This window comes from Rattus rattus, chromosome 5 (genome assembly GCF_011064425.1).
Source record: "Rattus rattus isolate New Zealand chromosome 5, Rrattus_CSIRO_v1, whole genome shotgun sequence".
Taxonomy (NCBI): Eukaryota; Metazoa; Chordata; class Mammalia; order Rodentia; family Muridae; genus Rattus; species Rattus rattus.
Window position 1 is genome coordinate 35,079,705 of NC_046158.1, and position 288,358 is coordinate 35,368,062.

The 288,358-nt window shown below is 41.7% G+C and overlaps 1 protein-coding gene and 1 pseudogene across 2 annotated transcripts; one reads left to right on the top strand and one right to left on the bottom strand.

Annotated features, from left to right (window-relative positions):
* The first annotated feature begins 38,119 nt into the window (after window positions 1–38,119).
* On the top strand, window positions 38,120–162,033 carry Gpd2 (glycerol-3-phosphate dehydrogenase 2). Of its 2 annotated transcripts, none has more exons than XM_032903314.1 (17): window positions 38,120–38,454; window positions 70,751–70,860; window positions 86,575–86,746; window positions 100,891–101,015; window positions 102,322–102,419; window positions 103,539–103,702; window positions 135,064–135,228; window positions 136,364–136,508; window positions 141,399–141,592; window positions 150,128–150,262; window positions 150,424–150,599; window positions 151,173–151,304; window positions 152,044–152,202; window positions 158,443–158,555; window positions 158,649–158,727; window positions 158,902–159,000; window positions 161,880–162,033. In XM_032903314.1, the coding sequence occupies exons 2-17, from the start codon at window positions 70,759–70,761 to the stop codon at window positions 162,003–162,005; spliced, it is 2,184 nt and encodes a 727-aa protein (XP_032759205.1). In that variant the 5' UTR covers window positions 38,120–38,454; window positions 70,751–70,758; the 3' UTR covers window positions 162,006–162,033. The 2 variants fall into 2 exon arrangements, with proteins under 2 accessions (XP_032759205.1, XP_032759204.1); XM_032903313.1 differs by lacking the exon at window positions 38,120–38,454 and adding an exon at window positions 38,869–39,041.
* A 56,996-nt stretch (window positions 162,034–219,029) lies between these two features.
* Window positions 219,030–220,036, bottom strand: LOC116900180 (annotated as a pseudogene).
* Between the last annotated feature and the right edge of the window lie 68,322 nt (window positions 220,037–288,358).

Below are 288,358 nucleotides of genomic sequence, written 5' to 3' on the forward strand. Positions count from 1 at the left end.
GGAAAATTGGAACCTGGCCACTGTTTCATCCAATGTCTGAGAGCTCATCCAACAGCCCAAGCTATCCACCCGAAATATGGCTCTGTAACTCAGGATGTTAGACAGTAAGAATAGTCGAGTGCAGATAAAGAAAGATTATAAACAACCACTGAAATAATGTGAGGGTTTATACACTGATATGATATCTAAGGGAGTTTGAGTATGGGAGTAAACAGCAGAACTTGAAGGTAAATAAATAATAGAATCTCAAATAGTAGAAAATATAAGGCATTAGAGAACTGGAAGATCTAAGCTCCAATCCCAAGTAACCTGTGAGAGAACAAGGTCAAACCATTTTACTTTGACCATAGTTCGTTTTTTTTTTTTTTGTTTTTTTTTTTTTTTTTTTTGCAACGAGAGAAATGGGACAGAAATGTGGTTGAAAATATCACTGTTGAAATGACCTGGCTTTCCAGAGCTGTTTTAAGCCAGTGAGGAAAGCCATTGCTTCCTTGCCCCGCATCTCAATTTGCCAGCTCATTTTAGGCCATTCACTTATTAGCATTTAATTATCTTGTAAGCCAGAAATTTAAGAGAGGAGAGAGCACTTTGAGAATATCACATTTTCTTTATACGTGCAATCCAGATTGACTCTCTCTCTCTCTCTCTCTCTCTCTCTCTCTCTCTCTCTCTCTCTCTCTCTCTCTGTGTGTGTGTGTGTGTACATATGGGGGTATAGGTGGGTGTGGCATGTTGTGGTGTTGTGATCCTACTAGAAAGTAAACAGAGATACCAGGGCTGCTGAACCAGCAAGGGGAAGGGGGGAGGGGTGTGGGAGAGGGAGCTCACAGGAGCATGTATGTATGAGCAAAATATATTATGCACATGTGAAATTGTCATAATTGAAGCCCGTTGTTTTTTTGTTTCATTTTATGAAAAATAGGAAGGGAATTATGACTCACACCTGTAATCCCAGCACTTGGAAGGATAAAGCAGGGGGATTGCCTCAAACTCAGAGCAAAAGGAAAAAAGAACGGGATTACTAGAATGGGTGTGCGACTGAAGAGGAAAGTGGTGATTCAGGAGCTAATGGGTAGGAAATTGAGAAAGCATCCCCGAGGGGATGACGGCAGAGGGATCCTGGGAGATCCAGAAGAAATGCCACATGGGCAGTGATTTGGCTATCTGTGTGGTCGAGCATGCAAATATCACAAGGCTGTCCGACCGCGCCTGAGGGTGGATACACACTCACAGTCTGGTCTGGTCTCTGATCCACAGAGACTGTCCCCCATTGAGACGGAAAGACAGGGAGAGAAAGCACAGAGGCGGCGTGAAATGGTGAAATGTGAGAGAACGTCTTTGACAATCCTGACCACTGTCAGTGGAACGTACCTGGACTTATGGTGTAGCAGAAACATCTTCGGTCGCTTACCAAGGCCAAGGATGGAGTTGGCGTGCCACTGGGACGCAGTGAGGCTTATATCATCGGAAGGAAGGAAGGAAGGAAGGACGGAAGGAAGGAAGGAAGGAAGGAAGGAAGGAAGGAAGGAAGGAAGGAAGGAAGGAATTAAAAAATAGAAGTAGTTGGTATAATACACTCAGCAAAGCAATGCCTTTTTTTTTTTTTAACTGTGAGTGATTGTATTGATTTAATACACGCGGCTTATTTCTGTCCCAGGTTAAAAACTAGCCCTGGGGAAATGGAGGAGCCTGTCATTTGGATTGCCCTTTACTGGCTGGGAATTAAATCATTACTTATTCCATTTTAGAATCACAAGTAGTACCCTAAGGCCTACTTTCCTGAGGATGAAAATCGGGGCACGGAAATGAAGAAGCCAGGTATAATTCTCGCGTGCAGACACTGAGGATGTGAAGACGGCTCCTGGAAGGCAGTCACTGCAGTCATCTGCTTGCGTTTCCCACTTCTCCGCACGTCTGACTGGTCAACCGCTCTGGGCTTCTGTCTTAAAAGGAATCTGAACCCTGCTCTTCCTCCTCACGTCAGTTTCTCCTACTCGGTGCAGATGATTATCACCTTGGTCCCCAGGCTGAGAACTAGCAGGTGCTAGTTGACTTTTCTCCCTCCCTCATCAATTCCCCTCTCTCTTCCCCATTGTTGCTTTGTTATTGATTCTAAAACTGAATTAGTTTCCAAGCACTACAGAGGTGGTGTGCATGGGAACACACCATCTTCTGATTCCCATTTGTTTTATTTATTTATTTATTTATTTATTTATTTATTTATTTATTTATTGGTGAGCATTTATTCTAAGAGCCTCAGTGCCACGTGACTACCACCATCTCTTGACAGAAATGAAATGTTACCCGCCTCATCCACGGCTCTCTTATTCCCAAGTCGTGTCTGACATCATATACACGCACGTCTATCTATGCATTAAGTAATGTATGCCTGTGGTTCATAATTTAACCGATCAGAGAGCACAGTCCTTGAAAAGTGGCCTTCGTCCCACACCGCATCTCAGGAGATACAAGTCTTTCCTTTACTTTAAAGCAGAAATGGTTCGTGGTGCACATGACGTAATATGCATGAGTGTAACCACAAGCTTTGATATTTTTTTCTAGGAAAAAATATTGTCTTAGAAAAATTTTCCTTTAACCTAGACAGCTACACGTTACAGAGGCTCTGTGTCCTTACAGAGTGAGCAATGTGCTCGTCCTTTAAGTGTCTGTAGGAATTAAGACATTGCTTTTTCCATTACTCTTCGGTAAGTAGTATCCTAAGATCAGGTTTCCTAAAAGTCAGAAATCAAGGCATGGGGGTGAAGAGTGCAGCCACAGCAGTAAGATGTGTGGAGATGTTGAAAAGTGCTTTTCGTCCAGGCTGGCCATTCCTTCCGCCTGGTCCTTGGCAGACGATGTCCTCTCTGCTCCTGATGTTGCTTGGTAAGAACAATGCTGCAGGCAGGACGTTGGACTAGTGCCATTTTGTGTGATGAGAACACATTCCTGCAAGCAAAACTGCTGAGGGAAATGCTGAATGTTCATGTTTAAGACAGAATATCACTATATCTCCCTTCTGGTCTTGAACGTGCAGAGATCTGCTTGCCTCTGCCTCCTGGGTGCTGGGATTAAGGACATAGACCGCCATGCCATGAGCAATCTGAACACACAATGTAGAATTACAACTCTGGGAAATCTACTCTTTCCGTACTTGTAACAATTTATTATATTAATTGATCTGCCTTGTATTCTATTATTGTAATAAATGCCATGCTCAAAAAGCAGCTTGGGAAGGAAAGCGTTTATCTTAGCTCACAGTTTATAGCCCATCATGAAAGGGTAGAACTCCAGACAAAAACCTAGAGACAGGAACTGAAACAGAGCTCATGAAGGAGCACTGCTTACTGGCTTGCCCTAGGCTCATGCTTATTTACCTATCTTATACTTGGCAGTGCCATCCACCCAAGGATGGCATCACTCCTAGTGAGCTGGGTTTTCCTACATCAACCAACAATCAAGCAAATGCTAGACCAACATGCCTACAGGCTACCATAATGAAGGTACCAACTCAGCTGAGGCTTCTTCCTCCCAGATGACTCTAGTTTGGGTCCAACTGACAAAACCAACCCACACATTACACGTCCGTTCCCAAAATGCAGTGGTTTCTAATTTCAACCATTTTCCTAAATTTTGCTAGATTCAAAGGGGGGAGGTGGTTTTATGAATGTGTAGCATCATGAGGTTGAACGTATTTAATCTTCTTCTGTTGCCGTACTGCAGTTCTTAATATTTAAACAGACCTCTTTATGTTTTCATCATGTAAGGACCATGCAGATTAGGTGGGCCAATCCTCTTCAGACTGTCCAAGTGCTAGCTTCCTTTTGCTATTGCAAGAATGGAGATTCTTGGTTGCATCTCTCATGCCCCCAGTAATGCCCACAAGACTATTTTCACTTTAGTATTACTTGTGGGAACCACCTCAGTGTCCCGAGGGACAGTGAGGATGTGAATCATTATGGTGTTCACAATGGATTTGTCTATAATTATTCGTCTATATCTTAGAGCAAGAGGAGAGTCTTCAAAAACCTTACCCAGGGAATAATATGCACGAGGAGATGAGATACCTAGGATGCTACAGTTAACATCTTACAATCAATTCCATAAAATAAAACATGCTTTCCCAGACCAGATACATAAACAATAGGCGGTGTGGGCACTATTACACAGAGAGATAGCTTCTGAGGAGGCAAGGAGTTGTAATAGAGACATGAAGACATGGTAGCACTTACTTTAATCCCAGTACTTAGGATACAGAGTCAGGCAGATCTCTATGAGTTTGAGGTTTGTCTACATGCATAGTGAGTTCCAAATCATCTAGGGGTACATAGTGAGTCTTTATGTAAACAAACAAACAAATAAATAAATAAATAAATAAATAAATCACACTCACATACACACACACACAATAAGAGAGACTGTGGCCTCATGATAATAACCTATCACCAGTAGGAGTGGTGTCATCAGGTTACCTCTGAGTGCAACAAGTGAGTTGCCCCAAAGAAGAAAAAGGATGAGAAATTTTAAAAAGCAAATGTATTGTAATAATTCATCTTCAGTGTCAGCTTGACTGGCTGTGGAATCGCCCAGAAGATGTACCTCTGGGAGTGTCTGTGAGGACCTTTCCAGAGAGATTTCACTGAGCACGAAAGACAAACCCTGAGCGTGAGTGGCACTCTGCGAGCTGGGGCGGGGAGCAGGCGCCAGGATAAAATAGGAGAAAGGGAGCGACTGCGCAGGTGGGAGGAGTCCGGCAGCATTCCAGCGTCCCTGCCTGCCGGCCCCAGCACAGGCTACCTCACAAACTGTGAAACTAGAAACCTTCCTTAGGTTTCTTCCTTCCGGTACCTAGTCAAAGCTTATGAATAAAATAATGCTCAAGCCTCTATTGGTGGGCCCTCTGTTGTACAATGGTTCTCGCTTCTTTACTGATTTTCTGGAGCTTTTATTAGCAATCTATTAATAATATATTAGCTATTTTATAGAATTTTGTTGCTATTCCCTTTTCCTAAGCTTCAGCAATCGTTTTAGTTCCTGGCAAAATTTAACTCTTAAACTATTTACGGCTTACACTTAGTTCCTGTTGCCTACTCTTCCTAGCCCATTGTTCTTGTGATCAAAGAAACTGTTGTCTGTCTTTTAAGGCAAGGTCTTCCTACACAGCCACTCCCTGATTGTCCTGCCTCCACAGCGCTGGGCTAGCGCTGCACACACTCACTCAACAACTGAAAAGCTTATCTAGAGGTTTTCTTCTCTGGCTCCCTCTCGTAATTCCTAATGCAATATTGATGTGACATCTATCTGGCCAACGTTATGAACTAAGTATATAAAGTCGCCTATCGATGATCGTCAATTTATACTAACAAACAATCCTTTGATGGAAAAAACCACAAAAACGAAAGAGAAAATGCACAAAACAGATCCGGGTTCACAGTTCACGGAGGGTAGGGGGAGTAGCAGGGGCTGAACCTTTCCGTCTTGATTTTTCTTCTATTAAGTAGAGGGAACAGTCCACCTTTACTGGGTTACATTTAAAAAAAAATATTAAATCGGACATTTCCTATTATCTATACATGTTTTAAATTCTATATGTATTATCGTTGTTTTAATATAGACAAATCTGTTTTCTGCAGCACTTGGGGATAAAAGGAGGAGACCATGAGTCTGAGGTTGGGTTTCATAGCGAGACTGAAAAACAACAGCAAACAAAGCAAGCAAAATCAGGGCCAGGGGATATGGTTCAGTGGCTGTGTGCTTGTCGCACGTGTCAGAGGCCTTGGGTTTGCTCTCCATCACGGAAAGGAAGATTCCTCGGAATATAAAAATACCTCAGCATCAAAGCCCCTGCGTCGATTTCAAAAATACTTACCTTCAAGCGTTCTCCTTGACAACTTCCACAGCTCCTGCCTAGTCCTCAACTTTTTTCTTTTTGTTTGTTTTTCTTTTTCTTTCTTTTTTTTTTTTTTTTTTTTTTCGGAGCTGGGGACCGAACCCCGGGCCTTGAACTTGCTAGGCAAGCACTTTACCACTGAGCTAAATCCCCAACCCCAACTTTTGCTTTTTAATTGTGTGTGTGTGTGTGTGTGTGTGTGTGTGTGTGTGTGTGTGTGTGTGTGTGTGTGTGTGTTGTCTGAGGAGGGCTTTTTTTTCTTAACATATGTGTATACAGGGTACAGGCCTTTGTGACAGAAAGAGGTGAACAGGCCTATGAAGTCACTGCTCATGCTGTATTAACGCTCAGGAAATGAAGGATGGAGGACTCTATTTTAGAAGTTCGGAAACTCCATTTGGGTGATTTGGAAGCTACCTCAGACTGGGAGATGGCTCAGTGGTACAGCCCTTGCCTAACACAGGCTATCACGGAAGCTGAAACAAAAGCTGTATCTCTAAATCTGAACAGGTAGAACAAAACCCACAGCCAGTTGGTTTCCAGATTCTTATGCCCCACCCCCGCCCCCGAATAGCAATATTGCGTCTATGCTGTATTTTCCTTCTAATGGTCAAACGGGAAGAAAGTCAGCTCGGAATCTGATGGGAAAACTGGATTTCGAGCATGGGGATATCATTGGAAATAGAATGGCATATGTTCATAAAATATCTAATATTTCTACCTTCATGATAGATATATATCTTCATCATAGAAACTGGACAGCCTCAGGGCACAGCTGTCCTTGGATGGCTGCCCCTCTATTCCACAGTAAGTATCTTTAGCTTCTTTTCCATATGACAATATTACTGGTAAAGAGGGTTAACCAAACTTCTGCTATCTGCTTAGTATATTTTTCCTCTGCCTATAATGCACCTTAACGATATTTTACATTAGTTGGATGTTGCCAGGTTAAATTTAAAATATACAATATATGAGTTACATGTGAAAGAAGTACAGGCTCTCTCTCCCCAGAGCAGCATTCTCTGAACATATTCCTTCACTCAACACTAGAGAACAGTTATGAGAACAGCAATGAATTGGCCTGTCAGTACTGCTGTCACAACCTGTCATGGACTGCTTGACTAATAAGCTTGAGTTTATCTCTCACAGTTCTGGAGTAAGGAAGTCCAAGCCTGGAGCCACCATAGTCAGGTTCTTACACCAATCTTCTCCTTGGTTACAGAATGATGAGTTCTTGTATCATGGCAGGAAGAGTGGAGGAGGACTGGGATCCTTCTATAAAAAGTACTACTTCGTTTGTCAAGGTTTCATCCTGCGTAGTCACAGTTACCTTATCTGTTAGTTACTTTTCCTCATCACTATGGTCAAGGACTTGACCAGAAACAAATTAAGAGAGGAAGTATTCATTCTGAGTCATGGTTCAGAAGACCCAGTCCATCCTGGTGGGGAAGAAGTGGAAGCCACACTGTAGCAGGAAGAGCACGGTGTAACCAAGTACATCATGATGTCATTTTAGCAGGCAAGAACCAGAGAGAACTTGGGCTGGAATCAGAGTGGCTAAAACTCTCCAGATTCATGACAGTGAACCTGTATCTGCCAGCTAGACTCCATGTCCAAAAGGCCCTAAGCCTTCCCAAATAGAACCTACCATCAGCTGGTAACCGAGTGTTCAAACAAGGCCTCACCTTCTAATGATATGACATCAGGGGTTAGCATTTCAATGTGTAATTTTGGGGAGGTGTACTATAAACACTCCATACCTTGTTACTGCTAATATAATAAATCAGAATGATGTGTTTTATCCTTACCAGAAGCACCACAATAGGAACCTGCTTACTGATTCTGGTACCTCTAGGTCTCTGGTCTTAGATTGGAGTGCTTTTTATGTATATTGTTTTGTCTATTCTTCCCTAGGGACCTAGAACTTGGTCTTGACCTGCATTCTTTTGCTTTTCAACTTCTTTGCATACTACTTTCTCTTCATCTGATATATTCATCACCTTTTTTTAAAAATTTTATTTATTTTATGTATATGAATACACTGCCGCTATCTTCAGACACACCAGAAGAGGGCATCAGATCTCATTACAGATGGTTGTGAGCCACCATGTGGTTGCTGGGAATTGAACTCAGGACCTCTGGAAGAGCAGTCAGTGCTCTTAACCACTGAGCCATCTCTCCAGCCCTATTCATCACCTTTAACCCAATACTTTCTAGACTCAATTCAGTAGAACTCTTAAAACCCCAGATTGACTGGTATTGGCCTATTGCATGAGGACAAGTTAATATTTCATACAATTGATACTTCTTCAGCAATTTTCCATTGAGATTTCTCTGAGTGTATGTATGATATGATGGGTAAATCCATCTTTTAGATTGTTTGTAAATACCTTGATTCTTTTCTGCCAAAATCATCAGTCATCTTAGAAGTTTACATGTGAAAACTGCATAAGATTCCCTGATTAAAACTTCCAGGCCTAATAGCTTGAGTCAACAAAATGGCTGCTTCAGCCAGGGATCACAGAGATATGATCAGGCTAGAATACAGACACACCTTTAGTGCATACCTTTAATCCCATACAATGATGTCTAATTAAAGAACAGACAAAGTGACAAATCAGAGAAAGATCTGACAGATTGAGTCAGAGATAGGATACGCCCAATCTATTGTATCCTATTCTCACCAGAAGAGACAGGAAAGAGAGGGTAGATAAGGAATAAGGAAGGATAGAGAGTCCAGTTCCATTCAGTTCAGTTTGGAGCAGTTAAATTTGGTGCAGTTCAGCTCAGTTCAGAGCAAAGCAGGTGAGTTTGGAGCAGTTCAGTTCATGGAGTTCGGAGGCAGTGTTTCCAAGCAGAGCAATTCAGTCAGAAGCTGAAAGAAGCCAATCTGAATCAGTCAGCTTAGAGAGGAGTTTGAGTCAGAGCAGGTGAGTTGAATGAGCCAGCCAGAGTTCAGAAAGAGCTAGAAAGGGTGAGTTTATTCAGCAGTAACATACCAGGTCTATGTTAGCAGACAGAAGCTGGAAGCTAAAACTTTCAAGGTCAAAGCTTGCAGAAGATTAGATTGTATGGATCCTAGAGCTTCCAGACTTAAGCCTAGGAATAGTTTAAAATGGTATGGTCTCAGCCCAAGCCATGTATTTGTAAAGCTTGGTTACAGCTCTCATCCAATCCCTTAAAATGAGGAAATAAAAGGTCGTTTACATTTAGACATTTGCCTGTGTGTTTGACTGTCCCTCGCTCACTACAAGGTTTGCATTGCAGTTCTGTGCCATTTGGCTGCACTCTTTCCCATAACATTCCTCACTACTTTCTCTTGACTATGTGCTTTAAAAAAAGGTCAACACTACTACTATTAGTTATTTAGAGACCTCTTCTTCTTTTCTATATTTCAAAAATATACAATATCCTCACAAAAAAATGATGGTACTGGTGAAAAAGTATTTCATTCAGTCAATTACTTCAATGTTTTGTAGACAGGCTATTTCCAATTTAATGTGGTTTTTCTTCCACTTCTAAAACTAATATGTTGTAAAAGGAATTGGTTACAATAAGTAAAACTACATATAGTGTTTATAAGAAACTAGATTTTGTTCAACTAGAACTAACAATTAACAACCAGCAACTAGAAAATACAAGTAAACTAGAACCTTCTGATTAACACAGGAAGAAACACACACTTTCTTTAAACCTCACATATAGTCAGCAGAGGGTTGAAAGTATGATCCAAAGCTAATACTGCTGCAAAACAGTCTATGTTCCATAAAATGTTTACTATTTACAATAATAAGTTCCAGGCTAGCCAAAGCTACATAGTAAGATGCTGTCACAAAGAACAAATAAACAAAAAGGAAAACCCTAAGTTCTTCAGGAAGCTGTGGAATTTCAAAATATCACTGCCACATTTCCACTCTAAGATTCTCTATTATAGGACTAAAAGATATGAAAATAAAAGCCAGGCATAGTAGTACATACCTGTAATCCCAGTACTCAGGAGGCTGAGACAGGAGGATCACCACAAGTTAAGTTAGCCTGGGATTGAGTTTAAGGTTAGCATGGAGTCTATTTAAAAACAAAACAAGGGGCTACCTTGCTGCAGATATGATGACCTGAGTTCAACTCCTCAAACCATATGGTAAAAGGGAAGAACGAACTTGTTCCATTTGTCCTCTAACCACAGACAAAATAAATAAATGTGAAAATTTGTTAAGAAATATACTATGTATATAGTGTTTGAGTGGTTTCTTATGGCCTTTAAGAATAGCATAGATATCCTGAATCACAAGTTCACTTAAACTCAGTTGACCTTCCTGAATGGAAGTGCTTCCCTAAATCAGTTGAGAAAGCTGAAGATTCCATGAGGCTTACACTAGCTGTTGTGAACGGGAAATGTAGGCATTGTCCATCAGGTTTGGAAAGTGCCATGAAACCAATGTAAAATGGTATAATGTTGAAAAAGCACATGATATAGCTAGGTGTAGTGGTTTGCTCTCTAATCCCAATACCAGAAAGGCTAAGGTGGAAGAATTGCTATGGGTTCAAGGCTAGCATGTGTTGAGTTCTGGGTCAGGTTGAAACAGTGAGAGAGATCCTATCTCCAACCACAGCAATAAACACATGAGAGTCCCGTTGGGCTGTCCAAGTTGAAATAACCCTGTCTTCATCTCTGACTGGTTCTGTAACCCTGAGCAAGGTAGTTAGCATCTCTGTCTCCCTTTCTTCCTTGGTATAATGACATATAATTGTATTGCTTCCACAGGTTGTGAGAAGGAAATGAGCTAATGCATATAAAGCTCTCTCACTGTATCTGGCACCTAATAAGCTCAGAGCAGCAGATGTTAGCTGTTCAAACAGCATTGGAGAGGCAACCCAGGGCTGTCGGCTTATAACAAGTATAAGGTCAATATATTATGAGCGCAGGTGCAATACTAGGAAGAGAAATGACACAGTAGCCACAAAACTTGTGCCCCCTTATTCTTAACCTCCATGTATCCTTTTTGGGGTGTCATTGTTAGGGTTTCAATTACTGTGGTAAAACACCATGACCAAAAGCAACTTATACTTTCACATAATCCATCACCGATGGAAAGTCAGCAAGAATCTAGAGGCAGGAACTGGAGTAAAGGCTATGAAGAAGGGCTATCCATGAGCTTGCTCCTCATGACTCAATCAGTCTGCTTTCTGATAGCACTAAAGACCACCAACTCAGGAGTGGGACCAGCTGGAGTGAACTCTGTCCTTTCCCATTAATCGTCAGCTAAGACCCAGAAGCCAATGTGCCAGGGCATTTTCTCAATTAAGAGTCCCTTTTTTCAAATTACTGTAGTGTGTGTCAGGTTGTCATAAAGCTATCCGGCATGGGGGTTATTTTAAAAGGGTGATAGCAGAAACAATATCTATGTTGTGCCTTCGGGACATTTGTGTGATCACAGGGTGCTTTTACAAGCATTTTGCTTTGTAAAAACTTGGCATGAGGGCTAGAGAAGTTGTAGGAACTGACTGCTCTTTTAGAAGACAGGGATTCAGTTCCCTAAACCCACATGGGGCAATTGCATGGCCAATAACTCTGCTCGGCAGATCCACTCTTCTTTTCTGGCCTCTGTGGGTACCTGCGCACGTGTGGTGAACAGACATACAGACACTTTGATAAGTAATAAAATAAATGTTGTTAGTGTGATAGACAGCATTTTACTCATGAAGGATCTAGGACTAAAAGATGGAGATGATGTTTCAAAGAGCCTTGACACAACATTTCTCAATGTCTGTAGAACTAAATGTATTAAAGGAAAAAGGCAAATGCTCAATGCAATCGTTGAACAGCAGAGAGGACGCAAGCTGAGTCAGTTTACTCCAAAATTCACTGACTTTTGCATGAATAATTTTAATATTAAATGTTAAAGAGACACTGTAAATGTACTTGGGGACAAAGAGATTTTTCTTAATTAACCGATTAACTAATAAATATTCTGGGGTTTTTGTTTTGTTTTTGTTGTTTGTTTTTGTTTTTTGAGGCAGAACTCACTATATTCTCCAGGTTAGCCTTGAATTGGTGGCAATTCTCCCACCATAGTGACACACACACACACACACACACACACACACACACACACACACACACTTTAAGACCTTATTCTTTACCGTTAAGGAAAGAATTAATTACATTTCCTTAACAGTAAAGAATAAGATCTTAAAGTCGTTTCAAGTTTATAATACAAATACAGTGAGCATGTCATCAATCTATTCTCATGTGAATATTCCAAAGGAAATTGATTTCAGACTTGATATTTTAAAACCGACTAGCGCGGTTAAGCATAAATAGCACACATGTGACTAACATCAACCTGACTTCCTTATTCTTCAAATTTGTTATGAAGTGCTAGTTAGGCCTAACCATTCTGTGATAATTGATGCTGAAGCCCAAGGAGAAGGAATGGATGTGAGGTCAAACATTCACATTAAAATGTAAAGGATAGTCTATTACCTGAAAGTATTCACAGTGATCCTCACGGATACATCTAAATGTATTTCTATCCTAAGAAATATATGGAACCTGAATAGCGTTTATATTCACATGTTTTATGGAAAAGGCATGAACCAAATGATCCCCAGTCACTCTCTAGCTCTCCCAACCTGAGATGCTCCATAGCCTTACCAGAGTCTTATCAGCACAGAATGTCATAAAAAGAAGAAGGCAACCTCTCACATTCCAAATGAGTTCTAAGAACTGTCAAAGGTTATTTAGTGTCAACCTTGTTTTATGAGTAGTTGTATTTTAAATGATTATATTAATGCCGTTTGCACTTTAAAATCTGAGGCACCACCAGTTATCCCCTAGATGTTCTAAATATTGACGGACTAGAGGGGACAAACAAGCCTTTAGCATACGCTGTTAAATAACAAGGATATGAAGATGTTACATACCGTCCAACCAGACGCAGAAACTATAAGTCAATGTGCGGCCGTTTCCTCTGTCTTCCAGATAATAAAATGACTACGGCCGTGGACCATTAGAACACAGAGGGAGTCTAAAACAGACTTCACTTCTCACAGACTACTGCCAGTATCCACTAAATACTTGGTTAGGAGAATTTTGTGTTTCACTCTCTAGTGACTGACGATGAATCAAAAAAGAACAGAAATGTCCTCACAGCACTCACCCTCAAATATTGGAGCTGGACAATAAATATAACATAACCACATTTATGAAACGTTAAATGGTGGAAAGCATGTATGTAAAATGAACCGGATGAGTTGGAGAGATGACTCAGTGGGTGCCCTTTAGAGGACTCAGGTTCCATTTCAGAACACATACGGTGGCTCAAAACCATACATAACCCCAGCCCCCTGGGGTTCAACAGGCGTACACACCACACACACCACACACACACACACACACACACACACACACGTGCACCACCAGGTTTTGCAGTGGAGTATAGAGACTGCAGAGATTGGACCTAATTGACTCCAACTAGGCACGTGCATATTTATAATCAAGGGGTAGTGTTGAGATTTATAAATGGAAAGTCACTGAGCAGAAACTTCAAAAGGGTTTCTAACAATGTGATTCACTATGAAAAAATTTTGTCAAATCCCAAATAGGGATTTTTATCCTTCTGAGTTTTTAAGACATGATCTTGTCAGGTAACCCTGGCTAGTCTGGAACTCTGTATATAGCCCAGACTGTTCTTATAGCAATCCTCCTGCCTCAGCCTCCTGAGTACTGAGATCACAGACGTATGCTAAACTTAGCAGTTTAAGAAGTCTGGAAGATAAAATATTCTACTTTACCTATGCAGGCAAGATAGTCACACACATTCAGTAAAGATAAAATAAATCCAATAACCAAATTAACTAGCAAGTTAGTTAAAGCTGAGATGGGCATTAGGCAATGAAGTGAGATCGTCTGATTGTATATCAGGTAACAAGGAGAGTGCTGGCTGAGGAAATGAGGTTTGTTTTTTCTTTAAGATCTATTTTATTTACATGAGTACACTGTAGCTGTCTTCAGACACAACAGAAGAGGGCATCAGATTCCATTATAGATGGCTGTGAGCCACCATGTGGTTGCTGGGAATTGAACTCAGGACCTCTGGGAGAGCAACCAGTGCTCTTAACGGCTGAGCCATCTCTCCAGCCTGGAAATGAGGTTTTAATGAAAGCTGCCAACTAGCATACTATGGATTCTATGTAGAGGCAATAAAATACACACTTACCAGGCCTGAGGGGTCCAAGTTGGAATGAGACAGAGAAAAACGTGATGTTACAATGGTAGGAAATGGGAAGGTAGGCTGTGGGAAGGTTTTCAGGTTTTGCTCTGAATGCTGTGGGAAACTATTGGAAGTTTTTGTGCTAGGGAATGGGCCGACTTTGTCTTACAGGTATTGTCTGGCTAGGAGTTGAATATGGAATGAAAGGGGCACCAAAGAAGCAATGGGCTGAGATTGAGGAGCACACCAGGTATGGTAGCTTGTGTCTCTGATCCCAACACTCGGGAGACTGAAACAGAAGGGTTACTGAACATATGAAGTCAACTTGGGTTACAAAGTGAGTTCTAGGCCAGCCTGCATTACAGAGTGAGACCCTGTCTCCAAACAAAACAAAATACACAAACCAGCAAAGAAGGCTTGACCATAAAAAGTGCTTGATAATCCTGAATTTGGACCCTGGGAGACCAACAAGGAGACCAATTTGGGAGAGAACTGACTCCTGAAAGTTCTTCTTTGAACTATGCAAGTTCTCTGAAGTACAGAACCACACACATGACATACACACAACAAATAGATTCAAGGTTTTTGTTTTTTTGTTTGTTTTTGCAAATGCACATAAAATAGGATAGCAGCTGAGACAGAGTTGTGTGGCTAAATAAATTCTCTCTCTCTCTCATTTTTTTTTTTTTTTTAGATCTACTTGTAAGAGGATAGTGTCTAGGACAGAGTAGTTATTTATAACAGTGATGATTAGGGAACATCGAGTCTGCACATATTCTGTAACCAACACCGGTGCTGCGTTGTCCCCATCCAAGAGCAATGGCGGCTAAGAGAAGTTGTAACGTCAACAAGGCAGCCTGTTATTGGCAGAGGTGCCATGGATCTGCGACTTGCTTCTTTCTTCCCCTGCCAAATCTTAGATTTTCACCCACCGACCTCATTGCATGTGAGCTGAAATAACAAATCCTTTGCATTAACCCTGGAAAAATGAAGAATTCTACTTAAGCGAATGTCAGAAACATTTGTTCAGGGTTTAGAACTAAATGGGAACCAGATGTGGTGAAGCATGGTTCTAATCCTAGCATTCAAGAAGTATGGGCAGACATTCAAAAATAGCCTGGGCTTCATAATAACCTGTCTCAAAAATACAACAGCAATGAGAAGAAGAACAGGTTAAAAACAAGAATCAAATGGAGCGAGGCCTGGGAACGCAGGCCTGGAATAGCAGGTATGTAGAAGTCTGAGGTAGGAAGATCGTAGATTCATTCCCTGAACTGCAGAATGAGTTCAAGGGCCTCCTGAACACGTTCGTCAGACCCTGTTCCCAAATAAAACAAATCTAAAGGGCCGAGGACACAGCCCAGTGGAAGGGAACTTGTCTGCAATGTGTGATGCCTAGGTTTCAATATCGAGTGACATATACATAAAGAAAGAGGGGAAGGAAGAGAGATGAGAAAGGAGGAAACTAATAAAGATAAATATTAATTGCAAACATTTCAGTTTTCTAATAGTTTATATCTTGAAGTTTGTGCTGGTATTCTGGACGTAGTACTCTGAATTGACCTTGTCCCTACTTAGGCAAGTGGCAACAATTTTCTGTTTACCTTTGACTATTCATCGAGTTTATAAAGGATTTTGAAGTCATGCACAGTAGTGAAAATGGCGCTTTTAAGTCAGGTGTTCAAGGTCAGGCTCATTCAGTTTGTCAGGTTTAAGCCAGCCTGAGTTCTCGAGCCTGATCTTTAAAAGGAGAGAGAGGGGAAAAGATGACTATTTTTATTACCGATCATGATTCCAGATGCTAGATATGAACTGCTAGGTAGCTAAACTGATGTGTGATCTTGGGTGTCCTGGAGCACCATCAGACACATCACGGGGGAATGGGTACCCTGTTCTGTGGCTTCTTAGACTTCCTGTTGGCAAGCTGGTACCTGGTGGGAGAATCTGGGACACACCTTCTGCTGACCTACATAAGGACATTGGAAGAAGGAAGGTTCTCTGTCTATTCTTCCCCCGCCCGCCTTGTGGGACTGAGCAACGGCTAGATCCTTGGACTTCCATTCACAGCTGCTGCTGACCATTGTTGCGGAGATGGACTACAGACTGCAATTCATCCACAAATTCCTTGACTATATAGAGACTACCCATGAGTTCTGTGACTCTAGAGAGCCCTGACTAATCAGTGGAGAAGAAAAAGACACGCTCTTTGTGTCTGGATCTAATCTAATAGGCAGGCCTTGCAATCAAAGTCTTTTTGAGATGCCTAGTGAGTGTGGAGGCTCTTTGGGGTGGTAACAGGATCCAAAGTGTCAGAGAAGAGATGCTTAGGGATTTGGCTGATATTCAAAGAGGAGAAGAAGAAAATTCCACTCTCTGAGAGCTCAGGAAAGTGGCCAGATCTGTAAGTATAGGTCTGTAAGCAATTGTGGGAGGCTCCTGGGAGTGTCCCTGCATTATCTCATTACAGGATGATTATTCCTCCCACATCCATAGCACGTTTTCAGTTGTATCAGTTTCCCAAGGTGGTCTCCGGGACAGAAGATTGGTTAGTCCAGTTGGATTAGCATGGTCAACAGTCTTGTTTAAGAAAGAAACAAATCTGGGTCTAAGAACTCTGACCCTTTGCTTGAGGAATGTGCTACTTCTTCTTCTTCTTCTTCCTCCTTCTTCTTCTGATTTATTTATTTATTTTATGTCTATGAGTACACTGTCACTGTCTTCAGACACACCAGAAGAGGGCATTGAATCTCATTACAGATGGTTGTGAGCCACCATGTGGTTCCTGGGATTTGAACTCAGGACCTCTGGAAGAACAGTCAGTGCTCTTAACCACTGAGCCATCTCTCCATTCTGTGCTACTTCTTAAGAAAGATACTTTTTGTACCTGTCTATGTTGTCTTAAAGCTTTTATCAGGGCTGGTGAAGTGGCTCTGACAAGGCTGACAGTCCGAGTTCAATTCCCAGAACCTATACAGTGGAAGAGAATCAATTCCCACAAGTTGTCCTCGGATCTCTCCTTGCATACTGTGGCATGTATGTATGTCCTATGCATGACCATGTACATGTGCATGCACATACACATACAAAATATAATAATCAATTAAAAACAAACAACTTGGCATCAGACTTCCGCTTGATTCTGTGTGCTATTCACTCAAGAAGTGTCTCTCTATAAATAGGTGATACCCTTTCAAGTTTCAGGGCACAAATGAATGATGGCAGCACCATACTGCCAGCTTTCCAAAGTCCTGTTTGAGACTTCCCCAAACAGCATAAGTGTCTCTCGTCATTGTCTTACACCTGCAGATACTTTGGATTCCTGAACAGCAGAGCTTTACCGATAGATCTTCCCATGATGAGCTCAACTCCCATGCAGGAACGCTAACCTCATGGGAAGTGGATTGTCCTCTTCCTATAAAGACTTTTTGGGGCTACCTTGAAGAGTCAGAACTGAGATAATGGTCAACCAGATGACATTTGACCAACACTGCTTAAACGATACATATCTCATGCCACCTACATAGATTCTTTCTCTGCTTAAATTCAAGCTCATGCCAGTGCCCAAAACATGGGCTGAAATGCTTCGTTTCCATCTTCCTCTCCTTCCTCTTGATCGCCTCTGTTGATCAAATCCCTTCTGTAGCTCTCTTGATCAGAATCCTTTCCTGCCTCTTCATCATTACTTTGCTTTCTTTAGAATAAGTGGTTGGACCTGCTTTGGGGGAACCCACAATCAGGCCCCTGACCTAGAACTCTGGTTACTGTAACAACACTTCTTTCTAGTTTCAAGGAAAAAAACACCCAGCCTCTTATATGGAGACAAAAGACAAAAAACTGAAAGCACGGGTCCTGATGTTATTCGAGTTTCCAAAAACCTGAGACTGGACATGTCATGGACCTAGGGGAAAACAAATCCTAACATTCTGATGAGGGAGCATACAATGAAGTGAGGCTGAAGGGCACTCTGCTGCACTCTGAGATCAGTCGTTGTTCAGCCACCATCAGAGGAGCTTCCTCCTGAAGTAGATGGGAACGAGCACAGAGACCCACAACAAAACATTGTGTAGAGAATGAGAGACCTTGGAACACTCAATCCTAATCCTATGGAATATTCTGTTTTAGTCATTGTTCTGTTGCTGGGAAGAGACATCATGACCAAGGCAACTCTTACAAAAGAGTTTAATTTGGGGCTTGCTTACAGTTTCAGAGGTCTAGTCCATCATCATCATGGCGGGAAAGAGTAGATGAAAGCTACATCCTGACCCATAGATATAGGGAGAGAGAGAGAGAGAGGAGAGAGAGAGAGAGAGAGAGAGAGAGAGAGAGAGAGAGAGAGACTGAAAGACAGGCAGACAGGCAGAAGGACAGAGGGAGCCTGGAATGGGCTTTTGAAACCTCATTCTCCAATAATTCACTTTTAATCCCTTCAAAGAGTTTCAGTGGTGATCAATCTATCAGAGCCATTCTTACTCAGACTACCAGTCTCCATCAAATCCCTCCCCTCAAGGTTAAGGAAACTCTGCAGAGGAGGAGGCAGAGCGGTTTGTAACAGCCAGAGGGATGGAAGACACCATGGAAACAGGGCCCTCTAAATGCAGCAGGACTGACAGACATGTGAACTCACAGACTGACGCAGCACGCACAGGGCCAGCATGGGTCTGCACAGACGGCGTCCTAGAGCAGAAAAGGGAAGTGGACACATGCTCCATCCCTCACTCAAAAGCTATCTCCAATTGATAACCACATGCACAAGAAAAATTAGTTTTCCTTAATGACGTTTCCTTGTGTATACCGACTACTGCTAAGAGCAGTCCCCATGCCAGCAATAAATGACCAACACGGAACAGACTTGATGGCAGTTTTAGAGTTGTTGTTGTTGTTTTAAACTTTACAAGTAGTTTCTGATTTTGTGTTTCTGTGAAATTTCTGTGTGCAAACATGTGTGCCTCTGTGTTATGTGTTTTTGTGCTTTCACTTTGGCACCTTTTCTTTTGTTTGTTTTGTCCTATTCCGGTTTGCTTGTTTATATTTCATCTTACTGTGCTTTAGATGTCTGTCTGTTTTCTAATGAGACAGAGAAAGAGAGGGTATAGATTTGAATGGGAGGGGAGGTGGGGGAGAATCTGAGAGGAGAGGATGGGAAGGAAAACTACACAGAACACATGTATGAAAAAGTTCGATTTTTAGTGAAAAAAGATACAAACAAACAAATAACGACAACAACAAAAAACTGAAAGCAAACTTCTACATCTTAATAACCAGGTCATTTCTTGGCTATGTGCCTCTAATGACTTCTGATGCTTTACCCAGACATTGGATCGCTAACTAACTCCTAATGACCCAACGTACCAGAACAAACAGCCAGCGTCAGGGGAAACAATCCCCACACAGCGAGATGGTTGTTAATTTTCCAGCCGTAGACATAGACCCCGCATAAGTAACTTCACCTTCACCTACTCTATAAAACTCCCAACTCCCCAAGCACTACGATTTGCCTCCCTGCCGCCTCTTGGCAGTGAACTTCAATACGTTCTCATTTTATCTTTTCATGTCCTGAGCGATTCTTTCCTACAGACATCACTAGTCTTCCACAGGACGCCTCGTCACAGGGCAGCAAGTTTGTGGGTTCTTGTTGGCTTTAAGATCATCTACCTTTGGGCTGGAGGGATGGCTCAGCGGTTAAGAGCACTGACTGTCCTGAGTTCAATTCCCAGCAGCCACATGGTGGCTCACAGCCATCTGCAATGGGATCTGATGCCCTCTTCTGGTGTGCCTGAAGACAGCAATGTTGTATTCATAGGAATAAAAAAAAAAAAAAAAAAAAAAAAAAAAAAGATCATCTACTTTCTACTTTCTGTGTGGCGTGAAGCCTTACTGACCAGCGTTGTCTAAATCTCTACTCTCCATGTCTTCCCTTCTGGTGTCTTACTTTTTATTTATTACTGGTTTACTACTTTCTTTTGTCTTCTTTTTTGCTTATTTGATTTATTGTTTATTTATTTTCTTTTTTTTTTTTTTTTTTTTTTTTTAGAGCTGGGGACCGAACCCAGGGCCTTGTGCTTGCTAGGCAAGTGCTCTACCACTGAGCTAAATCCCCAACCCCTTATTGTTTATTTATAATATGTGTTTATGCTGGCCTTGAAGACACGATCCTTCCGCTTCACAGCCACCATGCCTAGCTGCCTGTGTCTTTTTCACCATTATGCTCCTTATCATTGACTAGAGCAAGGTTTTAGAGCCAGACTGCTACTTAAACTTGCATTTACCAGAAAGGGAGATTTCTATCCTGTCATCTGCTTAGATTGTTATAACTTTTCTTGATTTTCCATTTTTCCCTCCCTCCCTCCTTTCCTCCCTTCCGTCATTCCTTAGGACTTGAACTAAAGGTCTTGAACTCTCTCCTTAGCCCAGGTAAATCTTTGATCTAAATCTCTCCTGTCTTAGCCTCTTGGGCAGCTGGGATTACAGGTATGTAGTGCCCCTCGGTCTAGCTTATCCATAATTTTTATACAATCATTCCAAGTTTGTTTCACACATATTACACTTAGAATAATATTAGCCTTGGATAACTGGAGTTCTATATGCTTTCTGGAACCAGAAAGAGGATTGAGTCGGCTTAGAAGAAGCCACTTTTGGTGGCAGAGGCCTGTACTCTATACATCTAACATAGGATTTTTTTTTTCCTGGTACTGGAGATTGAACTCAGGGACCTGACTATACAAGCCAAATACTCTTCTACCGAACTAAACCCCAAGCATCAGGGGTTGGGGATTTAGCTCAGTGGTAGAGCACTTGCCTAGCAAATGCAAGGCCCTGGGAAAAAAAAAAAAGTTAAACCCCAAGCATCAGGTATTCATAGATAGTTGTAAGCTGTGCGGAGTGCCACATGGCTATAATCTTAGTACTTGGGAGGCAGCGGCAGGAAGATTAGGAATTCAAGGTCAACTTTGGCTACACAGCAAGTTTGAAGCCAACCAGGGTTACATGGGACTGTGCCTAAATGGATCTGTGGTGAAGAGCACTGACCTCTCTTCTGAGGACCTGGGTTCATTTCCCAGTCCCCACATGGTAGCCCACAACTGTCTGTAACTCCAGTTCCAACTCCAGTAAGGCTTCACAGATCTAACATCCTCGCTTAGACTTACATGCAGGCAAAATACCAAATACATAAACTAAAAAAAGTTGGTTAATTAAATGTTTAAAATAAAACGAAACCAAATAAGGACAATGATAATTTTTTTTAAAAAAAAATAAGGGGTTGGGGATTTAGCTCAGCGGTAGAGCGCTTGCCTAGCAAGCACAAGGCCCTGGGTTCAGTCCCCAGCTTCGAAAAAAAGAAAAAAAAATAAAACAAAAATGTGTTGGATGAATGGATGTGTTGAGTGATTTATATGCCTGTGCGACTGTGTATTTCATCTAATTTGTTACACAGATTTCTGAACTATCATCACTATCTATATATTATAGATGAAGAAACTGTTGTTCTGAGAGATTAAACAGGTTGTCTAAGGTCATAGACATATACTGTGAGAAGATCTTGCTGAGAATTATCTAATTTACAACCTATGTCTCATCTCATATAGTATACATAAATTAAAAAAAATTATTTCTTTCTTCTGTCCTTCCTTCCTTCCTTCCTTCCTTCCTTCCTTCCTTCCTTCCTTCCTTCCTTCCTTCCTTAAAGAGAAGATCTCACCATGTATCTCTAGCTGCCTAAAACTTTCTAGACCTAGACCAGGCTAGCCTTGAACTCACAGAGATCCACCTGCCCTTGCCTTCCAAGTGCTGGGATTAAAGGTGTAGCCTTTAGTCCGAGACTGAAAACATTTTTTTTTTTTTAAAGTTGCTTGTGGATTAGGGATATAGCTTAGAGGGATAGTGTATGCTTGCTATAAACAAGGCTAGCATCAAAAATATTTCTACCACTCTGTAGGTTGTCTTTTCTGGTTTTCTAGTAGAGCTAGGAATCAAAACGAGGGCCTCATGCCATCTTGACTATTGTACCAATGGTATGGTTGTCAGCCCAGTATTTTTTTTTTTTTATGGAGAGAAAAAGTAAGCATAGTAAGCACTTAAAAGTGTCTAGCAAATAATTAAGACTGATCAATTAATTGTGATCCAGCAGGGCTTTAGGGGATTTTTAAAGTGAGCTATTTGGCTTGTTTCTTTCTTTGGTTTTGGTCTAATTTCATGTTTCCAAAACGAACATGAATTATTTCTTTAATAAAATACCCATATTAGTAAGGTGTTATTGGAGCTCGGATCTAACTTTGGCGGTAAGAGTTTGTCTAGTCTAACTCTACCGAAACAGTCTTTGGTTGACTTTCTGTCTATTATAGCCTCTACTGATAAAAAGACATCTGGAGCTCTTGCCTTCCAGAAAGAATGAAGGGGCCTCATTGGCCATCTCACAACCCTGTAGCCACACCCACTCTCTGTTCTTTCTTGGCAGCTGTTGAGTGTGCTCATCTTCAAAGCTCCCTCGTGGGAGCATCTGCATCAGTCCTCCCCCGATTTGGGGATAGTACACCATGTAGAACACCAGACAAATGTCCAAAGAGGTCAATGGAATGCACGGATCTTAAAGTGGAAAGTTGGTTTGTCTTTGCTCTCTCCTTTGCCTGTCTTCTCAAGCAGTGAATAGCACGCGTTTGTTCCTGGGCTCTGCCATGACAGAGCCGGTCTCCATTGCCCTTTATCACCTACTGCTAAGAGCAGTAGCCACTAAGTGTGAAAAATCAAAACAAAGCACTTTACCGTCTCCCCAGTGGAGTGAAGGCACTGGAGTCCAAATAATGCTTAGTTACCAAAAGCCACGCCAGGTGGCTAATCGAAAGGGTATTGATTTTAGCTAGTAAATAGCCCTTAATATAGTTGGAGCCTGGGTTGAATATGCAGCCTGGTAATTAGCTAATAAGGCATATGAGGGCTGGAGAGGCCTGGCTCAGTGGGAAAAGCAGCAGCCCGTCACCTGGGAAGCTGGCCTTGGTCCGATACCTCCTCACACAGAGCACTGAGCTATCTTCTGGAGTCCACACTGGCTGTTAAATAGGAAATACTATAAGCCTACCACAGGACGTGAGATAGTACTAAAAGCAGTTATAAATGTTCTGCAAATATTGCGGGTGCTGGAAATACTTCCTGAAGACAGATGTTGCCGTTTAATAATCTTAAGCGGTAAGGTTTAATAACTATTTTAGATGGTTAGGATAACGTTTAGTACCCCAGGGTAATTATTAAACAGTTCTCAGTTTGCTAAATCACCTGGTACTCAGGCAAATCCATAGCCCGATTAAGTCTCACGTTATCCAAGGGTTCAACAACACAAGTGGGGGTGGGGGCGGGGTGGGGAAGTAATGTGAATTAGCCGGAAGTCACTTTGAGAAAGAACAAATCAAGAACAGAGAAGGAAACAGGTCATGGTTCAAAAGCCCTAAACCAAAGCTACCAAATTAGAATTTCGGGGAATAGCTCCGAGTGCGGCGCGGCAAATGCCTTTAATCCTAGCAACGGGGAGGCAGAGGGAAGTGGATCACTGTGAATTTGAGGCCAGCCCTGGTCTGCATAGATGATTTCAAGACAGCCAGGGCTAGGCTACATGGAGAGATCCTGTCCCCCAAAAATCCAGCAAACAAAAGGAGCAGCGTTAGCACCCAAGTGCATAGATTTGACCAGCACAGAGGTATATCTGTCGCCATTCTCTTTGTTTTTTTCCGTTCAGATTTGTTTGGTGATATTATTCAAGATGAGGAAAACAAGGAAACCAAAGACTATTTTTTATATAATAGCAATATTGTTATATTAAGCAATTCAAATTAACAGTTAGGAACACTTGCTGCTCTTCCAGTGGACTTAATTTCCTGTGGCCTTGGGTTTCCAGTACTCACAGCGGTCAGTTTAGAACCTCCTGTAACTCGAGCTCCAGGGAACGTGATGTCTCTTCTGCCTGCTTTAGGTACCTGCACTCATGTCACAGCCCTCAGTACAGTTATCCATGTAGTAAGAAAAAAATTAACTGTAGTCCTTTACATAGTGCTTTATTCAGCCTATACTCAAATTTCCTATATTGATCCATTTTCCCATTTTTTATCATAAAGCAACTAAGGCAGGCTAACTTCTATATAAAGAGGTTTGCTTGGATGTTTCAAGTTCAAACTCATGAAACAGACTTCGGTGAGGGCCTCTCCTTAACTATGTCACCTCTTTCAGACCTAAATATGGGACTGAAAGTGAAGGAATGGGTCATCACATCTGGAAACAGAAAGCCAGAAAGGCTGGGAGGGACTGAGATTAGCCTTTCACAAAATCTTTCTCCAGAACAAGCCAAGGTTCTCAGAGAAACACTAAGACCAGAGGGTGTGCCCCCACCCCCCTCGCCATGGATTTAAGGCACTCAAACAAGGACCCCATTCTCTAAGACATCATGTCTTCCCAGTCCTACAGCCCCGATGACCAAGTTCTCAGAGACCTTTGGGAGGAAAACAACTTCCAAAACAGAGCAGTCTCCTAAATCTCTTTTCCAAGCTGTGCTTTGTAAAAATAACTTTTATTTGTCTTCTCGGAGACTTACTGAATAAACTCACTCTTTAAGGTTCTTTCTGAAGTCTGGCTGGTTCAATCCAGCTGTTCTGGCTTTAACTCCTCTCCAAGCTGACTGATTCCCTCAGCTTCCCACCGAATTGTTCTGCTTGGCCTCAATGTAACTCTGGAAATTTGTTCTAATCTTCTGGCTCCACTGCCTCTGCTGACCTGCGTTGTTCAGAATTCGCACATGAACTCAATTCACTCAGCTGCATTCAATTGAACTGACTGCATTCCTCCTCCTCTCTATGCTGAGTTTGTTGCCTCTTCTTTTCTTTCTTTCTTTTTTAATTTTTATATGAGTACTCTGTAGCTGTCTTCAGACACACCAGAAGAGGGGCATCGGATTCCATTACAGACGGCTGTGAGCCACCATGTGGTTGCTGGGAATTGAACCCAGGACCTCTGGAAGGGCAGTCAGAGCCATCTCTCCAGCCCAAGTTTGTTGCCTCTTTGCTCTGCTGTTCTCCTGAGAGTTGGGATATCCTGTCTCTGACTCACTTTGTCAAATCTTTCTCCAGTTCCTCACTTTAGTCTGCCCCTCAGTTAGAGGTCACCTTCAAACACGGCTGCTTCCTTCTAAAACTAACCTTACCTACATGGTTTGGGATTAAAGGTGTATACTAAGGGTGTTTCTGTATTCCAGACAGTTTATACTGTAAACCAAGGTGAATCTGCATTCCAGAAGGATCATGCAGACCTAGAAGGTCTTTGGATGTGACCCCTTGCCAGAACAGTCATGTTGCCAGATTAAAATTCCTCTGTAGGGCTTGAATAAAAGACACCATTTGTCATGTCACGTACATTCCTTTATTTGACACCAGCCCTCCACTACCTTCCAGTTTATCTCCTTCTGTGATACTGTCTTATCAATGGGAAGGGATCAATTGCCTCATGGATTCAAATCCAAAGGCTTGAACTAATTCGTTAACTATTAGAGCAAAAATAGTTTGTTTGTTTTCTCTCTCTCTTTTCACACAACAAAGCTTTATTCATCTTCAAGGACTAGAGAAAAAGCAAGCTTACTGTAGCCTCGATTGAGAATGCTGTCCTCTTGAGCTTCTGCCAGTTCTCTCTCAATCATTTTCAGCTCATCTAACTCTTTTTTTCCTCCTCTGTTACTCTCCTCTCCTCCCGTCAGGGGTTTTAACTAACTTTAGCACTTGGTGCCACTGTATGCCATGCGGAGAGAGTGGAGTACCAGCCAGCCGAACTTGATGAGCATGGAGACCTGAACCTGCCTAGGGCACCATCTTGTCCATGAGCTTTGTGCCTGAATCTCCCGTGTGTGTGTTTTCATGGAACAGAACATCATATAGCTCAGCCTGGCTTCACTTGCTGTGTAGTCAAGGGTGGCCTTGAGTTCCTGATGCTCTTGCCTCTGCCTTACAGTGCTAAGAAGACCGCCTTACATCATCGCTAGCTAAAGCAAAATTAATTCAGGGGTGATTCGCAGGACTTCACATCTCTTAGGTTGCCTTGGTTGATCAAACCAAATTTGATTTCAGGCTAACGCTGTGCCCAGATGGATATGGGAGGCTTTCTCCAGTTCTCCTCAGTCTCCTTTACACTTGCTTAACAAACTCCTATTACCTTGACTGCTAGGCATTTGACCCTTGACCTAAAGGTGTTTCACATGTAGTTAGGCCTGAGATGAGAGCATATGATCCTGTGTGCCTGGTACATACATGTGCTCAGTGACTACCCACCAAATGATTAAAGTTAGAAATGCTTGAAAGGAGAAATTCAGACATTCAAGTTTCCAAAACCTTACTGGCTTGGGGAAGCTTTGTCTCCTTATCAATGTGGAGCAGACAGCATGACTCTAGGGGCTGAGTTCTAATTTGAACTGGACAGAAATGTCTCGTTCCTCTGAGAAAATCAAAACGAGGAGGAGGAATTCGTTTAAAATACTGCACAACTCAGGGCTTCTTATAGCTGACTAGAACCCTGGTGCAGACTGGGTGCTTTAGAAGTGAGTTCTGAAAGAGGACATGACTCTAATGAGTGTTCAAGGAAGAGGACAGAGGATGGGCAAAGGTAAGAAGCAGAATTAGAGGTAGAATCCTAGCAGAGCCTCAAGCAAGCCCTGAGGGAAGTGGAGAGTGTGGACTCCCTCTGTAGGAGTTATCTTCCAAAGATGTAACCAGGCCTCAACCCTCCCACCTCATTTAGTCACAAGATAATGACCAGTCTAGAAAAGGAATGTGTGGTAGCTCTCTGACCTAGGCAGATTCTGAAGGAGTTGGCGACCCAAGGTTATTCATTACCTGAAGATTTGTCTAGCAGCTGGGAAAATAAGCCCTGTGTGAAGGAGGATTTGGGTGACGCCACGTAATGGTTAGCCTTGATTGTCAGCTGGATTTGGATGTATGGGTGCCTGGAGGAACCCTAAAGCATACTTCTGGTTGGGCTTCTGACACTGTTTCCTGAGACTGCAGACACATGGGAGAGCAACCGAGGTGGGAAAGACTCTGAACGTGGGCAGGTGGCCCACTTGGACTAAACCTGGAGAAAAGAGAATCAGTTAGAGCCTGCAACCTCTGTTCTTCATGAGTCTGGGCACCTACTGCTGCTGTGGCTGTCTGTGTACACCAGACTCTAGCTATGTCAATCCTTCAACATGGACTCCCAGATCACTCTAATGTGACTCTCTAAGGAGCATCAGGACCTTGGGCCTGTTCATTGTTGATACCTGTGTTCTAAGGCTTTTCAGAGCCATAAACTGAGCTGTTCCTGGGGCCTCTGAATATCCAGAGTGGCTTTGGTTGGACTGTCTATCCAGCCATTAATAAATCTCTGTAAGTATGTGTGTGTAGGAATTACTAGAAAGTTCCTTCAGCGAAGCATTATGTAACTGATTCAAAGCATTTAAATTACACGATAATGTGCAAAACTTTGTCTTAGTATTTTTTCACTTATTCAAAAAAAAAAAAAAGAAAAAAAAAAAAAGGATCAATAACATAAAATAGAGTGGATCAGGCATCCCAAATTTTACAAACCCGGCATTGCTTGGATGTTTCACTGAGTAGACCATTCAGACCATTTACATGGTTGTAAGTTGCTTTGCACCCTGCACGGCAAACACCCTACATGTATCAAGGACGTTCTGAAGGTTTGGCTCTAGAAAGATTGGTGCCAATGGCAAATAAACAGTGGAGGTGGTGTTAGCTTCCTGTGGGAGCCATAGTCAATAGCCACAACGCTGGAGGTTTAAACCTTAGGGATTTATTGAAGATCTGATGGCCAGAAGTCCAAAGTCGGTATCAGTGGCTTGAAATCAGAGGGTTGCCATGGCTGCACTGCCTCAGGAGGTGCATGGGGAGGCGTGTTTTGTGTTTCTTTTTGTTTGTTTGGCTGATGTCATTTCTTGGCTTGTTTCCACACCATTTCTGTCTTTGCACACACGCTTACACTACCTCCTACTCCCTGGCGGTGTATAGTCTCGTTACCTTTCTCTTTGAAGAGAATGTGTAGCCAGCATGGTGACACACACCTTTAAGTCCTGCAGTAGGGTGGCAGAGGCAGGCAGATAGTGAGTTCCAGGCCAACGAAAGACTACACAGTGAGACCTTTTCTCAATAAAATAAAAAAATAGAATAAAACAAAATAAAAACAAACCAAGGAAAAGAAAACAAGGAAGACAAAAATAAGCAAGCAAGCAAGCAAACAAACAAATGAAAAACCATGGGAAAATTGCTGAGACAAGACGTTGGCCTAATCCTGATGACCTAATCCAGTCCTTGGGACTCACATGAACATAGAAGGCAAGAATCTAGTCCACCATGCTGTTGTCTGGCCTCTATGAGTGGATAGTGGCATGAGAGTGCAACACACTGAAGCACACACCAACACAAGCATTAATTCAGCAGAGTTAAAGAGAGCACATGTGTTTGTATTTAGGGTCAATACTAGTAACCATTTCTTTGTCTCAACTACCTAGCCAGGCTTAAGTTCTTTTCCCTACAGAGATGGATCGACAGGTTCCAGAGATTAGGACAGAGACTTAGTCTGAAGGGTCATGTACTCCCTTTCCAACACAGGAGCTCCTAAATCATTTATTCATTCATTTATTTCGGAGTTTCGCCTTCTAGGCAGGCTGACCTTGAACTCAACAAATCCCTCTGGGTGTCAGGATTATAGGTGTGTATGCCACCACTCTCAGCTGAGACTTGGCGTTTACCTCTCACTAGCCTGAAGACAAGGACTTTCACATGACAGGCCATGAGTAGGAACAGCCAGGTGTGATAGCACAACGTGTAGTTTCATCTCCTGAAACCTGATATAGAGGGTGGCTGGGAGTTCAAGGCTAGCCTAGGCTACATAGGAAGACCCAATGTAAAAACACTGCATCTGTGTGGAGCACAGTGGTGGAAACAGAGGACGGCTGAGTGACGTATATATGCATTGCACATAAACATGGGCTATTATGCATCCGAAAAGACAATTAGAATTTGTGCTTTGCAGGAAAGTCGAAAGAATGGGAGATCATCATGCAAAGAAAAATAAGCCAAGACTCAAATTCCATATTTCTTCTCATATATGAATTTAAAAAAAAAAACCCAAAAGGTATAAAAGCAGAAGAGGCAGACATTTAGTCTCCAGTAACACAATATTCAAACAAGCAAACCAAACGGCCATCCACTAAACTGCAGATTCTCCTTAATGGCTGTTCCAGGGTGTTCTTCTGTTTTACTGTCTTACACTCTCTGTACAGAGTTGTTTGAAAACTTTGCTTCTGGATGGGGGTGGGGGTGGGTGGGGCGGCAGGAGAGTGGTGCACACCTTTAAACCCAGAACTTGGAGGCAGAGGCAGATGGATCTCTGTGTTTGAGGTCAGACTGGTCTAAAGAGCAAATTGTAGGATATTCATGGCTGCAGAGAGAAACTCTCTCAAAAAAAGGTGAAGGGGTGGGGTGGGGAGGAAGAAAGAAAGGAAGGGAGGGAGAGAGGTGGGGGGAGCTTCAATTTGTAATTCCCAGATAACAGATGCCTTCCACATATCAGAAGAAGAAGAAGAAGAAGAAGAAGAAGAAGAAGAAGAAGAAGAAGAAGAAGAAGGAAGGAGAAGGAGAAGGAGAAGGAGAAGGAGAAGGAGAAGGAGAAGGAGAAGGAGAAGGAGAAGGAGAAGAAGAAGAAGAAGAAGAAGCAGAAGAAGAAGAAGAAGAAGAAGAAGAAGAAGAAGAAGGAGAAGAAGATTTTGCTGATAGAGGAGGAATGAGGGAGAGGTTTGGAAGGAACGTATTTGCTGAGGACACAGCACCTGCTAGTCTCTGGCATGTGCTCCCTGTGTGCAAAATGATTTCATCTTGGCTTGGTTGAAGTTAGGTCAAAGCCTGCCTCTCTCTCTCTCTCTCTCTCTCTCTCTCTCTCTCTCTCTCTCTCTCTCTCTCTCTCTGTGTGTGTGTGTGTGTGTTGGGACAGGTTCTCGGTTCTCCCTCCATTGTCCTGGGACTCACTATGTGGATCAAGCTTGCCTAACAGAGATCCGCCTCTCAAACACTCTGATTTTTAAGTTAATCATACAAAGGTATCACATCTGCTCGTTCCTAATCTATGTTTGCTATTCAGATAATCAATCAGTCAATCAATCAACCAATCAATCCATCGCCTTTTTCCTGTGTACTTGTGGGGACTGTCTTACTTCTGTTACACATTCAGTCTAGCACTGAGTGTGCAGACTCCAGGCTCTCTTCGCTTTCACAGTGGGTTGATCAGGTTTATGCTCAGCCTTTTACTACCGAGTTTTACAAGCTCTCTGGGTGACTCAAGGTCTTTAATGCAAGAATCCCAGTTCCCAGGGCAGCTTGCCCCAGGCTTAGTTATGGGGATTCGAAGGGATGGCAACTGACTTGGCTCTGAACCCAGTTCTCCATTTCAGCTGATGCTTCACCCTGCTCTCTGCATGAATTTCCTGGGGCATTTCTGCTTATTCACCAGCTTCCTGGAGCTATTAAAGTTGAAGGCCGTGTTCCAGAGAAAACATATCCAGGTTAGCTCATGAGCATTTGAAAAGGTTTGTTCTCAGTGCTGCCCTGAGACCTAGGAACAGAGCTTGAACCTGTCCAGGAAAGAACAGTTTCTTCCCCTCCCCACACACTAAGACCTCCGATTTGAAGCAAGTTTCTTGGTATCATGTTATATTGATGCTTTAAACTTTTATTTTAAGAACACTTTCCCGGATTCCTATAAAGTGAGCATAAAAGCACAAGTACCCGTCTTAAAATATATTTAGTATTTTATTTCATCTTTTCAAGGATCATATATTTTCATTTCATTCTTGATCCTAACTCTGTGAGGCATTGACATGGGGGAGATCATCTACCGGATATTTTAGATGTCTATAACTCCACTGTTAAGAATCCATGTAACAGGTAGGTAGGGACCTACTAACTAGCTCTTTGAATCTTAGGGCCTCTAAGAGATTGTCCCCATCCTGCTGAAGGAGTTAACATTTCCCTGCACAGTACTTACTGATAGCCTTTCAGCAATGCTCTATCATTTCTGCATTTGTGAGTAATAAACGTGCCTTTATTTTTTAATTAGCTTTTCGGTGTTGTGGATTGAGATTATAAGTATGTATGAGTTAAAATACACTAAACAACGTGAGGAAGTCCTCTGTGATCATACAGAAAGAGCCTCAGGACAGAAGGCCTTTGACAGGATGTTCAACAGGGAATCAGAATGAGGGCTAGGAAAATGGATCCGGCCAGCAAGAGCCTTCACAGCTTGGGCACTGCAATTGGCCGCCCAGAACGCACATAAAGGTGGAGGACAAACTGCTCCACAAAGTTGTCCTCCGATATCACACAATCCTATGTTGTACACGTTCCACCATTCACACCAAGCACACACCCACATTTACCACGATCACTGCCAAAACCAACAACAATAGGGGGAAAAAGAGAATCAGAATGACTTCAGGCTAGGACTGGGAATCCTGAGTCCTCAAAGCCCACCTTAGGTGGCTTCTCTGGTGTTATTTGTTCATTATCACATTCAGTCTGGTCTTGGCCATTTGCTCATTGGGTTGTGCTGGTGTGTTGTCTATACTTTACTCATTTATCACAACCAAACCAAACGAAGCCAAAAAATCCACAAAGTTAACCTAAGATTTAAAGATTATTTGCTGGACGTAATGGTACCCACCTTTATCCCAGTATTGGGGGAGCAGATGTATACATATTTTTGTGAATTCAAAGCCACCTTGGCCTACAAAGAAAGTTCCAGGTCAATTAGGGATACATCCTGAGAAACTGACTCAGAAAATATAGAGGAATTTTAATCCAGCAACATGGCTGCTGTGGCAAGGGATCACATCCAAAGACCTAGGTCTGTGTGATCTGGCTGGAATGCAGACAGGCCACACACCTTTAATCCCTCTGACTGGAATGCAGACACACCCGTAGTACACACCTGAAGGGTAAAATTAGTTTGTAGAGGGTAGCAGCCATGTTGGAAAGTGACAGCCAATGTGACAAGAAAGACTTAACTGAATAAGTCAGAGTTAGGATATATCCAATTCACAGGAGAAGAGCCCAGGGTGTGTGTGAGAGAGAGAGAGAGAGAGAGAGAGAGAGAGAGAGAGAGAGAGAGAGAGAGAGAGAGAGAGAGGTGTGGGGTGTGGGTTTGGTATATGTGTATTAGCAGTTTTATCAGGACAGTTTTATAAAGACAGGTTATAGACCTGATGTGTATATAAAAAGATAAAGGGGATTGGGGTATGTTTTGGTGGAGGTGTGGTGAGGTATGGGGGAAGGGAGTGTCTCCATGGGCCCTTGCTGAGGCATCCCTTCCCCCTGAGGAACCAGCCACACAACAATATAGTATAGAGTTTTTTTTCAGGGCAAGGAGAGGAGAGAGAGAGAGAGAGAGAGAGAGAGAGAGAGAGAGAGAGAGAGAAGTATTGGCTGGCCAAGAGCACTCAGAGGTGGGGGGAGGAGAGGAAATGGGGAGTGAGGGGAAAGGGACTAGGGAGACTGTGGGAGCAAGAAGACAAGAGCAAGGGCAAGAGAGTGAAGAGGGCCCCTTTTATAGTGAGTCAGGCATATGGCTGTTGTCAAGTAACTGTGGGGCTGAGCTTAGCCAAAATGCTGACACGACCTAGAGACACAGATGAAGACATAACTAGCCAGAAAATGAGAAGGAGCCGGGAGACTGGAACATACTGCCCAAGTTAGTATATGGCAGAGCAATTCAGTCAGAAGTCGAGAAAAGCCAGATTGAATAGTCATCTTGGAAGACTAGATTGTACAGAGGCTAGAAGCTTCCGGGCCTAGGCCTAGGGATAGTTAGAACAGAGAAGGAAATGCTTTGGGTTCATACCAAGCTGTGTATTCACACAGCTTGTGTATGGCTCTCATCTCATCACTTCATCTGAGGAAATTTAAAAAATGATTTACATTAACAAGAAAACGAAAACAACAGGCAAAAACGACAGCAACAGAAAATTACCTGTAAAGCTGTGACTATCATTCACAGGCAGAGCACTTGCAGGAAAACAGAATGCTCTAGGTTCTGTCTCCAGTACTGCCAATAATAACAACAACAACAACAACAACAATAATAATAATAATTATAATGGGAAGAAAAATAAAGATTGTGTGCATTTTGCTGAAGAGTAGTGTCTGGTACAAAATGAATCACACGTGGCTGGTCCTTATTAACATTTCTCACTGATGAGGACACCAGGGCTCTGGCAGGTACAGAACCAGACCATGGGTGAAGACGTGGCATGAGAGTGTCTTAATATTATGCAGTTTCTCAACTTTCCTCTTACTTCTCTGTTTAGCTAATAATGCAGCCTTAAGAAAGTTATTTTAAGTTTAGCTCTGAGCTTTCGGTTTCTCATTTGTAAAACAAAAGGGGGACACCGATATCATTCGTGGTTCTTTCTACTTCTAATATTTCCTAAGTTGTATTATGAGCTTTGATGAACACTGAACATGTTTGGTAAAAGGAGAACTCTTTTCTCTAGAAGTGCACAGGTCCTAATGCAGTTGGCCACAACCATGTGGTAGATGTCCGGGGTTCTGTTACCCTCATTGTGATAAACAAACAAACGAACAAACAAACAGAAAAGCAAACAGACAGAGTGCACAAAAGAATCTTCTAGAAAACTTAGGGAGAGCCTGAGTGAGTGACAGCTTTGTTTGCTTTTAGTTAATGTAGAAAGAGAAGCCAGTTTCTGGAGGTTGCACAGCTGACTGCAGATAGCATGTTGGGCTGTGATGGGAGTTGTTGTCTGGGGCATGGTCCAGGGACTGCAACGCTGCTTTTGTGGAGATCGCTAGCTCGCTCTTCTCTCGCTCGTGAAGGCTTCGAATGGAGGACTGAATGTGCTAGACACTTTTCTGTTAAGGTGGCAAAATATTTGACAACAGTGACGTCAGGACGGAAGGGTGCTCTGGTTCACAGGTTGAGGTTAGTCATCACGGAGGGGAGTGGGGAGGCATGGCAGTGTGAGCCCCTGGCTGTGACAGCACCACGAGCTGGGCAGCTGTCCAGGCAGGAAGCTGACAGAGCGATGCTGGCACTCAGCTCACTTTCTCCTTTACGTTCAGTGCAAGACTCCATTCCGTGGGATGCTACTACCTACAGTAAGGGTGGTTTTCCTGCCTCAGTTAAGCCTCTGCTTTTCGTTTGTTGTTTGTTTTATTATTTATTTATTTATTTATTTATTTATTTTTTACTTATTCACTTTACATTCTGCTCACTGGCCCCCTCCCTGACACCCCCTCTCAAAACCCTTCTGCCTCCCCTTCTCATCTGAGCAGGTGGGCCCCCCCAGTTATCCTCCAACCCTGTCACATCAAGTCTTCAATACACCTCTGTCTTAATTAGAGTTTCTACTGCTGTCAAGAGACACCATGACCACAGCAGTGCTTATACAGGAAAACATTTAATTGGGACCCAGTTCATAGTTCATAGGTTTACTCCATTGTCCTTATGACAGGAAGCATGGTGGCATGCAGGCAGACATAGTACTGGAAAAGAAGCCAAGAGTTCTACGTCTGGATTGGCCTGCAGCGAGAAGAGAGAGAGTGACACTAGACCCGGCTTGAACTTCTGAAACCTCAGTGATGTAATCCCCCCAATAAGCCCACCCCCAGTGATGTAATCCCTCCAATAAGGCCACACCTCCTATTAGTGCCACTCCCTATGAGGCTGTGAGGTGGCCATTTTTATTCAAAATACCAAAGCCTTAGAAACATCTTCACAGACATGCTCAGAAGTTGGCTTTGGTGGTTGTGAATGCCGTCATGTTGAAAATTAAGACTATTCATTACAGGGGCTGGAGAGATGACTCAGCGGTTCAGAGCACTGACCTCTTCCAGAGGTTCCGAGTTCAATTCCCAGCAACCACATGGTGGATCTGTAATGGGATCCAATGCCCTCTTCTCATGTGTCTGAAGACAGTGACAGTGTACTCGTATACATAAAATAAATAAATCATTAAAAAGCAAAAACAAAAATACTATTCATTACAAAGGTACCTTCCCACCTTTTTTTTTTTTTTTTTTTTTTTTTTTGACAGGGTCTCATGTCTCACTATGGAGACCACATTGCTTGCAAATTTGAAATCTTCCTGCTTTGGCTTCCTGGGCAAAGATATGACAGGCAGACCCTACTGTCCCTGGTGCTTTGTGGGTAGAGCTTTTATGAGGAGCTCATGATGGCACTTTGAACTTGACTTTCCCAAGGCATTGGTCTAAGATTGCCCCCACTGCTGTATGCTTTCCCCTTTGGCCCCGAGCAGTGTTTCTTTCCTTCTCAACCCCTCTTGTGCCTCATGCCTAAACTGTAATTTTGTTTCTTTGTTTGAATTCCATGACTAAAGAACAACAGTAGCAAAAAGAAAAGTGTTTTTATTAGTAGTAGTACCTAGGTATAGTTGTGTGTGTGTGTGTGTGTGTGTGTGTGTGTGTGTGTGTGTGTGTGTGCATGTGTGCATGCGTGTGTGTGCACTTGTAGGCACTCCTAGGCCAGAGATGTTGAATTCCTTGGAGCTGGGTTTACAGAGGGCTGTGAGCTACCATGTGGTTGCTGGGAATTGAACCTCTGGAAAAAGTAGCAAGTATTCTTAATCACTGAGCCATATTTCCAGCCTCTTAATTTTTTTTTAAATGAAATTTTTTTTTGTAGGTTCCAAAGAGCAATTCCTAAGCTAATGAGCGTCCTCTCACTCCCTGAACAGCTATTTTCATTATGATATGAACTTGCTTAAGCCTTTGGGAAATTGTGTTCCTGTTAGATATCCCAGTCCTCAAACAAATTCTTTCAGTGGAATTTTTATGATGATAAAAGCGAGATACCTGGGCAGAGATAAGAAGGTTGAACAAATGCCGAATCAGGTACTCACAAACTTAAAAATGCTTAAAGCCTTACACGTTAGACTGAGAGCGAATATGGCTTTATATATGTTCTATCCCTTAGATAATATTGATGGAACCAGGGGATGTGGTGGCACATGCCTTTCCTCTCAGCACTCCAGAGGCAGAGGCCAGTAAGATCTAGGCCGGCCTGGTCTACAGAGTTAATTCTAAGTCTACAGAGTGAGTTTAGGGACCCAGTCTCTAAAAACAAACCAGTCAATCAACCAAACAGAACAGAGTAAGTAAAGAGTAGTAAAGAATACTCTTTAGATTTTGTAAATTTCTGTTATATTTTAAAGTAGTTACCTTAAACCTGTACGTTTTGAGATTATCAGTTGTTCACTTAAAAATGTTGTCACCCCCCAACCCCCCCAACCTTTTCTTTTCTTTTTTCAGATATAGACTTCACTGTAGCTCTGGTTGTCCTGAAACTTGCTGTGTAGACGACACTGATCTTGAGTTCATGACCGTCCTCTGTCTCCAGGCAGCTGGGATTAAGGATGTGCCAGTTCGTTTTTTGTTTTTGTTTCTTTTTTCTTTTCTTTTCTTTTTTTTTTTTTTTTTTGGAGCTGGGGACCGAACCCAGGGCCTTGCGCTTGCTAGGCAAGTGCCTCTACCCCTGGGCTAAATCCCCAACCCCTCGTTTTTTTTTTTTTTTTTTTTTAAAAACATGTTTCTAAGTTAGTTGTGATCTGAGCAGTTAGAATCAAGCAGTTGTTTTCATTCATGAATACATCTGCTGGAGAACATTTTCCTCTCTATTTTTGCTCCTTTGATTCAAAGCACTCATAGATATGAAATGTGATATGCACAAGAACAATGCCAAGATGCAGTGGTTTTGACAAAGAGGACTCAAAAGACAATGTGGATCGTTCCGGGTGGCTTCCCGGCTCTTTACCGTGTTCCCACGTAGACACATCTTTTTCCTTTTGGGGTCTTGGAGAATCCTATTGGATGCTTCCTATTCTGCTCTTTTTTGGTTCTGGGGCCCATCTTTATCAAGTGCAATGCTACCCAGTGCTTCTGGTTTTTCTCTATCCCCTCTCTCAACCAAATTATGCCCAGGTCTGAGGGCTGCTCATGGGTTTCTTACTGGAGCTGAATCACTCTGTGGAGTAGTTAGTGCAGGAGGGCTTGACACAACTGGGCCTGAAACACACGATTCACTTAAGCATTCATCTAAAACCAAGGAACATTTAAACATCATTTATAGGCAGCAGAATGCGGAAGTGAATGATTGAATGGTTTCCATTTCCAGGAACTGAAATCTTTTAGGTGAATTAGTGGGAAGATGGCATGGGCGCCTGATTTTGACCTACTTCTTTGTTGAGAAACACATTAAACTTCTAAGTAAAAATCTGCAATCTGAAAAACAAGAAAATTTGAAAGTCAATGGCTTACTACTAGGGCTCCCAAACTAGAATCCTTTAGGACCGAGGTTTTGGACACCAGCTCTCTACCCTTCGTGTGAATCCGGATCTCTGGAATGCTTGGTTAGGTTTGGAGCTCAGACTCAGCAATTGTGACTGAGGTAGTGTGTCTCTTAGATAATTTACATTTCTCTCAAGTCCTCAGATGCTGCTGTACCAGGCACCATAGCTGTACTGTGAAAGGCACATTTTAAACGCTAAGGATTTCCAGGCTCATTCCAAACCCATTCAGTGGTTTATAGAGCTTCTGAACTTGGCGTTGATAGTTTTTAGTTCCTAAATTTTAACGTGTCCAAGGCCAGGAACAAGTGCGTTTGTCTCCCAGAAGTTACTGAGTTTGAGACCCCACGAGTTTCTGTGAGTTACCTGTAGGAATTCCTACAGTGTTTAAGAATACTAAATACGTGACTTAGTAATTGTTTACTAAACACTGCTACAATTTCCTTCACTAATTTGGCGTGAGGAGCTTTACGGATCAGTCTCTGCACACTTTCCAACACCGTGATCTCAGGATCTAAAGTCTTAAAAAGTGGGATCTTTCGGAACCCAACCTGAGCCTTCCTTGGGTACCCTTGGGTTTGCCCAACCCTTGTAGTTGCAACAAGTGAGCTGGGCATGCTCAGTGGGCAGGGTCGGGTTGGGAGGGGGTGCAAGTGGGAAGCCTGTGGCTCCGCAGCCTGGGATCTCCGCCTCCCCCCACCTGTACAAGGCCCGGCCCGCTGGGTCAGCGCTCAGCATCCCACTCTTGCTAATTGAGTTTGGTCTTCTGTGCGGGTCCCGCGTGCTAACATTCAGGCCCGGGGTCTAGAGGCCTGGAGAGTCCCGCTGGGGTATCCGGGCCGAGAGCTGCAGGCCGAATCCCTAGGGTCCCCCGACTCCTAGACGCCTTTCTAGGCCCAGGGAAGCCTGGCGACTGGGAGGCGCGGAGGAGGGGACGCCGGATCTGAGGGCGCGCGACGCGTGATCAGGTAAGGCAACCCCGGCGGGCAGCAGGCGGGGGTGGGGGGAACGTCCTCCTCCCGGGCAGATGGCAGGAGTGGCCCGCGTGGGGAGGGACAGAAACCCGACACCACGGCGGCTTCCCCGGCCTAGCTCAGCCCTCTCGTCTTTCCTCCAGCTGGCGAGGAGTGGCAGGGTATGGAGTCGCGCTCCGCCGGGGCTCTGGGCAGGGTCGATAACCCTGGGCATGGCCAGCCCACGTCCCTGCGAGGCCCAGAGCTCCGGGTCTGTAGCCGCCCTTCCCCACCCGCTACACTTCCGCGTATCCCCGCCAGGCTAAGGAGCCCGGGCCGGGTGTCGCGGCGCAGGCGGTGGCTGAGTCGCGGGATCATCCCCCGAGGAGGCGGAGGCGCACGAGGGGAGGAGGAAGTGGCCGGGAGGGGCATCGGCGGGCGGGTCGGATTACCGTGGCCCCGCCTGACCCGGTGACATCCCCGCGCGCTCGCCGCGAGCTCAGGGCCACTCTGGTTCTCCGTGAGGCCGACTGACTCCGTTCTAGCTGGAGGTTCCTGACTTCCCTGCTCGCCGACCCCTGGCGTGTGACGACCGATCTCAGGTGTGTGCGTCCTGGCCACCAGCTACTCTGCTCTGGCTTCTAGGAGGAAGTGGTCCCTCTCTGACTTGTGTGACTCTGGGGCTGCGGTGTGGCGGAGGTGGAGGTGGTGGTGGCGGGAAACTGGGGTAAGACTGAGAATTTGTTCCCACCAACGGAGGAGGAGCACGATTCTCATTCAGGGTTAGGCTAGGCTGGAATGCATTTGTGATACACTTTACCTAGCTGGAGGCAGGGCGTTCCCACATCAATGAAACTTTATGCAAACTTTTAACTTGTGAATGTGGCTAGTCTAGTGAGGAGGCTGCTGCTTTCCTTCTGTGGTAAGGCGGGGGAAGACCCTTTTGCAAGGGCGAGAAGGCTTTGAGAAACTCAGTTGCCAGGGTGTGACTGGCCCAGGAGGAAATGCAAAGTGTACACAGGCAACAGCCTCCACTCTCCACAAAGCAACTTGAGACTTGCCAAAGAAAGTTTGCTGAGTGCTGCAGCTGTAAGGCTTTTAGCAGGTGATGGCCCCCTGGATCATCCTTCACCCCGTAGGAAGAAATATATATTCCTGAAACAGCCTTCCTCAAGCAACACAAGTTCTCACAAAATCTCAGTGACTGGGGCATCTAAGTGTCACAAGAAATAAATACCCCGGGAGGATGCTACAGAAACAGTCAAAAGCTACATTTGTCAATTCATACAAGTAGGTTAGAGAAGGAAGTTGGTAAATTAATGTCCTGTTTACTTAAAACAAAACTTTGTGTTTTGCATGTATTTCCAAGTTTGAGAGTCTTAGAGTTTCCTTTTTGAAGGTGGAAAGTGCTATTGTTGGCCGCTCTGGGACCTGGGACTTCTTGGGAGCTATTGATCAGGATATGAGGCCTGGGTGCCGTTGCCCAGTGGATAGCATGTGCCGTCTCTAGGGCCTTAATGATGAATGTGTTGAAACCTCCCTGTGTTTCTCATAGGGACATTAGTCAAAAGAGCACACTTCCTTTATTTTAGCAATCCAACCCTTCACTTCAGTGAATAATGTAAAAGAGAACTTGGGATGAGAGGCAAAATTGTTAGAACTTTTCTTTCTGAGAGCGTTAGTCCCATAGGCACCTTATAAGTAAGTCATTCTAGGCAGCTTTGGGAAGGCAGTGGCATGGTTCGCTGTTAATAAGAAGGACACAGAGCTAGCAGTTCTCAGGATGTCATACCCTGCTGCTGAGCCTTGTCCTAATATCATTTATAGACAATCAAAAAGATTTGATGGCCATTGTGGATAAGTCACGTTGACCTACTGATATAATTCTTACATTACCGTGGGTGGTCATTTATGTCGGTCCATAGCCGGTTGTAAGTTTTGACTAGCACCTGGAATGGTGTCTGCTTTGTAATAGGCTCCCACAAAGGTTTTCTCCAGCTAATCTGGAACAATGTATCTGAGTCTAAGAAACAGAAGGCTTTAGGGAACATGCTCAAACTTACTAAGTCTCATAGGCAAAATATAGGTAATGGTATGTATATAGCAGATCTACAATCACTAGTAATGCGCCCCAGAGGCAAGAAACACTAAAATGTTAGCATCCTTCCTCCTGTTTTCTTTTGTATTGAAAAAGCAAATACAGCTATCCAGGTAATTTAGGTTTTGTATGTCAGGCAGAGGGAGGGCAAGTGGCAGCTGTGGTGATTAGAAGAGGGAACAATTTCCAGACCATTATCTAATTTCTTTATTTTATTTTTGGAACACGGTGATGTTTTCTGAAACTTGATTCGTTCTGCTCGATGCCTGGACTCTAAAGGCTACCCCAAGTGCAGAAGCAATAATTCAGAAAGTACTAGGAATTTTACAGGCGCTACATTTGGCTTCTTAAAAGAAGAATTATGCGGCAGTGTGCGCCATTACACAGGAATAAGTTGTAGATAAAGGAAAATTACTGTTATCTGTTTTTGATTAATGTATGACGTGTTTGCTTAGTGAAATAAAACATGCTTTCAGGTGCTATAGGACATCATTTTAATCAACTACATATGTAACTATGGTCCTGATTGCTTAGTGAAGTGGGAGCCATTTTAGTTTCTGTAGATTCTGTGATGTTTCTCAGAATGAGAAATCACCTAATGAGAAATTTCTCAGAAGTTGTCTCTGACCTCACCCTACAGATGACTGTTAATGGCTGAACGTGTGGTGGACAAGTTGATGTTGAAAAGAGTACCACTGACAACAGACTTAAAACAGCCTTAAGACTGTTTTAAGAAAAAATAAGGACCATCATTTTAGGAGTCCATATGGGTCCGAACTTTGTACTTAGGCTAGTCTTGAAGTCATGGAAATCCTCCTGCCTCAGCCTCTCAAACACGGAGATTATAAGCATGTGCGATCATGCCTTGCTTTGAAGTAGGTTTTAAATGCCCATGGAAGCACCACTGCATTTTATTACTTTGAGAGAAGAAGAAAATATGCAGGCAGTGTTATAGGAAGAGGAACTGTTATTGTTCTGGGTTGTAAAGGATGTACTTCATTATGGGCTTATGGTGCCTCGTTTTTCAGTTGGTGGCATGATGGATAACATAGGTGTATGGTTGATGGGTGATTACATTCAGCTTCTCTGGAAAAAGAAAAGAGTCAAGGTGGTTGCAAGCTAGGGGATGTCTAACTTTAGGATAGACCTTTTCTTATATCCTGAAGCCAGAGATTTCTCTCAGAGTCGCTGAAGAAAGCAAGAGCTGCTGACATAGCAGCGTGTAGAGATACTTGCCTTCAATCCCAGGATTTGAGTCAGGAACTCAATATACAGCCCTGGATGGCCTGAAACTAGCAGTGTAGACCAGGTTGGCCTAGAACTCAGAGATCCACCACACCCAACCTTATCTATATACTTACTTCCCCTTTCAATGTTAAGAATTTTCTTTTGATTCTCCCAACGTCAGATATGCCTTGTACAGCAAAGCATGGGTGGTGGTTCTTATTGGTGAAGCCTTGGTTAGCTTATTAAAATCGAAGAGAAGAATTATCTAGTACATTTTAGTTCTTCTGAATGAAACATTTATTGTTATATTTTGAAATAACAGAATACAGGAGCTGGGTGCAGTGCAAAACACATACAATGCCAGTTCTCAAGACCACTGGACCTAACAAAATGTAAGAAGCACCTAGTGTCCGTTTCTGACCCTGGAAGGTCTAAGAGTCTTGATTTCTAGGTTGAGGACACTTTTGCACATTCCTGAGGTAGTCAGTAGCTTGCTTCAGGCATGGGAGCTGGTTGCTCAAGGCTTCGCTGCTGAGGTCAGAGTTGGAACTTCCGCTGCACTTTTGACTTCTGGGAAGAGATGATCATGAACAGCAGAGGTCTGATGGTCCTGCGCCCCAAATGGAGCTCTCCTAAAACCCTAAATCATGGGCTAGGAAAGCCTGAATTTCAGAATATTTGAAGGATGGGAGGAGAGAGAGGAGGAAACTCCTTGGCCCTGCTTCCTTAGTGAACCATGCACTTCTTTATTTCAGGTTTATCTAACTTTTATATTATTCCACCTCTCTCTCCCTCTCTAATTTGAGATAAGTCTCACTATCGTATCCTTGGCCTGGAACTTATGTAGATCAGGCTGGCTTGGAAGCCTGGAATTTACAGAGATCTGCCTGCCTCTGCTGGAATCAAAGGCATGCTCGAATTGTTTTTATTCTTTATGCTATCTTTACGACAGGCTTAAAAAGGCATTTCCATGAATCAGAGAGTTATTATATAGCCTTGTTACCAAACTTGAAAAGGTTTGGGAATTCTAGGTTGGTAGACAGTTCGAGGAGGGGTAGGTAATCTGGGAAGTCAATTGTGTGCTCACTGTCTGAAGTGCTTGTGTGTGCGTGTGTGTGTGTGTGGGGGGGGGATAGGTTTGTGCAACTGAACTCTTAACTAAAGAGCTCTGTGCTATTACAGGCAATTAATCAGGATTTGAGTTAAATTAAGGGATTCTTTCAAAAAACAAAAACAAAACCTGGGCAGTGGTTTCACACACTTTTAATCATAGCACTCTGAGGGCAGAAGCAGGTAGATCTCTGAGTTTAAGACTAGCCTGGTCTACAAAGTGAGTTCTAGAATAGCCAAGGATACACAGAAAACCTGTCTCAAAAACTAAAACAAACCACTCAACCAGACAAAAAAACCAAGACACAACAAAAAAAATATTACTTGGTGTTGCCACAAAACTGGAAGTGTGGTGTAAAAAGACCTATACACTTGGTGTCAGGAGTGCTTTGAATACAGGGACAGTGTTTTTTTGTCTATCTGTAGTGACACAATTTTACATTATTTGGAACATCTTTAAGTTATTCAGGCAAACTTGAATACTAATGTATTTCTCAACAGTGAGATACTCTCATAGTCTGGGTATGTTTTGGGTAATGACTTTAGATGGTGATTCTTTTGGGGGACCCTTATCTTTGACTGCCTATGTATGTAACTTTATGACTGGTTTTCATTGGTAGGGAAAGGAGACCTCAAAACCATAACAGAGAAGCCAGTTATATAAGATTTATGGAAGCTGGTGCTGTCAGACAAGAGTGCCTCTGATAAGGCTTTGTGACAGTGGAGAGAGAGACTTGTGATTGACAACTGGAATTATTCCCTTGCGCTTGCGTGCAGGTGGTTGCTAGGGCAATTTGGGCATTTCTGCTGCTTCTGTACCTGCGAGGAGGGAAAGTTGTGTTCAATGTAAAGAGCTTTGGAAACATTTGGTTAAGATTTTATGCCATTGTATGTCAGCATAACCCAATAGGCTTCTGAATGTATTTCAAAGCGACGAAAACAATGGTTTAGAGTACTGGGTTCTCAGTGGTCCTTTTCCTTTCACTTAAACTGAATAAATAAAGGATGTTGCATGGCCTTGTAACAAGGTCACAAGTGCCTTTGATCATGGCCCTCTTTGCTCCACCCTTCCTGGGCTTCTCCAGTCCGTCCTGTGGCATCAAATCTAAGAATTTGTCTTGGAGTTCAGGACACCTCTGGGTTTGCTTCTGGATTCTCCCGCTCTCACTGGGTTCTGTCTAGGTTGGAGTAAGTAGAATTCTTTAAACCTACGTCATTTCTATGGCTGCCTCTTGCCAGTCAGTGCTCTCTCTTCTGTGTCACCATTGTAGGTCCTCAACCCTAGCTCCCAATTTCCTGAAGCTTCCTCCTTCCCTCTCCAAGTGAGAAGTGTTGCTTTATTTCTATCATTTAAAGTTAATTTAAAATTTTATTTTTGTGCATGTATGTATGGCGTGTGTGTGCATGTGCATGTGCGTGTGTGCGTGTGCGTGTGTGTGGTGTGTGTGTGTGTGGGTGTTTTGTAGAAATTATTTAATAATTATTCAACCCCACCTTTGACCATTTAGTTCCGGGATAAAAGACACACATAAGTTTTATATTTATAAATAAACCCTCAATAGCACAGGGCAAGCGCTCTTAACTGCTGAACCTTCTTTCCAGCCTCCAAGTTCCTTGGATTCTAAGGGAACAGAAACTCAGTGACCATTTATGTAGGTGAGGTCAAAGATGACACAGGAGAAGAGGTCAAAGCTGACACAGGAGATGAGGTCAAAGTTGACCAAGGAGAAGCTTTTACATCGTCAGAGCAAGCCTGAGGTTATGGAAGCAGGACTTCAGCAGTTTCCCCCTGTGTATATTGAGGTAGCTATACTTCAGGGATTTGAAGCCCACAGAAAACAAGAGTATTACTCTTGTCCTGTCTATGTGGAAGCCTCTAGTCTTGCCCATGGTTCTGTTTCCCTCTGGACCCTAGCCTGACCTTTCCTCAGACTGTGAGTGCCCTTGGAGACTCTTTCTCTAGCCTTCCTGGATGTGGCTTTTCCTGCTGGAGGAAAACGCCTTCCATCTCCCCGTAGGCCTGTGCTCATAGGGTTCATCTAAACGTCTCTTCACCAACCACCAAGACCCTTCCTCAGGTTTAGTCCCATGAAGAGGTTACTGGGCAACTGCTTGTTTTCAGGTTCTGTGCCAAGCACTCTATCTCTCGTTTCACAGATCAGCAGTGAATCCTGTGGTGTAAAGGACCAGTGGAGATCAGAGAAAACCAGCTACTCATTCAAAGGCATGGAGCTTCTTTTTGGTTTGATAGAGACCTGGAAATCTCTGTGAAGAAAGATATGAGATAATTCTATTTCTTCTGCTACTCCCCACCCCTCTTTCTTTCCTTCTCTCTCTCTCTCTCTCTCTCTCTCTCTCTCTCTCTCTCTTCTTTTCTTTCTTCCTCCCTCTTCCCTCTCTTTCCCTCTCTTTCTTCTTTCTTTCTTTCTTTCTTTCTTTCTTTCTTTCTTTCTTTCTTTTCTTTCTTTCTTTTTGTTTTTTTTTTTTTTTTTTTTTTTTTTTTTTTGCTGGGAACCCAACAGGGCCTTGCTGTTTTCCCTGAGTAGGCAGCGGCTCTACCACTGAGCTAAATCCCCAACCCTCTTTCTTTCTTTCTTTCTTTCTTTCTTTCTTTCTTTCTCTTTCTTTTTCTTTCTTTCTTTTTCTTTGCTTTTTTGAGATAGAAGTATGGTGGTCTAGGTTGGCTTTCATCTGTTTGTGGCCCAAGCTAGACTTGACCTCTTTGCTCTCCTCTCTGTCCCCTGAGTGCTGAGATTACAGGCATGCATGTGGCTAGTTCCCCCCACTCCCTCCCTCTACTTGGTGACTCCATAGTTTTCTTTGGATTTGACTTTAGGAACCCATGACATTGTTACAAACTTCTTAGGTTTGGCAGATGTGTAAACAACTCTCACCTTGGTATCCACCTGTTTTCCACTCTTGTATCTGGGCTCCTGACAGTGAGCACAGTCTTGTAAATCATGGCCTCCTAGAAATTTGCTGGCCTGCTTTAACCAGGAACCGCCCCCGTCTCTCACCTGACTTTCACACCACAGAGCCCTTCTCCATTTCTTTATTGTCTTAAGACACAGTCTCGCTCTGTAACTAGTGCCCGACTGGAATTTACCATTCATTCTCCTGCCTCTAATGTCTTGCTACAGTTTTCCCTTTCAGCATCATCTTGAGCCATTCGACCCAATGCATTTCATAATTGTTAGTGGTTAGAGCAGACTAAACTGTTGTAACAGAGGGATCTGAAAATAGACCCAGGCTCCAGGACAAGCTCATTTCTTTCTCCTGTGTAGTTTTGGTTGGCATATATGGCTTTCTTCCCTTGTGAAGACTCCAGGGACCCTTCTGAGTACGATGTAGTCCTCTCTTCAGTTTGGCTTTCAGCCCCACACAGCTGGTGGAAAGTGAGGGGAGAAGCGTTTCCACCTTCTCAGCACCATGTCTTGTAGTGAATGTCAGCACCTCTCACATTGGCTTGGCTAGAAATATGAGGCAGAGTCTCTCTTGCCTTCAAGGAAGATGGCCAATGTCTTCTAGCTAGGAGCCGAGGACCATGGGAATACAGGTCTTTAAATGGTATCTTTTTCAGTGTCCTTCATCTAATACCAGGAGGACAGAGGTAGCATGTCAGCTGTCGGGTACTATGTCAACTCCCAACTTTGAGTCACCCAAGTTCATACTTTATTTCCCAATTAATTAACTAAAATTATTTTTTCTATGACATGGTTCTCCCTATGTAGACGGGGCTGCCCTTGAACTCACAGGGATTTACTTGCTTGTGCCTCTGGAATGCTTGGATTAAAGGCGTGTGCTCCCTTCAGTTACTTTGTGAAAATTATCCTTACTCCCCTTTAATTTGTTTATTATTATTATTTTTAAAGATAGCGGGAGTCGTGGTGCATGCATTTAATCCAGTACCCAGGAGGCAGAGACAGGCAGATTTATGTGAGTGAATTTGAGGCTAGCGTGGCCTACATAAGTGAGTTTCAGGACAGCCAGGGCTACACAGTGAGAATCTGTCTTTAATAAAACTACAACAGCAGCAGCAACAACAACAACAAAACTAGTTTTATTCTCTTTTTGTAAGATTTTTGTAAGGGGTTTGCTGAGTATCTCAGATCAGCCTTAACACAAACTGTTCCTCCTTAGCCTCCAGAGACCAGAGATTACGGATCTGTACAGCTATGCAGGACAGCTAATTTGCATTTAAAATATTTACACGAAGGTCTCCGACTTCCAACACAAACAGGACCAGGCTCAAACTGTGCTGTCAGCCCACACTGGCCTCTAGCTGCGCGCTCACTTCCTGCCTTTCAGCTGAGCTTCGTGAAAGTCTGCCTTTATGTTTTCCTTTGCCTCCTTGCCCTACACTCATCGAAAATTCTGGGTCCAATTTCAGATGAGTCTATTTCCACCATGTTTATAGAGGTCCTGACCGGTGAGCCAATGAGTTTTTAATTTTTATTTTTGAAATGTCTATAATTTGCTCAGCCTCTTCCCTTATGAAATGAAACTCACCAAGTTGTGACAGCTTGCTTTCCTTTGGGGTCATCCTTGTGGTTGTCTGCAGGTTCCTTCCTGGATTTCATTCATAGCTCCTGACTCACATCGCATGCTTTTTCCCTATTCTGGATTTGGGTGATCAAATTAGCATCTCCAGCCACATCTCTGGGGACCTGGGAGCTGACACCAGTGTCTACTCCCTCAGTGATGTATGCTCAGTCCACAGCTGAACATCCTTTTTGTCTCTGGGCTGTTCTTCTCTGTTCACTAAGGAGCAGCAGGGCCTTTCTTTCCCTTACCACCTATACGGTCTATTCATCAAATCTATCAGCCTGATGCATGCTGGTCATTTCCCTACAAGTTAGGACTATAGTGGTCCACAGATCACTGGCTCCTCCTGTAGAATTTAGATTTTTAGCGGAGGAGAAAGGCATGATTGGTATTAAATGGCGAATAGGCATTTGGGATGACAAGAACTATATGATTATTGCAGGTTTGTCTGACTCGGGAGAGTATGTCTCAGAATCTGACATTTTCCTTGGGTCATGAAGGCCCAGAAGGAGCAATCTTACTCAGAAGACAAAATCTTTGTCAGAAGGACAAAGATGAGTGTCAGAGCCTTCCAGGCAGAGGGGGCAGGTGGCATCAGAATTCTAGGTGTAGCCAGTATGGTTGGCCTCATGACTTTAATCCCAGCACTAGGGAGGGAGAGGCAGTTCAGTGTCATCCTGGTTAAAAAACAAGTTCCAGACCAGGCAGAACTACACCGTGAGATCTTGTCTTAAACAAGCAAGCTAGCAAGCAAGTTAGCAAGCAAAGGTGAGTGCCATCGGGCGTAGAACTGGAATGGGGGAGATGGCTCAGGGGTTAAGAGCATGGACTGCTCTTCCAGAGGACCAGAGTTCAATTCCCAGCGCCAACTTGGCCCACAACCTTCGGTAACTAGGTTAGGATGTGAACATCTTTAGGGTGGCTGTATGGAATTTATCATAGCATTGAAGAGAAACTGTGAAGTCCTTTAAGCTGGGTTCTGTAGAGCTTTAATCCAAGTCACAATGCTTCGGTCTCATTCTAGAGTGGATTCTATGCAAGTCATTAAAATGATGCATTGTAGAATAGTGTCTGTCTCTCAGATGGGCATGATGGCTCATGTTGTTAATCTCAGAGCTTGGGAGCTGAAGCCAGATGGCTGCTGGGAGTTTGAGGCCAGTTTGGGATACCTAGTGAGCTCCAGACCATGCTGAAACCCAGAGGGAAACCTTGTTTCACAACATCAACAAAAAGACAAAAGGCCCTTTTGTTTCTTAATCTCTTAGAAGAAAGCAATTATTTAAAAGCTTAATTTTCCTTGACAGGAAGGTACTTCTTATATACTAGGAAATTAAATTTTGTTGGTTAAACTTGAGCTGCTTCGGAGGGTCATAGACTTTTATAATATATAGTAATTTTCTACTTGCCAAGAACCAATTGTTGGTAGTTGAGACTGAATGCTATTAGTCTGCTCTGGCTGCTGAAAGGAGACAGGGATATGGGAAGTACCGGGTGACTCTGAAAAGACATCTTCAGTTAAAATTACAGAATTTAGTTGTTCAAATGAGAAATTATCATGTGGACAACCATTGTGTTAAAGATGGAAAGAAATGACAGATTTAGGAGATGTTTTTGAAATAGATTGGTGACTAAATTCGATAGTAGATTAAAAAAAAAGGAATCAAAATAAAGGGTTCATTTTTTACTTGAGCATCTAGGCCAATTACTGAGAAAATGAGAATTTGGAGAGAATCAGGCTTGAAGGAAGACAGAAAGCATTCGGGTTTGGTTGCGTTAAGTTTGAGGTGCTTCTCAGACATTTCGTAAAACTGTATAAACAGAAATTTGTGAGACCAAAAGGGATTTAGGCTGAGCAGACAGGTTGGGAATTTTTTGCATATAGTTTATATTGATACTGCATGGGATTTCCTATAAGAATTTCAATAGAAGGGACCAGGGATCAGTTGTTACATAGATTTGCCTCTTGGCAGGAGGGGACTAGGAGAACGGGATCTCTCTGAAGACAAGCCCAGAGTGTATTTTAAAGAAGGTGGTTTTGTGTCAGTTACAGAGATTGCATTTGGTGAAATAGTTCATGTTTGATTTTGACTAACTGATGTGGAGAAGCTGGGACAGAAGCTTACTGGGTTGAAAAGTACTTTCAGAAAATCAAGAAATGTGAAGAAAACCAAAGAAAAAAGGGGCTTTGTAGAGGGAGATTTTTGGCCCAGGGATGGTGGAATGACTTTCCAGTGATGACAACTGGAGAGAGGGTTGGACAATAGTAGGCCTGGAGAGTAAGGAAGGGAGGAGACAAAATGGAGGGAAAGACACAGGATACTTGGTTCTTATAGCAAGGGAGGGCAGAAGAGAGAGAGAATGAATAGGGAAGATGGGTCAGAGCTGGGACAGGATGGTGTTTTCATTTTATGGCCTAGACTTTCCCTGAAATGATGATGCTGGAGTCAGGAGGGATGAACAGGGGTTTGAGATGGACATGGTGATGGCTTGATTTGGCCAACGAGCATTGCCCATTAGATATTTTTGGTTCATGAGTTTAAGTTGAGAGCAGTTGTGGTTGTGGGGTTTTTTTTTTGTTTTTTTTTTCCCTCCCTCAAGTTGTTTGTTTAGTTATTTGGGTGAAGGAATTGAGAAGACAGGTCGATGAGATTAATCAGTTTGAGGGGTTCAGGTAAAGAGGAAGAAGGGCGCTTGCGCAGGAGAGATTTCAGTGATGCACATTTGTCTTAAACTAAGCATTATGAGAACTGACTCCAACTAGGACAGAAGGTCAGTGAATGGCTCTGGGGGCCGGATGAGACTTCGTGTTGAAATTAAAATACTAAACAAGTGGATGAGCTGAGAAGAAGGTGATAATGATTGCACACCCAATGCTTTAAAGAAGAACCATGGTACTTGAAACAGACATTATGAGAATGAGTGCCTGAGACCCAGTCAGAAAAGATCAGCAGAGGTCAGGACCTTGAGTGTTAGAGCCTCCAGGTGAATACGTATAGAGCTGAGTTTGGAAAGGAACTGGGTGCTAAGGTCATCAATGAATGAGCAGTAGATGGGTGACTGCAAAGGAGGGATAATAGCGGTGATTTTTGTTTAATTGTACTGTATGCCTGTTTCAAAGAACAATGGGTCTGAAAAACAACCAAGGGCCATATTTTGTTTGATTGACACATTGGTCTTTTTGTTTTCCCCCTTTTTGAGATTGCAATATAATTACAATATTTCTTCCTCCCCTGTCGTCCTTCCAGCTCTCTCGTATACCCTTGCCTGATCTCACTGAAGTTCATGGCTTCTTATTTTGTTAGTGCATGCGTATATGCACACATATATTCCTGAATATAAAGGAGGTAAAGTTTAACACTACTTTTTGACAGCATGTCTTTATGCAAAACTAGTCTGGCCAGGAACATACAGTCTTTTATTTCAGCCTTACTTTGAGCACTGAGATTATAGGAACATGCTAGGTAAGAGTATCAAGAGCCAACTGCAGTAGCCAACCTGAGCTACAAAGTAGGAGGCCAGCCGAGGCTCCAAGAGATGCTATATCAAAAACAACAGAAAAGCAGAGTGTAGTGGCTATTCCTGGCTGTCACCTTGACTCTATCTGGAATGAATTACATTCCAGAATTGGAAGGCTCACCTGTGATCTTGATCTTGAGGTTGGGAGACACAAGTTTCTGACCTGGCATGGAGATCTTGAGGCAAAGTGACTAGGAATTCCAGGAGACTAAGGCAAGGAGATCTCTGAGTTCAAGGTCATCTGGGACAAAGCAAGTCCCAGATCCAGGTGGGGTAGAACACACCTTTAATCTGGGACACACCTTCTGCTGGAGACCTACTGTTTGCTTTGTGGGACTGAGCAACTGCTAGTTCCTTGGACTTCCATTCACTGCTGCTGCTGACCATTGTTGGGGAGTTGGACTATAGACTGTAAGTCATCAACAAATTTCCTGACTATATAGAGACTATCCATAATTTCTGTCACTTTAGAGAACCCTGACTAATACACAGAGTAAAAAGGAAAAAAAAATAAAGAAAACATTGGAAGGTGAATAAGAGAAAAACTTCATCTACCTCCAGGCTGGGAGATTTTTGGGGATGTTGGCAAAGTTGTCACTAAAAGTACTTAACTCACGTGCAATGTGAACAGACCAGCCTCTTGTGAATGAGATTATATTAACTCGATAACCACTTCATTACAGGAAGGGGGCTCATCAAAACTAGTTCAGGTATTTCAGTACAACCCTTCCTATTTTACTGGCTGAAGATTAGACCCCAATGTGAGAATAAAGCCATATACCCTTGTTTGGATCAGGGAAAGGAGGGCTTTTATGCTTCAAAATTGAAAACTTGGGTCACTCTTACCTCCATAATCCCAGAGTCCAGCCTGGAAGCGGAACATTGAGAGAAGAGAACATGATAGAGTTTGAAGGGGCAGATTCTGGGGTCCAGAGGGTAGAGTGAGGGTGGGAAATGAGGGGCTGGGTAGGTGTCAGCACACCCAGCTGTGTCTTAGTTCAACTTCTAGAGGTGCTTCAGAGAATATGGCAGCTAGCACAGAGCTGCCTTCCAAATCCTCCTAGGAGTGTGGTGAGGAATTGTATGCTGACTAGAATAGCCTTCATGACACAGTATGGTGTCAACCAATATGCATCACTGGCCGTAATTTGTCTACTGGGCAAAGTCCAAATTCCTCTGAATTCTCAGGAATATTTAATAACTACCCCACCTTGCTTATTTTTTTTTTTCTCATCTCCTCGGTTATGATTGCTTTGTTACTCAAGAGTCCTGCCTATATGGCCACCCTGAACTTCTACCTTAATCTAATCTTGCTTACCTTAGAGCAAGGGCTATTACCCAGCCAGAAGTCCGTCTTCAGGTAGCCTGGCCAAACCTTACTAGAGCTCAGATGGCTGCTAGAGACAAGAGACTCTGGCTTTATTATACCACCCGCACTGTTAATGACACATTCTCCAGTACCTAACAGTCACCACTTGTCATGGTGGCCACTGGATGTAGCCTAAAAAGAGTGAAATAGATGTTCATACTAGGAAATTTCCACCCATTCCTAGACAGACCTTCCCTTCACTAGCCTGTCTCCTCCTCTCCCTTGTCTACCATAACTAAGCACTAAAACCCTGCAAAGCTCTAGGGATGCTTGGCATTTCTCTCTCACAGCTGTTCTTGACCAAGAATAAAAGTTTCCAGTTGATAGCCAGTCTTGTTACTGGTTCTACAGTTCCCAGAGAGAAAAAGGACCCATGCTGTAGGCTATGTCTAGTAACATTACTGGCTTCTGCTTTTTCACCACACGGTCACTCACTAGTTCCTACAGGAAGCACCGTGTTCACCTCAGCATCTTTTCTCTTGTCATTTGGACTCTGAACCTTCAATGGCAGAGTTACTATTGCTTTCCCTGCAGCTACCTTTATGATCTTCCTTGCCTCTTCTCCCTCAGGGATAAGTAGCCCTTTAGCTTTGTATCTAAACCTATCCATATACATTTCTTTTATTGCTGACTAATTGACAAAGGGTCCTATTATGTAGCCATGGCTGTTCTGAAACTGGTAGACCAGACTGGCCTTGAACTCACAGAGATCTGCCTGTCTCTGCCTCCTGAGTGCTGGCATTAAAGGTGGGTGCTACCACACCTCGCTTTTTATTTGTTTTAGAGTCTCCTTTTTCTGAATTATGATTTCCTTCAAGGCAGAATCCACAAATTAGTCACAGGTTTTACACATGAAAACATGGTGCCTATTAACTTTATATTTTGCCTTTCTTTTGTGAGGTCGAAGTTGTGTTGTCTATACTTTTGGAGATACACACACACACACACACACACACACACACGCACACGCACACGCACACAGTATCTCATAGTCCAGGCTAGCTTTGAATTCATTTTGTAGCCAAGGTTCTCCTGAACTACTAAGTTAATTGTCTTTATGTCCTAAGTACATATTCTCCAGATTTTGTGTAGACTCCTGTTTTTAGACTCCCCCTCCTCCCCTTACCAGTGAAGGAGAATCTGTTGGAAGTAAGGATGAATGCAGAAAATGCTTGATATCTGTGTGACCAAGGTAATTAAGATGGGAAGCAAACAATCTGGGTCCTGCCTCATTCACCATTGTCGCTGCTTTGGGCTGAGCTGTAATCATTAACTTCTTTAGTTACGTAGCCTAATGAAGGCAAATGTGATGGTTTTCCGGTGTGCTTAAGTATAATTGGTTGCTCTTTTCCCACTGTCCACCTGATTACGCGGATGGTGTGTAGAACTCTCTGAAGGCTTGCTTCAAAGTCCAGTTCCTTGAAGGTTTCTTCAGATGTCAGTTTCCTTGTCCCGCATGAACTAATAATTACTTCTGCATTGCCTAAGTTTGAGATACTGTAAATCAGATACCAGCATTATGAACGTTGTGAGTCACCATGATATGTAAGAGCGGCAGTGAGTCACTTCTCAGCACCAGTGGATGGGAGTGGTGGAAAGAGAGCTCGGCTGGGGGCTGGCTGTTTTGGGAGTCTAGGATGAATGACAGGGACAGTGTAATGGGCAACTGGCTAGAGGGGACTGCTGGCCTGAAGTTGACGTGTTCCAAGTGAGTGGACAAGGAAGACCCATTTTGACCCTTGGGTCACAGATTGTCCTCAGGTAATCCCTGAAAGAACAGTCAGTTGTGGCGTGTGTGATCACGTCCTGAGACCAGCGTATCATTCTTAAGGCACTGCATTTTTAAGAAATACCTGGATTTCTTTAGAAAGATTAAATTACAAAGTTAACTGTTTGGAGAGCTGTTTGGTTTTATGTTAGTAGTTTTTTTCTCCAAAGGGAGATGGAATCCAGAGCTGTGATCGAACCAAAATCAACTTCCCAGTTTCTCTGAAATAAACACTGCCAGAAATGCTATACTATTCCAAAGAGAGGACAGAATCCCACACTTGGGCACAGTTGTCCTGGTGGATTAACCCCAGAGGGTTAATTCAGGACACAAACCTTTGCTCAGGGTTCTTACGGGGAATGCTTTCAGTTCGTGCCCGCTAACAGTGTTGGAGGCAGAGCCACTGGACTTCACGTGATTGCAGCCTGACCTGAGGGAAGGTCAGCTCTTTCCCTTTGACTTCTGCCACCACCAACCTGTGGCCCAGATCTGCAGTAGGTGCTGGGCTTTATACGGGATTTGTGACAGGCCACTCCACAAATAACAGTATCTCTTCTGTTTGAGAGACTGTTTATTTTGGAAGGCGATGTTAGAGAAAAGCTGGAGGAGACCTACTGACTGTTTTACCAGGGAAGCGGCAGGATTTATTTACGAGTGATAAGTGTACCTGGGTCAGCGCAGGTGCTGGGGAGGCCAAAGCAGGATCGCATTTTCACGAAAGCAGGCTGTTGTTTCCTTAACTAACAGGCTTGCACAGTGGCCACATCTGCACCCAGAGCTTATGGGTGCTTAGTCTTAGATATCATCATGGCGGTTGGCAGGTACGTTTCACACTGTAACTTTTGATGCAGGCGAGACTTTACAGAGAAGCTAACTAAATTCATTGTCCCACAACCTGGGTCTGAGTTGAGCCAAAAGGCTGCTGGTGTCTTATGTGTGGTACAGGCTCTCCCACAATGGATGTTGTGCTGAACTTGACAGTGGTGTCAGATGGATATGCCGTAACACCCCGAATGTGCCCAGTCACCTGTGACTGTGCTAAGGATGGCACCTGTGACTAGCAGGAACCTGTTTGTACCCTGAGAAGGGGCTGTGTCCCACAAACAACTTGGAAATTGTTAGTGGCAGGGGAGAAAGCAAGGTTGAGCTTATCCGAGGAGAGGCTGTGTGAGCTTCCTTTATGGCTTAGTACGGTTCAAGGGGCCCCTGTGTGAGTGGCCCACCTGTGAGATTCTAGACTGTGGTAGCCTGGAGTCTACAGCACAGTAGCAGAAAGGTAGAAGGCAGGAACCAACCCCTGAAGGTTGTCCTCTAACCTTGGAGTGTATGCTGTTGATATGTGGCTACACTTATGTACACATTTTTCTGTCTCTGTCTCTCTGTTCTCTGTCTCTGTCTCTGTCTCTGTCTCTGTCTGTCTGTCTGTCTCTCTCTCTCTCTCTCTCTCTCTCTCACACACACACACACACACACACAGATTGAAAACGCAGAGGCAGTTTTGGTTTTCAGTTTAGCTGAATGAAAAGATAAGAAATGAAAGGAAAGGAAAGGACGTGACTGCTCCCAGGTATGGTGGAAGAGAAAGTTTACTGTAGATAGTGAGCGAGCATAGCCAGAGGCAGGGACATCTGGGAGAGTCCCGAGTGAACATGACCCTGAACCATGTAGGGACAAAGGGAGGGGGAGGAGAAGGGAAAGAGGGGAACTAAGTACAGCAGCTAGGAGGCCAAAAAAGGGCAGAGAGAGGAAGTAATGAAAATGTCTGGATTATATAGGGAAGAGTCTCTGGGGAAGAACAGCCCAGTGTCTGGGCTGGAAAGTTCAGGGTACAGGCAGGGACTGAGGGATGCTGGGAGAACCTGGAAGCCAGGTCTGTCTTGGTATGTTAAATGGGCGCCGCAGCTGCTTGTCCTGAGTGTGAAACTTAACATTAACTAGTTTAAATAGTTACTATATCAGGTGCTCAAGGCAAATTCATCGTAGGGTGGATACTCTCTATGCTCCTCAGGAAAAAAAGGTGGATCTGTAGTGTTTTCTAGTTCTTGCTCCAAAGCATATTTTTCCTTTCCTTGTGTAGCTCTTTACTAAAGACAGGAATGATTGAATAACAGAAAATTCACCGAGTAATGGTCAGGTGACACGGGGTTTGGTCAGATGCCAGCTGTCCATCTGCAGGGTTCTCTTAGAGAACTTTCCTTATTACAAGAATAACACGCAATCATTATGCAGATATTAAAGACGATGCGTTCAATGACTCGACCATGCTAGTTTCAAATTGGGGGGAGGGGTACTCCTCCGGTCTTCACGTTAGCATCTGCACATGTGCCTACACAGAAGTTTGTATGCACACACACTCTTCGAGTCAAGGTCATGGAAAGTAGTCATGACTACCCTGGAATTTATTATATAGACTGGATTGGCCTAGTATTTGCAGCTATCCTCCTGCCCCTGCCTTCTGAGTGCTGGGTTTATAGGCATGTTCTAGCTCTGTTGAGTCAGGTCACTGTTTTATGTGTTTTTCTACATTCTCATCATGGCCTCTCTATCCCTAATGCTAACAATCTATACGAAATCCAAACACATACCTGGCCAGGAAGGAAGTCCACTGGTCTTCATCTCTCACCATCATGAGAGTTACACACAGCCCCTCCCCCCGTATGCCCAGCATCTACACGTGTGCTAGGGATCCAAACTCCAGATGGCTTTTTTGTTTTTGTTTTTTGTTTGTTCCCAGACAGGGTTTTTCTATGTAGCCCCAGCTGTCCTTGAGCTTACTTTGTAGATCAGGCTGGCCTCAAACTCAGAGATAGGCCTGCCTCTGCCTCCTGAGTGCTGGGAGTAAAGGCGTGCACCAACACACCAAGCCGAACTCCTGGTTATTATGCTTGATACGTAGGTACATTGCTCCATTCCCAATTCTGGTTTTGTTTTTTATTCAAAGAAACTGAGGTCCAGAGAAGTCAGATCTCTCTTTTTCAGGCTGAGGCTGTCATAGGCTGGGGTGAACACCTCAGGCCACAGTCTCCGTGGAAGCACTCAGCTGCCTCAGAACATAACAAAGCATGTTGTTGGCAGCTGCCAAGGTAATGGCTGTGGGAGTAGGCAGAAGTGCACCGGGTGAGGTCAGGCCTGAAGGTCAGCTCATTGATATTGGAACCTGGAGTTTTGACAAGAGTCCTATTAGAAATGCCATTTTACAAGTCACTCGCCTCCTGCCTGCATCTTGGTAAGAACACGGGCTCAAGCTCTGGGCGAAATCTCTTGGACTGGCTTTAATCCTTTCAGCATTATCCTAGAGTTCAGGGCTGAGGGAGAGGCCGTCGAGTCTGAATTGCTAACGTGCTCTGCTGAGTTCCATCCGCCCTGTGACTTGACAGGCAACAGCCTTAGCCTAGTCCACTGGGGTCTAGAGAATTGCATCTGCTTACTCAAGAGTGTTCCTGAGCTGGGATTGAAGTGCAGGGCCCTTTAGCTTCCAGTGTGACAACCACTATCGAGCAATTGACTTAACTCTTCAGTCCCCAACAGGGGATAAATTAGGAAATAAAACGGGGAGAGGACAGGCATCCTCATCAAGATCCAAACCCACAGAAATGAGTAACTGTAACTAATCCTATGCAGTCTCTCTTCTCTGTCACATGTGCACTTCACTGGGTCACTCTGCTTCACACAGCAGGTTAGCAGATGGTGGTGTCCTGGGTTCCTTACTTTATTGAGAAATGACCCAGGATTCTTTTGCGATACATGTCCAAAGTCAGTTCAAGTATGAGTAGTGTGTGTGTGTGTGTGTGTGTGTGTGTGTGTGTGTGTGTGTGTGTGTAGAAGATGCTTTCCTCTGTGGTTATTGGAGAGGCTTGCTCCTCCCTCCTGCTTTTGTACCAGCCTGTCACAGTGTCACCGTGAATGAGAGGGAGCAGTCTTTCAAGTGCCGGTGTTCAATGGGTATTTGTACTCTAGGTGATCCCGGAAGTGTGGGTTTTCCTATTGTAGATACTATTTTTTGATTGTGGTTTGTGTGCTTTACTTTCTTTCTCAGGGAGGTTCTTCATTCTTCGTCTCTCCCCTTCTGCCTCGTTTTCATACATTCCATATATTGATAAACGTGGCTGTGTCCTGTGAAAAAACAAACTGATTTTATACCCTCTGCCCACTCTTGATTCCCTGGGCTTCAAATATAAGACCTCTCCCAGTAGGCAAATGCTCTTCCACTGATCTATACACCACGGACCGTTCTTTCTTTTGAAACACAAATTTCATCAGAGCACTGTACGCTTAAAGCCCTCCATTGACTTCCTGTCTCTGCACTGTCAGAATGAAAGCCTTGCTAGGAGGAGGTCATGTGTGACTTGGCACCCGGTTCTCCTTCTGACCTCAGCTGGAACCAACTGCAGGCGCCACTTGATGCAGTCACAGCGGCCTTTTGGCATACCAAAGGTGTGGAGCCTGTACAGGCTGAGAATCTTTGTCGTCTGTTGGCCTCTTACAAAGCCTTTCCCTCAGGAGCTGTATGCTGACTTCCTCACACTCATGAACACTATCCAAATGTGATTCTGTCACTATCCTCCTCCTCCTCCCCGAACCCAGTTACTCTCTAAACTGTTACTCATTTATTGTTTCATTGCACTTGTCCTTTAAAAACTACCGTGTTTAGAAAGGTTCTTACGTTTATAAAAGGCTCCCAGTCCATGACAACAACGGAGTCCTCCATCCTCAGAGCTGTGCTGGGCGTCTAGCAAGCGACACATGGCCAGACTCAGTGGCCCTTCACCTGCCTTCTTTACTTGGCAAGATGGTTCAGGGATGTTTTTCTGAATATTTATTGAAATTCTTGTTTTGGTTATATTTTAAGAGCTTATGACTTGTTTTCCTCTGCTAACATGTGTGTGTGTGTGTGTGTGTGTGTGGTGTTACATTTGAGTTCTAAAATATAGCAATAACAGAAATATAGCCCGCATTGTGAAATTGGACTTACTTTATCCTGGAGGCACTTGAATGTACTGAAAAAGACTTGAAGTGTCAGTATACTGTCCGGACAGTAATTTAGTTATAAATCATGTTGAATATACCCTGGTTACATATGTACGTATAGCCCTGTTTTGTAAAGAAGTATCAGTTATACATGATCCTATTTTAATGACGCAGAGTTTAAATGTAGGTATATTTGTGCCGTTTGGCAAAGATATGGTAGATAGAACCAGGGTGTCTGCTCTTCACTACACACGTGAATATATTGATTATACACATGAATATATTGATTTCACTTAGCTCAGGTGATATGCATGCATGAGGTGAGAAGCCAGAGACGTCTTTAATTCTGTTTGAGCATAGAAAGCCATCCCAGTTGTTTCTAGAGCAGAAGGAGAGCCTTTGTGCCTCCTTTCGAGATAAGCGTGGGTCTGTGCAAGTGAGGGTATAAAAGCTGAGCTGTGTGCATGCCTACGTGTATGTCTGTGTGCATGCCTCGTGCATGTCTGTGTGCTTTGAAATAATCTTGTGTGTGAGTGGTGTCCTAGCTAGGGGCACTGTTGCTGTGATAAAACACCTTGACCAGAAGCAACTTGGGGAGAGGGTTTATTCGGCTTACACGTCTACATCATAATGCATCCCTGAGGAAGTCAGTGCAGGAAGCTGGAGGCAGGAGCTGAGACTGAGGCCATGAAGAGGAGCTGCTTACTGGCTTGCTCAGCCTTCTTTCATAAAGAACCCAGGACCATGAGCCCAGTGGCTGCGCCATCCACAATGGGCAGAGCCATTCCCCATCAATCGCTAATTTATAAAAATGCTCTACAGGCTTGCCTGTGGTACAGTCCCATGGGGGCATTTTATCAGTTAAGGATCCCTTCTCTCCGATGACTATGTCAAGCTGACATAAAATTGAGCAGCATGCGTATTGTGTGCATGTTAGTTTGTATATTTGTGTGAGTACAATGTTTGTGTGTGTGTGTGTGTGTGTGTGTGTGTGTGTGTGAGAGAGAGAGAGAGAGAGAGAGAGAGAGAGAGAGAGAGATGTATATGTATATGTATATGTATACATACGTATATGTATATACATGCATGTTCATGGTCAGAGATGTCTGGAGTCTTCTTCAATTGACCTCCACCTTATATATTGAGACAGAGCTCGTACTTGAACCCAGAGCTTGCTATCCAGCTCGTTCCTCGGATCCCATGTGTCCTCCTTTCAGGGCCTGAGATTGCAGAAGGGCTACCACACTTGTCCAGCATTTACCTGGGTGCTGGGGATCCAAACCCATCCTCACACTTGTGTATGAGGCACTTTCCTCACTGAGCTCTCTGCCCAGGCCCACTCTTTTATTTTGTATTTTCTGAGACGATCCATGTAGCTCAGACTCAAACCTCTAATCCTTGTATCTCTGCCTTCAAGTTGTATAGGGCTGTAACTCATCACTGAGGTGTTTACTTTTATGTATTTTTAGACACTATGTAATTATAGATGATCTGGACCTCACTGTATAGACCAGGCTGACCTTGAATTTACCAATATCTCCTGTCTCTGCCTCCCACCCAAATGCTGGAATCAAAAGTGTGGGTCACCACACCCTACCCAGGTTGTAGTTTTTTGAGACCGAGTCTCTCTTAGGCAGGAGGATTTGGAACTTTGTGTGGAATGGCCTTGATTTAGGATCCTCAGACTTTTACTTCCCTAGTGACCAGTATTCCCCACTATGCTTACCGTGGAATTCTTCAGGTTTGGAAGAACTGTGGGTAGTTTGCTGTATTTATATTTACATATATCCAAACTACTAGTTTTCCAACTTAGAAGATGAGAAGAGACAGGGAGAAATGCCCATGAGTGTTGAAGCCAGAGGATGAAGTCCAAATGCTAAGATGCTACCGTGTGGCCTCTTTTCAACGTTTGGAGCTGTTTATTTGTTCTTGGAACACAGTTTTAGATAATTTAGCTTTCAGTTTCTAACTATGGTGATAAGTTGGAAGTACTTAGAGAGCTTAAAGTTTATACCAATTATCATCAATCAGCCTGATAGTTTGGAAGAAATAGGTAAAGGAAAAATTTGAGGCGGGATGCTTCAGTGAAATGAAGGCATTGCTAGTATTTTGTTTTTCTACTGGGTGCTGGAGACTGAACTCAGGTCCTCTGCAAGAAGGGGGGAGAGAGAGAGAGAGAGAGCACGTGCATACATTCACTTGTGTGTAGGTCAGAGGACAGCTTGCAGTTCATTCTCTCCATATACCTTGAGGGCCCTGGGAATTAAATTCAGGGTCTCAGTCTTAGAGACAAATGCCTTTACCCACTGAGCCATCTTACTAGGTTCCCCTTCCCCCTTTAAATAAAACAGCTAGCTTTAGAACATTGAGCAAAATGTTTTATGTTCTCTGTTTATGGGATGTAAGTTTTGACTGCCACTGTCATTAGCTGTGTCATGTTGGTACCAGTGAATATCTCAGCCCCTGGTAACTAGGCATGCTTATAAGTGTATACTTACGCTTCCCTTTAGGGTGCGTGCCACATCTCATAAGAAGAAACAAACAAACAAACAAACAAACAAATCAGAGAAGAATATAGAGAGGGATGCCACACGGCCGTGGGGGTGGTGAATAAGATCTTATGATCAAGTCTGTTTCGGCCAAGGGTTGTTTTGTCTTGTTTTTTGACATTGCCTTGCCATGTAGCTCAGGCTAGCCTTGAACCTATTGCCCATTCTCCTCGTAGGGTTTCAGGTATGAGGACTATACCAGACTATTCACTGGTACCAACATGACACAGCTAATGACAGTGGCAGTCAAAACTTACATCCCATAAACAGAGAACATAAAACATTTTGCTCAATGTTCTAAAGCTAGCTGTTTTATTTAAAGGGGGAAGGGGAACCTAGTAAGATGGCGGTAGCTAGGATGACTAAGATGGAACTCATCCATCCAACAAAAAATCGCTCACAGTTGTTGCTTAGGTGAAGGGAAACTGAATATTTTTGGGGCAGGGGTGAAGGGACTGGACAATGCTCTACTGTTACACGTGCCCTTGAATAGGATCCTTGTGAGCAGACATTTTATTTCAGCCTCTCTTGTTTTCAGATAGCTGTTTCCTTGAGGGTCAGACATGTTTAGGGAATCTGATCACTTTACCTAAAACAACACAGTCCAAGATTATTGTGACTAGTGTATTTCAGGTTTTCTAAATACGTTCACTGTGCAGCTTAGATATCCACATATACATATGGATTGTTGGGTGTGTAGAGGAGTGAGTTTAAATGTAGAATTCAGCAGGTTGGGTGTGAAAAGGAACACAGGTATATAATGTGGTAAGCTCTGTTCACTGGGATCTTCTTTATCACAGAGCAGCAGACTGCCTGGATCCCCACCCCAGCATACTTCCTGACCACAGAATTATTTTTGGTTCGGTTCTTCTCCAGGACTTAAGCCAGAAGTATTGTAGGAGTGGTGGAGTAGATCTGTATTTAAATTGTTTAGCTTTCTCCAGTGTAAAAAGTTGATTTGAAAATACTGTGCTATTGCTAACTGTAATACAAACTCAGGTATGGTCTTAGTTTGTTCTGGTTTTGGAGACAGGCTGTCACATAGACTCGGGTGACCTGAACGAATTACATAGTGACGGCTGGCTATGAACTCCTGACTGTCCTTCCTGTCCCTTTGCCAAATGATATGATTACAGTACATAATGTACGGCCACACCTGGTTTGGTTCTTTTGAGACAAGGTCTCACTATGAAAATGCTGGCTTGCCTAAAACCATGTAGATCAGCTTCAAGTCAGTGCTTACCGTCCGTCTCCGCCACAGCCTAGAATTTGATCACCGGGGACCAAGGATGCGTTATGTTCTCACTTCTCCTCGAATCTTTTACCTTATGTTATCAGGAGGATGATTTGCTTACTGACTTCTGAAAGCGTCCATGATTATTGTTCCTTGCTGTCATGTTCAGTGTGTGTGTGTGTGTGTTCTTTATAGTTCTTTATAAACACACACACACATGCACACACGCACACACATGAGCACACGAGCACACTTTCAAGGGTGAGTGAAGGATAGGCATCTATTACGGAGCGTGATCTGTTCACATTATTCTGTTAGAGTCACGTTGTAGGAAGAACTCTTGCCATCGGTTTTCCAACCAGTCTTGTTATGCTTGGGTTACCACTTGATTGTGTCAGCCTTTGTCAGTGTGTTTTACGTCTGAGCTAAAACGTACTTCTTCATAGGCAGTTGGAATAATAGTTTGCTTTGTTACATGTTACATCCTGCCCGAACCTGGATTTGCTGATACTTCCTCATAACCTTCCATCTCAACCACTGGGAGGGGGGGAGCCAGGAGATCAGAAGTTTAAGGCTAGCCTGTGCTACTGAAGTCTGCCTCAGAAAACTTCAAACAATAATAAACCCTAAACAAATACACAAACACAAACAAACAAACAAACAAGCAAACAAACAAACAACCTCATTAGTTCAAAGAACCCAGACATCCGGCCCTTGCAGTTTTAACATGAGTTTTAGCATGGGTAAGTGGAAGAGAACGTGCTCACTTCATCCTCTTCCGTTGGGCTGTGGATTGCTGTCAGTCTCTCAATTCTGGACAATACTGGGTAGGAGTTCCTCTGAGCAAGCGCTGCCTTTTAATTTTGTAAAATCCACATACCTTCCTTTTAAAAGTCACTGCATTAATATGTGGTTGGGCACGTGGGTTGGGCCCCGGAGTTGTGCCTCTGAGGGGTGTGACAGTGTGATGTGACTCAGCGGGAAGAGGGGGTGGCTTTCCTTGCTCAGCTGCAAACGGAGAGTGAAATGCAGGGGCTCTGTGCTACCTTTGGAACCAATTGTCTACTTAGTTTGTAAATGGTTAGTAAGACAGGATGTTCTAACTGTAAGCTATGCCGTGGGGATCGTATTTTGTATCAGAGATGCCTTGTGCATCTGGGCTCTTCAGTGTGGGTCGTCAGACTGTGGAGCACTTCACTATCTTGTTGTAGAACTTGATCCCCAAAACTGCAAGGCTGGCGGTTGAATTCCTCTTCTCCCTAGACACGAGCTCCACTACTGAGCTCCATCCTCGGCCCTTTGCTCTTCAAGACAGGTCTTGCTATTTCCCTCAGGCTGGCCTCTTTCCTGGTCCTGGGATGACAGACATGCTCTGCCACGCCCAGCTGAGAGCGCCCTTTGACCTGTGCCTTTTCCTCGCACTGATCACACGTGTAAGGGATGCTCATTCCTACTCTAGCATACCAGTCACACTTGAGAAGTTCCCGTTTTTTCTGCAGTTCATGGCAGGTCAGAGGGATTGCTTCTTAGAGGCCAGAAAGATAGGGAAGTTTGCCTACAGTCTGAGATTTCTCTCACAGTGAGAGATGGGTATGAATGCGTGAGATCTTAAGTTACCTTTACGCCTTGATGAGTGCTGAGAGAGATTAGCGGTAGACCTGGCGTGGACAGTAAAGTAAATATGGTAGGTAGAGAATTCAGGGGCCAGGATGGAAATATTCTTTCAAGCATAAGTATACTTCTGGTTGCCCTTCTATATTTTTCTGTCTTAAAATTTCTGTTTTATTATTATCGTGTTCGTAGGCCTATACTGTGCCAGTGTGCTTGTGCTCACAGACCACGGCAGAGGTGTGGAGATGAGAGGGCAGTTCTCTTCATCTTGGGATCCGGGGAACTGATCTCAGGTGGTCAGGCTTGTGTGACAAGCCTTCTCTCCACTGACCGTTCTTGTTGGCCTTTTCAGAGTTGTCAATTAATGGTTGTTTTCTTGCTTTTAAAGATAGATGTTTGATTAAGTTATTAAAATATATGATTTAGCTGGGAGGGTAGCCTTGGCTCTGAGTGGAAGGAGATAGGTAGGGAACACTCCAGGGTTGTGCTTGAGAGGTATGCTGATCTGAGTTGCTGTCTGTGGTGGGAGTCCTTGAGGGACAGCCCAGGGCTTAGTTGATCCAGGTAAACTCAGGCAGTTGCTTGCAGACTTTGAGAAATGCCAGTTGTAGTTGATGTCAGTGGGTACTCAAGGAGCAGATGTGATGGTCACTTATAGGCTGATGTTCCCTTAGCTTACACCTGCGGCTGATTATTTTGATGCCCCCCCCTTTTTTAAAAAATAAGTTTTAGATGGATGAATGGCTAACTCTCTTGCTTTCTTCAAGTAAATATTGTACTAAGACTTGGAATTTTCTCAGTTCCAAACTGGTCTTCTGCTCTCCTTCTGGTTTGTCTGTCTGGATCAGAACGTTGTACCAGTGGGTCCAGCTCCCAGGATCCCTCTTTTCACCATGTTTGTTCTCTGCTCACTTCTTCCTGTCATCATTTGTCAGTTCTCTTTGGTCACATTTCCCAGGGTTGCCTTAGACCGAGCTCCTTCAGCCCACACAGGGACAGCTTCGTTGTCATCTAGTTGTCCTCTTCATTCTCATATTCTCCTGCATAAAATTCTACTGTAGAAGGAGACACACATCTTGAGCAGATGTGTGTGTCAGCGAGGGCCATTTTGTTTAGGCTTGGCCAGCTGAGCTAGTCTTCTTGGAAGAATTAAAGTCAGGGTGTGCCAGCATGGAAGCCAGCCCTGAGTCACTGTGCATGTGATTTAATTAACAGTTCAGAAAGCATGGACATTGAGCTGTGTGATAAGCTTGCTAATTTTGTGCTTGTATCATTTTCTTTCCTTCTTTCTCTCTTTCCTTCTCTCTTTCTTTCTCTCTTTCTTTTTTTCTTTCTTTCTTCCTTTCTCTCTCTCTCTCTCTCTTTCTGTCTGTCTTTCTTTCTTTCTATTATTTATTAATTTTTTATTTATTTTTAACTTATTTTGATTTTTAGAGCACTTTCTTTGCTCACGTGAAGCAGAATCCTAGAGAGTCTTTGAAACGGGCCCCTTGGGTGTGAAAGAACTTTATTCAGAACAATTCAGGCTGAAACACAATTACCATAGTCAAAGGATATAATGCCAAGTTTACCGAAAGAAATTAAATTTAAAATTTGGAAAAATGTGCACCGATTTATTTACCTTTAAAATTTTTTCTTCAAAATTAAAAAGAAATATTTTTTTTTTATTCTAAGTGTAGAGTGCTTTGCATGTATATGTGTCATCAGACACATGTCTGATACCCAGAGAGGACAGATGAGGTCACCTGAAACTGGAGTTACAGACAACTGTGATCACCTGTGTATGTTGTACTTGCTGGGAACCCAGGACCTCTACAAGGGCCCCAAATACTCTTGACTGTTGAGGAATTTTCATTTGTAAACAAAGTGTTGAGGAGGGTTTATGAGCTGCCTGGCTTAGATTCACCATGAAAGAGTGGTGATACAGTTGATCTCAAGGCCACAAACATCCTGACCCTGCTTGTTACGTGCTCATTGTCAATGCCTTGAAGACAGACAGTGTCTGTGATAACTTGGATTTTAGGTGGTGCTGAAGTTTCTGACAAGGCAGGTCCTGGGGTGGGAGACTTTTTTCTATTCCTGCCTCCCCTTCATTTTTCCTGATTTCCTGTTCTCCCTCATATTCTTTGCTATCTTCTTGGTTGCAGCTTTTATTACTTAAAGGCCTTACTTCACATGTATCGACGCTCTTCCTGCTTGACTGTCTGTATACCACTTGAATCCCTGGTGCCTGAAGAGGGCATTTGGATCCCTTCTCTCAGAACAGGAGTTCAAGAAGGCTGTGAGCCACCAAGTTGGCACTGAGAATCCCTCCCGGGAAGAACAAAACAGGCTCTTGATTGCCGGGCCATCTCTTCTGCCCCTTTTATTACTTTTACAATTGACGCTTGCAAACACTCTTTTCTTTGTAACCACTGTGAAACCCTTTCCTCATAAGCTAATGTCATGATGTATGTTGGTGGCATAAGGTTTATATTTATTGCTTTTAAGTAAATTTCTTTGAACATTAAAGCGAGGCCTTTTGGCAGATATTTTGCCAGAGGGCTCTCCTGTGTTTTTTTTTTTGTGTGTGTGTGTGTGTGTGTGTGTGTGTGTGTGTGTGTGTGTGTGTGTTGTGGCTGGTGGATTAGGAGACAACTTCAGGTTTCAGCCATTGCCTTCTACTTTGAGATAGGCCCTTTTGCTTTTCTCTTGGATATACCTGGGTAGCTGACCCCTCAGTCAGCTTTTGGAAGATTCTTCTCTTCCCACTAAGTGTCTCCCTGCAGGAGAGCTGGAGTTGTAGATGCACATTACCAAATGCTTCCTTTTGTGTGGGTTCAGGAGATCTGTGCTCAAGCTCTTGCTTGTTTCTGAGGCAAACTCTTTCCCCACTGAGTCATCTTGCCAACTGAAGCCAGACGTTTTAAGATGAAAAGAGTTAATATGTGAGAAGAAGTAAAACAATCTCTCCACGAATGGCTGCGGTTGTCATTGCGACTCCTTTTTTTTTTTAAAATCTTTTTGGGTCAGGGTCTCGTTTTTAGAGACCTGGCTGGCCCAGAACTACTACTAATAGAGACAGGCTTTCCTCTGCCTCCTCTGCTGGGATTACAGGCATGCACCATTACAGCCAGTTCTGTTTTGGCATTCTTAATAAAAAGAAGCATACCACTTAATAAAAAAGAAGCATACCAACGCTGATTTTCGGATAACTGGACGGAAGTCTACCTTTTAGATTTGGGACTGCCTATGGGTGTGTTTTTACTCATAGGCACCTAGGTGACCTTATACAAGGATTTGGTAATAGTAGAAATAATCTTTGTTTGCTTGAGACAGGGCCTCAGTAGAAACGATCTTTTAATTATCGCATGGGATTATCAAAAAGACTGCTACAGTGAAAATTATTGCTAACTCTGGTGTTGTGTGCGTATAGTTTTTTTTTTTAATGTAGTAGTGAGTTATTAAAACTAAACTTTTGTGAATTTTAGTATAGGAAAATTAAATTGAAAGATTACAATGAGGTGGGTCAGAAAGCCACACTTTTGGAAGGATCAGCCCTACACTTGTTTGGCTGAGTGGACCAACTAACACCTAACACTGAGACATTCTCTTTGACTAATGTGTACCACTCCACAGTTGTTCTTGATGATGTGTGGTTTCCTTTGTGACGTCATGAATGATGTTATCAGCAAGATAAGTAGTGATACCACCCCAAGTCAACCATCTACCAGTCACATCCAATGGACCACCAGGCTTCTGTCTATATGGGGTAGGCATGCACCTTTTTAGGTAAATAAAACTAGGATTCTAATATGTCTTGAGTTAATCAATATAACTATCTGATAGTAGGCTGTCTCAGGGTTCCTACGAGTTCTCCTGTTGAGACAGGCATCCATATGAATAGTTCTCAGCACCTTAAGCAGTGTAAGGCTATGCGACCCATGGGTGTCTGCTTTTATGTGGTTTTGATTTTTAAAGAAGATAAGGTTAACTGAATATTGGACTTCCTTAACCAACAAACGAAGTTTGAGCCCAAGCGGATGGTTATGTAGGGAAGGTGTTGGTGGTTCGCGGCAGGTGAAGACAGAGCTCCACATCACTGCTTGAAGCAGCCCCAGAAGTTGTCCCATTCTTCTAGGGATCACAGATTTTACTCTAAGTCTGTGGGAAATAGAGTTGGAGTTTATTAAAAACAGAAGTGCTCATAGACAGAACACTAAGAGCAGGGGTATGCACGTCTCAACCAAGAACTAGTTTACTAAAAGACGTTCTTCATGGGTTTTTAAGCACAGGGGTGGAGGGAGGGAAGTGCAGGCAATAAGAACCATCCAAGTGTGAGTATCGGATCCTTAGGGTGAGGCGCACAGTGTTTCCTGCCTATAGCCGTTTGCACCTTTTTCGTGCCTCTCAGATTCAATCTCAAAGGATTGCTAAGAAACCTGTTTCTCCCCCTCCTCTTCCTCCTCCTCTCTCCCACCTCTCTCTATGTCCTTCTCTCTCTCTCTGGTAAGCCAGATTATAGGCTGGCTCCAGAGATTACTTGGACAGGATTGGAGTTTACAGTGAAACCTAAGGGACCATGCAAGGAAGTCAGGACACGCCCTTCTACTGTAAGTGTGTTTTGGTGAGATTTCTAGAGAATTGCAGATTTGCTGCCAGAGAAGGATGCTCTTAAGCGAGTGTTGATCAGGAATCTTGATTCTCCGGCTGCTGAAGGACTTCAGCCATTCTCAGGAGAGGGGTCCTTTCCCTTCCTCTGTCTCTTGGTCTTTCCCGTTCTAACTTGCATCACCAATGATAGAGGAGAGACCTCCAATGTCAGGGTGTTTATATTAAATAGTTCCCTGGGTAAGAATGTTAGTTAAAAAAAAAAAAAAAGCCCATGTTTGAGTTTTGGAGTTTGTGAGGGAGATCAGAAAGAAAAAAAAATTAAGAAATGCCAGTTTCTATTCTAGTGCATAATTTATAGTATTCCAAAACGAGTTCTGTGTAGAATCTAGTTACCAACTCTACTGAAATTCTTTAATTTAGGAGAGTAGAACAGATATTTTACATCCAATATAGAACCCAACATATAATTATAATTTATTTTGATTTTTTTTGAATTCTAAGTTAAAACTACCTTTAAACTTAGCAAGCTCTTAAGTTCCGTATTAAAGACACAAGCGAGTTGTTCAGACAGGTCCGACCGATCACTACCTGACTATCCGTCCTGGAAAATAGAGAAATAAGAGGTCGGGTGTGCCAGCTGCTTTTGTGAATGCAAGGAGAAAGGTTTAGGCAGGTCAAATTATTTACTCCAAAGTTAGAAAAAACAAAACAAAACAACAACAAAAGACGCTCACACAGTGTTATCATTTAATGTTTAACAGAATAAAAGTAGACCAGAGGATTTTGATTCGGTTCTTATTCCTTGGTTTTTGGCTTCTAAAGAAGTCAGAAAATATTTTTAAATCCCCAAGAACAGTATTAAAAAAAAAAAATCCAATCAATCCAGCAGTAGAAAAGAAGGGAGAAGAAAGAAAGCCCTCACACAATACAGCACTTTATTTAGCAATACCCTGTGAACACAAAGGGCTTTCTCCTTGCCTCTGCTTGCCTGTCACTGACTGGAGGAAAACCTCCCTTCTTGTCCCCCTCCTCTCCCCCTTTAAACTCCTTTAATGAAAGGAGTTACAGCAGGTTAAGTTATCATTCTGTTAGAGGACCAGGGCCTGATATCTGTTGACTTCCTATTTGTAAAATGTCCACTGTTTTTAGTGATGGAAATCTCAGTGTCTCGGCTTTTGGCTTCTGTGAGAGTTACATCAAGGAGGGAGAACACCAGAGAGTTGTCTCAGAGCTTGATTTGAACCTGCGGCCTGAGAACCTGAAGTAGGCCTGAGGTTTACTGTCCTGTTGAATGACCCAGGACTCCCCACCAGTTTCCCTTGGAGAGAGGATTAACTGTGGAACAAGTTCGCAAGTACAGCTTGTAGTTTTGTCAGATCCACAATGACATTTCTTTTCGCAGCTCTCTTGACTTTATACTGTTTAAATACCCTGAGTTGTCTCTTTCTTAATTTGCATTTCTTTCTTTAATTCTTGTCAGCTCTGAATGTAACGTTTACATAATCAATTTCCTTGCCCTGGTTTTTTGAGTTGGTGCTCTTGGATTGTGGTATACCCATTGTCCTGTCAGCAATCTTCTCATTTTTTTTGTTTCCTTGTCTACTTTAAGATAGTTTCATAAGTTGTTCAATGCATTATATTATTATTGTTAATTATTATTATTATTATTATTAAAAATTGTTATGCAATGAAAATAACTTTCTTTTCTTTTCTTTCTTTGTAGGCTGAGCAATGGCGTTTCAAAAGGCAGTGAAAGGGACTATTCTTATGGGTGGAGGAGCTCTGGCCACTGTTTTTGGACTCTCTCAGTTTGCTCACTACAGAAGGAAGCAAGTGAGTAGCAACTGTATACTAAAGCGTGGATGCTGTCTCTGTGTGCTCATGGCTTGTGTACGAATGGCTCTTAAAATTCCTGTTAGTTTGAGAGATCCTCAGACTAATGCCTTATGATGCCCACGAGCTTTGAGTACCTCGTGGTTTCAAAAGCTTCCGTTTGGCTCCTTGATTTTTAAAGACGGCCTCATTTATTGGTGCCAGGGTTTGTTCATTTAGACTTTACTTTGTCCAGTTCATTGAGATGCCTGGGTGCTTTCCTCACTCCTGCCAAGCTTGTCCTGATAGAAGGCTGACGTCTGGGAAAGAAAGTGGAAAAGCAAAGGCCCAACTCTGCTGTCTGGTTTTATATATATAATTTTTTCCCTCCCTCCCCTCATTCCTTCTGTCTTTCTCTCTCTCCTGCCTTCCTTTCTTTCCTTCCTCCATTCTTTTTTTCCTTTTTTCCCCTCCCCCTTCCTTCTTCGGCCTCTGCCTTTAAGGTGGAGACGAGGCATGCACCACTCTGCCTTTATATTTCTTCCAGGTTTAGTTACTTATGTAGCAAGTACATAATACCTCAGGTAAGGAGGGTGATTCAGTGAGGGGCACCACAACAGTGAGGGATTAATACGCTCATTCTGAAGACAGCGTTTAGTTTCCTTTTATTTTTCCCTTTGTACCACAACCGTGGGTTGAGGGCAGGAAATGAGCTCATGGTAGGATTTTGTTCTCTTTGGCCTTGAGATGCTGTTGTTAGTTTCGGTCTCCTGCTTCTTTCCTCTCAGGTTGTCTGGGCAGTTCAGTCTTGCTTCGAGAGGAGGGTGGAGGTGGTCTGGTGACAAAGCAATAGCTCTTCACCGTTTCTGTGGCTGCCTTTAAGCCACAGGTTTCCCTACGCTTAATCTTCCTGTGTTAGAAGGTGCTAGAATCAGGTGTATTACTTGGAAGTTTCTACCCTAAATGAGAAATTGCCTTATCCTCTTAGAGTGAATAAGCCCCCCACCCCTCCCCTCTCTGTGTTTCAGACGGACTGAGTTTTTACTCTGTAAGCCTGATTGTCTTGGAACTCAGCTCACTCTTGGCTTGATTTCTTTTTTTCCCTGTGTACAGAAATCTCAATACAGGAGGCAGGCAAGTGGATCTCTTGGGTTCAAGGCCAGCCTGATCTATAATAGTGACTTTCAGGACAGTCAGGCCTACAAAGTGAGTGAGTGAGTGAGGGGGAAGGAGGAAGGAAGGAAGGAAGAAAGAAGAAAAAGAAAGAAAATATAATTGGACAGGGATTATAGGCTTGGCCGCCATACCTGGCCCAGGCTCAGAAGCTCGTTTTTTTATGTTTTTTTTTTCCCCTAAAGAGAGGTATTGAGTGTCACCTTTTCTTTTTATTCTGAACCATGGGCACTGGACCCCAGGCTTCCAGGGTGTGCGTGTGTTGCCCTCATTAACTATCTAGCTCTTGAGTCCTCTTTCACCCGTTCATTCGGTTAGATGCACTTTCTTTTAAAAAGCTGCCCTGGTTTCTTGAGAGTAAATGTGAAAGATGCTGCTTCTGCTGGGGCTGTTTCAGATGTTTGGGACATGAACCTTAGGGATTAGATTACTTCCCTCATCTTTCTCCACCTCCATGTTATCTGAACTGAAGCTGGGAAATGCCAGGGCCAAAGGTCATGATATCTGATAGGTGTTGCTAAATTCGTATGCGTCTTATGTCTTTTAACCATAGTAAGCATGTTTTACTGTGATGTTTACTGAGCGTTTCACATGTTTATGGCTTAATTTTTATACTTAAGTATTAACCGTTGAAAATCTGATTTCTTTCTTTTTCTAAACAACTGATCTTACAGAATAAACTTGTGACAGTGCTCACAATCATAGTCAGGGCACCCGACTACCCTAATAGCTCAGTGAAATGGATGCCAGCAGCTTGAAGTCATTTAAAAAAAGAAGTTGACAGGTTCTCCGGGTGGGGCTGGGGCTGGGGCTGGGGGTGGGGACCACCCTGGGCATATTCTAGTCAGTGAGTTGGATAGGAAATCCAACTGCATTTTTAGTGATTCCTGTCCCTTTAAGAGGTTGCCGTACACGTGTATTTGGGAGGGTAACCCAGTGTGCTGTAGCCAGAGGTGTTGAGAAAAAAAATTAGATAAACCCCCACAGAGATAAGGAACAGTTTATTTTAACTGTTGACATAAAGTGACCGCAGGCCACCTGTAATACAGTTCTCTTCTCCCATGAAGTCTGTATCAGTCAAAGCCATTGGATGTGTGGGCATGGTGGCGACTGAATTCAATTTTTTTTTTTTTTTTAAATGATCTGCTCCTTGGCTTGTGAATTGGTTGCACTTTTGAAAGGACCTTGGATATGGTCCGTTTTTCTGCTGACTGTGGGGGGAAGTTTTGCTTTGTTGTACAGGTGTAGCCATCTGCTTTTTTTTTTTTTTTTTTTTTTTTTTTTTTTTTAAAGATGGTTCATACTGGAAATTTGCTGCCTTTTAGGTATAATCAGAAGGGTGGGTGATGGGGCACACCTTTAATCCCAGCACTTGTGAGGCTGAGGCAGGTGGATCTCTGTGAGTTTGAGACCATCCTGGTCTACATAACCACTTCTAGGGCAGCCAGAGGTAGCTACATAGTGAGGGCCTGTCTCAGAAAAGAAAGAAAGAAAGGGGGCGGGGGAAGGAAGGAAGAAAGGAAGGAAGGAAGAAAAAGAGGTAGAGAGAGAAAGAAGTATAATGTAACTTTTATTCACATGATAGAATTGTCATCCAGAGGCCTACTGCTTATCTAGGCCTAGAATGTTTTTAGCCTTGGAGACTTAGTGGTCAATAACTTCCCCTTTTTCTAGTTCTTTCTGAGCTCTGGCTGGCTGGTTCAACTCAGCTGTTGCGGCTCAAACTCCTCTCCAAGCTGACTGATGGACTCTAGCTTCTCTCAGTTTCCTAGCGGATTGCTCTGCTTGGCTTCGTACTAACTCTCGCCATCTCTTCTGTTTTCTGACTCATTATCTGACTTGTTTCGTTCTCACCTGTGCCTCTTGGACCTGCCTCTGTGAAACAATCCCGGTCAAACCGCCCCTTTTCTTCCTTCCCTCTGCTTTTGCTCTCCTGTAAGTAGCCTCTCTTTCTTCTCCCTTCTTGCGAGAGTTGGGCGGATCCTATTGTGTCGAATCTTCCTCTGATTCGTCACTTTGTCTGACACTCATCTAGACATCACTTTCAAACATGGTGCTACTACGAAAAGTTCACTTCTACAAACTAACTTTACCTACATTGTTTGGGACTAAGGGTGTGTGCTAGGAGCTGTGCCACATCACAACTAGAAACACTTTTTCAGTAAGTAACACAGTCTCCGGATTCACGTTGTTGTGATCAAATCTCCTGCAGCAAAGCAGAGTAAGTTGGTATTGAAGACGCGTGGCGGCATCCCCAACCTCCGCATAGTGGTACCCTAGGGAGCTGTCCGTATATTGTATCCTCTGCTGCAGCTGGTAGTTCTCACTTGGCTGAGCTCTCCTTAGAATTTACCCCTCTCCCCTCTTTTTTTAAATTTAATCTTCGTTGTTGTTCTACTTGGGGTTAATCTGAGAGCCTCCAACATTGCGGGCAAGCATTCTACCACTATATTCCATTCGTGTGTAAGTTTTTCAGGAACGAGTTGATAGAGATATTATTTAGTACAGGTGGGCTTAATGATAAGCTTTTTAGTTGAAAAGGCATTAGATGACATCTAACCCAGTGACACCGGAGTGAAAGAAGGGCCTTCTTTTGGGAGGCTCTCCTGTATTTAACTCTAAGTTGCTCATAAGTGGAGTGGGAGAAAGGGGTTATTCCATCTAGGAGAGGGAGCCATGGAGCACTTCAGAGGAAGTGGGGAGCGTGGAGAAACCCCGGGTAGTTGGGAAGAATGGAGGTGGATGGAGAGGCGTAGGCTGAGATGTGAGGAGTTGGCCCAAGACTACTCTAGTCTCTTCTCATGTTAGGACAAAGGCATTTTCTTTTTTTAAAGAAAAATAATTAACTTATTATTCACACCATTAAGGTACAAACTGGAAAAACTGATGTGACGATGAGGTCTTCTCTCTAACCGACCTGTGGTTGATTTAACGGATCTGGTTAGCTGTGAGGGGCCCCTCTGGGTGACGTGCTATGTTTTGCTCTTTCCATCACCCACTCTGGAGTTGCAGTGGGCTTTGTGAGCTCAGCCAGAGGTGGAAGAGATTTTCTTTTTCTCCTTTCCTTCCTTTCTTCCGTCCTTTCCCCTTTTTCTTCCTTCCTTCGTTCCTTCGTTCCTTCCTTCTTTCCTTCTCTTTCTCTCCCTCTGCCCCTTTCCTTCCCCTTCCCCTCCCCTCTCCCCCTCTCCCCCTCCTCATCCCCCTCCTCCCTTCCCAACCTTCTTTGCATCAACCAGAAACCAGGGAGTGGGCTTTGGGAACAGGAATCTGTTTAGTGGGAGGAGCGGTCTTACAAGGCGATCAGGGAACATGGAGATTGTGCTGATGAATCAGTCTTCCCCTGAAGAGCATATATGGAGTATCCTTGCAGCCTCATTCAGCATGCCCGCCTCCAGTACTTCTGTCTTAACAGTTTAGTGATCGTAGACAGTTTTCCTGAGTCTTGACCTCGTTTTTCTTCCTGTGACAATGAATGTAGCAGTGATATATTTCTTACATGACTAAAAAGCAAAGGCTTGCATGGGTAATTAGAGACCACAAGGATGTTGCGAGCACCGTTTTAACTTATATTTCAGACTTTCCCTTCCAGTGAGCTATTTGTAAAGTTGTAAAATAGCAGTGCTTTCCTATTGGTAGAATGGTCACAAAGGGTTTTTTCCCCCCTTTCTTTCTTTTTTTTTTCTTTTGTCAGTAGCAAAAGACAAAATTGGAGAAGCACAAAAATTAGAATGACCAACTCTACTCAAAATAAGTCTTATTTTGTTCTTTTCCTTTAGAAACTGGGTCTCATTCTGTATGTAGCCCAGTCTGGTCTGGACTATGGAATTCTTGTGCCTTGCTCCCTGTGTGTTTACAGGCCAGAGCAACACAAACACTGTTAGCTGTTTACCTTTCAAGTGCAACTGGGGGAGGGGTACAATATGTTGGTGTGTACAAGTATGAACGTTTGAAGACTTTGATTTTCCAATAAAAGAAGGGTAAGGACTCTTTTTCTCCCATACTTTCTCCTTCTAAGCTCTCAGTCTGACTGAACAGACCAGCAGTCTGGCACATAGTAGGTCCTTAGATTCACATGAACCTCTTTTCTTTTTCATTTGTAGTCTTTGGAACACACCTAGGTTTTTTGTTTTTTTGGGTTTTTTCTTGTTTTTTTTTTTTTTTTTTTTTTTTTTTGGGTTTTTTTTTTTTTTGTTTTTTGTTTTTTTGGCATAAGAAGATGGAATCCAAACTTCTTAAAAATAATTGTATTTTTGCCTCTGTTAGCAGAAGTGAGTGAAGACACACATTAGATGGGTTTCTGGTGACATTGAAATTAAAAAGTTGTACCTACTCACTTTGCTGTTCTACAGCAAGCATCTTTGAATATCACTCTGCCTCTTAAGCACACTCAACATCACGAAGAATTCAACTACAGTGGGAGAAGCTTCCTCATCTGAGGGCGTTTGGGTTCTGGAGTCAACCAGAATGTTCACAAATGGCCTTGAACTTGTGACCACACCTGTCCCCTAAGGTGAATAGTCTCCCACTTACAGAGGCATTTGTCATAGTTTGCAAGCAGCCTTTCTCTTTAAAAGTCTGGGTCAAAATGAAGTTTCCAAGGTGGGGAAATAGGTAGAGACACAAAGATCAGAAGTTCAAGCTCAGCCTTGCCTACACCATAGGATCTGTAGCCCGGGCAGCATGAGATCCCACCTACAAACAACAAGAAGACCCAAAACACCAGCACAGCAGCAGCAAAACTTAGCAAGCTTACCAAATAACAACCCACATCTTCCTAGTCGATTTCATTTTGTTTCTTCCTTCGAGCTTAACTGAAGTGTTGAATCCCTGGAGCAATTCCTCCCTGTGTTACAGTTCAGAGCCCCCTTGGCCACTATCCTTTCACTCTTTTAGATTCTACATATGAGATCATGTAGGCTTATGTTCTCTGGGTCTGGCTTATCGCCTTATCGCAAACGGGTGAATTATGGTGGTCGCATACAGTGCTTCCCTTAATTTTAAAGCAGAATATTCCATACTGCGTGTATCTTGTATTTTTCTGCAATGGAGGAGGCGCCACACGCTAGGGGAAGTTGCAGAATGAATGACTGTATACAGACCTGGTTAAGTTGAATCTTAGGTTTCCAAACGGAGTTTGCAGTTGTATTTTAAAGATACTTTATGGGTATGAGTGTTTCCCTTGCACCACACACACATGCCTGGTGCCCACAGAGCCTAAAAGAGGGAGCTGGGTTTTCCAGAACTGGAGTTACAGATGGTTTTAAATGTACACGTGTGCTGGGAACCGAATCCAGATCCTTTGTAGGAGCAACAAGTGTTCTCAGCTGCTGAATCATTTCCCCAGCTCTCCCCCCTTAACAGTTGTATGTCAATCCCATAAGTGAATTGCTAAAATATGGAAGCCAGTCACTCCAACAAGCAAACTCCAAACTCAGTGCTCCCAGCACAGGTTTCTTACTGCCCTTACCAATCAGTACGGGGACGTGTTTCTTCTCTGGTTCAGGGACTTGTAACCTGTAAGGCTTTGCTGCCTACAGCCCCATTTCTGTGGAAGAAGAGAATCATGTTGTTAAGCATCCAGCCATTACATGTGTCCTGAATGTCGTTTTTTAATCTGGCTGACTAATGAGCTGTTTTTTTATAATGTGAGTTTTATTGTTAGGGCTCATACTACAGACATTCATCATTCACTCACTTCTATTTAGAACCCTTTGCATAGATTCCTGGAAAGACTTGGTGTTTTTTTTTTTTTTTTTCCCCTCCTAGAAATACAACTGTGTTGGGAATGTGCCTGGTATCAAAGCTTGATGAGGCTTCGGAATACTTTGTATTTTAGATAAGGCCAGTTGAAACTATTCTTAACCGCTCTATATGGTTTAGACTGTTTCTTATGAGACATGCCTCATCAAAGCACTGAAATTATGCAGCAGACAGAGCTGGGAATGTTCTCTGAAGAGCATCCTATCAAGCGACTGTCTAATTTTGGTTTTTATTTAACACTTAGCCCTCGAAAGTGGGGCCTCGGCGGCAACTTGAAGTTATAACTCGCACTGGGCCTTCGAGGAGTTTGGGATGCTATTTTGTGGCTGGCATACAGAATCAGCGAGGTTAACTGTACTTCTATAGGTCACCCCGTGAGTCAATGGCTGAGCTAGGATTAGCGCTGACAGCTGGTGAGCTGCTAGGCTGTTGCTAACTGAGCAGCATTGACATTCACTTTGATTTGACTTTGCATTTCATTTCAACTATTTATTCATTTTAAGGCCTTTTAAAAAAACTTTTTAGGGATATTGTGGGACAGAGGGAACTTTCTATAAATGCCCCGGGAGAGCCCTCTTACTTCTGTTTCTTTTCCATCCACCCGGCATTATAGTTATGTATTTTGTGTTTGGAAAGCTTTCTCTAGGTATCTCCCACCTCCCAGTTTAGAATAAAAGATGCTTTAGAATGAGGTAGGCCCGATTTTTACCTTATTCTTGGAATCTGAGACTTTTCAGCAAAAGCTTTCCCAGCTCTAATTGTACAATAGCATGGACAGAAAAGAGACTTCTAAGTCTCTTGTATTTCATGACGTCTCCACAGAGAGGGAGAGTATGCACTTCATGTTTGAACTTGAATTATTTTCAGCAGAAGGTTCAAGTGTAGTAGGCTGGTCACTTGACTCAGTGCGTCAGTATGGGACTCACATGAGAGGGACAGGGGGCCAGTGAGCCCTGTTTCAGTTCCAGGTCAGTGGCTTAGGGAGAGCTAGAGGGCCGGGTGCTGCTTCATCTGGGTCCTCTCTGTGGCTGCCCAGCATGACTGGCTGTGGGCTAAGAGGATGTGGTAGGATTTCTAGACTTCACTAATTGCACTGGAAGTTCTGCCTCGTAGAAGGCCTGTGGTGCACGTCTTTAATCCCAGTGCTTGGGAGATATAGGCAAGCAGATCTCTGGGAGTTTGAGTCCAGGCTGGTTTAACATAGTGAGTTTCACGACAGCCAGAGCTGTGCAATAGAGAGACCCCGTCTCAAAAATCTAAACAAAGTGGTCGGTGGATCTAGGGATAATGAACGTATTTGGAATCAAAATGAATCAGGTTCTAAGTTTCAATTATGTGCTCAAGTAATAAATTTAGTTTCTTTTCAGGTCAAAGAATACCTCCTGGGACCTGGAGTGTAGATCTGTGGTTAGAGAGCTTTTTTATTCATTAATTTATTATTATTATTATTATTATTATGATGATGATGATGATGATGATGATGATGTTACTACTACTATTAATTTATTTATTTACTTATTCACTTTACATACTGTTCACTGCCTCCCTCCTGGTCATCTGCTCCCACAATTCTTCCTGTCCTCCCTTCCCTTCTCCTCTGAGTGGTTGGATCTCTCCTGGGTAATCCCTCACCCTGGCCCATCAAGTCTCTGAGGCTAGGCACATCCTTCAAGACCTTTTCTTACAGGGTTAAAAAGCCCTTAGTTCAATTTCCTAGACCACTTGTTTTTTTGTTTTTGGTTTTTGGTTTTGTTGTTGTTGTTGTTTGTTAGTTTGTCTTTTGTTTTGTCTTTTTTTTTTATTGTTTTGAACTGGGCTTCTCCGCTAGACAGCCTTGGCTGTCCTGGGATTCACTTTGTAGACCAAGTTGATCTCAGAACTCACAGGGATCTGCCTGCCTCAGCCTCCCTAGTGCTGGGATTAAAGACCTGTGCCACTACTACTTATTTAAGAAAAGAAAAAGAAAAAAAAAGAAAGGAAAAGAATTACATAAAAAGATACTGCCTTTCCTGCTCTTCTCTGAAGGGAGTCAGAGGGGCTTGTGGATCTAGAGGAGAGGGCTGGTGCGAGGGAGAGGCTGGGCAGAAAGGAGGGGAAACTGTAGTCCAGATGCAATATATGGAGAGGATTAAAAAGAAAAAGATGATGCTTCTGTGTATTAGTGTGTGGTACAGTAGGAAGGTAAATGATCTTGCCATGAATTTTGACGACCTTAGTTCAATTTCGGGAACCCATAGAAGAGGGAGAGAATGGACTCTCAGAGTTGTCCTCTGGCCTCTACTTGCATGCTCTGGCCCGTGCACATACATACTAACGATAATAATACATTCAATTGTAAAGAGGAAATAGATTATTTATTGGAAACCCATAGGCGAAGTCCTCAAAGCCTCTTTTTTGTTCCAGCAAGTTAATGGTGTTAGTTTAGTTGAATAGTCCAGACAGAGTCGACACTTTTTCATTTTCTGGCAATTCCCCTTGACTCTAACAATCCGTAGTTTACACTGCGTACTATGGGGGAAGTGACAGTTTCACGGAGACTGGACTTGCATGACCCTCTGCTGTACCACCCCAAGGTTTGGTGATTGATTGCGTGAGTATCTTCTGGTTGCAGAGGGCTCTGTGCACATCTGAAAGGAATCACAACCACAGATAGGCTCTACAGCGTGAGAGATTCGTTCTCAGTGCCTAGGAAGAGGACATTGCCTGTCACTTCTCATGCTGCACGCAACTTCAGGGAGGAAGAATTCACTTTGGCTTACAGTCGACTACGACACATTTAATACATAGCCACAAACTTGTCTGGTTTTCTGTGGAAATGAGAGTTACCCTGTATTAACTGGCTAGAGAGGGAAACATGAAGTCCTCATGGGTCTGCTTACACTGAAACAAGTTGCTTACTGTCATGTAGATCCAAGAAAGGTCATCGATTTAGTTACAAGAGGACCCCGGAAGTCAAGAGCTTTCCAACTTCTGAAGAGAAACCGTATGAAGATGCTTGTCACTTTCACCTCCGGGTGCACACTGATAGGGGCTTGGTCTTTTACGGTGATGGCAAAACAAACAGGAAGCAATTTCTCTCCAGTCTAACCAATTCCATTGATTGAATGGCATAATATGGACGAGCGAGCGAGAGTGATTGTCGCAGTCTGAAGTGATTTGCATGAAACCTACTTTATACTCCAATTATTACTGTACATGATTACAGGACAGCCTGGCTGTTAATTGCCTGTGGTCTTTAAATATGCACTTCTTTCAGAAATAGACACTAATTATTAGATCTTGTTTTCGGTCTCACCCGAAGTTGCAAATGTCTAGGAATTTTTTTTTCTTTTTTAATTTGCAAGTCTAATACTGCTCAGACATAGTAACACTGATCTCATTCGGAATCCTGGTTAGGGGAAACGCTTTCTTGGTCACTACAGATCATGAACTTGGCTTCCAACTCTACATAAATGCAAGTCTCTATCTTTTTAAAAGGGGGATACTTTATTTTTAATTCTGTGCCTGCATCTGTCTATCTGCACATAAAGGCAGGTGCGCTCCTAAACCAGAGTCCGACAGACCCACCTCCAGCTGGAAGGAAATACCTGGAGATTTGAGCCACCTAATGTTTTTGCTGGGAACTAAACGTGGGTCCTCTGCTTATCAGTATGTGTGCTTATCCGCTGAGATCTCGCCAAACGCCATGCATGTCTCTGTCATAATGCTGAAGGAATTTTTAATTTTTCTTGTGGTACTGGGCATTGGATCTAGGGTGTTCACATGTCAGTCAAGACCCTAACCACTGAGTCACAGTCCAGAGCTCACTTTTGAAGACAGGATCTCAACAAGTTACCCATGGTGGCCTTTTATCCTTCTGCCTCCGCAATAGGTGGAGAGACCTTTGGTTTCAGTGGTCAGGTTAAGTAGCTAATCCTTCATTTGGAAGTTCTCACTTTGTTCTGGGTTTAGGCTTGGGACAGCAAAGTCACATGACTCCATGCGACGGACTGGTGGGATGGGTCACTCAGGTGAGCGCCCTGAAGTTTACAGGTCCTGCCTTACCTACAGGCCACAGCTGTTAGCACTCAGTTTTCTTAGGTTAATCTCAGTTTGGAACTTTGTGAAACTGTGCAGTTTTTAAAGTTGGACATGTAAGCCAGATTTCAAGAGTAGTGTGATGACAGGAAAGAGCAGACTTGTGTGTATTCTAGACTTAGCACATGCTATTCCTGCTTCCTTTTCTAGTGTCTTCCAGCTGATGTCCACCACTCTTGATTTAGCTGGCCTTCATAGGGAAGCTCGGCCAGGATTTATGAGACGCCTTCTGTGACTGTGCCTGCCTGCCTGCCTGCCTGCCTGCCTTCCTTCCTTCCTTCCTTCCTTCCTTCCTTCCTTCCTTCCTTCCTTCCTTCCTTCCTTCCTTCCTTCCTTCCTCCCTCCCTCCCTCCCTCCCTCCCTCCCTCCCTGTATACTACTGTGGCCCTGAACTCTCTATAGCTGACTATGGCCTTGAACTACTGATTGATTCTCTTGCCTCTAGCAAATGAGTATTAGGATTACAGGCATGTGCTACCAGGTGAGCACTGTTCTAATTTAACACTACACACAGACAGACAGACAGACAGACAGACAGACAGACAGACAGACACACACACACACACACACACACACACACACACACACACACACACACACAGTCCCCTGTGCCTTTTAGCCTCTTCTCGGCCTTTAACACCCTGCAAGTACTATTACAATTGCCACCGTATCCTTTTGTCTCCTGTAGAAGAAGGCTTGAGGGACTTCTCTGGTGATTTGTTTGTTGAGCGAGTGCTGCTGAGTCCAGCATCTGCAGATCTCATGAGCATTTTGGTCTCTCGGTGAGTTCGGACATTCTGGGTGCATCCACCAGGAGAGCTCACCTCCCAGATTCCTGTCAGATTCCTGTCTAATCAAACTGTCAGGCTTGGAGAGGGAGACCAAGGAAAGGACAGATCCGTGAGGAGTGGAACACACAAGACCCCCTTTTTAAAAGTGTCTTTACTTACCAATACTGCTTTTATTATCTCTTATTCCTCCCCTTATTTCCCTGAAATCAACATATTCTAGAGAAGGTACAGTGCAGATGTATTTTTGTTACTCAAAAGCCGCATAGAGCCAAAATGAGTCTTTCTCCTGTCATAATTCTAAGTAGGGCCTTAGGCTGTGTTTACTGCCTCTAAAATAAGCATGGTGCTTAGCTTCTCAGTTGCAACACTTTCCAGCTTTTTGGAAAGAAATAAACAAAAATAAAACGTTATTTTAAAGTAGCGTCAGAAATTAAATAAGTCACCCTCAATAGCACCGTGTGCGTGTATAGAAGTATATATTTTTAAATCGGAGGAACTCCTCAGTACAACTTCTGCTACAATTGGGATACCTCCCCCCACCCCCACCCCCGCAATATTAAAAGTTTTCTGCATCTTGCCGGTGGTATTATTTCACTCTGTTGTAACTAGTTAGCCTGCTTTTGTATTTATTTCCTTAAGATTCTCTGTACAGTCAGCGCAGTAGAGCAGTGTAGGACTTGGTGTCTGTTGCCAAGCTGTGACGCTTCAATTCCAATTCTGCTGCGAGCTGGTCACACAGTTTTGGGATAACTTCTGTATCTCGGCGCCAGCTTCCTAAGTGGAGAGCATAACACACCTCACTCAGGTTTGCTATGAAGAGTCAATGAGCAGGAAAAAGAAAAAAGCAAACACCTTATCAACCCACCTAGAACATACGTGCTCAGTCCACAGTTGGTCATTATTTTTAAGTCACTTTTATTGATGTACAATTTGGGCAACAGCTTAAACGTAGCAAAACTAACTCTTCATAACACACTCAGTTATGTAATTATAACCACGGTTAAATGACAGAATCTTTCTGTCATCCCCAAGGTGTTTCTTGGGCCCTTTGTAGACAGGGTTTCCCCAAGGCCTGCGATCGCTGATCTGATTTTTGATCCCATACCTTTTTAGTTAACATTGTTTATATAGAATGATCACAGTCATGGAGTACAGATGCCTGAGTCTGGCCGCTTTTGCTTAGCACGGAGATTGGTTGGTTTTTCTGTGCGGGGCAATCATTGTTTTCAGGCCTGTAGGTCACATGGTGACCACTCTGTATTGCACCAAGGGCACTCGTGCATGTATTGCCTAGGTGCTTGTGCTCTGGTAGAATGTGGACTCAGACTTTAGTTTGAATTCGAGGCTCATGGAGTCTCTTCATCACCAGTTCTTTGTAAAATCACTCACCGATCATTATTTCACTGCAGAGGTACTCCACAGTTTAGACACTCACCAGGTATGATGCTAGTTAATCTCAGTTTTCAGGTAGACGAGAATTGGAATCCCTCAGAGATGGGGGATTTTCTTGATTAGGTTAATAGAGGACACGCCCCTAAGAGGCGTGCCAGTCACTCATAGCAGTTGAGTGCTATCCAAAGGAAGCAAAGAAAGGCACACAAGGCAGGAGAAAAGTTTCTTGGATACTGAGCTGAGCGGACAGTCAGTTGTATGTGATTAGGTGTGGTAGTGTTGCGGGAGGGGCATGCCTTGTGATGAAGCAGGTGATGGTGGCTATGTAAAAATCTAGATACCAGTGAGCTTAGTGGGTAAATACTACGGCTGTTCAGGGACTTAATGAATCTTTAAAGAATTGTTAGGATGCATGTTGGAAACATGAGCTGTTGGAAACCTATGGAAACATCGTTGTTATTTTTGACAAGATCTTGCCCTGTAGTCCAGGCTGGCCTTGCTCTTAATCCTCCTCCTTCCCCGCCTCTTGGGGCTGAAATCAAAGGCTTGTATCTACCACACTTAATATTGAGATTAAGACGACCGAGACTACTGTTCCCACAAAAGGTCAGGAACCATGTCGGCAATGGGAATGACCGCCCCTCCCCCAATCTCACTCATCCACTAAAGGGGAGCTAGTTCAAGCTTTACTAAAGTTAGACCAGAGGAGGGAGTTTTCAGAAATTAACAAGTTCTAATGAACTATACCATAACATGGTCTTTAAACTTATTCCTCAACTATTTCTAGAAAACTTACAAGGCAGAAAATGTCAGCAATTCTGTTGATGTGTGAAAACTCTCCGGCGGTTTAGTCACTTGTCAGTCCCATGTCCAAATCCTTCCCATCTGTCATGGTGCAGCTCCCCCTCCCTACTCCAGTGGTCATAGTGTGCCCCCACCCCCCTTGTTGGCATTTGCCCTGTCTGTCTGTCTGTCTGTCTGTCTGTCTGTATGTCTGTATGTCTGTATGTCTGTATGTCTGTGTATATACCATTTCTCCATGTGCTCTATTTTCTTTTCATTAGCTGGGGAAGACTAAGACCATAGCTAGAAGAACCTAGCAGGTTTTGTTTTGTTTTTTTTTAATTTGTCTTGTTACATGAGGAAACAGTTATTAATACGCAAATAGGAGGAGTCATATGCAGAATGGGATTTAAAAGTTTTAGCCCTTGAACTAATAATTTAAAAATTAATTCACTATGTTGTGAGTATGAAGGCCAAAGGACCGTTTGTTGGAGTCTGTTCTCCCCTCCGACATGGGTGCTGGGGATTGAACTCAGGTTGTCAGGCTTCTAAGACAGGGGTGTGGAGACTCAAGCTGAGTCCCTGTGGCCGGAGACAGGCTTTCCTAACTTTCTCTAGACTTTTGGCTTTATTTTCATAGAAATACAACTGACTTGATGATAATTAATCCAATTATAGGGAATAGTTTATTTTCTCTGAATTGAAAAAAAATTCCTTATCTTGAATGAACGGAATAATCCTCATGTAAGAGAGCAGTGACCATTGCTAGATCAACACTTGTAAGCCTTAGGTCAGTTTGGGGCCAGTTTGGGGCTGCATAGACTATTCCAAGCCATCTTTTAGAAACAAGGAAAGATCCATTTTCAGAAGACCTGAGAGCTCCTCTTCTTGAGCAAACTTGCCCCTGCTCACTCAGAGATGCCTAGGTGACTTATGTCAGAGTGAGAGAAGAGTCTTCATTGCGCCGATCTTGTGATGCCATAGAGAGAAACAGAATTTGTGGTCTTTGAGATCTAATGGAGACATATGGGTCAACCCTCTTCACTGTGTGTGGTAAATGAATCTACAGTATAGTAAGAAAAAAAAACCCAACTACCTATCTTTCTGTATGTTTAACCTTGACTTCTGATTGTGACATATACATACACACATACACATATAATAATGTGTATGTGTAATACATATACTTTTTTTTTTTTTAAATAAGTTATCTCTCGTGTAATGCAGTCTGGATCCAGGATTCACTATTAACCTACAATGACTTTCTGCCTTAGTTTCCTTGGTGTTGGAATTATAGATGTTGGTCAGCATAGTGGCCCAATCCTGCTAGTGGTTGTCCTGGGTGTAGATCGAGGAAGAGTCTTACAAATACTTGTAGTGGGATGATCTGATGCATTCTAACACAAATACTAGGGCAAGCATTTGGGGAAAAAAAGCATACATTTTTGATTTGGGTTGTTGATGAGTCATATTGTTAAATAACCAGGAAATTTAACGGCATTACGCCTAGCTTTATTATTACTATTAAGTGGCAGAAATAATTAAACTTTGCTATATATAAAACTCTAACAGCTGAGACACTGAATTTGCAACCAGTCATTTGTTCTGTGGGTAAAAAAACCCTGAGACCCACATGAAGAAATCTCGAGACTGCACGTGGACTGTCAGCTAGCCTTGGTGAATTTCTTTACAGTATCCAGCATGCTTTGCTCAGTTGACATTCCTGGTGTCTGACCCCAGCCTGTCTGCCTCCCCTCAGGTAAGCCTGGCGTATGTGGAAGCAGCAACATGCTTCCCAGAGCCCGTGATCAGGGAGATTCCTTCCAGAGAAGCTCAGCTCATGACTCTGCAGAACACATCGGAATTTGACATCCTCGTCATTGGAGGAGGAGCCACAGGATGTGGCTGTGCGCTAGACGCTGTCACCAGAGGTGAGTCCTGAAGAACACTTCCTCCTCCCTCCTTGTGAATGCCTCATAGCCTTTGCCTCATGAGCTCATGTTTATCTTGGTGTTCTCTAAGTTATGATCCTTCTTGAAACGTTCTTGCAAATTTTCAAAATCTAGGCGCTCAAAACAGTTTTAAAACTTAAATATAGCTATAAATAGATGTTTATCTTTCACAGATTTATTTGAAAATCAAATTCTACATTCCTGAAAATTTTCCTGTATACCTTGTAGCCTAAGTATTATTCTGTTTACCCTGAATCGTGATAAGTTTAGCATGTAGGCACATTGGAGTCTACTCTTGTTACCACATTGACTCCCGTTTTCATAGACTGTCATGCCTCCACATGGTGTATAATTGGGGGCGGGGCGCTTATAGTCGAACACGCTAAAACAGGCGGGAAGAGTAGTTTACAGTTATCACAAGGCAACTTGAGCTTAGCTTTCTGATCAACCTGGGCAGGAGAGTGGACAGTCACCTTTAGGAGAGGCTATACTTGATTCTGCTCTACTTGAAGGAATTAATATAGGTGACAATCTTCTGTGCCAAAGAGAGTCCTTTGTCTAGCAGGAGTCAGTTAGGAAACTTTTTTTTTTTTTTAATCTTCGGTTATTTTCTTGATTTATATAAACATATAATCTTTCTTTTAATCTCAGTTTTGCAAATATTTGGAGTACTTACTGCATGCGTAGTTTGTGTGGAAGAGAATACACAGATGATCTATAGTCAGAGCCCTTGGGGAGCTTTTGTGCACGGATCGCATGGCAAAGAGTATGCACCTTTCATTCAGAGGCATTATAAACATATAAGTAGGCATTTTTCTTTTTCCTTTGTGGCCTTTTGAGACAGGGTTTCTCTGTGTAACAGCTTTGGCGGCAGTCCTGGAATTCAATTTGTAGACTAGTCTGGCCCCGAACTCACAGAGATCATCTGTCTCTGCCTCCTGAGTGCTGAGATTAAAGACGTGTGCCACCACCGTTGGGCTAGGTGTGCATATTCTTATTGACAGAGTGATCAGGAGCAGAAAAACTACTGGCACATGTAGCAGCTTCCCAGGCAAATAATGCTTTCGGACAGGGGCCTGGCTGCAAGACAGATGCTGGGGGACTCCATGGGATATGCTGGAAGAAGTGTATGTGGGCAGGCGGCAGCAGGATCTGTAGCTTGGGCCACCAAGGCCAGAAGAAAGATTGAGGGAAGAGTTGAGAGGCAGGAGGTGTGCTACCTGATGGCCTTGATTTTCCTGAGTTAGACCTCTAGAGATGAAAGGGGAGCTGGTAATTTGGAAGCAACAGAGACAGGCACAGACTCTCCCAGACAAATGCCATGGTAAAGTGGCATCCAGAAGGCCATCAGTGCACGGTGGACGTTTAATATGCACGGAAGAAGAGAGGATCCAACACTGCCCTGGGGAAGACTCGGAAAGGGCTGTCACAGGTGTGCCCTAGTTTGCACAGGAAGATGAAATTCATTTCCCAGAGCCAGAAACAGGGGCAAAGGTTGTGGAGCAGAAGAAAGGGACCCTGCACTTAGAACTGATCTAGACAGACACCCGGTATTGTTAAGAAGCAGAGAAGTCGGTAGACTGTAATCCCGAACTGTAAACTGACCAGTTATCAATACTAAACAGAAAAGATGAGAGTGCTACAGAAGCTGAGACGGGTCTGGAGGCTGAGAGACGGCAGGGTAGCAGATGGAGACGCAGGAAAGCCAGGGTGGTTAGACGATCATGGTGGCTTGGAATGAAACAGTCACCCGCCGCAGGCTCCTCATTTCTCCTTTGGAAAAGTGTCACCTGTCATGCACTTTCTCTCTATTTAAAAAGACAGACAAGAATGACCACGCCTACTCTTCTGTAGTGTTCTTTTTTCCAAAAAGCAGTCGAGTTTCTTCATATGTTTGCACTCATTCTTGTCAATGGAAAACGCTGCCTTATTTCTTTTCGCTAAGTGGATGAAGCTTTCTTTGCTTCCTCCTCGTGTGTGTGTGTGTGTGTGTGTGTGTGTGTGTGTGTGTGTGTGTGTGTGTTGTATGCCTGCATGTGCGTTTGTGTGCAGGATGCACATGCATACGGGGTACAGTGGTTGATGATGAGTTTCTCTCTTAGTCACGTCACGTACTTGTTTATGAAACGTGTCTGGCTAGGTCACCCAGCCTGGCCTTAAACTTTAGATCCTCCTGACTTAGCCTCCCAAATACTTGGATTTCAGGGATGTGACAGCATGTCTGGCTATTTTTGTGTTTCTGCATGTGTGTTGGATACTAAATCTGGAGCCTGGGGCCTGCTAAGCACATCACTACTGAACTATATCTCCAGCCTCTTTGTTTGTTTGTTTGTTTTGTTTTTTATTTTAATTTAAAACACTACCAGAATGAATTGAGTACCGTTATGAGCAAACTCTGAGCTTGTAAGAAATAGTCAATATGAACTGCTGCATTTTTAATTTGAGCATTGAAGTAAGAATTCAGTAGTGATTGGGGCATTGGGGTAGTAACACTGATGATGATAACGATGATTTGAGTTTCTGTGCATTTTATAGTTGATATCTAGTAAAATGAAACACATGTAGTACTTTGTGACATACCGATTGCCATTTTAGAATTCCTAGTTGAATGTTTTTTCTAGGTTTATGATTTATAGAGGGGATGGGCATAATGTTTATAATTAAAACGTACAAGGAGGTGTTGAAGGTAGTCTGTATTTACACTCTTTCTGTGCTTTCTGATTATATCAGTGGCCCTCTGAAGTGTGAAATAACCACGGGCCTTTGGTTAATGAATTGCGCATTGTTGCCGTTTATTCATGGAATTTGCTCTTTTATTATATTTGATGCTTCACTTAACAACAAATTTTGCTTTCTCTGTGTTTGATATGTTTTTACCAAATTATTCCTGATTGTATCCATTAATCTTTAGTCACATTTGACGAAAATAAATTACTGTGATCTTTTAAAGTTACCACTAATAATTAGATTTTTCAGGGCATCAAAGTTTTGGGGGGGGGAACCACTAGATATGAAAGGGCTTTTAGAGAAATGTTTGCACAAGCTTTGAGATGCACTCCTGTGCTGGTAATGGCCAGACGAACGCCGTGGAGAAGGTGGTGTGGAGCCTTCACAATGCCCCTTTATTACCTTCTCATCCTCTGCATTTTTTTTCAGGCATCGATTCTCATTTGTTTCATTTGGGAATATTATTTCATAAACATAGCAGAGTGTGGCTTACGTTCTCCTGCAGGTCTAGGATCAATAGTAATGGCTTCACTGTTCAACACGTCTGGGGCTAGTTCCTGGGTTGAAGTCTGGCCCCAAGGCTCCTTGGTGGGGAGTTTGCTCCCAAGGAAGCAGAAATGAAGAGACTCTGCCTCAGGGGATTCCCTGGTTCTTTCATTTCCTTTTATGTGACTTTACCTGTGTGTATCTGGAACCACCCAGGACATTCTTGGTTTAAAATCTAACTTACAAAATGTAGCTTTATGCTTCTGTTTAAAGTGTAGAAAGGACTGTCTTGCTGGAGAAGTATTTACGTCTTGTTTGAAAATGTTTGCTAGAGCCGGGGATGTTTGGGCGTGACTGGTGACAGGAGAGTCAGTCGTCAGTTGTCAGTCATCAGTCGTCAGTCATCAGTTGTTTCAAACCTAAAAGCAAGCAGCTGGATGGGGAGCTGCCTCAGTGTTATGAGCACTCGCTGCTCTTTTTAGAGGACCTGGGTTCCATTCCCAGTTCATGAATGAATTGTGACTCCAAAGGATCTGATGCCCTCTCTGCTTTTCATGGGCTCCTGCACACGTGTGGGTGCGTATGAACTCACAGAATAATAAATGTTGTTTCTAGTTCCTAGGAGGCACATGGGTGGCCACTCCTGGTCTCACTGTGCTTCTCGAACGTCTGGGCCATGCAGGGTGGTAAGGACACAGGGCGTGGATATGGGATGAATATAGCTGAAGTTTTGGTCTCATTGCTTATTGAGTCCCAGCTTTCAACAAGTGTCATAACTTTACAGAGAAATGTCCGGATCTTCAGGGATAGTTGGAGGGTAATAGTGATGTTCTTTTCAATAAGCAAAGGTTTATGCAATGTAGGAAAAAATGCTAAAGAGGGAGAACTTTGAACATGGCTCATTCTGCGAGCTATAGAGCCATATGCCTTAGTATCCTTCCTTGCTGTTTCTGTCAACTTGACGTAAATCGTCACCTGGGAAGAGGGAACCTCAATCAAGGAATTGGCTCCATCAGACTGGTCTATGGACTTGTATGTGGAGGGCCGAGTACACTGTGGGTGTTACCATCCCCTAGGTAGGTGGGGCCTCTCTGTAGGGTGGCTGAGCACACCAGTCTTCTGCTATGGTTTCTGCCCCGAGTTCTTTCCTTGGCATAAAATGAAATAAACCTTTTGCTCCTGTAAGTCGGTTTTGGTCAGTTTTTTTTTTTTTTTTTTTTTTTTTTTTTTTTTTTTTTTTTTTTTTTTTTCGAGCTGGGGACCCGAACCGGGAGGGCCTTGTGGTTGCTACAGCGCTCTACCACTGAGCCAAATCCCCAACCCTTGGTCAGTTTTTTATTACAGCAAAAGAAATTAAACTAGGAGAGTGGGGGGAGCTGTATTTCAAGGTATGAAACTTCAGAAAGCTAGCTCATTGCTTGCCAGACACTGGAAATGGTGTGATGTTGCAAATCTCTGACCACTCTTTTGGAAATTTAAGTTTCACCCTTCCTTCCTTCCTTCCTTCCTTCCTTCCTTCCTTCCTTCCTTCCTTCCTTCCTTCCTTCCTTCCTTCCTTCCTTCCTTCCTTCTTTTCATTTTTTGTTTGTCAGTGTGTTTGAGATAACTCTAGCTGTCATGGAACTCTCTCACTCTGTAGACCAGACTGTCCTACCACTCTGCCTCCTGTCTTCTGAGTGCAGTGATTAAAGGTGTGAGACCCAAGTCTGCCCTTTAACACAATTTTAATGTAGCGATTTCTTTTGTCAGGGGTCAGCAGGCAGAACTTCTAATTGTTTGTGATGCAGATTCATGTAGTCCAGACTGACTTGAGCTAGCTAGGTAGCAGAACTTCTGATCCCCCTGCCTCTACCTCCCGGAATTAGAGGCATGCACAACCATGTCCAGTTTAAATGTCAGATATTTCCAGTGTTTTGTGTATCATAAACAAATTATTTGTTTGACTACGTTCTACCTATTTATTTAGTTAACCTTTAAACATTTTATTTACTTTCGGTTTACTCTATGTGTTAAGTGTATTTTACCTGCAGAGGTCAGAAGTGCTTGTCAGGTCCTCTAGAACTGGAGTTACAGAGAGTTGTTAGTTACTGTGTGGGTGCTGGAAATTGAACCTGGGTCCTCTAGAAGAGTAGCAAGTGCCCTAAACTGCTGACTCATCACTCTGGCCTCACCTAACCTTTCCATTCTGCTTATCTTCCCCCCTTCTGTCCATCATGTAAGGTTGATTTTGTTTCTTTTAATTATTAACAAACGTAGTTCCTTGACAACTTAATACATGCGTATAAGGCAGTGTGGGTGCTGTCTGGTCTTCTCTCAATCTCTCGACATTCTTTATCAAGCCCTCTTCCTCCTGACTGATTCATTCTTTCCGAGGCTCATAACTTTCGGTTTTGCTCTATGCCCCATTTTATTTAATCAGGGCTACCTGTGTGATCACTGGACGGGACTATGCACTGGAGCTGGTGGGAACCTATCGGGAAATACTGAGTTTTCTATTCTGTTTCTAGATTCAGTTGCTCCCGTCTTTAAGATCCATCCAGGACTTTGCCTATGGCTGAGCCTTCTGACTTGTGCTGATCTTGACTGTCCGTGGAGCCTTCTGAAGCCTTGGCTCTGTTGGTGTGGTCTGGACCATACTCATCTTCCTGTGTCCGGCTGTGACCCAGCAGATAGTCCCCAGCCCTACACAGTGGTCAGGAGTGGCTTGCCAACTTCCTGTACAAAGCAGAGAAGCCTTCTTCAGTCTTTCTCTCAGAGACTGAGTCCTTTGTTTCTCCCACAGTGGATAGTGACATTCCTTACCCTTGAGGAGCACAGCCCCAGGTTCCGAGCGCACCAAGACAGGAACATTTGGCTGAAACATTCTGCTGCGTTACTGGTCCATGAGTGTTTAATCTTAATTTTCAATCAACCATGTCTTTTAAAAATAATTTTGTTTGAATAAATAAGAGTTTACAGTTGGCTGTGCAGTACCACATTAATGAAATTTTTATTTTGAAATGCATGTATGTACCTATGTATGGGTGCATGTATGTATGCATTTATGTATGCATGTATTCATTTCTCTGTATGTGTCTCTGTGTGCATTTGTGTGAATGTGTGACCATAGTAGGAAGTTTATATCAGCACATGTAGCTTTTTATGTGGGTTCTAGGGGGTCAACCTCAGGTTGTATGATTAGCACTTTCATTTCCTGACATACTTCCCTGACCCCTAGACTTTTATTTGTAGCGGTATTTATGATAACAAAATATCAGGGACTGCAGTCAGTTGTAGAAAATCAGGCAGATCTATATGCAAATGTGTTATAAGTTGGAAAAGAATATTATGGAAGGACAATGCACACACAGGCAAACAAAATCACACATGTATACAGACTATAGCCTCTCAAGCATAGCAAGATTATGGCAACACATACAAAACACTTTTAATAATTAGCCTCAGTTTCCATTGACTTGTGTTATTTTTGTTATTTTGTCTACGGATAATCCCCATCACCTCCGTTTGACACTATTTTTATAATAACAAGGTAAAAGGAGGGAACAATAGCATCACCTCATTTCTTGAAGTTATAGTATTGTGTTTTAAACACAATTTTGTAACCTTAATATTGTATGTTTATCTACATAACACAAAATGTGTTATTACACATACACACACACTCTACAGTTATATTAGTTATATATTATCCATTTCCTAATATGAGCATAGACAGAGGCATTAAAATAACCAATACCTAATATTTTACATGTCTAAACATGTCTAGCATTCACTGTCAGTAAATGCCAGGCAAGGTGCTGGATCCTGACCTTGGCTTGCCTGGGTTACCGAGCAGCTTCACATGTGTCTCATCCTGGAGAAATGAGTCCTTCACAAGAACACTTGGCCTTTAGGGTACTCTCTTTATTAGTAATGGCAGTGGTTCTTGAAATCCCAAACAAGTGCCCAAAGCTTTCTAATGAAAGAGGGTCCCATCTTTGTGTACAGTCTCGTCTTTTCTGCTGGGGCATGCGGATTTGGTCCTTGTGCTTCTAGTATTATGGTACAAGGGACCTTAACGTTTTGACTTGTAAGTCATGGCCTTGGTGTCTCTGATTATTTCATAGCAGTGACTTCTGCTTTTCATTTAGCAAACCTTAATCATATTTCTTAAAATTAATCCTAATGACATAATTACAGATACAGGGGATTAAAAGGAAAGTACGATCTTTGCAGTTTAATCTGTAAGAGCAGAAAAAGAAAATAGTAAGCCAGGTGTTCAAAATAAGGAACCGAATACATAAATCATAGTAAATATTTAATACAATGCTTTAAAATGCTTTTAGAATAAAGTTATATACAGCATTTATTGATGTGCAGTGTGTTTACAGTAAATAATGTTAAATAGAAAATTTTAAATAACCTATAATCCAATTTTTGCAAACCTGTACATATGCACACGTACATGCTATATACGTGCACAGAACATGGAAACGTTTAAGCATCCAGATGTCAATTGCGGTTATCTCCGAGTGCTGTAATTACAGGAGAGTTTTATTTTATTCTCTTTGCATCTCTGCATTTATTATATTGAGCTTGTTTTCATGAATAATAAGATAATGAGTAAAAGGTATTAAAATATACGTCTGTTCTATTCCATGTTGTGAGAGTTAAATGTCGTATCATTTCTATTCCCTTGTGTTCATCCAACTGTCATGGTCCATGAGTTGATTTAGTTGGAAATAGCGTCACTTAGTCCAGAAGAGCTGGGCTTAGTGCTAGCCCTCCACTCTGCCTGGAAGGTCTGGCTTCATTCAGTGTGCTAACAGATGGGGTGAGGATGAATGGAAGGTAGATTTTACATTGTCAGTATTCTTTACAAATCACCTCTCTACCTGAGATCTCACTCAAGATTTTATCACTGCTGTGGATTTCCGAGGCCACTCCCTAAAATAATTAATAATAATAATAATAATAATAATAATAATAATAATAATAATACCCCTCAGCTAGACAGACGCTAGCATCTGGTATTGCTTTGATTCTCCCCAACAGTGGTAGTGCGTATTGCTTTGCACTATTAAATACATAAATAAATAACCTAACAAAAGGTAAGAGAGGAGGGAGGGAAAGTGAGAGAGCTAAGCTCCTTCTTACAACATTTTGAATTGGGGTCTGGAGAGAAGGCACAGTGGCCAAGAGCACTGGCTGTTCTTCAAGAGGACCAGAATTTGATTCCTAGCACCCGCATAGCAGGTACCAATCATCTGTAACTTCCCAAAATCTTACAGTATCTTCTTTTCTCCATGACACCAGGCACGCCTATGCTGTATATACACACAAGCAAGCAAAGCGCTCATGCACATAAAATAAATAAATCTAAAATATGATCCTTGAACCTAATATAGGTCTAATTACAGTGGAGATTGGTATTTCTTCCCTGAAGGACAGTCATTCCCAGCCTCCCCAGCCCTCAGCATCTTGAAAGCATGTCTGTGATCTCTTCAAACCTGAGTGCAAAGCGAAAGGGTCGAATGCCGCATCAAAAGTGCCACCCAGTTATTCAATTAGGATAAAGAGGGCCCCTCCTTCTTCCCCTACTTTATTCTTAAACTTGAAGACAAAGCTTTCAATTTAAAATCTCTGAGGAGGAAAACATTAGATAAAACAAAACAAAAAACAAAACAAAACAAAACAAACAGAAAATACATGAAAAAGCAAGTTGGAGCCCAGTGATGAGAACTTGTAATCCCAGCATTGGAGGCAGTGCAGGAAGGATTTCCAGCTACAGAGTGGGCTACACAAGGAGTTACAGGGAAGCCTGAGATACATAGAGAGGTCCTACCCCACAAAACCAACATGCAAGCACACACTCACGCATTCGTACACACACCCATACACACACGCACATGTAACCAATCACGCACACACAGGCAGGCAAGTGGGTACCATAAACATTTTAGTTAATTAACCCAAGAATGAAGTCAGAAGCAGCTGAGGCTCCTGGTCCTGCTTTGACTTTTTGTCACTTCTTTTCTTTATTCCTACCCAGCAACATTGAGAATTTCAGAGCACTTGATACATGGGAGTCCTTGAAAATGTCAAGGTTCTGATTTTTTAGGTTTCTTTCTTTCTTCTGTAGTTTAAACAACTTTAAGTTTACATGGTGGTTTGGTGCCCGGATTTGGCGGTCAGTTTGGAGACTATCTTGTATGCTTTGGGAAAAACAATCCCATTTCTCTTCAGAAATTCTGTTGGGTGGCTTGGTAATTCGAGGAGGTAACAATTGCAGAGGAAGGCTTGGTAGTAACTGAGTGGCTTATTTTAAATTCCATGGTTACTTTCTTATGTAAATACATACAAATAACTTGTGAGACATCCACCTCAAGAAAAAGCAGTCCCAAAGGTTTGACCTTAAATATCTTGGAATGCTGGTCTGAGGTGGCTCGATAATTCTTACAACAGCACACAGAGTTAGGGAAAGAAAAGTCTATCCTGACTGACAGCAGGGGTCCCCGAGACACTCTTGCTGGAGTTGCCTCCCAAGGCCAGATTCCTTATTGCTTTGGCCACTTGTGAACCTCAGGTCTGCCAGTAGCAATTCCCCAGCTGCCCCATCCCTACCCATCCTTCACCCAAAGAAAAACTTTCTAGAACCCTAACAAGCTTGGTTAGCTTAAACACTTCAATGATTTGCTTGTCAGGAGACATAGCAATACTTCCCCAAACAATCAGAATTTCTGGGGAAAAAAGAAATTAAAAAATTGCTTTAAAAAAAAAAAAGTTGTAGGGGTTGGGGATTTAGCTCAGTGGTAGAGCGCTTGCCTCGTAATCGCAAGGCCCTGGGTTGGTCCCCAGCTCGAAAAAAAAAAAAAAAAAAAAAGTTGCCCAGGCAAGCCCTGGTTCCTGGAAATTGTCTTAGTTAAGGTTTTATTGCTGTGGACAGACACCATGATCAATGCAAGTCTTACAAAGGACAACATTTAATCGGGGCTGGCTTACAGGGTCAGAGGTTCAGTCCATTATCATCAAGGTGGGGGCATGACAGCATCCAGGCAGGCATGGTGCAGGAGGAGCTGAGTTCTACATCTTACCTGAAAGAAGCTAGGAACAGACTGAGCATCCTCAGGCAGGTAGGAGGAGGGTCTCCAAGCCCACCCCACAGTGATACACTTCCTCCAACAAAGCCATACCTTCTAAAGGTGCCACTCCCTGGGTCAAGCATATGCAAACCATCACATTCTGAAATGGATACTCAGGACTGAGTAGAGTATGGGACTTGCAGGCCTCATGCTTATTAATTTTGAGACTATTTGGTGATTGCTGTTGTGGCTAAAAGTGGCCTTCAGGACAGGTTTCAAATGCCACTGTGGATGAACAGCTCCTGGTTGGTCACCTCCTCTTAGGACAATCACACATACCCTTCTCTCCAGTCCCGAGGAACAAGCTGCCTGAGACAAGACTGGGAACTTTGAAGCCTTTGCCAGTCACCCACCCTCCCTTCATCCTTCCCTTCTTCCCATTCCCTTCATCCTCCGCATCCTTCTCTCTCCTCTTCCATGGTTTTTCACTGTATAACTCAGGCTAGTGTGGAACTCAACTGTTCTCCAGCCTTAGCATCCTGGGACTGGAATTACGGGTTCACCTTGCCTTTTTAAGCTTCCCTAAGTCTACTTCCTCAGCTGGAAGCAAGGGTCTTCAGAAGTGATTAAGAACTAAACTGGGGTGCTAAAGAGATGGCTGAACAGTTAAGAATGTTGACCACTGCCCAGGTTTGGTTCTTGGCATCCACATCATGGCTTATAACCAACTATAACTCCAGGGGATGTTTTTGCATATTTTTGTGTATTTGTGTATGTCCCTGAGTGTATGTATGACCCCTTCTGTTACTGCATACATGTCCTGCACATGCATACACCCAGGGACACACACACACACGGATACACATAAAATAAAATAAGTAAAATATGAAAAACAAAACAAAACCCACAAGACCTCCAAATGGTTATCGCCATTCCTCGCACAGGAATTTTTGTTCCCAGTAAAGCCCTTCCCAGATTTAAGTGGCTTAAACAAGAACACCTATGCCATCTCATTTGGGATATTTCGGAGTCTCAGTGAGTGAGCCCCTGCTGGGTCTGTGGCTGTCTCTGAGTGTCCACCAGCAGTGTTTCTTTGTGACTCACGTGGTGTTGGCAGGGACAGTTTCCCTAGCTGTTGGACTAAAGCCTTGTCACCTGTCATCTGGGGCCTCTCCATTTCTACTCGGACCACATGACAGTTTTTTTTTTTTTCACTAGAGCAAGTGCTCTCACGGGAAGGGCCTGAGGTGAGGAGGATGGGCTTCCTGAGTTACTATGTTACTACGTCCTCCTGCTTGGGAAAGTGGCACTGCACACAGGACATTCTCAGGCAGGACTGCCTGAGAGGTCTGAGATCACAGCCTGGAGGCATCTGGGGCTGCTCTAACCGGAAGCTGAGGGCCATGTTCCCTCAGGCTCACTTTCCTTTCTTTTCTGGTGCCGGCGTCTGGATGTAATAACTGTGGTGCTAGGGTTTAAAGAGAGGCCTACTTTAAATAATATGGCTCCTAAATACCATCTGAAAGTCACCTCCCTCGGCTGATCTTCAACTGGAGAAGAAAGGACGAATTTAGAACACCAAAAGATCTCTGTCGAATCCACTAAGGAAAGGTGGCAGGGCGTGCGTGGAAGGGGTCGGCAAATGTGATTTTTGAGTCCATGCAGTCTGAGTCCATGCCCTGAATTCAGGTTCGGATGTGAAGTTAGACAAGTCTTCTCTGCTCTGAAGGAGGCCCTGCTGACACTCCCTGCTTCTTCATTTGCCTGAGCAGAGTCACTTGATTGCCGGCCCATGTGGATTCATGGCCAGGGTCCATGACTCTCGATACCCAGATATGTACTATCTGGCCATCCTCCCCTGTCTGTAGCACACCCAGAACAAATTAAGTGCTAGTAATGTTTTAATAACTTAGAGAGTTGCAGAACTTATTCTGGGGTTGTTTGTCAAAGAGCAGTGATGTGGGTTTGTCAGAACTTGTGATTTATTTTTATTTTTTATTTGTTTTTTTTTCCCTAGTTGGGACACTGGCAGTTTTTGATCTTAAATCAAACATCTCTACCTTTCACTCTTCATTGTTTCCAAATATTTCGTTCTTCTAAGTCAAGAGAACTGCTCTGGTTTTATGGCGACATTTCTGTTCAGTTAAATGTTATCAAAGCAACCCTTTGCTACTAAATGGCTCTGAACAGAACGCATGCACTCTCTCCTATCCTAGCTTTTGGGAGTCCCAGTAGCTCTCTGCCTCACGTTATGATTGTGAATGGATCTGTGACCTAACCAATTGCCTGAGGGAGTAACCAGCCCCTGGACATCCTCAGTGCTGTCTGGATGGACACTACAGGATTTGTGCATTTGAAGAACTCACCTCGTGTACGACCCGGATTTGCAGCACTGCTGATCACCTGCAGCCTTAAAGAGGCAGGGTGTCTCTGCGAGAAAAGAAATCGGAAGTAGATTTTCCTCCCCTGAGAGATTCCTAGTGGTCTTTAGATAAAGGGGATGGGATGGCTTATAGAATGTACCTATCCTTGTTCAGCCTCATCTTAGAAAGAATATTATCTTTAAAATTTTTTATGTATGTATGTATGTATGCATGTATGTATGTATGTATGTATGTATGTATGTATGTATGTATGTGTATGTGCCTGGTGTGTGGGCACACTATCCTTCTTTGTCTGTAGCACACTCAGGACAAGTTAACTGTGAGTGCAGGTTTCTGCAGATTCCAGAAGAGTCACAGGCAGTTACGAGCGACCTGATTTTGGGGCTTGGAACTGAATCAAAGTTCTCTCCGCAAGAGTAGCAAGAGATCGTAATTACTGAGTTAACTTTTCAGCCCCAAGAATGGTTGCTTTCTTTATTGGTACTCTGCACTGGTCTCCTTATTCTAGCTTGTATTTCCTATTAATATTGAAACAGTACATAAAACATATGCTGTTTTGGGCTACACTGTGAACTCAACAATAGAACTGCTTTGATTTTTTAAAAATCATTATTGTATTTATGTACGGGCGCGTGTTCACGTGTGTGGGGTCAGGGACAGTCTTGCTTGAGACAGGTCTCTGTTTATCACTGCTCATACCAGGCTAGCTGGCTGTTTCTAGGATTCTCCTGTCTTGGGCTACTGTCTGTCTGTCTGTAAGAATTCTACGATTATAGATATCCACGACCTTGTTCGTAATTCCAGTGATTGAACCTCAGGTCTTCATGCTTGTATGCTTGTGTGACAAATACTTTACCCAATGAGCCCCTCTCCTCTTATCCCGTGGAAATTCCCGCCTGCCTGTGTCTCTTACACCATAACGATTATATCCCTGACCCCCCGTATCTATCCACTGTATCATATCTCAGGCACTTTTGCAAGTAGGACCTAGAACAGAAAGACTCTGATTTGGTATCGTTAGTGAATGCATTACAGTAGCAGTAAAGTAGTAGAGTTCAGGAAAGGAACAGTTTGCCCTTGTGGGGGGGGGGACAGCCATGCATCCTGAAGGCTGTGGGACAACACCCATTGGTGCCATGTGGGGGAAAGATGGTGCCAGGCCCTCCTTTTGATTCCCCTCAACACACCAGAGAATCTTGTTGCCACGAAATCATCTGGCAATGTTTTCTAGGTGTGATTCATTCACAGTTTAATATTCTTCCAGTTCAGTCTTGACTCGTCCCTCAGGAAGAGCCTAAAATCTCTTCATTATAATATAGACAGTGTACTGCACTTTGAATACAAATTTATCCATGTTCAGACTAATTTTTTTCCAGCGATTGTCTCTACCCTGGAGAAGTGCCTTTAATGAATTACATACAAATTGTGTAATTTAAGAAGTTAATTTGCTTTTCTGGTTACACAGGACTGAAAACAGCCCTTGTAGAGAGAAATGACTTCGCATCAGGGACTAGCAGCAGAAGCACTAAATTGATCCATGGTGGCGTACGATACCTCCAGAAGGCCATCACGAACTTGGATGTTGAACAGGTAATTGTGTATGCTGGCCGTTACACAAAAATTGCCACTATGTTTTTTCTACCCAATTAAGTCAGGCGCTTTTTTTTTTTTTTTTTTTTTAATAGCTTTTAACATTTCTTCTTGTTCAAAATACCTGTTTGGTATATGCTGCAAGAGCCTCTTCCAGGAGAGGTGTGCTCGTTCCTTCTGTATTGGATTATGTTTATGGGTAATCGGGATTTTCCTGTGCAAGCATGTCAAAGTAGCAGATATACAGAATCACTTTTGGATGGGTTGCCTTTTAACGATCGTGATTGGGTTTTTGCCAATGGCCACCAAATTGCTACTTCCGAGCAGTTTCGGGCGAGCCGTGTTGTAATGCCGACAGAGTACCAAATTGATCTCTTAACTGCAGTTGCAATCATGCAGTCACATTGTCACTGACATATTCTTGGGGGAGATGATCTGAGTCACGATTTCTGTGTGTCACACTTTATTGTGTCCAGTCTGCCGTCGTTTGAAGACTGCCAAGGCAGTGTGGAAAATGACATTTCCCAGAGGGATGGGAAAAAAGCCTCCTTCTTCTATCTGCTTTTCATACAAGGAAAACACAGCAGCGTGGACTTGCCATTGTCAAGTGTTGAGCCTTGTCCCCTTTCTCGCCTTGACAAGCCAGCTTCAAATCTGTCCCCTTTCTTACGTTTCTCCTCAGCATCTGTGACAGCGGAAAAGAAGACAGCCCAGAATTCATGATCTGCTGATTTCTGATGTGTTCTGCCTTATTTTGGTCAATATCTACAGTCATATTCTCATGTGTAAAACTCGGATTATAATATGAATGCTAGCTCTTTGGGCAGGATCATGGGGGCCCACAGGAGCGAAGACAAAGGCTTTTTTTTTAACCATCTGGGAAATACCTGTCCGGGGTGACATAGCATATTAGTTGAGTTTAAGGAAGGCCAGAGAACTTGCCACGGAACTGAACAATCTGTTCTCTCTTACCCTGAGAAAACAGTCTGGGGAATGGAGAGAGGGAGCAATGCAGAGAAAGCAAGATAAATGGTTACAATAATCTTGTAACTCAAGTCAGGAAAATATCTTACACCTGGAACTCTGACAGCATGTTTTTCTCCTATGCAAATACAGTTAAGGTTTCTAAAAAATCTTTGAGGTTGACAGCATGATGTATTATTAGAGATTTGATTAGGGGGGAGCTCTCCTCGCTCAGAGGTAGAAGGGTTTCTGTATATCAATCAGTTGGCAGGGTGTCTATTTGCCATTTGAAAATATTATGATCTGTTACTGCCAAACTAATTTTCTCTGTTTTGATTTTCAGTATAGGATGGTGAAAGAGGCCCTTCATGAACGTGCCAACTTACTAGAAATCGCTCCCCATCTATCAGCTCCGCTGCCTATAATGCTGCCACTTTATAAGTAAGCCTTTGCCATCACCTATACGCTATGGGCTTGTCCGAGGTCAGCAGACCAACAGGCTTCTCATGGAAACCGTCGTTCTGTGTGTATTTTTTTTTTTTTTTTTTTTTTTTTTTTTTGGAGCTGGGGACCGAACCCAGGGCCTTGCGCTTCCTAGGCAAGCTCTACCACTGAGCTAAATCCCCAACCCCTGTGTGTATTTCTTAATGAGGCTTTAATTGGTCCTAATCTTTTAATCTATTTCGAATACTTTCCTTGGTGTATTTAAAAATGAAGATTTTTCTTCTTAAAGACTCTCTTTGGACCTGTGTCTCAGGGCCAGATTTTGAGGGCAAAGAAGGTAGAGTTGTGCTTATATTTAACGGCATCTTATTTCAGTTTCTCAGAGTCTGTAGGTGAGCAGCTGTGTCTACTCTAAGGCATTCAGATGAGGACCTGTGTAAAGTGCAGACCTTCCTCCCCGCTCAAAAAACTATCCTGGTACAATATCTGAAACTACAGTGTTTCAAACCCAGCTAGCTACACTGTATCATTTTATTATCTAAGTGGAACATAGATGAAATTCATCTAGGAGGTGTGATTAATCAGTTCCCTAATGTTAGAAATGTGTGTGAAGTTGCCCTAGGAAGATAGTCCAGTAACATGGAATGGATTATGTATGTAATTCTTTTAGTCACATGGGTGGTGTAGGGTTTGAAACAGATTTGACCACCTAGTGCCTGTATAGTCACAGATTTCTGAGGGCCTCTTCAACCTGGTTGTAGTTCACATTTACCAAGGCCTCTAATCTACACTATTTGAATCCATCTCTAGACCTGTGAGGCACAGGCATAGGTGTTTATTTTGGATGCTTCCTGAAGAATTCTAACATGGAGCAGGCAGGAACCTTGGAGACAGTCATAAACTCTGGCTGATTCTCTTGTATGGCAGCAAGAGTGGTGTCAGAAGCAACTATGTGCCACTCCCCCCCCTTGTATCCCCCTCCCCTTTTTGCAGCCCACTACTTCTGGCTATAAGTTTGCTTTTCCTAAATGCCTTTCTTGTAATTTAGAGGTGCCATTCTGTAATACTATACTGTGTTTCTAAAAAAAACCACCTCTCCCTCTCTTTATGCCGTAGGTGGTGGCACTTACCTTATTACTGGGTGGGAATCAAGATGTATGATCTGGTTGCAGGAAGTCATTGCCTGAAGAGCAGTTATGTCCTCAGTAAATCCAGAGCCCTTGAGCATTTCCCCATGCTCCAGAAGGACAAGCTGGTCGGAGCCATTGTCTACTATGATGGTATGTGATATTTCTTTTCTTTGTGTAAGATGTTTTTCTGCCTCGTCAGGACGCTGAGAACCGGGCGCAGGCCTGTGAGATTTAAGAAGAGATATACAGACTCAGGTCACTCATGTTTCAAGAAAATGAATGCCAAAGCTTTTACTGGGTACACAGACTAGGTACTCCAACCACTGAGTGGAAGCACAATGGAGAGACAGAAACTGAAACGAAAGCTGAGACCAAAAGATCTAGCGTTCAGGTTTTAGCCACCCCCTGTGGCAGACAGGAAGGCCAGGATGTTCCTACAAGAGAACAAAGGCTTTCACACACATCAGCAAGGCTCAGCAGGGGGCAAACACTGACAGAGTCCAGGAGGGGACAACGTTTTTCTATCCTGTTATGACCACCGGGTCTTACTTATCTCACTGCAGTGAAATAGGTTGGTGTTCCACTTTTGATGTTCATCTTAAGCAACAAACAAATGCGCCCACGTATAAAGAGATTCACCATACTTGGTAGCATTGGCTGAAAAACTATCCACAATGCTTTGCTTCTAAACTTTGTTTTGTTTAAGACTGTTTCTCTCTCTCTCTCTCTCTCTCTCTCTCTCTCTCTCTCTCTCTCTCACACACACACACACACACACACACACACACACACACACACACACACACACACACACACACACACACACACACGATACTCTAGACCGGGCTAGCCTGGACCTCACTGTACAGACTAGCCTGGCTTCAGATTCAAGCTCATCTTCCTGCCTCAGCCTCCAGAATGCTGGGATTGCAGGTGTCAGCCAGGACACCTGGCTGTCTGTGTTTCCTATTCTTTTTCCTCTTTTACTTGTGTCACATGGTTGGCTTGGCCCATTTCGCATAGTTATGCATTTCGCCCCGCCTTCACACCACGCAATTTGTTATATGTTTGGCGGTGAATGCTCACCTTATGAATATATTATGATGTGGAAAGCAGCTGAGGATCTGTAGGTCTTCTAGTGAAACCTCTGTTTTCAGGGGGTTATAAACCTAGAGAAAAATGCCCCCTGGGCCGAAATGGACACATTATTGTTTCGTATAGACGTTAGACTTTGCTCCATGTCTATTTGATATGTGTTCACCGTAAATTCTTTTGTGTATGTGTGTACACCATATAGTTTTGTACATTTTCGTTTGAGGAAACTGAGTGACATATTTCCAGACAGACCCCAGTCAATGCCAAGAATACAAAGCAGTATAGGGAACACAGTTTGCGAACCTTCGCCGGTCATTTTAAAGTATGTGCAGGACTAGAAAACAACGTAGTGATTCACATGGAGCTAAGTCAGCACGGGCGATTGCACAGGTTCTAACGGTTTAGAACCTTTGTGACACAAAGACATCTTAACCTCTGAATCGCCACTTACCTTCCTGTTATGTGGTCTTTCTGCTTGGTGTTAGATACATAAATTCTTAGCACAAAAGAATGTTTTGTTGTGCTGTTTTAGAAGATTTGATGAATATTTCCATATTATATTATATGATACTATATCTGCCTTTTCATACTGTCTTTCCTCTCTCTCTCTCTCTCTTTCTTTCTTTCTTTCTTTCTTTCTTTCTTTCTTTCTTTCTTTCTTTCTTTCTTTTCCCTTTTACATTATTCCACTGTTACCCGTCTGAATCAATTCAGCTGCTGTCTGACAGGCTATTATATATAAATGCAGAATGTATGTGTGCAGAGGTGGCAATGGGGACCAAACTTAAAGAAATGTCCTAGGAGCAACAATATTAGAAAAATGTTAAGGGTCTTAGACAGACATTAAAAGCTAGAAAATTAACAGTTTTCAGGGACTTTCAGCATCTGAGACACCGCAGGGGGGGCCACTTAACTACTTTTTGGTGCCCTTGAAGGAGCCTTCATGTTAAAGGACAACCTTCACCGTGAATCTGCTTTCTCTGCATCAGACCCTTAATGTTAACCATTGTAGTTTATTGGGTGATTACAGTAAAGAGGTTTCTGGTCCAGGAGGAGTAGGCATTCTGTAAATAGCATCCTGTCTATACTCATGTGGTTTTCTCTTACTTCTTCCTCCCGCAAAAAACCCCTCAAATTCTTCCTGTTTCTATAACGTGGCATACGTTAGGTACTAAGTCCTTTGCGTGCATACTGGAATCACCCATGAAGAACATCACTGTCACACCTGGACTCATGACTGTCTTAGTTTGCTACTATCATGAATTAAAGTATCTTACTGTGGAGAATCCAGGGAAGGCCTGTGTCCTAGTTATGGCTGTACATACTGTGAGGAGACACCATGACCAAAGCACCTCTTGTAAGCGACCACATTTAACTGGGGCTGACGTACAGGTTCAGTGTTCAGCCCATTATCATCATGGCTGGAAGGATAACAGCATCCAGGCAGACAGCGTGCTGGGGAAGGAGCTGACAGTTCTAGATCTTCATTTCATCCAAAGACAGCAGAAGGAGATTGCCTTTCAGGCAGCTAGGAGAAGGGTCTCACAGTGACAGTGACACACTTCCTCCAACAAGGCCACACCTCCTAAGTGCCACTTCCCATGAGCCAAGACTATTCAAACCTCCATACCTGTTTTAGAGCACACACTGTCCTGCTAGAATTAAGAGAAAACGTTCCTTTAATTCAGAATGAATTTGCTTTTATAGTTCGTTATAGGCTACAGGAATAAAAGTTGCCAAAATATTATTGAGATCTCTTTTAGAATAATTCAATTGGAAATTGTACAGTCTTAAGTCTTGAACTGAAAAAGTCAAGACAGATTACTCTGGGCATTTGAATTTAAACATTTGCCTTTTCATTTTGTTCTGAAACTACTCAGGCTCTGATATGTAATATTTAAGTTGAGGCGAAACAAAAATGTAGAGTGTTTTTTGCCCCACAGTGCATCCACCGATCTTGACAGGTCCACTTTTAGCCACCATGGTGTGATGAGCAGATTAAGTGTCCCCGTGAAAAGAAGGAAAGCCACACCAGAGCAAAGGAAGTAAATGCACTCAGTAACGTTCTCAGAAGAAGGAGGGGAAACCCCAGCCTGAATCATGACAAATCCGTGTGTGTACTTTATAAGACAGAAGTTTCATTAATCTTTGCTCATAAGGCTATGCACACGGCTCCTTGGCCACGAGCTACACAAGCATTAAACCCTGAAATCTGTAGTACCAGGGAGGCTTGGCCTTGTGTACCTGTAATCCTAGGGCTGGGAGTGGGTGTGGGCAGAAACGAGTTGCTAGGGATTGCCTGGGTGGCTAGCCTAGCTCCCCCCCACTCTCAAAATAAGAACAAATACACAAAAACCTAGCAAGCTCCAGCCTCAACGAGAGACCCTGCCTCAAGGGAATAAGATAGCGGCAACTGGGGAAGATGGCTGAGGCTATGACACATACATGCAAAGGGGAAAGAAAAGAACCATTAACATCGCAAGGCTGTAAGACAATCCAAGTTATTCTGAAATGAAACCAGGCCTGAAATAACTTTAGACACAGTACTTAAATTCACATACTGTTATGTATTTTCAAGTAAACAGAAGTAGTTTTTATAATTCATGAAGAGACTCATGATTCTAATGAAAAGCTCATGGATGTCCATAAAGGGACGTTTTGAATGATGTCAGAAGTTTTATTTACTACAGACTCTCATTACTAATCCATCATAGGGCTGCATCAGTCCTAGCGAATGTGATGCTCTGAGACCACAGTGGCACAGACCAGGTAGCACTGCATGACGTTGGCCTAGGGGTTGAAGTTGAGACAACCTTTAAAGTCTCTTCGCCACAGAACTGTTAGAGCTTTAAGGTGTTCATTTGGAAGAACGAATTGTATAAATGTCAGACGATTTTATTTTTTATTTACTTATTTTTTATTTTGAGGCATTCTCAGTCTGTAATGCTGGTCTAGCTTAGAATTCACTACGTAGACCAGGTTAACCCTAATCTCACCAAGACTCACCTGGCTCTGCTACCTCAATGCTGGACTCAAAGCTGTGCACTGCCGTATCTGGCTCAAAAGTTGTTAAGCATGTAGAGCCATGGTTAATCCTAAATATATTCTGATAGCTACTCTATATAGTTAAGGCAAAATAAATTTTCCCAATTAAGTTCTTACATGTGGGAGGACATTATTTTCTTTTCCATTTTGCTTGTGCGATTTTGTTTTCGTAGGCCGGCCTTGAAGCTTTCTCCCCACTCCCTGCCTCTCCCCCTGCGACTCCCAGTGCCGGTTTGTAGGCGCGCCCCATCACACATAGCTCCCATACTGTCTGATGTAATTTTACGGGCTATTTTGTATATGGCATAAGTCTGACCCGCTGTGGTATTTCACTGTTAACTGTTAAAAGGCAAACTGATACATATGGAGGAATAACTGCTATCTTTTTAAATGTAGGCAGAGTAAATGTCAAGTTTCTCCATAAAATTCATACGAAATGAAAGGATACAAGTCACATACCAGATTTTCCTTCCAGTTACAATTCCTACTAACATTCTTGATTGAAAACTTATAATTTTTGTTCCTTAGCTCTCTCTCCGAACCCTTACCTGCGCCTCCTTTGCGCTCCTCGCCCTCAACTACTAGATGATTAATAGTTAGGTCCTGACTACACCGTGTCCACCAAGGGTTTACCAGATAGAAAGAATGCTGACCAAGCAGTTCTCTAAGAAGGCAGGAAGGTGCTTAGGTGTCTTGGTGGCCTCTTAGATTGTGTGACTTGCTGGGGTACAGTCTGGTCCTGAGGAACTTGTGTCATCCATCAGCTTTAGTCCAATTTTCTAGTTCTCATGGTGGCACATCCATCCAGGCGATCCCAGAACATGCAAGATGGAAGCAGCAGGATCAGGGGTTCAAGACCACATTTAGCTACATACTCAGGTCTAGGCCAGCCGGCTTGCTTAAAGCTTGAAGACATCTGCCTGCCCCTGCTTCCTCAGTGCCGGGATTAAATGCATGTGCCGCCACGTGCCCAAGACTGTGCCTTAAAAATGATTCTAGTTTCCATAGTAGATTCCTGGTGCCACTCTAGCTGGACTCTCGTCATCCAATCCCGTGCACAGAAAATGAGATATAATTAAAAATCATTAAATATTTACAGCTATTAAGTAACTCCATTAAACCTCTGTAAAAGTGAAATTGGAGAACAAAATTATAGCTCCCAATTTTTCCTTTCTGCCAGTCAAGACATGGGTAGAGACGTCTATTACTTTATACCCAGCAATGCTTCTAAGTATTCCTCACACACAGATGAAAACAGCAACCTGAACAAAACTGTATTGGCTTTCCCAGGGTGAATAAAGTTGGTTACATCTATATTTCAAAATGAGAATTTAAAAAAAAAAAAAGCACCTATCCTTCACTAGAATATTCATTTTTATTCCAGTTTAAAACTCACAGAATACATAGATGAATTCAGCTGGTGAGAGAGCAAAGCCAATTTAATCTCTGGCTCCCCTGAGGTAAATGTAGTTCACGGTCCTGCCCCCACTCCAACCTCAGCTATAATCCCTGACTCCTGGAGGTAAAAATGCAGTGGAGTGAGGAAAATCCTGCAGCAGGATATAATGATCCAAAATGACAGGGACAATAATGACAATGAATTTCATGTCTCCCAGTCATGAGCTGAAGATGCTTGACTAGGCTGACGTATACAATTAAATTGTTACAGGTACGGCAGCAGCCTGCAGTTGGCCGTGAGCTTTGGGGGAAATGATGCCTCAGGCAGAAGGCAGAGAGCAGAATCTAGCCTCTTTTGTTAGGAACAGCCTATTACTCCTTTAGGGATGCACTGCGACCGTACACTTTAATAAAACCCCAAGTGAAAAAGAAAAGCCTTTTAATGTGTTTATCCATTTTGAAAACGTAAAAGGAAATCAATTACTCAATACTACAAACTTTTTTTTTTTTTTTTGGGGGGTTGTCTTATTTTTCCTCACTGAGTTCCAGGAACATAGGTGAAATCTAAAATGGTGTCAATGATCCTTATTTATGATACCTGTAAGGGAAGAGACTAAGCTAATTAATGCAGGGAGAGGCATTGATGTCTCCGGAGTAATGCGAATAGGTTGAATGGATAACTGAACATCGCACATGCGTGTTCTCGCTGCCCGTCTTCAATGCTGGACTACCTCTGCTGTTTCACACAGCTCTTTAAAGTGGAGTGGTGGCCCCGGAAGAATGACTGAGCCTCATGTGGCACACAAGGTTATTTATCTACTACATTTTAAGAAGAATAGACTAAAATATCTGCTTCGATTTTTTTTACTATCAAATTCTTTAGAATTTTCTACTCTTGTCTGCTTCAAATGTGTATAATGCATGGATACAGTGGTCCATGTATGTGGTTTACAGGTAAGCATAACCGTTAAGGCTACGTACTGATAGTCATTTTAATTTTGAGGTGCTCAAGTTTTCATTTTTTTTAGTACTCACTAAAAGTACTCATAGAAGTACTCACTATTTATTTTTTTTGATATCTGGTTTATTTAAATGTTTTCCTAATATGTTTATCAAGAGAAAAATATTTTGAAAGACAAACTTACCAATTGCGCTAATTTCTTGAGGTCTAATTTCTTTAGTCTTTGATTGATTGAGATAATTAAAAGAAAACCAAGCTATTGAATTAAGAGGGTTATCGTCTACGTCTACATTACCCTGAATGTATCCAGTCTCATCTGGATTAGAGAAATATCATCCCGAGGACTCAGAACTGTCAAAATTTGGCACAATATAATAAAAACTTGTTAATACTGTTTTTTACTGCAATCTCTTAAATGAAAAAAAAAAATCCACTAAGTTTTATTTGTACATAATCCCCATGGCTTTGACCATTTTTAGGTTTTTACTAGGTTTTATAAAGTTTAAAGCTACATAAATATTAACACATATATTAGGACAAACATATCATAAATGTAAGTTACAGAGAATAATAATAAAGACTCTGGAATTTATAACCCGAATATTACCAATACGTTCAAGTTATCTGTGACTGCCCCATACTCGATCCTTGTCCCTGTTTCCTAGATTAGAGATCTTTCTCTTTTTAAAAGTCTTAGCACACAGAGATCTTTTTTAAAGTAAAATAGTATTTAGTTTTTACATCTTGTGAAGTGTGCTGTAAAAGTTGATACAGGCCCTTTGCAGAGTGGGGGGGGCACAGTATGGAGTAGATTGATGTGCTCCCATTGCATATGCCCCAGGAAGCTTTCACATGTCTACCAAGAGTTTTGGTTCACCAAATCTCCATGTCTGATTGAAAAAAAAAATGGAATAAGGAAAATATCCATCCAAAGACAAATAAATGATTTATTTCACCCTACATAGTACAATCAAACCATCATCGAAAGTGAATGGACTATGGCTGAACTGAACAGTGTGGATGAGTCTTAGCAATAGGATGATATCGTCTGTATGGTTAATGTCACCGGGGAGAGCCGCTTTGCAAATTTAACTGTGTATTGAACCACACACTGTATGTGGATGAGTTTAGGCTAGGCTACCTAATTTATAGTCTATTTTGAGGTTTAAATAAGCAAATAGATGGAAAAGTCTTCATAAACAAGTTTTTCTTCTAGTATCATTATATTTGGGTTGGTTCTATTGACAGCCCATCTCTAGTTTTTACTGAAAATGTTCTGAAGTCAGTATTAGTTGTGCAAGCATCCGCTAGTGTAGTTACGTTTTCAAGATTTTTCCTAAAACATTTGCCAAACCTTTTTAGAAAGAAAAGAAAACCATTGTGCCTATGAACACGTTCCAAGTAAGTGATAATGTTTGTAATTTCCAGATTCAAAACAAGATGCTTTCAAAGGCATTTCATTGGCTTTTGGATGTTAATAGAAAGCACATTTGTTTTCTTACTATTTTGTCCATGAACAGCTCTACACTTCTAAATTAACCGCACAGTCCTGATTTCCCAGTGTCCTCCTTCCTGCTACATTTCTCCTCTTCCTTTCTGTCGGTTACATGAACGAAGCTGACATCATTGCTCATGTAGCAGGCATTTTTTTTTCCCCATTTGCCCTCAAATGCTGCCTTCTTGCTATTCAGTATATCTGGATACCAACTAATGCTAAATGAAATTTGACATGTACCCCTAAGAAACAAAACTTATAAACTGTGGCTTCAAAGGGAACCTTGAATAAATAGGACACGCTGCGTCCACCCGGGCTAACATTCAGCATATGCTTTAGGTTTCTGATGACGAGGCAGAGCACGAGAGCCCCCAGGGAGCTTGGCAATTGTTCATTGCTCACTTGGTGAGCATGTATTAAACACCAGGCTTTCATTCTCGTACTGATATGTCTTAAAAATGGTTCAGAGGTAGACCTGATCGGGTCTAACACTCTGAGTTGGTAATTTGTTCATAGTGGACCTTGTGTATATGGGAGCTTAAAAATTGCTAAAGACTCACCAGGGTCTTCTGGGGTTGTATAATGCAGCCAGCGCAGGTACAGCTGGTGGGTTCAGGAGAAGACTCTCTTCCTCTCCCACTCTTGTTCAAGGGCCCTTTTCTTAGAAGGGGGCGGGGAATCAAAGGCAAAAGCTATTTATGCTAACACCTGTGCGTTTGCCCTCTCTTGTTTGATTATTTGTCTCAAAGTAAATATGGAATCCATTAACCAATCATTTTGTATCTCTCAGTAACATAACATTAGGAGACTACGGGTTTTGAGATAATCCACTACATAAGTGCCAGAGAGCAGTACACATTCTAAGTAGTTTTCGTAAGTCATTTAAGTCAACTCAACCCTTTATGCATGCTGGGATTGATTATCATAGTCCATATTTTTCAGGAAAGAAGGGAGAATGCAGCTAAACATTTGGGCTAATACGGACAGATGTTTGATTGGTTGAGAACTTTACAGAATGACAACCATACTATCGTGACCTTTCCTGTCCATCACCGATGGCTTTCTTCCTTTTTCATTGCTGTGACAAAGTGCTCCCACAAAAAAGTAACTGTAGGGAGGAAAGGGTTTATTTTGACTTATAGTCTAGGAGTTGCTATCACAGACAGGAAAACATGGCAGGCAAGAAAAGCATTGGTGGCAGGGGCAGGAAATTAGCTAATCACAGAAAGTAAATGGGAAGTGGGGATAGGCCGTAAAGCCGAAAAGCCCACCCCCAGTGATCCTCTTCCTGCAGTGAGACACTCCTAAAGGGTCCGCAGTCTGTCCTAGCAGCACCAGCTAAGAGCCAAGTACCCACATACTTGAATTTCGTATTCAAACCACAATCAGTTTTTGAACACCAGCACCAGGGTATTTGAGCCCTCTTCTGGCACCCAGGGGGATTGCATGTATGCAGTGCACAAGATAAACATGCAGCAGAATACACATATATGCAAAATAATATTTTTCATTTTTCCCCTCCTTCCTCCCGCCCTTCTCCCCTTTTTCTTTCTTTTTTCCCTTTTCTTTTTTTCACAGTGATAGTGTTTCTCTGTATAGTGTTGGCTCTCCTGGAACTCACTATGTAGACTAGGCTGACTTCAAACTCACAGATCTTCCAGCCTCTATCTTCCTGAGTGATGGGATTAAAGGCGTGTGACACCATACCCGTCAACATTTCTTTAAAAATTAAAAAAAAAAAAAAGACAGCTCAAGAAGACATGTTTTTATTATCTGTAGGAAATAGATGAGAACAGTACCATATAATATGATACATTCCGATATAATATAATACAACAACTGCTACTTTCAAGACCCGTAAGCTAACTCACGGCAGACTTGTCCTGTGTTCTGTCTGCTTCTCTCCATAACTCACTTAACAAACGTTAAATTCAAGAATAATCTACTTTGATAATTCCTTATCTTCTTCCTGGGACTGGAACTCAGGGCCTTGTGCGTTCTGGGCAGGCATTGCTGAGTTATATCCCGGTCCTTAGTCCATGCCTGCAAAGGGAAGATTCCATTTGAAATAGAACCATGCTTCAGTGCTGGATAAAATCTTAATATCTAGTATCTAGTCACATTCACACATCTTTTGTAGCTTTGTAATTTTAACAGATCCTTGAATGAGAATTCAATTTATGAACCGGACACAATATTCCAGAGGTAGTGGGGACATATCTACAATCTCAGGGTTCAAGAGGTGAAGACTGAGGGTTACAAATAAAGAAGCAATCACGGGCAACATATGCCTGCTTTTCTTTGTAATATAAAACGAACAAACAAGAAAGCAAGGTGTGAATGCTATTTGGTGACAGAGGACTTGCCTCAAATGTCCAAGGACTTGGGGCTTGGTAAGATCTGTCTCTACAGATGGGAAAATTCTAAAAGGAGCCTACATGGAAAGCACCCCGAGAACAATGAGTTTGGGGTCAACCCGTGCTACAAAGCAGAGGTCTCCCTGTTTCAAATGTGCGCCAATAATCAAAAGAGCAGACAAAATCTTAGTTAAAATTTATACTCTCGGCATACAGTTAAAAAAAAAAAATGGGGCCAGAGATGGATCAGTGGTTAAGAGCATTTATTCTTTCAGAGGTCCTGGCTTTGGTTCCCATCACCCACATGATGATTCACAACCATCTGTCACTTCCGTTCCAAGGCATCTGACATCCTTTTCTGACCCCCGTGGAAAAGAGGGCACACAGGTGCAGATATACACACAGGAAAAACACTCATGCATAAAATAAAATTAACTTGAAAGCGAATTGAACTCAGGTGGCCAGGCTTGGCCTCTAGCACCATAAGCACTGAGCCATCTTCCCTCTCCCAATCCCCAATCCCTGCCCCTCTCTCCTTCACTATGTAGTCTTGGCTGGCCTCAAATTCACTCAGATTCATCCGCCTCTGTCCCCATTACACGTCTACCATCACTCCAGCCTCATTTTTTTTTTTTTTGCTTGATTTGTTTTAAAATCACTAGATTTCTTTTTTTTGTTAAAAATAGTTTCCTTTACTATGTCCCCCCGCATTTCCTGTACCAATCAATGGTTGCTGGATAGGAGATGGCCTCCGAGGGCAGTGGCTTGACACTGCAGTGGTCATTCATAGGCTGGGAGACACTTGAGTAAGTCTTGCGGTTCTCACAGTACGATCGACAGTGGCTAAGGTTGGGGACTTTGAAAGGTGTCTTGACTGCTCAGTTTGGGGCTTGGGAAGGAAGGCTCTGGTCGTTGTGGCATCAGCTGCCAGTGCTCATCTGTGTTGTCCGGCTCCTCTCCATGCATCTCATCCAACAGCTGTCGTGGATTTCCTCATAGGGATAGTCGGACTGGCTAACCTCAAAAGAACGCATAAGCGACCAAAGCAGAAATACAAATCTTGGAGTCACACAGTGTCCCATGCTAATTGAACTGTGCTTGGAGTCACACCATGCTAATTGAATTGAGTCCTAGAGACAGCCAAATGAAAGGGTCAGGATGACACAGGAGTAAGAAAGTAGGTGGCAGGATTTATTGGGCAGAGAGGGAGTGGCCCTGCTGGGAAAGCTTAAGGAGGCACAGCCAACCTGTTGGGTTGTTAATGTTCTAGGAGTGGACATGGGTATCCCGCAGCACGGCTTTGGGATCCCATCTCCTCATGCAGTTAGCATTGCGTAGCTAATCGGAATATTCCATTAGAGCTTGACGGATTCTAAATTAGTTCCTTTCTGTTTTTCTTAATTTATTAGCTCAGCTCATTATGACTTTCCTGTTTTAACCATTTGCTTCCTTCAGAAACCTTGCACGCAGGCACACTTTGCTTGCTCCTTTTCCTGTTATTTATGAGGTTTCAAAAAAATAATGGAAAAGTAGTTCTCCATCATCTTTAATGTGCTCACCACATGGGTATGTCTGATGAGTCTATCCATCAGAAATTCTGATGTTCAAACGGTCACTTCCTCGAGGTGGATCCTGAGCACTTTCTGTAGTCTATTACCAGTCTGATATGATGCCTATGCTATCTTCTGTGGCACGTCACCATGGCAACTCACTATGCTCCAATTTTTGTAAAAACAGAACAAAACAAAACATTTATTGTGTATGCATGCATGCATGGCGTGGTGGCCTATGAAGAACAGAGGACAATTTGCAGGAATCAGTTCTCTACTTCCACCGTGAGGGTTCTTGGGGTGGAATTCAGGTCAGGGTCTGTTTACGGGTATCTTTACGAAATTAGCCATCTTTGGGAGTAGCTGCTTCAAGAGGAGAACTGTGTGGGACTTCTTCTCCAGGGCCTGATGTTCATTGATTCTGATTGGTTTGTAATTTTAGGTTCTTTCAGTAGAAAGAATTAGGGTTAGTTTTGATTTTTGAGATATTCCCTCGCTATGTTGTCTATGTTGGCTCCTGAGTGCTGGGATTATTTTAGACAGGTGACACAATGTCTGGCTTGCAAAAATAATATAAAGGTTATTTTTAATTTTTTTAAGATGATAATATAATTACATCGGTTATCCCTACTCCCTCCAAACTGCCATATACTCCTCCTTGTTCTTTAATGGTGTTTAAGTATACGGACAGTCTATCTAGTGTTATTTATATACACGACTTTACGGCCGACCATTTGGTATTGGATAACCAGTTGGTGTTCCTTCCTTGGGGAAGACTATTTCTTCTGCCTTCAGCATTCCTTAGTTGCCTGCAGTTCTTTGTGTGGGGTTGATAAGGCCTCGTGAGCTTTCCAGTACTTGTGTTAGCATGTCCACTGGTGGCCTCCTTGTTCCGGTCATGATTAGGCAGTCATGTTGGTGAAATTTCATGGCTGTTGTTTCTCACGTTTCTAGGAGACACAATCGGACAGCAAACTCTCTGTCCCTCAGGCGCTGAGAGTCTTTCTGCCCCCCTCTTCCTCAGTGCTCCCTGAGCATTAGGTGCTGGAATTGTATTGCAGATGTATCCACTGCACTGGGACCTTTGTAATGGTCTCTGCTGCCAAGAGAACCTTCTTAAAAGTGTGGCGACTACACTCTTCTGCGGGTCAAATGATTAAGGACAAATGTTTAAGAGTGTGGCAAGAGAACATGCTGGTAGTAAAATGGGAGTTGTAAATTTTTCTCCAAGATTCGTGACTTTATTAACCTTGGATGGTTGGCAAGATTTCCAGTAGCAGGCATGGTTTTCCTTTTATGGAGTGGGCTCTAAATTCAGAAAGGTGTTAGCTGTTGACAAGGTATTTGTGTCATTCCTACCTTCCTAGGGATACCTTCTGACCCAGCTCATTTCCGAGCAATGAAGAGACATATGGTGAGCTCTTACTTAGATATAATGCAACTTTAAGATTCATGTGCGTAGCTTTTATTTAATCTCGTCAGTCATACTTCCAAGGAAATATTATTGGACAGAGTTTAATTTTATTTTCAGTTTCATTACTGTCATCAGAGTATACGTCAGTGGGTATGGGCAAGCATTCCCGTTGAAAGATACTCCCCATAGTTTTTGTCACTGTAGTTTGGCTGGCTGCCACGTGAATAACAAATCCTTTTTATCTTGCTTTAGACCGTTATGGATATGTCTTCTTAAAGCTACATTTTAAAAATCACACACACTAAAGCAGTGGGCTTGAGACTTAAAGCTAGAGATTATTCAAGAAGAGCTAGACTTTCTTATTTTTTTCTTCCCTCTTGAAGGTAATAACGTGTGCATGTGCATGCACATAGAGTAAATGTGTGTATGTATGTGCTGGTATGTATGCCCGTGTGCACATGGGGAGGCCAGAGGAGACTCAGGGGTCCTGTTCTATTGCTCTCTACCTAATTTATCTGACACAGGGTCTCTCACTGCCCTGGCCTAGGATGGTGGCCAGCAAACCTCAGTGATCTCCTTTAGACACTGTGATGGAATAAGAGACACTCATGGTCATACCTGCTGTTTTAATGTGAGGGCTGGGGATTTGAACTCAGATTTTTATGCTTATACAGAAAAAACTCTTATCCACAAGCCACCTCCCTAAGTTCCTAGTAATTATTTTTGTCTTACAATCTTGATATGTCCTTTCATTATGAATGATAGAGGAAGACACTTTGTGTCAACCTCTGACCTCCATGGATGGCTGTACTTCCATAGGCAAGTACACACATGTATACTACACACAATAACCATGTTAATTCTTATATCATAGTGTATACAGTGTTCTATAAAGATCAGTAAACCTTGCAGCTGAGTTATTTCTCATTTGGTAAAGTGAATCTTGCTTCATTTCTTTTGGATGCCATAAGAATGGCACATCCACCAGTTTTATCTGTGTAGAAAACGTAAAATTATTCTGTGAGTCTTCAATGGTATTATTATCATTATGTAAAATATCCTCTGATTTGTGTAAATTTGCTAAAACCCAGTTCATATCATCTGCTTGTACTGAATGCCAATCTCCTTAGTCAGACTCAATGCTCATGTTAATTATAGTCTTTTAAATAGATGGGCTGCACTTATATAAATACATAAAATTATATACTTCTTAGAAAAATCTCATTTTCATACGGATCATATCATAGTGCATTTAAAAATTTTTAGAGCTGAAGCTAATTAATTGTAGCACGAGGTTAAGATTTTAAGGTTCAGAGGACTTTCCTCCTTTGTTTTAGAGACCGTGAGGAAAATACATGGTCAGGTGTAGGCCATGCTCAGAGTGCTACATTTTGAAACTTAATGTAGATTTCTAGTTGGGTTCATCTCAAAACTATTCTTTTAGAAACACAGTTCGGGACACTTTTAGAAAGAAAGGGAAGACAGAAAGATTTGACATTAAAATTTGAAAACGCGAATAGGAGATCACATGTTGTAATGATTGGTCCTCAGGAACCTGTGAGGATTGGTCATTTAGGAACTGTTTTTAATTTCGTTGTGCAGTTGAATGCCTACCTACCTATTGGTGAGATAGTAGGTGTTCAGGTTCTGACCACCCTCAGTGTTACTTCGTACGAGCAGCCTTTCTAGGCAATCAGTTTGTTTGTCCATGAAAATGCTTAGCCAAAGGCAGGGGAGCGGGACAGGGACCAAACAGTCCTCTTCGGAGTCCTGCAGGTGGCCGATAGCAGCTGTCTTGGGGGAACAGAAAGCCTGACAAGCAATAAGCACCTGGCCTTCGTGAAAGAGCGATCGTAAAAGTACTAGTGTAGTTAATAAAAAGAAGCAAAAACCAAGCCAAACCAAAAGAGAGAAAACCCTACATTGTAGTCTTAATTACCTCTCTTCAAGCAAGCCGTAGGGCTGTAGCAGAAAGCTACAAAAAATGGGGCCAATGAGACGACTCCATTGGTAAAGGCTCTTGCCAACAATGGTTTGATGCCTGGAACTCATAAGAAGGTGGAGGAGAGAACTGACTCCACAAAGTCGTATTCAAACTGTGGCTTGCATACGCTACCCCACACTAATAATGAATAAAACTGTTTTAGGAAAAAGTAAACTGTGAAAAAAAGTCACATAGTCTCTGTGGATACACGAGAAACGAAAGCTCTAGAACTGGCACGATTGTTATTTTAGGCTTGGCGTTTTAAGGTGGCTTCATTACTACCGGCGATGCTCGCTCAGCCCGTAATTTACATTGACTGAAATACTTGTGAGGTCATTCACATACCACTTACTTGTAGAAATTCAGCTTTGTTCACTAAACATGGTTGTGCACATAGAGTCATGCTAGTTATGTGAAATATGTATGTGTATTATTAAAGCCAGGTCAATATTATTTTTAAACGCTTGCTCTTGTATTTTTTTCTCATACCTTTGTGTAAAATTTACACCACTATGGTCTTTTAATATAAAAAAAATGAATTTCTCCTCTCAATTAGGTCAAATTTTAAGGTAGCAGAAGACATTAAAAAAAAGCTAAGCATAAACATTATTAACATAAGCATAATGAAACACATATACAATTTAGAGTAATATTTAAGGTAATATAAATACCTGCGGTGCAATTAAACACCTCACTCACTAAAGTCTAATTATTTTAATTTGCTGCATTTGCTTTTAATTTAACCTTGGCCCTGTCTGCTTCCTACCCCACCCAAATGTGAACAGAATTAATTTGCCCCATACATTTTAATTTAGACATTCCTCCCTTTGCTACTATGGCTCTCGGTTCCATTAGCATGTGACCACGCCCAGATTGTAGCTGAGGGCACCTCAGGGGTCATCTATGAGTGGACCTTTCTCCTTCTCAGCTGTCCCTCCACCCTCTTTGGGAAAGGTCCTTTCACTATGATCACTTTTCATCTATAGATTTGAGACTATGTGCCCATGTTAATTCTCTTTGAATTCTGGTGTGTCCACCATTTTTATAAGCAGTAAACCTAAATTTTTGAGACATGGAAGATGGGGTGGGTTTGTGATTCCAGCAGGTACTATTTGAAATTATTCACTAGTTTAGGATTTGCCCTGAACAGTGCTTTCCACAAACCACATGAGATCGTGGAAGTTCTGAGTACCACCAACAAACAGGAACAAACAAGTCCACTGAGTAGTAAAGAAAAGGCTTGGGAAAGAAGTGACTGCTACTGTTGTCTGTGACCTGTGTTTGGTAAGGGACCATACAGTGTCTAGGAACTCACAATCAGGTGTTAGAACTAACTCGTGCTCCATAAAGCTGCAGTGCTTTGCATCAGGAGGAGAGTCAGAAAGGCCTCGGGACTCTCTTGCCCCACACTTTCAAACTGATACTTAACCTTCTGTAAAAGGGAACGTTCCAAGGATTAGAGGAAGGAATGTGAGGGAGCAAGAGGCCAGGAGTGGGGCTCGCCTGCACAGGAGGGTAGAACCTTTCACACATTGCTTTCAGACTTCTTTCTGGTCAGAGAAGAATGGGCGTCTTTTGGAGAATTTAGGATCATCAAGCCCCAGAGAGTACTTTGTGTGATTGTGCCGATCTCTCTGCTGTACATTTAGTTCATTCGATAGTGGGAAGTCATGCAAAGCAGAGTGAGTTTTCCTCCCCAGTACTGCATGCGCTGAATGAGCTCTAGAGAAATGTCGGCTACCTTTGAAGCAGCATGTGACTTTCAGTCTCCTGTTTCTGGGCTAAGGACTAGGGCGTCACCTTTTTGTCCATTAAGGCACTATCATCCGTGCCTTCTACATTTTCACCTTTACTTCCTCAGGCTTCTAGAAGTGTATGAGAAACCTAGAGATAGAGGATCTCAATTGCTTGAGACTATGACTAAACTGATAGGATTCCTGGGGAGAAGTTGATCGATAATGACATGTCATTATGAATGGACGTTTTTCTCCCTCAAGTCTAGTTTACAACTTATCATTGATACATCTATGAATTCCACAGCGAGTATCAATACTGTATTTTCTTTAAACATTTGTAAAAACCTTGCAAAAGGCAAAAGAATCGCGCACCCAAAAAACCCAACCAAACAAACAAAAACAAAACAAAACAAAACAAAAAACCAGACTGGAAGTCCGTAAATGTCTCGAAGAATTTCTATGTGGTTAGTATAGCCATTATCAATACTTTGTAAGGATTTCTTCTAATTCTTGTGCTCTGCTCTTCAATATTGGGTTTATTGTATTAGTTTGCAAATATTGAGATGACCATAATACATTTTGAATAGTAACTTGAAATAATGCTGCAGTTTTTTTCTAAACCTAGAAATGATAAATTTTTACTTTTTAAAATATGACTATCAATTTTGTTTACTTTTGGTGGTACCGGAATCAAATTCACAGCCTGGCGTGTGCTAGGCAAGTGATCTAGAAACTGTGTGATATTCCTAGCCTTCAGTTTTTCTTACTTCTAATATATTTAGTTGTATTATTTCTCTTTAGTAGTTGCACATCGCGTCTCTATCTGGTGGGCAGTATGATAGGTGCTGAGTCAAATAACAGAATGCTTTGTATTCTCCACAAACTTTCTGTAAAGAGAAGCTGTAGAAAAGCAGATGAGCGGAATACAGTAGCACCTAGATAGGCTGCACAAGGGGAGCTAGGTCTAGAAAGTCTCCCTCAAGCGTACAATAATCTGTCAAATTTTAAGAAAGTATGGTTACAGTAGTTGACCATACCAAGTGAAGGCAGTTGGGGAGGATGGGAAAAGGGCCAGTGGTATGAAGATCAGGCTGTCTAGAAAGCATCCATGTGGAGCCTCAGAAGATGCTATGCAGAGAGGTAGCACAGAGGGCCTGCATCATGGAGAAGCAGATATTCCATTTGAATTGTTTCGGCCATGGGGATCCCGTGAGCAAAACATTGTTTGACAGAGATAAAGGAAACAGGTTTGGGTGTGGGGTGATGAATGTCTTTGAAAGAGATTAGTGCTGCTCTGAAGGAGCCCTAGAATAGAAAGAGAACTGAAGAGAATGGGGTGCACCCTTTACGTCTCTCTCCTTCACAGCCTGCTTTTCCCCCCCCACCCCATGTCCACGCCCTAGATTTTATGTTATTGGTAGTTATGGTATTGCCTCTGTTTATGAGTCTACTCTTTCTGGTCTCTGGTTAAATCTACAGTATGAGGATGTATGAGTAAAGTAATGTCAAGTGTTCCTAAGTTCTGTTTTAAGAATAATCTAGATCTTTAAAACTTCAATAATGTAGTCTTAAGGGAAAAAAAACCTGTGGTTGCCCAACTGGTTTATGTCAGCATTTTGGAAAGAATAGTAGTCTTTGGAGCAGTATTAGTGATATAACCCCCCTGGAGAGTGAAGAATGCCTGGTGCATGCTAATTTTGTACTTATCCAGGTGGAAGAAGGGGAGGAATGGCCAAAGCTATAGATAGAACAAAGGCATGTCAGTTGCAACCTGGTCGCAGCTTGGGCTCAGCTCTCCTCACCAATCCCGTCTAGTGACACTGGTAGTTTTATTTATTTATTTTTAACCTGTATCATATTAAGAGCTAACTTTGACAAATTGCGTTTTGATTTATAGTCTGTGCTTTTGGCTTGTGCTTTAATGGCATTAGCCAACTCTAGACACATACTGAATTCATTACATACCTTATGTATGCAAGTAGTAATACTTCCTTTTAATGAACATACGGTCACATCACAGCGCTGTCGAGAGTGTTTTACAAAGGCGTCTTTGTGCAGTGCTCCTCAGAAGTTTGGAGATGTGTGTTAACTCGAAGAGTAATATGTTGGATTTTAAGTTGCATTTTTAATGGTGTAATTTATTATAATTTTGCTCTCTCTTTAAGGTGAATAGTCTAGTATCGTCTGCTTGAGTTGTGATTTTTAGGATTAGGTTTTTAATTAGAATTCAACATTTTGACATATAAGTTTTATTTGTGACCAGATAAATTAAGAATTCATAAAGCATATCGGCTTTAAATCTGTAAACTGAGATGTTGCTGAGAAAAAAATAGATAAGGCACTCTTCATATTGCCTATAGGTGATAAATTCATAGAACCTACTTACGCAGTCACTTGGGGTAGCACTAAGCCTTAGCAATGTCAACTAATGAGGCTCCTCTCCTCCTCTTCTAAACATTAATTTATTTATTTATTTTTTTTTTTTTCAGAGCTGGGGGAACCTTGGGGCCTTAAGCCTGCTAGGCAATGTCTACCACTGAGCTAAATCCCCAACCCCTTCTAAACATTTATTTCAGCTTTATTTATATGTATGTATCTGAGCGGATACCTGGTGTGTGTGTGTGTGTGTGTGTGTGTGTGTGTGTGTGTGTGTGTGTGTGTTCGTTCAGAAGCCAGAAGAAGACATCAGGTCCCCTGGAGTTCCATGGCCTTACAGGTAGTTGTGAGCCATCTGATGTGGGTTCTGGGATCCAAACTTGGATCCTCTGAAAGAGTAGCCAGCTCTCTTCACTGTGAAACCATCTTTCTAGTTCCTAAACAAGGTTCTTGTCCTGAAAATGTGGCTAAAATTTGAAGACAGGTCTCTTTAAGAGGCAGGTTGGTAAAGTTAGAGTAGCGACTCATCAGACGGGTTTAACGTCCCTCTCGGTTCTGAGCCCCTTCCATGGTGTAGATTTGAGTGATAGCCACATGTTCCAGATGACACAGCAACTTCATACCCTCATCAGTGTGATTCTGACCAGTGGAATCAAATGCATGATGGTTTTTTCTTCAGGAAGAGGGCGTCTTTGTAAGACACACCAGATAACTCTTTATTTGGTGAGAAGCCAGACTTGGGGAGAAAGACTAGGCAGGATGTTCAGACTCTTGGCAATTGAGGTTAGACAGGGTTCTTTTCTGTAGGAACACGGAAGGCATTGATGTAGAGTCCTAGTTGGTAGAAACATGGTAGGCATCCAGGCAGGTTCTAGTCCATGGCAATGTGGAGGGAATCAAGGCAGGGAGACACATGTTTGTTTAGGGTAGACTGTATCTAGGCCTCCGTGGACTGAAGGCAGACAGCAGTGTGTGAGCTTATGCTAGCTTTGAGCAGGTGGGGGCTCCTTGGAAACACCAGCTGTGGTGAAGGTTGGCTGTGGAGCTGCATGGGCCCAGCCTGCGGTTGAAGGCTACCAAGAATGACAGACAGCAGGGCAAGGGCACCTTGACTGTCCTAGGAACTAATAAGATGCTTTCACAATAGCCACCGTTCCTAGAGAGACCTTGAGAATTGCTGAGGACCTGGGCAAGAAGCCCTACACACAGAAACACAGAATTTGATTCTTTTTTCCTGTTTCCTTATAAATGAAAGTGAAAACATTGGTAATGGCTGTATGTACTTGAGAATGAAACTAATGAATATATTTTCAGTTTAATGTGGAGTTGTATAATATCTAAATTTGTAACTGTTTTTTTAATTGTAGTGTTTAGAAGTATAGCATGTTAGTTTTGGAGCATTTTTTTTATTATTAATACTGAGTCTTATTACATGCACATGACTACTTCATAGAAAAGGGAAAATTTTTGACATTCATTGAGACCCTTTGTGTTATTTTTTGAAAGAGCTAGTTGGAGTGGTTTTGTTATTTTTTATTCTTATTTATTTATTTTTGAGACAAGGTTCTGCTAGGTAGTCCCAACTAGTTACAGATTTCCAATCCTGCCATCTCAGCCTAGTCCCAGGAACCACGGCTGTAGGCTTGTGACAGACACCATTTTAAGTTAGAGCTGTTTATGTTGTTGTTTTATTGTAATTTATGTAATAATTTATCTGAAATGAAACAACAGCTTATTTATTGAATTATCTCATTTGAAAGCTCACGCAATCATTGAGTGTAAATTCCAAGCTATAGAATATTGGAAATGCTTTTCTTCAGTCCAGGGGAAATATTGATAATATAGGTAGCTATTTCCCTCCTCCCGCTATCCCCAAGGGATATTCTGTATTACATGTTCATATTATTTTCATCAACACATTTATCTATGTTAATAGATGGCTATGTTGTGTGGCACATTATTAGATATATACAGTTGCAATATTTATTGATACCCTTCCCTTGTTAACTGTGTCGTACATAGACACCATAGCTTTTTGGATATTCTGCTATTAGCAGGCAGTGAAATTATGCTGAATTTTACAGTCTTTTCACCTTGCTGTTTTCGCATGAGTATGACTATTGGTGACCAGGCTGTGGTAAGCTGACCGGCATTATTAGAACAACTCAGTCTTTGTAAATTGATCACTTTTACCAAACCAAACAAACAAGAAACAGAACCTTGATACCTCTCTGCTTGCCGGGCATCATGGTCCTTGCCAGAGATAAGCTCCAGAGGTAGTAGAGGGCATAGCCCCCCCCACCCTACCCTACCCCCATTCTCCAGAGAAACCAAACAGCCGACGAAGTCTTGTGTTGTTTAAATAGAAAGTTTAGAGAACAAGCCTATGATAATAATCAATATAAAGTCTGGGTAAGCTCTGGCTACTTTCAGTAAAAACTCAGACAGAGGGCTGGGGTGTAGCATAGCTTTTTTTCTTCCTCCCTGACCTACACAAAGGCCTGGGTTCATCCCAGCACCCCATTAAACTGGTTGGCAGCAAACCTCTATAATCCTAACCATTTGGAAGGTGGAGGCAGAACGTTTTCCATTTGAACATTATGTAAAACGAGAGATAAGACTAATTTAATAGAAGGCAATGTTTCCTGACCGTGGTAGTTTTGTTCTTGCAATTTTTCCATGTATTCTGAGTTTGGCCCTTTCAGAGGCTTCAATAGATGGTCAGAGAAGTTGATCTTGGCAGTAACTTAGAGATGAAGAAATAAAGAAGTGTCTGAGCCTGGAGATGGGCAGAACCCTGACCAGACGCGGCCAGTTTTCAGGCCTGCTCTCCCTGGCGGATGTCAGTTCCTGGTAAACAGGTTTTCAGATAATCTGGACTCTTGGCACTGCTCTTAATGATCCGATAACAGCTTGATAAGGGGCGGAATCTTTTGTGATTAGAGAGAGGAATCTGATAAGAAACCATCCCTGGGACAAAACAGATAAAGGTTCTCGGAAGGCTTCTCGCCGTTTCGAATTCCCTGGCTTGTCCTCAGTGCGGGATTCCGAGTGTTTATCATGTAGGTCACACTCTGAGTCACTCCTGGGGTCGGCCGTTCCTGCACTTTGTTAAGACGGCTTCAGACCAATAGAGAGGATGGGCCTGTGAGAGTGAAGGAGCTCATTGATGCTGGCCAATCCTGTGATGAAAGGCGGCTTAGTTGCAAAAGGGGACTTTTGGCTTGTTATATAAGTAAGTTGTTAATGTTTTTAGTTGGTTTATGTTAAATCTGAAGGTAAAAACGTTAAGTAGAGCTGGTAGATGCCAGGAAAATCTTTTCGTCCTGTCCTGTGGCAAGCGTGATAAGCAGTTGAGGCACAGAGTGTGGGGTGTGCTCAGTTTAGTGATGTACAGAAGAGAAAAATAATTATTTCGTGTCCTTTCTTCCTTCTCCCTCTTCCTCCTGCTCTCTCCTCCTGCTCTCCCCTCCTCCCCCTCTCCTCCTTCCCCTCCCTCCCTGCTATCCCCCTCCTCCTCTTCTCCTCCTCTCCCCTCCCCGCTTCCTTCCTCTCCTTCCTTTTGGGTCTTTTGATACAGGGTGTCCTCTTCTGTCTTCTGCCTCCTTTTGGGCCTTTTGATATAGGGTTTCTCTGTGTAGCCCTGGCTATGTTAGAATTCTATGTAGACCAGGCTGGCCATAAACTTAGAGTCCTTTCTGTCTCTGCCTCCTAATTAACGTTGTGTGCTACCACTGGCCCTTCTTTTTTTCTTGTCCCCAGACTGGCTTTGATCTTTTTGTTTTCCTGCATCAGTGCCTGCATTGCTGGGATTGCAGCTTGTGCCCCCCCCACTGCTTGGCATTGGGGAAGAGATTTTCGGAAGAGTCTTGAGTGGCAACAGAAATGTTGGGGAGGCAAAAGGCTTAGCTTGGAAAGAATGAACCGAAAATGATTTGAAGTACCTTGTCCCAGAACCTGCGCTCTCTTTACTGCTGCCAGTTAGCAGGTGACTCCCTCAGCTGCTGGCCTCTCTGCGGCTGTTGTAATTAGAGGACAGTGATGTCACTACACTTACACTGCCTATTTATTTATTTATAATCTCTAGCACTCAATAGAGGAGGGCGTGTGACCCGGGAGAAAGCAAGACTAGAGGCTGACCTTTCTTCTTCTGTGGGAAGGGAGCCTCTTTGCAAGGCTAATACATCAGACAGGGAGCTAGGTCGACACTAGGAAGCCAGCCAAGAAACCCCAGCAAGTACCCGGCTACTGCCTGCTGTTAATGGCTGCTTAAGGGACTGTAATTCTGCCTTACCATATTTTGCCCCAGTTAGTACGTTTTATAGGTAGTGTTGGTTTCCTCTGTAAAAACCCAGCAAACTTTCCTGGTTTTGGTTTTGTTTTTAAGAGAAAACGAAGAGCCCTGGATGGAGATTTGTTAAGTTCAGTAGCAATACACTAAACTTAAATGTCAGTATCATTTTCCAAGGTCCAAATCCATTCTCGAGCCCTCCCATTTATTAAGGGAAAAACAATCCACTTGTCAGTCCTAGCGAAAGCAAAAGAAACTCATAGGGAAGTGAAATTCAGGGATTTAGAATTGGGTTGACGCACATTTGAGGGAGGGAACATTTGCCAGACTGATGACCAGTAGTAGACTGTTCTTTTCCATCTCGTGGGTCCCAGGTATTGAACTCAGGTTGTCAGGCTTGGCAGCAAACACCTTCCTTAATCTGCTGAACCATTTAGAATTGGAAAATATTCAGTTTTTTTTCTAATATTTTAACAAAAACTGTAACTTTTTTGAGACTACATCTCACTGTGTAGCACTGGCTGTTAAAGGTACATCTGAAAGGACTATTAAGAAACTCCTCTCTTCCCTGTCTCCATCTCTTTCTCTAGTGTGTGTCACATGTTACACGTGTGTTCACATGTGTGTAGGTACATGTGTCAGCAGGTGCAAGTGACTTTGGGTGTCTTCCTCCATCCTTCTCCAGCTTACGTATGAAGTAGGGTGTCTCACCTGAACGAAGAGTTCCAGTTGAGCTACTTAATTCCATACGCACCTCCCACCCCCTACACTCGTACTGTGATCTGTCAAGACCACTAAGTACATGGGTGCTGGGAATCATGGCTGCATCGCAAGTCCTTGATCCACCGAGTTATTGTCCCTGCCTCCTTTTTTCTCTTCTGATAAATTAGATGACAGTGGTGACTCTAAAGGTGTCCTGGATGTGTTTATAATCGATAAGGAATCCACACGTATTGTACAAGGAGCTTAGGACATACATACCTTTTGCTGTAAATGGCGATCCTGGTGAGATTCCTAGAGAACTATGTTTACACCGGGAAAGGAAGGGAGTCCTGAATTGTGCTGGTACACTTGAGTCTCCTTTGTTCAGGAACCCAACCTGACTCTGGAGTGAAGGGCTCCTTCCTTTTTGCCCTGCCTTTCTCTCTTGCCTCATTTCTGCTTGTGTAGCTGAGAGACGAGACCATCAGATTCAGTGAGTTGCTCTGTGGAGACCAGCCTTGACCCTGAACACATAGTCCGTGGGAAAGAAACTTTGCCAATCTTTCCCAAACCTAAGAGAAAAGAGCTGATCCTCCTGGAGCATTAGGCTTGGTGGCACGCTAGAAAACGTCAGGGGAAAGAGAAAGTACTGGGACACGAGGACATTGGGAGCATGGGACTGCCACAAATATGTGAATTTTACTCCTGTAACCTGAAATCCACTGCAGTTGACTCAATCTGACCTTTTTGATTTCTGTTTTCACCAATGAGACTTTGGTACACAGCACAGAGATAGTAGCTGTTTGACTGTTTAATCAATATGCACAAAAAGAATGAATTTAAAAAGTATTCAGCTTGAGTTTTGGAGGGTGACAATTCTGTGTTGTCTACAGATTCACTCAATGAAGGTAGATCTCTGTCAGAAGTAGGTCTTCCAAGAGGACCTGTCAATGAGTTCAGTGCATTTGCAAACTAGGAAGAGTAAACCTGGGCTGTCAGGCCTCACCATTGTATGGTTGGTTTATTTAGCAGTCAGTCTCCTGTCTCTTGACTCTCCCAAGTTGAATTGATTTTTGTCACATGGGTCTTTTCACTTTTGGCCTTCTAAGCAGTAGCGAGAGGAGAGAAGAAAGGAAGAAAGAAAAAAATTTACAAAATGACTCTTGGCTTGTGCTAGAGAGAATGGATTGTGGTTGAGGAGGCAGGCACAGGGAGTGTTCATTGTAAACTAATGTATAGAACTTTTTGTACGAAAATAGCTAATGAATACCCAAAGCATTCTGTTGTTTGCATTTTAAATGAAGTTTCATTTTTGTTACTCTAGTTAGATTCCTAAGTGTCTGAGAAGTAGAAAACTCACTCCTCATTAGATTCATTTAAAACTTTTTTTCAAGAAAGGGAAAGTCCTCGGGGTATAGAAACTTTGTTTCCGTATGTCATGTTAAGGCATCTGACAATGTTTCCTTTATATGAGGCCAAGGACCACAGATCCACCCTGATTGCTAATTATTCAGATTGTAAATAGCTTGTTCGAGAACTTAGGGTAAGACAAAAGAAACACGAAGGAACAAAAGGCCTAGGATAATGAAAAAGAAACCGTGAAGAGAAAGGCCAGGCAGAATTGTGATGCGGGTCACATCCTGTGCCTGCATTTAATTGTACCTTTGTATTAAATAATAAAAATGATTACATGTTCAGTGCTAACAGGTGTCCCTTCTTGAGAACTATAGTATGGATAAGTGACAGCAAATTACTCCAATTCATCAACTTAGAATATTATGCCTTTGATTGTCTCTACACTATATTCTATATTCTATAAAAGACTTTTTTTCTGGAAAAATGTACATCAACCCAGGACAATTTTTTTTTTTAAAACTTAATTCTTGGTACCTTGTATAAAGTATAGATGAATAGATGATGACTCCTTTGTGGTCTCAGTAAAAGGAAAGTCATTTTGTAGGCACTACCTGATATATTAGAGTCATTCTGATACTGGATCTGTATTTCTGGTACTTCTATATAAGCTTTAGCCATCACTGCAAGTTAGCTGTTATGAGCCATCATAAGTAGGCTTCCTTGATTGCTTTTTAGAAGAAAGATTTACTTATTTCATGTTTCAGGGTTTGTCTGCATGTATGTGTATCATATGGGTGCAATGTCTGTGGAGGCCAAAAGAGGGTGTAAGGCCCCATGGGACTGGAGTTACACATGGTCGTGAGCTTCCATATGGATTCTGGGAATTGACCCCAGGTCCTCTAAATGAGGACGTACTCTTAGCTACTGAGTCATCTCTCTGACCCTTCCTTAATTGTTTTAATCTTATTGCTCATGCAGTGGTGTTTGTCTGGGTGGCTCCTCTGTTCTTGTCTAGGGTAGGTTGGGTGACTCTCTGGCTATACTTTATTTGTGAGGTAGGTGCTGATTGAGTGATAGGCAGTGGCTATGGCCTGGGCTGAGATGACTGGAGCACATCACACCTTGCATCTTCCCCTGGGTCCTGCTTGTTAGCATTCTGTCTAAGTTCCACCACCACAGTTACCTGGCAACAGCTAGACATACCTGACACTATAAAAGGGGCTGCTTGCCCTCTCTTCATTCTCTTGCCCCTCTTTGTCTCCTCTCTCCTCTCTCCACATGTTCATGGCCTGTCTCTATTATTCTATTTCTCTCTCTGTCTGTCTGTCTGTCTGTCTGTCTGTCTGTCTCTCTCTCTCTCTCTCTCTGCCCCCTTTTAAAAACTTTTTTCTTTCTTTCTTTTTTTTTTCAGAGCTGGGGACCGAACCCAGGGCCTTGAGCTTGATAGGCAAGCTCTACCACTGAGCTAAATCCCCAACCCCTAATGTGTAGCCCTTTAAGCTGGCCTCCTGCCCCTGCTGATCCTCCTTCAGCTGAAATCCTACCAGTGCAGCTGCAACTCCCACCAACAATGGAGGAGTGTTCCCTTTCTCCACACCTGCCTGAGTTTTTCACACACTCTTAACTCCCCCATCCCCATGCCTATTCTATACTATGCTGTCATGTGGCTGGTCCCTCAGGAAGAAGGGTGTCTCAGCGTAAGCAGTTTTAAGGCACCCCCTTTCCCACACCTCACCACACTTCCATTAGAACATGACTCAATATCTTTATCTTTTACAAACACAACACTGCTCACCTGAAATGGCCTTTTCATATCATTGGCAGAGAGGAGGAACACAGGCTCTATAATACTGCTTTGAGTTTGAAGTTCTGAACCAATTGAGGAAGTTTTAGCCCCTGATGGTGTCCAGAATAAGAGTGAGAAGGAGCATTGTAGACTTAGGACAAAAGTCATGAACAGGAATGGGATGAGGTGAGACAATGTACTAGATTTACAGTTGCACAAGTGAAATATAATTAAAAGTTCTAATCCACAGGGAAAGGATAATTTTTGTTTTTATTTGGTTGGTTTGTTTGCTTGCTTGTTTTTCTGATTTCCTTGCTGAAGCATCTTTTGTGAGTGTTAAAGGATCATGCTTTGATGCCTGGTTTTTATTGTCCATTTATGCAAAGTAGGAGAAGCAACACCAGCTGGGTAATTTCAGTTGAAGTACCCAACCCTCTCTCTCTCTCTCTCACACACACACACACACACACACACACACACACACACACACCCACACACACCCACACACCCTACAAGCTGGGTAATTTCAGAAGTACTCAGCCTTTCTATAAAGGACACTTTGTATGCACACAAACACACACGCACGCACTGCCTTAGCCACATTCTTCCAGTCAGGTGAGTGATGCCCTCACACACAGCACAGAGATCTCCACCCCAGCATCACTGCTGTGTGTCCTGCCCATTCCCTCCACGGTTCCTGACCCAACCAGTCCTGACATCATGCGCACTTTCGGTGAGCGCTTTTGGAAATTGTGTGCTGTGAGAATTCTCTGAGAAGTGGTTCTCATTTCCACTTTCCCCTTTCAACTGTGCTCGTCACACGTATTTGAAGCAGAAGTTAAGAATCTCCACACTCTCACGTACACACACCTATTTGGCTCAGTTTTCTGTACTCTTCCCTTCAGAAAGGGAAGTTTTAAATGTAATGGCTACATTAAATGAGCTTGACTTTTGTAGATTAGCCCAACTGGAAAGAGGAAGCTGCTAGGGAGGTCACTGTGACACCAGAAGCCTGAGACAATGAAGCATTCTGTGAGGATTTTTTTTGCTGGAAATGGGACTAAAGCTTCAGGCGAAGATATTCTTTCTGGCAGGCATCCGATCCCCTCTGCTCATCAAAACGATTCTATCAGACTTGGGTCAGGGCATAGGAGGATGGGAGGGCATCCTCTTAATTGCAAATTGGCTGTTTGGTGATGAAAAAGTGGCTGGTGCTATTTTTAATAAATCATTGTTCTTCAAAGTTCGCCTTTCTGTACTAGTAGGTAGATGGAAGATAGCATGCCAGTCTGTGCATGGGTCTTTACATAGCCAAAGACCATTTAAAGGTGTCCTGCCCTAAAGGACTGCAGGGAATCGTCACAGCCTCACAGCCTCTTACCAGCTCCTTAACTACCTTTTTACTTTTCATATTTGGTTATGCTTCATATTCTTTGTACATCAAATGTTCCCCCCACTCCTCCCCGGATAACTTAGATGCCAGACTTACTCTGAGAATAGTATTTGTGAAGAGTCCTGCGTAAGGCCTGTCTCCTAGACGGCACACCCTAAAATGTATATGTCCACATGTGCAAGATCTCTCATTCTTCTTGGTCAAGGCCGTTGAGAGTTAAGATGAATCTATACCTCAGCAATCATGTTCTTCCTTCTTGGCTGGTACATCTCATACTCTGTGTTTGGGCAGTCCTCCCCTCTTCTGTGGTTCTGTCCTGCAGTTGTAAGCTCAGGGTGTGCATGCATGTAAGAGTTCAAGTGCAAATGAGAACAGAGCAAGAGACAGATCTGTGCTCTTGCTCTCTGGGCCCTTGCGTGGACGCCAAGGTAATGTGACGAGTGAGATGGAGATGTTTCGTGGTTCTGAGGAAATGGGTTGGAGATGAGCAGAACAATTGGATGGGCATTTCAGGCTATCCTCTGCTGGCAGCATTGTCGAAGTCCTCTTTATCTAGGAATAAAATTACAAGACACATAGAGATGCTTTCAAAATGTCAGGAAACAGAGTGGGACCATTTAGATGAAAACGTATCCCACCTCAGGAAGTGCTCCCTGCAGGCATCTGTGTCCCAGGGCAAGGGGCAAGTTGAAGTGAATAGAGGTGGAGTTTTGCTCCGAATACAGGGGGATGGTGGCGAAGGAGATGCTTGGAATTTCTGGGAGGAGACAGGAACCTCTGGGCTCAGAGAGAAGTTAAGTTCCTTGCTTTTCAGCCCTCAGGAGCTATGAGACAACTGTGTGCTTCTCCACAGAGCAGGGACTACATGTGGGGCACTCCTTAGGTCTATCAGTCAGTCAATCAGTCAGTCAGTCAATCTGTCTGTCTGTCTATTTATTTATACAGCCTCTATGTAGCCCTGGCTGTCCTGGAACTCACTGTGTAGACCAGGCTATCCTCAAAAGCCACAGAGATCCACCTGCCTCTACTGCCTGCTTAAGTTCTTGGATTCAAGGTGTGTGCCACCAACATTCTTGTCATCTCTTTACCCCAGAGAAAAAGCGACACACCGTTTCATTTCTTGGGCTGTGCCACGTGTTCTGGTTTTAAAGAACTTACACTAAGGAAAGCCGGCTCCTGGGACTGGGCTGTTTTAAGCCACTTTAGGGTCATGCTGAGTCGAATCTGCTCCCGCTTCACCACTGCTTTTGTCATTGTTCCTTCTTGTATTTTGTATTCTTGAATTTTCCGATACAGCATTTTAAGGGAAGCAAATAGTGCCACACTGGATGAAGCCACTCCAGAACGATAAACATTTCGCGAACTTCAGCCTTTAATAGTCGTTCCCCCCTTGTAGTGAGTGTTTGGACTCAGGAAGGGAGCTTCTTCCAGGCTGGCCTTCTTCAGGCAGTTTTCAAATAAGATGTTTGTGGGGAGGGGCCGCAGGATCTCCAGTCATCGATTCTCTCTTTATAACTTTGCCCTTTTCCCTGGAACATATGACTCGTTCAGGGCTCCCAGACTGAATCACAAGGAAGAAACTTTACATAAACCATTTATACTACGAGTTTGGTATGCTGGTAGCATCAATCAACAACAATATCCATTAGATTCATCCCTGTATCAGTAGTATCTTGATAGAACCGATCCCGATGTGTGGGAATTTGAACTCTGCTTCAATACATCTAGCCCTGGATAATTAATTATTCAGGGCACAGAGAACCGGGACCTGCAATGTAGAGTAATTCTCCCTGGTCAGCGTTAACTGTGCTGGCAATAATAAATAGGAAAAGTCTCCAGTGATGCCAGTATTTTAAAGTGATTAATCATCGCTTCCCCCTTCTCCTCCCCCTTAGTTTTCTTTAACTAGGATTTTTCAGCAATAAATCTCTAACAACACAGGTAGGGATTGTTCTGTAATTAAATTTTGCCTTGCTTAATTTCTTACCTTTTATGTGCTATTAAAAAACGTTACATTTTTAAGGAGCCCCAATCAAAATTCAAACCAAGAGAAATCCTTTTATGGAATGCTGAGGTTCTCTGTGGAAGAGGAAAAGTCTTGATTTTTTAATATGAGATAGGCACGCACTCATAAAAATGGTTCATCAATGCCAGTTAGAGTGTCAGATATTCCAAGGCTTTGAATTGCCTTGCTTCCATGTTTATGGTTTTTTTTTTTTCTTCTGTATTAGAAAAAAAAATCTGACGTACATGCATTCCCACACAAAGAGAATAATTACTTATTTGAGAAATAAGTTTAAAAAACTTTGGGATATTTGATGTTGGCTCTGCAGGAAAGGAATAATTCCATTGTTTTTCCCTCATGCAAAATGGCGCTTCCTGAAGAAGCAGGTAAATGTCGCCCGAGGATGACCACATACTTCCAGATGGTACCCCATAGAGCTGCCCAGCCATCACCTAGATCCCAGGTGACAGGGACAGATGTGACATATTTGCTGTGACACACTTCTGTACCACCGTGCGTGGCTCGAGGTGACTCCTGTCCCTCCCTTCATGCTTCTCTCTGCTTCAGGACAGCACAATGACGCACGGATGAACCTCGCCATCGCCCTCACCGCTGCCAGGTACGGGGCTGCCACGGCCAATTACATGGAGGTGGTGAGCTTGCTCAAGAAGACAGACCCCGAAACTGGGAAAGAGCTCGTGAGTGGTGCCCGGTGCAAGGACATGCTCACAGGTATGCCGGGGTCCATGAGGGAGGCATTTCCTAGCATTTTCTGTGCTAGTATAATGACCGAATGAGGATTTGTCTGTCACTTTTCTTTCAGTGAAAGGCAGACTTCAGTCATCTTAATTATATTCCTTACTGTCAACAATGCCTGGTTTAACATGAAAATGTTCCCTTGTGGGACTTGCCAATTTTCCCCCTTTGTGTTAAATAGTAACACTAATGATAAGAATAATAATAAATGTCCACAGAACTCTCGCAGCTGCGAATGCCTTTCATTCCCCTCACAGAAACATGTGATTAATAAAATTAAATCAGTGTGCCAAGTCTCCAAGCATCACTTAGGTGACACAGGCAGAGCTTTTGAGCCAGTCACCTAGAACTCAATAAGATTTCCATTCTTGGCACAGCCCCATGTCTAGGTAGGCACTTGCAAAATTGTATCCTTTCTTGAACAAAAGCAACACTGGCCAAATATATTTCCTCACTGTTAGGCAGTTAAACATTTGGGTATTTTTTTTTTTTAGTTGAAAAAATATCCAATTTATGTAATGGTGTGTGTGTGTGTGTGTGTGTGTGTGTGTGTGTGTGTGTGTGTGTGTGTTTACATGTGTACACAGGTGTACTCACATGTACATACCATAGCTTGAATGTGGAAGTCGGAGGGCATTGGGGAGTCAATTCTTTTTTTTTTTTCCTTTCACCCTGTAGACTCTCAGGATCAAACTCAGGTTTTCAGACTTGATGTCAAATACCCAGCTCTTTTCTTTTTCATCTCCTCCTCCTCCCTCCCTCCCTCCCTCTCCCTCTCCTCTCAGGGCCTTTTTTGAATATTAGGCAGGAGTTTGTATCCCCAGTGGAGCAGGCCCCCAGCGTCCTGATCATAGCTCGTTTTAAACAGACTGAGAACCACAATGAAAACGTGCTTTGCTGCTTTCCCTTTTAGTTTGGGCCTATTTTGGGTAAATTTACTCAGAAGCGAGCCTTTCCTTTGGCTCTCCACTTACTCTGGCTGCTCCTGTCACGTAGTGCAGAATGTACTCTATATACTTCACCATAGGTTAAGTTAATAGATGAACTACTAATCAGTCCCGGTGAGCGGAGAACAAACCGAGTCTGTAATCGATGCTGCTCTTCTTCACAGGGCATGAGTTTAACGTGAGAGCCAAATGCGTTATCAATGCCACCGGCCCTTTCACAGACTCCGTGCGCAAAATGGATGATGAAGATGTTGTTCCCATCTGCCAGCCCAGTGCGGGGGTCCACATTGTGATGCCCGGGTACTACAGGTAATGGCACCCTGTTCTGACACCCGTCTCCTGAGAAACTGGCTCCCAGGAGATTACATACCGAATGTCTTCTAAGACAGGGACACTTTCTCACTAGCTTTCATTGTACATAGAGTGTATCACTCCCATGTCTCCTGGCTTTCTCTCTCTTTTTTTCCTCCTCCCCATTATCCTAGTCCCCTTTGGGTTCTTCTTCCAGGTTGTATATACATATGTGATTTTAGGGATCTACATGAAAAAAAAATGTAGGAAACACAAATGAGAGAAAACACATCATTTGTCCTCCCCAGACTGGTGTAATTGGAGTCATCTGATTCCTTCTAGTCACATCCTTCTTCCTGTGACAGCCTGACTTCATTCTTCATCCTCCTTTCTATTACGTGCATATACCACTTTTCCTGTACCCATTCCTTGGTTGTCGGGCCACTGGGGTTTGTTTTGTAACTGAACTGTTGAGAGTAATGTGGCAGTGACATTGTTACATGGGTGTTGGTCACATGTTGGCTTCACATCATTTGGTACATTCCCAGGCAAGGCACAGTTAGGTCATATGGTTGATCTGTTTCTGTTTTCAGTTCCTCCCACCCCCTCAGAAGCTCTATGCTGACTTCCATAGTGGCTGGACTCGTTCTTACTGTTGCAAGCAATGGATAGGGGATCCCTTTGGTCCATATCCTTGCCAGACTTATTGTTATTTGCTTTTTTAATAAATGCCATTCTTGATGATTAGTGAGAGCAAATACTTTTTCATACATTTATTGGCTATTTTTGTTTCATCTTTTGAGAACTTTGTTTCACTGGCCTATTCAACTTATCGATTGGCTTGCTTGACTTAAAGAATTTCATTACATCTTTTTATTTGTGCGCACATGTGTGCACTTGTGTGGGTATTCACACATAGATGTGATTGTGCGCAGATGTGCACAGATAGAGGTGTACTCATGGACATGTGTGCATATATGCTCACCACAGCATGTGTCACAGAACAGTTTGTGTGAGCCGGCTCTTTCCTTCTATGTGGGTTCAGGTGTTTGAACTCAGGTCACCAGGCTTGGTAGCTGACGCCTGCCCCAGGTTTGTTTCTTTTAATTCTTTGTTTACCTGAGGGATGGATACTTTGCCATGCATATAACTAACAAGAACTTTCTTCCAGCCTGCAGATGCTCTTCACTTGATTAACTGTCTCCTTTGCCATACGGTGTTCAGTTTCAGGAAATCTCATTTGTCCCTTGTTGGCATTCTTTATCGAGCCACTGGAGTCCTCTTCAGAATGTCCTTGGAGTCTATATCACCCTAGTACATAACTTTATAAAGTTTGGCAGGGATCTGTTTTGACACAGGGTCCCGTCCACATTGGTGTCGAATTCCTGCCTAGTCTCTGGATTCGACTTCCTAATAATGGGGATCGCAGCCATCAGTCACCACAGGCAGCTTTGTCTCTTTTCTTAGCTGCTGTATCCTTACGTCTGAGTAGCGTAGAGATTGGATGATTTTAGTAGCTATAGTGTTGTTGGAGCTTAGGCTAATACATAGAGGGAAGCTTACGTGCCCTCCTTCTTGTTGTATCGTTTGCACAAGTGTGTTTATGGATTAGTAAAGTTTGACATAATCCTAACATTCCACATATGGAGTCGTGAGTTATGGTAACAGCTTTTAGGTGTGTGCTTTTTTGGGGAGAGGTAGGGGTGGTTAGTATTATTTCTTAGAGATTTATTTATTTATTTTATCTGTGGCACACACATGTCTACAGCCCATGGAGTCCAAAGAAGGTTGGTATCCCTGGTCTTGGAGTTAGTGGATGCAGGACACTATGTGGGTGCTAGGGATCAAACCTGGGTCCTCTTGAACAGCCACTGCTTTTTAACTACCGAGTCATCTCCCTGCCCCCAGTATTTTAACTTTTATTATTTTCAGTCATATATACATGTCTGTGCATAGGCATGTGCATATGACTGCAGGTGCCTGAAGAGGATAGAGGAAATTTGGAACCCCTGGACGTGGCATGTTATTGTGAGGCACCCAACAAAGGTGCTTAGAACAGAGCCTTGTTGGTTTGGAAGAGCAGTTAGTACTCATAACCACTGAGCCCCCTCTCCAGCCCCGGGAGAATGATTTTAACTTCAGAAAACCATTTTCGTAAATCTGCTCTTAAAAACCCAATCTGGAATTTTCCTCAGATTTGTGGTTTCTTCCAAAAGCAGAACCGGCCACCCACTGACTGCCCTACACAAATGTAATCACCTCTTCCTTCTAGCCTGCTTTTTACTACTGACAAGAGGTCAATTTTTTTTTTTTTCCGGTAATGTGTGTACATACTGTTAGCTCTAACACTGATTGCTAAGTGGTTAACAATAAATTGATTTCAGTTTAACTAAGGGTTCTTCAGGAAAGCAATGGTCTGCATGAGAAAAATGTTCATTACCTTTAATCCTAGACACACACATAAATTAGCCCGCTTCCCCTGCTGATGCCAAATGAATCATAGAGACTGAAAAGAGCTATGCACCTCTCCCATTGTACTGACTGTCACCAGAGCTGACTCTTTAGGGTGACCTTGCAGAACTAATCCTTCATAAGAAAACAAACTTTTCCTCGAGGGAGACTATGAATGAGGTAATTTAGAACTGAGGAAAGATACTTCCAAGTGGATTCTTAAAATTTTATACCGTTTGTTAGAAGCTCTGCTTTCCCTCCGTGCTTGTTAATTTTATGCTTGACACATATGTCTTTACTTAGGCAGCCGGTTCTCTCCAGGTTCCAGGTACACGTCAGCTGGTAACTGTCACCTTCACCCTTTAAATGGCTTTTATTGCAGTGGAAGTTTCTGAGGGTCTCAGTAGTTGTGCTTTTCTAACTATACTTCCTACGTCACCAAATAGTAGAATCTTAGGCTTAAGTTTAAAATGTGTATTATTTGAGACCTGTCCATGAGGCCGTTGTGTTTAAACGATGTCAGCATGATATTTCTCTCAAGTTTCTCAAATGTTTTGTTCCAACAAAAAAGCCATTTAGCAAACCGAAGCTAGGACTTCGAATGTGTTAGTGTCCAACCTAAAGTGACTGATGGCTTAATCTATGGTGTATCAATTTGGAGCCCTCTTTCCTATTCCCAAAGTTTTTAAGACTTGAGATTAGGAATTGTGGGTCTAATGGCAAAATAAGATGTAATGCTTTTTAGAAATAAAAAAATATTGGATACTTTTTAGTGAGGAAGAGTGAAATTCACTTCCCCTCTGGGTCCCTGGATGGTCATGAGAACCTCAGGGAGAGGCTAGATACTGAGTGAAGGATGCTCTTTCCCTGGGCTCTTGGGGTTTAGAACACGTGCTATGTGGGGCTGGCAGCTTTGCAGAGAAAGACTGGTCCTCCTAGTAGTTGACATAAAGAAGAGGAATTAAAGAAGTTTATGGAAGATTTCTATTTTGTATAAAGTATTTTTTGCTTTGCTTTGAAACAGTCATTGCCTTCTTATTCTTACCCATTTGAATAAATCTTTATTAAATATTTTAAGTGTTTAATGCTTTAAGGGTATAGTAAATATAAGAAATCTACTGCATGTTTTTTATATTTGCATAAAGGAGATTTCTTGAAAATTGCTTAAACTACATGTGATTGTTTCCTGTCTAAGGAATGCCATTGTTGAACATACCTTAGCACTAGCTCTCTGTGAGAACTCAATAAGTGTGACGGGTATTTAAAGATTTCTATTATTCTATTTGACTATGACACTTTTGGATTTTTCCCACTTTTTTTTAAAACAACTTCAGCTACCCTTGAAAGTGTAATAAGTACGCTCAAACAATAGTGGTTAGTCGGTCATCCATGGGCTTTGTTTTTAACTTAAGGTGTTTATCTTTGTCTGCACGCATGTTTATTTACCTTGAGCATGCCTGGTACCCAAGGAGGTCAAAAGAGGGCATCCTATCCCCAAGAGTTACAGATGCTTATAAGCTGCCACATGTGCGCTAGAAATTGAACCAAACCTTTGTAGGCTGGAAGAGAGGCTAGTGCTCTTGACCACTGAGCCATGTCTCCAGCACATCTACCGGTTTTTATTAATGCTTGTTTACAGTTGTAAGTAAGTGCATCTATGATTTTGCTTTTAAATTGTGTGGTATGTGTTAATGAAAATTCTTGGCTAAGGTTTTGAAAGATTTTGGTTTTTGGTTTTTTTTTTTCTGGAATCTATGTGAGGGGTTGGTCTTTCATTTTAATTATTGACACAATACATCACTGTATTTGAATGATTCTCATTGCTAACCTGTTCCTCTCCATTTGGCCCATCCAGTGGCCTTGTTACTTAGCAAATATAAAAACCATACAAAGACTGAGCTGTTTTCTTCTCCATGCACTTTCTGATGCTCCTGTCACTTTGAAGTAAAGTAAGAAATCTCATAGGTGACAAAGTAACACAGGTTCATTACTCATCACAGAATGAAGGAGTTGGTGATTCCATTTCAGTTTTGAGAAAGTTGACCTTCGCTTTCTCATGTACTTCTCAGATTTTCTACTGTGGGAGGTGCAAAATGTCAGATGTCCCAGGAAAATACATTTCATTGACTCCAAGAAAGGTTGAAGAGTTATCGTTAATTGGCCATAATAGAAGAAATTATAGGCATTTATTCCACTGACATTATCTAATGTGAATGGTCCAAAGTATAAAAACCAAAACAACTGAGAGACAACCAATTAACCATGCATTGTTAGATGGGGAGGATTACAAGATAACATTATCACATTTGCTTAGCTCCTTATTTTTTTAACCTTTTTTTAATTTTAGGAATTTCCATGGGTTAGGATGGAAAAACAAAGTAGTAGTTCATGTCTTTCTTGTTTTGCTTATTTGAGCATGAGCGCCAAACAGAACAAAGTCGTTTCTTTCTACTGTAGCCCCGAGAACATGGGACTTCTTGATCCTGCAACCAGTGATGGCAGAGTTATTTTCTTCTTGCCTTGGGAGAAGATGACAATTGCGGGTACCACCGATTCGCCAACGGACGTCACGCACCATCCTATTCCTTCGGAAGACGACATTAACTTCATCTTAAATGAAGTGCGGAACTACCTGAGTTGTGACGTTGAAGGTACAGTGAATATTCCTGGGACATTTCCTCCTCCTTTGATACCTACCAGACTTTTTCAGAAACTTGCTGGGCCTTTCTGGCCTCCAGCCAGAAACATAACCACACCTTGCATACTATAACCCTTATCTTTTTCCTCCCCCAGCCCCCATGCCCCATTCTGCTGTGGCGAATCTAGATCCTTACGAATTCCAGGAAGTGTTCCCTCTCTTAGCTAATTAATACCTTCTCCTGACTACCAAACTTTTCCTTTTTAGGTTGGGTGAGTGAATGGGTGGGAGAGAAGACAGGGCTGCATGTATTCCAGGATGTCCTTGAACTCTATGTGGTTTATGGTGACCTTGAATTTATGATCCTCCTGCTTTTTACCTCCGGAGGAGTGCTTGTATTATAGATGTGTGTCATCTCCCTGTCTCAGTTTACCAAGTGCTGGAATAACAGGCCTGTACTACAGATAGTAGTCTTCTTTTCAGTTTAAGTGGGTGCTTTTACTTGGATATCATGGTATTTGTTCTCGCCAAGTTGCCTAGTGGACTTTCTTATGCAAAATAGTCACAACTTTCCTAGCGTTACCATTCTGGTTCCCAGCATCAATTGTTACCCCGTCTTCCAAGCTAGAATTTGTTCTTTCTTCTGTTTTCCTTACCTAGTGTCTTAGTCAGGGTTTCTACTGCGGTGATAAAACACCATGGCCAAAACAGCTAGGGAGGAGAGCATTTATTCGGCTTACATATACTGTCCATTGAGGGAAATCAAGCAAGAACTCAAGCTGAATGGGACCTGGAGGGAGGAGCTAATGCGGAGGCCAAGGAGGGCTGCTGCTTCCAGTCTTGCTCAACCGGCTTTCTTATAGAACTCGGGACCAGCAGCCCAGAGTGGCACCACCGACAATGGGCTAGACTCCCCCACATAATTCACTAATTAATCCCTATAAACCTGCCTATCATCCAGTCTTAGGGAGACATTTTCTTATTTGCGGTTTCCTCCTCATATGACTATAGCTTGTTGACGTAAAGCTAGCCCGCACACCTGAAACACCATGCACACCTTTTCCATTTTTATCTCTCTGAGTTCAGCATGCACTCCATGGCCGGTCTTGAAGTACGAGCTTGTTGACCCACTGGATTGTTCACACTTAGGTTGTTTTCTTGCAATACCCTTGCCAACCCTCTTCTACTCTTTTTCTTTTTCCCCCTCCCTATCTTGTTTGGTTTCTCCTTAAGACACGAGCAGAAGACGTCCCACTTTCTCACTGAATTATGTTGGAGTGGCACACTGTTTATGGTAGAGCTTGGCCTTCAGAACGAGAATTACTTTGGGCCTTCTTTGAATGAGTCTTTCCGTTTTCCTTTCTTCTTTTCTCATGGTTGTACAAATGATCTACATGACATCCGCTATGTAGTTCAACGTGATAACGCTGATAACTACATAGGCACTGGCTGCAGAGAAGCTCTCATGAGACCCGCTCACTCATTTGCTGAATTACTTTTGCCATCTTTCTATGATAAAAGAGACAGGTTTAACGGTTTTGAGAACAGTTCATCTGTTTGTATGATCAGTCGTAATGTTGTCTTCTGTTGAGGAAAGGCAGACACTGTCTTCTTCCGGATGCAGCTCACTAGCATTTACAAATCCCTTTTCCCTAGACAGGGTTTCCATTGTGTGATCGTGTATTTCCCAACAAAACAAAGAGCTTTAGAAAATGGCTCACATCACTGTCTTAGTTTGATTGGTCAGTATGGTATATTATTAGTTACTTCTAATTTAAAGAACTAGGTATAAGTCTACTCTGAATGGAACCTCTTTGGGTATCTGCAACAGTAGCATACACTTATTCAATAAATAATAATTTTCACCTTCACCGTGTATGTTCAACACATAGCACCTGGAGGCAGGCATGCTTTGTTTAACATCTCTATTTAAGTATCTTAAACTTCCTTGTGATTAAACTTGATATTTTACTTGGTACGTCTAGAGATTGAGATGGAGCTTGGGTATCTGGATATGATTGTATTTCAGTATGATAATGATTTCTGTTCGCCTTTGTATAACGTTTGCCAAGAAAAGGGTTACAGATGTGCTATAAGAGTGTGGGAACAAAGCATAGAATGAATTCAGGAGTAGAGAGCTCTTCCTTATGATCACTTCCTTAGACCTTCCCATGTAAATTCAGTTAGGACAGGAATCCTGACTGCTTACTGTGCTGAGAGACTGGGTGCCTTGCAGGCAGCTGTGTGTCCTAGAAAGCCACTGTGTCCAGGATGAATGGGAAAATCTGCCACTGAAAGGGGATTTGACATCTAACAGAGGTGGTGGCACTTTTACTCTGCCTATAAATGGATGTGGCCATTCCTGCTTGGTCTCCAGAGTCCCCTCCAGATCCCTTATCCTTTGGTTATCAGACAAATGGAGAAACTGGCAGAGTGCTTCTCAATTCTAAAGTTTATGAAAGTGGTTGAACATTACTGATCCAGTTCTTCTCTTAGTTGCGTGGGGGCCATCTTGAGACTATGTCCGTTAGGTATAGTATCAGGAGGTAGCAGCTTTGTCAGCCGTGTTCATCTTTACTTGCTCCGATGTATACTTTAGAATTTTAATTAAGAACAGTTCCTATTTTCTTTGCATTCTCATTTCTAATTGACTAGACTCCCCTTGTTTGAGGAGTTGCACTTAGTCTTGATATAGGGAAGCAGTTAGTGGACGCTCACTGTATCTTACAGTATAGTTGTAGGTTTTCTCTAGTTTTGGTGGAGTCCAATCCTAGTGGAAGTGTGAGAGAAACAAAGCTTTGTCACCCTCCAGAATCTTTTTTTTTTTAAATGTCCACCTCTTTGTGCTTTCACAGCTCTACACAGTGCTGTATGTGCTGGACACACTGTTAGGTAAACATGTCAATCTTTCCTTCTGAGGAAATGTCTACACTCTTTCTAAGAGCAATACAATTGCTGTAGTAGTTGAGGTGGAGGGACAGTGACATTGTTTTTTGATCACAGCTCAGTAGTCTTGGGTCCGTGATGAGTCTTAAGTGACTCTGATACAACCATCTAAGTACTGTGTAGTACTTTGGTTAGTAATTCTGAATTACAGGGTGTGATACAGGGATCAGTACAGAGTGGATTAAGTCTTTATTTCAAGAAACGAACCTTGAAGTGAATCTTTCAAGGTCATATAGGTGTTGTTTGTCTGCATTGTGTGTGTGTGTGTGTGTGTGTGTGTGTGTGTGTGTGTGTGTGTGTGTAAGACAGAGGACCACTTGATTAAGCTGTCTCTCTGTCTCCCCTTATGTGGGTTTTAGGGATCCAAGGAGAATTCCCTGGCTTGCAAAGCAGTCGCCTTTGCCTTGAGCCATCTTGCTAGCCCAGAGCTGCAGATTCAAAGTGCTTCGCATTCACTGAGGCCGATCTAAGCATATGGAAAGGCCTTATTAAGTGGATAAGTAAGTTCTGACAACGCTTTCTGAGTCTCCTCAGATGGCTCTATCCTTAAGAGAGAGAGAGGGAAAGGAGAGTGTCAGATCCCAACACTCCTGCCGCTCTGAGCAGCTGCTGCACTTCTGCAGGAAGCCTGGGAACACTACTGAAAAGCACGCTGCCTGTTGGGAATCAGCCCATGTCTTCTTTTACAGTTTAGACATCTTTCCATTCACTGGCTGGACTTTCTAGATTACTTGTTTGTTCTTCGCTCAAATGGGGTAATTGATAGCTCTGCAGTTCGGGTTGAGTTAGGAGGAAAAATGATCTTTTGAAACACGTATCATTAAGTTACTGTGCAGAGGTTAATCAGAGGGATGCGGTGTTGGGGACCGAGCTATGGCTGCAGCGGATTAAGGGAGACAGAAGATTTGCTGGGTGCTTCATCCAGGCCCACAGTGTTCTGGGGGTGCTTCTCCATGCAGCCTCTGCACTTGCACATGGGCTTGCACATGTGCAATTAGTAGTGTTTATAGATTGCCTGTTATTCAATTAACAGCCGAGCTGGCCATATCAACTCGCTGCAGCCCTGCCTTTTCGCTGCCAGAGATTGTACTCGGGTTATCAACTTACACAGGCTTGGCTCTCTTCCAGCTGTTTAATTAGAGCGTCAAGCGCCTTGCTTTTTCTAGTTTCATTAGTTTATAAATGTAATATGGTATCTTATTTCTGTGATTAACACTTCATTCCAGCAGGTTAAACACGCCGGTAGAGAAGTATTGATTTCTGACACTGTTTCCCTGTATCCATTTAGATATTTTTTTTTTCTCATGGCTCTTTTCAGGATTTTTTTGAAAGTGGCAAGCGTGAGGACTAACACCCCCTTCTCCAAATGCACACCTAAATAACTAACGCCAAACGGAATCACACATTTAGGCTTAATTGTCACTTCCTGTGGCCTTCACTTTCTATTAATCTTAAAACAAACACTCGTCTTTGCCAAGGATTTGTGAGGGAAAGTATTAATTATAATATAAAACAATCTCATGACTTTTTTTTCCCCAAGGAGCTATGAAAAGTTCTGCTCACCTTGATAATTTCTTACTCTTCATATCTTAGAGTAAACTGAACGAGTGGATTATTGAAGACACAATAGAAATGAGTTTGATAGGGTCTCACTGTTCGAGAACTAGTTACCCTGCAAGACTCATTGTAGACCAGGCTGATCTCCAATTCAGCGTCCTGGCTGCTTCTGTCTCCTGAGTGCTAGGCTTAAAAGGGTATGCTACTGCTGCCATTATTAATTTATTTATTCTTTTAGTCAGGATTTCATTTTGTAGCCCAGGCTAATCTTGAACTCAAGGTATTTCTCCTGTCTTCAGCCTCCCAAGTACAGGGATTCCGTGCTTGAGACACAAACCACTCTGGGCTCAGAGAACTCTTCAGTATCCCAGTATAACTTTTAACTCTGTGCTGCCTTTTCCCTGGTATACAATTTAAAATATTGAGAGATCTAAAATCTCCACTGATAAAGACCAGTAACAGGGCAAGAAAGAGATGGCAAAGTAAAGGAATCTTTACTTTCTTTGTTGTGCTTTCCACCAATGGCACTTTCCATTCCTCTAACTCTGGACAGTTAGAAGCGTTCTTGTTCACTACCTACTGTGGGCTGCGAAGGTGTCTGAGAGGACCCGTGTCAGCACAGTAATTTGAGAGGAAGAATATTTAGTTGAGTAGACATAGTTTTCATTTCTCGATTTCATGAGGTCAGTAAGAAAGGGGGATTGTTTGGAATGGAAAATAAGGACCACGAGGTTTGTAGCATTAGATATGAAAGCACATTTTTAGGAGCAAAGCAAGCCAGTCAAATGTCAGTGGGAGACTGCATCTTAGAAAGGAGGGCAAGGTGGACTTGATGTGAATAGCCATCTTGATCTACCGGGATCAGCCTGCCTGTGTTCTAGGGAGCCTTTAGATACCTGTGTGCTAGCTATTCAAACGAAGTCCAGTTTTCCTTCCTCCGTATCTCCTGAATCCCATTTCCAGGCCTTAGCTGCTGCTGATATTGGCTAGTGAATTTGGCCATGCTAATAGCAGACTTGCCCCCACACTGCAAAAACAGGCTGTAGACTGTCCTGCTCCTCATAGTCCTAGATCATTGAAATATTGTACAGAAGGAAATACTTGGTTTAATGGAGTCATTGCATTTGAGGGAGGTTACAACTCGCTGTCATATAAAGCAAGAATTCCAGATGTAAGAAGGCCAAAAAGGTGGTTAGTTGAGTAGTTGAGCAATGATTTATTTTTAGTAGATGTTATACTTCTTTGCTCTACCACCTCACCATCCTCGGACTGTTTGCCTTGTGGCTACAGCATGGCTGCAAGCACTTACTGAGAACGAGAAGACAAGATGGCGATTCGTTACTCTGACCGTCCATCTCCTTTGAATCTGCTTCTTGAGTGAACTTTAACTGGGGTTCGCTTCACAAGTGTGCGAGGGTTCCATGTTGGTTAACTGATCATCAAGAGAGAGTTCTATCAGCTTCACTGTGCTATTGCTTTTCCTTGAATGTTAGAACTGATGTTTCTGTGTATTTGTTCTGTGCTCCCTGGACAGGACATAGCTGTAGCCTTGAGCTTGAGCTGATACTGAGGAGTTTGTGTGTGTAGTGAAAGGGGGGGGGGGTCGGGGGAGGGGGTGGGGAGATGGAATTTTCTGACCCTACTCTGGATTAGTAATGAGAAAGTCCTGTAGACCATGTCAAATACCTCATATTTTAAATAAAAATTTATTCTTTTTTTTTAAAAAAAGACTTATTTATTTTTATTTTATATGCATTGATGTTTTGCCTGCATGTATGTCAGAGGGTGTCAGGACCTCTGGAACTGGTGTTACAGACAGATGTGAACCATCATATGGGCGCAGGGCCTCTGGAAGAGCATCCAATGCTCTTGAGCACTAAACCCATCTTTCCTGCCTGATTTTATTATTCTTAAAATGTATTCTTTTCTGAATAGTTAATTCTAATATCCATGTGATAAAATTTTGGTTTTGTGTTTAATCTACATTAACTCCTTTTTAAAAACTTCAATTGTGTTTCTCGAGGATTTTTATCCCCGAGTCTAATAGGTGCACCATTCCCACCAGCACTCCCTACAGTTGCCTCCACACACCTCACCCACTCCCTCTCAAATTGGTAACAGCATCGTGATACGAATTTCAAGCTAAAATCCAAATGCTGAGATATTACGTATTAAGGACTTTCCTGGCTGTGAACTCTTTCTTCCTGATGGCAACCAGTCCCAGGAGTAAGGGTGGAGACAAGATAAATCTGTTCCCTGTCGAACGAACTTTGTGAACGAACTCCTTGAGCGCCTCAGGTCGGCCCTCTGTTTCCAACAGTACAAACCTCGGATGTGTGCTGTTTTATGTCCACTAGAGTGAAAAGGGTGAAGCCTTGGTCAGATATTGGCTTTCATATGCTTCACATTTATTCTGGAAACTCCAATTTTTCCTAAACTACTTCAGACATTAGTCATGGAGCTTCAAGGGTTTAAACCAAATTCCTGATCAGTGTGGCTACGAAAGTAATTTCACAGACACGGGAGGAACTGTTCACTGACCACGGTGACGTAGAAGGTGGCTTGATTGCTTTATTTTTAACTCTGAGGGCTGTGTAAATACTAATGAAAAATATAGTAATTTCCTAGTTAGGAATTTTATAAAGATTAAAGCACTATTGATGTTGAAAGGTGTTTTTTTTTAAAGAAGTGTAGAGCTTTGTGAAGCAGGGCTACCCCTAGGCCACAGAAATCTCAAGGTCGTACTTATTTAAGAGATTAATCTGCAAGCACCAGAGGGCTAGAGCTGGGAGTGTGTGTCTTGGGGAAGAGGCCAAGCATAAGGTCTCCTATGGCCTCTAGTTGACCAGACCATGCAGCTGTAAGACTGAAGCCATCTGCTTCCTCCGCAGCTCTTTATGTCCTTGCTGCGTCCCTGATGCATTATAACTGTTGGATGTGGATCCCCTCTTTCAGACTATAGTCATTTTAAGACTGGCCATTAATCACCTACATTAAAATATGCTAGATTTATTTTGGTTGAATTAATCTACCAGAAAGCTAATTTTATTTTGAGATAGGATCTATGTAGCTGCCATGGGCCTGAACTTAATATAATATGTGTTAGTGTAGGCTGGCCTCTAGCTCGTGGTAATCCTCTTGTCTCAGCTTCCTGAGCAAGGATTACATGTGTTCCTTCTGTCCTTGTGGACACCATTGAACTGTATCCCTCACCCACTGGTAGATCAGTAACAAGTGCTTTTCAGCGGGTATCTGATCTCTTGTTATCAGTATTAGTATTTTGCTAGAGATAAAGACTAATTTTATATTATCTTGTTATTGAGAGAACGTTCATACTCTGCAATGCAAGTATCATGTGGCTACTAGGGGGAGCTGATATGCCCATCTCTGGGTCAGTTATGGAAGTTAGGGATGGAAAAAAAAAACCAAACAAACAGAGAGTGGAAGTTGTCAGCAGATGAGGAACACCTCAGTTTGAGGAGGAAAGTCAAAACGAACCAAGCTTGACTCTGAGAAAAGGACATTTGCTGGGACAAGTTAGTTACTCATGATAGCTGGTCATGGAGAAAATTCCCCAATACTTTGAGGGTTCTGTGAGGGGAAATGAGAGGACTTGGGACTAGCAGCCATCGGGGACTTGCAGTTGTCATTCACAGAGCTGGGCCTGCTGCAGCTTATCAGGGGTGAGTGGATTGTAGAGAGAGCACATCTGGCCACAAGGTTCTTTGTCATTCTTGAGTAGAGAGTCAGGTTTCTTCTAGAATGAAACGTAAAAAAAATCCGTAATTGTTTTATTTCTCTCTTGATGCTAATCCTTTCCCCCATTAGGCTCATCGACAAGCTTCTGTGGCTTCCTCTTTGAAACCTTTGCCCATGACCTTTAGGTTCTTTCCTCCCTCAAGCAGACTCTCTTCTTGTCACAGAATTCCCACCCTCAAAGTTGTTTCACTTCAGGCTAATTTTTTTGATCTCACCTGTGCCTCTCAACTTCCGAATTCTTTCTTGTACATTCCTCTTTCATTAAAACGTTTCCGATTTCTGCCAGTGAGAAGAGGGGATGTCCTGGCAGCATGGAGTGGCATTCGCCCGCTCGTTACCGATCCCAAGTCTGCAAACACTCAGTCCATCTCTCGAAATCATGTTGTGGAAGTCAGCGACAGTGGCCTCATCACAATAGCAGGTATGGGGGAACTGACTCATGTTTGGACTGTTTTTTTCCACTCTAATGAACAAGTGTTTTGTCCTATTTTTTACTAAGAGGCCACTTTTGTATTATTGGTAAATGGTCAATTATAATAAAATTCAGAATGCCAACTTGTCAGCTTACTGATTTCTTTGTAGGTGGGAAGTGGACCACATATCGCTCCATGGCAGAAGATACTGTGAACAAAGCTGTCCAGCTTCACAACTTGAATGCAGGACCCAGTAGGACCGTTGGGCTCTTCCTTCAAGGAGGCCAAGACTGGAGCCCCACACTCTACATCAGGCTTGTCCAGGACTATGGGCTTGAGAGTGAGGTTTGTGGACATTGCCAGACTCACAACCTTGAGAGGTTGTCGACATCTCAGTCAGTAGCCATGGTGTGGCCTCCCTGACTTACAATGTCCTTTTTCTGGACTTACTGCAACAAAACAAAACAACAACAACAAAAAACCCCAAACCCCACAAAACCAGAAAAGATGATCCAACTTTATTGTAGTTGTCTAAAAATTTAGTGATGCACATTCAGTTTCCCTTTTGAAATCTCCAACTTACTCAGTTTGCTTCTAGTATACAAAATTTCCCCAGCCTCTTTGCATCTTGAGTGCAAAGAGAGGGTGTTCTCCAGGAGTGACATCAAGAAGAAAATGAAGCTGAGACTCCATCCGTCAGTCACTGATCTGGTGCTCCACGGATGCTGAGTCAGTGCTGGCCTAAGCATTCAAAACCCAAGTGGTTTCCTCCCACAGAGCCTGGACCTAATACTCCCTGAGAGCTATTCGTCACAGGCTGTAGGAAAACTGACAGCGCTAGAGTGCACTGTTGCTTTCTTCTGTACCTAAAAGGACCGACCCCCAGAGTGCCTCCCTAATGCAGTTTCATTTCTGTAGGTTGCACAACACCTGGCCAAAACCTATGGTGACAAGGCTTTCGACGTGGCCAAAATGGCAAGCGTGACTGGAAAACGGTGGCCTGTTGTTGGAGTGCGTCTTGTGTCAGAATTTCCGTACATCGAAGCAGAGGTAGGTGGGGGCCAAGGGACTTCCTGTGCGCGGCGCTCTGCCTCTCATCATCGATTCATTCCACCTTTAACGGTTACGTACGGTTACGTTTCAAAGCGCACACGTCTGCCAACGTCTGCTGTAAGGCTTCCGGCTTTCCCTAAGGCTCAACTCTGAGGTGATGTCGCTAGTGGTAATAGCACGAGTGTGAGCTCCAGAGTCCGTTCACAGAGCATCTCGAGTCTCAAAGTTCCATGTCTCCCAGAATTTGTAGTTCATATCACTCCTGTCTAGCTTGCTTCCGTGCCCTCCAGCTGTGATCATTTCCCAGAGACTTTTCTGACTCTCAGTTTGCTCTCTGGTACTATGAAACCAGAGACCAGACCATGCAGGGGCTTCATTGTACCTTCAATCTTTAGTGTCCACTAAGCCACACTTGTTGGTCTCTAAGGCAGAAAACCTCAGAGTTGAAACCACAGCTTTTCTGTCCTAGTGCTTTGCTATTCTGCCGTGTAAATTCCGTGTCCATTAACGTTTGTTTCACTCCTGTGGATGGTGAGAGGCGATGTCTCTATCTTCTATTTAGAAAAACGGCATTCATGCGTGCATATCCTGCCTGTGGCAGGCAGATGGGGGTCAGATGGAGAGCCAAAGAGGCTACAGAAAAACCCCACCTTTTCTCAAAGCTTTTTTTTAAATGTTAAAATTTATTATTTTTAATGGAAAGATTCAAAGAAGCATTTTCTTCTCTTTATTGTAGGTGAAATATGGGATTAAGGAGTACGCATGCACGGCAGTTGACATGATTTCACGTCGCACCCGCCTGGCCTTTCTCAATGTTCAGGCTGCAGAGGAAGCCCTGCCCAAGATTGTTGATATAATGGGAAGAGAATTGAACTGGAGTGAATTGAGGAAACAGGTATCCTACAAAAGCCTTTCCAACTACCTTTCTGTTGATAAACATGTACCAGCTTGGGCTGCAAAGGCTCCAATAACTTGCGGTGATGGTTTTAGGTTTCCTGCTAACTTCCAATATTTTTAGGTCATAAGAAAAGTGGAGAGAGATTCTTATGCCAAAATTTCATTGTTATATAAATCTAGAAGACGCTTTTAAATTTCTGATCATAATTCCTGGGAAGGAAAGATAAAAAAGACCGTTGGGTGCAGCCTTTTCTAGGTCTCATTGAAAATGCTCTTAATTTCTACTCTTCATAATCCTTTGATTAAAAATAGTAGTTTCAACACCTGACCCGCAACGGCTTATTACTCGAATTACTTAATATTTTAAAAGACGAGAGACCTTTGCAATATAAAAAAAATCAAAGTGTCATTTGATATTTTATATTACTAAATAAAAAAAATAATTTGCTAGGTAGTGGTGGTACACACCTTAAATCCTAATACTCAGGAGGCAGAGGCAGGTGGATCTCTTGAGTTCAAGGCCAGCCTGCTCTTCAGAGTTGAGTTTCAGGACAGCCAGGGCTCCACATAACGCCTGGCTTGAACTACTGTTTTGCATTCTGAAGGAATATTCCTTTTGAGTCACTTCGTAGCTTTGTCAAGTACTGCCCTCCACCACGTCATAAGAGCTTGCTGCCCTCAACTTTAGCGTCATGTTTGTGTATTCACTCAAACCCCAGCCAAAGCCTCTCAGAGTCTCACCGTGGTCATCCACATCAGGATGGAGTGTCACCCTTTCTTATCACGACCATTGTTGTTACCTTGGGGTAGGCTCCTGGTGTGTCTACTGTACCACTGCACTGGCTTTTCTCCAAGTAAGCCAGTGTTCCCTTCCTTGTTCAACTTTGGGGGATACTATGAGAGCATAATGCAGACCGTCACTGGATATGTCCAGAGGCCTTCACTGAATGTACATTTTAAAAGTCGCTTTTGAGACATTATCTTAGGTACACTCATGATGGGGGGTGAGCGGGGCTGAATTTTGGTAGGTGAGGAAAGTGGCGCTGGAATTAGTCTAGGAACACTTCAAAGTATAGAGACTGGAGTGATAGGCCAGGCTGTAGAAGGAATAGAAAGGGGTAGCTGCTTAATTAAGCTGGGGGAGTTGTAATAAGACCAAGAGGGCACTGTGACTCAGAGTCTAACAGTATATCAGGGCGACAGAAACAGAAACCCTGTCAGTGTGGTGCAAGCATTTAATTCTCAACTCCATTCTTCACTGGCTAACATGAAGTCCAAGGTCAAGGTACCATCTGTTCTAAACCTCTTTTTATGGTTCATGGTCAGAAAGGCTCCTTGGCATATTCGTGTGTGTGTGTGTGTGTGTGTGTGTGTGTGTGTGTGTGTATGTGTGTGTGTGTATGTGTAGTAAATGAGTATTATTGAGTGTTTTGTCATGGACTGCAGATGTCAGGGCACGTAGCCTAACCTTCAAGTGTTCATATTATGGTGTAGATTCTTAAAGATGGAATTCCTGGGAAATAATGGGTGAAAGGGGCATTTTAGAGGCTTAACGTTATTACATTCTTCAAGGGCACCTTGGTCCTGTTTTTAAAACTCTGCTCTAGAGGTTCTAATGTCACTTATTCTTCAGTGAGCTGTGGGAATCCGCGCTCAGTGCTCTCTGTCCTCATTGTGCGTGTGTGCAGAGTATCCCTGTCTTTGGACTGTTGATAAAAAGAGTCTCTGTGGATAGCCCAGGCTGGCCCGGAGCTAAGGACTCTGAGAGCTGGATTATAGGTGTGTACTGGTGCCCAGCTGTGAAGAGAATGGCCTTCACCCAAATTTCATAGTTGAGGAAACAGACCCAGTTTCTAGCAGTAAATTGGGGAGCTGCACCTATAATCTGTCCATTGATCCCCTCTTGCTGCCTCTGTACTGGCTTATAATTCTTCCAGTTCTTGAGTTTTAACTCTTCATGAAGACAGCACAAGAATGGGCACCATTTTTTTTTCCTGTGTAGAAGAACCAGTGCATGTTCTTATAAACCATCGTTGGAATGACCAGATAGGAACGTACTTGTGCTAGGAGGTAGGAAGTAGGAGAAAATTCTAAAAACCACTTGTGCTTAACACTTCTGGTAAAGGGAGATTTAACTTTATTTCATTTAAATTTATTTTTATGAGTAGACAAACGTTCTTAGAAAACCTCCATAAATTAAGAAAACTAAACAGCCAAAGGAATTACTCAGCTTTGGAGGCACAGGAGCTCAATGAGGACAGGGGACGATCTGGAGAGTACAAAAGAGAAGGAAAAAAAGAGCGAAAAGGTTAGAAAGTTGTACTTCTGAGAAAAGGTTAAAAGCATTGGGATTATTTAACCTGAGAAAGCGAAAGAGGAGCAGGGTGATTAATAACTCTGCATAGATGAATTGTGTTGTTTCCACGGTCAATACCCAATGAGTGACCCGTATACTGAGCATGCTACCAAACAAGGTAGGGAATAATAAACAGCTCAGAGTTCCACGGACCTTCCACTCTGCGTGCATACAACACGCGCACATGTCAGAAATGCATGTGCGTCTTCAAAGTTTACAGATATATTTAGAGAGGTGGTTTGCTGAGACGGAAAGTCAACTGATGGAGAAAAATAAAGTCTTCAGACCGGCGCTGGGTGGTAGAGTTGGGGAATGACTGAGGAACAGGAAAGAACATGAAGGGAAGTGACATTGCCAAACACTGTACACCTGGGTGTGAATTAATGTGTGTGAGAAGATGACAAACAGGAGGGCTTTGTGTGAGATAAATAAGGGAAGCTTTAATTTTAGTTCAGATGATTTGAAACCTTTGAAATGCTATGTGTATTGTCAGTTCCAACGGAGAAATTTCCTTGGAGACCTCAGAGGAAACTTGCTTTTTAGGACAGCCGAACAGGAAAGGGCACAGGCGTCACTCACAACATATTTAGGGAGATGCTGTCCAGAAGAGAGACAGGGAGATTTTGTAATTTTCATACACGGTACATTTTTAATTTTCATCTTGAGTCCTTAAATTTCAAATTTAAACAGACAGAAGACACAGATAGGAAGCAACTTCCCATAAATTTTATTCTATTCAGCGAACTTGCTGTTGTCATTCTTTCTTTTCTGGAATCCTCGAATTAATTTAATAGAGAGAGGCCAGAAATCAGAAGGGGGCAAACGCAATACCAGTTTCAAAAAAGCAGAAAGCAAAATCTGTCTTGGTGACCTAAGAATGGTCTTCATATTGATCCGGGCTGTTTTTTTTTAAATTATATTCATTAATTTTTATTTTGCTATGTTTCTTATTATTTAGCAAGAAGTGTAGGCTATGGGGGCAAATAAGGGACCCCTAAGGAAAAAAAATCTTTCATACATGTTGTTTTCATATTACAGTGTGGATCCAGGGAATGTTATAGAAGTGACATATAGGGACTCCATAAAGTATTTTATACAGCGCCATGAATGTTTGCAAATCACCAATTTTGACCTCTGAAAAGGTCTTATGATAGCAGGTTACACATCCTCTGTCCCCTTGACCTAGTCTAGTTTGGTTTACAAGTGTTTACAGTGCTGGTGCTGTGCTTTCCTGGTGTCTACCGGATAATAAATGAAAACAGTAGCAACAAAGTACCAGGGGTTTCTATAGAAACAAATGAGAAACCTTGTACTGGGTTAGACTAACTTCATTTATTCAAGCTAAGTTTGACAGGCTTAGCCATATAGCGAGCATGAAAGAGAGTGGCTTGGGTTGACTATGACAATGTCAGTTAACAGTGGATCATGATTGTCCCCATCTCATATATTCTTTATTTGTGTGTGTTAATATAGCTTATGTATCTAGAGAGATGGGATTGATTGCTACTCCTTTGTAGGTACTTTCCTTTTCTCTGTTGGAGCATGGTTTCTGTTTGTTGTTTGTTTTCTGACATTGGTCTGGAAGGAAACATCCAAATGGCATAGGGCCTTGCAGTCATGCTTCTCTTGAAGCTCTTGATTGACAAATCTCTAAGGGGAAGGTACTTGATGCTGCTTTCGGTATGAGTCAGGATCTCCTGTAGCAACGTCCCGAGTAAGTTGGAAGAATTGGAGCTATATTCAGTCTCAGCATAAAATGTTTTAATAGGCACAGCATCCTTTCACAAGCCACTTTGAGTAGAGTAGTACAATTTATACAGACGCCCCAGGCTTCTGTTTGTGCAGTCCGTAAGGGAAACACAGCTAGGAAGCTACCTTGTGACCTGGACGGAAGATTCTTTTCCTTCTTTGAGACATCACAATTATCTGGTAGTTAGTGTGTGGATAAATTTCACAAGCAGTAAGGGAATATGAATTGTGTAAGAGATTGTCATTGGAGGGAAGGCTCAGAAGCAGCATGTCCAAAGACATGACTTTTTAGAATAGTTTAGATAGAAAATAGCTGGAAAAGATTCATTGAACAAGAACATCCATTTTAAAGTCAAGACTGGTGGATTTTCTTATATAAAGAGGGAAGCTGGCCTGTGAAGAAAACCACTGGATATTGAGAGCTTATGTTTTATTTAACCGTAGGTATGTAGATGTAGACACGTTTGTTCAGTTTCTACATTCGGTACCACACAGCATTCATGATGTTTTTTGTTTCTTCTGTTGCATCCATTTTTGAAGAGAAAGGAGGTGGGAAGGAATAATGTCAAGCACAGTTTGCCTAAGAAAACAGAGTGCCAAACCTTGTCGCTGTCACGGTCTGCACAGTGGTTTTGGTCCCCACGCCTCAGTTGATGGTCATTTCAGTTTCCCATTCAGTATGTGGGGCCTGCGAAGTTGGAAATGTAAGATCTACATTGGCTTCTGCTAGGTGATGGCAAGCATCTCCGCGGCTTAGGTTGTTAGAGATGCTTGCAGACCCACACTGGACACCTCACCACTTATTTACTCAAGCCCCTCTGCTAGACACCATGGGCACACGTGCACACACCGCCACAAATACATAGGCATAATTAAAACATAATAAAAATGAATCTTAAAAACCCATCTTAGTGGCTTAACACAGCCAGAGACTTTTGTTTGTTTTTTGAATTTAAGACATGTTTTATGTAGCCCTTGCTATCCTGGAACTCCATATGGAGATGCTGTCAGACTCACAGAGCTCTGCTTGCCTCTGCCTCCCTGATCTGCCCCCAGCACTGGAAGTGAAGGCGTGCACCACCATACCCAGCTCAGCCAGCATTTGATGTTACTCCTTCATGTCTGTTTAAGCCATGCTTGTTCTCAGGGGACAGGGGCAAGAGAGGCAGAGAAAATTAGGAAGTCTCTTTAAGCCATCTTTCAGAAGTGGAATATCTCATTCCCATTCATTTCTATTGGCCAAAGTAAGTCCCGTGGCCAAAGTACACAAAAATAGGATTAAGAAATACATGTGTGTGTGTGTGTGTACATACATGCATTTATACGTGTGAAGAGATTTGCAAACAATATAATAATACTGTCACTTGAGTCGTTAGGTGGGAGAGTGACAAAAATGGAATCTAAGGGCAGTGCTTGTTGTAGAGTCTGGCCTGGGATACTGAGAACAGTGAGAACAACTGTGGAGGACAGACAGCCTCACGCTGACTTTGAATGTCAGAAGCCCGTAGAACTTCTGCATGGCTGACCAGGGGCACCGCCAGCCATGCTCGAGCAGATGCTCAAGTCGTATATAGTTTGCTTTTATTTGCTTTTTTTTTTTTTTTTTTTTTGTGTGTCACCATGCTTTTAGGAATTTGCTCTTGTAGAATTTGAGAGTCAACACCCTACCAAGAGCAACTACTTTAAAAAGGAACTGCAGCGTTCACCACTGTAGAGCGGGCAATCCTGAGGGTGCGGGTGTGGGGGAGTGGTCAGCAGTGTTAGCCACTATAGAGCGGGCAGCCAGATGGTGTGGGGAAGCAGTCAAACACAGGTGACAACTCCTCACTTTATGAAATTTAAGAAAAGATGAACTGCTCAAGGACCACCAAAATCCGGAGTTGGGGGAAGAACCAGACAAATGCAGGTCCGAATCTGCAACTATTAGAGTGTGTCTTAAGTTTCCCGACTAGAGGGAGTGGTGGAACTTCAGCCAACCCGGATGTTGGTACAATGAGAAGCAGTTTCTGCTGATAAAGGCGGTGTGTGTGTGTGTGTGTGTGTGTGTGTGTGTGCGTGTGTGTGTGCGTGTGCGTGTGCGTGTGTGTGAATAGCTCCTATTAATCTGCAACCTTTGCACATGTGTTTCTGTAGGAAGAACTTGAAATAGCCACGAGGTTTCTGTACTATGAAATGGGCTATAAGTCTCGAACAGAACAACTGACAGATAGTACTGAAATCAGCCTGCTGCCTCCAGACATCGATAGGTACTTTCAATGCCCTTCCTTCCCTCCTATATCCTCCTCCTCTTCCTCACCACTCTTTTATGTAAGACTATCTGCCCTTATTCAATTTTGCAGGTACAAGAAGAGATTTCACATGTTTGATGAAGACGAAAAAGGCTTCATTACCATTGTTGATGTTCAGCGTGTGCTAGAGGTGAGACATATTTTTTTCCATTGTCAGTCTTCTCTTGTAGAAGGATATAAAATTAATATTGGTTCGTATTTTTCACAAGTAATATTTTTAGAGTTTGAGCGGTCGAGTCACATTAGCAGAAAGCTCCGTGTAAATTTTAGTCTAACCCCCTTTTCTCTCTGCTCCTCTGCCTAGAGTATCAATGTACAAATGGACGAAGACACACTACATGAAATTCTCTGTGAAGTAGACTTGAACAAGAATGGTCAGGTTGAGCTCCATGAGTTTCTGCAGGTGAGTTGTGATGAAACAGATGCATCTGCGTTTTTGCTTTTGCCTGTCCTCGTCTTGAGGACAGATACTTAAGTCTCCCTGTTAGTTTCTTCGTTCTGAAAACGTAGCCTGAGCAAGCGGCGGCTGATCTGTCTGCCCTTGAGGGTGAGCTCTGTTTGTGTCTGCTCCTTTTTCTTTCTCTTTATAAGAGGCACCTGTTTTATTGGCTAATTTAGATGAAATCCATGTTCATTGTGGTATAGAGAATTGCATAAGAACTACGGAAAGTCATTGTTCATTGTTGAAATTGGAGAAATTATAACGCACAGTTTTTTAAAATTCATTGACTAATCATATTCACCTAAGAATACTATTAGTCAATTCTTACATTTTGAAGAACCAGAAAAGCAAAGGAGGAGGCTCCAGACCACAAATTTAAACATTTCCATGTCTGATGTTCAACTAACCAAGGCTTCAATCGTACAATCACTCTAACCAGGAAGGAGATCCATTTTGTTCCCGTAACCTCACACTCGATGCTCTACATTCCCCCCGTAATAGTTCTATAAAGGAAAGAAATTCAATACCGTATTCCTAGCCATGCGTGCCCAGGACTGATCATTTGAAGAACGCATGGGTTTCAGGCAGCCAGGTTTTTTTTTTTGGAGTGTTTCTTGGGCAGGTATTTCAAATGAATGCCAGGTCTTGCTTGCACCATGGCAATGATGAATGCTGAACATGAAATAAATTAATGCTGGGATTTTGGTCAGTGTCAGCCCTTTCTTCACTGTGTCAAGTTAAACAAACAAGATCAAGGCAGAGGAAATGGTAATTGTCTCTCTGGAGATGCAGCTGCAGATAAGAAGATTGTTGAATCTAAATGCAGAAAATTCTTGCAGGTTGTGTCCAGCATTACAAAAAAAGAGTGTTTAGTTATTTAATTAACTGTTTAACTGAATGTGAATTTTAAAGGGAGTTTGAGATTTACAGGTAGGGCTTTTAACAGGAAACATTTAGTACCTCTTTTTGTATAGTTTTTCTGGGGGAACATTTCCTTGTCTCAGAATTCCAGAAAGCTCTAAATAAGTAGCTTATGCCCCATTTCTTGTGTTTTGCAAACAAACAGCAGCATTTAGAACAAAAAAAAAAAAAAAAAAAAAAAAAAAAAAAAAAAAAAAAAAAAAAACCCAAGGGCTATAGAAACAATAGGCATCTAATTTAATGAATATGTTTCGTGGCTTGGGTTTTAAGCAATTTTCTTGAATGTAGTAGAGTTGTGCACATACAAAATAATTTAAACCAACTGCAGGTTTTCTTGTAGAGTTTTTAAATAATTAAGTATTTCCTGTCCAGTTCTAAATAAAAGCAACCATTCATCCTTTCAAGAACACAGCATAATTTCCAAGTTATAAAACACTGGCTCTTGTCCTCATGAGGTCTGTTCACACCTAGACGTTATTTTTTTTTTTTCCTTCCAGTACGGTTCTTGGATACACGTAATACCTAATAGAAAACTTTTAAGTTTGTGGAGGTTGGTACAGGAAACACTATCAGTGGCTGAGAGAGGAGTTGGAGCCCAGCTCTGACAGTTGTTACCTCTGATAAATCCCAGGGTTCTCCCAGCATCGGAGAGAAAACAATAAACAGAAAATTGTTCTATCTTTAAATGTCAGCATTCCTTAGGTAATATATTTCTCCAGTGTAAAGTATGTTGTCTCCACCTTTGATTGTTTAATGGCTTATTTTCCTTTTCTGACTATTAAGAGCCCACATTGACCCTGTTAAAGATCTGCTTTTGGATGCATGAGTGTTTTCTGTCATCATGATGGGAGGAGTTATAGAGAATGCCCGATGGGAGGAGTTATGGAGAATGCCAGCGTGTAGGATTTTGTTTACGGCTCTCGCCATAATGACACCTGTGTATAGGGGACTCGGTCTCCCGTAAGCAGTCGTTTATGAAGCAGCTTTTAATAAGGTCAGGAGATTCAGGTCCAGCCTTGGGGCAGATGCCCAGAACTCCCATGTAGAGCTTGTTTTTCCAAATGTATCTCCGTAGGCTAAAACCTAATTTGAACATTTTCACATGTATTTTTAAAAAATAGAACTAACTCAATTGAGTACATTTTTTTTCTTAAATAGGAGAAATTAGATTTTAAAAACTCCGCTAGTCAGTGGAAGGAAGAGGCAGTCTTCATCCTCAGAATTGCAAGGGGTTTTCTGCATTAAAGGACTTTGCCTACTGTCTGCATGCAATTTTAGAACTCATTCTGACTTTATCCATTGGATAAAAAAATGAATCAGCTAAAATCTGGGTGGTGAAATAATTTCAATTAGGGCAGATCTCGCAGTCCTTTTTCAATGACTTGTATTTAAATTTGTTTGGAAACGCTTCCAGGGATTTGGATTTAGAGGACTTGAATTGTCAAATACAATAACACCGAAAAATGGTAATTAAATGTAAGAGGTCGTGGTTTGTCTTCGCTCTTCCCTGGGATTCCTTTTTAGAATTTAAAGACAGAACTAAAGATCCAATATTTGACGTTAACATTTTTTTTTTTAAAGTGACCCAAATTGCACATTGTGGGCGAAGGAGTTGATTAAATTTGCTGTTAGGGTAGTCAGATCTACTGAGTAGATGCTGTTGGAGGCGGAGGCAGAGGCGGAGGCAGAGGTGGAGATGGTGGTGGAGGCAGAGGCGGAGGCGGAGGCAGAGGTGGAGATGGTGGCGGAGGCGGAGGCCGGGATGGTGGCTGCGCTGTGAAACACGCCTCCCCTCGTCTCTTCTTGAAGTGCTCCAGAAGTCACACGTGTGGAGCTGATGGGACAGCTCTGGAGCTGGGAAGAGGGGAGAAACCTGAGCTGGCCTGGCTGCTGAGTGAGTTCCTTCTCTTCTCTTACAGCTGATGAGCGCAGTTCATACGGGAAAGGTGTCTGGAAGCCGGCTCGCCATCCTCATGAAGACTGCCGAGGAGAACTTGGACCGTAGAGTTCCAATCCCCGTGGATCGTAGTTGTGGAGGATTGTGAGTCTGACCAATAAATCCACAACCAACAAGCCTAGGACAGTCAGCACTATGTACAACCAGAGACGACTTAAACCACTCTAAAATAGTGGCCATTGTAGCTGCCTTTTTTTAAAAAAACAAACAAACAAACAAACAAACAAACAAACAAGGGAAAAAAAGCAAAATCAAAAAAAAAAGAAAAAAAAAAAAAAAGGAAAAGGAATAAGCAAGCAAACAAACAAAAACACTGGAAAACATTCCAAAACTTTAAAGATGTTGGTGTGCTCGCCAACACATTTTGCCAATACTTTATTTGTATCTGCCATGAAGTCTAGCTTCAACAAAGAGCTTTTTTTTTTTTTTTTTTAGTGCACATTGATTTAATGTTTTGTATCCATTTTTGTAACCTGTCAGACTTGACACTCTGCCTGTCCATTCATTCATTCAAACAAGTTTTAGAGGCAGACTCCCTGTAGATCGGAAAGATTTTGCGAGCGCCCAAACGGTCAGGAGCCGGAGCTTGTAGACAACATTTTTTTTTTTTTTCTAAAAAAATCATTTGACCTCTTAACGTGATAATGTTTTGGGGAGACTTCCCAACCCTGTCTTGCTACCCAACCCCTTACAATTAACACCGTATACTTTTCTGTCTGGAGTAACTCTGGCTAATCTGGAGAGGGAAGACAAAGTTTAGATCTGGTTGAGATTTGGTTACATTTCTAAAAGAAGACTCCGAAAGCTTCCACATTTGCAGGCGTAAGATAAAGACAGCGTTGACATTTGCCGGGAGGTACGGCGATAGCTGCTTCTCAGCTATCATTTTTCCCCTAGGCACTGCTGGCTTTCTTTGACTATTATAGTTGCCAGAAAAATCCTTGCTTTTTTTTACTTTGAAGCCAGCATTTGAGTGGCAAGTTGGATATAATGGGATGAGACCAAATCTTTCCATTCCTCACGGGAGTAATGATAGAACACAATTTCCAATCCCACAAGTGCCGAATCTTGCAGCCTGTGGTGTTGTCAGGCCCGTTCTTGTCGGGGGTGGGCAGTAGTGGTGGCATTTGCAAAGAGCTAATAAAAACGAATTGGGCAGACTTCCGTTAACTTCAATTATGAAATTAAAATAAGGCATGCCACTTTCATATTGGAGGCTGGTCTGTTTGCCAAAGGCCTTTCTCTTTGTGTACTCAATGGGAAAATTCTCTTCCTAACAAAAAATAAAATAAAATAAAAATCAAAGAAAGACATTAGAGACACACACACACACACACACACACAAAATCCACACACACACACACACAAATCAAACCCAAAAGTCAGTGCCCATTGAACTCAACAAATAGTGCACAGAACAGAGGTGCCTTGCCAGTTGGAAGATGTTTTTGTTATAGTCTGTTGGCGTTATAAATAATAGTCTTAATACTTATTAATTGGCCTCCCATCTCTGAAGCTACTGACAGTTAGTTAGCTTCCTGTGCATAGTAGGACGTGTAGCTCTTCGTTCACACTTCTCTCCTGGGAGCCTTTGTTGCACAGATCACGTCCTAGCCTTGTGAACCGGTACATAAAACACCTTTGTGCTACTGTTCCGCTTATGCACACATTGTGTCTTTCTGCCTCATTCATTCTGGGTCATGAATATCATATCATAATGTAAGCTGGGAGGTTCTCAGTCCCTGCCTCACACCCTCCCCCTCCCCCACCCCACACCCTCCCCATCCCATACCCCTGAAATATGCAGAGAGACTGCAGGGAGAGACACTCAACTCGTTATTAAATGAAGTATAGATGCTTCCACTTCTGTGTCAGGGAAACCTAAGTGATGTCACAGCAGGTGTCACTGTGAATTCTTTTCTTTCCAAATGTCAATTTTTTTTACACTGGTTTGTATTTTTTTTTTTTAATAGATGGAAGCATGTGGCTTTGCAATTTAGTGGGTTTTATTTTTCTCTATCATGACAATAAAGTTCACTTTATACCTCGTGACAGTCAAGTCGGCAGAAAAGCTGTCCTTTAAGACATCCCTTTAAGATCTGTGCGGATATATCGCAATATTCTACATCGCTACTTCCTCTCTCTTTCTCTCTCTTTCTAGTTAGATCAAGATAACGGTGGCTTGTGTCATCCCTGATTCTCTTACAGTAGGGACTGGGCTCAGAATGTGACTTGATTAGGCTGATCTGCATCTGGAAAGCAGGTCTTGTCTGTATATGCCTTGCTCTGAACGAAGTTCCCTTAAGGACAAAGGGAAGCGCGCTGTGCTTCGTTTGAGCTTCTCTGCCTGGGCTTGGAATCTGCTCATTCTAAAACACGCTCCTTCACCCGTCCCTGAGACTCTCGTTGGAAACGAGCTCCTTTTTAATCACACTCCCATGAATAAAGCACCCCAGAATTTCTCTATGAGTTCCCAATGAAACCTGTACCGGCTTTTAAATTTTAAATCCAATTTAGGCCAAGAGGAGGAAGGAACTCAGGGGAAGAAGCCCCTTCAGAAAGACCTCTGGAGAATAAACCGTGTTTGTCTTTTCCCATAAAACTGCTATTTGTTGATTTTGTTTGGCTGTGGGAGGGGGCGAGAGGAGATCACCTTTTATCGTCAGGTGATTTATTTCCTCCTGATGGGATTCAGGTGAAGGAAGCCCATCTGTGCTGGAGAGCTGTGTATGCCTTTAACTAGCCTCCGTCCCGTTGCTTGAACAGTCATTACTGGCTTAGCTACGGTTGTCTGCCTCAAAGTCCTCATGCTGCATATTCTTGCTTTCCCGTACGTTCATACTGAGTGTGACACCGGATCTCTGCTCTCGGGTGCATGCTTCGTACTCTGCCCCAGCCTATGCCTTGATTTTTGTCCATTTCAAAATAGGTGCAACGAAAAATGTTCATTCTGATTTTAACTCCGTTCAGCAGAGAGGTTGTCATCGACCTTTCCCCCCTCTTTCCCTCTTTTTTATCCGTAAAGGTCTTTTTACATATGAATGTAATCACGTCCATGTCACCAATGCTGTAAACTCTGCACTGCAGTTTACTCTAGGGAGTGAAAAAAGCCCTACTGTGTTTTAAGAGAATCCCCGCTCTTAGTCGAGTCCTGGAGTAGATGCACGTGCTGCACGCTCTCTCACTCCCACAGTTTTTATGTATCGTGTTGTGTTATCGTTCTAGACTGGACTGTTAAATGCGGTCTGTGAGGCTGGACTGTCATTTTTATAACTGTCTTCGTATTTTATCGCCATTATTTATTACTTTTGATATACAGAATGAGCCGCATGCATTTATAGAGCAATAAGAAGATGTATTTAATGTGCCTTGTTTTTAACTGAGTAAGAGCTGAAAGCATGAATCAATAAAACTGATTAAAGTGGTCCATTTTGTTGGCATTTTGATGTTACGCGCACGGTCCGACAGATAGCGTTAATTACTGCTCAAGTTTTGAGAAGTTTTGAAGATACTTTCAGAAATTATATTTTAAATGACATACATTAGCTCTCTTGCATTAGAATCTTGTAGTTTTTAATCTCGAGTGAATTATCTGTATCGACAGATGTGATTTTATGAGCCTACCAAAATTATTTGTATTAATTTTTTGCTCCAGCTTTCAGGGTATGGTTTCTGTTTTATGTGACCCTAGTCTTCTACATTCATCCCATTACAACTCAATAGAATTCCCTCCCTTTTTTTTTTGGTCGTCAACCAGAACCTCTCAGCCTCCACATTCCCAGGCATGCTGATGAATTTTATCATAACTAAAATCAATAGAAATGAATGGGAAAGATTACATAATCCATTTTGATCATCTTACATGTCAAGTTAGTGCAGGGTTGCCAAGCGTTGATAAATGCTCTGACAGAAAAAAAAATGCTATATATTTTCATTGTCAGTAAATCAGTAAAGCTGTTATCAGTTTAGCGCTGGCCAAATTTTATACTGCCCATGTTATTTTATAGGTTTTAATTTGCACATGTACAGAGAGAGCTTTCTCTCTTTGCAGCTCACAAGTGCTGCCTCCAGGTTGAGCGTGCTCGGAGGCGTTTGCGAGTTTCTCATAGTCCTTCGAAACTGTATCCCAAGTGGAGGCTCCTTCCCAGACAGCCTTGGAACAATAAACCATTTGTTCAGCGTCTGGGGGCAAAAAGAAAACCATAGCTCAAAACGTTTTCCATAGATCCAGCTTATGAAATTTGATAGCACCCGAACAAAATTTGTCAAATGTTGCACGTAGGTTTCCAATATGTAAAATTGATTCACTTTTTTTTAAAAAAAAGGGACATGATACCGGCCTCAATATTTTGCGGTTTTTGAAAACAGCACATTATCACTGGTGTAAGATCGCATCTGATGGCATTTGACTGATCAAGGCAAGACGTAACAGGACTCTTAAACGGATCTGGCACCCTTGTAACGAGACACGTTCTGTATAGGAAGCAGAAATGATGAGCCTTCGATGCCAGCACTTTGTATTTTAGGTCTCTAATTAGCCACCTAATGTGCGAAATGCAGGCACAGAACATGATGTATGTAAGCCTCAGTGATGCCACAGACAGCCCTGCAGGCCCTGTGCTAAGAGGTGCAGCACGGAAATCAGCTGCTGTCCTTCGGTGTCTTCAATACCTGCCGAGGACCTGACGGGAGCTAAGCAAACGACTGCCCTAGCAGAATCGTCATGGCCATCTCTGTTGTCCACGTCTGGCACCAAGTCATATACTTTTCATGCATTGCCACCAGAAGTGTTGGCATGGTAGTCACTTGACCTAGGAGGTTGGTGTCCTGCTTCCTTTGGGTAGGCACCATATTGTATTTCACTGGACGGGTAGGACTGAAATGCATAGTGTGCCCTGGCTTGTTTGTTCTAGAAGCTTCTGAACCTTGCAGACCCAGTGCAAGGTATCCCTGCACTTACCTTCCAAGTAAACGGCTCCCGCAGGGAAGTCTGCACTTTTTCACGGCTGCTGCAGGCTCTCTTTCACTATGTTGGAGTGGGGAAATGGGAACTTTCACAACACACACACACACACACACACACACACACACACACACACACACACACTACCTCCCTGTCTCAAGCAACACAGACATACACCACAGACCCTCACATGTGCACACACACCTCCTTGTCTTCGGCCCTCATACTTAGTGTTCTTGGTTGACTCTCACCTTATTCTGTACAAGCGGGTCTAAATTTTTATTAGCTTTCTCTTTAACTCCAATCTAGACTTACTTGATTTTGTTTGTCTAGATAATCTGAACGTAATAAGCTCGATTAACATGGCACTGCTATGTCACCTGTCCTCAGCCCCCTCTATAATGCAGGGCTTCTTCTGTCCTTCCTAGCCCCGCCCTCCTCCGAGGGTAGAGTAAACAGCAGCCACCCCATTTCTATGTTGCTTGTTAGGTTTTCTCATGGTTGCTTCACTATCCGAGGTTTTCCCCCTCCTTCCATCCCCATCATTAATTGATTTACAATTCATTTTTATGCATACGGAGTTTTTCCTATCCAAGTTAAGAAGCTGTAAATCTTAGATCCATTGAAATGACAGTGAGAAATATTTCATTTTATCCCATGAATCATTTGCCATCCTTATTGCAGAAAAATGGCAAAATTATGGTGTACCATGTTTTCATAAATTACTCTTCCCCCACCCCCACCCCACTGCTCTGGTTCATTTCATTATCTGTGTGGAGAGACTGTGAGAGTCAGACTGTAGACACTTGGGGTAAACAATTCTGATTTTACAGCAGGCTAATCAAAATTTCATAACATTACAAATTAATTCCTCTGGTACCGTGAAGAATTTAATTCATGTACAAAATATATCATCTATTTTATAAGTCAAAATAGCTTGATATTAAAGTGTGCCCTTCGATTGCTTGCATCAAAAGGGGGGGGTGCATGGGCATCAAGTTCTTTAAATAATGTATATAATTTTCATTGGTTTCATATGTCAAAGTAGTCATTTATGTCCTGAAAGGTGGGTGCTTGGTACTATGTGTTTGAACACTATTAAAAAACCATAGCTTCTTCCAAAAAGGCCAAATTGAAGGTTTGTATTTCACATATGATCTAGTGTGAAATCAGTTCTGCCTGAATCCCCCACCCCCTTCATCGCCAGCATGAAGTATCCTTAAAAAATTACAAACAAAACAAAACAAAACAAAACTGAAATGTCTAATAAAATGTTTATTAAAAGCAGTAAATGTAGTCAGCTACGTTGTTACAGGGGTCCCAAGTAGATGATCCCCCATATTACTGTCAGCCTTTTAAGGAGCCAAGGGCCGCTCTTTGTAGAGTCTGCCAAGTCAAGTCTATCCTGGTAAAGATGTTTGTCCCACCGAGTCGCTGCCCTGTATCTTTTAAATCGAGCTGATCCAGCTCGATCCGTGCCGTATGCTGCACTGAGTCATTAAATAAAAACCAAGGCAAAATGCCTGGGAAAAGGGTTAATTAGCTTTAATATTGATTTATTCCATATAGGATGCTAATAGACCAGAACATTTACTTCTGTTTTGGATCATTAAAAACTGGCTGTAGTTCTCGACCAATTTGTTTCTAATAATTAAAAATTAGACCAATTAGAGTAGTCTTCATATAGCCTACTCTTCATGATGTACTTTTTATGAAAAAAAAAAAAAAAACAAAAAACAAAAAACCCTGGGACCCTAGTTCACAGTTCCTTGTAGTCTCAGCCACAAGATCAGTGCATGAAAGACTGAGTTCAAGCCAGGAACATTTCTCTCTTAATCCTAATGGGGCGGTGAGGTGGTGGTGGCGGTGGGGATGTTAATGTGTGCACAGAGATCAGGAGAGGTAAATTGCTGTGTGCTGTTGCTGGACTCCTGTTTTCCCTTACAGTCCTTGCATTCTGATCTCTGGGACTTTAGCTCTCTCTCTCCATCCATCCCTTGCTCCAGGCTTGGAAAAGTTTCCAGTGACCTCTGAGGTGCTGTCTCTCTGCAGGAGAGGGCTCCCTTGCTGGGCTGAGTTTTTGTTCTTATGCTGCCCTCTAATGGATACCAAATTATTTCATTAGACCCAGAACAAAAGTAAATTCTCAGCTTCTGAGCTTCTGTGCCAGCCCATCAGTCTTGGAAGTGGTGATCTGACCTGTTTCCCCTTTGCTCTTGTTCAGGTGTAGGAGACATTTGTGCTAATTGGGTCCCGATGCCCTGGCCAAAGTTGCATTCCTGTTCTGGACAGGAAAGGGAGAGTAAAATGCTAATTTGTGCTCTGTCTAACTTTCCCTTTTTTTTTTTTCTTGTCAGCCATTGGAAAGAATTGATGTCCTAGGGTACTTAAAAATGAGGAATAAAAACAGTGTAAGTGCTGTATTAAGATGATATGCTGTATGTTTCATCAGCCACTGGCACCTAGTTCAAAAGACAAAAAAATTAGCGGCAGTGCTTTGGGAATAGGCCTGCGCATGAGGTGGCTATCCAATCCATACATGAAGAATATCAGCGCTTCTCACATGCTGCTTTCTGACACCCATTGCTAGAGCTGAAAACTATCTCTATTGTCCAGTTTGATTGCTTGAATCAAACTGATTTACAGCAAATCCATCTGAGCTTTGATAAATCTATTACAGTTTCATTTCACTGATTTCATTAACGTGAATAAAACCAGCCATGCTTTCTGCATAACTGCTTTTTAATGGCTTGGCCCTGTCACCTGCCTGAATATTAATCCCCCTGACTTATTGCTCCACAGAGGGAATGAGTAATGGGTATTTGAGTGTGATCAGCACACTACAATGCAATTAAGGAAGCAGTCCTGTTCTGTGCCTTTAATCCTGAACTAATTTGAATTGCAGTTTGATAGCACAGTGAATCCTGCATAATTATGTAGGGTGCATATTAAACTCTGTGACAAACCGGAGAAGCTTTTAACCATCACAGCTATGGTAGACAAGTGAGGGCTAGAGTCAGAGAGCCCACTATTGGACCGAGAGCTCAATTAATAGGAAACCCTCAGCAGGGATGGCTTGGCCAAGCAACACATCTTGGGGAAAAAAAAAAAACTATGAAATGTTGACTTGCTCCAAATCAATTTTAATTTACATGCATTGGGAGTTTTCGGAGTTCTTTTTGAGTTTGCAAGGAGCAAGGGTAGAGAATTGTCCCTTAGATAAACTTTACACTGTCTCAATCCCTGTAGCAGTTAAAACCAGCAGTTGTCGGTTCACAGCATCTCAACCTATTTCTCCTCTATCTAGTTTTTAGGTTTGCAAATGGCTCATTGAGGACAAGTAGAACTGGTCAGCTAGGAAATGAAACCACATGTGTACATGTACAAACACACATGCACGCACACACATAAGTATAGCTGTCTGGAATGGTTCCTCCCGCCCCTCACCTAATACATCCTCATTTCTAAGAAGTTTGGACATCATGGGGTCAGGCTCCCTGGAAACAAATGTTACCCAATGGTCAATTATTGACTGCTGCCACATGGATGCTTGTATTACTGTATATTAACCCTAGGGAAAATAAAACAAGAAATCTACATAGCTTGGGTCTTTTATCGATACATTGGAAATTAATTTGTATTACTGCTTAGTATTTTTTTTTTCATTTAAAAAACAGGCCAAAGTATGATGACTCTACGCTGTTGTTAAAAAAGACAGATCAGAAATAAAGAGGCTCACTCCTATACTATGATCTTTCTTGCTACTCTTTTATATCTGGGCAGAAATAAGAAAGGAGAGATATGTCTCAGACTGGTACTGCAGTGGGAAATACTCATAAAAGGTCAGGAATGACTAATTTGCTGCAGTTAGGGCATTTAAGGTAAACAATCAATATCATACTTTTAATGCACATTATTATCCAAATAAAAATGACATTTTGATTCTATTTAACTCTTTTTATGTAGCCCTGTAGTGTCGCTTTGCTACAGTTGCCCTGATACTTAAATGCTTTGTGGACGAAACAGAGGATAATAAATAAAGACATGGCTTGTTCTTAAATGGGAGGAGAGAGAGTTCTAGTCAGAGGAGAAGCAACCCAGAGAACCCTCCGCTGCTTTTCGCACAGTCTTAATTTGGTTCTTAAATTGGAGAAATTATCTTTATGTTGCCTATTGACTATTTGATAATAGAGGTGTTGAGGTGAATGTACTGAAGCTTCAAGAAATTTGGGGAGGTAAGACTGTTGATTGAGGAAAGTACCTACCAAAATATATGCATATAAACACATTCACACTTTTTTTGTGTGTGTACTGTGCAATGGGGGACGTGGCTTTAATCCAACAGTACACTAACTGCAAAACGTATCACCCAAAATGGAGTAGGGGGAGGGAGTGACTTCCCTAAGGGTGAACAATAATATTAGCAGGATTACAGACCTTTAATTTTTTTTTCAGTCTAATTGAATCCAGTAGAATTGCTGTAGTTCTTAAGAGTCACCGTATCCTGCTGGGCTACTCTCATCTAAATATTGCTAGTTAACCTTGTTTTTCAAAAATACATTGCAAAAAGCTAAATGGAGCCTCTTCCCGTAATCAGTTTACATTATGTTGCACGCTAACTGTTGATTACATTTCCCAGAGAGGGAATGCCTCCCCATGCCCCCTGAAATGACTTTGTTCTGACAATAGCACTAAACTGGCTGAAATAAAATAATTTTGGGGTGTGTGTGTGTGTGTGTGGTGGGGGTGTGATTCTCAAAACATTTAACTCATCAATAAAAGAAGATGGGTAAAAAAGAATGGAAAGAAATCATCCCAGGGTTAATATTGAGGTACCCGCTGGTAGATGGTTATGTATAAGTCAAAACAAGTAATTGAATCTATGTCAGTGTATATAGATGCATGTGCGTTATCTATGTACAACTTCAGATAAATGAAACATTTCGAAAACAGAGCCAAGTGCACTCTACAGTCTGTTATTGAAATTCGTGGAGCAATCCTACTTTTAGGGATATGCTGCTTGAGTCATAAAATACCAATAGATTACAACACACAGGAGAAATGATCTCTGATTTCACACTGTTCTGTAGAAACTTTTCGGATGCCCATTTTATTTCATGCGTTTGTGTCAGACACAGTAAAACGTTAGGGGTTTGTGGTTGCTGTTGGGTGTATCAAAAACGTCACAGCAAGCTTTGTTGGCTGATCTATTTGGAGGTTTTTTGGAAGGAGAGTATTAATTATGGCTCTCCCCTCACAGGATGCCAGGTATATTTTTTTTAATGAATCTAAGCTGTATGAAAATAAGATCTCCTCCCATACTTTTACTCCCACCTGCCTCCCCACCACCCTTTTTCTTGTGGTTGCTTCATCTTAAAACAATTTTAGGCGGCAAGAGTAGTATGTTGCTTGGGCTAAGGCTGGGCTGTTAGCTAAATTAAGCCATTGTGACTCAAAATCCTCCTTTAATAAGGTTCACGCTGTCTACAACTTCATCATTTTCTGCTGAATGATAATTACTTTATTCAATCATGTTCAAGGTTTTAGTGAAAGCTAGCATTGATTGATTAACTTCAATTACCATGCTTACATTTGCATAGATAAAAACTGCTTTTCAATTTGTGAGTGGCACGCCAGTGGAAACCCTGCGCTGATATTTGCATTTCAATGTGAACGGTGAAGAATAAAGGTGGAAGAGAGGTCTGATCAGTGCTGAGCCCTTTCCGCTTCAGTGCTTAAGTATTTCTCCATAAACACTCTTGTTATGATGTTAGTTTGTTCAAACCACTCTGAGGTAACTGATGGAGTCTCCTGTTTACAAGCTTTCCTGACAATTGAGCAGTGTGGATTAGGGGGAAACGGACTCCCGCAGTAGCTTGCAGGCTGGCCGCCAAGTTAAAGAAGAAATCTTCCTGCCGCCTGTGACCACCGCTCTCAAATGCCGGTGGTGTGGTGTGTACCAGTGACTCGCCCAGCCTGGGTCCACGTTACAATGGCTACTGCTTTTCTCCTTGATTGGTCGGCTGGCTGGGACCCAGGGATGAATTGTCACCTGCTCCTTTTAAGTTCAAATCCAAGGAGAATGTAAAGTGTCATCAAAGTCTTCTGATTCTTTTTTCCAAATAGGCTTTAATAAAGATTTGCTTTTCCTTGACTCATCAGATAGGACCCGTTAGCTACTCGTTGAGTAGGTAGACTTTTAGAATGTGTCTAAGACAAGCCCGCCCTAGTTTCCTTGCCTGACACTGTTTCAGAAATAGAGATTTGATAGGGCATTCATGCTTTTTCTTAAACTTCCAGGTAAATCAGGATCCATTTATTCTTGACTCAGCCCTAGGATTTTCTGTCTCTATAAAACTACAATACCACCTAACCAGAGAGCTATTTCTCAAATGCATTCAAGACTACTATTTGTCCTTTTTCGAGTTGTCGAGCAAGGTGGAAAGACCTGGCTGGTCCAAAGCTCACACCTTTCTTTTGACACCGAAAGCAGTTCTTTTTGGATATGCTGTCTTAGAAAACTAAAGCTAAAGTTTCCAGAATATTCTAACTTAGGGAACAGAAAGGCCTCTTTAGAGAGGTGGCTTTAGCTTTTGATCTCTAAGATGTAAATAAAGCAATTGAAAATACTCCATTCAGCCGAAATATATGCATAGACCTCCAAGTCTTGTTGATGAATTTCCAAGATATACCGGTAATTACACAAGTAAAATACACATATCCAAACTGGAAGTTGCCTCTGAGGTTAAGAGTACTGGCTGCTTTTGAAGAAAACTTAGGTTTGGTTCCCAGCACCCACATGGTACAGATCCACGTATGTATTAGAACCCTCTTCCAGCTTTTGTAGATATTGTGTGCTTGTGGTTCTCATACATATGTCTAAGCAAAACATGAATGCACATAAAAATTTAAAAGATATCAGTGAAACGACATGCATTGATTCTGTAATGGAGGTCAAAATCACTTGGGTCAAAATTCCATGTAATCTTTTTTTTTTTTTTTTTTTTTTTTTTTTTTGGTTCTTTTTTTGAGCTGGGGATCGAACCCAGGGCCTTGCGCTTCCCTAGGCAAGCGGCTCACCACTGAGCTAAATCCCCAACCCCAATTCCATGTAATCTTATAAAAACGTCTTCTTTGTCGGGCGGTTCAGCTGCTAAGGTCACGGGCCGTGCTCTTCCAGACAACCTGCGTTCTATTTTCAACATCCACGTGGTGACGTGGACATGCAGGTAAAACACTCATGCACATAAAACATAAAAAAGATTCTTCTTTGTCAAATTAAAAAAAAAATCCTGCTACTTCATAAAATGTGTAAAGAATATGTATGAAGAATATGTATAAATATGTATCATCTTTCTTCCAAACTTTATTTGCTATGTTTCTGTACAGCAGAAATTGTACGGTAAGTAGTATTTATTGAAATTGGGATCTACACTGTATCCTTCTCTACCTCCTGCTCAAAGTACTAAGGAGTGTTACTGTATGTTGCATGCTCGAAGTCTGGGCCTGTCCATCTGGGCTTCTAGTCTCAATGTGAAGTTTAACACTGGAACGATAAACGGATAAGTGTCCATTGAATGGGTAAGTTCAATTGGTGAGATCCCCTCCCCCAACCGTGTGTGTGTGTGTGTGTGTGTGTGTGTGTGTGTGTGTGTGTGTAGACCAGGCTGGTTTGAACTCACAAACTCCTCTACTTCCTATGTGCTGCATTTAGAGTAGTGGGCCACCATGCTTGGCCTTAATAAATTTTTGAAATAAAGTTTCACTGAAGATCTTTAAAATTCAAGAAGAGTTAGAGATTAAGAATGTAGCATTTGGACAAGGACCAGTAATGGGATTTTGAATGTAAGCTGAAGCTGCTTTGTCCTATTTCTTGGTGACCAAAGGTAGAAATGGTGATAGACGAATAAAACACTCGGCAAAGAAAAACAACTTATGTTAAGAAAACAAATTAAAGGGGGGGAAAAAAAGCCCAAGATTCTTAAATATAATGGCAAAGATGTCGTACCAGTTTAAACAGTTTGGCCTGAAATATCCACCAAAATGTATAGAAGTTTCTTTGTAACTAGCATTATAACTACCATGGGAAAGAATGTTATTTTGAAAAGTTAATTTTAGTTAGATTGGATAATTAAGTGTAGAAAATGAAGCAGCTTTGGGAGCTAGAGAATTGTTTTTGTTAAATTGGCACATGGTATCTCCTGGCACAATAGAAGGCAGGACAAAGCCTGTAAGGACTGAAATGGTCCAAATGAGTCAGGAGTGACAGTTTCTAAAAGCTTAAAACTCCCACCTCAGTAGATGGTGTGAGGAAACCACAGTCGTCCAGTCTCTGCAGGTTAAACGCACGAGAAAGCTGGAAGGTTAAATTTAAGGAGTGTCCAAATGAAGTTAATACTCTAGGATAGATTGTGGGGTTTTTGTTTTTGTTTTTTGTTTTTTTTTTAACACCCTAAAAGCTGTATAGTATTCAATAATTTACTCCATGAGGGTTGAACCGTGTGTAATTTTCCATAAACTACTATCCTTGGTTGTGTGCAAGCGCGTGTGCATCTCAAAGCTCACGTGTAATGAATTCAAGACAGCAAGCGTCAGGACCGCTTGGGGAAATCGGTTCTCTTCTACCACGTGGCTTTGGGAGTCAAGCTCAGGTTGGCAAGATTGGCCTCAAGTACCTGGATGTTTTGAGCAATCTCATTGGCCCATTTTTCACAAATTGTTGATCTCCCAGCAACTAATATCCGAAAGCATGTGATTGGAAATTAAGCTCATCTCTGTTCTGTCCCAGGGGAGTATGTCTGACTCTCTGGTGTAGCTATGTGAGTCAGCTCTTTACCTTCCATACCCAGGTCTCTGTCAGTGCCTCTGAGATTCAAAATCTGGTCCTCCAAATGCTAATAGTGGGCCATGAAGTGGGCCTACTCTACTCTCGGGAAGGAAGCAGGAGTTTCAGTTATGTATTTTCTGAATTCCTCCAGCTCTTTGCACCTCAGGCCTCAGATTCACCATAATCTTTCTTTCTTAGTAGTTCAGAGTCCTGGCTTCATCAATCACCCATTGTTTCTGTTTTCTATCATTTGTGTCTTACTTTTCAGGATATCCCAAAGCTCATGAGTGACCACACCTGGCTATGTGTCACAAGATCTTTTTGTTTTGTTTTGTTTTTAAAGTTTATGAAAATTGTTTCCAGCTTTCTTCCAAGTACTTTAATTTTTTATGTGGTGATTATTTAAGGACTGAAACACTACATTTAGAGACAGTTTTGCAGTGCTCCCGGAGAGATTGCTCAGAAGTGGACAATATAAAAACTGTGGGCAACTCCTTTCCATTGAAATAAAAACCTTTTAAGTACACGAGTGGACGAACTATAACTAGAATTCAAACCACCCTGCAAAATGTCTCTGAGCTCAATGTCCGGTCACATGGAAGCCGCAGACAGATGTTTGCCGTCCACACTTAATGTCTTGAATTCAATGAGAAAGAAAATAAAACACCTCAGATGAGCCTTCAGAAAGAAGTGTTAAAGATTATTCCAAGTCAGGTATGAGCCCCTGGGCATTGCTGCTGGACGATCCCCTTGAGTTCAAGACCAAGATTTAGAAGAACAGCCCATGGCTACGTGTGTCCCCCAGCCCTCCTACGGATTTCTCCATTTCTCAGGCCCACCTCTGCAAGGGTTGAAGTCAGATGCTAGCTAAAATTAGTCACTCAGAGGTAAGGAAAGGGCGTTGGAATGGACAGTTTAGCAGTGGCCTGCTCCTTCTAAACCAAGGATTACGGTTTGTTTCTTATTGGCATTGGCCTCCCATCACGAAATCGTAAGATTGCTGAAAAGTAAAAACTCTAGTTCTCCAGTGCTTGATAGCCCAGCTGGGTGATCAAGTTGAACAGTTTCTTCATGAGCCGCTGAGACAGGTCATTTTCCGGTTTCGCCACTTGCTCCTTGGGGGTTACTAGGGTGACGCTCCGACATCCCAAGTCGGTTCTTCCTGTATATAAAGCAAGGAGATTTTTGATGTTGTTGTTCAGTACCCACTCTCACAGTAATTATTTCCCTTTATCCTTGGAAACTATAAGCTTTTAAGAAAGAAATCCAAAAACCACAGGAGAGTCAAATGAAGGAATTTTCATGGCAGTGCCAGGAAAAAAAAAATTCCTCCTTCTGTCCATGCACCAGATCATTTTTTAAAAATGACATTCAAATGACAATCACATGGCACTGTCTTTGCTTGAGTTGCTATGCACGATGGTGCACAGCTCTGTATAATAATATATGGTACAGATGGCACCTACCGTGCATTCATGTAGCGATTTTGTCCACCCCTCCAGAAAGATATATTTACTTAGAATGACTCAAAACAGATGGACAGACAAATCTGCCTTAGATATTTAATACTAATACATTAATGTGCAAATGACTTATAACAATAGGTTAGTTTTCCAGAGCCTGATGCAGTGGTTGCCGTAAGAATGAAAATTATGTGTACATTTTAATGCATCTATGCTCCATAATTATGCATGGTTGTGTGCTGTTATAATTGACATAAAATATAAAACAGGTCAAAGAGCAGCTATTAAAACTATTTTTCATTTTGCTTCTTGACAGCCGGCAACATTGGCGCCTGGTACATTTAATAGGGCCATCCACGGAATGCACAGATAGTCACAAAGCCGCAGCCACATTAAAGGGCTCCAGAATTTGTAACCTAATTATTTCAAACATTTTTTTTTTAAGACTGATGATTTTCTTTGGGACTGTGGGGGGTTTCCTATTTTGAGACCAAATACACAAAATATTTCAAAATAGAGAAAAATGAGAAAGAATTGTGAGTAAGCATCTGTGTGTACGAGAGGAGAGAGAGAGGAGAGAGAGAGAGAGAGAGAGAGAGAGAGAGAGAGAGAGAGAGAGAGAGAGAGAGAGAGAGAGAGACAGGTGAGAGAGAGAGAGAGACAGAGGGGAGAGAGAGAGAGAGAGAGAGAGAGAGAGAGAGAGAGGGAGAGAGAGAGAGAGAGAGAGAGAGAGAGAGAGAGAGAGAGAAAGAGAACAGGAGGGAAATTTTGTTTTGAAATAATCTATTCTTAGAATTTTTTTTCTTTTTTTTTCCCACTTGGGCAAAGTTAAGTAATAATTTCCACTAGTCTTAGATATTATAGAATTTCTGTTCTGTGCACCCCTCACTTCTTATTTTGGTTTTGTTCTTCAGCACACTTGATTAACCCCTCATGTCTCAAAGGCAAGAAACTAGCTTGTTTATTTCATAAGGCGCTCACCTCACCTTGAGGGCTGAGCACTGAGATTCTCTTTGTGCCCATGGGGGAGGAGGAGGAAGGGAAGTCAAGGACTTGCTCAGGGACACTGAGCAAGTAGAACCCAAGCCAGGCCCTGAGCTTTGAGCCTCAGTCACAACTGCAGGCCCCTGCTCAAGCTGCCCAAGGTTCTTCAGAGAAACTGAGGCATAGTGGTGTCCCTGTCAGAATACTGCATAGAATTCTGAATGAACTAGCAGGTATGATCAACCAATTGCATTGAGATAACTTATAAAAATTTACTTCTAGTGCTTTTCCGGTACATAGACTCTTGAAACTGTAAAACCAAAATGTGAAATTCATACCCAAAGGCTTCCTTAATGCATTGTGATATGTCAACACAGCTGGCATAATTGTCTCTTGTTTCAGAATTTTTATTTTAGCCCACAAAGATAATTCTTTTCAAACAGGGAAGGATACTTTTTTTTTTCCTTCCTCTTACATAAACCAAAAATCTCATACCCTTGAATGTGTTTTCAAGAATTTTCCTCTGTATAAACACTTGGAATAATTATACTGCTACAAAATGAAAGTAAAAGACATTGAGGGAAACGAACTCAGGCCAAGGCTGGGACTGCTTTACCATGGCTTCTTTCTATGATGTGTTTTTGTCTTTGAGAAGGGCAGGCCCAAGGCCCATGGGGACAGACGCTGTGCACTAAGGATCGGAATAAAGAATGCCAAGTGGAAATTGGAGCTAGAGAAATTGCCCAGCACTTCCAAGTGTACAGTGCTCTGGTAGTGGATCCACACACGGAACTAACTGCACGGCTGCGTGATCCAGTCACCTTAGGGATCTGACACCCTCGTCTGCCCTCTGTAGCTGTGGGTTCTCATGTGCACATACAAAGTGACACACATACATAATTAATATATCTTTAAAAACCAAGTCATAAACAAACAACCAGGAGCAGTGGTAGAGTTCTTGATTAGCAAGTATAAGACCCACTGTCCAATCCTAAGTAGTGTGTTGGGGACGGGAGCAGGGATAGTATCGTCGTCGTCCTCTTTCTCCTTTTTCTTCTTCCTCCCCTTTTTTTCTAATAATTTCTGCTAATGATTTATTCAGTTATTTCTACTTCCCAAAGTCCTGCTAGACACTAAGAAGCAACTGGTCAAGGAAGAGAACTTAAAATTAAGTCAGTTGCTATACATGGCCTCATTCACATTAGCACCTGTCTAAGGGCTTGCACATACTAGCTCATTTAATATTTACCCCATCACCACCCCGTTCAGATGTAAAGAACATGAAGCGCAAAGAGATTGAGTGTCACTGATCCGTAAATGTGTCCTGTGGCCGAGCCAGGTTTGGTGCGATTTCTTTTGTTCTTTCAAAAGAGGGTAGGGGTCGAGAGGAGAGACTGGAGGATGGAGACCCAGAGCCTGCCCCATCACAGGCATGACATGTAGTATATGATAGTCTGACAGCAGTGTTGGAAGCGTCAAGTTGTCAGGCTGCAATGAAAAAGAACGTAGGCTTGTGACCTTAATACCAAAGAACGTAAACGTCTTTCAAAATAACATGCTTGGTTGTGGGAGAAATATGATGGCTTTGACCCAATTTTACCAGCTCCTAGGAGTATCTAGGGCCAGTATATTATTATTATTATTATTATTATTATTATTATTATTATTTTATTATTATTATTATTATTATTATTTTATTATTTTATTACTGTTACTACTACTACTACTACTAGTAGTAGTAGTAGTAGTAGTAATAATGAGCTAATATATGCTACTAGTAGTAGCAGTAGCAGTAGCAGTAGCAGTAGTAGTAGTAGTATTTTTTCCAGACAGAGTTTCCCTGTCTAGCACTGGCTGCCCTGGCACTCAGGTTGAATACCAGCCTGGCTTCTAACTCACTGAGATCCTCCTGTCTCTGCCTCCTGAGTGCTGGGATTAAAGATATTCATCACTTCCACCCTGCTAGGGCCAGTATTTTAAATTGTAAAAAATTTCATCTTGATGCCTTCATGACCAGAAAGATAGAGGAATCAAGGGACAAAGTATATTTTTGTCTGGTCTAGTTAATTGGCTTGTGGTAACAAGCCTTCTCAACACAGCGCTGTTGCAGGAAAGATTTCAGTTGCCAAAGCTCTGTTTATTCTGCTCTCATTCATCTGCTTTCCCAGCCTGTCTTAGTTGTTTGCTTTCTTTCTTTTTTTTTATTGGATATTTTTTATTTACATTTCAAATGTTATTCCCTTTCCCAGTTTCCTGTCCATAAGCCCCTTATCCCTTCCCCCTCTCCCTTCTTCTATGAGAGTGTTCCCCCTTCCCAACCACCTCCCTTTCTTGCCCTGACATTCCCCTACTCTGGGGGGCAGGGGCAGCCTTAGCAGGAGCAAGGGCTTCTTCCATTGGTGCCCAACAAGGCCATCCTCTGCTACATATGCAGCTGGAGCCATGGGTCTGTCCATGTGTACTCTTTAGATGGTAGTTTAGTCCCTGGGAGCTCTGGTTGGTTGGTATTGTTGTTCTTATGGGGTTGTAAGTCCCTTCAGCTCCTTCAAAACATTCTCTCACTCCTCCAGTGGGGACCCTGTTCTCAGTTCAATGGTTTGCCCTAGCGTTCTGAGGTAATAAACACTATGACCAAAAGCAATTCGTGGAAAAAAATGGCTTATGCAGCATATCCCAATCTCCATCCATATAGGACAGAAACCTGGGGGCTGAAACAGAAGCGGAGACCATGAACACACACTGCTTACTGGCTTGCTCTCCTTGGTGGTCTCAGTTTGCAGTCTTTTGTGACCCCCCTCCCCTGCCATCACCCTCCCTGGTATGGCCCTGCCCACAGTGACATGGATCCTCCCATATCAAAGATTGTCTTTGTCACTGTTCTATCCATGTGAAGAGACACATCAAGGTATACGTGAAAACATTTCATTGCAGTCTTGCGCACAGTTTGAGAGATTTAATCCACGGTGAGGAGCATGGCAGCAGGCATGGCTGAGAGCAACATCCTGATGCATAGGCTGAGAGAGCAACGCTAGGCTTGGTGTTGGCCTTTGAATCCTCAAAGACCACCTTCAGGGACACACTCCCTCCAAGGTCACACCTCTTTTTTGGTCTTAGTCTTGTTATCTTCAATGTGCAACAGGATTTTTTTTTTAATTTCATTTTTTATTTTGGATATTTTATGTATTTACATTTCAAATGTTATCCCCTTTCCCTGTTTTCCCTCTCCCATTCTCCCTCCCCCTGCTTCTGTGAGGATGCTCCCTCTCCCCCACTACCACCTCACCACCCTGGCATTTCCCTGGGGCCTTCACAGGACCAAGGGCTTCTCCTATTGATGCCAGACAATGTCATCCTCTGCTACATATGGGGCTAGAGCCATGGGTCCCTCCATGTGTACTTTTTGGTTGGTGGTTTTGTCCCTAGGAGCTCTGGGGTTTCTGGTTGGTTGATATTGTTGTTCTTCCTATGGGTTTCAAACCCCTTCATCTCCCTCAGTCCTTTCTCTACTCCTCCATTGAGGTCCCTATGCTCAGTCCAATGGTTAGCTGCAACCATCCTCATCTGTATCAGTAAGGCTCTGGGAGAACCTCTCAGGATACATCCATATCAGGCTCCTGTCAGCAAGTACTTCTTGTCATCAGCAATAGTGCCTGGGTTTGGTAGCTGCATATGGGATGGATCCTCAGGTGGGGCAGTTTCTGGATGGCCTTTCCTTCAATCTCTGCTCCACAGTTTGTCTCAGTATTTCCTCCTGTGAGCATTTTGTTCCTCCATCTAAGAAGGACTGAAGCATCCACATTTTGGTCTTTCTTCTTCTTGAGCTTCATGTAGTCTCTGAATTGTATCTTTTGTATTCCAAGTTTTAGGGCTAATATCTACTTATCACTGAGTGCATAACCATGTGTGTTCTTTTGTGACTGGGTTTTGTCACTCAGGATGATATTTTCAAATTCCATCCATTTGCCTTAGAATTTCATGAAGTCATTGTTTTTGATAGCTGAGTAGTACTCCATTGTGTAAGAGTACCACATTTTCTGTATCTGTTTCTCTGTTAAAGGACATCTGGGTTCTTTCCAATTGGCTACTATAAATAAGGCTGCTACAGAACATAGTACCAACAGTAGGCAACATCAAACTAAAGGGAGCGACACTAGAAGCACAAAAACCAACCAAACAAAAAAACCCAAAACCAAAACCAAAACCAAAACCAAAACCAAAAACCAAAAAACAAAACATGGAGAGCAAGCCAGTAAGCAATGTACATTCTAAAATCAGGGACTAGACAAAGCTGTCCACTCTCTCCCTACCTATTCAATATAGTACTTGAAGACCTAGCCAGAGCAATTAGGCAATAAAAAGAGACCAAAGGGATACGAATTGGAAAGGAAGAAGTCAAAATATCATGATTTGCAGATGATATGATAGTATACTTAAGTGGCCCCAAAAATTCCACCAGAGACCTCCTAAACCTGATAAAAACTTCAGCAAAGTGGCTGGATATAAAATTAATTCAAATCAGTGGCCATCCTCTACTCTAAGGATGAACAGGTTGAGAAAGAAATTAGGGAGATGACAGCCTTCACAACAGTCACAAATATAAAATACCTTGGTGTGCCTCTAACCAAGCAAGTGTAAGATCTGTGGGACAAGAACTTCAAGTCTTTGAAGAAAGAAATCGAAGATCTCAGAAGGTAGAAAGATCTCCCATGCTCATGGATTGGCAGGATTAACATAATAAGAACGGCCATCTTGCTGAAAGCAATCTATGGATTGAATGCAATCACCATCAAAATTCCAAGGTCACACCTGTTTATCCTTCTAATGGCAACACTTCCTGATGGCTAAGCATTCAAATACATGGGTTTATGGGGGGCATTCTTTTCAAACCCCCACAATCACTAAGAAAATGCCTTGCAGGCCAATCTGAGGAAAGCATTTTCTCACTTGCGGCTCCCCTTTCTCTGATGACCCTAGCTTTTGCCAAGTTCACGATACAAGGAACAGACAACAGCCACATGACCAACTAGGACACTCCCCTTTATGTATTTGAAATTTGATGTTTATGGCATGTTATTTCTGCATGGGCTATCTGAAGCTCAACACAGCCCTTTCAGCAGTCCTAAAGACAGCAACGGTTGGAGCTGTCCTGCTTAACAACTTTGTGGTTTTGCACACTGAACGCTCCCTTTTCATTTGGGGTACAACATCGCAGGAAATACATTACTTATAAATGCCCTAAATTATACATATTTCTGCATCAGCTGGAGTAGATAAAATCTGACTGAATCCTCAAAAGTATTCCTTCTGTAATATCTCCTAGACTCCCAGGACATGCAGCATAGACTGTATTGTGGTCTAAGCTGAAGGAATCTTTGCAGTTTTCTTCAAACTCTGCCAATTCAGTAAAGAGAGTAAAGCTGCTCTCTGTGTCCACTCCTTTGCATCCCCTATGCTCTGCCTGTTGATGTGTTAGACCCATTCTTTTTGTAAATACGTCCTCTGATTCTCCCTTCATTTGAATCCAGGGCTTATCTGGACTCCACCATTCCTACCTGGTGGAAATTGGCCATGCCCATAACAATTCCTATAACACTTTCAACACATTACACCCCACCACAACGGCTGCTCAGGCTGGTCTCCCTCAGAATGGCCATTCTTTTATTTTTAATTAATGACTTCGGTCTCACATCCTCAGAAGCCTGCAGCACCTTCTTAACAAGATGAGAAGAGAGCTTGCAGTCCGCTCCCTGACTACGAGTCCAAGCCCCCTCAATTGCCCTTTACCACAGTGACAGCGTCTGCTGAGCCAGGTCACGCCACTTCCTGCTTGTCTTTGCACATTGTTCTTGCAGTTTAAGCACTTCCTCTCATCTGTATTATATACACTTGTGTATTTTAAATTCCCCCTCGAATGTTAACCCTTAGTCCAAAGTCTTTCTCCTAACTACTAAATTTCTCTTCTTTCATAATCTATCAAACCTTGATTTTGCTTCTATTGGAGTAATAATCAGGTCTGATTATGTCCTATCCTGATGGAAAACTGTGTTTTCTTGGTCCAGGATTATCCGGTTATTCCCAGTCAAGAGCTTCAGTGCAGTATTGCTTAGGAAATGTGTACTGAACTCAGAGAAACTTGAGTTGCATCCTAGAGCAGCAGGTGCCTGCACAGCAGTTTTCCCAAGTACAGTTTTGGCTGCTATGTGCAACCGAGTTCTGTTCTGTTCAGCAATTGGAAGAGAGACCCTGGGGTCACATAGTGAAAGGTATCCATGGAGACAGGGATTTGCCCTGGGAAAGCTTTCCTAAGGAAAGAGCTTGCTTACAACCCCCCACCAGAACTCTACACTCTTTTGGAGTTTGCACACAGGAGGTTTTGCAGGCTCCGTGTAGTGTTGCTGTTTTCCAGTTTCCCATGATGCAGAGACTGCGGGGGCTAGGTTGGAAAGAAGGCGAGCACCCCTCCTCTCGCATAAGCATATGCTGGGAGCCTCCCTGGCCTCTAGAAAAGGGAAAGAGTTGGGCTCAATGTGTGATGCTAAAAGAGTCAAAGGAAAAGAAAGAAAATAGACAGCACATTTTTATAAAACTAAACTCGTAGGATGTCTAGGAATTCAAAACACTTTTATTGCCTTAAAAACACGTAACACGACAGTGGCTCTATGGCTGTCTTTCTTTCCTGGTAACATAAATGGGAATAAAGGGCACTTCTTGTCTCTTGATGCTGTGCATCCCACTTGTTATTAGCAACACAGGCTTATATTGTAGCCCACATCGTGCCTAATTACAGCTATTCTTTATAAGCAGCTAAGCAAGCTGGGTAGACAATGTAAGTTCAGACCTTGGCTTGCGGATGGTTATTGGGTAAAGAGTAGAGAAGCTACAAACCTAACATTCATGGAGGATGACTCTTCAATAACATGGTAAAGACACGCCACGCCCCCAACCCCTGTCAGTTCTGTTGTGTTGTCTTAAACTCAGTAATAGGAAGGGAAGACAAGAGGCTGTCGTTACCAGAATATTCTCTAAAAATGGGGTGAGAAGAGCAAAAGCGACTGTGGGCTTTTGTTTCACCAAATGTCAAAGGTTGCTAAAATATTCTAAAGTACAAGTGAGAAGAGGTGAAGTGGAAACTTGGCGAGTGGAGCATTAGGTCATTTTATCTGAATCTCATTCAGTGGTGTCAAACTGCCCTCTTTCTTTGGACATATTTGTTATTTCTAAGCCCCAACCCTTTCCTCAAAACCACCCCCATGGAAATAAAACAAATGAGAATTACAAATGAATATAGGGAAAAAAGACTGAAGGAATGGTTTATCCATATATGTGTATATACATATATACACATATATAAAAAATTTGTTACATTAGTAATTTATGTATAATATATTACACAAATTGTCCTAAAATTAAAAACTATTAGAATAAACAAAACTTCGCTGAAATCCCATTGTCTGGAGACAAACAATAATCTAATGGCCATCTTTTCAATATATCATTTTTCTATAGAATATTTTTTACTGATTTATGCTTCATACGTGTTATTATAAGCACACATCTTATATTTTTAATAATGCCATCCTTATATATCTAATACAAAGTATGATGCTGTCTATTACAATATGGTTTACAAAAAGAATTTCATATACTTTCCAATATTAGTCAAATAGTAGCTGATTTGGCTCCTTTAACTTGATTGTTAAAGCAGTTTTTATAAAATCATTGGCCATTTGGGTTTAATCCAGCTTGAATTGCCTTCCTTTGTCTCTCCCCACTCCGGCATGTGTGTGTGTGTGTGTGTGTGTGTGTGTGTGTGTGTGTGTGTGTGTGTGTGCGTGCTTGTGTTTGTTGAGACAGATTCTCACAATACAGTCGTGTCTGCCCTTGAACACATTACATAGATCAAGCTGACTTTGAACTCACGGAGATCCATTTGCCTGTCTCAAATACTGGGTTTACAGTTTGAACCACCATACCTGCCATTCTTTATCCTTCATCCTCAGTTTTTATTGGGACTTTCTAGTTCTTTAAAACATGAATATGACATATTTCCTTCTTAATGCATTCCAATGTTGTTTTTTTTGGCTTTATTAATGATAGTTTGCGATATAAAACACCCAGTCTAGTTTGTTCTCAGCTTCATATATATATATATATATATATATATATATATATATATATATATATATTAATTTTGAGAATTTCATAGTGTGTGGTGGTTTGAATAAGAATGACCCCCCCCCCAGACTCACTCGTATATTTGAACGTTTAGTCATCAAGGAGTGACAATATCTCAGAAGGATTAGAAGGATTGAGAACTGTGGCCCTGTTGGTGAAAGTGTGTCACTGGGGGCAAGCTTTAAGGTTTCAAAAGCACAAGCCGTGTCTGGTGGTTTGAATATGTTTGGCCCACAGGGAGTGGTTCTGTTAGAAGGAGTGGCCTTGGAGAAGTGTCCCACTGGGTACGTGGATTTTGAAGCTCTGCCCAGTTTGGAAGAATTAGTCTCTCCTGGTTGCAGTTGGATCAAGAAGCAGAAATTCAGCTCCTCCAGCAACATGTCTGACTGCACGCTGTCATGCTTCTCACCTTGAGGAAAATGGACTGAACCTCTGAACCTGTAAGCCAGTGCCCAATTATGAGAGTTGCCTTGGTAATGGTTTCTCTTCACAGCAATGGAAACCCTAACTAAGCCACCATGCCCAATGGTTCTCCCTCTTCCTCTTGCCTTTGGATCTGGATATCGCCTTATCATCTACTTCTCCAGCACCATGCTTGGCAGCTATTATGCTCGCTGCCATGATGAGAATGGACTAAGCCTCAGAAACTGTAAGCCAGCTCCGGTTAAATGCTTTTCCCTTGTAAGAGTTGCTCTGGCAATGGTATCTCTTCACAGCAACAGAAGGGTGACTAACAAAGTGTATTTTGATCACATTCCTCCTGCCTTCCTCCTACTAACTCCTTTCAGATCAATCCTACCATTTTCCCAAACCCTGCCAACTTCATGACCTGTTGTAGTTGAGTTTGTTTTTGAGGCAGGGTTTCTCTGCATAGTCCTGGCTTTCCTGGAACTCACTCCATAGAGCAGGCTGGCCTTGAACTCAGAATTGTCTGTCTCTGCCTCCTAAGTGCTGGGATAAAAGCGTGTGCAATTACCATGTACATGATTTATTTTTTTTTTATTTTTAAATAACCCACTGCCATGGAACTCAAGGAAGGAACTCGAAGCAGAAACTGTGGAGGAACACTGCATACTGACTTGATTGAGACTAACCTTCGGCTACCTATTTTATACAGCCCAGGTCTGTCTGCCTAGGAATTATACCACCCACAGTGGGCTGGATCCTCCTATGTCAACCAGCAATCAAGAAAATACACAACAGGCATGGCCACAGACTCTCTGGTGGAGGTGATTTTGAGGTTTCGTCATCCCAGGTGTATCAATTTGACAACGAAAGCAACTTATGAGACTCACCAAATCCAACTGGTGATGGACGTATACTCATTCATGGATGTAAGGCATCCGCTACAGCAATATAGTATACTTTAGTTTTAGACAGTTAAAGCGATCTTTCACAGTTCATAGATCTTATTCTGTTGTAAAACTTTCCAACCCTTAATTAATACATATATACTAACTTTATTTAAACTTGCTAATTTTTTTTTTTGCTCTTCATTTAAGTGTTCAGCCCATCTGGAGCTTGTTTTTGTGCATGTGGCGAGGTAGTGATCCAACTTACTTTTTTACAGGTGAAAAGCCAGTTGTGATAGTACCATTTATTAGCGTATAACACATTTTTCATATTGAAATGAAATACAAATGAAGTATATTGGGATTTATTTCTTCACTTTTTATTCCAGGGATGCATTATTCATTTCCAAGTCAGGAAAATACTTCTGAATACAGACACTCTATAGAATGTTGATTATCCAAAAAAAATCATTTAGAATTATCTCTCATTTTCACAGATATATTCTTTTTTTAAACTTATCTTTTTTATTTTATTTTTCTTGGATAATTTTTTTACTTACATTTCAAATGTTATCCCCTTCCCCTTCCCCCATCCCATAATCCCTCCCCTTTCCCCTGCTTCTATGAGGATGCTCCCACTCCCACCCACCCACTCCCACTTCAATACCCTGGCATTCCCTACATTGGGGAAATGAGCCTTCACAGGACAAAAGACTTTTCCTCCTATTGATGCTGGACAATGCCATCCTCTGCTACATATGCAGCTAGAGCCATGGGTCCCTCCAGGTGTACTCATTGGTTGGTGGTTTAGTCCCTGAGAGCTCTGGTGAGGTCTGGTTGGTTGATATTGTTGTTCTTCCTATGGGGTTGCAAAACCTTTCAGCTCCTTCAGTCTTTTCTCTAACTCCTCCACTGAGGTCCCCTTGTTCAGTCCAATGGTTAGCTGCAAGTATCCTCATCTGTATCAGTAGGGTTCTGGCAGAGCCTCTCAGGAGACATCCATATCAGGCTCCTGTCAGCATGCACTTCTTGGCATTAGCAATAGTGACTGGGTTTGGTGGCTGCATATGGGATGGGTCCCCAGGTGGCACAGTCTCTGGATGACCTTTCCTTCAGTCTCTGCTCCACTCTTTGTCCCTGTATTTCCTCCCATAAGTATTGTGTTCTCCCTTCTAAGAAGAACTGAAGCCTGCACGTTTTGGTTTTCCTTCTTTTTTTCCCTACTTTTTAAAATTTTTTTTCTTTTTTTATTGGATATTTTTATTTACATTTCAAATGTTATCCCTTTTCCCAGTTTCCTGTCCATAAACTCCCGTCCCACCCTCCTCCCCCTTCTTCTATGAGGGTGTTCCCCACCCATCTGCCCACTTCTTCCAGCCTCCCTGCCCTGACATTCCCCTACACTGTGGGATCCAGCCTTGGCAGGACCAAGGGCTTCTACACTCACTGGTGCCCAACAAGGCCATCCTTTGCTACACATGTAGCTGGAGCCATGGGTCTGTCCATGTATAGTCTTTGGATGGTGGCTTAGTCCCTGGGAGCTCTGGTTGGTTGGTATTGTTGTTCTTATGGGGTTGCAAGCCCCTTTAGCCCCTTCAATCCTACCTCTAATTCCTCCAACAGAGACCTCGTTCTCAGTGCAATGGTTGGCTGCGAGCATCTGTCTCTGTATTTGTCATGCTCTGGCAGAGCCTCTCAGGAGTCGGCTATATCAGGCTCCTGCTTGTTGTTGTAAAAATATAAAAAAATAAAAAAGTATCTTTTATCCCCCACTAGGTCTATACCGCAGTGCCCCAAGATACCTGCTCATTCTCAGTCAGCAAAGCGTTTCACCCGCTCTGCTCCATCCCATATCACACTGCCAAAGGCCTCTCTCCGAGCCTGGCAGCAATCTCTCCACCTATCTAGTTCCCAAGGCAGGTTTCCATGCCAGAAACTCTGTGGTGGCCCAGATCAGCCACTGCACACTGGGTAATCTGAGCTTTTGGGCTAATATTCACTCATCAGTAAGTGCATATACCATGTGTGTTTTTTTGTGATAGGGTTACCTCACTCAGGATGATATTTTCAAGTTTCATCCATTTGCCTGCAAATTTCATGTAGTTATTATTTTTAATAGTGGAGTAGTAGTTCATTGTGTAGATGTACCACATTTTCTGTATCCTTCCTCTATTGAAAGGCATCTGGTTTCTTTTCAGCTCAACATAGCATGTGTCCTTGTTATATGTTGGAGCATATTTTGAGTATATGCCCAGGATCAGAGGTACCACCAGACTGGTTTCCAGAGTGGTTGTACCAGTTTGCAATCCCATCAACAATGGAGGAGTGTTCCTATTTCTCCTTGCCAGCATCTACTGTCACCTGAGTTTTTGATCTTAGCCATTCTGACTGGTGTGAGGTGTTTCATTATGTGCGGCATTCACTTGGAGTTGGTAACTATTTTTTTCATGTATCTCTGTAATCCTGTATAAAATAATTTCTAAAAACTAGGGCCTGAGGGATGCCTTAGTAAAACAATTGCATGCAGCATAAAGACCTGAGTTTGGATTCCTGAACCTTGTTTTTAAAAGGTGGGCATAGCAGCACATGCTTGTAATACCAGCACTGGGGGGCAGAGGCACGGAGGTCCCTCAAGCTTGAAAGTCTGAGGAACTGGTGAGCCCTGGCTTCAATACAAGACCCTGTATTAAAAGCAATAGTGGAGAGTGATAGAGGCAAGAAACCACATGTCAATCTCTGACACACATGGGCCCATACATGTATATGCATGTGTGCATAGATCTGAGGTATGTGCACGTGCATACATATCCACACCCAATTATACCTTCACATTCCCACAATTTCCCTACACACATGAGGGAAGGGAGCAAGGCAATAAACAATCATCTCACAGGGATTGAATATTTGAGAGGAATTGTTGCCTCTTGTCATGTCCCATCTAATAGACTAGATACTAATAATAATCTAATGAATCAGATGTGATATGTAGCAGAGGGAATGATGTTGAAAGGAGACAAAAGGAAGGATTCTAATAAGCAGACAGCTTACCTTCAACTCTCCTAGATCCTGCTCCAAACTTAGACTCAAATAAATTTCTCCTGATTCACTCCAACTTCTTCAAAAGCTACAATATCATGTCCTGCCTACAAGATGTACAGAGACAAAGACAGAGCAGAGTCTGAGGGAGTGGCCAACCAATGGCTGACCCAAATGAAGACCAACCCATGGGCAAGAATCATTTCTCAACACTATTATTGATACTTCATTATGCTTGCAGATAGGAACTTGGCATATCTGTCCTCTGAGAAGTTCCACCCAACAGCCAATGGGAAGAGATGCAGAAAGTCATACCCAAAGAGCAGGTGGAGCTCGGGAGTCTTTTGGAGGAGTTGGGATAAAGACTGAGGAACCCAAAGAGCACAGGGTCTAGGAAGGTTGACTCCAACAGAATCAACTAACCTGGATCCTTGGAGGCTCCCAGAGACTGAACCACCAACCAAAGAGCAAGCACTGGCTGGACCTAGGCCTCCTGCACATATGGAACAGATGAGCGGCTTGGTCTTCATATGGATCCCCAATATGAAGACAATTAGAGCAAGGACTGTCCCTTAGACTGTTGCCTACCTGCCTGCCTATGGATCCTGCATCCCTAAATGGACATTCCTGTCTGGCCTCAGTAGGAGAGGATGTGCCTAGTTCTACAGCAACTTGATGTGCTGAGTGAGAAGGGAATGGAGGTGTGGGACTGGGGGTATAGGGAGCAACTGACACCTAGAGGGGAGACTTCCCCTGTGCCTTCTCATGTAAGCCCTCCCCTATTCCCCTTAGAGATGAAAGGCTGATATTGGGTTGTAAAGTGAATAAATACATTTAATAATAAAAAAGCTACAATGTCTTCAAACTACATACTTCAAACTTCACACTACAGCCTTTTGCTAATGCTTTCCTAACACTGAAAGCCTACATTTCTTTCATATACTTATAGTTCTGCATTAGAGAACCTTGAAACCTATATTTTATGGTTAATTTATATTAGAAAGGTAATGCACGATTATTGCAAAAATCCAAACAAGGGCAAGTTATGTAAATTAATAAAAAATCATAATTTGATCTTCTAAACAATCTTTGATTTTATCATACAAAATGAAACTAGACTGTGTTTTCTGTATCCCACATATTAATATACCTATATGTATGTATGTGTATAAATGTTAGTAAGTACTTATTTTTAATGGCTGTATATTATATTATTCTGTTTAAGAAACTAGTCAGTATTTTGTTACATGTATTACAACTAATTCCTAATGAATTCTAAAATAAACACTTGTGCAAATATTAATGGAAGTGAGAATACCTTGCCAAAAGGCCTGCATATTTAAACTTGAATTTGTAATGGCTTCTTGGCCTTTTAAAATGTATTATCAGTTAACAGGAGTCTCTACCAACAGTGAATTTACCGTCAGTACTTCTAGATTTTTAAATAATTCAGAATTTTATCTGCCCAAACATACAACGTGTTGCCACAAATGATAAGAAAATGACGTGTGCCGATAACCCTTTCAGTAACCTTTTCTAAGGGGTTCAGCAGCACGATGTTAGAAATACCTCCATTTTCAAAATTCTCCACAATTTCACCTTTCTGGCCTAGGGTAAGCGCTCAGAGGTTAGAATGTCCTCTAGTACGTGTGAGATCCTAGGTTCAATCCCCACCCCGCCCCGTGTCCTTGTGGTGTTTGTCTGATTATACCTCCATGTTCCTTTTAAAGCCAACTGGACAGTTAGCCCACCCCCACCTCCAGGCGTAAGCTTTAAGTTGCTTTTCCACCGGAATGATGGTTTTGGGCTTCATCAAGTCACCACAATTTTATCTGCTGAACTCAAGTGTTCATTTGTGAAAATGGCTTTTAAAGGAAGCTCAAACTCAACCTGCCCCACACAATTTTCTTCCTCCCCTAATTTGTCAGTCCTTCAAAACTCCTACAACTTCGTGACTGGAACATCCTTACAATCCTGCCGTTGTTACTCCAACTTACCAGACTGTTACTTCAAGGCTCAGACCAAGCTGATGTTTTAAATGCCACTGCCTTCTTTATCGCATTCTAAACCCATGTGTCCTATCAGTCCCATGAGATGGGATACATGCCATCTAACACCTTGTCACCTGGACCATACTCACCCTCAACACCTTCCAGTCGCTTGCTGCTTTATTTTAAATCCCAATGCTGATCTTTCAAAAGGGCTTCCAGACTACGCACTGTGTTTTCCCATGTATTGTCTCCTTTAGTTCACTGTCTACCTGGTTCTCTGTTTGCCTGGCTTTCTGTATAGCTGGGCTGTCTCTTCATTCAGGTCACAGATCCAATGTTACAGCTTGAGGGAGTCTTCCTCTGACCTCTCCCATGCCCCTCCCTGGGCCGAGCAATTACTACCAGCTGACAGAAATTTGTCTGTCTCCATTTGAATTGTTTGTCTTCTTCCTTTTCCTGATTCCTGAAAGGACTCCTTCTCAGTTGCTGTCTTAGTCAGGGTTTTATTCCCGCACAAATATCATGACCACGAAGCAAGTTGGGGAGGAAAGGGTTTATTCAGCTTACACTTCCACATTGCTGTTCATCACCAAAGGAAGTCAGGACTGGAACTGACACAGGGCAGGAAGCAGGAGCTGATGCAGAGGCCACGGAGGGATGTTACTTAACTGTTTGCTTCCCCTGGCTTGCTCAGCTTGCTCTCTTATAGAACTCAAGACCACCAGCCCAGGGAAGGCACCATCCACAATGGGCTGGGTCCTCCCCACTTGATCCCTAGTTGAGAAAATGCCTTACAGCTGGGCCTCATAGAGGCATTTCCTCAACCGAGGCTCCTTTCTCTGTGATAACTTCAGCTGGTGTCAAGTTGACACACAAAACCAGCCAGTACAGTTGCCCATGTGTGAATCTGCTTAAGCCTACAGTAGCATCTGGGGGTCAGAAAGCTCATAGTGCAGATTTGCTTAATGCGAATTCCTAAGGCTCAGGCTCACGATCCTGTCCATCAACCAAGACCAGACTCGTCTTTTTTCTTGCTCTCACTACACAGACTTGATACTATGGCACGGGTTAATTCTGCTCAGATGGTCTGGGTTTTAGTGTTGTGCCATTAAGAAAGCAAATCAGATCTAGACGCTAGAACTCTATGTAGTTACAATATGAAAGAACGACACTGTGAAAAGGAGACTATTTGGAAAGATTCTGTTCTTTCTAATGAGTTCAAAAATTGGATACTTTCCCAGAATTCTTTCAGTTTTCATTCAGGTGTAACCTTCCTTATGATATAATGAACAAATGTCTACCCCAGTGGATTTTATGCACGTGCGGCACCCTAGTCGGCAACACCAGTGTGGCATCCTTGGACAAGATTGCCAAATCACCACTCCCTGCTTGAAAGCGTCTTCGGCCCCTTATGGGAGGTTTTCAGTACCTTTGAAGGTTGTTTCACGGACCTTCTCTGTCAGTTCCCACCACTCAGGTGAACGAGTATTCTGATTCTTGCCACTGAAGATTAGCTTTGCTTGTTTTTGAAACCCATACAAGGAGAAGCCGGAGGTCCTACTTTTCCTGTATGGCTTCTTTCACTTAACCCAGCACTTGTGAGATTCATCCTCACTGTGAATGGGTTGTGCAGTTCTCTCTCTATTCGCTAATGGGATCCTGGAACTGTTTGAGTCCTTTCTAAAGCAGAACTATTGCACTCGAAGCTTCTTTCAAGCCTGGGGTGGTGATTTGGTAGAGGTCTTGCTTACTGGTTTTCAAATGATGCCACTCTCGTGGAATGTATCGGGACAGCGTTGAGCCGGGGCAATTTCCATAATCCACCGAAGGAGTTGAGCACCAGGTACACCGCGTGATCATCTTGAGTCAGACCGGAGCATGCGGTCAACCTGAACGAAATGAGTTCAGTCACAGAGGGCCAGACTTCTTAATTAGTTCTCACCAGCAAGGACATTTTCTGTTTCCAAAAGTCAAGTACGAATTCCTCAAGTGACACAATTCAGGAAGACTTCATAAGAGGGAATTAAGCCTCGTCTCCCACTGTCACCAATAGCATCTGAAGCCATACTCATTTATTTCTCACCGTTAGTGTTCTTAGAAGGACCAATACGCTATAATAAAAAAGTAGCGGTGAACTTTAGTGAGGTGTCATTGAACAGGAGTTATCGAGTGCAGCCTTTCTTATTGACCCTCGGCAGGTGGATAGCACTTTTTCGCCTTCATCCCCCCTTAGACTCTGCAGTCCTCCTATTTCTATGAGGAAGCATATTAAACGTATAAACCAACCAAGACTTTTTAATCAGTCAACCCTTTTATACCCGTGTGCCGTTTAAAAGTAGGAAGAATTCTGAAAGTCAAGAAATGCACTATAAATGTAGTTTGTTTTTATTTGTTTTGTTAAGCTTCATTCAATGTGGGGTAAATTATTTGTAATTTCGAGACTGTGTTTATAAATGTTAGGAACAGAATGTGGTGATACAACGTGCTGACACTTTAGAAACGATTTGCTATTGCTGTTAATAATGAATGCAAGCCTTCTCTCCAAGTCTCAAACACACACACCTCCATAGACAGCGAGGCCAGTATTTATGGGACCAATTCTTTCCATCTTCAGGCATCCCCGTGGCAGTCTTCCTTCCTTTTTGGATGACTTTGTCTCAATCTCACTTAAGGGCATTGAAGTTCTACTAATCACTTGCTCAGTTGATAGTGTGAGGGCAGCATCTTGTGCCCCATAAAAGAACAAATAATCAAAGGACTTTTAATAAGCAGTAACAATTAGTCCTAGTTTCCTTTTAAGGGTTAGAATGTGAGTTGAAAGATTATTGGAATTTACTCATCAATTTTTAGTCATAGAATTTATTTGGATTGTACAGATAGTTTACATTTGTCTCCACTTTTTTTTTTAAAAAATCTATTTCATTACTACTGACAGTTCAGATAACCTAGTAGTTCAATTTCCTTTGGCCCACATACTGGAAACCAGGCATTGTGTTAGAGGGTTTGAAAACAAACATATCTAAAATCCTTAATGAGGATACAAATGTAGTATATATTTGTTTCACCTAGGAATAGATGAACTGGTATGTATTGGGGGATACTTACCATTATTTTGCACTGTATTTCTATTGCAAATCACTGTACTCTATGAAACTGAGAATGTTTATAGCTCTTCTTCCTTTCTCCAGGTAGAAACATGCATAAAAGAGTTGAGCTCAAGGCAGATCTTCGCAAATGAATGGGTAGCAGAACAAAATAATTATAGGTAGCCATTAAAAATCATTCTTTGTATCTAAAAATGACAGCAGCGTGTCAAAATAAAGCTTCATATTTCCCTTCTGGTTTCATCTCAGCTTTCTCTCCTGGCCATCTGTTTGGTAAATGTGACTGTGTTTGATATCATCCCACCTGTAAGCCGTTACCACATGCCCAATTTCCTCTTCCCCACGACTACGGCCCTCCCTGGCAAATCATGCCTTCTACCCTACAGAAAGCAGACAAGCAAGGCTGAAGAAAATGAGTGGACCATTATTGCTTAATTGAACAATCAGAGCATTGTAGTAATACTGACTGTAACTGATTTGGGCAATTTAATATTTTAAAGTCTGTAAGCTTATAATGACGCTTAACAGAAAGCAAATAATTGTAACATTCTCCTTACAGCTACCACAGAGGAAAACCAACACCAAGTCCTCACCTCTGCCTTCCCCTGACTCTCTTTCATTTGCTTCCTTTTGTTTTGTTTGGAAGCAGGGTCTCATGTAGCAGAAGCCTTTAATTCACTCTAGAACTGAGGATGGTCTTGAGCATATGACTCTTCCAAGAGTCAGTCTGTCACCTTGGCTAGTTTACCAATTCCTAACTTTGAAACTTTTTAGTAATTTAAAAAAGTCGAGGTGTGTTTGTTGCTATTTGTCTCTGTTTTGAGACAGGGTCTTGCTGTGTATCCCAGGCTGGCCTTTAACTAATGATCCTCCTGCCTCACACTCCTTGGATACTGGGATTATAGGCATGTGTCACCATGTCTTGCTAAAACATAGCAATTTAACAGAAAGTTAAATATGTCAAATATATCCTTTTCAGTAAAAAACTATCTCATACAGCACAGTTTTAGGTACAATAGCTAATTCTGATAGGACAATACAAAAATACATTAACCAGAAAAGCAGAGCAGCATCTAGAAAGAACACAGGTTGCTCTTGAAGAGGACATAAGTTCAATTCCCAATACCCTCATTGTGTTTCATAACCATCTGTAACTTCAGTTCTAGGAGAGTCAACACATTTTTCTGACTTCCATAGACACAGGGAGCACATAGATTCATACACATAAAATAAAATAAATAAATAAAAGTAAAACAGACTTCTAATTTTAAAATCCACAATGAATTACATTATGGATGTATGCATGTTCATTATACAATTCTCTCATCTTTTCCATATGTTTGAATTTTTCATAATAAAAAATTATCATCATGCCAATAAGCAGAAAATAAAATTTATAAAGATGGTAAGTTGAGTTGAAGAAATATATTTAGAACATATGCTCTCTATGTTCAGAAACCAAGATTAAAATTACCAGCTTAATTTAGGGAAGTTTTTGTGGGGGATGTGAGAGGCATGAAAGTTTAGCGAAAATAAATCCTTCTCCAATACAGCAAATCAAAGTAACATTTATTCCCAATTGCAGTTACTTTAAAAAATCACTTATGCAGGAAATGGGGGAATATTGGTGCACCTCAACTTATGATGGGGTTACATACTCATAAGCCCATTAGAAATGGGGCAGACATCCCCATGAGTTTATTGGAATTGCTTACCAGAGAATGAGTGTTTGTATGTGTGTGGGGGGGGGGCGGGGGGGGTTGTTACTTGCAAGAGAGTAGGTGATTCAAAACCAGCTACATGACAGAAAAGTCAAGCCCAGAATGGGCAACAACGTACAAAGCTTTCTCCTTAGACTCTGTATGGTAGGTAGCTGGGGCAGTTGGAAAGTTTCCAGCTATAACAGTTGTTACTGCTAATGTAATTTTGGGTAGAAGCTTTCTGAATCTTTTAAGTTTCAGGAACTTCCTGACAGTTGTGAGCTGTTTACTTCCTGAGCCTTGGCAGTGCCATTGACTTTTTGAATCTTAAGAAGCTTCTCTCTAGGATATTGTTTCAATTTAGAGGGAATTGCTACACAGCAGCAGCACAGGAAATTGCTAAACTGACTGGTAACTGAAGAGGACCTCACACCCAAGGAGGATCAATTCAAAATCATTCTACAGAATATGTACTCCTTTGACACTGTGGTGGTTTGAATGAGAATGCCCCCTATAAACCCATGCTTGGTCTTCGGTTTGGTGGAACTGTTTGATAAGGATTAAGAGATGCAGCTTATTGGAAAAGGTATATGGGGGTGGGGAGAGAGGGGGAGGGCTGGCTTTGAGGTTTTAATGGCCCACTCCATTTCCAGTTAGTACTCTCTGCCTTGAAGTTGTGTTTCAAGATGTGAGCTGTCAGCAATGGCTCAGCACCAGCCCTACTTGCCTCCCTGCCTCCCTGCCTGCTTTCATTTCTTCCTTCAATGTTGGGCATGAAATCACCCTCTTTAAACTATAAGCCCTCAATTAAATGCTTTCTTTTATAGCATATAGATAGAAAAGACAGGCACCAACCATTCTGAGATAAAGTAATCATGAATCAAACCATGATAAGCCCAAGATTGTCATTATATCTTTATAGAAATAGTGCTCTTGCTTAAAGCTACATATTTTAAAGTCTTGTTTCTAGTGTCTGCTTCCCATTTGGTTATAAAAGTTCTGGGATTACAGATATGTGCCATTTTATCCAGTTGTTTTTGTTTGGTGTGTGTATGTATGTGTGCGTGTGTGTGTGTGTGTGTGTGTGTGTGTGTGTGTGTGGTGTGGTGTGTGTGGTGTGTGTGTGTGTATGTATGTGTGTGTGTGTGTGTGTGTGTGTGTGTGTGTGTGTGGTGTGTGTGTGTGTGTGTGTGTATGGTGTGTGTGTGTGTGTGTGTGGTGTGGGTGGTGGTGTGTGTGTGTGTGTGTGTGTGTGTGTGTGTGTGTTCAGGGCTTTGACCTCCATTCACCAGGCTTGTGTGGCAAATACTCACAGAATTGGGCCACTGCTTAATTAACACTGTTAAGTTCTGGTGCCTTAGTGGGAACTGAGGAGTGGAGACCTGTAATCGCAACACTCAGGAGGAGGAGGCTGAGGCAGGAACTTGCCTGTTCAGGGCCAGACTGTGTTACATTTGAGACCCTGTTTCAAGAAGCCAAAGCAATAAGAACAGGATCAATAAGGATAGTAATACTGTCTCTCAGTTCAAGTTGGCGTGATGATCAAATGATATGACAATGAGTGTTCTACAATGATACCAGTGTATGTTCATTACGAGCTGTCCTCAAACGTCAATCACTTCAGTTCAGCAAAAGTAGCCACCAAAAGTTTTAATATAATTCATGGGCCATCTCTGAAAAAAAATACTTTTATAAAGTACAAACGAAATAAAATGATTTGAGTTTAATTTTTTCCCTACTTTGAATATCCACTAAAGTAACTGTCAAGTTCTGTCTTTGTTGTTGGCTTTCAGGAGTGGCCTTTGGGTATTTTTCTGGAACCCCTCTTCTTTTTACATCAGCTCAGGCTCTATCAGTCTGCTTGTAGCATTCACCTGGTCCAATTTTGCCTCCTTAGGGAGCAGAAGTGCCATCTATCGCGTTACCCTGAAGCTGCTTGGAGCTCCAGTTTCACCAGTCACATTTTGCTGCTGCCTTTTTGCTGCCTTAACTCCATCTTTTGCTTTTTTTTTTATAAGACCTTCAAGTGAGAACGCATGGGAAACTCACTTTTACTGTCTTTCTTTTTTTCAGTTTTAATGCAAACTCCACAGCCACAGAATAAATAATATAGACAATAGGAAAAAAGTCTAATGAAGATGTAGTTGATTTATTTTAGTATGCCATAGTCTTTAATGTGACTTCTTTGAATGGTTACTGCTATAGTAGACTAAACAGGCTAATGATTATAGAGGAATATAATTTATTAATGAACGAGGCATGTGATTCATGCAACAACATTTAAAAAGGAAGCCTTTACATATCAATTTAGGAAACAGTGCTTAAAGTGTTATAAATGCATGTGTTTACCACAGTTATCATGAAAGGAACATTGTGGGTGTTTGAGTTCTTATTAATGTAATACCTGTTTAATATATGTATATTCATGCAGAATAATTTAAGCACAGTGTCTGTCTTAGTTTGCTTTTTATTGCCTTGATAAACGCTATGACCAAAAGCAACTTGTGGAGGAAAGGGTTTGTATGCACTACAGGTTACAGTGTATCATTGAAAGAAGCCAAGTCAGAGAGCATGGAGGAATGCTGTTTACTGGCTAGCTCCCCCAGATTTGCTCATTTTGCTGGTTTTATATACCTCAGAACCACCTGCCCGGGGATGGCACTGCCCACAGTAAACCGTTCCCTCCTATATCAATCATAAATCAAGAAAATGCCCCACAAGCTTGCTTATCAGTCATGAGGGCATTTCCTCAATGATATTTCCTCTTCTTAGATGACTGCAGCTTGGGACAAGTAGACAAAAGCAGGCAAGCAAGGAAACAAACAAGCAAGCAAGCAAACGGCAGCTAGTGAGGCCACATGTTATTTCTTTCTAATTGACACTGAGTAACATGACTGCAGACCACGATTTTAGCATATGCTATCACCATGAAGAGGATTCTGTATTAGTGAGTGTAGCTTATGGAACAGTATGAAGTTTGCCCCAATGACACAATTATACCTTCTCCTATACCTTCTCCTATACCCTTTTTTGAATTCTCCAAGTTCAATATTTGGAATCAATAAGCCTTTAATCTATATTTTCTTTCTGAAACACCGTTTTCAAAAGATATTCCTATTAGGAAGAGAAAAGCACTGACTAGGAACTAGTCGTTCAGTTTCTTCATTTACATTTCTGAACTTTTAAGTTTCTTCAAGCAAATTGATCAAAATGGGCCATTTTCTTACAAACTGGTCTAAACATTTTAAGTGCCATAAATCTCAGAATTCCTGCGTATTCTTTTATTGAGCAATGGCCCTTAAGTTATGACATCCATTGTTAAAGGCATCTTCCAAAAAATACAGTGATTTTTGAAAGAGAAACGAGATGTCTTTTAAAGTAATATAACCCTAGTGCAATTTTCTCTCCTCTTCTCTCTCTCTCTCTCTCTCTCTCTCTCTCTCTCTCTTTCTCTCTCTCTCTCTGTCTCTCTCCCCCCCCCCCCCCGCTCTCTTCTTTTTGGTCTGTTTTATTTCCTAAGGGTTCTAAGTAAAGACCTCCAATTTAAAACCTATTATTCTGTAGTAGCTGCTCTCCCCTCCCCCAAGTGAAACCCTGCTGTAAGCTCTGCCCTGTTATTTTCTGACTTCTTCACTTTGCTTGGCACCAGCCTATCAAATTCAAGGTGTGTGTGTGTGTGTGTGTGTGTGTGTGTGTGTGTGTGTGTGTGTGTGTTTGTGTGTGTATGATGTGCATTGGACAGAGCAGACAAGTAATTCTAAGTGTATTACACACCCACTTGTTTCCTCTTTCACAAATCCACAGGCTTCTTTTGTGTCTTGAATTCTTGCTGGTATAGCTGACTTTTATACTGTGTTCCTTGCTGTGATGGTTAAGTTTTCAAATGGTGGAATTATCTCTGAAATAGTTATTTACCAATCATTTCATTTCTACAAGGTGCATGGAATTATACTAATGGCGTGGAATGGTACAGAGAGAGAACCGTTTCTTGCTCACTCTAATTCAAGTATATGATAGCTGCCTGATGTTTTCTGTCTAGTGCTGAGTCCCTTGGAGGCCTTATGGGCATTCCTTATCCATGCTAGCAAGTCTATTGATGCTGTCTTTGTTCAGATCCTACCTATACCATGTTAGTGAGGCTTCATTTGAGTGCTGAGAGTGGGAGAAACTGTCTTCCTCAGAGCATTCCAATTGGCTATCCAATACCAAATGCTCAGCACTGAAAACACAAACATTCACAAACATTATATAGACTGATAAGGGTATATTCATGTATCTAGAAATATAGATATATTATAAATATATTTCTTTCTAACACACATATACATATATGTACACACATGCATGTCATATCCATTGAATCAAAAGAGGCCATGAATTTGAAAGGGAGCAAGGGAGGGGTTGAATGGGAGGATTTTGAATAGGAAAGGGAAGGGAAAATGACATAATCATAATTTCAAAAACTAAATAAGTAATTTTTTTTTGGTTCTTTTTTTTTTTCGGAGCTGGGGATCGAACCCAGGGCCTTGCGCTTCCTAGGCAAGCGCTCTACCACTGAGCCAAATCCCCAACCCAAGTAATTTTTTTTAAAAGGAAGATGGCCTCTGATTTCATAGCCTCCCAGCCAGTGCTGGGGACAAAGCTTTCTGGAGAAGAACCACCAACATTTTAAAGCAGTGGTCATAAACTGAAGATAGAGAAGATATCCAAGGGGGAACGTGGCCGTAAATATTTCAATAGGATCAGTTTTCAGGTCTTAATATTCAGTTTGTTCTCATTTCACGGCTGCCTGGGGCCTTGTCAGACTTGCAAAGCTCTTGCCCATCCTACCCTTTCTACACTCCCTAAAGGGAAGCTGGCACCACCTGAACCTTCACAGAGGACAAGTCCTAAGAAGAGACCCTTTCATACTGAACCAGAGACAAACTGAGAATTCCTTTGATAGAGAGCTTGCATCCTAAGAACTACAGACTCAGAAAGATATTTACATTATAATTTCATTTTTTTGAGATGAACATGTCAATAATTATACTTCAAACTTTTATTAGATGGTTTATTAAATGATAAAGTAACAACCAAAGTCAGGGGAAATGATTTTAACTATATAATGTGACATTATATAGGGCAACATTCGGTAGAAGCAGAATAAAAATATTTCAACAGCAAAAAGGAATTGCATAATCTCTCTTTTTCAAAAACGGATAGCAAGGACTTCAAATTATTATGGTGTTTTTAGTTAAATTAAACACACTCAAAGAATTGTGCAACATTTTATTTCTATACTATCAATATTTATAACATGCCAGAAATAGCATCTTTCGCAATTAATCATATGGAACTATGTTATATATCATAAATGTTCTATGATGTGTATAATTAAATAACATTAATTTGGCAATACTAGAGGAAAATATTTGAAAGCTTCTGTTCTAAAGGATAGTGTTTTTTTTTAAAACAATTAATCATTTCTTCTAATATTAAAATGCATTTAATATCTAGCTAGGTGATAGCACATGCCCATAGTCCCAGGATTTGTGAGGAACAGGAGTTTAAGGCCAGCCTGACGGTTGGCATCCAGACTGGGTTACAAGTGACCTTACCTCAAAGTAAAAGATAAATACCAAAAACAAAGGCAAAATCCTACCTGGCCGGACTGGGTATTGAGCCTCCTCATAATAAATTAGGACAAGCTCCTATCATGGAACATTCTAAACTGTCCACGCAGATTAGTATGCCTTAAAGATTCTCAGAGAATACTTCATCAATCGCTTGGAGGAAATGGCTTTCTTTTCCTATTTTTAGTAGTTTCAGCATGATGTAATAAATTACATTCTTTCTAAATGCAGGTGTGCCCGGCTTGCCCCCTCTGATCTCAGGAGCTGATTGGTGCTGTCACTTTTACTTTCAAGTGACAGTGTGGCTCAATTCACCAGTCACAACAGCCCCACCTTTTGGGGCCTGATATGCAGTACCATGGACAGGAAGCAATGCCTCCTGGAGTAAGGCCCATGAATTAGAAAATGGAACCTCTCAAATCTCACTACTGGGAAAAAGAAGTCCGGGCCAACTCAAGGTTCCTTGTCCTATCCTGTCAACTTGTGTAAATAAGCGAACAGTTATGGATGTGTGCAGAGGAGAAAAATCCATCAATGACACATGTAAACAGTAATTGGTGTGTGTTTGTGTGCATTTACACATATACATATAATTGCCTCAGCCATTTCAGACAATGGGTTTGATTATAATTAACACTTCAGAAGATGAACTGGCATTCACATTGTTAGAAAGAAATGCTATAAACTAAGTAGATACTCCCAGGGGATCAACAATGTTGAATCTCTGAGACAGACTTGAGTCTCATCACAAGTGTTAGAGTCAGTTCCCTGGGTTAATGTGTCCCACACAGCCAGGGACCTAGCTGTAGCCCTGGAAGAAGAACAGAATGGACTTCTTGTTATGGAAATGTGAGAGAGAACAGGCTGGAGAGATGCCTCAGTGGTTAAGAGCACTGGCTGCTCTTCCAGAGGACCCAGGTTCGATTCCCAGAAACACATGGTCTGTCTACTCCAGTTCTGGAGTCTGGCACCCTCACACAGACATACATGCAGACAAAACACCAACGAACATAAAATGAAATAAGAGTAAGTTTAAAAATGGAGATCACATATGTACATATACACATTCATGTACTTATATGTATGTACCTATATTACATGTGCATGTACTTATGTAAAGGGATGGAAAAAGAAAAGTGGTTGTTGTTAAAGTCATTAATAAACAGAGAAACCCCTGATCCAGGTTCACTGATTAGGTCTCTGAAAGGAAATAGAAATAGAAAGTGAAATAATAAAATCACATGTATTTGTTCAAATGCCATTTCTGTAGCAGAGCCACACTTGCAGTCATCCTCACATCTGTCTTTGAACACGAGCAACTGTGCTGTGTCTAGACTCCTGAAAAGTCCCTAGTGAAGACTGCAGACTGCAGGCGGTGACGTAGGGAGTGCAGAAGGGGTGACAGTGAGTGAGAACACTCACTTCTTCTCTCAGCACCTCTGTATTTGAGAGCTAGACAACAGCAGCATGATTCAACTACAGTTAGGGAAACTGTTGGAACACTAAGAGTGACGTAGACTGCCTTTGTACCCTGGTGACGGGCAGTATGATAGCTCGGGGTGTAGGCAGAAGCAACTGCCTGGCGGGTAAAGTTGGCAGAATGCAAATCAGCTCAGCCTCATTACCATCATCACTTGGCTGTGGGAGGAGGGTCCTGCTCAGATTTTACACGTAAATGCCAGCCTTAACTGTGCTCCCTCACGCCTTGGAGCCTGGGAAATGACTCTATTCCTCAAATTCTTGGGCCCCTTATCTGGTACATTAGGAGACCAGGATGATTTCGGGGTGACAAGCAATTAGCACATATTTCTGACCTCCAAGCCCCTAACAGTTGGTGAACCACCATCACTCTCTTTTCGCTGCAAACTTATCTCCTACCCATCAAAGTTGGCATCCCAGAAAACAGTGTTTGCCATTGCAGGGTACTTAGAGAGGCATAACAGAGTTGCAGAAAGCACGTGGACCTTGGAGCCCGTCCAACCCCTGCTTTAAGGTCCTTCGTGACGCTTACTGAGTTATGCAATCTTAGGTAAGTGGATTGATCTCTCTGAGAATTAGTTTTTGTGTCTATGAATAGGAGGACAGTGTTTCTTTATCTCCTGAAATTGCTATGGGAAAATGAGGGGCAAGCAGCTAGCTCATAAGCTAGTATGCAGTCAACCTTGTCTAGTCTTTCTCCTCAGGCTTGTGTACTTTTGGAACTGTGTCATTTTCCTCTGAGAGCAAATGCTAAATATGACCTTAATTTGGGTCTGACTCACTGTGTCTCCTCCAAAACTCAGGGGCCACCAAAGTGACAGCATGAGAGGATAGCGTTTATGGCCTGATTAGGCCACAAAGACTCCTTCCTCATGAATGAGAGTGGAGCATTTACATGAGAGGCTTCGGGTGACACTGAGCTAGTGGCTGGCTTCCCTTTTACTCTTTCATGACGAGCTTTCTGAAAGCCTTCACCAGACTAAATGCTGGCACCTTTATTGTGGAATTCCAAGCCAGTAGAACTATGAGAAATAAAAGCTCGTGCTTGAGAATTTACCCACTCTCTTGTAATAGCAACACAAACGGACTAAAGCCACAATCTATTTTGTGGTCTGTCAAATGTTTTGCTTTCCAAGCCAAGGATCCTGTCATCTGCTAAGATCTATTTCCCAGTGCTTCCCAGTACTCAGGGCAATAATACACTGCTTCCCATGTATTCACTCAGTTTTTGAGGCGGGAGTCTCCATGTTTAATATGGGAGGTGGACAGGGTTGGGCTCAGCCTGAAGTGGTGTAATGCTCTTAAGCTCTTACCAGGTGTGATGTTTTTCATGAACTAACATGTGGACAACGTGGCCAGGGGCTCTGCTCCCCACATCTATGGAGGCCAGTGGCCATGTAAGCATGACTGTGTGGTTTGTGTGGTGTAATGTGATTTGTTAGGGTGTGAGTGGTTTATAACCATCATTTGCGAGTAAATTACTTAGCTGTATTCGTCTTTATGACTAGCTGAAGAAACTAACTTGGTGGTAGAATATAATTTATTCCTGCGAATGAGTGAGTGACCTTCACATCCCAGTCCATCTCCTCTGAGTTACGACCCATTTTTTCACTCAGAGAAATGGCCTATGTTTTAGCACTGTCCACCGTTTTCCACATGCTGTCTCACTAATTGTGTACATAAATAAAGCCAGCCTTCTAAGATGGTGATGAAAATTCTATTAACATACTAAATATCAAAATCACTCTGCTTGGTGCATCTTTCTTCTAAAGGTCTGGGAGCACCATTAACAGCGGCAAACACTCTTGCTGCTTTGATAGTCCCCTTGGGTAGACTGAGTCACAGTACTCCCATTTTACAGATGGGCAAACAAAGGCTCTTAAAGAAATACACAACCTAGGAGTGGGGCGATAACTCAGTTGGTAAAATGTTTGCTTTGTAAGTATGAAGAAGTGATTTCTATCTTTCGGTCCTCATATCAAAAACAAAAAAACAAACAAACAAAAAAAAATCAAGCAAATAATTTGGAAGTGGTGGAGCCTACTTAATGCTGGTGCTGAAGAAACAGATGGATCCCTGAGTCCTGCTGGACAGCCAGCCTGGTCTCCATGACAAGTGTCTTAGTTAGGATTTTACTACTATGAATAGACACCATGACCAAGGCAACTCTTATAAGGACAACATTTAATTGGGGCTGGCTGACAACTTCAGAGGTTCAGTCCATTTTCATCAAGGCTGGAGTGTGGCACTGTCCAGGCAGGCATGGTGCAGGAGGAGCTGAGAATTCTACATCTTCATCTAAAGGCTGCTAGGGGAAGATTGGTTGAGGGAGGGTCTCATTGCCCACCCCCACAGTGACACATTTCCTCCAACAATGCCACTCTTCCTAATAGTGCCACTCCCTGGGCCAAGCATATTCAAACCACCACAACAAGTCTAGACCAATGACAAACCCTGTTTCAAAGAACCAGATAGACAGCAGCAACAGACAGCTGAGGTTCTCTTACCTAGCCCACCACCCTCACTCTCACACGTGGGAACATGCGCCTCCCTTCACATACACACTTTTAGCTTACAGCTTGAAATTAGAATCTCTCATCGTGGGGTAGTCACAGCCACAGGAATCTTCACAGTGAAGAAGCAGAGAGGGATGGGTATTTGCCCTCGGCTCACTTTTCCCTTTTTGTATAACCCAGGATCTCATTCAGGGAATAATATTCGTTATCCACAGTGGACAGGTCTTCCTGAAACTGTTAACCTAATCAAGATGACCTTCCATAGGAATGTCCAGAAAGTCCATTCCCGGGTGATTCATGACCTCAGTTTAACAGCAGAGATGAACCATGTCAGGCAGAGACTGTGATCATTGTAACGCTCAACTCTCTCCTCCTCAATTTTAATTGTCTTCTGGGAAATTCAGCAGTAGGTAATTTCACTGTTTTAGTGAGGTCCCAAGTCATCTCTGCATAGTTCAAGTTGTGAGAGTTGTAACTGTCCTGTATGCAACCCAAGAGAGTCTTTGACAACAGTTAGCAGGCCCAGAGAGAGAGAGAAGAGAGAGAGAGAGAGAGAGAGAGAGAGAGATGAGAGAGAGAGAGAGAGAGAGTGTGGATGGCAAGATGCCAGGTGGGGCTCCTTCCAGTCTTTCTTTCTCTGTCCTGACAATCTCCTTTTGATTTTATGATTTTTAAACATCATTTCATTTGGGGTATCCTGAGAAACAAACAATTAATTCCTGAAGGCTAGTTCAGTATCACCTCCACTCAGTTTCTAAAATTTAAGACAGGCTTAGTGATATTTGAGTTGTTCTCGTCAAGTTAAGAGACTGGCGAGTATTTGAGGCCCTAATGTGAGATACTTGGGGCTATTTTCCTTTTCCCAGACATTCACCTGTGACAACTGCTAACTCTCAGAATAGTGTTGAGGCATCCAGTAGCTCGTGGGTTCTGGGGAGTCAGTCAACAGTGAGTATGTATGTTGGTCACAGTACACGCTAGGGAGGAGAGCACTTTGCTAAAGAAACCACAAAAGTTCCTTTGGGTCCACAGGGTCATGCCCACCAAGGAAATCATTCCGAGCTTTTAAAGAAAAGAATTGGGAAACGTTAAAGTACAAAATCGGCATGAAAAGGACTTTGTACGTGAAAGCATGACACAAAATATGTCTCACAAATTTCAAGTGCAAATAGAGGTCTTCCTGGAAGCGTGTCAACCTCTCAGAAGAAGGAAGCAGAGAACTAGAACAGCCATTAGGGTTCTAGAAAGTTACTCCCTGGGAAACTTTCTGTTCCATGCTGTGTTGGTGGGTAAGTTCCTAAGGTGGAAGTCTTTCCAATTCTGCATACGGTGCATGTTCCTAGGGTTGAGGTCTTGCTAACTCTGAAAGAGGTGCCTTGTCCTCCTTGAATATGTATTTCCCAAAGAATGAATACTACGACCCATTTACCCAGTTCTCTTACTTCTCTACCATACCGTACTTCCCGTCTTCCACGGGGGAGTCAGTGTGAAAGCCACACTGAGCATTGAGTGGTTTTCAAGGGATTTCACAGGCTTTTAAGTTGATGGAAACTGGAAGGACTGATGGTTATTTCTTACGTGAAAAGGAGGACTGATGGAATGAATGAGCAAGTGAAACTACCTGCTGCCCAGACCTGACCACTGGAGTTTGATCCCTGAATCCTATGGTGGAGGGAGACAACTGACTCTCAGAAGCTGTCCTCTGCTTCTCTGACACACATGTGCATCCATACACACAACACCCCTGCACGGCAGTACGGAAATAAATATGATAAACAGCAAAAATGCTGTGGGACTTGCTGGCTATCCAAATGATGCGGAGAAGAGGTATTTCTGGACTCTTGCTTTCATTTTCAGACGAAAGGTTCCAGAGAAAGAATGGAGTACTTTTCAGAATGATATATTTAGTTGAGTCAAAAACAATCGCAAGTGGAATTCGAGGAAAAAGCAGATTATTGCCCAGATGGAGCACCAAACAAAGGACAATGGGAATCAAGCACATACATGACTGGAGCTCTGGACAGGAAGCATCATAGAGAATCTCCCAACGTAGAAGGCATGCTGAGGTGTTCTTCACAAGAGGATGTGATGAGAAGGTCCAGAATGACGTCCGTTGGGTAGGAGACTGATATGATGCTAGAAAGCAGATGCACAGGTGAATGGTTTATATGGCATGTGGTAGAAAAAGGCCAAAGTTGTGCTTGGAAAATTACAGAGCAGTAACTTGGGAACAAAAGTGTGTTCTCACCAAGTATGGAGTTCATAAACCCAGGAGCGCAAGCATAACCAAGAGTGAACAGGTAAGGTTTAAAAGAGCAAACAAGGGACTTAAAACATTTTATCAAAGGGTAGCTTGCTGACAGCGATGGAGTTTAGCATGTGCAAGGCTCTGGCCTCGAACTACAACTTATTCCTACTGATGATGGTGGGGAAAGACTGTTGAAATTGTTTGGCCTACCTGAGACTTGAGAGAAATGTTAATAAAGCACAGTTTTAAGTGGCATTTCCAATTAAACACAGGCTGCAACATAGAGTCAGTATAACAAGTGGCAGGAAACAGAACAGCTCTGCTCAGATTTTACTTTGGATTATGATTTATAGAAAGGGATTTTCAATGGAAAAGTAAGAAGAGACTAGAGATGTTGACACTTTCAGATAGGAAACAGAGAGCAAAGAACATGTGCCATTTAACTCAAACCTGGTCCACTGGCTCTCAAACAGGCCTGCGCATTACAACTGCAGAAATTTTGAAAAATACTTAGGGATTCTAGTTTAATTAGTCCAAAGTGAGAACCCAGGCAGGGGTGTATTAAAAGGACCTCCCTGAGGACTCTAATACAGAATCATCTTTGAAACTCAGGGTCCTAGATAAATGAACTATTTACCAAAATTCACAAGGAACTCATGGGTGTTACAGGTGAGGAACTGGAGATGTGTCAGGGATTGGACACATTGTTATCATTGTTGTGTTTTTAATGTAGAAAATGTGGACTTTGGAGATTAGAAAACAAAAGGATTGGCTTTCTTCCTAAATACATTCGGCGAGGAAGTGATGTGTGGCCTGGGAAAGATAGTAGTGATTCATCCATCAGTTAGGGTGGACATTTTAGACCATTTGGAAATCACTGTGTGTGTGTGTGTGTGTGTGTGTGTGTGTGTGTGTGTGTGTGTGTGTGTGTGTGTGTTATATGAACATATCAAGAGAAATTTAGTGAAATTTACTGAAGTGATTGATTCAACAACATACCTAATAAGAGTTTTGTGTCTGGGGCAGTGGTGATGTCTTAGTGGCTAAGAGAGCTTGATGGTCTTAGAGACCCAAAGTTTGGTTTCCAGTCCTTGTATCAGACAGATAGTTCATAACCACTGTAACATTAGCTCTAGAAGATCCAACAACCCCATCTGGTCTCTGTAGACACCTCCACTCACAACCACGTACCTACATAGAACATAGACAAATGTAATTAAAAGTAAAATAAAATTTTTTTTTTTTTTTTTTTTTTTTTTTTTTTTTTTTTTCGGAGCTGGGGACCGAACCCAGGACCTTGCGCTTGCTAGGCAAGTGCTCTACCACTGAGCTAAATCCCCAACCCCATAAAATTTTTTTTCTTAACATGAGCTTTGAGCTTAGTGTAACGGTTTTGTTGGTACAAATTATGGACCTCTGGGTATCCATGGTAACAGCACAGAGGCCTCGCTAAAAGCAGTTGCCACACGGAAGCAAAGCAGACAAGGCCTATTCTCACTAGCCAAGCCCTAGCTTGGACCAGAATCACTCTGCTTTCAACTGTTTGTATTTCCTCATTTTAAAAGAGATGTTATTTCAATCAAGTTATTAGCAAAATCAAAACTCCCTCTCCTCACTTTAAAAGCCAATAAAGTGCTGACAGTGAGCTTACTGTAGGTTTAGCTAGACAGGGCCAGTGAGAGCCATCTAGTATCTGCTTTCTTACACTCTTGGTCATGACCTATCTGGGCTTCTTGAACATTTGGCAATAGTGAAAGGTTTTTAACATGTGAAAAGCTCAAATCAAACAAACAATCAAAGCCCAATGTGTAATGAACATGGGTGGCTCCTTGCAGTGCTTGTCATGGGACTTCCTTGCAGCCTTGGTTCTGAACGCACCTTACATACAGTATGCAAATGCATGCGTCATCACGCCACAGAGCACCAGTAGATACCTCTACTCCTCTGTGGCAGCTTGGAGACCCCACGTATTGAATTGAGGGTTTTGTTTTTTTACCAGTAGACATACAGTTTTATTCTCTTATCGTAACGCTTTAGTAAGAGAAAACAAAGGCTCGATACTTCCTTTCCATTAGTTCTCAGCCTGCATCAAGTTGGAACTGTATTGTGCGAGAATGCTCGATTTCAGAAGTGAGTTGCTGCCTCGAGTCTCTTTTAACACACAAACTCATTAAATGAGTTTTGGCTTGAGATAGCTGCCACGTTTCCAACAGTTCCTGAAATGGGCCTCAACATGCCTCTGTCATTTTATATTATACATTTATGCAAGCGGCATTCTCAGCACTGATGAGTATAAAGTCGAAAACATTGACCGACTCTGTAAACTGTTAAAGATGTTCTGTGCCCTGCAGTATCAAATGTTCAGCCAGGATTTAATTCTTTATGTCAAAATAAGCAAACAAACCCGTCTCATTAGTGAACCCATTTCCTTTCTTCTTTAAATGGTGACTGCTTTTTAAAAAAGAAATGCCTTCGTGATTTCTTTTTAGTAGATGTTCGATTTGCATACTCATTTTATGTACCTATACACCCAACTGTAGGTTAAAGACTCAGATGAGAGGAGGCTGAGGGTGGAAAAGTTTAAGAAGCCTTTATCTAGATATCAGAATCAAGAATAAAATCACTCCATCAGATAAAAACTCAGGACCAAAATTGAAAGGATTTTTGTGTTTGCAGTTTTATTTTTCATTTTAAGGGACATATTAGTGTGATTGCTCCAAGTCTGATTTTCCTGACCAATGCATTTTAAGGGAGAAGGGGTCTAATTTGGCTCACGGTTCCAGGCTCCAGTCCATCACAGTGGGGAAGCCAGTGGCCTGAGCTTGTGGCTTTGTATCCACGGTCAAGAAGGCAGAAAGATGCCAGGATCTTCTACCCAGGGAATGGTCCAGCTCCCAGTCAACACAGACCTTTCCATATCAATTAATGCAATCAAGGTTTCCCCCACAGCGTGCTTGGAGCGCCGTCTCTCCAGGGACTCTGGTTTCTGTGTAGATGAAAGTTGGCATACCCATCACATGTCAGTGTAACAAAAGATCACAGTTGGGGGTAGCATAAACAACAAATGTTCATTTCTCATTATTCTATTTTTTCCCCCTACGAGGCAGAATGTACACCCTGGTGGCGTTTATTTGTCTTCTATTTGCATCCGTTCCATCATGGAGCCCCAACCTCACTGAAACCCATCTCCAAATCTGACTGCATCAGAGCAAGGCAGGCAGAGCGTTAGATATGTGGTGATCGAGGGCACTGAGGTTGTACCCTGGTAGGCGATCTGACAGTCAAATGCCCAATTGGATTAGACATCTTTGAAGTTACAGTTCTGGGTTAGCCTGGCATATTCAGTAGAAAAGTAACAAAGAGACCCTGTTCCCATAAGATGGAAGGCAAGGGCTGGCCTACATCGTCCTCTGAGGTCCGTGTGCACTTTTTGGCTCATGCTTGCTGTCACTCATGTACAGATGTGTACATACACATAGATGCACACAAACATATTACATGTATGCATGTGCATGCACCACACATACACACACACACACACACACACACACACACACACACACACACACACCACACGACTAAATATTTAGTAGAAAGAGACTAAGTTTCCAGGGCTCCTTTCCAACTGCTACAAACGTGCCCCAACAAAGCATCTAGGTCCTCAAAAGATCTGAACCTGGTCGTGATATCGTTTCAATGAGGTTTTGTTCCCACTCTGGGCTTTATATGAGGAACATGGAGGGAAAAAAAATACCTTAAAAGGGAGATCTGGCTCACCATGATTTGGGAGAGCAAAAGAGATGACCTCATCAATATGCTACCATCTCTTAAATATTCATGAAACACCCCTTACAAATAGCAGGCTGAAAATTGCCCATTCCTGGAGCCAGCTTGCTCCAAGCTGTCTGGAGTGTTCTATCACTTTACTTTGCTTTGCTAAATAAATTTATGCTTAAACAAGCTCTCTTGGCTGAACTTTTTCCTTTAACAAGAAAAGAATCAAGCCAAACCCCAGCCTGGCAACAGGTTAGGAGTTCAATATTTGAATTTTGCGGACAGGGTCACAAATACTCAGTCCATAACAGTGAGTAAATATTAAAGTTCTGCTGTCAGCTTATAAAAAGGTGCTTTATACAAATATAGGATTTAGTATCTATTCATGTGCAAAAGCTCTGAGATACACATGATCAAAACGTATTCCAAGTACCTAAAAGGAAATGATAACAGTAAGAGCCTACAGGACACCCTGTGGGCTCATCCGCCCCGTAATTGTGAGACTATGAGAGAGTCCTCCTTAATATCCCTGGACTCTCCTCCTGGGTCTTGAAGTCCCCAGGAGACACCATCTATGTGTTTTTAAAACCCATCCATCAGCTATCTTTTGAGGACAACGGCATTCATTTCTCCTTAGATTCTTGTCTGAATTGTGGGGTTAGGTTTCCATTGGTGTTTAGTGGAATGGAATCCCCTTGCTGAACGGTTGTATGCTGGGTTGCTCTGGCCTGGTGTCCCAAGCTCCCAGCACTAAATCACCCACACCCTCAGTTCCTGTATATTTTTCTGAGTGAAGTTGCTTAGCTGTCAGACCTCTTCAGGAATTACACTTGGGAGGCCTCTTCCAAGGCTGAGCTCCTTTGGGTGACCTGCTCCGAATGCTAACCCCTGTGCCGTGGTGAGAGGGTGGGTATAAATGGTCCTTGTCCTTCGGAACAAGCTGACGGTACCTTCTCCATTCTGAGTCTTTCCCTTGTAAGTCCTCTGCTGGGACTGCATGCTACTCTATTTCCGCTACCCCGTTCCACTTCCTACATTCTGCCCATAGGTGTTCATCTGGAGAACAAGCCCTACCATGCTTTCTCCACAACAACATCCCTCCCGGGGGAGGGAGGAGCCAAATGAACTGTTTCCCAGCCACACACAGAAGATCCAGCGTTGAAAAGGTGATTCCTCTGTTTTTGTCTTTTAAAGACATGCACAAAACAAGGTAGGAACTCATTTACTATTTACTTGGCTGACTATTTAGGTAGCACGTACCATGTTCTGTGGACGCTCCCTTGTTTCTGATCAAACCAAAAGGAAGGACCCAGAAAATATGTCATGATGACAGTGCAAAGCAACATCATGGCAAGTTACAAGCTTCTGGTAGGCAGTGCTTTGAAGCAAAAGTGTGGGCTAGAGTATTTATTTATAAAGTGATGAAGTCAGAGAGGAGACCCAGAATTTTTGGGATGAGATAATCTTACATATTTTCCAGTTCTCACCTCCAATAGAAGGGGAAGAAACTGAGTCTCAGAAATACCAGATGATTTCCCCCGAAGTTAGTCAGCTGAAATAGTAATCAGACTGGAAGGACCAGGCAAGCTTTAGACAGACAACAGAGAAATCACCCACGTCTCCTGGTTATCTTGGTTGTCAGAATGGTTATCAGTCCTGGTTGTCCCTGCTGGGCAGTGTGACCTGAACCTTACAGAAGGTATCTGTCCTCTGAGATCCCCTGGACTCTGTGCATGGTTACAGGAAGCAGTTCCCTGGGGTGGAATATGAACCCCTCACACGGCTGGCGTCTTCTTACCTACAAACTTGCCATTTGTCTTCAAGTTTCTCATCCCCGGGGCTCTTCGAGAGCAAAGGCCACAAATCTCTTCTTCACGTGATCCCGATGTCATTTGAAACATGACATTATCGCTCCCTTCTTCAATTCACCCTTCCTTTGGTGTAGCGTGATTTAAATATCCCCACTAGCTCTGTGATATGGTTTACAGCAGTAGTATTTCAAGCTGACTTTTCATCAGAGGCCTGGAAGGTGATTCACAACGATAGGAGCCGTTCTCTTCTGGCTGGGATTCAGAGATCAAATGAAGGCCATGCAGGAGGGTCCTCACACAGGAGCCTCCACCACTCTTGTTGAATGAGTCATTATTGGTAGAAAAGACAAGTCTGCAGGGCCTTTGAGAAACATTCAGCTAGACTTCAGTGACACTAGATGGAGGCAATTACAATTGTTTTACAAGAGGGGGCAACTTGCTAGTTGTTGGCATTGTGCTTGCTTTCTGATACTGGGGCTGGCTCTGTAGTTTGATTTCTTTAACTGAATTTTTTATTAGTCATCTATTCTATATCTTGAATTTATAACTTATCAAGTAAAGAAGTAATTATATGAAGATAAAACTAAAGGAAAAATCTATTGCTGCACAAAGAATACATCTATATCTATATCTATATCTATCTATCTATCTATCTATCTATCTATCTATCTATCTATCTATCTATCTATCTATCTATCTGTATTCCCTTTTAAGCCTTTTCATATGCATGTGGGCAAGGCTAGAGACATACAATTATTTCTTTTGGGGTTGGGGATTTAGCTCAGTGGTAGAGCGCTTGCCTAGCAAGCGCAAAGCCCTGGGTTCGGTCCTCAGCTCCAAACAAAACAAAACAAAACAAAACAAAACAAACAAACAAACAAACAAAAACAATTATTTCTTTCGGTCTCCACTATGTGCATTTTCTGTATCTTTTTTATTTATAAATCATTTTATGTGTTTACATTTCAAATGTTGTCCCCCTTCCCAGTCTCCCCTCCACAAACCCCCACTACCCCCTCCCCTTTGCCTCTAAGAGGGTGCTCCCTGCCTCACCCATTCCTGCCTCACTCCTCTAGCATCCCCTTTCTCTGGGGCATGAAGCCTCCACAGGACCAAGCACCTCCCCTCCCACTGATGCCAGATGAGGCAGTCCTCTGCTACATATGTAGCAGGAGTCATGGACCAACCTGGATATACTCTTGGTTGGTGGTATTCAGTTGCTGTAATATGTGGGCTTTCTGTTGTTTTTGTTGTTATTGAAGACCAGCCTTAGTCCATGGTGATCTGATGATAGAATGCATGGGATTATTTCAATCTCTTTGAATCCGTTGAGGCTTGTTTTGTGTCAAATTATATGGCTAATTTTAGAGAAGGTGGTATTTTCTTTTGTTTTAGGGTTAGATGTTCTGTAGATAGCTGTTAAATCCAGTTGGTTCATTACTTTTGTTAATTTTACTGTGTTTCTGTTTAGTTTTTGTTTCCAACAAAAAGTTTTGGAGTTTTGATCTCTCCATCGGTGTCAGTGGGGTATTGAAGTCTCCCAATATTATTGTGTGAGGATCAGTGAATGTTTTGAACCTTAGTAACATTTTTTTTTATTTATAAATGTGGGTGCTCTTGCATTTGGGGCAAAGATGTTCAGAATTGAGAGTTTATCCTGTTTGATTTTTCCTTTGATAAATATGAAGTGTCCTTCCCCATTTCTTTTGAAAACTTTTGGTTAAAAGTTTACTTTATTGGCTATTGGAATGGCTCCTCCAGTTTGCTTCTTCTGACCATTTGCTTGGAAAAAAATTTGCAGCCTTTTAGTCTGAGGTAGGGTCTGTCTTTGTCACTGATGTGTGTTTCTCGTATACAACAAAAAACACTGGGTCCTATTTATGTATCCAGTCTGTTACCTCATGTCTTTTTATTTCAGAATTGAGTAAATTGATGTTGAGAGATACTCAAGATGAAGAAAACTTCCTGTTATTTTCTGTTGTTAGTGCTGACATTATGTTTGTGTGGTTCTCTTCTTTGGGGTTTGCTGTGAGATGATTAATTTCTTGGTTTTTCGTGGGTGTAGTTTCCCTCTTTGTTTTGGAGGTTTCCTTCTATTATCCTCTGTAGGGCTGGATTAATGGGAAGATATTGTTTAAATTTTGTTTTGTCATGGAATATCTTGGTTTCTCCATTTATGGTGATTGAGAGTTTTGCTGGTATGGTAGTCTAGACTAGCATTTGTGTTCTCTTAGGGTCTGCATGACATCTGTCCACGATTTTCTAACTTTTAGAGTCTCTATTGAGAAGTCTGATGTAATTCTGAGAGGTCTGCCTTTACATGTTACTTGGTCTTTTCCCCTTACCACTTTTAATATTCTTTCTTTGTTCTATATATTTAGTGTTTTGATTATCATGTGATGGGATGAATTTCTTTTCTGGTTGAATCTATTTCGTGTTCTCTAGGCTTCTTGTACGTTTATGACCATCTTTTTCTTAAGGTTAGGGAAGTTTTCTTTTATGATTTTTGCCAAAGATATTTTGTGACCCTTTGCATTCGGAATCTTCTCTCTTTTCTATTCATATTATTCTTAAATTCGGTCTTGTCTCTGTGTCCTGGATGTTTTGGGTTAGAGGCTTTTTACAGTTTGTATTTTCTTTGCCTGTTGTGTCAGTACCTTCTATGGTGTCATCTATACCTAAGATTCTCTTTTCAATCTCTTGCATTCTCTTGGTGATACTTGCTTCTGCAACTCCTGATCTCTTTCCTACGTTTTCCATCCCTAGCGTTGCCTTGCTTTGTGATTTCTTTATTGTTTCTATTTCCATTTTTAGAACCTGGATGGTTTTTTTCAATTCTTTCATGTGTGTGATTGTGTTTTCCTGCATTTCTTTAAGGAATCTGAATGTTTCCTCTTTAAATACTTATAGCTGTTTACTTGTGCTCTCCTGTATTTCTTCAAGGAGTTATTTATGTCCTCCTTAAAGTCCTCTTTTATTTTCATGAGATTGTATTTTGGGTCAGAGTCTTGCTTTTCAGGCGTGTTATGTTATCCAGGGCTTGCTGTGGTGGGAGAGCTGGTTTCTGATGGTGCCAAGTGGCATTGCTTTCTGTTGCATATGTTCTTGTGCTTGCCTCTCACCATCTGGTTATCTCAGGTGTTAACTGGCCTTGCTATCCCTGACTGGATTCTGTCCCTCTTGTGATCCTGATTATATAGGAGCACCTGGGAAGCAAGCTGTCTCTCTCTGTGTGTGTGTGTGTGTATGTGTGGGTGTGTTGGAGTGGCCTAGGCAAGTTGTAGGCTGGAATGGAAGATGTGTCTCTGGTAAGACAGGGCAGGGCAGGGCATGGCAGGGCAGATAGTTTCCACATTTGCTGGGCCCTGTGGGGGTCCCAGTTAGGCCAGTTATTAGGGAAGGGGTAGTGTCTCATCTGTGAGCCTGGTTGTGTTGGAGCACCTGGGAGTCAAGCTTTCTCTGGGTATGGGAGGGTATTGGAGCACCAGCTCTGCCCTGGGCTAAGTTGTGGGCCTAAAGGAAGATGTGTCTCTGTCAGGGCAGGGTGGTTAGGGTCTGCTCTTTCTGTATCTTTTTATTAAGTCTTTACACTAAACAAAGCTACCAGGGACTAAACCACCTACCAAAGACTACAAATGGAGGGACCCATGGCTCCAGATGCATATGTAGCAGAGGATTGCCTTGTCTGGCATCAATGGGAGGGGAGCCCCTTGGTGCTGTGGAGGCTTGATGACCCAGCATGGGGGAATGCTAGGGTGCTGAGGTGGGTGTGGGTGTGTGGGTGGGGGAGCACCTCATAGAGGCAGGGGGAGGGGAGAGGGCATAGGAGATTTGTGGAAGGGAAACTCAGAAGGGAGATAACATTTAAAATGTAAATAAATAAAATAACCACTAATAAAAAAGAAAAAATAAACAAACCTTTTTTTTGTGGGTGCAGCAAACTTTATTGATGGTATTCAAGAGAGTAGGGAGGACTTCCTAGGCTCCTCCTGTTATTATAGGGGTCTGGGATAGAATTGTGAAGGAGATGCTCAGTGTTGGGGGCCAAGTTGGGATGGGAACTCCTCAGCAACCGAGGGCTTCTCTCTTGGTCTCAGTATCCTTGCTGGGCTGGGGTGAATGGTCCAGGGTTTTTTACTCCTTGGAGGCCATGTAGACCATGAGGTCCACCACCCGGTTGCTATAGTCATATTCATTGTTATACCAGGAAATGAGCTTTACAAAGTTGTCATTGAGAGCAATGCCAGTCCAGCATTAAAGGTGGAAGAGTGGGAGTTTCTGTTGAAGTCACAGGAGACAACCTGGTCCTCAGTGTAGCCCAGGATGCCCTTTAGAGGGCCCTTGGATGCCTGCTTCACCACCTTCTTGATGGCATCATACTTGGTGGGTTTCTCTAGGCAGCATGTCAGATCCACAATGGATACATTGCGGGTAGGAAAATGGAAGGTCATGCCAGTGAGCGTCCCATTCAGCTTTGGGATGACCTTGCCCACAGCCTTGGCAGCACCAGTGGATGCAGGGATGATATTCTGGACTGCCTCATGGCCATCACACCACAGCTTTCCAGAGGGGCCATCCACAGTCTTCTGAGTGGCAGTGATGGCACGGACTGTGGTCATGGGTCCTTCCACGTTGCCAAAGTTGTCATGGATGACCTTGGCCAGGGGGTCTAAGCAGTTGGTGGTGCAGGATGCTTTGCTGACAATCTTGAGGGAGTTGTCATGTTTCTCATGGTTTACAGCCATCACAAACATGGGGGCATCAGCCGAAGGGGCAGAGATGATGACCCTTTTGACTCCACCCTTCAAGTGAGCGCCAACCTTCTCCATGATGGTGAAGACGCCAGTAGACTCCATGACATCCTCAGCACCAGCATCATCCCATTTGATGTTAGCGGGATCTCGCTCCTGGAAGATGGTGATGGGCTTCCTGTTGATAACAAGCTTCCCATTTTCAGCCTTGACTGTGCCGTTGAAGTTGCCATGGGTAGAGTCACACTGGAACATGTAGACCATGTAGTTGAGGTCAATGAAGGCGTCATTGATAGCAACAATGTCCACTTTGCCAGATGCAGAGAAGAAGGTAGCCCTGGTAACTAGGTGTCCAATACGGCCAAATCTGTTCATGCTGACCTTCACCATCTTGTATGGGACCAGGCTGGTACTGCAGGAGAAGATGCACTGTCTCTGGAACAGGGAGGAGCAGAGAGCCAAAAGTAAACAAACTTAATGGAGCATTCAGAGTCGATTTGATTACTCTCCTGTTTACAGTTTGTTTTCCTTAAAAATAATGCTCTGAGGAACATCTTCATTATTTGAGTTTTCCTACGTATTGAATTATTTCTTCAGAAGTAATTCCCTGAAGAAGGACTAATTTCTAAAGTGTTGTGATTCGTGCAACATATTTGAATTCCAGAAAAAAAAAAAGCATTAATTCATGTGCTCTTCCCAGCTCTGGTTAATTGCACTGACCGCTTTTGCAGAATACCTTGGTCCAGTTCCCAGTTTCCCCACGGAGCAGCTCACAATCATCTGTTACTTCAATTGCAGGGGATCAAATGTCCTCTTTTGGGATCCATTTGATCACATATAAAGAAGCAGGCAAACACACATACAATTTAAAAAAATATTTAAAGTAATAAATGCATCAATTTGCAATTCTTTTGAGTACTATTTATTAGATAAAAGAAACTGATTATTAATGAAGAAACAACTGGTCAAAGTGTGTAAAATAAGTCTCAGTAGAGTGCTCAGCCACTCACTGTACATCTGAATCATACCTCACTTCCACAAAGCTCAGAAAAACCACTATGAAAGAAGATGAGGAGAGACTGGAAGGATCAGAGATCATCGAGGATAATCGGAGGTGACTAGTATCTTCAGGACATAGAAGGACTGTTGTACTCAAAAACTTGCAGTAACTGAGATTACCTGCACAGGACCTGCACAAGATTGAGTCACTGGACAGGCTATCATGGAGTAGAAAGGTACACCCAAGTGCCCATCCTTAACTCAGGAGCTATTGGATATTGATGGCTACTAGGGGAGAAAGAATCAGTTTTCTTTAAGAGTATGGCCCTGGTAGACCAATGTGCTCTGGAACATGGGTCCATGCCTATGAATACCCAGCCAATACAAATTGCAAATGGATACTTTGAAAAAAACTATATATGTGATATAAAGTGGGGAGGAGTAAAGAGGTGTAAGGTAGACCTGGAAGGGTAGGAGGTGAATATGACAAAAATACACTGTATAACATTCTCAAAGAATTAATAAAATATTATATTAAAAAAACAAAAAAGGGAATACAAAATTTGCTTTGTATTCCTACCAATACTATGGTGAATTGACTACTGGTAAACATTATTTTCTTACAGAATTCTCTACGATCTGTACAACTTAACTCAGGGTAAATAATCAATGATGAGGTTTTTTTTTTTTTTGGACTTTCCCCCCCAACTTTATTAAATTGGGTATTTCTTATTTACATTTAAAATGTTATTCCCTTTCCAGGTTTCTAGGCCAACATCACCCTAACCCCTCCCCCTCCCCTTCTATATGGGTGTTCCCCTCGCCATCCTCCCCCATTACCGCCCTCCCCCCAAGAATCTGTTCACTGGGGGTCCAGCCTTGGCAGGACCAAGGGCTTCCCCTTCCACTGGTGCCCTTACTAGGCTATTCATTGCTACCTATGAGGTTGGAGCCCAGGGTCAGTCTATCTATAGTATTTGGGTAGTGGCTTAGTCCCTGGAAGCTCTGGTTGCTTGGCATTGTTGTTCATATGGGGTCTCAAGCCCTTTGAGCTCTTCCAGTCCTTTCTCTGATTCCTTCAACAGGGTCCTGTTCTCAGTTCAGTGGTTTGCTACTGGCATTCCCCTATGTATTGCCATATTCTGGCTGTGTCTCTCAGGAGAGTTCTATATCTGGTTCCTGCCGGCCTGTACTTCTTTGCTTCATCCATCTTATCTAGTTTGGTGGCTGTATATGTATGGGCCACATGTGGGGCAGGCTCTGAATGGGTGTTCCTTCTGCCTCTGTTCTAAACTTTGCCTCCCTATTCCCTCTCAAGGGTATTCTTATTCCCCTTTTAAAGAAGGAGTGAAGCATTCACATTTTGGTCATCCTTCTTGAGTTTCCTGTGTTCTGGGCATCTAGGTTAATTCGAGCATTTGGGCTAATATCCACTTACCAATGAGTGCATATCATGTGTGTTTTTCTGTGATTGGGTTACCTCACTCAGGATGATATTTTCCAGTTCCATTCATTTGCCTATGAATTGCATAAAATCATTGTTTTTGATAGCTGAGTAGTATTCTATTGTGTAGATGTACCACATTATCTGTATCCATTCCTCTGTTGAAGGGCATCTGGATTCTTTCCAGCTTCTGGCTATTATAAATAAGGCTGCTATGAGCATAGTGGAGTCTTTGTTATATGTTGGAGCATCTTTTGGGTATATGCCCAAGAGAGGTATAGCTGGGTCCTCAGGCAGTTCAATGTCCAATTTTATGAGGAACTTCCAGACTGATTTCCAGAGTGGTTGTACCAGTCTGCAATCCCACCAACAATGGAGGAGTGTTCCTCTTTCTCTGCATCCTAGCCAGCATCTACTGTAGCCAGAGTTTTTGATCTTAGCCATTCTGACTGATGTGAGGTAGAATCTCAGGGTTGTTTTGATTTGCATTTCCCTTATGACTAAAGATGTTGAACATTTCTTTAGGTGCTTCTCAGCCATTCGACATTCCTCAGCTGTGAATTCTTTGTTTAGCTCTGAACCCCACTTTTTAACAGGGTTATTTGTCTCCCTGCAGTCTAGCTTCATGAGTTCTTTGTATATTTTGGATATAAGGCCTCTATCTGTTGTAGGATTGGTAAAGATCTTATCCCAATCTATTGGTTGCCGTTTTGTCCTAACAATAGTGTTCTTTGCCTTATAGAAGCTTTGTAGTTTTATGAGATCTATTTGTTGATTCTTGATCTTAGAGCATAAGCCATTGGTGTTCTGTTCAATAAAGTTGCCCCAGTGTCTATGTGTTCAAGGCTCTTCCCCACTTTTTCTTCTCTTAGTTTGAGTGTATCTGGTTTGATGTGGAGGTCCTTGATCCACTTGGACTTAAGCTTTGTACACGGTGATGAGAATGAATAGATCTGCATTCTTCTACAAGCTGACATCCAGTTGAACCAGCACCATTTGCTGAAAATGTTATCTTTTTCCATTGGATGGTTTTGGCTCCTTTGTCAAAAATCAAGTGACCATAGGTGTGTGGGTTCATTTCTGGGTCTTCAATTCTATTCCACTGATTTACCTGCCTGTCTCTGTACCAATACCACACAGTTTTTATCACTATTGCTCTGTAATACTTCTTAAGTTCAGGGATAGTGATTTCCCCCAGAAGTCCTTTTATTGTTGAGGATAGTTTTAGCTATCCTGTTCTTTTCGTTATTCCAGATGAATTTGCAAATTTTTCTAACTCTATGAAGAATTGGATTGGCATTTTGATTGGGATTGCATTAAATCTGTAGATCACTTTTGGTAAAATGGACATTTTTACTATATTAATCCTGCCAATCCGTGAGCATGGGAGATCTTTCCATCTTCTGAGGTCTTCTTCAATTTCTTTCTTCAGATGCTTGAAGTTCTTGTCATACAGATCTTTCACTTGCTTGGTTAAAGTCACACCAAGGTATTTTATATTATTTGGGACTATTATGAAAGGTGTCTTTTCCCCAATTTCTCTCTCAGCTTGTTTCTCTTTTGTGTAGAGGAAGGGTACTGATTTATTTGAGTTAATTTTATACCCAGCCTCTTTGCTAAAGGTGTTTATCAAGGTCAGTAGTTCTCTGGTGGAACTTTTGGGATCACTTAAATATACTATCACATCGTCTGCAAATAGTGATATTTTGGGAGAGAATGGGAGAGAGTAGGGAGAGTAGGGAGAGTAGGGAGAGAGTGGGAAGCCTTGTCTAATCCCTGATTTTAGTGGGATTGCTTCAAGTTTCTCTCCATTTAATTTAATGTTAGCTACTGGATTGCTGTATATGGCTTTTACTATGGTTAGGTATGGACCTTGAATTCCTGTTCTTTCCAGGACTTTTATCATGAAGAGGTGTTGAATTTTGTCAAATGCTTTCTCAGCATCTAATGAAATAAACATGTGGTTTTTATATTTCAGTTTATTTATATAGTGTATTACGTTAATGATTTTCTGTATATTAAACCATCCCTGCATACCTTGGATGAAGCCTACTTGATCATGATGGATGATTGTTTTGATGTGAGTATTTTTTCATCAATATTCCTAAGGGAAATCGGTCTGAAGTTCTCTTTCTTCGTTGGGTCTTTATGTGGTTTAGGTATAAGAGTTATTGTGGCTTCATAGAAGGAAATCAGTAGCGATCCATCTGTTTCAAATTTGTGGAATAGTTTGGATAGAATTGGTATGAAGTCTTCTATGAAGGTTTGATAGAATTCTGCACTGTACCCATCTAGACTTGGGCCTTTTTGGTTGGGAGACTTTTAATGACTGCTTCTATTTCTTTAGGAGTTATGGGGTTGTTTAAATGGTTTATCTGTTCCTGATTTAACTTTGGTACCTGGTATCTGTCTAGGAAATTGTCCATTTCCTCCAGATTTTCAAGTTTTGTTGAATATAGGCTTTTGTAGTAGGATCTGATGATTTTTTGAATTTCCTCTGATTTTGTTGTTATGTCTCCCTTTTCATTTCTGATTTTGTTAATTTGGACACAATCTCTGTGTCCTCTGGTTAGTCTGGCTAAGGGTTTATGTATCTTGTTGATTTTCTCAACGAACCAGCTTTTGGTTCTGTTGATTCTTTGTATAGTCCTTTTTGTTTCTACTCGGTTGATTTCAGCTCTGAGTTTGATTATTTCCTGCCTTCTACTCCTTCTGGGTGTATTTGCTTCTTTTTGTTCTAGAGCTTTTAGGTGTGTTGTCAAGCTGCTGACATATGCTCTCTCCTGTTTGTTTCTGCAGGCACTCAGAGCTATGAGTTTTCCTCTTAGCACAGCTTTCATTGTGTGCCATAAGTTTGGGTATGTTGTACCTTCGTTTTTATTAAATTCTAAGAAGTCTTTAATTTCTTTCTTTATTTTTTCCTTGACCAGATTATCATTGAGTAGAGCATTGTTCAACTTCCATGTATATGTGGGCATTCTTTCCTTATTGTTATTGAAGACCAGCTTTAACCCATGGTGGTCTGATAGGACACATGGCATTATTTCTATGTTTCTGTATCTATTGAGGCCTGTTTTGTGCCTGATTATATGGTCAATTTTGGAGAAAGTACCATGAGGTGGTGAGAAGAAGGTATATCCTTTTGTTTTAGGGTAGAATGATCTATAAATATCTGTTAAGTCCATTTGGTTCATGACTTCTGTTAGTCTATGTCTTTGTTTAGTTTCTGTTTCTATGATCTGTCCATTGATGAGAGTGGGGTGTTGAAATCTCCTACTATTATTGTGTGAGGTGTAATGTGTGCTTTGAACTTTAGTAAGGTTTCTTTTATGTATGTAGATGACCTTGTATTTAGAGCATAGATATTTAGGATTGAGAGTTAATCTTGATGGATTTTTCCTTTGATGAATATGAAGTGTCTTTCCTTATCTTTTTTGATGACTTCTGTTTGAAAATCGATTTTATTTGATGTTAGAATCGCTACTCCAGCTTGCTTCTTTAGACCATTTGCTTGGAAAGTTGTTTTCCAGCCTTTTACTCTGAGATAGTGTCTGTCTTTGTCTCTGAGGTGTGTTCCCTGTAGGCAGCAAAATGCTGGGTCCTCATTGCATATTCAGTTTGTTAATTTGTGTCTTTTTATTGGGGAATTGAGTCTATTGATGTTGAGAGATATTAAGGAATAGTGATTGTTGCTTCCTGTTATCTTTGTAATTGGAGGTGGGATTATGTTTGTGTGCTTGTCTTCTCTTTGTTTTGTTGTGAAACGATTAGTTTCTTGCTTTTTCTAGGATGTAGCTTGCCTCCTTGTATTGTGCTTTATTGTTTATTATTCTTTGTAGGGCTGGATTTGTAGAAATATACTGTGTAAATGTGGTTTTGTCATGGAATATCTTCGTTTCTCCATCTATGTTAATTAAAAGTTTTGCAGGATACAGTAACCTGGACTGGCATTTGTGTTCTCTTAGGGTCTGTATTACATCTGTCCAGGATCTTCTGGCTTTCACCATCTCTGGTGAGAAGTGTGGTGTGATTCTGATAGGTCTGCCTTTACATGTTACTTGACTTTTTTCCCTTACTGCTTTTAATATTCTTTCTTTATTTTGTGGATTTTATGTTTAGACTATTATGTGACAGGAGGAGTTTCTTTTTCTGGTCCAATCTATTTGGAGTTCTGTAGGTTTCTTGTATGTTTATGGGCATCTCTTTCTTTAGGTTAGGGAAGTTTTCTTCTATGATTTTGTTGAAAATATTTCCTGGTCCTTTGAGTTGGGAGTCTTCATTCTCTTCTAGACCTATTATCCTAAGGTTTGATCTTCTCATTGTGTCCTGGATTTCCTGTATGTTTTGGGCCAGTAACTTTTTCCATTTTACATTATCTTTGACAGTTGTGTCGATGATTTCTATGGAATCTTCTGTTCCTGAGATTCTCTCTTCTATCTCTTATATTCTGTTGGTGATGCTTGTATCTACGGCTCCTTGTCTCTTCCTTTGGTTTTCTATATCCAGGGTTGTCTCCCTTTGTGTTTTCTTCGTTGTTTCTATTTTCATTTTCAATTCCTTCTCCTGTTTGATTGTGTTTTCCTGTAATTCTTCCAGGGATTTTTGTGTTTCCTCTCTTAGGGCTTCTGCTTGTTTGCTTGTGTTTTCCTGCATTTCTCTAAGAGAGTTCTTCATGTCTTTCTTAACGTCTTCCATCATCGTGATCAAATGTGATTTTAAATCTAGATCTTGCTTTTCTGGTGTGTTTGGATATTCAGTGTTTGCTTTGGTGGGAGAATTGGGTTCTGATGATGCCATGTAGTCTTGTTTTCTGTTGCTTGGGCTCCTGAGCTTGCCTCTTGCCATCAGGTTGTCTCTAATGTCACCTTGTTCTGCTATTTCTGACAGTTGCTTGACTGTCCTACAGGCCTGTGTGTCAGGAGTGCTGTAGACCTGTTTTCCTGTTTTCTTTCAGCCAGTTATGGGAACAGAGTGTTCTGCTTTCAAGCGTGTAGTCATTCCTGTCCACTGGCTTTCAGCTGTTCCTGTGGGCGTCACTTGGAGCAGAAAAGTTGGTCTTACCTCTGGTCTCGGGCCTGAAGTTGCTCCTCAGGGCTGGGTTTCAGCTCTCTGTGAGGGCAGCAACCAGAATGACCTGCCCCTACTTTTGGGTCCCTGTGCGCAGGGGGTCCAGATGGTGCTAGGTGTTTTCCTCTAGAGTCATAAGTGTGGGCAGAGAGTAGTCTCCTCCCAGGCATGTCTGCACCTCTGGAGGTCTAGCTCTCCCTCCCACGGGATTTGGGTGCAGGGAGCTGTTTTTCTGGGTCCCTTCAGATCTGGGCATAGTCTGGAATGATGAGGTTTTTAGCATTGTTCTGCAGCCGTGGTATTGGTCCTATGTGACCCACAGTGCTGGGTGAGTAGTTTCAGATTTTGTACTATCATAAGATGGAGGGGCTCAGACACAAAAAATGATGTCTAAGTGTATCTTCGGGAGACTCCGTTGAGGAAGTCTCTTCCATCACAAACAGATTGGTTCACAGGCATTACAAGCAATAGCAGAGAGAACTTGAGACGTGCTAAAGATGGAGACTCACATGCTATCCTCAGCTGTGGGTTAAATACCAGGATTTACAGGTTTTATTATTATTTAAATCATGTGTGTGTGTGTGTGTGTGTGTGTGTGTGTGTGCGTGTGCGTGCGTGTGCGCGCGCGCGCGTGTATGGATGCATACTTGGAGGCCTGAAGAGGGAATTGGATCCCCTGGAGCTGGAGTTATAAGCAGTCTCCAATGTGTGTGCAGGGAATCAAGTCAGATCTTCTGGAGTAGCAGCAAGTACTCCTAACCATTCAGCCAACACTCACAACTCAAATATGAGGATTTTAAAAGAGCAATGAGTTAAAGCTTTATGAGATGGAATGAAACAGAGCTATGTGCTTATCACTTCATATAGTCGTCATTTCTTAATGTCAGTTCTTCTTGAATGAATACTCCTAATTTTTCCCTTTAAGTAGATGTTCTAATAATGACATTCTTCATTTGTTTTTAAATATATTAAGTTGTACAGAAGTAACATATATACATTTTTGTATATTAACAAAATAAGGATGTATATTTTCTGGAAGATTTTCTTCATGTATGAAAAAGACTCTGTGACTATTGTTAAAATTTTTGTTGTTTTAGCACGTTGGTGTGCTATATGCACAGAATTTTTTTTGTTCTGTATCTTTTATTTTTTTTATTGGATTTTTTATTTACATTTCAAATGCTATCCCCTTTCCCAGTTTCCTCTCCAGAAACCCGCTATCTCCCCCTGCTTTTATGTGAGTGCTCCCTTACCCACCCACTCCCTCCCACCTCCCAACCCTGACATTCTCCTTCACTGGGGCATTAAGCCTTGACAAGACCAAAGGCCTCTCCTCCTACTGATGCCCTATAAGGCCCTCCTATGCTACTTATGTGGCTGGAGCCATAGGTCCATCCCTGTGTACTCTTGGGGTGGTTTAGTCCCTGGGAGCTATGGCATGTGGTGGGGGGGTCTGGTTGGTTGATATTGTTGTTCTTATGGGGTTGCAAACCCCTTCAGCTTCTTCAGTCCTTTCTCTAACTCCTCCATTGGGGAGGAGTTCAATGGCTAGCTGCAAGCATCCATCTCTGTATTATACACAGAGATTCTTATAATGAATTAGAGAAAAAGACAAATACATCCATAAAATGTTCATTCTGGCTAAAGTATTGGTTGAGTTAGGAAAAAAAAAACTCCATTTGTCCCATCTGACAATGGAAGACAATTTTTCTAGTGATGTGATTGTGGCCAGAGAGACCATTTTCCTGTGTTGTTTAGAAACTCTTCAGCCACAGATCACGAACTTATTTTTGCTATGTGAATTTTTTAGTTATTGAAAATATGACTTAGGCAACACTTTCAGTTGCTCTTTGCTTGCTTGTGGCATTGACAGTGGGAGCATTGAAGGTTTCTATAGACTTAGGTTCTGTTAAGTTGTCTGAACCCCACTGTTGGGTAAGACATGAAGAATTTCTACTTTATGCTGTGCGATTATTGACTTTTCTTTTTAAATCTGAACTTGTCATTGATCTCTTATTTCAATAATTTCCATCCTTATTAAAACTCACTGGTATAGTTTACAGGCTGGAAAATGCAGATACCAAAGCAATCACAAAAAGAGACACGTAACCCTCTGCTGGCTTGGCTTTACTGGTTTTATTTTTATTCTATTTTCTTTTGAGCTTGTGCGCTTAAATCCTAATGACAAAACAGAAGAAGAATCTCTCCAAAAATCAGAGGTTCCAAGGTCCCCATGTTTTTGATCAGATCAAGAACAGTAGGAGACCCTTCCATTAGACAGATCTTCCTAAAAGCAGGCATTTCCTGAATAAGAATTGTGTTGGAGCTCTAACCTGGATTCTGAAATCTATTCATAAATTGAAACTCACAATTTCTCTTACAGGATACTGAATATATCCACATAGCCCTTCCCCTATATTACCTGGTATTAAAATTACTCAGAGCAAATTCAACTTAGTGTTTTAATTTAGATCATGTAACATGCTTGGTGTGTGAATATTACTTCTTATGAATTAGTAATTAAAATTTTCTTCTAAAATGTATACTATTGTGACTTTTAATATTCTTCTTTCTGAAGAGCGATAAATGTAAATCAGGAAGGGAGCAGCTCCAACGCAGCCTTCAGCTAGGGGCTGGGAGAGGAATGAAGAGAGAAATGAAAAAAAAAAATGTGCTAAGACGTCTATCCCTTAGATTTAATTAAAAGCCGCTCTTTTTGTTTGCCTTTTTGGCATGGCTGAAGATTAATATTTTTTTCATTTTTCTATAAAATTAAAAATGCCCATTGTTGCTTTTTAGTAGATGGAAAAAATTAAATCAGTCTCTGAAATAATACTGTAAACCAATAATCAGTTACATTAAAAAAAAAATACAAAGGCGCCAGAAGTAAAAATTCCAAAAAGCCTCTTCATTTGATTTGTCTTAGTTCTTGAGAGTATTTCTTGTGAAAGATGACCAAGTCTTCCATTTCCCAAATAGCCAGCCACTTATTAAACAAGAAAGGCTTGGGTAATTCAAGCTTGCAGTTAAAATTATGGTTTTCATAATTTTATGTCCTTCTGTTTCTCTAGTATGAGTGAAGCTCATTGTCATTTGATCCAGCTGATCACTGTGTCCCTGGTTAGACCCCTCAATCTTGGATATGACAGAGATAAGGCTCAGAAACACTAGTAAGACTCAGTGCTTGCTACAGGCAAAACTGAATTTAGTGGTAAACTTGGACATAGTGAAGAAAATATTTTCACTGTTCTTTACATTTGTGGGGTCTAACTAAAGAGGTCTTATTAACAATATTATGTAAATTTAAGATACGGAGTTTATTATATATTTAGAAAAAGTTAAAGAGGTTTTGTAGTTCAAATTTTGAAGTTAAGGACAATGAACAGCCCTAACTCCCTCTTGCTGAAGGGGGAGCGTGACACATTTTCTCACCTCCTTACCCGTGGCAGTAAGTCACCTCCACCCCACTCTGTAGAAAGTCATCCTTCTCTGTTATTTCTAAGCATTTGCAGACAGCCCCAGGTGCCATGCTTTGTCATGATTTATAAATCCATTCTTCGGATCTGGTGACAAGGCTGACAGATCTGGGAATAACTGCTGTTGAAAACAGTTGTTATTCTCAGTTTTCAAGAGAAGTCACCAAGGCACCAATCAGGGCCACAAGACATATGCCAAGGGCTGTCATGTAGGAGGGGCAGTGGGGAGGGGGTGTACAGCAGGAGCCTTCTTTGTCCTTTCTGTGGGGATAAAATGGGTAAGACAGAGATAAGGGACTTAGGGTCGGCTAGTTTGAATCACTTCAGTGAGTTCTAGGGTGTAGGTCCCAGCTCATGTTGTCTAGTTTGCGGTGCTGCAGTGATAAGAACAGGGAATTTTGATCTGAGGTAAGAGCCTGTTAGAAAAGGAGGAGAGGATATGGATTAACTACTGCAAATGAAAGATGAGCTCACAGGTAAGTCACTTGCTTTCTCCAAGGGTTGGTTAGCATGGGAGTTTGGGGGGACGTAAATGGTTTCTCACCAGTCAGCGAGAAACCAAATTATAGTCCAGTAGAGGAGAGGGATGAGAAAGGGGACTTTGGTAGTGAAAATACATGTCGAGGTATTTAGCTTATAAACTCAGAACTACTAAGTGGTTGTATCAATTTGCCATGAACAGCCTTCTCATGAGGCCCTTTCATACGGTTAGAGCTTTGAATATAAGCTACGAAAGGCACTTGGGAGCTTTATAGTCAAAAAGCCAATTTAATTATGGGTAGTTCAAGGCCTTGATGCCAGTTTTATTTTCCATAATACCTCTCATTGTTTTTTCTGATCTTAAGCATACATATTTTGTAAGGATGCTGAAATCGCCCACATTGTTTCCCATAATAGGGACAGAGGTTCTCAAGGAGCGGCAAAAATTGTGAGTGACATCTGCCAGTGTGGCGTGTGAGTGTTTTTTAAATGGCATGTCATGAGGCTGTAAGAAGAATCAATGTGTTTTAGGATTATATCCGATCAGACAACCCCGCCCAGTGCTGACATGTATATTTCAAGATCATTCTCTAGGTTTGATAGTGATAACATATGGACAGCTGAGGTCCTAGATATGCTCTCTGGTTCTGTTGCACCGTTATTCCAAAATCCAGCAGAAGAAACTTCAGGTGACTACACTCTCTGCTCCCTGGCGATCAGGGCTCCCAGCTTTTTATCCATTGCTGTTTGGTAGGGGTGAAATGTCTGCTTAAGAGATAGCTAGAAGTTGTCTTTCTCTTGAAGAAGACACGCGTAGAGGCAGATCTTAAAATGTGTGCTTCAATTTGTTATAAATAAGTGAAAACAACAAAGAAAATATCAAGCTTTTTAAAAGCCTCATTTCTGTGATTTGCATGAATGCTGGGTAGTTAAAGGACTACTTAAGAAGATCGTCATGAGAACTATGAGAACTTGCTTTTTAAACAACTCATCTGTTGTTTAAAAAGCACTGCTTCCAGGTTCAGAAAAGGAACCAGTGAGCAGGCAATTGTTGGGTTTCCTCTACTCTCAACATCTACATGTCCCTTCCTGCTAGTGTCTTTAGAAACTTCTTATAGTGAAAAAAAAAAAAACCCAGTAACAATAGACCCCCCCAACCCAACAAATACCAACCCCCAAACATCCAGCCTACCTTTACATTCAGAACATAAGATTTCTACCTAATTTGAAATTTCTGCCAATAACTTCACCAGGATGCGCCAGAGAAGTGAATATTTTTAGTTCTATGAACTAAACAGCAGATACAGATCTGTGATGGAAGATAAACAATCTGTCAGCTAAATATTTAAAAATAACGAATCGTTTCCATCCTAATATGCAGAAGTTCATATCACTTCCTTGGGAGGTTATTGTGGCCCCCCCCAAGACCACCACACACACACACATCTAGTGGATCGTTATCTAGATTGTTTAGAACACAGTTGGCCTTTTCTACTTGGGTCTGGATTTCGAAGAGGGTAATAGCTCCCAGGGAACCGCCTCCTGGAAGAAAGCTTACAGTGGCTTGTTGTTTTGACCGTGTCTCTGGAGCGTATAGGATGTGTATTATGTTTCATGTCAGAAGATGTATTTGGGAAGAGTCACTTAAAGCTCCAGAACCATACTCTTTTCCCCCTCACCATTGTTATTGTCCAGATACCGAGGACAGATCTTTGAAATGGTCTGCTGGTTGGGCACATGTTAAACCCCTCACCAGTGTTCCTATGTGAATTGATCGTGGGCTCTGTAAGAGCCATTTTGATGCCTTCTAGCTTGTTTGACAAAATGGATCACTGATTAACTACTACAATGGGGATATTTCTTTACAAATGATAAAATAGACTTCCTTCTTTAGTTTCGCCTAATTTAAATTGCAAAGAAGCTATTCTCCAGAGATGGCTTCCATTTTTTTTTTCCCCCTGCTTTAATGAGAACTCAAAACAATGTAAAAGAAAACTAGGACAAATTTTGAGAAGTTTTCTATAGAATTGTGGAAATATACAAAGTTATGTAAATCATTGTCAATTAATCTTTTTTTTTTTTTTTTCTTCTACAAAGACATCTCTAGCTTTCCAATTCATTTAAAAATAGTTTAAACTCTCTCGCGGGGAAACCGGGCATATTTTACTAGGATCTTTGGTCTCAAGAGTCTTGTAACGTGGTGTTCTGTTTAATCTGAGCTTTGTGAGTGGTGGGTGCTTTTAGCTTCACAAATCCTTGCCTGGAAAGTTAGACACCCTTTCCTTGACGTAGGCTTTGTTCAGTTCTAGTCTCTGGCCCGGTGCTCTGACATGGTCTTGGAGTTTCCAAGGTATCCTTGCTGCTTACTGCTCTACTCGCTCAGGCTCTGACCATGTGCCTGGTTTCCTTCAGACGATGGGCAGTGCATCTTTGTTCCCAGCTTAGTGTCTCACAATCAGCAGCCGCTGTTTCGAACTGTCTTCTGCCAAATGAGAAGAGCGGCTGACATTAAGAACTCAAGAACACAGTCTGAAGTGTGCACTTTTTTCTCCACAAACTTTGGAAGCGGGTCGAAGCCCATGGCCTTGATTCTCAGAGAAACAGAAACAAATTTTACCACCAGTCTCCAGGTCTATTGTGCGTTCTCAAGCATGGCTAGGTGAATTAGGCTAAATAATAACTCATAGGGATCTGACAAATCTCAATTATTTGGGAGGCTGATGTGCAAGGATAGAAATTTCAAGGGCTGTCCAAACTGTAAGAGTAAGTTTAATGATGGCTCTGGCAACTCACTAAGACCTTTTCTCAAAATAAAAAGTAAAAAGGGATCTGAAGACATAGCTCAGTGATAGAGTCATGCCTAATAGCAAACAAGGGTCCTACGACCAATCACAATAACGAGCAGGCAAACAACAGCAAACCTCATACGGTCATGCTCGTGTGTGCGTGCATGCATATGTGTGCGTGCGTGTGTGGTTTGGGCACATACATGCAAATTCCAGGGCATGTACTGGCTCTAAGCCTTTGGCGATTTGGGTTGTAGCCTTAGGCACATACTCTAACCCATTCTTTATCTTTGATCCATCATCTGCGAAATAGAGGAAATGATAGAGTAAAGCCCCTTTCATCAAACTAAGTAAGTTTCATCTACAGAATTTAATCAGGTGGTGAGTAAGAGCCTGTCTATGAGTCTGGGTCAGGGGAGCTCCTAGGACAGGCAGCATGGGGACTCCTTTCCTTTGGGGCTGTCATCGCTTTTGCTCCTTGCTTTCTCATCTCATTTGCCCAAGCCAAGGACACAGTCTGCAATGTTCAGCCGTTCTCTGAGGACTTGGGAGCTGGTCACAGTCTGTTGCATTCATTCATTCTCAGAGGAACAAATCCACATTTTACCACTAGCCTCCAGGCCACCTTGTGTGTTCTCAAGCATGGCTATAAGAAATAGGTTGAATAAGGAGTAACCAAGAGTAGAGATTTTCTTTTTCCACATCATTGACTAGTTCCTTCTCTTCCTACTTTATCTTCTTAGAAAGAAATCACAGGCTTTGGTGCATTAATTATTATGTCTATTAGAATAATTTGGCCTTCTTTGATATGTAGCAATGTAAAAGTTCTTTCTTATTCACCATAATTCATTTTTTATTCCTTGATTTTTTTTTTCTGAAAGAGCAGAATACTATAGTGGGAGTTTTGTCTGCAAAAACATTGCAGAGTCAAACTAAATCTTTAAAGCACGATGAAAATATTAGTTGTAATATTAGTTGTCATAATTGTAATCACATGGAATCAATAATGGAATACAGATATCGACAGTGATAATCATTAACTTTGCTCTCCATAATAGTAATAATAATAATGTAATTAATGTTTATGATATACCTGATGTTAAGCATATCTATTAATTCATTTGCTTTTCTCAACATTCCTCAGCAATATTGCTATACTTTGGTAAATAAACTAGAGGAAGGCAGTTGTATCAATATTTCAATTTCTATGAGTCCTTTCAGCTCGAAAAGTCACATTCTCTTTTCCTATAAGTAAACAGGTGAAGGCGACTTGGACATAAATTTTAGCCTTCTTATCTCTTCACATGAGGCACGTTAACACCTACAGTAAATGTTCACAAGTGTGTGGTTCACTCATCTGTCTGGCTTCAGGGCTTCTGGATTTGGGTTACAAGGACTTATATTGGAAGATGACGTTTTCATTTAGAGTTGACTGATGACTTTGTTGGCTTGTTTTTTTGCTAGATTAGAGTGTGGTACACATAGGGGCATTTGGTGATGCCTCATACTGCTTGGAAGGCTAAGCCAGAGGATGGAGTTTAAAGTCAATCTGACCACATAAAGAGAACCTGATTCGAAACAAAAACAAAACAGAACAGAAACACCCACCGTGATTTAATGACTACGAAGTCAAACAACAGTCACTTCAAGTCAAAGGATGGCACTAACTCGCAGTCATTATTTGAACATATTTTTGCTGAGCTGGAATTGATTCTTTTCCTTTTCCTTCTCCTTTTTCTTTTTCTTTTTTTTTCAAATCTTGCCCGATAGAAATTGGATTAAAATATGGAATCATAGAGATGATTCCATGGGCAGGCATTTGCCGTGTTTTCAAGGAAAAGCCAACACTTCTTGGGTGACTGGATGTAATTGCTCCCAATCAGGCTGCTGTCTTCTTCCCCCGCTCCTGTTTTCTTCCTTTGCCGAGAAATCTCTGTGAAAAATAAGCGCAGATGAGAGGACACAATGACATCTGCCTTCCTGCCTGTGGTTCCATACGCAATACTTCTGTGGGATGCAGTTGTCCTGGTACTGGTAGGCAGGGAAATCCATTTCTCATTATTGAAAATAGCTTTTCTTCCTTTATCGAAAATGACATTTGTGCGTCACAGGAAAGTAGAAGCCTGGAATGAAGAAAGTGTCGGGATAAATTTAGCTTTTGTCTTTTTTTCTGATCTTGATTCGGATATTGTTTCCAAGATGGGTTCTGTCCAACCCTCAGGACCAAGGAGGTTTCGAAAGGGGCCAGGGCACAGGTGCATGGCTCAGTGGACAATCAGGTACAGTTCAGTCCAGGGCTGGCTTTGTCTGCCTCCCCAGGAGGGCCATTCATTCCATCCCTATCTTGTACCCCCTTGGTTTTCTGGTCATGCTGTGTGATAAATAGTAAGATCAAGACACTGGACACCAACATTCTGGCTACAGCTCAACCTGATAAATTATTTCTCTACGTGTGCTGTTTCTTGCCCTCCTGTCTCCTTGAGACCATTTCTTTTGATTTTTTTGACAGTTATTACACATAGAAGACAAAAACCAACTTGGATTTTAACAGACTATGCAAAGGTGTATGCGTGTATACATGTGCATGCACACATATGTTTATATATGTATGCAAACGTATATACATGTATACATGCATTATATGTAAATACAAACAGATTATTGACATATGTGCCAGGGAATTGAAGAGAAGCAATGTTCCAGGGCTCTGAAACACATAATTACTTGTCAGCCAATGAAAAAGTTCAGTGAAGTGAGGGTCTCCATTTATATTTGTGTGTTCCACTATTATGAAGAAAGTAAAACGACCAACACCAGTTATCGAGAGCCAGGAAGGGTGTGTTTTTGTTTCAGGTAAACTTGGGCTGAGGGTCTGTCCTGGTCATGGTTCTATTACTGTGAAGAGACACCATGACCAAGGCAACCCTTAAAAATGAATCTGGAGCTCGCCTATAGTTTCACAAGGTAAAGCCATTATCATCATGGCGGGAATCATGGCAGCAACAGATAAGTATGGTAGGTAGCTGAGAGCTTATATCCCGATCCGCAGGCAGGAAAGCAGAAAGAGAGAGATATGCTGGGGCAACACACCCTCTCCAAGAAAGACACACCTCCTCCAGCAAAGACACACTTCCTAAACCTTCCAAGCAGTTTACCAACTGGGGACTAAGCCTGCAAATCCATGAGCCTCTGGGGCGATGCTTATTCAAACCATCACAGGATGCATTTGTGGAGTAATTGGGAGACAGTGGCTGAATGGTTAGCAAAAGCAGTCATTTATTTAAGATCACAGAGTCCACATGTTTGTCACACAGCTGACAAAGATTTCATATTCCTAAAGAAGTCCACTGTTTTAATGGCCACTCTGGAGAGATGAGGCTAGTGTTAATTATTTTAGCAACTTACTTGAGTGCAATTGCTGCAACACTGAGGCTCATAGGTGATTCTAAAAGAGCAGATTGGCTTTATAGCTGTCAACTTACTGGATTTCATTGGAACCTCCTGTCAACAGGAACCTTTATGAAATGTGTTTTGTATGCCTAATTTAAGTATAGCATCTCAGAATTCATCAAATCGCAATGGAATGAACAGAGGCATCGTTCGGATGAAATGAAGAGTGGCCCTATGAGTAGGAATGCTCTGGAGACTTGATAATCATTTTTGCCTGAAGAGTTCCTGCAGGTAATGTTTATATCTGGCACCCTGCTAAGACATAAAGGACATTCTGTTTTTCAGTGGAAAGCCTGTGGGTTGTCGAAGGTAAATGATCAAGCCTGCTGAGTAAGTGTGCAGACAGGTTCTAGGCTCTAGCAGTTTCTCAGTCTCAGCTTGGACCCTTGAAAGAAGCAAATGAACACACATTTTTTTTTTTTTTCTGGAGCTGAGGACTGAACCCTGGGCCTTGCGCTTGCTAGGCAGGCGCTCTACCACTGAGCTAAATCCCCAACCCCATGAACACAAATTTTTTTTCCGTTTTTTTTCTTTATTAACTTGAGTATTTCTTATTTACATTTCTATTGTTATTCCCCTTCCCAGTTTCCAGGCCAACATCCCCCTAGCCCCTCCCTCTCCCCTTCTATATGGGTGTTCCCCTCCCCATCCTCCCCCATTACCGCCTTCCCCCCAACAATCACATTCACTGGGGGTTCAGTCTTAGCAGGACCAAGGGCTTCCCCTTCCACTGGTGCTCTTACTAGGCTATTCATGGCTACCTATGAGGTTGGAGCCCAGGGTCAGTTCATGTATAGTCTTTGGGTAGTGACTTAGTCCCTGGAAGCTCTGGTTGGTTGGCATTGTTGTTCATATGGGGTCTCGAGCCCCTCCAAGCTCTTCCAGTCCTTTCTCTGATTCCTTCAATGGGGGTCCTGTTCTCAGTTCAGTGGTTTGCTGCTGGCATTCGCCTATGTATTTGCTGTATTCTGGCTGTGTCTCTCAGGAGAGATCTACATCCGGTTCCTGTCGGCCTGTACTTCTTTGCTTCGTCCATCTTGTCTAATTGGGTGGCTGTATATGTATGGGCCACATGTGGGGCAGGCTCTGAATGGGTGTTCCTTCTGCCTCTGTTTTAATCTTTGCCTCCCTATTCCCTGCCAAGGGTATTCTTGATGAACACACATTCTTAACAGTCAACTTCATATACAGTGTTTCCTTTAAAACCCATAACTACCTAACAAGAGTAAGGTTATTCTCATGGTAGAGATAAAACAAAAGAAAACAAAACAGAACAAAACAAAACAAATAAAAAAATACTGTTAGCTGAAGAGATGACTGTGCAGTTCAAGGCACACAGAGTTCTTTGATTCCTAGCATCCAGAAGGTGCCTTACACTGTCTGTAACTCCAGTTCCAGGAAGTCTGGTGCCCTCTTCTGGCCTCTGACGTCACCAGGAATGCATGTGGTGCACAGATACACATGCAGTCAAATCATCCATTCACATACTCTCTCTCTCTCTCTCTCTCTCTCTCTCTCTCTCTCTCTCTCTCTCTCTCTCTACTAAAAGGAAAAGTCTACACTAACACATAATGAAGAACCAGGACAAACAAGTCAGATGTGGTGACAGCAGCTGTGGGCACAGTTTATCCATCTGAATTAAACAGCTTGCCCTGTGGCACACAGCCACAGCTGGGGTTACTCCTGCTGCCTGTACCTTGGCTCTGGCTGTGCTGTATCTCTGGCCCCTCTTCCTGCAGCTCCCCTGGCCTTTGGCCTTTGTAACCTCCTGGAGCACAGGCTAAGCCAAGAGCCACTTCCAATTTCTCAGTACCAACTCTCATTCGAACTCTATTTTCACCTTGGCAAGCTTTGTGAAGGACCGGGCAGAACCAAAGTTTGCATGGTGATTTGGTAGAGTTCATTGAAGTTGTAAGCCCTGGAAAGCACAACCAGCTACTTAGCACCAAGGAGTTTTTGTGAAGGGTGAGGTCACCCCTGGGGAGATAGCCTGGGATCCTGCTGGGACCCACATAGTATCAAGGTCAGCACACTTTGTTGGTGCTTAACTGCTTGAGATCTATTCTAAATATGTCTTGTCCACACAGTCCTACTGATCAAGGTCATAGTTTTATTACTGTTTATTTAGAACACTAAACCAAAAACCAGTCTATCCAGTTTTGCCCTTTGGAGCTCACACTAACCACCATTCATAGAATTTCCTGTCATACTCCAGCATGAAAGTTAGTAGCATATATGCACAATCCATGGGCTGAGTGAGCCTCACGGAGGTAGAAGAGGATTTTCTCTCTTCTAGCTGTTTTGGGTGTTTTCAGATAGGACCTCACTATGTGCTCAGGCTGGCCTGTACCTTTTCATCCTCCTGCCTCAGCCACCTGAGTTCTGGGAGTATAGTAGGCCTGTACTACTGTATCATTTTCATAATGTTCTTAAAAGAAAATAGAGGAATCTAAATTCATAATCATTTTGAAAACTTTGTATTTCATATTGTTTAATCTATATTTTTATGTCTCTCCTTTAAGGAGTCAATGTACAATATTTGAACTCAGTTTCCCTTAGGTGACAAAGAGTTGAAGCAGAGTAGATTTGGCCTACTTTAGTCAAAGCATTTTCTCCCTAGTTCCTCAAACCTAAGCATTCTACTGACCGTCTGATAGATCTAGTTTGGTCTATATGGACCGCCATGACAAAATGGCATAGCTCAGGTGCCTTTGAAAAGACAATTCTATTATGAATAGTTCGGTGTGTACAAGGGCTGAGGTCAGTGCCTCTGGCCTCTGTCAAGAAGGAATCTATTCCATCCTACAGAGGGTAGATTTGATGCTGTGCCCTCACATAGGAAGGCTACATCTGGATCTCCCCCGCTTCCTCCCTCTTTTCTTCCCTGCCTCCTTCTCTTCTCCTCTTCTTCCTTTCTTTCCTCCTTCTACCTTTCTTTGCTTCCCTTCACTTCCCCCCTCCCCTCTTCTTCTTTCTTCTTCTCTGCTCTCTTCTCTTGTCCCTTCCCCTCTTCTCTCCTTTGATTGTGCTCACTCTTGTGTGTATATTAATAGGCATCCCATTCCTATTGTGGAATCTTCCAACTTGTGATCTTTCATAAAACTCATTACCTCCCCAAAGTTACCACCACACAGGGGATTTGGTCATAAAATACTTATTCTGGAGGAGCTAAAACTCCGAAGAGAATCTACCATCGGTTGATATTTTTCATACTACCCACCAACCTGGCTTTCATTCATTTATGTCTCTTGCTTAGTGCATGAAATTGTTGAGCAGGAAATAGTCCATTGTGCACATTTTAACACTGAGGGTCTGAAGCCCATGAGAATGGTGTCAGGATTAAATCTTTTAGGGCTAAAGTCTTAAAAATCCATGAGTACAGTAATGAACATTGTGCATTAAATATTTATAGTTATATCAAATAAAAAATACATTTTATATACTGATTTTTCTGTATTAACTTTTATCATATATAAGTGGTTTTAGGAATCTTGATATTTATTCTGTATATTTATTATATAATTCAAAATTTCATCTTTTTTTCCCTTTCCATAAACACCATAGATATAGCCTGAAATTATAAACCCTGGGAATTATACTGGCCATGGAATTTATAAAATTCAACTTCATCTTTTGAATTAATGTGTTTTGAGGAAATAAGTATGGATCTAGCTATAAAGTCTGTAGACTTAAAAAAAACAAGTCTTTCACGTAAAATGCACCATAGGTCGTGGGGAGCAGGCATAGTGGTTAAGAGCACTTGCTCCTCTTCTAGGAGATGTAATTTTAATTCCCAGCACCCACATCGGGTAGCTCACAACTCCTGTACCTTAAGGGAATTGGACGCCTTTTTCTGGCCTCTGGGGGCATCAGTACACATGTAAGATATGCTCACAACATAGACACATATACATAAAATAAAAGTAAATCTTAAAAAAATCCAAAACATTCCACAGAGATGCTTCCACATATACATTTCTTTCAGTACTATTCACAGTATCCAAACAGGATCTGATTAGTTATTCATCTATGGGCAGATGAATGTTTAGAGCAATGTGGCAATTACACAGTGAAGTTTTATTTGACTGTAAAAAAAAGAATAAAGTAACGATATTTGTAGAAGAATGGAAGCCTCTGAAGATCATTGAGTTAATTGAAATGCATCAGACTTAAAGACACATATGTGTTTTCTCATTTGTAGATCATGGATTTTATATAGATACATAAAATCATTTATATATGTGATATAAAAGTAGAGGTGAGACTGGGTTAAATAAAGGAGCATAGTAGGAGGGAGAAGACGGAGAAAAGAGGGTTCAGAGTAAAAATGATGATATACAAATATGAAAATATCTTTATGAATGTTATCATTATGTACAATGGATGTTTGTCAATAAAATCTGTGTAAGAACTGAAGATGTAGTTCAGTTAGGAGAGTGCTTGCCTAGCATGTATAAAGCTCTAATTTTATTCCTTAGTACTGCACACAGTAGGAAGGTGGCCCCTACCTGTGACTCCATGCATTCATGGTTTAGAGGCTAGAGAACGGCAGCTTGAAGTCATCCTTAGGTATGTAACTAGTTTGAAGCAATACTAGGCTACATGACACTGTGTCTCAGAAAATTATGAAAGAGGCATGTAATTCCATACACGTTTAACAAAAACTGCAAAATACACAAGTGTATTCGTTCATGGATGGCTTTGTATATAAATGTTTTCCGTTTTCTATTCTTGATTGATCAGTAGCTTGGAAGATGTCCAAAGCACTCTAGTATGCCACAAAAAGTCATAATCATCACCATAGATAGACTTAAGGCTGAGGATTGAGTTAGAGTTTCAGGAAATTAATACAAAGGGGGACAGAAACACGAGTCCCTTGGCAGAAGACTAAGTATTCTTGAAATAACTCCTTTCGCTCCCTTCTCATTCTGACTCTCTCTCTCTCTCTCTCTCTCTCTCTCTCTCTCTCTCTCTCACACACACACACACACACACACACACACACACACACACACACACCTGCACGCATGCACACGCACGGATGCACAAAGAAAGAAAAAGAAAGAGAAGAGAAAGAAAGGGTGTAAAATTCCTTAACTATGTAAAAAAAGGGGGGGGGTGCAGGCTCATTCATGAAAAACACAACATTACCCATTTCTACATTTTTATTTTATCCTCCTTTTTTGTTGTAAGTTAATTCAGTCCCAACCTTCTTCCAAAATGGCCCCCAGCACAGGAGAGGAAGTATTTTAAGCTTCCTTTCATTCCGCAGTAACATATATATGTATATATTGTTCCTTTCTTGAAATAGTATTTTTAAATAGAAAATTTAGGAGAGAAGAAATGGTATAGGAAATTATTATTGGAAAAAAAAAAAGAACCTGCAAAAAATATCTGAATCGTGCTCTCTCTTGCTGGTGAAATGTGATTTCCCAAAGCAGATTGGCTCTGGGATTCTGGGGGAAGGTGTACTGGATGGCTTCTAAAAAGCACACATGCTACTCCATGTGGTGCAGCAGCTGCTAAGGTAATGATGCATTTTTAGTGAAAAAAAAATACCATAAATAAACATACAAAAAAAATCATATGAAACTCTCTCCAACGAAGCCCAAAACTTGGCAGTAAGTTAAGAATCTAAAAAAAAGTTATAACTGATAAGAAAATTCACCAGTGCAACCATTTCCAAATCTTATTTCTACCTACATGTTTACTCTCATATTTATATAACACATATCACTATTATATTTACCTTTTCAATATGCCCACATTTTCATCCCACAATTTCCAATGTTAATATATTCCCAAGGTACAGAAGACTCAAAATTAAATGGCCTTGCTTCTACATAAAAGTACTCTGTAATTCATTAAACTAAACTAAATGTAGGCCTCACTTTTTTTCCTGAGTAGTAATTATAAAGCATTATTGGACTATAAAGGTATTGCCCATCCTTGATGGCACATGCTTGCAGTCCAGTTTGCATTTGGGAACCGTAGTCAGGATGGTTTACACTAATTCGCGGCCAGCCTTGACGGCAAGGCAAGACTCAATCTCAAAAGCAATTATCAAAGAATTAAAACAAAACAAAACAAAACAATCTGATTGTTCATTATTTATACTTTCTATTCCAAAGACCTCAGTAGTTTATATGTAAAAGGACTGATTCTTGGATCTGAGCCTTCTTTACCCGCAATCAAGTCTACAACTCATTTACAAAACAGTTCGAAATCGCACTTCCTGTGTAGACAGAAAAATTGAATGAGCTGGTCAAATACAGGCACAGGGAAAGACCTCGTAGCTCCATAGTCACAGGAATTATCCTGGAAGCGCACACACTCCGACTGAACCGAAGTCAGCACACTAGATCTAGAGGGAGCATCAGCACGGTGAGCAGAGCAAATCTGGAGCGAAACTCCTCGAAAGCAGGTCAGTCAGTTCATAGAAGGCAGGTGGGCAGAGGACCACTTAAGATGGCGGTGTACAGGATGTGAAGTTAGAACTGTTCCGTTTCCCCCCAAGGTGCTTATGCACAGTTAAAATCGGCATTTCACCATCATCAGACCCATACAAACCTCTCCTCCCATGCTACAGGTTGCGCTTTCATCATTTGGAAGAGTTTTTGATGCACACGATTTCTGAATATTGATGCAGCCCAGTTTCTCTCTCTTTTTGCTTGCCTGTGGTTTGACAGTCAAAAGATTTTTCACGATATTTTCTTTTAAGATCTTTTGAACATTTAGCCTTTTAATTTAGATACCCAATCTCCTTTAAGTTTCCAATCTAAAGATAGGAAGTGGTAGATAAGCAAGATGGCTCAGCAGATAAAGGCCCAGGTTGCCAACGCATAAATACTTTATTTTTTCCTGATCTTTCTTATAAATAAAGTTGTTCTCTTAATTGAAAAGACTTAAGAAAAACCATGCCTTTTAAAACATAAACACAAATTCTAGCTTTTAAAATCTACATTCATTATTCAGATTTTCTTAAAAAAAAAAAATGATTTACTTGCCCTTAAGTAAAAGAAGGTAGGTCCACGGCAGCCTTTTTATTATCCCTGCATGGGGTTTGCAGGCCTTTCTACCCTGTGTTGTCCTGTGGGGCCCTCAATCTCTATCAGACATCGTACCTCCCGTTCCTCAGGAGGGGACCAACCTTCTTCACAGTTCCGTTGCTTCTTGGTGCTTTCCCAGTCTCCTCTTGTCGCAGAGTATTTATTTGTTCACATTGTGAACCCTGAAACTGAGAACTAGACAAACCTGGTTTTGGTTGTAGTGTGACTCAGCTTTAGCGCAACACATTTTTATTATTCAAATTTATTTATTTATTCACTTTACAGTCCAATAGCAGCCCTTCCTTTCCTCTCAGTACCGCCTCATGTAAATCCTCCTCCCATTCACCTTAGATGGAGAAGCCCCCTGCTGGGGGTTAATTTTCCCCCTCATCCCTTATCCCATCCCATAATCCCCCAACCTCACCCCCCTCACCCAACACGTCAAGTTGCTGTGAGGTTAGATACATTCTCTCCCACTGAGGCCAGACAAGACTGTCCATTTAGGATCCACAGGCAGGCAAGAAAGCAACAGGCTTAGGGACAGGTCCTGCTCCAGTTGTTCCGAGACCCATATGAAGACCAACCTGCTCATCTGCTGCACACGTACAGCTTTTAACCAAGAGCTTCCTGTTTACTGTAAACAAGTAGTTGAGGTGTGGCTCAGCCCTAGCACACGCCTTTAACCTAAGAGCGTTCTGGAAACAAGAACTAAATAAAGTTAACAATAGGTCAAGAGCGGAGAGAGCAATCAGTTGACAGGGAGTTAACGTAAAAAAGAGAAAGGCGGGGCTCTGAGTTGAAGGATATTTAAGACTGTGGAGAAGGAAAAGGAGCCTTTTGCTTCAGGGATGTGGGAGTAGAAAGGTCATCTGGGTGCTTTCTCTGCCTCTCTGTGCTAGCTGACTTTCACCACTACCTCTGGCTCGAGTCTTTATTTAGTAAATCAAAAATTCGGCACTTTTGCTTTAAAAAAACAACATTCTCTGTCTGGGTAGAAATGCCATCTTGCCTTTCTCCTGGATTTGCTATCCTGACCACACCCTGTTTCAATGTCTGGCCCCAAACTCTTCCCAAGGAGTTCACTTTGCCTGGACACAAGTGGTGGCTGCTCCATTGAAAAACCTCGGTCAGGATTATTCTGCTCCTTAGCAGGTAACAGCTTAGATGACGCTCTCAGACTGACTCAGTGGCCTTCCTCTAATACAGCTTCCTCAGGATTTGTAAGCAAGGTGTGCAGAAATTATGCCAGGCCTCAGAGAACCAGTGCTCTATCTTTCTTGTTTCATAATCATCATTTAGTCTTCTTTCTCTTCAAGTAAGACCATGTCACATACCGCTGATAAAAATGTTGCCACTCTTCCACCACTTTCCCTCAGGCTTGATTTGATTCTAAGCCTAGCCTTTCTGCAGACCTCAAGTAGGCTACCAGCAGTTTATCTGGCTTGACAGTTTGGTGTCTTCATACGGGAAGACATGGATTTTGCTGTTAATGTCTCATTTCTTCTTAGTCTACAGTTTGTAGTTGAGAGGATTGACTGGATCCCACAAGCCTAGGTATGCCTAGTATTATTGCTATAGAAGTTGAGGTGGGGGGCCAGCTATCCTGTAGAAGTGTAAAATTAAAAATTAATACCAAAAGGAGAAGTAAGGGTCCAGCTACCCAGAAAGAAAAAGTGGGGCCTGTGAGAACCTGAACTTTTCACCCTCCCTTGCTATACAATGGTTCCCGAAACAGTTTTACATGAAAGGTTTCTTTAAATAGCCATAATGGCCCATAGCTTTCGGCCACAATGTTCTACTGGCCGTGTAGAATGTCCCAATCCCTAATCACAATGTCACAATGCTTTGGGAGTGTGTGGTACATGATTAAAAGCTCTGTAAAAAGTCAGGTCAGGGTCGAACTCCTCTACTCCCTGTGTGGTGTATGAGTCTCGACCCCAGCATGCTGGCCTGAGCTCTCGTTTCATTTTGCTTACAATTAAAACTTCCTCGTGTGATTACAGCAAGTCGGTGTCTGTGTCCTACTGGGTGCGCGTTCCTCCCGAGACTTGAGTGAGGGTCTCCCTTCTGGGGTCCAACAATCCAAACCTAACTTTATTTTTTTTTTTTTTAATTATATATCTTTGTGTACATTTTAGTGTGGGTTTGAACATATGAGTTCAGGTGTTTGCTGAGGCCAAAAGATGGCTTCAGATCTCCTGGATTTGGAGTTCGAGGCAGTTGCGAGGTGTCTAATATGGGTACTAGGAACTGAACCTTTGTCATCTGTAGGAGCTGTATATGTTCTTAGCCAGGGAGCTGTCTCTCCTGCCCCAAGATGGCCTTTCTGACACGTTGGAAGCTGAAACAGGATGGGTCAAAAAAAATCTTACTTAAATTCTATTTTTACTCAAGGAGAAATAAACCTGTCTGTCTTTCAAAGAAAAAAATGATATTTCCAATGATGGATTCAATATCCAAGAACTAATGCTCAAACACTCCTTATTTAATGTGTACTATTATGCAATAGAAAAATAATTTTCACTGTGGTGGCATGACACAAAATCCTGAAAGTCTTCATCATAATGTGTATGGATGAAGATCTCCTGGCTTTTGGTTTTATTTATTTTTTTTTAATGAATCCAATTTCATTTTTAAATGTGGGTATTATTTTGGCATTTATTCTTTGCAAACCTTACAGCACCCAGGTCTCACCTCTAGAGAATTTAATTAGTCTGCGTTGGAACCCAAACACTAGGGTTTGTAAAATTCACCCTGGGTGATTTTTATGTGTCTTGGAATTTGAGCATCGACCTTGAGGTCAATTGTACTATGAGCTGAATTCAATATTGAACAATGGCACATGTGACTCAAGCCTTGAGGTGCATCTTTCCCTATTCTGATATTCCTCCCCCATGTCCACTTGTAATCTATTTATTGTGATTCAAACTTTAAACTGGAGAAGATCATTAATCATAGATATAATTTAGTGACAGCAGGGTCATGTCCCACTAACTAAGTACACCTTGTTTGCCTCAAAATGCTAATCGCTTTTCTGCAACATTAATGAGGGGCAATTGATATGGAACCTAACAGTCATATATGGTCTGCTTAGAGTTTTATCGAAATAAATAACTTTATTAGTTTATGGAAAAATATAGCAATAATTATGTAAAAGCATGAATTGTATTCCCCCATTCTTACACTACTTTGGAACCAAGGAAAAGGATGGGAACTTAATGATTTTCAGTATTTTCTGGAGAAAAGATGGTAATTATGGATTCCTTTGCATAGTAATTATGCATTTCCTTTGTATCTTCTGAGAAACAAGGAATTTCATACACACTGGAGAGAGACTGGGGTTTAATTTCTTCTGCTTTCAGCCATGTCAGAGGAGAGGAACATCTTTTTTTTTTTTTCAACTATATAAAATTATTTCTTTAAAATCACATGTTTGATTTCTGCTCACTGAGTCCTCTGGGGTACCCCAGAGTCCACTGAGCAGCCTACTACCCCCAGCAGACCTACATTCGCCCCCTACCTCTCTGTCTACCTTTATCAGACCTGTGGAGCCTGAATCATACAGTTAGCTTCCTTTTCCCCCACCATCTCCCCTGCTTGGCGAGTCCTCTAGGGCACTGCAAGTTGTTCTGAGGCCAGCAGACCTCCATTTTCCGGCCACCTCTCTGCCCACCTTCATCAGACTTTCGGATCCTGAACCATACAGCGCAAAGATACCTATCAGAGGCCTGCCACACTAGGACCATCAAGGTTAACTCCCCTCCCAATGCCTACTACAACAGGAACATCCAGGGACCAAAAACATCCAGATGGCTAATGGACCTTGAAAGAATATAATCAACAAAGGCCAGGGCTGTTTGACACCTTCCGTGCCCAGCTACCCTATAATAGCAAGTTCTGAATATCCTAACACAACCAAAGCACAAACATATTACCTTAAATCCAATCTTATAAAGATAATGGAGGCCTTTAAAGAAGAAACAAATAAATTCCTTAAAGACATGCAGGTAAACACTATTTAACAGGTAAAAAACAGGGTATAAAAACTGTGCAAGACCTGAAAGTGGAAATAGAAGTAATAAGAAAAACACAAAGTGAGGGAAAGCTGGAGATGAAAAACCTAGAAAACAAAACAAAACAAAACAAAACAGGAACAACAGATGCAAATATTACCAACAGAATACAAGGGAGGGAAGAGAGAATCTCAGGCATAGAAGTTGCAATAGAAGAAATTGATATATCAGTCAAAGAAAATGATAAATCAAAAAAAACTCCTGACACAAATCATACAGGATATATGGAATACCATGGAGAGACCTAATCTAAGAATAATAGGAATAGAAGGAGGTGAAGAGTCCCAGCTCTAAGAACCAGAAAATATTCTCAATGAAGTCATAGAAGAAAACTTTTCCAAACTAAAGAAAAAGATGCCTACAAACATATAAGAAGCTTATAGGACACTAGTCAGACTTAACCAGGAAAGAAAATCCTCCCAACACATAATAATCAAAAACACTAAAACTACAGAACAAAGAAAGAATGCTAACAGCTGCAAAGGAAAAAGGAGAGGTAATATACAAGCAAAAAGGGCTACAACAGATACTGTGCAACCTCTAAAAAAAAAAAGAGAGAGAGAGAGAAAACCTCAGCCCCACAGAAAATACTAGAAGGAAAACTCCAAGCCAAGGAGGATAATTATATCCAAGAAAATATAGGAAATAAGTAAATCAAATCCAGCAAAAATGAGGGAAACACACACACACACACACACACACACACACACACACACACACACAACCCACTAACACCAAAACAATAGGAAATAACAATCACTGATCATTAATATCTTTCCACATCAATGAACTCAATAAATCAATGTGCCCAATAAAAGGACACAGGCTAACAGAATGGATATGAAAGCAGGATCCATCATTCTGCTGCATATAATAAACATACCTGAGCAATAAAGATAGACATTACCTCAGAGTAAAGGGCTGGAACAAAAAGACCAGGCAAAAGGGGCAAGCAAAAATACCCAAGAAGCAAACTGGAGTAGACATTCTAATATTTAATAAAATAGACGTTTAGCCAAAATTAATCAAAATAGACAGGGAAGGACATTGCATACTCATCAAAGAAGAAATCTACCAAGATGATATCTCAATTCTGAACATCTATGTCACAAACACAAGGGTGTGTACTCACTTTGTAAAAGAAACATTGCTAAAGCTTAAGTTACATATTGAACCCCACACATTAATAGTGGGAGACTTCAACACATTACTTTCACTATTTGACAGGACATCCAGACAAAAACTAAACAGAGAAATAATGAAATTAAGAGACATTATGAACCAAATGGACATAGACATCTATAGAATATTTCACACAGACACAGAAGAATACACCTTCTTCTCAGCACCTCATGGATGCTTCTCCAAAAGCCTCACCAGATACAAGAAAACTGAAATATCACCTTGTATTTATCAGACTACTATGGATGAAGCAAGCCTCACCAGATACAAGAAAACTAAAATATCACCTTGTATCTTATCAGACCACTATGAATTAAAACTGGACTTCAACACCAGAAACACCAGAAGGCCTACACACTCACAGCAATTGGACAACTCTTAACTCAATGATCTGTGGGACAAGGAAGAAATAAAGAAATTAAAGATGTTCTAGAATTCAATGAAACTGAAGGCACAGCAACATACCCAAATTTATGGGACACAATGAAAGCAGTGCTAAGTGGACAGTTCATAACACTAAGTACCTCTATAAAGAAATTAGAAAATTCTCATACCAGCAATTTAAAAGTACTCCTAAAAGCTCTAGAAAAAAGAGAAGCAAGCTCATCAAGGAGGGGTAGAAGGCAGGAAATAATTAAAATCAGGGCTGAAATCAATCAATTAGAAACCGAGAAAACACTACAAAGAATGAATGAAACCAAGAGCTCGTTCTTTGAGAAAATCAAGAAGATAGACAAACCCTTAACCAAAGACTGAATAACAGTATCCAAATAAGCAGAATCAGAAATGAAAAGGGAGAGACAACAACAGACACTGAGAAAATTTTTCACACTGCACAAAACTCAAGTCTCAGTGGATCAAGGACCTCAACATAAAACAGATACACTAAATCTCATAGGAAAAAAAGTGAGAAATAGCCTTGAATTCATTAATACAGGAGGAAATTTCCTGAACAGAACACCAATAACTCAGGCTCTAAGATCAACAATTGATAAATGGGACCTCATGAAACTGCAATGCTTCTGTAAGGCAAAGGGACTGTCAATAGGACATAACAACAACCTACAGGTTAGGAAGGAGTCTTCACAAATCCTGCATATGATAGAGGGCTAATATCCAAAATTTATAAAAAATTCAAGAAGTCAAACACCAACAACACAGATAACCTGACATGGTTTGAATATGCTCGACCCAGGGAGTGGCACTGCTTGGAGGTGTTGCCTTATTGAAATAAGTGTTTCACTGTGGGTGTAGGTTTTAAGACCATCATCCTAGCTGCCTGGAGGCCATATTCTGTTAGCAGCCTTCTGATGAAGATGTAGAACTCTCAGCTCATCCTGCACCATGCCTGCCTGGATGTTACCATGTTCCCCCTTTATGATACTGGACTGAATCTCTGAACCTGTAAGCCAGCCCAATTAAATGTTGTCCTTTATAAGACTTGCTTTGGTCGTAGTGTCTGTTTACAGCATTAAAACCCTAACTAAGACATAACCCAATTAAAATATGGGGTATGGAACTAAACAAAGAATTCTCAATAAAGGAATCTCAAATAACTGAGAAGCACTTAAAGAAATGTTCAAAGTCCTTATTCATCACGTATGGGGAGGTGAGAGGTCATCTACAGGACCTGACAGAGACCTGGGATAAGGGAAGTGCCTAAGAATCAGTGGGGATGATCTTAGCTGTGACTCACAGCATTGGGAATATGGAGCCTGACAGGCTACTTCATGTAGCCCCAGTGGAATACATGGACACCAATTGCCTTAGTCAGGGTTTGTATTTTTGAACAAAGTATCATGACCAAGAAGCAAATTGGGGAGGAAAGGGTTTATTCAGCTTACATTTCCACATTGCTGTTTATCAACAAAGGAAGTCAGGACTGGAACTCACAGAGGGCAGGAACCTGGAGTCAGTAACTGATGCAAAGGCCATGGAGAAATGCTCCTTACTGGCTTGCTTCCCCTGGCTTGCTTAACTTGCTTTCTTATAGAACCCAGTACTACTAGCCTAGGCATGGCAACACCCACCATGGGCTGAGCCCTCGCCCCTTGATCCTTGATCGCTAATTAAGAAAATGCCTTATAGCTGGATCTCATAGAGGAATTTCCTCAAGGGAGGGTCCTTTCTCTGTGATTACTCTAGCTCATGTCAAGTTGACACACAAAACCATCCAGTATTCCAACCCACTCACAAAATTTTGACTGAAAATTTATCCTGTCTACAAGAAAATGCAGGAACAGGGAATGGAGCAGAAACTGAGGGAATGGCCAACCTATAACCAGTTCAAGCTGAGACCCATCCCATACCTACACACCAATCCCTGACACTATTAAAGATACTCTGTTATGTTTGCAGACAGGAGTATAGCATGGCTGTCCTCTGAGAGGTTCTACCCAGTAGCTGACTCAGATGAATACAGCCACCCATAGCCAAAAGTGGATGGACCTTGAGGATGCCTATGGAAGAGTAGGGGGAAGAATTGTGTGTCCCTAAGAAGATAGGAACTTCATAGGAAGACCAACCAAGTCAACTACCTGGACTCTTAATGTTCTCAAGAGGTTGAACCACAAACCAAAGAAATACATGGTCTGGACTAAGCCTTCCTGAACATATTTATCAGATGTGCAGTTTGGTCTTCATGTGGGTCCCAAGCAAATGGAGCAGGGGGCTATTCCAAAACCTATTGCCTATACTTAGGATATGTTCTTCTAGCTGGACTGTCTTGTCTGGACCCAGTGGGAGAGGATTCACCTTGAGAAGGTGAGAAGAGGAGAAGAGGAGAAGATATTTGGAAAGGATTGTGGAAGGGGTTTACTGGGGAGTGTGTGTGTGTGTGTGTGTGTGTGTGTGTGTGTGTGCGCGCGCGCGCGCGTGCCAGTAAGTGGGATGTAAAGTGAATAAAAAAATAACCAAAACAGAAGATGGACATATTTGAATAAAATATCTTAAATCTCTATAAATTTGAAGGGGACTCAATGAAGAAATGCTCATTACTTTGAATAATAGACACATTAAAATACTCTTATCAGGATACTCTTATGTGCAATATGAAAAATATGTTTGAAAAATGTTTTACATTAGGGGAAACTAATATACTATGTATATCAGTATATTAGCCTTATGTAGCCAAGTTGTCTCTGCTTGTACTTAATTCAAGCTTGTAGAAATGATTTTGAAGTTTCACACATTCTGCACGTATTGCTTATTTATTACAATGGTTAAGGACTTGGTACATTTCATTTCTAAGACTATGATTACCTTTAAGACAACAGCAACAAAATACATTGATTTAGTTCATCTTCAGACTTCCATTGATAAATAATGGACGATAAGCAACGCATTCAAGAGTAGGGGAAAGGGTTAGGTCATAATTTATTGAATAATTTCCCATTCTCAGGCTGCACTGAACTTACTGTAGAAACAGCTTTCAGTAGGCATCTGTTCATTAATTGATGAAAGTGTGTGTAATTAGTTATTAAGTAGATTATAAACTTTTCTTGAACAAGGTCTGCATTTTATTAATATGTTCACTCCCAGTGCCAAGTACAGGGCCTGGTACATGCCAGTAAGTATTCAATAGAACCTTATTAAATTATTCACAATGAATTGAAAAAAAAAAAACGGACAATTGCAGTGAAGTGTGATATTCATTCTGTAAGACACTTCTTGCCTGCAGTGTGCAATCATCTAAATTAAAACAATACAAAAGTAAAAAGATGTATTCATAATTTATTATGATATTTTGTACTTTAGGAAAGCTAGAAAGGTTACTATATTTTTGCAGTGTTTAGTCATATGACAAATGGTTGTCTAAATATTAGAAATGTATATTAGACTGGATTTTGCCGATTTGATTAAGTACATAGGGAAGTTTTAAGGAGGGACTGGAGTGAAACACACAGGGAGAAAAAAGACAGGCTTTCTGGCGTGCTCTAACATGGCTGTGTTTGAAAGGCCTGTTTCAAATAAGACAAGAACATCCTTTGAGCTCCACGGGATGCCACTGTCAGCTGCTGCTGAAAACTGTTTAAAACTCATGGATCAATCTGGTGTTTTTAAGCTCTCATTTGAATGAAGCTATTTATTTCTGACGGTACTTCATAATCTTCACAGAAGACTAGAACTTGTGGGGGCAACTCTCACCATCATTTTAGATAGTCTGTAAAATAGCCCAGCTGTCTTACTGGAAACATTCAGTCTGTGTTTTGACGTCAGTGACTTGGCTTACATATGTGCATACAATGCACCAGGGGAAAAAAAGCTACTTTAAGAAAGACCCTGTGTTCATGATGTTCAGAAGGGAGTCAGCACTGAGGTTAAGGCAAGGCTTGTGGTACTTAAGAATATTTCATGCCTTAAAGAGGCTTTAGCCAATAATCACCCATGTATACACAGTAGTCATAAAAACCTCATCAAGACACAGGTTATCTTTCAATCCCATGCTATATAATCATATAAAATGCATAAGACCACATCCAGGGACATTTGGGTGATCTGGCAAATTTGTCCTTTCTATCCAATAACCCCACAAATCTTTATGTTCTTCATAGTAGTTTGCCTCACACATCACTCATGAAAACATGTATTTTTTTCTAATGAATTTTAGGCTTTCTGAACCTATTAGAATGAAAATTATTTGAAGTGTATTGTCATATACAAAATTTCATGGTTACTTTTCCTTCCTGCTTTCTTTTTTGATTAAAAAAATCACATGATCTTTTCTCCACTGTTAATTCATTCTCTTGTCCTGGGTTTTCTGAAGAAACTTTTTTTTGGGGGGGGTAAATAAGGTGTCATCATTGTTCTCAATGGAATGTTGGGCAAATTATCTTTCATATTGCTCTTGGTTTTATATTGATACTACAGCAAAATACCATGAGTCAGTGGCCTAAATTAATCATTTTTGTTATGTTCTAGTATTATAGTTCAGAAATCTAGACAAAGTATGGTCCCTAATTAAAAATACAAAATCACATTGGTTGTACGGCCATTTCTTTGAAGCAGTCTCTGGGGACAAGTCAGCTGCCCAACTGATTATAGTGGTTGGTTAAATCCAGTACCATGTGGTGTAGATATGGCACAGGCTCTTTTCTCTTCACTTGTGACAGAAACAAGCTATTCTCAGGTTGGTGGTTGTTTCTCTTCATTATCTTGTGGCTTCTGCCTTTTTCATAGTTAGCAATAATAGTTTGTCCCTCTTTGGCTTCTACTTTCCCTTATTTTCTTCTGGTTCTCACTCTGGTCTTTCTAAACAAATTATCTGTTAATGTAGCCCAGGCTAGCTTCAAACTAGCCATACTCCTGCTCCAGGGTCCCAGGTGCTGGGTTTGCAGGCATATAACACTACCGCCAACTTTGTTTTCCTTGTAAAGGGCTCATATGGTTATATTAGAGCTACCCAAATAATTCTCCACAATCTCTTAAAAGTCAGTTGATCAGAAACCTGAATTTTGTCTATAGAGTAGAATCTTGATCATTAGTGAATAATCAGAAAATTTGAGTTCTGGGAGACATATTTAGAATTTCATATTTAGAATATGAAGCTTTTCACTGAGAGTATGCTATTCAAGTACCGTTGTGACATAGGAGTACAGATTTCTTCCAGCTTTGCTCAGGATCCTCATCAGTACCTTATGTGAGTAAGCTGTTGGGTTTTCACCATTGCCTCCAGGGATTCCTACAACCTGGTGTAGCTCAACCTTTCCTTGTGGCCTTCACTCCTTCACTTCTCTACACTACTGCAGTCTAGATACCTCAGTCCTCTCTATTCTTCCAGAACAAATGCATACTCCACATCTCAGATTTGTATTTACTAAAACCACCCACTGGAAACCAGTCTTCCCATCAGTGGGTGCATGAATCCATCTAACATTCAGGAAAGTCTAAATTAAATGCCACTTTTCAGTGAGAACTTTACTGACCTCAACTTTTACAATCATTGCCTAGTGCACACACTTCCTAAACCTGTTCCTGCTTCACTTTGGCATCCACTTAGGCTCCACTCTACGACTGTTAGCTATGAATTGATTACTTTACTTATATATTCAGCAAAGTTGTCAGAAACAGGAATGCCCATGTCTTAGTCACTGGCGTATCTGTACTCTAACCCCTTGAACAATGTCTGGCATATGGGAAGCACCTCTCTACATTGAAAGAATGTTGAACGGATTAAAATAATAAGCCTAGATGCTGAGTTATTCAGATAATTCTTTCTCTGGTGAGAGTCTGTGCATTGTTATGAACTGAGGAATTCATTCTCTACTGTGTTCACTCTTTCCTCCTCCTCCTCCCCTTCTTCCTCCTCCTCTTTACTCTGTCAATTTTAGCAGTAAAATGATAATAAAAGACACAGTTTGAATGAATAGTAAAATATGACTCATTCACTTGCTTTTATTTCTGGATATTTTCTTCTTTATACAATGTTTCCTTTCATATTTTATAAATATTTCTTAACTTAAAATAATGAAAGTGTGAGACTTAAAGGTGCTCTTAAAATGTTATAGTGTATCTATTTTTACATTAACTCAAATGTTACCTGTTTCTCTTGCTTTTACTGTGAAAAGTCAATTGAATAGCACCAACGCCATTCATTAAGTGGGCATTACATGCTTTAATAAAATGTATCTTGTCAGCATATTATACATCTGCTGTAGCCCATTCCAAAGAAAGAAATGTTACCATCAATTGCTATCTTTAAGAACTGGTGATTTAGTACATTTATAACTGTTTTGTGCACTTATCAACACAGCGCTGTTAGCCTTGGTCTAGACATGTACTTTCTCCTTTCTTAGTCCATCATAACTTATCTATTATGATGTTTCACAGTGAGCAATATGGGATCTACATAGATGATGTTCACTTTGTAGCTTCAGCTCTCTGGTAATCTCATTATAACTTCCTAATAGTGGGTTTTATGTATTACTAAGATTTCAGACATTAATTCTATGCATAAATCTCCCAAGTCTATATGGACAGATCCACATATTCATGTAGTGGGTTGGACAGATGTTGCTTGTATTTTAATGCTAATACTAGTTTCTCAAGACCTGGTTGCCCCAGAGATGAGAGAGTCCACACAGAGACACAAGTGACACTTTGGGACCTTCCCCCCAAGTTATTTCTGATTGGTGAATAAAGATGCCAACATCATAGAAGGAATTGGGTAGTGTTCCTTCTGTTTCTATTTTGTGAAATAGTTTGGTGAGTATTGGTATTACATCTTCTATGAACTTCCGATAGAATTCTGCATTAAACCCATTTGGTCTTGGGCTTTTTTTCATTGGGAGACTTTAAGTAACTGCTTCTATTTCTTTAGGAGTTTCAATGGTTTGTTTGATCCTGATTTAAATTTGGTACCCGGTATCTGTCTAGAAAATTGTCCATTTCATCAACAATTATGCTTATACCTAAATCACACAAAGACCCAACAAAAAAAAAGAGAACTTCAGACAAATTTCCCTTATGAATATTGGTGCCAAAATACTCAATTAAATTCTCCCAACCAGAATCCAAGAACATATCATCCATCATGATCAAGCAGGTTTTCTCCCTGGGATGCAGGGATGTCTCAATATACAGAAATCCATCAACCTAATCCACTATATAAACAAACTCAAAGGAAAAAAATACACATGATCATTTCATTTGATGCTGAGAAAGTATTTGACAAAATTCAGCACCCTTTCATGATAAAAGTCCTGAAAAGATCAGGAATTCAAGGCCCATACCTAAACATAGTAAAAGTGATATACAGCAAACCAGTAGCCAACATCAAACTAAATAGAGAAAAACTTGAAGCAACGCCACTAAAATTAGGGACTAGACAAGGCTGCCCACTCTCACCTACCTATTCAATATAGTTCTTGAAGTCCTAGCCAAATTAATCAGACAGCAAAAGGAGGTCAGAGGGATACAAATTGGAAAAGAAAAAGTCAAAATATCACTACTTGCAGATGATGTGATAATATATTTAAGTGATCCCAAAAATTTCATCAGAGAACTCCTAAACCTGATAAAAAACTTCAGCAGAGTGGCTGGATATAATATTAACATAAATAAATTAGTAGCCTTCCTCTACTAAAAGGATAAACAACTGAGAAAGAAATTAGGAAAACGACACCCTTCACAATAGCAACAAATAACATAAAATACCTTGATGTGACTCTAACCAAGGAAGTGAAAGATCTTTCTGACAAGAACTTCAAGTCTCTGAAGAAAGAAATTGAAGAAGAACTCAGAAGATGGAAAGATCTCTCATGCTCATGGATTTTTCCCTTATTTTTATTAGATATATTCCTTTATTTACATTTCAAATGTTATTCCCTTTCCCAGTTTCCTGTCCATAGGCCCCCTATCCCCTCCCCCTTCCCCATACAGATGTTTCCCCCCATCTCCCCTTACCCCCAATATTCCCTTGCACTAGGGGTCCAACCTTGGCAGGACCAAGGCCTTCCCTTTCCAATGGTGCCCCAACAAGGCTATTCTCTGTTACATATGCAGTTGGAGCCCAGGGTCAGTCCATATATCGTCTTTTGGTAGTGATTTAGTCCCTGGAAGCTCTGGTTGGTTAGCATTGTTGTTCTTAGGGGGTTGCAAGCCCCTTCAAATCTTTCAATCCTTCCTCTAATTCCCCTAAAGGAGGTCTTGTTCTCAGTTTAGTGGTTTGCTGCTGGCATTGACCTCTGTATTGGGCATGCTCTGGATGTGTCTCTCAAGAGAGATCTATATCCAGTCCCTTTCAGCACGCACTTTTAAGCTTCATCAATCTTATCTAGTTTTGGTGGCTGTATATATATGGGCCACATGTGGGACAGGCTCTGAATGGCCGTTCCTTCAGTCGCTGCTCTAAACTTTGTCTCCATATCCCCTCCTATGGATATATTTTTCCCCTTTTATGGAGAAGTGGGAGTATAGATATTTTGGTCATCCTGCTTCTTGAGCTTCCTGTGGTCTGTGGATTACATATAGTAAAAATGGCCATTTTGCCAAAGCAACCTACAGTTTCAATTCAATCCCCATCAAAATTCCAACTCAATTCTTCGTAGAATTAGAAAAAGCAATTTGCAAATTCATTTGGAATAACAAAAAACCCAGGATAGCGGAAACTATCTTCAACAATAAAAGAACTTCTGGGGGAAGTTCTCAAGTTGTATTACAGAGCAATAGTGATAAAAACTGTATGTTGATACAGAGACAGGCTGGTAGATCAATGGAGTAGAATTGAAGACCCAGAAATAAACCCACACACCTATGGTCATTTGATCTTTGACAAAGGAGCTAAAACCATCCAGTAAAAAAAGATAGCATTTTCAACAAATGGTGCTGGTTCAGCTGGAGGTCAGCATGTAGAAGAATGCAAATTGATCCATTCTTATCACCCTGTACAAGCTCGAGTCCAAGTGGATCAAGGAACTCCACATAAAACCAGATACACTCAAATTAAGAGAAGAAAAAGCGAGGGCTGGAGAGATGGCTCAGTGGTTAAGAGAAGAAAAAATGTGGAAGAGTCTTGAACATGTGGGCACTGGGGAAATTTTCCTGAACAGAACACCAATGGCTTATGCTCTAAGATCAAGAATCGACAAATGAGACCTCATAAAATTGCCAAGCTTCTGTAAGGCAAAGGACACTGTCATTAGGACAAAACAGCAACCAACAGATTAGGAAAAGATCTTTACTAATCCTACAACTGATAGAGGGCTAATATCCAATATATACAAAGAAATCCAGAAGTTAGACTTCAGAGAATCAAATAACCCTATTAAAAATGGGGTACAGAGTTAAACAAAGAATTCTCAACTTAAGAATATCGAATGGCTGAGAAGTACCTAAAGAAATGTTCAACATCCTTATTCATCAGGAAAATGCAAATCAAAACAACTCTGAGATTCTACCTCACACCAGTCAGAATGGCTAAGATCAAAAACAGCAGCAGGTGAGGGTGTGGAAAAGAGGAACACTCATCCATTGTTGGTGGGATTGCAAGCTGGTACAACCACTCTTGAAATCAGTCTGGCAATTCATGAGAAAATTGGACACATCCTCCACTATGTTCATAGCAGCCTGATTTATAATAGCCAGAAGCTGGAAAGAATGCAGATGTCTCTTGACAGAGGAATGGATATAGAAAATGTGGTACATCTACACAGTGGAGTACTACTTATCTACTAAACACAATGACTTTGTTAAATTCATAGGCAAATGGATGGAACTAGAAAATATCATCTTGAATGAGGTAACCCAGTCACAAAAAACCACACATGGTATGCACTCATTGATAAGTGGATATTAGCCCCAAAGCTAGGACTATCCAAGATACAATCCACAGATCACATGAAGCTCAAGAAGGATAACAAAAGTGCAGATGTTTCAGTCCTTCTTAGAAGGGGGAACAAAAATATTCATAGGAGGAGGTACGGAGACAAAGTTTGGAGCAGAGCCTGAAGGAATGGCCATCCATTGAGTGCCCCACTTGGGGATCCAGCCCATATACATACAGTCACCAAACCCAGACAATATTGCTGATGCCAAGAAGTGCATGCTGACAGGAGCTTGATATAGCTGTCTCCTGAGATGCTCTGCCAGACAGAGCCTGAAAATACAGAGGCAGAAGCTCATAGTCAACCGTTGAACTGAGAACTGGGTCCCCATTGGAGGAGTTAGAGAAGGGATTGAAGGAGCTGAAGGTACCACCATCCAAAGAGTACACATTTATAGACTCATGACTCCAACTTCATATGTGGCAGAGAATGGCCTCGTTGGACGCCAATGGGAGGAGAAACCCTTAGTCCTGCCAAGGCTGGACTCCCTCAGTGTAGAGGAATGTCAGGGCAGGGAGAGGGGAAGGGGTGTGTGGTTGGGGACGGGAATACTCCCATAGACTAAGGGGGAGGGAGCATGGGATAGAGCGTTTATGGAAGGAAACTGGGAAGGGGGATAACATTTGAAATGTAAATAGATAAAAAATATCCAATAAAAAAGATGCTGACAGCCAATAGTTTGGCCGAAGAGATAGAGGTTGGTTTTTAGGGTTTCTGGGCCTGAGTGGGGCAGAGCAGAACCACACAGGGGAGAAAAAGGTGAAGGAGGAAAAAGATGCCCCGGGTTAGGAGTTAAGGAAACATGGCCCCGAGGGTTTTCCAATTGGAGTTAAGAGCAGCCCAGATAGAACATTGAAACTAATAACTCAGGGTCATTGATAGGAAAGAAGATTCCAATAACGTAGAAGGTAGTTATCTGCCCAGCTCTTGTGCTGTTAAAGACTTATTATAAGTAATAGGTTTTGTGTCTTTTCTCTGGGAGTTGAACGATCAAAGGCAGGTAGAAACTCAGGATTGGGATTAAATACATTCTACATGTTCATGCTCTGCCGATCTTTTGGGTCAGTACAGCACTCAGACTTCACATATCAGAATCATGGTCAACTCCCACATTCTCCTGTACCATCCTAGGTGATCTGTCTACTGTGCTTTCACAATCCTTTACTGCCAAAATGAAAAATCCTTTGAATTCTTCTTCTGGAATAGCCTCTATTCTGTTCTCTTGTCCCATCACTACAGTTGCTTGTTCGGTGATGTATACGATGCCTAGATACCTGTCTCCTAACTGGCATTATTGTTAGTAAATGTTTTGTTTATACTCTTGTCTCTACATTTCTTATTTGTTCCAGGGAGTATTCTTTTTCAAAGAGCAATACATGTTACCAACACTTCACTCTGAAGCCATCACACTGAATTCAAATCATGGTAATCTTTAGTACCACACACAGTCTTTCTGTCCTTTCCTATCTATCATCTATCTATCTGTCTGTCTGTCTATCTATCTATCTATCTATCTATCTATCTATCTATCTATCTATCTATTTATTTTTATAAAAAATTCTGGCATTGAGGATTGAACCCAGAACCTTGTGTATACAACTGGTCTACATCCCCAGCCTGTAAGATCTTTCTAACTCAAGCCCAGATTTATTATCTAAACTCACATTCCATTTTCTCCTTAAAGCAAAGAGCACATATCATTTCCTAGGCAGAATGTGCTACTACAAAATTTTGTGTTTTTGCTTAGGACCTTGTGTGCTTCCTGAATCACTCTACTCACTGGTTTTCCTTTAGTATGTCTCAGGTCCAGCAGAGCCTGGTTGGTGAAGTGGCCCTCAAGTTCTCCAAATGAGAGCGAGTGACTCCCTTTCTGTGGTTAACTTATCCCTATCTGTCTTCAAACCCCATGGTTTCACCACAGAGTATATAATATGTGTTCCCATCTCATGAGTCCTTTGAGACAGCAGTCGTGGGTTTTATAATCTAGCATCCCATGCACGAAGCAAAAGTCCTGGAATTTAGAGGACTTAATAAATATTTGAAGAAAGAAAAGAAGTAGAAAGAAAATGTATAGAAACTGGATTAGATTCAGCAGTGAAATCTTGCAGATGAACAAGGGCAGGAGTCTGCCAAGGATGCTATTGCTGGGTATTTCCTGCAAAGATCTCACTTTCTCTTCCTCAAGAACTATTATCAGGATTCCTCTCTTATTTCTCTCCAGGAAACTAAGTGGTCATGTTTCCAAGTGTGAGAAGTGCTCACTTGTCATTGTTTTCATCAGCATCATAAGATATTTTAGAGAGAGCGTTCTAGTGTAGGAACCATGGGCAGCTTTAGTCAAAGAGGAGATCGTACAGCACCATCTTTAGAAAATTACAAGAAAACAAGTTAGCCCTCTCATTCTCTTACACATTTAGGAAAGTGTCACTAATTCTAGAGGGATAGTCAAAAGGAGTCATGTTGAATCACCAAAGACCGACAGAGGCAGGACATTTACATTTTACACACATGGCTGGAGTGAGTGCTTACTGTTCTCACAGAAGAACCATGTTTGGTTTCTAGAGCTACAGGGAAGCCCATAACTGTGTGTAACTCCTGCTTCTGGGAATCTGATGCTGTGTTCTGACTTCACACACACACACACACACACACACACACACACACACACACACACTTAAGCGGACAAGGTAGAGTATGTGCAGTACTGGGTTTCAAACTGCATACTCTGGTTTACACAGAAGTTAAAATGCCTGTTTTTAGTTTGGCTTGCACACTCTACTCTGGTCCAGGAACTGCTATTTGTTCTGAGTCTTCCTACGTCATTCCACTGCGAGTATAAAGAACCACACACCGGACACCAATCTCGCTTCAGTCCTCAATCTATAGATGAAATGGTTGTATTACCCAGATGTAGCGATGGAATTCAGGCCCTCATTTCAGGCTTAGTTTTACAGCCTTGTCTCTTACCCCATTTCCAGACACATGTATTCTGTGAACACTCCAATTCAGAAGCCTGTTCTTTCTGCAAGTTCCCACTCTTGCCTTAGTTCCTGTTTCAGCCTGATCTCTGACTCCCAAATAAAACATCCTTCCACTCCTTTCAGATATAAAAGGGTTACTCCTTCCAAGAGGAGCCAAGCCCTGGGTCCTAATCTCTCTTCCCTAAACTGTCCGTTTGCCTCCCCAGTCAGTTTGTATTCTCCTGAGCGTTCCCCATCACGATGTCTCCACGCCCTTTCATAATTACAGACAGCATCACCATCAGCTTCCTCCCCTACCAGCCCAGTGCAGATGTGCAGCACAGGGGCTCATTTAACAACCGAGGAGCTGCATCAGTGTTGGAGGCGTGGGCAAAGACAAAGCCTTCCATCTCCTCCTGGGCTTTGTTAGGAGTGAGGGCTCCGTTGACAGTGTTTCCTGAGAACAGAGCGAGTCTTGATAGGAAGAAGACCCTCATCCCCATCAAAACATCACAAGTGGTGCTTTGGGACAGCTCTCCTTGCTGGGGACACTTAGGGTGTAAGGGCTGCTGACCCTGTCACTGCTGCTAATTTTAGGAAACATTGTTTCTGGCGTGTGTTTGTGACAGCAGAGGTCTCATCACTGTCTCCCGAGCGGAGCCCACTGAGCTCATTATATTATTATGGGCTTGACTGTCCCAACGAACGTCCTTCACTTGCTGTCTCTTTATCATCTTTAAGGTAAACAACGAGGAGCTGAGTTATTATCTGATCACTAATTAAAGTGAAGTGCATCAAATGCATGGAAGATCATGCAGCCGGGGGAACAAATAGTCCTCTTCCAGGGAGCTTCACATTTTCCCGTGTGCTGTAGTTTCATTTTGATAAGTAAATAAGTCTTCTCAGAGTCTTCCTCAACCCGCTTTCTCTTTTCTCTTATAAGAATATGCCTCCCTCAAGCCTAACCCCTATCATTCCTATTCATGTTTTACCAGGTAATTGTATCTTTCCTCTCTTGTACGTTTGGCTTTTTTTCCCCTTTCATTCCATGTTATACTGGGGGCTTGTTCCCATTCCTAACACAGCTCTTTACTCATCAACAGCCCCCTGTCAGATTCTGCTGTAGATATTTTATTATGTATTTTTAGTTAATTTCTTATTTTCCAAATCGCTAACTCCTTGGTGCTACGCATGCTTTTGTGTGCATCCCATTCTGTACCGTTCAAGTGTGTCTCTTGGATGTCTTCAAGAGATGTGGTCGTTGTGCACGACGTTGTGCATGACACGCGCAAGCTGGGGTAAAACGTGTCTCACAAGGCTCTCATTTAAAGGACTGCATGCAGTGTATGGAAGTCTTTAATGCCCACAATGTCCTGCCATTGAAATCACCTTTCTATAGTTTGGACCACGAAAACAAGGTTCATTTTGTTTTGATTTCTTGACTGAATACCATATAGATTTGTCTTTTGGGGTTCTTTGCTCTATATTTCTTGTTTATCTTTTTTACTTAAAATGTTTTTTTACCCTTATTAATTTGCTATTGTTTTCTGACTATTTGGAATATGAGTTTTCTGTCAGCTCTGTGAAATATAAATGTCTTCTATGTCATGCTTTTGTTTTGTGTGTTAAAAATATTTCCTTTCTCTTCTTTTGATGGTATCCTTTTATATCATCCAGTCTGGCTTTGAGTTCTGGAATTGGCATTGCACCTCAACCTTCTGAATCTATACGGATACATTTTATTGTTAACTGAAGATCATTGTTTACATTAGGGCTTACCTTTGTGTCGTGGTTTGAGCTTGGCCCAGAGAGTGGCACTATTAGGAGGTTTGGCTTTGCTGGAGGAAGTGTGTCACTGTTAGGTGGGCATTGAAACCTTTCTCCTAGCTTCCGGGAAGTCAGTCTTCTCCTAGCTGTTTTCAGAACAAGACATAGAACTCTCAATTCCTCCAGTGCCACACATGCCTGAATACTGCTGTACTTCCTTGCAATGATAATAGACAGAACTTCTGAACCTATTAGCCATCCTTAAATTATAAGAGTTGCCTTGGTCATAGGGTCTCTTCACAGCAGTAAAACCCTAGCGAAGACATCTTGGCTTTGTACAATCTCATTCATTTTGACTGACGCACATCAGTAAGTCTAATTATCATGCTGTGGAGAACGTTACTGCTTTAGAAATACTACATGTTCTATCTTTTTATTTCTTCTCTCCCCACCTTCACATCTCCGGCAATGATTGATTATTTTCTGTCTCTATTAACCATTTTGTCTTTTTTGGCTGTCATCCAATGCAATCATATATGAAGCAGCTTCTGTCACTTGGGGAAAATACATTTAAAGAGCCTCTTTATATCTTGGGGGCCCCTAGCATGTCTCTTATCATTGAATAATAATATTCCACTTAATAGGTATACCATGACCGGTTTAATTGAGTTAGTCTCTGAAAGATGTCTTGGTTGCTTCAAACTTTTGACAAAGGTTGCTACCTTCCATTCATGTGCAAGACATTGTACGGACATAAGCCTCAAGCTCACTGGAGTCAATAGGATGAATCTATGTTCAACTTTTCAGCGATTGCCACACTCTTCTGCAAAGTGCCTATAAACATTTATTGTTTCTAATGAATAAAGTACTTTTGTACCGAATTCTTCCCATCATTTGACTTTGGCTGCTCGTTTGTGTGTTGAATCTATTTTGTAATTAATGGTATTTTGATGTTTTGATCCTTGATGATGAGCTGGCAAATACCTAAAGACAATGAACAACATCCTCATGATTGAGCCTGTTCTAGGCTCACTGACCAATCTTCAACTGACAGTTTTGAATCCCTTTCTTTCTAGAACCTTCGCATTGAACATCAACATTCCTCTGCCTCAAGCCACCCAATGCCAGGTATAAGCTAACTTAGGATAGATCCCATTCCCCAGAGTCACTATAGCTGTGTATGTCAATTCTAAACCTGTCTGCCTGGCAGTGCTTCTTTCTGGGTTCTCAGGTAACAGTTAAGATTTTTACATATACCTTCCTAGTTCCCTCTGCTCCTGGTTGACCTGGTATCCCCCATGTGGCTAGGCACAGCAAGCCATGTGCCCACTGCTTCCAAGATCTGAGAGCATAAAACCAGCTTCTTTAATGGCAGTCATTCCCATGCCTGTGTGTCTTAACATATCCGATTAAAACAAGTTCTCATACATTTAAAAATATATGTAGTGGCATCTTATTGTTGTTTTAATTTGCAGTTTTGTACTGATATGTACTGTTGAACATATTTTCATATGCTTATTTACCATCTGTATATCTTTGATGAAGTGTCTGTTCAGATCCTTTGCCCATTTTTTAATTGGATTGTTTGGTTATTGTTGCGTTTTAAGCGTTCTTTGGGTATTTTGATTCTAAGTCCTTTATCAGATAAGTGTTTTGCAAAGATTTTCTCCCAGTCTGTGCCTCGTCTTCTCATTCTTTAAACAAGTCTTTGGCAAAGCCGAAGTTTTTAATTTTAGTGAAGTCCAACTAATCAATTTTCCGTCTCCCATGCATCGTGCTTTTGTTGTTATTTCTGAAATGTCATTGTCAGACTCAAGGTCACTTAGATATTCTCCTGTTTTTGTCATCTAGAAGTTTTGAGACTTTGGAGTAAGTTTTGCTCTGCTCCTGCAGTTAGGTTTTCGAGTTACTCTTTGTGAAAGTGCTGGGGCACTGTCCAGATCATTTTATCAAATGTGGCAGTCTTGAACAATCTGTAGAAGAGACAAGTCTTTTTCTACTGACTCCTCCTTCACCAAAGATTTATTGAGAGTATTCGTGTGTGGATAGATGTATTTTTCCTAGTTCTCCATTCTGTTCTACCAATCTATTGTCTGTTTATTCATTAATATTAGACAGTCTTGGGTAGGATAGTTCTACTGGAGTTGTGTAGCGTCAACGACTTGAACTGAATTTTCTTCTGTATTATGTTAGTGATGCTGCAGCCTTTGTCTTTTTATGTAAAGTGTAGGAAAGCTTGTCAGAATTCATAACAACCACGCGGAGCTTTGTGACTTAGTCTGTGTGCTGAGCTAGCGATCTTTAACGAGTTTGAATCTTATCCATGAACATATTCCATTTATTTAGATATTTGACCCCCCCATCAGATTCTGTGGTTTTTCTACATATGTTTTTGTACATATGTAGAACAAATTTTGTAATTAGCATAAGTACATACTTTATTTTGAAGAGTATTATCGTAAATGTTGGTGTTTTTTTTTTTTTTTTTTTTTCAGAGCTGGGGTCCGAACCCAGGGCCTTGTGTTTGCTAGGCAAGCGCTCTACCACTGAGCTAAATCCCCAACCTCGTTGGTGTGGTTTTAATTGCAGGTTTCTTCCAGTTGTTCATTACTCATAAATGATGGAATAATTGACTTTTGTATATTAGCCTTGCATTCCGCAATCCTGCGGCAACTGATTATTAGTGCCAAGAGAGTTCTTCATTCTTTGTAACTTATTTTTCCATAGGCTGTCATATCACCTGCAAAGACAGTTTTATTCTTACATTTTAAGTTTTGTAGCTCTATGATATCTAGTGTGATGTTGAATGAGAGTGATGACAAGGACTCTTGTTCTTGATCAGAGAGATCAAAGCATGTAGTTTTCACTTAAGTTGGATGTGAACTTATGGTTATTTTATAGACACTATTTGAAATGTCAGGGTTGTTTTCCTCTATTTCTAGCTTCTTGAGATATTTGATCACAAATCTATTATTGTCAAATATTTCATCTTAACTTATTGATATGCTCACATGACTTTTTTTCAGTCTGTCAATGTAATAGATTATATCAATTGATTTTGAAATGTTCAACCACTTATTTGTAGGCATTGGGATTGTGATGTATACGTTTAATGCATTCTTGGTTCCAATTTGGCATTTTCTTTTGAGGATTTTGGTAATATATTTCTGAGAGATATTGGTTTATTATATTCCTTTTTTCATATTATTTTGTTATTTCAATATTATGATATTGTTGCCCTCACAAAATGAGTAAATATTTTTGTCCTTATGAGACAGGGTCTCAGTCTGAAGCCCAGGTTGGCTTGGAATTAACTATTTACCCTGAGTGTCCTTAAATTCGCAGCAACTCTTCTACCTCTGCCTTCCAAGTATAGGATGTATTAGGAAATATTCTCTTTTTGTGTCTATTTCTTGAGGAGGTTGTGGAGAAGTGGCATTATTCTCATAAATATTTGACAGATTAACCAGTTATACTACTTAATAAATGGGTAAAGAAGATTCTATTTGTTCTTGTGTAAAATCTGAATAGACCATGCTTTTTAAAAAAATATATTCATTTTATCATGTTACTAATTGTGGGACTACACTTATTCTTAATAGCTCTTTCTAATCCTTTCAATATTCTGGAAATAAGTGGTTGCCCCTCTCTAACTAGTGATATCATAATTTTGCTTTCTTTCTCTCAGCAAAATATATCTGATAGGTTATCTATAATTATAGTTTATTATCTTGTGACCTAAAAGCTAAATTATAACAATACCTATATACCTTATCATTACTGATTTATACTATTATATTTTTGTATCGTTTACTATTAGTTCATATATATGTGAATATCATACATATGTGTACACTGAATATATGTATATATTCACATATACAATATGTATGTAGTACATATGTGTATATACATATATAATATATAGTATACATTATGTATTGATATATACTGTGTATACATATTGTGTACATATATTTTAAAAATAGATATATATTTTTAAATGTATATATATATTTCATTTCAGAAACTTTAAAAGTATGTTATAGTAATGTTCTCATGAAATATGGGAAGACAACATTATCGAGAACTAGAATACTTCAGAAAGACTGCCATGAGAAGACCAAAGGCAGTGAAAGATTGTTGGTGAATACTTCATAGTATTTGAGGAGAGGTTTTTTTTTTTTTTTCACATTAGAAAACCAGGTTCCTGTTCTGAGGCAGTGGAAGCTAGCACACCATCACTTGGAAAAGAAGAAACAAACATGACTAGATTATCTAGATAAGAGCCATTGTAAACGTAGTTGAAGATACTTCCTAGCTTTTTATTTAAGTAGCCAACTCTAATAAAATGGGGAGAGAAGATAAACTCCAGAGAGAGTGCGTAGATGGAGAATTTGCTGAATTTCAAAACAAAACCACGCGTTTTTCCTTTGATTTTTTTTTCCAAATGACCAAACACACTACATTTAAAAGCAAACAGGCAGCTCTAACATCTCGGTGTCTGTCTTGATAATATGGGCTAGAGATTAGACCAAGGGCATGAGTTAAAAGCCCTTCGATAAAACCACTAAAAGGTTTAGGTTGGTACCTTAAGCAAAGAAAACATCTCTCTAGCAACCTTATGGACATAGTGTACAGAATCTTAGTGTGTAAAATATAGTTTCTATATATGGCAAGGTGCTATTTCACAACAATCATGTGGCCATTCCAATTTAGGGGAAGGCTTATCTCCGTAAGTTTTTAAGCACAATTTTATTAAAAAGAATAAATCTAAGAAGACTCAAGAAGAGTCAAAAAAAAAAGTTTTAGAAAACGATTTTGGTAGAGATATGCCCAACTTGAACTAAAGATTCAGAGATTGTCCCAAACAAAATGAAGGACTTTGGATTCCTGCATTACCGTGAGCAAGAGAACAGAGACTTAACCGAAGATGAGAGACGGAACCAAGAGCTGTAGAGAATCAGGTTCCATTTGAAACCAAGCAGCAATTGAGGGCATGAAAACCATTGCCTGTCTTGATGTCAGAACTGCTGTGACTTCTGGTTCCTCCCGATTGAATACAGAAAGTTATAGAAGGGATCCTACCCACGATCTTGTGTTGTCTTTTTGTTGACTGGAGGACAGATACCTTTTCTGTTTAGGTTGTGGGTCTTCAGAAAGAGGAACCATGTAAGAGGAGACACACTGAAAGGCCTCAAATGAGAGGGCTCCTCTTTAACCTCATCTGTTTAGAGTCTGAAATTTTAGACCAAACGAGTGCAATTGTTTTCAAAGATGAGAAACTGGGGCAGTGTCGGAGAGTAAGTGCATTTGCATGTAGAAGCAATAAAAAATGCCTTTGTGAAGGCTTTGATGGTTTTGAAAGGCTACCAATTTCTTTGTCAGACTTTCCATTAAGTAGTAGAGCCTAATTCCTCTTCTGAAGAACTAGTGATGTGTGTGTAATAGACCGTGGCAGAAGTAATGATGCTTGACTTCCAAAGCTCAGCTAGAAGGCATAGTTCTTTCTTGCTTTTCTCTCAGAGTACTTGGTGCTTTATCTTACATCCATGCTTTAAGAAAGCCTGGACTTCATAGAAAGACCATGTGTAGATTCCCAAAGACTGAGCCATCCAAGGTCCCACACCACCGCCAGCAAAGACCAACAAACACAAGTGAGTAAGCTATAGTAAGAAATACCACACAGACTAAGCGGTTTGGTAGATGGAGTTGAGCCCAGAAGAACAGTCATTAAAAACAGTTTCTTACTTGGTAGTAGTTATTTCAGGAAAGGTAAATGATTTCATTTTAAGAGTAAATTTACATGATTGAATGATGAAACAACATAACCCAGCTAAATACTAACTGGTTAACAACCTGAGGGAAGGCGGAGAGGAGGTGTGCTGACTCCACGTTTATTGAAGCTGTACTGATTCCTGTCCCTGAAATAGCTCCTTGTCCTTACGGGTGACTTCCTATCACTAGTTCACCAAAGAACAAAAATATCTACCCAATTTAAAGCTGGTGCTGTCTGGATTTCACCATGGCACTATTATAGCTATACCCAGAGCTGTACAGGAATGATATAGAAGCAAAGATATAATGATAGGAGTTTGAAAGTTGTATTAGAGCAGGTTAGAAAACGCTCATGAACAGACCTCCAATTTATTATGGCTGAGATAGAACAAATTTAAGATGCATTTTCTCTGCAAGGTAGGTGGCCCAGGCCCATGAATGACTTCCATGTTTACTAGAATTTCTGCTAACATTTCTTAGTGAATATGTAAGAGAATATGGTCAGGGCAGTCTATTTAAACACCAACAGAATTCAATAGTTGCCAAGGAAATACAATTAAAACTTGCCCATAGTCCTGCAAAATTGTTATTCAGGATGAGTGACACTTTGGAAGTGATTCCTGACATGTTTTGAGGCTTTTCATCATTTTAAGTATCACATCTATGACTATAGTATTTCGCGAGCCTTTGAGGACACAGAGAGGCTGCTAATCATTGGTAGAAGGGTTTTTCTACTCCTGTTTTATCAGCTGGACTGGCCACTCTACTCAAATGACTCATTTTCCTTTGATTCCCAGGCCCTAAGGGAATACTTGCAAGAATGAAAAGCAAAGAGATACATTGTCACAGTCTGCAAGGCCACACTACAGAGGTTGAAACAATGGTGTTGTTAGTTTGAGGTCCACCTGGGCTACATAGCCACACCATGTTTCTAAATCCAAACTACTAGCTCAGAGATTTCTCAGGGATGAGAACAGCTGTGGTACAAGTGTGAGGACCTGAGTTCAGACTCAGCATCCATGCAGAAATCAGAGTCAAAGCCCCTGTAATACTCTAGTCCACAGGAGGGGGGAGACAGGATTGAGAGTGATGGATAGACTGTCTGGAATCCGCCTCTGGCCTCTGTACGTGCATGCATAGCTGCACTTGTGTACACACACACACACACATACACACACACACACACACACACCACACACACACCACACACACACACACACACACCACACACACACACACCACACACACACACACACAAACCAAACACACACCACACACACACACACCACACACACACACCCCCCACACCACACACACACACACACACAAACACACACCCACACACACCACACACACACACACACCACACCACACACCACACCACACACACACACACACACACACACACACACCACACACACACAACAACACACACACACCACACCACAAACACACACACCCACCCCCACACACACACACACACCACACACACACACCACACACCACACACCACACACCACACACCACACACCACACACACACACACACACACACACACACACACCACACACACACACACACACACACACACACACACACACACCACACACACACACACACACACACACACACACCACACACCACACACACACACACACACACACACACACACACACACACACACACACACACACACACACACACACACACACACACACACACACACACACACCCATGCAGTAAATATGAAGGCATGAAGAAATCAGGTAACTCCATCCTAGAAACTTATTCATATTCCTGATAGAGAACATACATGCATGCCACGTGACAAATCCCTACCTGGAAGAAGTTGGAACTGATATTGCAAATGGAATCCTGAAGTGTGGATTTCAGGAGAGTGGCAATTTGCAATTGTTCTCTGTAGAGTTAATCTGGTCAGGACTCAGGAATCCTTCCTTCCTCATGAATACCTAATTCATGCTAGGAGGAGGGGTTTCTAGTCTCTAGGTGGGGTATCTGAGGAGTAGCATGAAAAAGCAAAGCAAATGAAGAAATCTATTTGGTGAATTATCTTTTTGTAAAGATGAAGGAGAGAAGTGCTCTAAACCATACTATATAGAACTTGCAAAAGGAGAGAGAAAAAAAGCTTACTATATGCATTAGGCAAATTCAATTTGCACATAAATTAGAATCGAGAAGCAGCAACTTGAAGAGTGGTAAGAAAAGCTACTGTATCAGCAGGTTTACAATTTAGTCAGTTGGGTATCTTGACTGAGTTATAAATAATGAAATCTCAATCTGTTCTTTTTAATATATTTTATGAATAGTTTAGGCTGTTCGGAGCTTGTGTCATGGATTCAGAAAATAAAGTCTAATTAGCTAAAGGGGAATGCACTAGAATAATAGCATTCTGACTTCATAAACATTTCTTTTACGGTTGATTAAAGTAGGTCAGGCTCACACTGAGAAACTATTACCGATTTCTGTTTCAGGTTAAAGTTTCCTCATGAACTACATAGGCCACTTGGCGAAACCCCTTCTTTTGTGGTTTCTGTATGGTATGTCGGGCGTTTTCCTAATCTTTGTCTATTTGTCAGAAGTACAGACAAATATAACTTATGAAAGTTTTAAATAAATGTCTGTTCTTTGACGCTATTCACGAAAGGAATCTTGTATAGGAGATATTTATCAATCATCAATGTTTATGAATGTAATAGATATCTTTTTTTTTTTTTTTCTCAGAGCTGGGGACCGAACCCAAGGCCTTGCGCTTGCTAGGCAAGCGCTCTTCCACTGAGCTAAATCCCCAACCCCGTAATAGATATCTTTAAAGGCACACATGCACACAGTCAAACTTGCAAAGTCTATGATTCTAAAGACAGGGTACGGAGATCAAATCACAGAGAGTGTTAAGGCTCGTGATGGTTCTGAAGGAGCTGTAAGTAGCTTGACTTTACTCGTTGAGTTAGCTTCCATTTGAAAAATATGATTTTCTATGTTGAAGAAAATTCTAGAAAAAAATCGGAATAGAGAAAATTCCAGATGTAGTATATTGCTGTTAACTATTCACCACGAATCTGTGACTTCCTCCTCTGGGTCATATCTCTTGTCCACTCTTCCCAGCTTGTATCTTAGTTGGGCGTGGACAGGTGTCTCCCTTTTAGCCGAAGGAATGCGAGTGATAGCTCCTTCTTGAAAACCCCCACAGAGGCTCCTCCTTGCCCTTTGAACCCTGATCAGTAGCTGACAATCAGATTCCTGGAGATCGGAGAGGCACAAAATTGAAGTTTCTTCCATCTCAGAAAGATGGAGAGTCAGCTGCCAGAGGAAAAATACGTCCTCCCAACAAAAACCAGGTCTGTCTTGGCCTGCGAGAAACCCTTTTGGTGGGTTTCAAATCTCTTTCTTTCGTCAGTACATGGACACAGGCATAGACACAGACACACACATAGGCGTTTCCTCTACAGGCCTACTTATAATGCTGCTTTTGTAGTTTCTTCGGGTTCTTACCGTTTAAAAGAACACCTTGTTCATTTAAATGCAGAAGGTCAAAGTCCTGGCAGGTCACACGGTGTGACTCAGGAACGATGTCTCCATTTCTCAGCTCCCGATCTCCTAAAACTTCCAGATTTTGAAATCTCAGGTTCTCACACGAGAATGCAAATGTAGTGATTTTTCAGAGTAACCAGGTAAACAGTTTTCCCTCCCTGGAGAACCCTTGCCTTCCTTCATGTGTATGTGGAGATTTTGTTTGCCCGCGTTCCTCCTTGCTGTCACTGTTATGCTAATGATATGCTGTGGCTGTTTGCAGCGCAGTCAGCCGTACACACCGCTGACTTTGCTTCTGTGCAGAGAAGCAAAAACCCGAGACTTTAGCCATGATTACAATCTTCTGCTCAGTGAAGAAAGGCACAGATTTAGATACCTAGAGACAAAATAAATAAATAAATAAGGGTGGGTGGTAATCTTATTAGCTTTGATCTTCCCATCTCTTCTGAATTTTTGTGGCGCACAATGAAAAGTCTGGCAGGTGGTGGCTAAATTTTCATGTGTTGCTGATTTACCACTAACGTCCACAAAACAGGAACCTGCTGGCACGGAAACAGACCAGGAACAGCAATTCCAAAGCAGTTTTAAAATATTAGTGTGCCGGATAATCGCCAAAATGGAAATTGTGGATTTCTTTTTTAGTGGTCATTAAACAATTAAAATTCATGATCCTATGATAGAAATTATAAAGAGGGTGGACATATTATTTACTGCTTAGGGTTTTACATTTCTAAACAGCCTTTAGAGAAAATGTTATATTTTGCAAGAGTGTTATAGATCTCCTTGTGCTTCGACACCTTTGTCTAAATTGTGGAGATACAAACTTTCCATGATTGTGTGTAAGCGGGTAAATAAAGGGTGTGAAAGGGGGTATGGGCTGTGAAACCAGATAGGGGCCAGGAGAGGGAGCAAGAGGTATCAAGGAAACCACAGGTTAGGGGTTAGGGTGGGCCCAGCAAAGGCATGGAGAAAAAGGGAGAGAGAATAGGGGAAGGGAGGGAAAGAGGAACAAAGCAAAACAAAAAACATTTTAAAAAACCTACCACAACGAAACCAGATAGTGGTATGATAATTAAAAAGCAAGAAGTAATTGGCCCTTTGAAGAGGACTAATAATGTGGGCCAAACACATGGCGCAGGTTGACTGACAGGGGTTTGAAATAGACACACTCACCACTTGAGTGTGCACATGCGCTCCTTCTGACAGGTATTTCCTTTCCCTCTTTCCTCCAGTCCCTGTCCCCATCTAGGCAGAAGTGCCTGTTGATTGGTCAGGGGTTGCTATGTGAGCCTTAGAGTAGAATAAGAAAGGAGAGAAGTTGGCGGAGAGTCAAGGTGGGTTGTGCAGATGTGTATGAAGACGTCAGTTCCTTTAGGTGGTAAATTCTCAGCTTTACTTAAATGGTCCCAGAAAAATCTTATTTCCCTTTTGGCTTTTCTATTGTCCCTGGATTACAATTAGTTAAAAAATTTCCACACCTCACATTTTTATTTCAGACTAATAAAACCCCACTTACTTTCTCTATGAAAGAAAGCCCTTCTGTGTTTAGTTTTAAAAGGGTAACTTATTTTCTGGTCAAGGAAGGGAGGTAACCCTCAGATAATTAAGGCATGGTAAGAATTGAATAGTGTACGTTCTAGTTCCTTAATATTGTATATTTTAGTATTTAAGCTTCTAGATATTTAATAAGAAACATGTTTATCGTTTCCTCCCTAGGCTAATTAGAATTTAGAAAAACAAAGAAGAGATTGTGTAACAATTGTCTAAAAGGGATTATTAGGCATTTTCTAAAAGGTAGTTCGAGATCCTTAAACTGTAAAAGTAGCTCTTGGATTTCTCAAGGCAGCTTCATAAGAGTTATTTACCTCGAATTAAAGATTTCTTAAAATTCTTTGTAAGATTGGCCAGGTGCAGGTTGAGACAAGTGGCATTTAGCAATTTGATGCTGGAGCACATTTCCAAGGCTAAAAATGATGGCAATGTGTATACATGATGCTTCAAAGTGGGGCTCTCCAGCTTTCTGCATTGAGGAAAATTTCTGCTCCATGGTCCAATACGGTAGCTAATAGCCATGTACTGAAGGCTCGAAATATACATAGTGTGACTTTTAAATTAATAACTTATGGCTTATTTTTGAGAGTGTAACATAAGAGCGATGACTAATGCTACGTTGTTACTGTCTTTTGGTAGGTGGTTTAAACCCAGGGAAGACTGGTGTTCAGGGATCCAGATTCTGGAAGATTCCACAGAAGTCATTTTAATCTTGCTGCTGTCAGTACTTCATATTTCCACTTAAATTGAGTTTTCTTAATAATTCTAAAGTAGGAAAAAAATGTTGTTTGTTTAAATGTGACCATTTAAGGAAAATGTTGCTACTTTTTTTTTTTTTGGTTTAAACCTATCATTCATGTCTTTGCAGGGAAAAATTTGTTTTCAGATTTCTATCCAATGATGGGGAGTCATGCCTCAGAAGCCCGAAATGTTTCACATGAGAGCATGCTGACATATTTATTGGCTACCATTGGGTATTATAAAATGGACCAAATGAACAAAGGCTAAGGAAGTTCTGGCTGCATGTGGTCCTATTATTTTTACAATATAAAAGGCCTCCATCTTATTGCAGATCAAAAAGCATTTTGCAAATTCCCCAAACAAACATAAATATGAGAAGACACATAAAACTCCATTATGCCATGAAACGCTCTTCAGCAGCTGTGGGAAGTGTAACCGTCCAGCTTTAAGTCGTTATGTTGAACAACGGTGCAAGAAAAAGTCAAAAGTTACAAGTAGCACTCATCTGCCCTCATGTGAACATCTCATTCCCATGGTGACAGTCAGTCTGATCAGGAAGCTGCCACACACACAGGCCCAAGACGTACCACAGATAGCAAAAGCCATGTGTAAGAAATGTGTCAGTCCGAAAGCCCCAGGGAAATCCTTCTGTCAAAGAAGATTCATGTTTGAATCACTGGTGACAGTGTGAGGCCAACAAAGGGCGAGAACCCACATTTTTGGTTTTTTTGTTTTGTTTTTGAATGGAATAATGTAGTTATGGGTATAGGCCTATACCAAGTGAGGAATAAAAAATAATAACACATGTGCATGCATGTGGGCACACACATTCTCTAAGAAACAGGAACTGGAAAACCAGGATGTTCTCAGAAATGTATTTTTAGAGTCTCTCTCTCTCTCTCTCTCTCTCTCTCTCTCTCTCTCTCTCTCTCTCTCTTGCTCTCCTTTTAAAATTGATAAAGTTGTTCCTTGGCAATTTCATATATGTCTACACTGCATTAGAGTCCTCTCAAGTGATCATCTAATGTTATAATAAAAGGTTGGAGGGTTGGGGATTTAGCTCAGTGGTAGAGCGCTTGCCTAGCAAACGCAAGGCCCTGGGTTCGATCCCTAGCTCTGAAAAATAGAAAAAAGAAAAAAAAAAAAAGGTTGGGGAGGAATTCTGTGAAATGCTGCCTTCTGGACATGACGTAGCCATGGTAACTCATGAATTGTAACTTGGCAGCTAGGGATACTTGCCGAAGACCCAGGTAAGATCAACCCAGCATCCCAGCATGGGTGCGAGAAAACGCCCCACCTCTCCCTGAGGAGCTTTCAGAAGTGAAAACTACTATAGTGGAGAGAATCATTTTCCTTTAGGGCTGTGGCCATTGATGGTTGCCTTTATCCAGTACACAGCCCCACAGCTGTGCTCACATGGGTAGCACCAGTTGCACTTAGAGTGTAAACAAAACAAAACAACAACAACAAAACCCCACACCCCAAACCCCACAATTATAAAAAAGAAAAAAAATGTAGAAAAATCATGACGTTGGAATGGAATGGATTTGGGAGGACTTGGAGGTGAGAAATAGGGGATATGATATTTCATTGTAGACATGGATGAAATTATTAAAGACAAATTTTAAAATAAATAAAGACATACAACCTTTATTCTATATTTTAGACAGAAGTTTATTGGTTGATTGCCATACAAGACTATTCTTGGACATGTTCCTTTTGAAGATACTAAGGAATAAGTAAAATCAGAAGATGGGCCATGACGCCAAAGTGGAATGTTTGACTGACAGTTTGCAAGTGCCTGCTTGAAATCCCTAGATAATATCTTCCCTTTCTTTCATTGACAGTCTAATACACACACACACACACACACACACACACACACACACACACACACACACACACATTGGAACATTCATTAATGCCAGCTTTAAACCAGGGGATATGACCATGGGCAATAGCATTTTAAGGTATGCAAAGCATATATATTTCTGAGGCCAAAGGTCAGCCTTAGGTATCTTCCTCAGTCACTCCTTCGCCTAATTGTTTTGAGACAGGGCCTCTCATCAAACCTTTAGCAGTGGTTCTTGATCTGTGGGTTGAGACCCTTTGAAAGGTTAACTGACCCTTTCACAGGGGTTGCCCAAGACCATCAAAAACCGCATATTTCTATTATAATTCACAACTAGCAAAAAGTACAGTTGTGAAGTAGCAGCAAAAATAATGTTATAGCTGAGGGTCATCACCACAATATGAGGAGCTGTATTAGAAGAGCACACCCCGGAGCTAAGGCACGTTGTTTAGCTAGACTGAGTGGTCAGCAAGCCTTAAGGATCCTCCAGTCTCTGCCTCCCAGGATGACTAGTACTGCAGGCTGCACACCGTTCTACATGGAAGTGAAGACTCAAACTCAGGTCGTTGTAACTGTGTGTCACTTTCTTGAAACTTTCGTTTGATAGTTTTCCATTCAGGAACTTGTTAGTGAACACCACCTTCTGGTTTTATTGAGGTTTTGTCAGTAAGAAGAGTGTAGAAAAATGACCAGGAACAGTTACGTCACTTATTTCTGCTTATAAAGTGCAAGGGACAAGAAGACTAGAACGTTCTCCTTTGGTTTATTGCTATTTTTTATTGTGATAAAAGATGTACAACATGAAACGTCGTTTAATGCTTTTGATCGAACAGCTGATTATGTGAAATAAATTTATGCTGTTCTGTGGTATCTAGAATATTTTTATCCAGAAAAATGGAGACTCTGGGTCCATTCAATACTATCCTCCTGCTTTCCCCCTTAGTTCTTGGCAACTGACTTTCTAGTTTTTATTTGATTTGACTGTTGCAGATGTAACTAGTATTTGTTCCTCTGTGATTGACTTATCTCACTTAGCCTATGTCCTCCATATTCATCCATGTTTGCATCCTGTGAGATCTAGGATACAAATAATGCAAAGAGGTGGAAGGACACTGTGTGATCAGGAAGTAATTGATTTGGATGGAGTGCTGTTTCCTGAGGGAAGAACATTCTAGAACAGATAAAACAAATAACCACATCATCCCTGGGGACAGGATTCACCTGGCCCAGATATGGGGTAAGAACACAGATCTGTAGGCATCGGTGGCCCTTGTCACGTTCAACACAAATCAATTCAGGAAAAAGTGTCAATTTCTTCTGGGCTTTGTTGACGACAAAATACACTTGAATTTTTATCTGAAGTGTAAGCAGAAAGCTGGTGGTGGAGGACTTGGAAGTTTTCTGTGGTAATGAGACAATACGTGCTCAAGAGGTAATTTGACTCCGAGAAGAGAATGAACAAAGGGATGAAAAGTACAGGTTAAGAAAAAAAAAGTGCGTGCAGGTGTTTTGACTAGGACAGCAATGGGCAACAGCAGATGCTGGCGTGGATGAGGCCAGCCTTCTACTTTGGGTCTATAGATCTTGTAAGGTGGCAGGCTGTCCAAACACTGCACAGAAAAATCAATGAAGGGAGAGGGCAGGAACATGTGTGATTTATTGGGCACACCAGGCATTTCCTAAATGACTGCATGACCTAGGCTTTTGGATATTCTATCCCGAAGGTGATTTAAAAGCAGTTATCACATTCATTTTCAGAGGAAGGGAAGAGAAGGGAAATCCATTTTAAAAAAGACAACATGATTTCTGTTTTGTCTGTAGGAAAGGTGTCTTTTCCATCTCTTAAAAAAAATCCCTGAAGAAAAAAACGGTACAAGAAATTGATTTAATTGAAGCCATTGTTACACACTGCAAATATGTTTGGCTCGGGCCACAGTTTCCAGAAATTTATAAATGGGTTCAGACTGTTGTTCAGGCACCAGGAAATAAACCTCCAAGCTATTTACTACCTTCATGATATATAAAGTTTGCAGTTTTGATTTTGTGTGATTATGTTCAGCAATGGTGACCTTTACAGGCAACAATATTGCAGTGTAATGAGGGGATGTTTGATCACAGGTACACAATGAAGAGTTGGGGCTACTTCCTCATTTCTTCCCGGAATTCGTGAAATTCAACTGACAGGCTTTAACCTTTAGACTGCTGAAGTTATAAAATGTATAGGGATTTAGGCTGTTTATACAACACGTTAGATATATGAAATTTTTAGACACCCATAGCTTCTTTTATCATCTGGTAAGATGATTTTGTATATTTAATAATATCAGTCATCGGTAACCCTGACAGGCTGCACTCGGGTGGATCACAAAGCATATGAAGTCTAGTTTGATGAAACCTGGAGTGGGGCCACGGAGTCAAACAAACAGAAAGCGAGCGCTCTCCCCAGACCAGGCATTTTCAAAATAGATGATGGATAAGGCCTCTCTGTTTGGCTTCTTTCCTATCTATGGTGGCTTAGAAGCCAGAAGTGGATAACTTGGATTTCTATTTGATAGAGATTTCATTCACACTCAATAATGTTTTAAATAAAGGAAAGATAAGGCTTAAGTGTTAGTGAATTAGAGGCTGTGATTACAAGGCCTAATCTCCATGGTACAATTAGTGATGAGAAGATCGATGGGCAAGAAAGGAAGAGGAACTTGGGTCCAACAGAAAACTATAAGAAATATCCTCAAATAAATCCGTTCCAATTCTTGTAGTAGTCATTGTACTGAAACCACCATGTCTTGGTTAAAGCTATGAAGACTAGTGGGGCAGTGTAATCAATCTCTCCCATGTGACTACAGAACTTTAGCATTCTAGTTATGGATTTAAAGCACACAGACCTGTATGAGCTATTTCTAAATAAACCACGATAAGAATCATAGGTGATAGTCATAAAAACCTACTCTGTTTGAGAACTCATCTCCTAGATATTAGTTTAATGACACCCATGAAAGGGAAAATATATAACTGGGTAGTAGAGTGCAGAATCTTTTACTTGCCTTTCTTGCACATAAGAAAGCACCAAACTCACATATCTACGTCCTCGACTATGTGATAACGCCATAAAAAAACAAAACAAAACCATATACTCTCAATGTTTAGTCACACTGAAGGATACCAGGTCTGAGTCTGCCAGCATGGTTCTTACCTTTTGTACCTTCTTTTTTGAAAGCAAATTTATGTACTTTTTTCTGTAATCCTAGCTTTTACCTTTTTCTTTCCTCAATTTCTAGAAGCAAGGCTTTTACTGAATGAGTAAAGAACTAAAGGGAGTTTATGATTACCAAAGAGGAGCCAACGACCTAAGCAAATAACATGGCAAGAAACTGGGCTTTTGCAATCGTGTTGAAAATGGTTTTGTGACTAAAGCTGAACGCTTCCTAAAAGATGTCAAGTGGTTTAATATAGAGAGAATCTGGAGCCAAGTAGAAGCTATGAGGTTTCATTCAATTAGGAAATGGTTCTAAATGTTTAAAACCGAGGGGACAACATTCAAGAGCTAGATAGAAGAAAGATTTGTGAGATGTGGAATCATGGAAGGTGTTTTCTCTCTTTTGTTTTTGTTTTTGTTATGCTTTCAAACTTAAGCCATTTTAAGATGTGTGTGTGTGTGTGTGTGTGTAAAGCAGTTTTATACTTTAAGAAAAGGAATTCAACTTCTAAACTTAGTCTTTCACAAACTTTAACACCTAAGAACAATCAACTAGTTTCTGAGACCTCCATGCAATGTCTCTGAAATAGCTCTTTCTCTTTTCTAACAGACCCAAGGGACCAGTTGGCATTGGTCATGTAACTCACCGTGTGCAGCCCTTCTGAGGTTCAAGGCAGAGATCACTCTCATCATCCAAGTGGCTGTTTATCCCATGTCTGTGGCTACTGCGCTGTCATTCTTGGTAGATCTTCCTATGAAAACGTCCATACACATGGAAAAGTCATGTAAGGCTTTGTTTTCACTGTTGCTGTTATTAGATTGCTTTCCAAGCTTGGGAGAGGACAGAGCCAATCATGCCCCTCAGAGGTGAAGTGCCTCAGGTTGGGAAGGCAATGAGTGGCAGAACCTCTCTTGGTTTTCTTTGGTGAAAGAAGTTTCTGTTTCTAATACTGCGTTTGACAAAGGACCCTGAGAATGAATATGTAGTAGAAACTTGTTGACACGTGAATATATCTCACTTCGGTTCCCTTTGGAGGCTCAGAGGTACATGTAGAGATATTTTTGCAATGAACCATTCTCTACTGCTTGATATCATTTAAACTGGAGTCCTTACTAAATTCTAAACACTGCTTTCAGTATTAAAGACTTTGGAAATTTAGAGGACATAGTAGCAGGAAGGCTTGATCTTGGTTTGAGGGATCTTATAGAATTTGAAGGGCCCTCTAAAGATGTACGATACTTAATTGCTACTACAAAATTCCTAGAGTGGCCTGGGGGGCAATTCATTAGTTGCAGAGGCATCTGCATGCAAGTTTGATCACCCGATTTCTATCTCTGAGACTCAGAAGCAAACTAGCTCACACAGGCTACACACACACACACACACACACACACACACACACACACACACACACACACACACACACACACACACACACACACACACACACACACACACACTCCCAGGGTCTCTGCCAGATTCTTGAAGGGCCCCTTGTGATTGAAGGGTTCTGCCACAGTAGTGTCTCCTCTGAGAGGTAGGTAGAAGAGGTCATGTTTCTTAATCCATGTTTCATTATAAACATTCCAGAAAATCGGAAGGAGAGTTAAGCCAAGCAACCAAATTTTAGAAAGTTTAAAGAAAAAAACCAAAACCAAACAAACAAAACCAAAACTTGAAAATTAGAGGATGAAAAGTATTGTGTTTTTTTTTCCCCAAAGACCAAAAAGTCATGAAATTTCAGCCTCTACAGTAATTACAGGAAGAGATGCGAAAACGTTAAAGTCACATGGAGCACTGCTGTGCTGTTAGCAAGAGTAGACAGAGCAGAGGTCTTCAGTGTGGTATGACCCTGTGGCACGGCCCGACTCGACTCCTGACACTAGGAACTAGTGGGGTGGAAAGATATCCTCTCATATTTTAATATAAATGAAGTACAATCTAGAAAAGAGTTTTATCGTTGCTATGCGAGCTCTCATAGGGGCTTACTTATTTGTCTTAATTTTTAAAATTTTCAACTGGGAGTAACTGTCTATGTTTATGAGATTTGAGCAGCATTTCCACCCAAGTCTCCAGTGCACAGTGAGCAGATTAGAGTAGTGGGCTAATCTATCACCTTACGTGCTACCAATTCTCTTTGTAGGGAACATTCGAAATCCTCTGTTTAATTCTCTTCAAATGTCAAGTTAATTGACAGATAAGCTGATGATAGCCCCATTTTTTTTTTTTTTTTGTCTATTAACTGAGAGGGTCATGTTAAAGACCTTAGAGGTCTTTCTAGGCTTGCAATCCCATGATTCTCAGTGAAGTAGATCTCAGAGAAGACTTTTCTTCTGTGTTTTTTGTTCTCTCACATCTTCCATTCTGCTGGGGAAAAATTTGAAGGCCCAGGTGGCAGCTGCCCCATGAACAGTTTCTCCATTTGACATGGAGATGATTGTCGAGGGCGGAAGGAAGCTGAGAAGGAGACCTCTTTCCCACGTTTCTGAATGTCGGTGCTGTGACGACATTTGTCTTCTGTTGTGACAACATTTGTCTTCTTTTGGAAACAGACTCAGTGCTTTCTTTCACCTAAAACACATTTTGGTTGTGTGCAAATATTTTCTTTGCTTTCTTGAGAATTTAGCTTTTTCCTTTGGTCTCTTAAATAAGGAATTCTCCCGAACTCTGTCCTTAGACTCCTTTTTCCGCTCTGCACATTTGAGCGGCTGACTGGGTACCTTTGCATTCCATAGGAGCATACTATGAGGTTATTAACTATTACTCTGAGACCAGCCTCTGCCCATGGATGACTCCATCCCCAAACCCTTAAAGCAAACACTGTTCTCAACTCCATACCCTCAGATTTCTGTATATCCAATCAGGTAAATTCTGCTCACCATGACTCTGAAATGGACTTTCCATGTCCTCCTACCTGTTAGTAGGTCAGAGAAACTCTTAAAGATACCTTTATCTTTTATTATTAAGTTTAGTTTGTTATTTTTTTTTAAAAAAAAAACAAGGATCTCACTATGTATCCTATGCTGGTGCTGAATTCCAAATTCTTCTGCTGTAACCTCCAAAATTCTGGGGTTTCAAGCATGTGACGTCATATGCAGTTTCTACAGTTCTTCATATGTCTCTCCCACTAAGGAAATAGTTTACATTCTGTGGTGTATATTTAGAAAATACATGGAAATTATGGAAAAACTAAAACCTTTAAAATAAATTTCTGCAAACATGTGCAAGAATGTATGTATATAATTTCAGTATTTTTCCATACCTAATTATATGCAGAAATTATATAATGTGTATTTTAATTTATAGTCTACTTTGGTATTTTCTATATATTTATGGATTATTTTAAATTAAAATCCATTCCTTAAAAGTATATTTTATAATAACTTCCATTTTTAAATTCTTGATACAACCCATGTTTAGAATATTCTTCTTTCAACTCAACTTTTGGTTTTAAAATTTTTCTTTCTCAATGTTGGAAATCATTCATCAAGGCATACCAAATAGGACTTGGATTATGGCCTAATATCTTTAAAAATTCTTTTAAAATGTTTTTAAAAATATAACTCTTTAAAAAATATCTATGAGGTTACTTATGCACTGAAAATTGATCAAAGCATGTGGCTTAATTCTAGAGAAGGGACATGGGAGTGTGTCCTTGTGATCTTAAAAACCTAAGAACTTAAGAAATTGGCTGAACAAATCTGTCATACCATGCACATTTCCTCTCTCTTTGACATAAATGCTTTGTTTATACTGTGAAACCTTCTCTCAATAACTTTTCCTCTTCAGAATTTTTATAGTATGAGAGAAACACAAGGGAAAGTGAACATATAAAGTCTCTAGAAAACCTTCCCTAGTAAATGGGATAAGGCTCCTTTTTGCTCTTTAAACATACAGCTCTCCCCTCTCCTTGCCCCACCCCTTTTATTAGCAGAGTCACACGGTAATTAAGCAATTACTAGGACCGAAACTGAGACCTCATTCTCTTTAGGTTTTAGTAAAAGCCAGCTTTCACTATATTGCTTATGGGTTTTCCCTTTATGAACTAGAATATTAGAAGAAATAAGTTATCTTTTTGTGAGGAGGCTAGGTTAAGGATTATAGTGTGGACCCTGACATCATTGATTCTGAATACCTGGAGGCCTTCATTGACTGAGGCTATCAATTCTGGTTTTTGCAACATTAAGAAAGAAAACCTTTATTTTACTGTCAACTAAGATTACCTAAATGAGATTAGCTATGCTCATAAGAAAGTTTTAGTGTCTCCTAAAGTTTAATGTACAATGAGACTATATATATTCAAACTTTATATATGTATATATATATATATATACATATATGTATATATATACATACATTTAAAACAACCTAGAGTCTATTATGCTTATAAATACCACTATTTTTGATGTGTATTATTTTAGCAAACTGGATGTCACATAACTATTAAAAATATTACAGCATCTTTATTTTAGTTAACAAAATGTAATCAGTGCAATGTTGAGAAATGCATACTTAAGAGAATGAATTTTGCTGAAATTTCTAAAATTTTCTGTTCTCTCACATAATTTTTTTTCAAGATAGGGTTTCTCTGTGCAGCCTTGGCTGTTCTGGAACCTGTTCGCTAGAACAGGCTGTCCTCGGAATCAGAGTGATCTGCCTGCCTCTGCCTCCTGAGTACTGGGATTAAAGGTGTGCACCACCAGCACCTAGCTCTCATATACATTTTAAAAAGAAGCAAAAAGGATGAGAAGAAATACATGAAAATCAAGATAAGTCAATTTCAAACTATTTAGTGGGATACTTGACACTACGATATTTTATAGCCTCTACATGATACTATTTTTTTTAAATTGGGAAAATATTTAGAAAACATTTAAGTTTGTCGTTATGATTAATTATTCTCATTGTTTAACAGATTCTTGTTATTTATCTCTTAAGTACTAGGTAGTCCACTCATTTCTGTACTATAGAACAGAACTGTGTTCTAATTTCATTATTTCATAATGTACAACCAAAAGCTAGAGATAGGCATTGCTCTGAATGAAGCAGCTATAATAAAAATTTGTTCTCTCTACAGAGACAGAAAATTATTATATAGATGATTTGGGGGGACCAAAACCATGAGTCCATTATTGTTTTTACAAATTCTTATAAACAATGTTAAAACAGACCAATGCAAGCTGTCTCTAAACCCTCTACCCTTAATACACACGTTCTGTTTCCACCTCGCATAAGATTTACATCTGTTTACTGCATTCCTTTAAATACCATGTATTTAATTTATAAAACCAAAAAATGATGTGAAATATTTGTTCTAATTCATCATTCACATGGAGGAAGAAAAGAGGTCCAGTTCGTGGCTCCCATAGTTCATTTGATTTTGATTAGTAACAGCAGTGGGTCAGGCTGAACTACATTGCTTGGAACTAACCATGCTTTGGGGTAAGTTCTATTAGGTATTTTGGGGTTCAGTGTTTCCCATCAAGGCTCATTTCATCAGTAAAGCTCCATTATTCTGTAAAACATATGTATCTATTTGTGTGTGTGTGTGTGTGTGTGTGTGTGTGTGTGTGTGTGTGTGTGAACCCACAGAGGCCAGAAAAGTCACTTGACTTTGACTGAACTATGAATTGCTTGAACCACAATTGCTTTCTTTCTCATCTTTTCCTTCCATTGTGCATCCCAACTTTTCCTTTTTGGTTGCCACCTGCCACTGACGCTTGTTCCTTATTCTTCAGTTTATTTCAACTACAAACCCCATTAGTTTAAAAACTGGTACCAGTAATATACTTTTAAAAAGCAGGGGTAAAGATAGGGTGTTTGGTGTTCTAACTAGTTAATTAAAGAAACTGAAACCAGAGTATCATTTTCTCAGGATACTAATTTTTAGAGACTAAGATTTATATTTTTAATGTATACATCAATAAGGCCATCTGTATGAGACAATATGACATGGTTTTCTGCTCCTGGAACAGAGCCAGCAGGTTTGGGTCTCCACAAGTGTTGTTGGTTGCTTTGGGCATAAGGCTTGTTTGTACAATAGTTACATATTTTTATGTTTTGCCTTTGAGGAATGCCATCTTTGCCAAGGTTAATGACTCCATGATAACCAGAGACAACATGAGTCTGGAGGCTAGGACGTGTCTATGTCGCAGCAAAATGGTAGAATGCTGTGGCCTTCAGGAGAGCTCTTAAGGCTGTGGCAAAGAACATTGAAAACATGGGGTTGAAAATGTATGATTTCTCAACTATGTAAAATATAAGGATGCAATATGAATTGTATAAGGAGCTTCACAGATCTAAAGGAAAAGAGACATCTGCACTATGAGCCAGTTTGTCAGAAAGATAGAAAGACAGGCAGATACAAATGCTGGCAGATTCCTGAGTTCGAGGTCAGCCTGGGACAGAGTGAATTTAGGTCCAGGGTGGTCAGAATGGTTATTCCAGGAAAGGGTCCAACCCAACTATTTTGTTGTCTTTGCTTGTGCTTTCTGTCTGTTCCTAAGAATTAAGGGGTTTTGGGGTGCTGATTCATGGGACCATCCAAAAGGAACATAGGGTAAAGACTGAATTGATAATGTAAGATAAAAGGCTGGGCTTGGTCTTCAAGAAAAGAGCTATCCAGAGAGTTTTTAGACTAGCAAGAGAAATCTATCTTGAGTAGAGAGCTGTCTGGAAATCTTGAGAGAGAGAGAGAGAGAGAGAGAGAGAGAGAGAGAGAGAGAGAGAGAGAGAGAGAGAGAGAGAAATATGGAAAGCTGTCTTGAACAGAATATAGACTGTCAGCTTGTAATCCATGATTTGACTTTGAGTCATTAGTTTTCGAAGTTCTAAGAAACTCGTTCTTTCAGAACCCCTATCCAACACATGAGTATTTATATATATTAAATAATTGGGAATTTATGTTATGTTTCATTGTTAAGAAGACAATTGCAGCCACTCTATGGAAGTCATCTTATACAAAATCATCTAAAGCTTTTCCATGCCTG

Excerpts from the sequence above, each read along its gene's own strand:
- Gpd2 (XM_032903314.1), top strand. The coding sequence starts at position 70,759 with ATGGCGTTTCAAAAGGCAGTGAAAGGGACTATTCTTATGGGTGGAGGA. Across the intron at positions 101,016-102,321 it reads CGAACTTGGATGTTGAACAG|TATAGGATGGTGAAAGAGGC; the intron begins GTAATTGTGTAT and ends TTTGATTTTCAG. Across the intron at positions 158,728-158,901 it reads ATGTTCAGCGTGTGCTAGAG|AGTATCAATGTACAAATGGA; the intron begins GTGAGACATATT and ends TCCTCTGCCTAG.